The sequence below is a fragment of the Drosophila teissieri genome, chromosome 3L, assembly GCF_016746235.2.
Source record: "Drosophila teissieri strain GT53w chromosome 3L, Prin_Dtei_1.1, whole genome shotgun sequence".
Lineage (NCBI taxonomy): Eukaryota > Metazoa > Arthropoda > Insecta > Diptera > Drosophilidae > Drosophila > Drosophila teissieri.
Genome location: NC_053031.1, coordinates 4,684,336 through 4,953,986, shown reverse-complemented (window position 1 = coordinate 4,953,986; position 269,651 = coordinate 4,684,336). Strand labels below are relative to the sequence as shown.

The 269,651-nt window shown below is 44.7% G+C and overlaps 40 protein-coding genes and 1 long non-coding RNA gene across 54 annotated transcripts; 25 read left to right on the top strand and 16 right to left on the bottom strand.

The window, feature by feature from the left end:
* The first annotated feature begins 12,573 nt into the window (after positions 1 to 12,573).
* LOC122618634 (4-coumarate--CoA ligase 1-like) lies at positions 12,574 to 14,480 on the top strand. The gene is made up of 3 exons (XM_043795215.1): positions 12,574 to 12,800; positions 12,859 to 13,370; positions 13,422 to 14,480. The coding sequence occupies exons 1-3, from the start codon at positions 12,633 to 12,635 to the stop codon at positions 14,383 to 14,385; spliced, it is 1,644 nt and encodes a 547-aa protein (XP_043651150.1). The 5' UTR covers positions 12,574 to 12,632; the 3' UTR covers positions 14,386 to 14,480.
* Positions 14,481 to 14,926: 446 nt separating this feature from the next.
* LOC122618636 (luciferin 4-monooxygenase-like) lies at positions 14,927 to 16,829 on the top strand. Its single transcript, XM_043795216.1, has 3 exons — positions 14,927 to 15,177; positions 15,236 to 15,747; positions 15,800 to 16,829. Exons 1-3 carry the CDS (start codon positions 15,010 to 15,012, stop codon positions 16,755 to 16,757), a joined length of 1,638 nt encoding a protein of 545 aa, XP_043651151.1. The 5' UTR covers positions 14,927 to 15,009; the 3' UTR covers positions 16,758 to 16,829.
* Positions 16,830 to 24,291: 7,462 nt separating this feature from the next.
* LOC122618638 (B-cell lymphoma/leukemia 11B) lies at positions 24,292 to 25,698 on the top strand. Its single transcript, XM_043795218.1, has one exon. It carries the CDS (start codon positions 24,307 to 24,309, stop codon positions 25,696 to 25,698), a length of 1,392 nt encoding a protein of 463 aa, XP_043651153.1. The 5' UTR covers positions 24,292 to 24,306.
* Positions 25,699 to 38,154: 12,456 nt separating this feature from the next.
* On the bottom strand, positions 38,155 to 39,838 carry LOC122618637 (DNA polymerase epsilon subunit 2). Its single transcript, XM_043795217.1, has 2 exons — positions 39,106 to 39,838; positions 38,155 to 39,048 (listed from the first exon to the last, which is right to left on the bottom strand). Exons 1-2 carry the CDS (start codon positions 39,809 to 39,811, stop codon positions 38,177 to 38,179), a joined length of 1,578 nt encoding a protein of 525 aa, XP_043651152.1. The 5' UTR covers positions 39,812 to 39,838; the 3' UTR covers positions 38,155 to 38,176.
* A 228-nt stretch (positions 39,839 to 40,066) lies between these two features.
* Positions 40,067 to 41,803, top strand: LOC122616430 (solute carrier family 22 member 7). Its single transcript, XM_043791877.1, has 3 exons — positions 40,067 to 40,709; positions 40,771 to 40,963; positions 41,017 to 41,803. The coding sequence occupies exons 1-3, from the start codon at positions 40,067 to 40,069 to the stop codon at positions 41,801 to 41,803; spliced, it is 1,623 nt and encodes a 540-aa protein (XP_043647812.1).
* Positions 41,804 to 41,969: 166 nt separating this feature from the next.
* On the top strand, positions 41,970 to 43,352 carry LOC122616687 (ribosome biogenesis regulatory protein homolog). Its single transcript, XM_043792227.1, has 4 exons — positions 41,970 to 42,184; positions 42,242 to 42,494; positions 42,553 to 43,046; positions 43,112 to 43,352. Exons 1-4 carry the CDS (start codon positions 42,036 to 42,038, stop codon positions 43,263 to 43,265), a joined length of 1,050 nt encoding a protein of 349 aa, XP_043648162.1. The 5' UTR covers positions 41,970 to 42,035; the 3' UTR covers positions 43,266 to 43,352.
* On the bottom strand, positions 43,282 to 44,960 carry LOC122616688 (glutaminyl-peptide cyclotransferase). Its single transcript, XM_043792228.1, has 6 exons — positions 44,786 to 44,960; positions 44,610 to 44,705; positions 44,238 to 44,543; positions 43,859 to 44,014; positions 43,592 to 43,799; positions 43,282 to 43,538 (listed from the first exon to the last, which is right to left on the bottom strand). Exons 1-6 carry the CDS (start codon positions 44,870 to 44,872, stop codon positions 43,357 to 43,359), a joined length of 1,035 nt encoding a protein of 344 aa, XP_043648163.1. The 5' UTR covers positions 44,873 to 44,960; the 3' UTR covers positions 43,282 to 43,356.
* A 353-nt stretch (positions 44,961 to 45,313) lies between these two features.
* On the bottom strand, positions 45,314 to 46,512 carry LOC122617635 (glutaminyl-peptide cyclotransferase). The gene is made up of 4 exons (XM_043793561.1): positions 46,005 to 46,512; positions 45,840 to 45,950; positions 45,574 to 45,784; positions 45,314 to 45,519 (listed from the first exon to the last, which is right to left on the bottom strand). Exons 1-4 carry the CDS (start codon positions 46,482 to 46,484, stop codon positions 45,314 to 45,316), a joined length of 1,008 nt encoding a protein of 335 aa, XP_043649496.1. The 5' UTR covers positions 46,485 to 46,512.
* A 316-nt stretch (positions 46,513 to 46,828) lies between these two features.
* On the bottom strand, positions 46,829 to 49,159 carry LOC122617420 (beta-alanine transporter). Of its 2 annotated transcripts, XM_043793269.1 has the most exons (4): positions 49,038 to 49,159; positions 48,168 to 48,982; positions 47,893 to 48,085; positions 46,829 to 47,822 (listed from the first exon to the last, which is right to left on the bottom strand). In XM_043793269.1, the coding sequence occupies exons 1-4, from the start codon at positions 49,136 to 49,138 to the stop codon at positions 46,829 to 46,831; spliced, it is 2,103 nt and encodes a 700-aa protein (XP_043649204.1). In that variant the 5' UTR covers positions 49,139 to 49,159. The 2 variants fall into 2 exon arrangements, with proteins under 2 accessions (XP_043649204.1, XP_043649206.1); XM_043793271.1 differs by lacking the exon at positions 49,038 to 49,159 and having other exon boundaries at positions 48,181 to 48,224.
* A 1,131-nt stretch (positions 49,160 to 50,290) lies between these two features.
* On the top strand, positions 50,291 to 52,230 carry LOC122616424. Its single transcript, XM_043791867.1, has 7 exons — positions 50,291 to 50,365; positions 51,029 to 51,152; positions 51,257 to 51,342; positions 51,406 to 51,564; positions 51,648 to 51,734; positions 51,836 to 52,064; positions 52,130 to 52,230. Exons 1-7 carry the CDS (start codon positions 50,291 to 50,293, stop codon positions 52,228 to 52,230), a joined length of 861 nt encoding a protein of 286 aa, XP_043647802.1.
* A 6,296-nt stretch (positions 52,231 to 58,526) lies between these two features.
* On the top strand, positions 58,527 to 60,181 carry LOC122617499. Of its 2 annotated transcripts, none has more exons than XR_006325952.1 (3): positions 58,527 to 58,606; positions 59,459 to 59,844; positions 60,042 to 60,181. It is a non-coding gene; the product is annotated as an uncharacterized LOC122617499 (long non-coding RNA). The 2 variants fall into 2 exon arrangements; XR_006325953.1 differs by having other exon boundaries at positions 58,560 to 58,606; positions 59,533 to 59,844.
* A 35-nt stretch (positions 60,182 to 60,216) lies between these two features.
* On the bottom strand, positions 60,217 to 61,321 carry LOC122617497. 2 transcript variants are annotated; one of them, XM_043793379.1, is made up of 2 exons: positions 61,148 to 61,321; positions 60,217 to 60,843 (listed from the first exon to the last, which is right to left on the bottom strand). In XM_043793379.1, exons 1-2 carry the CDS (start codon positions 61,213 to 61,215, stop codon positions 60,582 to 60,584), a joined length of 330 nt encoding a protein of 109 aa, XP_043649314.1. In that variant the 5' UTR covers positions 61,216 to 61,321; the 3' UTR covers positions 60,217 to 60,581. The 2 variants fall into 2 exon arrangements, with proteins under 2 accessions (XP_043649314.1, XP_043649315.1); XM_043793380.1 differs by having other exon boundaries at positions 60,217 to 60,835.
* A 358-nt stretch (positions 61,322 to 61,679) lies between these two features.
* LOC122616505 (xenotropic and polytropic retrovirus receptor 1 homolog) lies at positions 61,680 to 65,686 on the bottom strand. Of its 3 annotated transcripts, XM_043791981.1 has the most exons (6): positions 65,508 to 65,686; positions 63,822 to 65,010; positions 63,249 to 63,443; positions 62,851 to 63,020; positions 62,422 to 62,664; positions 61,680 to 62,224 (listed from the first exon to the last, which is right to left on the bottom strand). In XM_043791981.1, exons 1-6 carry the CDS (start codon positions 65,574 to 65,576, stop codon positions 62,075 to 62,077), a joined length of 2,016 nt encoding a protein of 671 aa, XP_043647916.1. In that variant the 5' UTR covers positions 65,577 to 65,686; the 3' UTR covers positions 61,680 to 62,074. The 3 variants fall into 3 exon arrangements, with proteins under 3 accessions (XP_043647916.1, XP_043647915.1, XP_043647917.1); XM_043791980.1 differs by having other exon boundaries at positions 62,851 to 63,443; XM_043791982.1 differs by lacking the exon at positions 61,680 to 62,224 and having other exon boundaries at positions 62,455 to 62,617; positions 62,851 to 63,443.
* A 1,078-nt stretch (positions 65,687 to 66,764) lies between these two features.
* On the top strand, positions 66,765 to 68,270 carry LOC122617185 (motile sperm domain-containing protein 2). 2 transcript variants are annotated; one of them, XM_043792918.1, is made up of 4 exons: positions 66,765 to 67,188; positions 67,242 to 67,450; positions 67,514 to 67,999; positions 68,063 to 68,270. In XM_043792918.1, the coding sequence occupies exons 2-4, from the start codon at positions 67,363 to 67,365 to the stop codon at positions 68,212 to 68,214; spliced, it is 726 nt and encodes a 241-aa protein (XP_043648853.1). In that variant the 5' UTR covers positions 66,765 to 67,188; positions 67,242 to 67,362; the 3' UTR covers positions 68,215 to 68,270. The 2 variants fall into 2 exon arrangements, with proteins under 2 accessions (XP_043648853.1, XP_043648852.1); XM_043792917.1 differs by having other exon boundaries at positions 66,765 to 67,450.
* Positions 68,271 to 68,601: 331 nt separating this feature from the next.
* On the top strand, positions 68,602 to 74,605 carry LOC122615996 (motile sperm domain-containing protein 2). Its single transcript, XM_043791217.1, is given in 7 exon segments — positions 68,602 to 68,935; positions 69,564 to 70,049; positions 70,132 to 70,355; positions 72,901 to 72,973; positions 73,215 to 73,318; positions 73,384 to 73,719; positions 73,782 to 74,605. Coding segments are annotated over 7 exon segments (1,971 nt in total). The 5' UTR covers positions 68,602 to 68,844; the 3' UTR covers positions 74,439 to 74,605.
* A 321-nt stretch (positions 74,606 to 74,926) lies between these two features.
* LOC122615997 (regulator of chromosome condensation) lies at positions 74,927 to 77,340 on the bottom strand. Its single transcript, XM_043791218.1, has 4 exons — positions 77,123 to 77,340; positions 77,004 to 77,072; positions 76,216 to 76,918; positions 74,927 to 76,151 (listed from the first exon to the last, which is right to left on the bottom strand). Exons 1-4 carry the CDS (start codon positions 77,204 to 77,206, stop codon positions 75,274 to 75,276), a joined length of 1,734 nt encoding a protein of 577 aa, XP_043647153.1. The 5' UTR covers positions 77,207 to 77,340; the 3' UTR covers positions 74,927 to 75,273.
* A 757-nt stretch (positions 77,341 to 78,097) lies between these two features.
* On the bottom strand, positions 78,098 to 82,719 carry LOC122617792. The gene is made up of 5 exons (XM_043793779.1): positions 82,574 to 82,719; positions 82,116 to 82,482; positions 79,046 to 79,334; positions 78,694 to 78,974; positions 78,098 to 78,616 (listed from the first exon to the last, which is right to left on the bottom strand). Exons 1-5 carry the CDS (start codon positions 82,717 to 82,719, stop codon positions 78,395 to 78,397), a joined length of 1,305 nt encoding a protein of 434 aa, XP_043649714.1. The 3' UTR covers positions 78,098 to 78,394.
* A 30,999-nt stretch (positions 82,720 to 113,718) lies between these two features.
* Positions 113,719 to 122,415, bottom strand: LOC122616800 (tensin-4). 2 transcript variants are annotated; one of them, XM_043792363.1, is made up of 3 exons: positions 122,052 to 122,415; positions 114,991 to 115,251; positions 113,719 to 114,764 (listed from the first exon to the last, which is right to left on the bottom strand). In XM_043792363.1, the coding sequence occupies exons 1-3, from the start codon at positions 122,142 to 122,144 to the stop codon at positions 113,979 to 113,981; spliced, it is 1,140 nt and encodes a 379-aa protein (XP_043648298.1). In that variant the 5' UTR covers positions 122,145 to 122,415; the 3' UTR covers positions 113,719 to 113,978. The 2 variants fall into 2 exon arrangements, with proteins under 2 accessions (XP_043648298.1, XP_043648299.1); XM_043792364.1 differs by having other exon boundaries at positions 113,719 to 114,761.
* Positions 122,416 to 144,481: 22,066 nt separating this feature from the next.
* On the top strand, positions 144,482 to 171,455 carry LOC122617509 (CAR1 transcription factor). Of its 2 annotated transcripts, XM_043793394.1 has the most exons (6): positions 144,482 to 144,875; positions 163,056 to 163,142; positions 165,234 to 165,336; positions 169,848 to 170,109; positions 170,214 to 170,542; positions 170,623 to 171,455. In XM_043793394.1, exons 2-6 carry the CDS (start codon positions 163,114 to 163,116, stop codon positions 170,830 to 170,832), a joined length of 933 nt encoding a protein of 310 aa, XP_043649329.1. In that variant the 5' UTR covers positions 144,482 to 144,875; positions 163,056 to 163,113; the 3' UTR covers positions 170,833 to 171,455. The 2 variants fall into 2 exon arrangements, with proteins under 2 accessions (XP_043649329.1, XP_043649328.1); XM_043793393.1 differs by lacking the exons at positions 144,482 to 144,875; positions 163,056 to 163,142 and adding an exon at positions 164,390 to 164,958.
* LOC122617510 (importin subunit alpha-4) lies at positions 150,077 to 155,753 on the bottom strand. Of its 4 annotated transcripts, none has more exons than XM_043793399.1 (4): positions 155,362 to 155,753; positions 153,513 to 155,299; positions 152,868 to 153,457; positions 152,141 to 152,786 (listed from the first exon to the last, which is right to left on the bottom strand). In XM_043793399.1, the coding sequence occupies exons 1-2, from the start codon at positions 155,659 to 155,661 to the stop codon at positions 154,277 to 154,279; spliced, it is 1,323 nt and encodes a 440-aa protein (XP_043649334.1). In that variant the 5' UTR covers positions 155,662 to 155,753; the 3' UTR covers positions 152,141 to 152,786; positions 152,868 to 153,457; positions 153,513 to 154,276. The 4 variants fall into 4 exon arrangements, with proteins under 4 accessions (XP_043649333.1, XP_043649334.1, XP_043649331.1 ...); XM_043793397.1 differs by having other exon boundaries at positions 152,142 to 152,786; positions 152,868 to 153,004; positions 153,242 to 155,299; XM_043793398.1 differs by lacking the exon at positions 152,141 to 152,786 and adding an exon at positions 150,077 to 150,535 and having other exon boundaries at positions 152,868 to 155,299.
* Positions 171,456 to 178,828: 7,373 nt separating the features above from the next.
* Positions 178,829 to 179,721, bottom strand: LOC122617025 (serine protease 1-like). The gene is made up of 2 exons (XM_043792666.1): positions 179,459 to 179,721; positions 178,829 to 179,387 (listed from the first exon to the last, which is right to left on the bottom strand). Exons 1-2 carry the CDS (start codon positions 179,716 to 179,718, stop codon positions 178,829 to 178,831), a joined length of 819 nt encoding a protein of 272 aa, XP_043648601.1. The 5' UTR covers positions 179,719 to 179,721.
* Positions 179,722 to 180,160: 439 nt separating this feature from the next.
* On the top strand, positions 180,161 to 181,071 carry LOC122616269 (serine protease 1-like). The gene is made up of 2 exons (XM_043791668.1): positions 180,161 to 180,420; positions 180,483 to 181,071. The coding sequence occupies exons 1-2, from the start codon at positions 180,161 to 180,163 to the stop codon at positions 181,039 to 181,041; spliced, it is 819 nt and encodes a 272-aa protein (XP_043647603.1). The 3' UTR covers positions 181,042 to 181,071.
* Positions 181,072 to 181,956: 885 nt separating this feature from the next.
* On the top strand, positions 181,957 to 182,898 carry LOC122616171 (serine protease 1). The gene is made up of 2 exons (XM_043791519.1): positions 181,957 to 182,241; positions 182,299 to 182,898. Exons 1-2 carry the CDS (start codon positions 181,982 to 181,984, stop codon positions 182,855 to 182,857), a joined length of 819 nt encoding a protein of 272 aa, XP_043647454.1. The 5' UTR covers positions 181,957 to 181,981; the 3' UTR covers positions 182,858 to 182,898.
* Positions 182,899 to 183,704: 806 nt separating this feature from the next.
* On the top strand, positions 183,705 to 185,103 carry LOC122617409 (brachyurin). Its single transcript, XM_043793261.1, has 2 exons — positions 183,705 to 183,832; positions 184,030 to 185,103. The coding sequence occupies exon 2, from the start codon at positions 184,037 to 184,039 to the stop codon at positions 184,994 to 184,996; it is 960 nt and encodes a 319-aa protein (XP_043649196.1). The 5' UTR covers positions 183,705 to 183,832; positions 184,030 to 184,036; the 3' UTR covers positions 184,997 to 185,103.
* A 994-nt stretch (positions 185,104 to 186,097) lies between these two features.
* On the top strand, positions 186,098 to 187,082 carry LOC122615990 (serine protease 1). Its single transcript, XM_043791199.1, has 2 exons — positions 186,098 to 186,399; positions 186,477 to 187,082. The coding sequence occupies exons 1-2, from the start codon at positions 186,143 to 186,145 to the stop codon at positions 187,039 to 187,041; spliced, it is 822 nt and encodes a 273-aa protein (XP_043647134.1). The 5' UTR covers positions 186,098 to 186,142; the 3' UTR covers positions 187,042 to 187,082.
* An 8,947-nt stretch (positions 187,083 to 196,029) lies between these two features.
* On the top strand, positions 196,030 to 196,992 carry LOC122616865 (serine protease 1). Its single transcript, XM_043792441.1, has 2 exons — positions 196,030 to 196,310; positions 196,395 to 196,992. Exons 1-2 carry the CDS (start codon positions 196,051 to 196,053, stop codon positions 196,957 to 196,959), a joined length of 825 nt encoding a protein of 274 aa, XP_043648376.1. The 5' UTR covers positions 196,030 to 196,050; the 3' UTR covers positions 196,960 to 196,992.
* A 388-nt stretch (positions 196,993 to 197,380) lies between these two features.
* On the top strand, positions 197,381 to 198,267 carry LOC122616866 (serine protease 1). The gene has a single exon (XM_043792442.1). The coding sequence runs from the start codon at positions 197,411 to 197,413 to the stop codon at positions 198,215 to 198,217; it is 807 nt and encodes a 268-aa protein (XP_043648377.1). The 5' UTR covers positions 197,381 to 197,410; the 3' UTR covers positions 198,218 to 198,267.
* A 293-nt stretch (positions 198,268 to 198,560) lies between these two features.
* On the bottom strand, positions 198,561 to 199,416 carry LOC122616867 (serine protease 1). The gene has a single exon (XM_043792443.1). The coding sequence runs from the start codon at positions 199,384 to 199,386 to the stop codon at positions 198,598 to 198,600; it is 789 nt and encodes a 262-aa protein (XP_043648378.1). The 5' UTR covers positions 199,387 to 199,416; the 3' UTR covers positions 198,561 to 198,597.
* A 658-nt stretch (positions 199,417 to 200,074) lies between these two features.
* On the top strand, positions 200,075 to 201,795 carry LOC122616864 (protein tantalus). The gene is made up of 3 exons (XM_043792440.1): positions 200,075 to 200,364; positions 200,528 to 200,614; positions 200,668 to 201,795. The coding sequence occupies exons 2-3, from the start codon at positions 200,559 to 200,561 to the stop codon at positions 201,506 to 201,508; spliced, it is 897 nt and encodes a 298-aa protein (XP_043648375.1). The 5' UTR covers positions 200,075 to 200,364; positions 200,528 to 200,558; the 3' UTR covers positions 201,509 to 201,795.
* A 3,080-nt stretch (positions 201,796 to 204,875) lies between these two features.
* On the top strand, positions 204,876 to 206,330 carry LOC122616862 (chymotrypsin BI). The gene is made up of 3 exons (XM_043792438.1): positions 204,876 to 205,390; positions 205,449 to 205,624; positions 205,699 to 206,330. Exons 1-3 carry the CDS (start codon positions 204,876 to 204,878, stop codon positions 206,328 to 206,330), a joined length of 1,323 nt encoding a protein of 440 aa, XP_043648373.1.
* LOC122616863 (brachyurin) lies at positions 206,316 to 207,776 on the bottom strand. The gene is made up of 3 exons (XM_043792439.1): positions 207,293 to 207,776; positions 207,134 to 207,232; positions 206,316 to 206,683 (listed from the first exon to the last, which is right to left on the bottom strand). The coding sequence occupies exons 1-3, from the start codon at positions 207,750 to 207,752 to the stop codon at positions 206,370 to 206,372; spliced, it is 873 nt and encodes a 290-aa protein (XP_043648374.1). The 5' UTR covers positions 207,753 to 207,776; the 3' UTR covers positions 206,316 to 206,369.
* Positions 207,777 to 211,161: 3,385 nt separating this feature from the next.
* On the top strand, positions 211,162 to 216,438 carry LOC122616859 (organic cation transporter protein). Its single transcript, XM_043792434.1, has 3 exons — positions 211,162 to 211,708; positions 214,285 to 214,727; positions 215,120 to 216,438. Exons 1-3 carry the CDS (start codon positions 211,323 to 211,325, stop codon positions 216,268 to 216,270), a joined length of 1,980 nt encoding a protein of 659 aa, XP_043648369.1. The 5' UTR covers positions 211,162 to 211,322; the 3' UTR covers positions 216,271 to 216,438.
* A 627-nt stretch (positions 216,439 to 217,065) lies between these two features.
* On the top strand, positions 217,066 to 218,488 carry LOC122616861. The gene has a single exon (XM_043792437.1). It carries the CDS (start codon positions 217,090 to 217,092, stop codon positions 218,395 to 218,397), a length of 1,308 nt encoding a protein of 435 aa, XP_043648372.1. The 5' UTR covers positions 217,066 to 217,089; the 3' UTR covers positions 218,398 to 218,488.
* On the bottom strand, positions 218,429 to 220,208 carry LOC122616860 (T-cell activation inhibitor, mitochondrial). The gene is made up of 3 exons (XM_043792435.1): positions 219,976 to 220,208; positions 219,491 to 219,915; positions 218,429 to 219,433 (listed from the first exon to the last, which is right to left on the bottom strand). Exons 1-3 carry the CDS (start codon positions 220,058 to 220,060, stop codon positions 218,486 to 218,488), a joined length of 1,458 nt encoding a protein of 485 aa, XP_043648370.1. The 5' UTR covers positions 220,061 to 220,208; the 3' UTR covers positions 218,429 to 218,485.
* A 266-nt stretch (positions 220,209 to 220,474) lies between these two features.
* On the top strand, positions 220,475 to 221,039 carry LOC122617697 (U6 snRNA-associated Sm-like protein LSm5). The gene is made up of 3 exons (XM_043793650.1): positions 220,475 to 220,634; positions 220,708 to 220,904; positions 220,965 to 221,039. The coding sequence occupies exons 1-3, from the start codon at positions 220,586 to 220,588 to the stop codon at positions 220,992 to 220,994; spliced, it is 276 nt and encodes a 91-aa protein (XP_043649585.1). The 5' UTR covers positions 220,475 to 220,585; the 3' UTR covers positions 220,995 to 221,039.
* Positions 221,040 to 221,958: 919 nt separating this feature from the next.
* LOC122617726 lies at positions 221,959 to 226,317 on the top strand. The gene is made up of 3 exons (XM_043793696.1): positions 221,959 to 222,270; positions 223,848 to 224,210; positions 224,271 to 226,317. Exons 1-3 carry the CDS (start codon positions 221,959 to 221,961, stop codon positions 226,194 to 226,196), a joined length of 2,601 nt encoding a protein of 866 aa, XP_043649631.1. The 3' UTR covers positions 226,197 to 226,317.
* A 1,749-nt stretch (positions 226,318 to 228,066) lies between these two features.
* LOC122617080 (protein SCAI) lies at positions 228,067 to 236,891 on the top strand. Its single transcript, XM_043792766.1, has 9 exons — positions 228,067 to 228,309; positions 232,501 to 232,650; positions 232,719 to 232,901; positions 232,962 to 233,192; positions 233,251 to 233,373; positions 234,059 to 234,504; positions 234,562 to 234,816; positions 234,886 to 235,089; positions 235,197 to 236,891. The coding sequence occupies exons 2-9, from the start codon at positions 232,553 to 232,555 to the stop codon at positions 235,439 to 235,441; spliced, it is 1,785 nt and encodes a 594-aa protein (XP_043648701.1). The 5' UTR covers positions 228,067 to 228,309; positions 232,501 to 232,552; the 3' UTR covers positions 235,442 to 236,891.
* Positions 236,892 to 237,747: 856 nt separating this feature from the next.
* Positions 237,748 to 238,657, bottom strand: LOC122617002 (chymotrypsin-2). Its single transcript, XM_043792633.1, has 2 exons — positions 238,417 to 238,657; positions 237,748 to 238,359 (listed from the first exon to the last, which is right to left on the bottom strand). Exons 1-2 carry the CDS (start codon positions 238,650 to 238,652, stop codon positions 237,792 to 237,794), a joined length of 804 nt encoding a protein of 267 aa, XP_043648568.1. The 5' UTR covers positions 238,653 to 238,657; the 3' UTR covers positions 237,748 to 237,791.
* A 98-nt stretch (positions 238,658 to 238,755) lies between these two features.
* LOC122617001 (galactose mutarotase) lies at positions 238,756 to 240,270 on the bottom strand. The gene has a single exon (XM_043792632.1). It carries the CDS (start codon positions 239,960 to 239,962, stop codon positions 238,868 to 238,870), a length of 1,095 nt encoding a protein of 364 aa, XP_043648567.1. The 5' UTR covers positions 239,963 to 240,270; the 3' UTR covers positions 238,756 to 238,867.
* Positions 240,271 to 240,530: 260 nt separating this feature from the next.
* LOC122617003 (transmembrane emp24 domain-containing protein B) lies at positions 240,531 to 242,222 on the top strand. Of its 2 annotated transcripts, XM_043792635.1 has the most exons (6): positions 240,531 to 240,606; positions 240,700 to 240,930; positions 240,997 to 241,074; positions 241,279 to 241,542; positions 241,614 to 241,781; positions 241,837 to 242,222. In XM_043792635.1, the coding sequence occupies exons 2-6, from the start codon at positions 240,784 to 240,786 to the stop codon at positions 241,891 to 241,893; spliced, it is 714 nt and encodes a 237-aa protein (XP_043648570.1). In that variant the 5' UTR covers positions 240,531 to 240,606; positions 240,700 to 240,783; the 3' UTR covers positions 241,894 to 242,222. The 2 variants fall into 2 exon arrangements, with proteins under 2 accessions (XP_043648570.1, XP_043648569.1); XM_043792634.1 differs by lacking the exon at positions 240,531 to 240,606 and having other exon boundaries at positions 240,618 to 240,930.
* A 4,222-nt stretch (positions 242,223 to 246,444) lies between these two features.
* LOC122617055 (DNA-binding protein D-ETS-3) lies at positions 246,445 to 269,379 on the top strand. 2 transcript variants are annotated; one of them, XM_043792717.1, is made up of 9 exons: positions 246,445 to 246,677; positions 246,787 to 247,163; positions 249,562 to 249,729; positions 259,120 to 259,170; positions 261,249 to 261,308; positions 262,926 to 262,973; positions 266,060 to 266,249; positions 268,601 to 268,809; positions 269,227 to 269,379. In XM_043792717.1, exons 1-9 carry the CDS (start codon positions 246,445 to 246,447, stop codon positions 269,361 to 269,363), a joined length of 1,473 nt encoding a protein of 490 aa, XP_043648652.1. In that variant the 3' UTR covers positions 269,364 to 269,379. The 2 variants fall into 2 exon arrangements, with proteins under 2 accessions (XP_043648652.1, XP_043648653.1); XM_043792718.1 differs by lacking the exons at positions 246,445 to 246,677; positions 246,787 to 247,163; positions 249,562 to 249,729 and adding an exon at positions 258,393 to 258,924.
* Positions 269,380 to 269,651: the final 272 nt, after the last annotated feature.

The following is a 269,651-nucleotide window of genomic DNA, read 5'->3' as shown; positions in this document are numbered from 1 at the left end:
TTGGGTTCAAGTCAAAGGAGTGACAGGCAGTGCTGACTAATTTGGAGGTATTCGGTTCGGCTGTTAAGGGTGGATCCAATTGCCAAGGGGTTGGGCCTGCCCTAATTTCATTAACTTCTTTTTTTTGTAATGTAATTTACCTTCTAGGTCTTTATATTCAACAAAAACTCAAATAAATCATTATAAAATTCAAGAATCTATGCTTGAAGTGCTTTTCTGTACAGTTGATAACATTCTAACCGAATACTATGTATCCAAACTAGTTTTGTTGCATGTTGCTTAGCTAGCTTTCCCCATCTTTCCCTTTCCATTTGCCAACTTCTCACCTCGAATTCCTGAGCAGTGATGCACTGATGCTGCTCCGTCGACGACAAATTGTCTAATAGAAATGTCAGAACGAAATCTGTCCCAGAAACGTCGTCGTCGTCGTCTTTGTCGAGCCAGTCATCTTTCTATTTGCCTAGCCGACTACGAGTACGAGTACGAGTAAGAGTGCAGAGGTAGGAGTAAGTGGGGTTAAGACGATGTCTGCGACTGTGGGGAACCGTGGCCAATGCCAATAAACAATAATTCCCATGACTGCCACTTCGGCGAGACGAACACAGCGACTTCCCAGACACTGCGTCGACCATGGGCACAGCAAAGACGGTGGTGGTCTCTCCTAGAGCCAGACTCACGGAGGCAGCCACATCGCTGGAAGTAGCAATGGCAACATTACCACCACCACAACTAACATAAGCAGCAACAGCAACAGGCCAGCTAGTCAGCTAGCCAGCTAGCCGGCGATTCGGGCAACAACAGGTGAGAGATCTTGGCTGTTTGCTGCCCCACCGAAGCTGGTTTTTGTTTCTCATCATCAGCAGCAACAGCAGCAACAGCAGCAACTGCAACTGCAACGCCAGCAACATCGGAAACATTTGCTGCACACTTTCGCGACTCTGCATCCTACTCTCTAGCTTAGCCTTGGGTGTGGGGCTTTGGAGCAAGCCCATGTGAAGTAAAGTGAAGTGAAGTGGAGTGGAGTGTAGAGTGTAGTTGGGTTGGAGTGAAGTGAACTGAGCTTGATCTTGTCATTAAACGTGGCTGGCAGTGATGGTGCCTTTGGCTGATTGGCCGGGTCTGCGAGCCACAAGTTGCATGACCGATTGCCACCTGTTTGCCAGCGCGAGTTGTTTGAGTTTATTGAAATTGCAGCTGTCGGCTACTGGTTTTTGCCATGCTTTTCCTAAATCAAACAGCTCACAATATTTTCCCCGTCCTTGAGGAAGGCTGGCCTGTAGCCCTGCAGCAGCTACTTAAGTAGCTTTCCGTGGCCAATTCGATCCAATCAAAGCTCGTCATAGTAAATAACTTGTTATGGTGGAATATTTACCAGTACCAGTACCAGTAGTGCCCAGTGCCTAGTGCCTAGTGCCGAGTGCCGAGTGGCTAGTGCCTAGTCAAGCTGACAGGCCTGGAAGCCTCGTCTTGACTTGGCTAAATATCTGTCTGCGGTATTTGTTGATAAGCATTCGCAGCCCAAGGAAGTCTGCAGCTCGGCAGCTTGGAAACTCAGCCACTGAAATGCCAGACAGCCGGCAGCGGAATATGGAACTGGTAAGAGGATGGCAATGGGGATGGAGATGGGGTTGAGGATGAGGATGAGCATGAGTACATCGTGATGCAGTTCGTCGCCTGGCTTTGTTATTACGCTCTAGACTGCACGGCGTCCCCCATTACGAGCCAGCTCTCGTTGGCATCTGGATTCTGGCTCAAGAAATGTCGCCAACTTGGCCTCAGGCTGCAAGATCGTACGGGTTATAAACCGATTCTGACGTTTGTCTTGCAAATTATTTGAATTTGTCGAATGCCTGTGCAATTATTGAGCGATTTGGTGAGTCTAAATTCAAGAATGTTTGAATTGACTGGGCAGAAAAACGGCAGACAGCACAAAGTGTGGAATTTGAATAAGTGGGTTGCTATAATTTTGCTTAGAAATATGGTTAGATATGGTTGCATACTATCATATTAATGTACAATTTGGTTTTGCTTAATGATGTCCATCCATATTCCAGAATTTCATTTTCAGTTTGGTAATGTATGCTATTATATGTTAAATGTTGTTAAAGCTCTAAGAAAATCTCGTTAAATCACTTGAAATTCTTCAAGTCATTGTCTCTATATATATACACATATATGTATTGAAGTAAGAACTTGAGTTTCATTTTCCTTTCCCTCGATCGTCCAGGCAAATCAGCCGCACAGTCAAGCTGGGAGCCCAATTGCCCACACACGCGCTGACTATTCCAGACCCTGTCCCAATGTCCACTCTCCACTGTCCACTGTCCACTGGTTCGGTGCCCCGGATCCCCGAATCCCCGGATTCCCGATGCCTTTGCCCTGGATCCCCATGCGCTGGAGGAGAGCAGCTCGCAACCGAGATCACATAACAATCTCCAACGTCACGTTAAAGATTTCACTTGAAGCTCGCGAAAAATCACCTGATGACTAAATTAAAGTGGCGCTGGTATGCTCTGGGCCTCCAAGTTAGCCAGCTCCCCGTTGGCCCCCGATCCTCGCCAGCTTGTGAACTAATTTCGTAAATTTTTCGAACTGCTCTCATTCCATGCACAATGTTTTTATTTTTATTTTTGTTGTCTTTTTTTTATTTGGTGTTTTTCTCGTGCTGTTCTCAGATGCTGGGCCATGGCTTTTAACCGGCTTTTTGGGCAGACGACTCACACACACTGCTGAATTTTTAATGAATTCCAATGAGAGCGGCGGCAGCGTCGGCGGCGTTGGCCAAAATCGCGGTGTGCGGTCGCCTTCTCATGGATGCGCGTTGCGGACCCAATTGCAGCTCCCCAAGCCCCAAGCTCCAAGCTCCCAGCTCCCAGTTTTCAGTTTCTTAGCCTCCACCCAGCACACGGCCACCATCCTTTGTGTGCCCCAAAAAGGGGCAGGCGGGCGGGCGGTCACTTCACTTAACTTGCTGCGACTGCGATTTGGTTAGTTAGTTGGACAACGCGGTGCGGTCGGCGTCGGCGTCGGCGTCGACGTCGCTGCATTTTGTGCGCCTTGTTAAGAATTTCATTAAAAATGAAGACCTGAGACCCCGAAGAATGTCTCTTACTTCGCAGTGTGTGTGTGTGTGTGTGTGTGGTGTATGTGTTGCTGCCCCAGCAGGCTGAGACCAAAAAATGTAGTTGTTGTCGCTTTTTGTTAGCCTGCCACCGTGTAGGTAGTGCGCCGGCGTTGAGCCACCCCTCTCCTTGCCCCACCTTGCCCTGCCCTGCCACTCCTCCCGAGGCCCGAACTTGCATATCTGCAAGACAATCAACAGCAGTGGCCACTCCACGTAGAACTCACCCAGTGGCGCTCGGTGGCCACAGAAACAGATACTCCGCTGGCAGTGCCACCAGCGCAGTCCCAGTCACAGTCACAGCAACAGCCGCACACTGAGAGAAAAATTGGTTAAAAGTTCTCAAGAAACTAATGAAGTTAGTTTAAGGCGCTGATAGGATTTTTCATAGCGCACATTTGTTTGAAAATATTTACAAAATAACATAGGAGAACGTTTTAATTTTTTTCTAATTTTAATGCTTTTGAAAATGAATTGGTGATCATAGTAATTCATTTGCTGATCATAAGACTAAAAAGGTGATCATAGTAATTCATTTGCTGATTATGAAACTGAATTGCTGATCATAGTTTTTCATTTGACTATCATAAGACTTTCCCTTAAATCAATTTTCGTTAATTGAGTTCTCTCTTAAGCACAACCCCAAAATGGGTGCATTTCTCTCAGTGCAGAAGCTTCATCCTGCTGCACCTCCCGCCGCCCCCCAAAAAGCCATCCTGTGGCCAGTGAATCTTCGTTTTTGGGTGCAACGAAACATTTTTAATTGGTTTTGTTTCATTTTGCGCCGCCACAGTGCCGGACAGACTGACCCGCCACAGTGGCTAGCGATTTGCTGGGCTTTTTGGCCCGGCCATTGTCTCTGCAGTCGGGCTAAAACTGAGATTCAGACTGCGGCTCAGACGGCAGAAATTGACGAACTGCCTTAAATAAGCAACTCAAGGTTGGCTGCCAGTTTTCCCTGAAGACTCCACGCAAACACGGACTGATCGTACTCGTACTCGAACTCCGATTGCCAGTCGATCGGTGGCCACATCAAGTCAACAAAAGATTGAAAACTCAATATAGCACCGACGAATGGGGCAGGCCCGATGATGGGATGGATATGGGTATGGGTATGGGTATGGGTATGGGTATGGGTATTGCGATGGTCTTGGGTCTTGGGCATGGGTATGGCTATATGGCTATATGGCTATGTGGCTATGGGAATGGTAATGGGGAGGGAGAGGTGGAGAGAGACGCGCCAGGGACAGACACGCAAAACGTTGGCCAGTTCAAATCCCAAAATTGGCAATTTATCCTTTATGAACTTACAAAATAGCCGCCGTTTATACCAAAACAAGTTAATTCGTCCGGGAGTCGGAGTCGCCGCTTGGAAGTTGCCACTGGGAGCTGCAGCTTGGAACTTGCCAGCATTTGCAGAAACAGAAACAGAAACCGAAACAATCACAGGCACCGAAGCCTTGGGAAGCAGACCACACTCAGAATAAAGTTCCAAGCTAAATCGGAAATGAAAACTTATCTAAATACTTGTAAATTTTACTAAATTAAAAGTGTGCTTTGAAATATGATAGTGCACATATGAATGTATGTTTACTAACTCAAGTTTTAAGGGAGCCTAAAGATATTTTGAAATTCAGTTAAGAATAGGAAGGGATCTTCATAGGATCAACCAAAATACGTTTTATATTTTTTCCTAGATTTTTTTCTTCAATTAATTAGAGTGTATGTTTTAATAGGTTACATTTTGAAATTTAGTAAGATTTTTGAGTACATTTCTTTCTCAGTGTGCAGAGTGGAGCTGCTGACGATGACGAAGGGCCGCCAAGAAAACAATGAAGCCAACACAGACGGACGAATTGCATGGTGCCTGGTGGGCGGGCAGGAGGACGAGGAGCAGGAGGAGCTGGGGGAGCTGGAGGAGCAGGAGTAGCTGGAGGAGCGGATGGCCAGGAGCTGGGCAGGCGGCGATGGCGGCGCATTAAAGGCCAAACCGAAAATGAAACGCTCTATGGATTCGATCGCAGTTGGCTGCTGCCGCCGAGCATGGCTTTAAATAGATGTGCCCAAGTTTAGACAATAAAGCCATAATTGTGCATAAGTGCGCTACACGTAGACGTGAGCGCAAAGGACGACTGTCGTCGGGGGAGTGAAACCAAAGGGATGGCGGTGCCAGCCAAATTTGTTCAGGTTCCCACAGTCGCCGAATAAATGGAAAGAGGCAATTTCAAATCCACATCTTATAACAATTTATCTGGCAAAAATATATCTACTTATACATATTAATTATTTCAAAGAAACGAAGTCTTTGAAAGACACATTTCTCATAAGTATGCTACAAAATTGATGCAAACTTCTTCTGAATATTTCTAAAGACCTTAATTCAAGATCCACTAAGTCTTATAAATATACAAGCCATAAATTATATAGATTAGATTGCTTGTCTGTCCTCTATACCTCTATCCACTTTAGTGGGTAACTTTAAATTGAAAATTGAGCATTCAGCGAGTACGAGTTAATCAAATTGCAACGACCGCTGCTTTCAACTCCCTCAGCCTGGCATTACTCTCCATTTCAGGCTGCCCCTTCCCCTGGGATCCCTCTTTTGGGGCGTCAAAATCAGTTGCAAGTTTATGGGCACCGCCTGGCTGAACTATCGGTCCGCCCGATCTTTATTTGCCATTATGCTCGGCTGCACTTGGCCGGCATGTCATTTGCCGACTTCCCAAGTCTCCAACTCCATTTTCCTGCCCTTCGTGTCGCCAGCCTGGCCAGGGTAGCAGATGAGGTGCTCCCATGGCGACTGCCTGGCTAATTGCACACAAATCTGTTAAGGCAATTGGCAAGGCAGTAGGTACATAGTTCTAGCAGTTTCAGTACCAGTACCAGTACTAGTGCCAGTACGAGTGCCACCAGCTGATGATGATCGGCGCTGGCCGGGGCCAATCAGCGGTGGCAGCGGCGGCAGCGACAGGTGCCACACGAATGCGCCAAAAAGGCAGACTAGAACACGACATGCTCCCAGCTCCCATAAAGCTACCAGTCGATCCCAGTGCAGATCCCATCCAGAACTGCAGACCTATAACCAGACTGCAGGCAGACACAACATGAAACAGTCCGCACTGCGGCAGTCACAGCAAGAGACGCGGTTTCAGCTATGATAATGTATATTTTATGAGTTAATTTCGAGTGCTGCCTGTTGCTGCTGGCCAACGTGAAGATCGCGTGTTGCACATACAGTAAAGCCTGGCTAGTATCACAGCCGCCTCTTGGCCCTTCCAGCTGGAATCCCAGATCGCAGATCGTCAGATCCCAGAGCCATGCGCTCATCACGCTTCACAAATTCGCAGCTTGGGCAGACGCTCATAATTCTCAGGGCCTCCTAACAAGATCGGGAAACAAGGGGAGAGGTACCAGGTTTTAGGTCTCAGATCCCAGGTCCCACATCCACATCCACAGCCCCATCCACATCCTCAGATTCGCGGCTGCTTTGTTGCGGTCTGTTTTTGGTTTTTCTGGCCATTTCGCTTCGCTTTCGGCTCAACATCAGCTCCAACTGCGAATGCGACTGTGCAACAGCTCGCTGCGATTCCGATTGCGACGTCGACGACGACGACGACGACGACTCCTCCAATTCGCACTTTGGTTAAATTAGTTGCGGTCTGGGAAGTTTGGCCACCATAATTTCCCGTGGCGTTTGCCGACCCGACAAACTCCAACACTCCACTTAACAAGCCGACAGACGCCGCAGTTTCTGCTGATTGAAGCCGCCTGCATCAACATCAACGCCATCTCCATCTCCATCTCCAACGCCATCTCAGATCTTCATCGGTGTGTAGATGTGGCTGGTGTTCCATGGTGTGCCAGTGCCTCTGCCAGTGCCAGTGCCTTGGTGCTGCTCACGTTTCGCTGGCCCCGAAAATTGCAGCAGCTAAAGGATTAACCTCAAATTTCTGCTGGCGGTGTTTGGCTTTCAACGCTTAATTGGTTGTGAAATCATCATTATCACATGGCCGATGTGTCCGACGCGTCCGTTGGCTTTGGCTTTGGCTTTGGCGTTGGCGTTGTTGTTAACCAACCACTCATCTTCATCTTCAACTTCAACTTCAACTTGATCCCACTGCCAATGTTGTTGTTGCTGATGATTGTTTATTAAGCAGCGCCAGCAAGCTGCGATCTGCGATCTGAGATCTGCGATCTGCGTGTCCTGCCATCTGTCCCAGCATCCATATATCCATCGTTCGGAGTCCAGATCAGATCGGTCCGCCGTCCGCCGTCCGCAGTCTTGCCATATAATTTGCGCATGATTCATTTATGATTGAGAGCTGACTTCGACTTGTTTATACAAAACCCGTCAGCGTCGGCATCAGATGCGAATGATGTCTATCCCAGCAGCAGCACCAACAGCAGCAGAAGCAGCAACAGCAGCAAATTATAGGCCAAGACCACCAAAGCGTTAACTGAAATATTTAGCGAGTTTGTTTCTTTGATTTCCAGGAAGCCTCTCGGGCCCAGTCAAATGAGCACCGCCGCTCTTTAATTAAGCTCCTCGGCACCGACGTGGCCGCCAGCAGGAAGTGCATTTTATCCATCCCCCTCCTCGGCCTTTAAAACAAAAAAAAATAAATAAAAATGGTAAAAGAAATACAACTGAAATGGCCAGCGAACTCAGCCAAGCGTTGACATGAGTTCACCTCTGGGTAGCTGCTCCTGCCGCCCACAAATACACTGGAAACTACATTACCTAATAACACCTACTTCAAAAGGGGGAAGCTCGCTATAATTTGAAAGCTTACTTGCTAGTATATCAACTTTGCTAAAAATCCAATTCCTTCTTATTTATATCGCACTTAAAGTATGCATATTCCCACCAGAATCGATTGTTATAATAAATTGTATTTAAACCACATTTTTTATTCGAAAAGACATTTTTGGGATCCTTTTTTTAAGTGTTGACTTGCATACAGGTAACTGGCTGGCATGCCAATCGCCCAATCGTAATAAGACACAACGGGAGGGTTGCCCAAAATGGTACGCTCCGATTTAGCCCCAAAATGCAATAACAATAACAATAACAGCAGCAACAACAACAACAACAGCAGCAGCAGCAACAACAACAGCAAGAGCAAGAGCAACATCTTCGACGACAGCGGCTGCCCAACATTAATCATAAATTACCAGGTCGTTGAGTTGGCCAAGAAGACAAGAAGTTGGCCCGAGCGGGTTAAAGGAGGGCCAACATCGAAGTAGAGACGCCCCAACGTGTGGCGAGGTGTTCGCTGTGCGCGTTTATAAATTTTGCCAAGCGCCAGGCCAACGCTTTTTCGGCCCAGACCAGACAGATACCCCAGCCAGAGAGCCAAAGTCAGAGCCAGAGCAAGAGCAAAAGAAATGATCATCTTCATCATTGCCGACCCGGCCGGCCACGTACTAAAAAATGTGAGATATGGCGGCAGCAGGCCAAGGTTATAATTGGCCCAAAGCGGAGCCAAAACGAACGAGAAGGAGCAGCTCATAAAGCAGCGAGAGGAGGCGGTAACGCTCCAGCATCCAAGTAGCCAAGCGGCCAAGGAACGAACCGAGATGATGACCAGGATGCTCATGCTCATGCCCATGCCCATGCCCATGCCCGGTGCTCGATGCTCTGTGCCCTTTGCCCACAGTGATGCGCACGTGCTTAACCTCTGACTTTGTTTCCGACCATCATCACCATCACCACCAGCATCACCAACCAGCATCAGCCAACCATCGGCGGCAGCTTCTTCAAGTGGTAGTAGCCTGGCGATTAGCCGCGGATTGTTGCTTACTGGCAACCGACGCGGAGCAGAGGCCGTGAGAGGTTGTTTATGGCCCGCCCAGGGCACGCCCACTTGATGGGCAGCAGGCAGAGGGTGAAGGGGGCAGGATGAAAGGTATATATTCGATATTACTTTTGGGCCAGGTTAAGACGACACGAGAGCTGGTCAGTGGGGCGGTCATGGGTTTTTTACAAATTTGGACGGGCAGGTTGTTTGTCAAGTTGTTTGAAGGAAGTGATTTAATCGGAAGATGGGGAAGGGAAGCTTAGAAAAATTAAGACGTGTTTAAAAATAATCAGGTCTTGGCTGGAACCTGAATAACTTCAAAGCTTTTTACTTCCTTCCGCAGATTCCTTATTACCATAGTTCCTTAGTTGATTATCTGCTTGATTGCTTGGCAATATATTACTGCATTACTGAATCAATTTCCCATGCATTCTGATGCAGTAACTGGCAAATAGAACCACATTTACCTATCAGAGGCCGCTGTGTCGCTGCTCATTTTCCAAGTCAGTGAACTCCAAAGACATGTGTTACTGGTGACAAAAAGCGTTGAAAGGACCCCACCCACGCAGCTCGCAAAAGGACATTTTACTGCATCTATGTGTGTATACTTGGCAGACAATGCAATCTATTCAGCGAGCCGTTGACAGGCTTTTGCAATTCGCATTCGAAGAGCGAAGGATGAAGAGTGAAGCGCGGCGGTCATGGCGCAGTGACCAGTGGCGGGCAGCCAAAGGACAAGTCGCAGGACATCGTCGCCCGGCTGGCTGTGAGCCAAGTATATTTACGGCATATTTACAGGACAGCTCGTAAAGCAGAGGAACAACTAAGCAATGTGACCGCTTTAATTGCGCCACAAACTGCACTGAAAATTCAATTTAAAAGCGACAAGAACATGACAAGTGACAACGATAGAAGATGGCGAAGATGGCGAAGATGGCGAAGATGGCAGGGGCACCATTTCAATCTGTTCTTTTCATAAATACGCAAATTTTGTGCGCCGAGGCAGATGCAAATATTTTTGCCAAGACACTTCCATTTAGCCATGCCATACATTCTTTGTAGCCACATAAAAATGCATAGCCAGCATAGCCAAAGTGCAGAGAAAAATCACTGAAACTGTCGACCGGCGGCAAGGATACAACATCATCATCATTATCATTGTCATCCGCAAGGATAACAGGCGATGCTGCGTTTGTGCGGATTGTCTGCGCGTTTGTAGCCAACTTACAGGAACCGCGGCGCCAAAAACTACTAAAAATAAAGTTTGCATTTTGTCTATTCGTTTCCGGTCGCCTTGTCCCAGTCCCCCACCCCGTGTCACCATCCTTTGGCGACATTTTCGCATCCCGCCAGCAACATAAACACCGAAGTTGCCATAAAGACAGGTTGATATCCATATGTACATACATACATATCTATATAGTTCCTTGCAGCTGGCGCAGAATCGAAAGCAATATCATTGAGTATTCAGCGAGCACAAGAATACACTAATAGATTAAGTGCTGAAAGTTTAAAACTCTTCTCGCAGGTTTTTAATGTTTTTTTCTTTCATAACTTTAAGTATTTATACGAGCAGCTGACTTTGCTGATAGTTATTTAGTTTAAGCTGCTTTTTAGGATCCATATGAAAAGCCTAAAAAATAAGCTTATCATAAAACAATGTTTTATTTAAAGCCAAAACTAAAAAACACTAAGATGTGAACACAGTTGGGATTGAACCTCAACTTTTTGTTTCGAAAACAGACACGTTAGACAGCTAGACTACTGATTGCTGGCATATATTTGCTGAAGATATTTCTGGCTGACACGGTCTAATTGCTATGAAACTTAGTGCGACCAAAAGATGGCGCCACAAGCTCACACAGTACTCTCTAGATGTCGCCGGTACGATTTTAGTACAAAATAAAAAAGACGCCACTACGAATTGCGGGCAGTACTGAAACTTATTAACAAAAATTATATAGCATACTTTTAAGATATAATTTCTTTTACACTTTAAAAAGAAAAAAATATTTTAGATCATAAATTAATGACAATAAATAATGGGGTAGGTAAGAATATTTTTCTACTGAAAATAAGGTATCTGTGAAAAGTATCTCAATATCGAAAAGCAGATTTTCGGTAAGACCTTAAGCCGCACACTATGCAGAATGTACGATAAGTTGCGGCCATCCAAACTTGGCAATCCTTTGCGGTTGCAATTTAGAATTAATTATGGGCCGCTTGCTTGCCACTTGGCCAGCAACTTTTTGGGGCTGGTTGTGGAGCGGAGTCGCAACTTCGGACCAGCTTGTGCTGAGGTTACAAATTCTCATATGTCGCCACAAACACACACACACAGACACCCACACCCACACAGGACGAAATGTGATGGACAGCGGAAGATTTGGGGGCGAGGAGGTTTGGGGGGGATGGGCAGCAGTAGACACAAGAGCATTTAACGCTTCAGCACGTTTTCAATTCAATTTCCACATTTCCACATCTTGAAGGCTGCGCCAAGGAAGCCGAGGCGTTGGAGCGTGCGAAAAACTTAAGCAGACGCACCGAGCATGACAAACGAGGCAAACGAAGGACACTGCTGCCGCCAGGATAATGATAATGAAAGCGAATTGTGGGCGCTACAAGGCGGTTGGGGGCTGTGGGTGTGGCCGGATAAAAAGCGGAAGCTAGTGCTGCTTAATGAAGATGCCTGCAGTGGCAGCCGTGCAATAAATCAACAAATTACGCGGCAAGGGCTGCCCATGGGCTTGTATCTCGCAGATACTGCCGAGATACTTGGCCATATTTGTGCGCCGAAACAATAAGTGAACCGCTTAAAAATGCATAAATCACGGCCCAAAAACGCAGCCAAGGGAACTGAAACAAAAGCGAAGCGAGAAGCAACTGTCAAAATGATAATCGCCAACAACTGTTGAGGCTGTCTTGGCCGTATGACAAATGTTGTCGACTCGAAAGGGGGATGTGTGTGTGTGTGAGTTCCAAAAACACCACCCACCACGCACTGGCCGGAATCAATGTTTGAAAAACACATTTTACTTATTAGTTTGCTTTGTTTTGCGGGGTAAACAGGCTCACTCATAATGGCAACGGGGCAGAACTGAACGATTTCGATTCCGATCCATCCATGTCGGTCATAATCGTAAGAACAAATGCAAAACGCAAAAGCCAAATTCTTGACAGCACAGGAACATTCCCCCAATTGTCAACCCCTTAATCCACTTGTTTTCCCAAACCCGTAATCCTCTCTTTGACGACTGCCCATTATCATAATCTCTTGCTGGCGATGGCGATGGCGATGGTGGTGGCCATTGAAGTCAGCCAACACAGCTGACCATTTGCTGAAACACTATTCGACATCTTTTTGAGTATTTTTCTATGGGATGGAACCTCAAAATCGGCTTATCAGCGGTCATGAAAGCAGTCTTGCCAATTAATCATTACTTAAGTAAACATAAGTAGTGAATTTGATTAGTATAGCAACAGTGCGGGAATAATTGATTGGTAGGTGAAATTAATTCACAAGACTTTAGTATCTCTTGCTTCTCTTTCTTATCGTATTTCATACCGATATAATAGTTGATAATGGTGAGACCTTACTTGAAGCTTTAAATTCGAGTTCTTACTCCTATCTCTTTCGCTTTTATGGTATAGAGTGAGCATCGAGGAATTCAGATGCAAAGAGAGATATAGAAATTATAGTATTATACAAAATGGTTGTACTGCAAGCGGGAAAAGCTCCCTTCAAGACAGAAAACACCTATGATGATAACTTGAAGATCTGGAGTGGTGGCGAGAAGCGGAGTTTATTCTCCCCGGATTTGTCCATCGGAGAGATTGTCTTTCAGCAAATGGAGCGTAATCCCAAGCTCACCGCACAGGTATATCAATAACAACATTTTCAAAAACCATATTTACTTAACTTGGATTGAACCGCAGATATCAGTTACGGAAAACACTGTGCTCACCTGGCAAGATATCCATACGAACGCAATGAAGGTGGCCACTTATATGCGTAAACTGGGCCTGGAACAAGGGGACTTTGTGGGAATCATCGGCAGGTTGACCACCCATTTGACGGCTCTGGCCTATGCCTGTTTCTTCAATGGAACTCCGTATCATGCGCTGCACACCCAGTACGAACAATCTGCCATCGAGCGACTGTTTGCAATTACCAAACCCCGCTTGATCTTCTGCGATGGAGATGAGATTGAAAAAGTTCAAGCTGCCACCAAAGACCTTCAGGTGCAAATAGTCACCATGCGTAATCACCCGACAGGATCACTGAGCATCCAGGATATTTTAACCACGCCCGTGGAGCTGAACTTCCGGCCAGTGCGTCTAAAAGATGGTACCGATCAAATACTGGCCATTCTTAGTTCTTCGGGCACTTCGGGCCTTCCAAAGCCAGTCACCGTTAGCAATAGTCACCAGATCATTGGGAGTTTTCTGTAAATATAACTGCCTTCACTATGTTCACCTATCTAATTGATCTTTTATAGCCCCGTGGATAGCTCGGTTGTTCAGTATAACCCAAACACCTTAGACTGGGCCTCCGGAATCATTATGACCGTCAATGCAGCCGTGTTTAGCTTGACCAGCATAATTGAGGACTGTGACTTTGATCCAGCCACTTTGTGTGGCCTAATTGAGAAGTACAAAATATCGATGGTGTTCGTAAGTTCCTCGCAATTGGCCATGCTGTCCAACTGCCCGGAATTCTATGCGGCGGACCTATCTTCTGTGAACTATTTCTTTTACGGCGGATCAAACTGTTCGCTGGAAACTCAGAACAAGATTCGCAGCCGTCTTAGCAACGAGTGCGTGAATTTCAGCTATACAATAACCGAGTTGAACAGCACCGGATGTCTGAACTTCAACTTCGACGAGAAACCCAATTCAGTGGGTCGCCCGGTGCGAGGTATTAAAATTAAGATAGTCAACGAGCTGGGCGAAGCGCAAGGACCCAATGTCGTGGGAGAGGTGTGCTTCAATAATGGCCAAAAGTGGTCTGGTTACTACAAGAATCCCGAGGAAACCAAGAAGATGCAGGACTCCGAGAACTGGTTTCACACTGGAGACCTGGGCTACATGGACGAGGATGGCTATCTGTTCCTTATCGATCGCCTCAAAGATATGCTCAAGTATCAGACCATCATGTATTATCCCAGTGAGATTGAAAGTGTCATTGCCGAGATGCCGGATGTTGTGGAGGCCTGTGTCTTCGGCATTTGGGATCCAGTGAATGGCGACGAGGCCGCAGCTTCAGTGGTCAAGAAACCAGGAACCCAACTGGAGGCCCATGATGTTGTGGAGTATGTGAGGGAACGTATACATGCCAAGTTCAAGCAGTTGAACGGAGGAGCCTTGATTGTGGATCACATTATTCAGAGTGGTAATAGGAAAGCCAACCGAGCCGCCACAAAAGCTGAGTTTTTAAGAATCATGGAGAAGAACTCGATTTAAAAAATATTACAATATTGAAATATTGTTCTTGTTTGTTAAAAGAAAATAATACAAAATAAAATACAATAAAAATGGGAAAAATCACTGTTTCTAAACTGGTCATTTTTTGTATTTAAGGTAAGCTTTGTAACTTTATTTTTCTTATTTAAATTCATGAATATTCTATTTATAATGCAGATAATAATACGTTTATATAAATTTCATATTATAACGCTACGAGTATTTAGAAATAAGTGATTTTAGGAAGACTCGTTGTGTTATATGTGTGTCTGTCATTCGGCTTCTTAAGGTGCAATGACAAGAATTTCCACTTGTTTTAATAATTCTGTCACAGAGTTTGTACTTTGTAGTCCCGTTTTTTATATTAGTGTAGTTGGATTTTATCTTCATTTTAACAAAGGGAAAATATAAAAAAAATATTTAAAAATATATCGCAATATCGATATTTGTTCAAAAAAAATATAATTTTCAAAAAAATCGATATATTGATATTTTGATAAACTTATACCGACTACAAATATTTCGTACAGCTGATCTGTCGCTATTGTATATATATCTTGACACGTGGGCTTGTAAACAAATAGTTTATTTATAAACTGCTGATATATTCTAGTTTTTCCTATAATGGGTGAAGTGAAAGTAAGCCCAAAGCGGTTTAATACAGAATCCAATTATGACGAAAACCTGAAGATCTGGAGTGGACGCGAAACACAGAGCTCATTTTCGCCAGACTTGTCCATCGGAGAGATCATCTTTCGCGAAATGGAGTGCCATCCGAAACTCATTGCCCAGGTTAGTTGTCCCATCTCCCGATACCAGATATATACCTTTATTTGCACTTAACTTTCAGATCTCGATCACAGAGGACACCGTACTGACCCGAGAAGAACTGCAAATAAATGCGATGCGAGTGGCAAGTTATATGAGGGATATGGGCTTGGGCCAAGATGATATAGTGGGCGTGATGGGCAGACACACGACTCACTTATCGGCTGTGGCATATGCATGTTTCTTCAACGGAACCCCCTTCCACGCCCTTCACAATGCCTACGAAGAGTCATGCATTAGTAAGCTTTTCGGAATCACGAAACCGCGCTTGATCTTCTGCGATGGCGATGAGTATGAAAAGGTGCAATCAGCCACAAAAGACCTGCAGGTAACGATAGTCACCATGCGGAGTCATCCAGTGGGTTCAGTAAGGATCCAGGATATTCTCAACACGCCCGTGAAGCAGAACTTCCAGCCAGTGCGTCTGAAAGATGGCATTTATCAAACTCTGGCCATACTCAGTTCCTCCGGCACCTCCGGCTTTCCAAAGGCCGTTACCATCAGCAATAGTCACAAGATTATCGTGGAGAACATGTAAGTATAGTAGTCTATCTTTATTGCATTTTATTAAGCGACTATATTCCAGGGGACTAAATAGCGCCATTGTTCAGTATACCTCAAGCACCTTGGACTGGTTATCGGGTCTTTTGATGGTCGTTTCCACTGGCGTGTTCAGTACAACTAGCATTATTGCGGACTGTGACTTCCATCCTGGGCTACTATGTAGCGCTATAGCGAAGTATAAGATCTCGTGTGTACTCCTAAGTAGCTGCTACCTGGCCATGTTTGCCAACAGCCCAGAGCTGCAATCAGCTGATCTTTCTTCCTTACAATACCTGTTCTATGGCGGATCAAGCTCTTCTCTAGAAGCACAGCGTAGAGTTCGCAGCCATCTGAGCCACGATTGCCTATACTTTTGCTACGCCCTAACTGAGCTGAACTGTGCTGGAAGCGTTAACTTGAATTTCGATGCGAAACCCAACTCAGTGGGTCGTCCGGCTAGGGGTATGAAAGTTAAGATAATCGACGAGCAGGGAAGAGCTCAAGGACCCAATGTCCAGGGAGAGATCTGCCTTAACAATGGCCAAAAGTGGTCTGGTTACTACCAAGATCCCGATGAAAGCAGGAAAATGCAAGACTCTGAGAACTGGATTCATACTGGTGACCTGGGCTACGTGGATGAGGATGGATATATATATATCATTGATCGCCTAAAGGATATGCTGAAGTATCAGAACATCATGTACTATCCCAGTGAGATAGAGAATGTCATCGCCGAGATGCCAAATGTGCTGGAGGCTTGTGTGTTCGGCATTTGGGATCCAGTAAATGGAGATGAGGCAGCTGCATCAGTGGTCAAGACACCGGGTGCCCAGTTGGAAGCCCAGGAGGTGGTGGACTACGTCAGGAAACGTATAACTGCCAAGTTTAAGCAGCTCAATGGAGGCGCTTTAATTGTAGACCAACTCGTTGGGACTGGAAACAGAAAAGCAAACAGAGCGGCCGCCAAACAACACTTTATCAATAATTTTAATAATAAGTAGTACCTATTTAATTATATCTGAAAATGGAAATGTGAAGAAACCATTCAAAATTAAATCTAAACCATAACTCAACTCATTTGTTCATTAGATCTACACCACAAATTAAACGCAAGTCTTACCCTTGCTGACCCTAACACTTACTTCCGACCAACTTGGAACCAACCCCATGTGGAAAGTACTCTGCTCTATTAAAATATGCGCATATGTAATCGGTAACCACTAAGCAGGCAATGGCAATGGACTGGCTACCAAAAGCGAATCAACCACTTAGCACCCAATTGAAAAGTGTGACCCAGTTTAAAAGGACTTTTAAGAGACGATTTTGCGAATCGCTTAGTGTAATTGCCGAGGTCCATTTGCAGCATCAACATTTCGACATATGAGGAATGTTCGAATGCTTTTATGGGAGCCGAGCACATATGCGAGAATCCCTCGTAATGGATGCCATAATTCCGCGCTAATGTTGCAAAAATCTGCAAAGCTGGATGAGTTGCAACAACAACAAGAACAACAACAACAGGAGAATCGGCTCGAACAGTGACAACAATGGAAACTAAGCTCATAAATTACCATGACAATGGAATTATGCTCTAATCCACCCCGAAAAGTTATTGAACTCTGCGTCTGAAACTGAAGCCACAAGCGTAAATCTTGCCTGCCTGTCATAAATTTCGCTGTTTTTCGCATTCGCATTCGATTTTGGTTTTTCGATTCGATTGGAATACGAATGTTATTTATACGCATGAAGCAATCGCTGGAAATGAAATCGCAATTTTAATTCAATTAGCCGCTGCAGAAATATCGAAAAGTTGATAGCATTTCTATTCCTTTTACTTCGTTCCACAATTATTTCTCGTTTAAGGCAGACTTCTAGAGTAAATGTAGAGTAAATTTATTCCACATGATTAATTCAAGATTCGATTTTGAAAATCAACAGCAAATTGAAGGTAGCTCTCTGCTTGGGTACGGGCCAAATAAAAAATGAAAAAAAAAATGCTGAGCAAAGTAAAATATTTGTTCAAAGTGTTTGAACTCAAAGCGCAGGCAAACGAAATCAAAGAAACGAAGTCATTACATATGATAATGCAGTCGAATTGGCGGCAGGGAAAACTAATGTTATGAAAATTCGATGAGCACCAAAATTATAGATGGTTTTTGGGGAGAAGAAAAAACATTCTGGCAGTATCTTAGAAATATCTAAAAGAGCAAATACTATGGGTGTTCTAGGCCTTACATCTATGGTTATTAGCTTAAAACCATTTTTGCAGCTTGCAGAATCAATAACAAAGATATATGGGTGTTAAACTAAGAAAAAAGACAACTGCATTTATAAAAGGTAATGCTGTTTTACAAAAGAGATATATAAAATAAAAAAGACATATAATCTGTCTTAAATCACCTTACTTAAAATTCTGTAGCACAGATATGAGGTGTAAAGTTCAACTACAACTTTCCTAAGCGTTCGGGCTGACTGATCTAAATGAAGATCTTTTAAAGCTTCCTATCTCATTAATGGCATTGCAACTCGTCCTTGAATAAAATCAGAAAATAGATCAATCTAAAGCAAAGTCAATGGGGAATTTAGTGGCAACCGCAACTGATCGAAGCACGGCTGGTTGGGTATATATGCCCAGAGGGACCAGCATATGCTGATGCCACATTAGATCGACAACTCACTTGTCAGTCTGTCGAGCTGCAGTGGCACCAGCCGGCGATGGTTATCACCCGGCTATGGACCAGTTCCAATCAGAGAGTCAAAGAGCGAAGGATACTCGGGGGAACTGGAAACCGGGAACTCGTAAATCGCAACTTGGGAACTCGAGAATCCCGCGGCGCAGCGCATTTCAACGCGCATATGTCAGCATTTCTACCCAAATTGGAATAGAAAAATGCTGCACTAACAGCATTTTGTGGTTTTCAGCATAATTAAAGGCAGACGGAGCACCCCCCCCACCCCCAGACAAACGCCCCGGACAGATCGTAAACGTCGAAAAACGTAAGGTGTCCTCCGCCGGACGGGGTTGCGAATGTGCGGGATTTTTGTTTTTGGGCTTGGTGCCGGCAACTTGGAGTGGTTGCGATTGGGAGTGCACTGTTCGGCGAGTTAACAAAGCCATCAATGGACCATAAACTAAACACTTTTTAAACGCCGAACGGGGCTGGGCGAAGGTCCTTGTTACCATTGTCGAAATCGCACAGATGTTTGCTCAGCGCGAGCGTGATTTCGCTGCTGCCCAGGATAACTAGCGACCCTTCATTAAAGGGTAGTTTTCATCGTTTTCGTACCGCTCACAGTGGGTCGTAGCGTAGGTCTTCCGGCAATTGGAACTGTGCCGCACCAGATCCACCATGCACTCTGCATCCCGAGCTGATTAGATCTGATTTTGCAGGCCGATTCCACCGCCCTGTCAATTGGACGACTGACAGCCAGGGAAACAGGTTCGGGTTTCTGGGCAGGGTCAGCATTTATGGCACCAGAAAACGTATTGAGCAACTTTAAATGCGGGTCATCCCATTCAGTTCTATGTGGATGTACTCTGCTCTCCGGGTTGGTGGCAACTGGTGGTAATGACGGTGTTCGCCGGTGGTGACTTGGTGGTCGCTTCATTTGTGCAACTTCGCTGAGCATACGCTGCACATCCGCCCCAAAGCGTAGAATGTGCCAAATGTTGCATGTTTTTCTTATGAATATGTTTTACAAGTGTCACAGGGAATAGATTTTAACCGAAGCGAACCTGACATTCCCCTTAGGAGCTTTTGAAAGGAAAGGGTGTAGAATATAGAATTATACCAAATATTTAAACAATGAGTATACCATTAAAATCCCGACTTTTAAGAGGTTGAGATATCGACTTGATGTAAATATAACTAAAAATGTTTTTATTATTACTATCCATATTAAGAAAAATCTTACTAACTTGTTATGATACTAACTAAAAGTTCGCAAAAATATTTATATATATTATTATTTAAATCGAAAGGAAATCGAAAGGCGACTAAAACGCCATAAAAGTTATCCTAAGCTCTCGTTCACTATATGTACATATATACCCTGTAAAGTTGAAGGGTCTAAAGTGGGAGTTCCTGTTCCGGCCTGCTGCCGACCCTTCTGGCCCACTTGAAGAGCTCTTGACATTATGGCTATCCAGCAACCACGTGCAACACTTGGCAACTGTTGCGAGTTCCGTTCACGATTGTGTTGTACGAGTGTTTGAGTTGTGTGTTTCAGCTGCGGAAAATATTGCCACATCGGGGCACATAAATATTTATGCCGCATTCGATTGAAAGCTTCTCAAGCGTAAGCATTTTAGATAAAGTTCCAGCCACCACCCATCATCCACCCACTCAGTCAGGTGCATTTTGTAGCATCGTTGGCGTTTTGCATATGACAGCAGAAAATGTTTTTGTGCCTTGATTTGATTGCAGTCGAATGTGCGTCTCGAACTGATTGAACCAACTCGACGCACAGCAAACAGAGCTGGCATTAAATAGGAAACTGAATCTGAATGTGAGTGTGATTCGGCATAGACATCGTCATCAGCCGATTTGCTAACCAAAACAAGGGCTCTAATCCGACTAAGACTAAACTGGGAGCAACCACAAGATACACCACCACCATCACCACCACCACCCCGAAGGACCCTCGGGCCTTGTTAGAGCGAAAAGTGCGACCCTCGTTCGCGCATTTTTAATCCGTTTAAATGAATGACAGTCTAATTGGAGGATTTGGCAGGCTGGACGACGAACCGGGGCCAGGGCCAACGCCAGAAGGCACCTTAATAGTGACAAAGTCCTTGCCATATGCTTCGAAAAAACCACATGTTATTCACGGTATTTAAACAAACAGCAACAGGGACTTCATAGCCCGCAACCACCCTCCCCAAATACTCCAGTTCCAGTTCTAGATTCGGATTTGGATTCGAATTTGGATTTGTATTCAGATGCAGCCCTCCAAAGGCGAAAGTACTGCAACCCTCATAAAATTAGGTTCTCGCCGTGCTCACATGAAATCCAATTCGAATTTTTATTTAATGCGCGAAAAGCACTTGATTGGATCCAGAGCAGGACTCGAGTTTTAGTTTACTCCGTACTCTAGGGACACTTCGCGCTCTGAGGGTTGGCAAGTGCAGGACTCTTGCAGGATGCAATTTGTATGGTAAAACTCCAAGGAAACTTCTACTGCGCCAGCACAGCATAATCCACTGAACAAAAAGGTTTAAGGATCATGATAAAACCTATCGCATTTCACATCTTAAAACCCGTTTATGTGAAACCCATGCGTGTTAATGGAAGGTGCACCGATGGTATCTATTTAAAACTATAATATTTCAGCACGATGTTATCCATTTAAAACTATATAATATTTCAGTGCGATGTTATCCATTTAAAACTATATAATATTTCAAAACACTTTGAGTATTTTTGACACCCTAAATAAGGCCTAATAATTACAACGGAAAGCCAGCAGTGTGCTCTTTTTCTTTAGCCTTAGAAGTTCACCAGCACAAGTTAGCCCAAGTTTGTTTTCCAGTGCAGGATGCGCTTAGATTTGCAGGCAGCAAGAAGCTGTTTCCTCAAGGATTTGCGCACAAAACACAAAGATTACGGCAGACAGGCAGCACATTAACATCAACCGAGGCCACAATCTCCACGGAAAAGGTGTCTGCTGTCTCCGGAATAAACGCAGCCAGCTCTGCGCTAAACTCGAGGCAATTAGCATTTACATTTTGCTATCTTACCAGGGATAATTGAAACCCTCCTACCAGGCGGATGCCATGCCCGGGCATAAGGAGCACGTAGCTGCGTCTAAACTTAAGTCGGAAGATTGCCATCTTAGTTTTTAATTTGCTTCCCGGGACATTTACTCGCTTCCTTCCATTTTCTGCGCTCTCGACTTAATCACACAAAGGCAATTTCACGCCTTTTTGCGCTTTGTCTCAGCCTGACAACGAGGGGAATCACTTTGTCACTTGGCAGTTTGATGTATCGACAGGCGCTAAACCAAACAACCAACCCACCTAAAGTTCCATCCCCTGACATCAGTGACAAGCCAAAATCTTCTAGTTTGGCCATAGAGGGAGATCAGCAGGGGTAGATAAGCCTTTTGGGTTTAGTGGAAATTGTGTGCTCGATTTGTATATCGGAGATTTTCATTAATTTCCGCAGAAAATATTTACTGCAATGAACTGAGAGTGTGTTTGGCATTTTCACTTGACTTCAATTGTGCACACGTGTCACATATGTGAGAATCCAATTGAAACGGGGGGTAATTTCTAGTGCGATGCGATAATACGTAATATATTGCGGAAATTGGTCCGATAAAAGATAAGATATCTGGGTCGATAGGATAAAGATGAACTTCAGGCAAGGAGGCAAGAATTAGGTTCGATTTAAGATAAGATATCTGATATCTCATAGGATAGGCTATAGATGATCTTAATTTAAGAAGATTGATTCAGACTACAGAATTTAATAGGGTATATGGTGAGTCAATTAATTCTTTAGTAATTTTTTAAATGATTTTCAACCAATTTTAACTTATCAGCAGGAGAAGCCAAACCACCATACCTTTCGAATATACCATTATTTATCAATTTAAAATCGCATCAGCCTATGGGTTGAGCTGGGATTGTTCGATCGGCAATTAATTAAATACAAACTAAACAATATTTTTAATGCAATGGTCAGGTTGGAAGGCAATCATGTGTTTAATATTCATTTCGTCGACAGCCAACATGGCGGCCATGCGAATTATAGGCTCCAGCACACAGATACAAATGTACCCACACACACACACACTTGGCTGGTGGCTATAAATATTAATTAAAAATGCAACTCATATGGCAAGTGGAACAATTAGCACCTGAAAATATGCAAACATTAAATTGCCGCTGTTGCAGCCACATGGCCGAGCAAAACCATGGCAACAAAAGAAGCGAAAATTTAAATAATATATACATACTACATACTACATACAGCCTGCAGAACCTTGTTCACGACTGACCATAACAGACACATATTTTGTCCTGGCAATGGCCACATCCTCACATCCGGTCTGCCAGGATCTAGGGTCTAGCCGGACGCCAAAAAAAAATGGGGAAATAAACGGGGGATCAGAACGGGACGGAAAACGAACGGAAAGCAGTGCACAATTTGCTATTGTTGCATGTTGCATATTCACTGGGCACTTGCCACTTTTTTTCCACACAGCAGCAGCAGCGCCAACTTAACTGACAAATAAATATTTCGGTATGTTGAAAGATTTCGACGCTCAACAGTCGCCTACAAAACAAGGGGAACCCCCAATTCGTGAGCTTCCATGCGTGTGTGTGTGTGTTTGGCAATATGTAAGGGCTACGCGCAGCATATACTCAAAATCCCAGCCAGCAGCAACAAAGGAAACAAACACAACAAACACAACGAATGCAACAAATACAGCAGCACAAAACATGGCCACATATTCACACAATCTCGCTGGCGCTGCTAAAAAATCGACAAAAACAACCTGTTCGGAAACACTTGCAACAAGGACATCACCGCCGACAGGGACGGGCATAGCGACAGAAAGAGAGGGCAGGTCCTGCCATATTTTCGGGGTGGGTGTGAGCGGCACTGCAAGAGAGAGAGGGAGAGAGAGTGAGAGAGAGAGCCAGCGAGAGAGCCAGGACAAAGCACCGCCTCCTTTCGAAAAGAGATGAGTGCACAGTGGGCGAAACAGGGAAATTCAGGGAGTTAGATACAATATTTCGGTAAAAATTTAAATGAAAACAAGACAAAAAGATATATTTAAAGGAAAATATTTGTAAGCCTTCACCTTATGAAATTGCAGTGAAAGGATTGATAACAACTACTTCAAGAACTACGCTAAAGTATCACTTCTTTTTGAGAAACAAGAGTACCTTTTCATATAGATGATCATTGTTTCCAATCCTTCTAAGCTCAATAAATTAATCTTTGGCAATATAATCTACCAACTGTAAGAGACATGTAGCCCACTGTGCCCAAGCAGCACATACAGCAGCACAAGGTTTTCGAACAAGCCAACCTGTCCGGAGATGCCAGCCAACCAGGAGTCGTCCTGGCCAGGACTCGCACAATAAAACCACAGAATATGTTCGCCAACTGGCAAAGCAGATGGAACGCTGGCGAGAGGGAGTGTGGGCCACAGAAAGAGAGGGCAGACCGCTGCAGAAAGAGAGAGAGCACAAGCGGGAGTGAAAGAGAGGGAGCAGGAGCAGGAGCAGGAACATAAGGGTGGTGCTCTCTGCAGGACCTGAATCTGAACAGACTCCGAGCAGAATCAGGACAGATGGGCCAAGTGCCGCGAGTGCGGAGAGTTGCTTTTTCCCAATTGAATGGGACAATATGAGAATACGAGAATTCCAACTGGACGCGGTGGTTGGCAGCGGGTACTTAAAGAGGAACAGATTGCGGGCGGCCAGCAGTCGAAAGTGGAATTTCGAATCGCAAGGAACTATATAGAACCTCAAAAAGACCCAAATCCTCCCACCAGAGCCAAGTGAAAGTCGAGAAGTGTTTGCAAGTGAAAATGAATCTGCTCATGGATAGCATGCCGTCGCACGCGAATCCTGGCCAGCGTCGCTCCACGCCGCCTCAGCACGCCGAGCTCAGGATCTCCACATCGCCGCAACAGTCACCGCCGCCGAATCCCATGGCTAATCACAATAACAACAATGAGACTGCCACATCGCCAGCCGGTGGCAAGACCACTCTGAAGCGCGCCTTCGATGTGGCCTTCCTCATGATGCCCGACGAGCGGATCAAGCAAAAGCAGGCCGAGAAGCAGGCTCGCCTCCAGGAGGCACTGCACCACCATCATCACCACCACCAACAGCAGCAGCAGATGAGCCACTATCCCACAGATTTGTCTCCTCGAGGAGCCACCTCGCAACCACCTTCGCCGGCGGCATTGGAGTACATCAGTCTGCTGGAGGCACGCCAGCGGTATCCACAGATCAGCATTCGCTCGCCGCGGGTCTATGATGATCCCAGTGTGGTCATCCCACTGGTGGACTCGCCAGAGGCACCGTCAACCTCGTCACCACCACCGCCCATGCGCAGCGCTTTCACCAAGGTGGCCTCCTCGTCGCTGTCCACCGCATCCTCCTCGCCGTCGACCACGTCACGTTTGGAGTCACCCGTGGATGTGGGCGCACCGCCCTTGAGTCCCGATCAGCTGAGCTGTCACTCGATAAGTCCGCCCTTGGTGACACCGCCACCCAGAACCAATAGCGGTGGCCAGAATCCAAATCCCCTGCCAGCCAATCCCATTGTGTACCACAACTTCCGACCGGAGTATCAGTTCAACGGCGCCTTCCAGGCGGTGAATCCGATGCAGGCTCTGCAGGCACAGCAGCGTCTCAAGCAGCAGTTGCTGTACACCCGTCCACCGGGACCGGCCAATCCCAATGCCGGAGGAGGTGCCTCTATGCAGGGCAACTCACCGCCAGGACCGCCGTCGGAGTTTCTGCATGCCTATCCCGGATTTGCGCCGCCACCACATCCATTTGCGGTCTCCCAACCGCTCCAGAATCCCGCTGCCGCGGCCATTCTCTCCACGCTGATTCCACCCACTTTGGCATCCACTTTCACGCTGACCGCCCAGAATGTGTGCGCCAAGTGCAACATCAGTTTCCGGATGACCAGCGATCTGGTGTACCACATGCGATCGCATCACAAGAGCGAGGTGGCCTGCGATCCAAATCGACGGAAGCGGGAGGAGAAACTCCGATGTCCCGTCTGCCAGGAGACTTTCCGCGAGCGACACCATCTCACGCGACACATGACCGCGCACCAGGACAAGGCCAGTGACCACCAGCCGCAGCTGGATGACTCATCCTCCTCGGCCGGTGACAACGAGATCATCAACGTGGTCGGCGGCACACCGCCAGGTCGCCGAATGGGTGGCATGCCCAAATGATCCAAGCATTTTTTCGGATATTTCTAAGTCATTAAATCCCTACACCGAAAACAAAACCCATTGGTTTAGCCCATAATGCCCATTTTCGATTGTGATATTAACTTTAGTTTCCCTCACGCTCCGATTTAATTTCCCCTTAGCTTTAAATGTAGTGCAATTTGTATCGTAAACATGTAACTGGATCTCCCTGTATCTCAATTAATTATCATTCTTATCGAAGGACCCGAAAGGATCTGGAGTTTCGTCATTGTAAGATATTATTATGGTTAAGTTGCGAATCTGCTTATACTAGCATTCAATGTGTGGCTGAATGTTTCAATAAAAATCTAATTGTTATGTCAATCCAATAATCACGAGGTATTATTAATGAAATGTGGGTTAATGGTAATGTGGGTTAATGATAATATGAGTTGTTGAGCTCAAGCGTGGTTATCGCTAGAATTGATATTTAAGTTTCTTGATAATAAAGTTTCTGCTGAGAAGAGGGAATGCATATATCTAAAGTAGTTGATAATCATTTTATGAAAATAACTTAAGGTTAATAAAAAAGAAAGGAAGAAAGCGTAACCCAGATTAAAGAAAACAATAGCTTTCACCCATTACAAACTTTTAGATATAAAGAAAAGCGATTTTGCTTAAAGGAACGAAATATACTTCTTGAGCAAAAACTACCGGGAATAATATTCCATACATGTTTGAAAATAAACCCAAAACCAAAATTTTAGAGAGCGGAAATATCATGATTTGGCAGCATATGGAGTTCTTTAAATTTCTTGCCGAACAACCCACTATTTCGATTGTGAGGTAGAGCGAAAACATAGGGTCCCAGGCCTAGAAAAACCACCAGAAATCCGCGGGCCCCCGAGTAACATACGCCATGTAAGTAGAGCGAAGAATATGCTCGACTTGTTAGCGCAGTGAGGCAGTGCGTCCTGTAGTTGCAATTCAGCAGGATTCATGTTGGCCGCATGCAGCAATTAGATGCGGCCACAAAAACGGCGACGCCGACGCTAATGAGCTGGGAACCGAAATGGCAACAAGATGAAAGGATACTCCGGGGTTGTCCTGAACTCGAAAGGCAGTCAGTCGCGCAGACGGCGCGACGAATACGACGAGCTGAGCTACCAGGATAACCCATCATCGTGGAGTGGCAGTGCAGTTTTTGGCAAAAATGTAATTCGAATTTCAATATTTCCACACTTGCCAACCCTGCCGAAATTCAGTTCCCATGAGCCTCGAATTTGTAGCATGCCAAATTCCAACAAAGCGCAACGAATTCCTCGGGTGGTGGCTGCTCCCCCAGCGATTCCCTTGGCTCGTTGCTGCACTCAAATGAGCCACAACGAATTGCGTTGATTTAGCGTGGCCAAATCCAGTTAGCCCCGTGCCACTGAAGCCAGCAGCCAAGCAGTGAAGCAGCCAGGAAGCCAGCCAGGATTCTCACAGGACGTCTTTGCTGCCTTATCGACTGATGTATCAATTGATGGCATCGCTAAACGGCAAACGGCAAACGCTCTGCTGCGATCCGCTCTGCTCATTGTTCCCATGATGGGATTAGCATTTTATGGCTTTGTGTTCGCTGCTTGCCACTTGATAAAGACATTTTCCCCCAGCTTGTGTGGGGTGAAAAACAATTGCTGGGAAAGTTAATGCTGCCAAATTGGTGGTTAGCATAAAGGTGACGCGATAAGCAGACTTGAGTTATAAGGTGGAAAGCCTAGACAGCATTGTAGAGAACAGCTTAAAATGATATCGAATTAATAACGTATGCAAATCAAAAACCATTTCGCTTTTGATATTCTAATATAGCCGCAGACTTGGAAATAATTTGCATGATACCGCGAGTATTGTTTCGAATCAAGGAAGATGCCCAACTAACAAAGTTGTTATTTCCAAAAAACCCTGGCAGTGGAAAAAAAGTTGAAGACAACTCAAGTTTTATGTTACTGCCCACTCCTAGACACGCCGTTTATAGTCACTCGTCTCTGATTTATTTCGTGCATTTCCCCAATGAGCAATTCAAGCTTCCTTTAAAAAACAATTACAACTTCCGACGCCCTTCCAAAGAACAAACAAGCGCCACCCATATGAACTACCATAGCCAGCCGTAAAGCGAACACATCGTCAAAATCACATTTCCTCATTTCATTTACCCGAGGAGGCCAGCACATTCAAGAAGGCAAGTCAGACAATTCCATGGCAGCCACTCACTCAAAACGACGCCCAGGGCAACCGCAGACTCAGCCAGGACGAAGGCAACTCCATAATAAGCCTCATCATCATCCTGCCTGGCTGCTGGGTGCTGGGTGCTGGGTGCTACATAATAGAGGCCATAATCACATTTCATATTTATCACATTTTTACGCCCACAATGGAGCATGGAGTCCATGGATCCCAATGCGCAGCGACCTGCGCCGCTTTGTTTGCCTTGCCTAACCTCGCAATTTGACCGTAAATAAATTGCCTGCTCATTTCGGTTGCCCCCCAAACTTAACCAGCCGTGGATTCGGCCTCATTCCCCCACCAATTGCCAAATCCCCTTGACTGAAAATCGTGTTCAAATACGTTTAAACACAATGCAAATACCGTCATAATAGCAGGAGCAAGAAAATCCGACAGCTGGATTGAGCCTGAGCCTGAGAATGAGAATGAGAATGAGTCGTGGGCCTTGGGCCTTGGGCCTTGGCTCCGCCCCATCGTCAACCGCCCTTAATGGCCCACCGTGCGTATGAGTGATTTCTGCTCATCTGCGCTTAAAAGTATGCAAATGTAGCCGTGCTGGAGCTGGAGCTGCCGGGATTGGGAACATCGCCGGCGGGGCGGCGGAGTGGGCGTGTCGGTAGATGACTTTTATTACATTGTTGGTACTGCGACTGGTGCTGGTGCTGGTGGCTGGGCAAAGTGTTTTTTAACTGCAGGCAATTTAATTTCCCACTTGCTCCCGGTCGTTTTTAATTTGCACAGCACCCAGTGCAATCGATGGGGTTTGAGTGTTTGCCTGCTGATTAGCCCTGTGGTTTGGGCCACTTAATTCCCTGCCACACGCAGAAAAATAATAGGCACCTACTACCTACTACTGAAAAACATCTCCAAGTTTAAGAGCATGCAAGTTGAAACAAAACTGCAAGTTGTAATCTTTTAAACACTAGTATACCTTAATTTATGTATGCATTATAACACCTTTATGAGTTAAACATTTTGATAGAAAACTTAAACTTAACCGTGGGATTCACATCATTCCTTTGGGTATGTTCTCTGTGCATCGAACGCGGCACTATAAGAGCCCCTGAAAAACTGACAGCCAAGCCGCTTAAACTTTGAACTTTGTCATTTCAATTTTCGCCAAACGGATGCGCTTTGTTTCAGGCCACATCCACAGTCACAGTCACAGCCACGGAACGCAGACTGAGACTCAGACGCAGTGGATGCTGGTTGCTGGAATGGCTGAAGAGCTGGAGTGCTGGAGAATCGAGAATAAGAATGAGGATGAGGATGAGGCTGCAACTCGGTGCGAGGACATTCATGAGCCGACCGGAAACATTGAGCCTGACAATGCGACTTTCATTTGCCGAAAACTGCGGAGGAGCTGAGCCATTGTTTTGGCCACGGTCAGGAGAGGCTGAAGGCCCTTTCTGGCCAAGCCGCCGCCGTTGCAGGAAGTTTTTCATGCGCCATGACACTTTTTGTGCGCTCTGCGCTGGCCATTTTGTGCCGTGGCAGGATACCTTTGTGCCAGGAGGATCCAACAGCAGCTCATGCTCCTGGTGGTGGTCCATTGAAATTTTCGAATATTTTTGGATGCATGGAAGCTGTTTGCCATGGCCAAAAGACAGGCGGCGGCTTACCGCACATACATATACATCCAGGAGCAGGAGCAGGAGCAGTAGCAGTAGCAGGAGCTGGAGCTGGCACATCCTTGCAATCCATGGCCGTGTCCTGGCCGTAATTTATGATGTGCGCTTCCCTTTGCTCGCTGGCAGTTGGCAGTTTTTAGTTTCGCTACTCGAGTTCTGCGCCTGTTTTCTGCTGTCATAACTTTGGGCCGCATAATTAATAGTTGTAAGCCGCAGCGCTTGACTTTTTAGTTGGACCGCTGCACAACTTTTATGGCAGCGGATCCTGCGAGTCCTGCGAGTCCTGCCAGCGTTGCTTGCTCAATTAACTTAGCAGGTAGTTAATTTTCCCAAAAAGCCGCAGGACAACAGGAGATCCCCACTTGGGTGCGCCGTTTGGTGGTTTTTGGGTTGCCTGTTGTGGGTGCTAATTGATTTACGAGTGAATCTATCTGCGGTCGCCATTTAAGCTGACTTTAAGTGCTGTTCTCCATCACTTGACGATTGTTGCTCATTCGCATTCATTGTTGTGCAATTTTTTCATTGGTTTACTGAAGCATGAAAGGCATTCGAGATGCAGAGAACTTGAAGTGAATTGCTACGCATTCGTTATTTCGACACTTGTTAGTTTCAATGAAATACACAATTGTTGCTCAGGGATGAAAGTGACACAAAAAACAACCCCATATATAGATAGACCAAACTCAGAGCTTTGAAAAAGATTGGTATAATAAACTATTATCTCAGCACTTACTAAATCCGCAGATCTTATTAACAAGAATTTAAACAATTTCTTAGGGAATTTAAGTCTGCTGAATACGTAGTATAAACAATTTTTATTTAAGCAGTAGTATATATATACATATATATCTATCTTCAAAGCGTTTCCCATAACTTTCTGCGACACATTGAAATGCTGGCACCATAAATATTCAGCGAACGCCAAAAACCATTTAATTAAGTTAACTTTTATGGCTCGTAAATCAGAGAAACAACGTGGAAAAACACATATTCAACATTCGCGACCTCTCCTCCACTCGCCTGCTCCATATTCATGTGAGTTGGAGCCACGAAAAGCAGAATGGGGCACCCCTATACCATTTGTATTCGTGGCAGTGGCAAGGTGGCATTTGGACTAGCAAAAACAAGAATTCTCGCCAAATAAAATAAATGGCATGGCCAACGCACGACGCTGACCATGTTGTTTGGTCCCAGCTCTTAATGCACGATTTTAATTTGGAATATTTCCCGGGAATGAAAATGGGAATGGAAATGGGAATGGGTGGAGCTGCATATGGGTGTACACATTATGAAATTATGAGCATTAAAATGAAGAATGGCCACTTATCTAAATTACACCATGTGTGGAATGGGCGAGGCACCGTGGGGTTGCTTGTCATCGAGTCAAGTGACACACTGGCCGGGGATAAACGTTCGCGGCGATCTCTGGCCGGGTTAAGCACTCTGGCAGCCATATATCATGGCGAATATGCTGAGTATATGGAAATCCCGACGCCGCAGTGATAAATGAAGCACAAAACGGCAAAAATACAGGCAGCAATACAGGAGACCGAGGCACACATATGCCAGGTAAAAAAAAACCGCTGGGAGAAACCAAGTAAGACACTTACATCCTTGGCCAAATCGCGGTCTTTTGCCACCGCGCAAAAAAAAGTGTGTGGCAACCAGCAAATATGTCATTTGACATGCTAAATATTTCGCCAGCTTATGTTGCAAAAAAAACCAACAGCAAAACAACAACATGCCAATCGAGTGTGCGATATGTAAGCCAGAAGTTGGTTACCAACTAGAGTGGAAGTTATGGCTCACTTTAAGAAGGCTTATTCATAACCTTTTAATTTGGGGCAAGATTTGGAGAAGTTAACAAAAGAAATATGGCGCGGTTTTTGGTGATTTGTTTAAGCTAAGCCATAAGTTTAATAGAAATATAGTTTAAGAATAAGGGTGCTCCTAAGAACTGTGCTCAATATCATTCTATAGACAAACTTCTCGCTTTTAATAGTTTAAAGTTGCAAATTTGGAAAAGCTCATCGTTGGCGGCGATAAGAAACAGGTTCGCAAATAAATATTGACACCATTTTGTGTTTATAGAACTGGAATCGCAAGTGCTGTAGACGGAGGTGGAGTTGGCCAGATAACGCTGGCTATAATGTCTTTTCGCCCGACAAAACACAAATTGAAACTGAAAAGTTGTGTTTTTCTTTCTTGTCATAGGGGGAAGAGTGTGGGGCAGGGCGCGGCAGTAAAAGAGTGTGGCATGCGTATCGTAAAAAATAAAATTATGCAAATTTTTATTATTTGATTATGCAAATGTTCGCGCTTGACGACCCTTGGCATAAGGACGACCATATAGCCTCCACCGCCAGTTTTTAGCCCTTCACCACATCGCGTTCATGGAACTTCCGCTGAAAGCATGGAAACCCATGGAAAAGCGAAAAAAGTGAAAAAAGCGCGACAGTTAGTTGGCCACTTCTGGCCCTTCTGACCCACTACTTGGAGTACATTTGAATTTTTTGCCCGCCCGGCGACGAGAGGAACCCGAAATGTGGGGAGAGGGGTGAGGATGCGGTACGTATAGGAGCACGGAGGGGCGCTGCTCTGTGGAGCATTGTCATATGTGGTTGGAAATTTTGAATCTGTTTGCGAGCTCTTCGAGCGTATCCGTTTCCTTCTGTCGCGTGCGTTTCCCATCCCAGCCAGCACGCTTTTCCTTTTCCCCCCTTTTTCCCCCTTTTCCCCCTTTTTTCTGGGCGCACTTGTCGTATGCGTATTTATATTTTCCCTTGTTATGCTTTATACGCAGCGTTGTCTCTTTCCCGCTTCCAGCGCTTCTCGCGCGATTTGAATCTTTTAAGTGAAATATTGTTGAAATCATTTATGCTTGACTGGGCCACTTCTTGCTTGGGGTGCAGTCATGTTCTCCGGTTTTTGGGTGGAAGTACGTGGTCCCACCTCGAACTCCCTAATTGATACGGACGACTTTCGCGCGGAGAAGTCACGGAAAATGAGTTTAAATCGCGGCACAGATAAAAAACGTCAAGGAAAGCCAAGAAAAGTAGATAAGACTCGGGCATAAAGTTTTACGAGTTCTGCGTTGTAATCAGTTTGAATAATTACCAAAACGTGCTCAATTGTAAGAAAAAATCCTAGAAATTGGTAAGCAGAAAGCAAGAGAAGCATTTACCAAAAACGGCATTTTAATATAAGTATACAATTGTTTAGAAAGCAAGTTTCGAAACCCGCAGGTAATATTTTAACTAAAATATATAAATTCTTACTTTTTACTTTAGCTTAGATTGAAAACTCCATCTCCTCCGAAAACTTTGTGAAAACTAATCTTGAAAATAGATCCATACTGGTGTTAAATTTGTAAGCTGTCAAGCAAACAAATTTTAGGAGTAAATCTCACTTGTGGACAGAAAAAGTGAGCGCCAAGTTAAGAGCAAACCCATCAATCATCCGGACAACACAACATAAATCAAGCTGAGGGTCAAAGGAAGAGGTTTAGTTGCCCCGCCAGCCAACTATTGATAGGCAGGTCCATCAGCTTGATGGGCCATTCACCATTCACCGATATCGGGTCTAAACGGCACTTCCGGCATGGGCCATAACCGAAATCCAGAAACTCAAGCCCAGCCAGCTCAATAATAATAAAACAAAATGCTTAGAGCGAAAGACGAAGGAGCAAGGAGCAAAGACCAAGGAAGTCGCTTTTTGTGCTGGCAGTCTGTTTATTTACGCCGCATTGTATGTAGAAACTTACATATGGGTGAGCCTGGAGGGCAGCGAGGAGTTGGAGCTGGCGCTGGAGGAGCTGGCGGAGCGGGAGGATCCGCAGAGAAAGGGGCTTCCATACGGCGGGGCACACATCACACATGTTGTTGCGAGTACACACGTATGTTGCCTGTAAGCGATAGCGTCGCCATTTCTTTTTTTTTGTTTTTGGCAGCCGCTCCCTTTTCCACTCGCAATCTTGGCCAGCAATCGCAGCCGGCACATATGTGCAATCATGTGCAGGGCCCCCTTTCCCCATTCTCTGTGCTCTTCTGCCCCCCAATCAATTTCCTGTCTCGCTTCAACAACTCGGTGGCGACTCCATTTTGCCATTTGCCATTGGCGCTTCGCCGAATCCCGCCCCCTGGCTACCCAGGCGCATGCTCCGCTTTTTCCCAGGCAAACTCTTTGCAGAGCTCCAATTTCGAAAGAGAGCATCAGCTTCCAGAGCACAGAGTACAGAGTCCTAACTCCAGAGTGGCCACATGGAGCGCATTCTCGAGCGACGCATCTGCTTAGTGTCAAATGGGAGCGCCAGCGGATGGCGGATGCTTTTCCCATCAGCAACAAAAAAGTACAGATAAGATAGCATAGAGCTGCCAGTGCAAGCTGCACTTGTCAAACTCACATGTCCAGGAAATCCCAACAAGAAATCATGAGAGCGTTAAATTGAAACTTGGGATTTTACGCAGCTTAAGTTTTTTAGCAATTACAATAGAGATTCAGCGCTGCAACGGCTGCCATCCGAGGGGTGAAATAATATACAAAACAGGCGTTAACACTTGTCATTCGGCCGACAGGAATATGTCACCTGTGCCGCTCGCAGCCCAGACCAAAAATCCCAGCCAGAAATTCAATCAGCACACTGGACACATACACCATATACCACCCTCATCTATAAATCTCGGTGGTCCGTTTCGGAAAGGGGAAAAAAAAACAATCTCGCATAAATTCCTATTTATGGCCCGACCATTTGAACCTTTTTGTGCGAGAGCCTCCTTCCTCCTTCCTCCTCATCCTTCCGGCAAAACGGCAAAACACACAATCAAAAGTCGATTAGCATTCGGGGCGGGACGGGCGGTCAGTTGCCACTCCTGATTTTTGGGGCAGCGAACAACAAGCTGCAAATAGGCAAGCGCAGGTAATCGCATTGCGAGTGCCAGCTACCCAATTTTTCCAACCCCCTTCTCGTGGCGGAAAATCTGCTGAAACACAATGAAAATATTTTTCCATGTTCTCCAGCGGGGGTGGGGGGAATTCGGGTTTTGGTTACTGTGTGGTTGTGTGTGTGTGTGACAAGTACAAGCCACTTGTGCGTTGATGATAATATTTGAACCATTTTCGGGAGTACTGGGAAGTTGGAGGTTGGAAGTGGGAGCTGGAGCCCGGGCAGAGATATCCCTGAAATCGGCTTATGTCGCCTGTGCCATTGTGCTGACACGGCTGCAGAATTGGGGCTTTTGTCTTACTGTCCAATGGCCACTGAGTCCTGAGTCCTGTCGACAGCCGAGAGTCCTGCCCACTCAGGTGATTTATGCGGAGTTTTAATTAAAACGCAATCAATTTGAAATATGCAAGCGAAAACTGTCCAAGAAAAAACAAAAACTAGGGTTTAGAGTTCAAGTTGATTTTAATTTAGTATTAAGAAATATTCTATAGAAGCTGTAGAAGAAATTTACAAGCAAAATACGAAAAAGAAAATCCATTAATTGAAAATCCAAACACGAAAAGATTTGCATTGATTAATACAACAAATTCCGAGTTTAGGAACTCGCAATGACCAGTTTTTAATGATCCAAGTCCTGCCAGGTGAATGGCATTAGTTTGAAGCCAACATTATTAGGATCATTAGCAGGAGAGCTTAGGAAGCCAAATTCAATTATGTCAAACATCACGGCGCTATCTAGATGCATTATCCTTGGCTAATGAGCCGCGCTTAGCCGCGGATCCTTATCCGCTGGCCAAGTGGCCCGCACAAAAGCCGCAGAGACGCAAATGAAATCAATTAAAATTTATCACATGCCAGTTGCTTCATTATGAGACAAAGGAGAGCAAGCGCCGGCGGTGTCCCCAAGGTGCAATTCGTTATCCAATCCCAAGGACAATGGCGGTCAGGATGCGGCTGCCTTGTAATTTGTCCTGCCACCAACTTCCACTTCCACCGGCAAACAGGCAATGAGGCAAACAGGCAGGCAGACAGTTGTTGTTATCGGCTTAAGGAAGACAATAAAACGGCGTCGCCGTTTGTCGCTTTAAATAATAAAAACATTTGATTTGCCAACTCTGGCACGTGGCAGGACCTCCGAAGTCAGTGGCGTTATCCCCGCACCGGCTGAGAATGCGCAAGCAAATCGCAGATAAAGCCAACGCGTAAATTAATGGTCGCCACGTGTCACTTGCTGCCCCGGTACCAGCATCGACTTGGATGGGATCGCTTGGGATTGGTTTGGATTGAATGGGAATGGCCGGACACGCTGGGTGGTCCAAGGACTGCAACTACAGCATGTGTGGGAGCAGCTTATGGCCAGCAAATTATCGCCTCTATGCGATGGCAAGTGGTGGTGACCCCCAGTGTTTGCTCTGCGGCTGATAATTGAGGCGTAAATGTCGGCACACGTCCGTAGTCCAGACCGCCGGTCGTCCGGGGCTTAAGTTGATACATTGTTGTCATATATTCGCAGTGGAGTTTATGGAGCGGATTTATTCGCAATTCCAGCTTCGTTTACTCATGCCCCCCAAGTGCACTTTGCCCTGGGCTTTAGGACTGCACACAATGTTGATGATAACCCTATCAAATGTTGAATGCCGACCAGCAGCTATAAGGATGCAGCTCATTGTTGAGTTCGTAAAAAGTTAATAAACCCTGCAAGTATCAATGGTTGCATAACAAAAGAAAGGGTCCATAAACAAAGGCGAGCTTTTGATTTTCCAGTTGACGTTGTGGTTTCAAAGCGCCACGCAAAACCTTTGACCATATGCGCCAAAAATATTGCCATATTCGTGCCCTCGAAGGGTTTTTAAAATGGTATTATATATGCATGTAACGTGCGAATAATAAATCGAAATGCTCTATAATATTTTGATATAGATTCCTCTCGGATTTTCTAACTTTGAAACTAACATCAAATAAAAGTTGCTAATGATTTCCTGCTATCATTATAAATAAGTTTTTTCAATTACGGAAGCTGTATATCTTTTTCACTTTGAGTAGCATTAGGTTATTAATATTTTATTCATTTTACTAACTAGATTTTTTGTTGTAAATACGACTGTTGGTAGTGGGACTCCATTGGGAAAATCCCATAAATATATTCATACTCCATCGAAAGGGTATCATCAGCGGAGAACGATTAAAGCCACCCCAGTTAAGGATATTTATCCAAATCGAAATCACACCACCAAGTCGAGGACTACCGGATGGATTTTCTGGGGACGCTTGGCATATGGCCACTTGGCAACACCGAGGAATCAGTCGAACAAAGCCAAGAGATGGGTTAACAATTGTCAAATAACCACAGGACATGCACATGAATGCATCACCGTTTGATTGCCCAGCATGTGTGTGTGCGAAAGGATAAAGGATAACCTGAGGTGGGCTAGGATGGGCCATGATGGGCAGTTGCTTTGATCCTTGATTGGAATCGGCCCACTTGGGGACGCAGCTGGTCGCGTGATTGATGGCCAAGACACAGATTCCACAATTCCGCATCACTGATTGCTTTAATCGAGTCCCAAAGTCTGAAGTCTGAGGTTTCAAACTGAGCTCCAAATTAAATGGTGTCAACTTTGCGGCGAGAACGCCATAAAAACCGATGACCATAACAGATAAAATGTTTTTTCTTTATGTTATTGCGGCCAAGTTGCAGAGCGAGCGCAAAACAATATTTAAATTTCAAAAGTTTGGAATGTACCAGTTAAATGAAGCAGAAGCAAGATTGTTGTCGCACAGAAAGCATTTTGAATCCGCCTTTCTGCATTGAGGCGCTGGGAAGTCACCATGAATACAGAGGAAAATAAATGTTTTACACTCGAAGGGGATGGCCCAGATGAAAAATATAGTTAGCACCCAGGGCTGACCACGCCCACCAAATCGAATTGACACTCATGGTGGACACATTTTGGAAATTGATCCCAGGGACGTGCGGCATACAACTAGCCCAGAGTTGCACTCATAAATCATAAATCAATAGGAGAGCAAAAACCCACCCACTTCCACATCTGAACCCGGCTAATGATGTCTTAAAAAAACGATTCGGCAACTGGTCATGTGACAGCAAATGGGGGGCCATCGATGTCCTCAGGTCAAACGCATTATCAAAATTGCCGTTTCAGCTGCCGAGGCGAGGCGATGCGCGCCAGCCTGGGAAATTGAATTTCCACGTCCCTAAGTGGCCAGCATCGGGCAGAGTAACAATATTTTTCCAAATCGGCTTTAAGTCATGAAAAGTAATAGACAACCCCCGGTCGCCGTAAAAAGCAGATTGCGAGGCGCGTCAGCCGTAGAGCCAGGAGACGATTGTGGAACACATGCTGTGCGCATATGATGACTGACGACGGTGATGATGAGGCTGGGCCGCTTATCACGAGGGAGCAGCCACACGCACTGGGTGCCGAAAAATTGTGCGAGCTGATGGGCCAAGCAACATGTTAAGCCTAAGGAAGCTTAGCTACCGAAACAAGTTTACATTAAATGGTTGGGATTTTTCTTAAATATTCTGTAGGCTTCAAATCGCATTAAGGTTTGTTTGTTAAATAAAAGGAGTTGCCCAAATAGCCCGCAATCAAAAGAGTAATCAAGATATCCAATTAAATAATTATTCAAACTTACGTTAAGGTTAACTATATCATAACTACTCCATATCGTCCGGTATCTCCGAGTCCTCAATCGTTCGCGTCGCTGGTATATACACCTTGAAGGCGAACTTGGACTTGACAAAGGAGCCGGTATTGAGAACAGTGCACCCATGGTGACTGCTGCTAAAGCTCTGACACGAATCACCCATGACAATCAGATCCGGCAGTGGATACAACCACAGAGCAGGATCGTAGTCCCAGTGCACGGGCATGGCAATCGGATGAATGGGCACCAAGTGACCCTGGCACACAATCGTTCTGGCAAAATGCTGCTCGATCTGGGACGTGTCTTCGGGAAAATGCAAGGTGTTCCGGCAAAACTTCGCCATTAAATCCAGACGGCAGACAACGATCTGCTGAGTGCAGTACTGCAGACGACAGGGATTCGTGGCCAACTGGGTGCGTGGCCAGGCCTTCAGCAGACCGGCTGCCAGGCATTCGGGAATGGGAGCACGAGGCAGAATATTTGGTGCCGTGGGATCTTCCGAAGAGGGGACGAGTATCAGATCCGTTTGTTTCTTCAGCTGCTCGCAGCCAGCCGCCAAGCCACCCAAAGCATCCAGGTGATGCCTCAGCTCATGATGATTTCTCGTGCTGGCCGTGAAGGGACCCATGAGCACTATTGCCTGCGGCGGGCAGGAATCGTAGCCCACGAACAACTGACGCAGCTTGTCCATGACAACTGGCAGATCCAATCGAACATCGGAAAGGAAAACAATGGTTGTTTCTGTGTTGGTACGCTCCAGTTCCTGTAGCCCAGATGAGTACTTTAGCAGCTTAGCAGACTCCCCGCCCCAGGTGTTGGCGGTGCCGAAGAACGCTCGACTGCTGCTTGCCGGCTCCGCGGGTGGAAAGCCCAGGCCGTCAACTGGGGAAACATAAAACATTCCTATGATGTAGTTATTAACTACTTTAGGCTACTTACCCTTGAGCACACCGTTGTTATAGTGGCCCTCCGCTAAAACGAAGCAGCCCTCGCAGAAGAAGCCGGCATGGAAACGGGCACCAGTGAGATCTAACTGAACGCATCCCGTGGGATCCTCGACATAGAACTTGCCCTCCTTCAGTTGGGTAAGCAGTCCCAAAACCACGGCCTCCCTCATCGTCGAGGTGGCCAGCAGGTTCTCAGCGAACTGGAGCTTAAATTTCTTAGCCTGGGCCTCGGCTCCAACGCCATCCTGGATGACGGCGGGTGCAAAGAGGTCGTGTCGCAGAGTTTTCTGTAGTAACATGGCATATCGCTGCTGCATGTAGTCCGATTTCATGCGAGGAGCGGTCAGCAACTGGCGCGGCTGTGTGTCCAGCTCGAATTTCTTGACCCGCTGGTTGTACCGGAAACGGGGCACCGTAAACGCATCGATCAGGGCAAAGACCGTCTCCCCTTCATCCAAGCCCACCCGGTTCAGCTCATTGATGGCCTTCTCCAGGGCGGCCCGCTCCACATGAGGCGTCAGAAGTTTTTGACTTTGCAGATTCTCGGTGATCACCGTCAGCCACTTGTCCCGTTCCGCCGCGTCGAAGGGCAGCAGCTGCTCCGCCAGGTAGGAACTGTTCTCCGAGCGGATGAGGAAGCCACATAGCTTGAAAGTGTTTGTTATTCGCTTTCGCAGAGGCAGTAAGTCCACATCCATTGTTATTAAAAGTGTTTCGCGCGCAAATTAGAGATGGAACTGCTCAATTATCGATAACGGTCGTAGTTGTGGGACCAGCATGCACGACAGATTAAATACCGAATTGAAATGCAAGCCTGAAAAGTAATCGATAGTTGGCGGGAAAGCATTGGAATTCAAAAAGGCCTCTGGTTTTTAATGGTTTCTTCAACATAAATAAGGCTTCAAAGAAGTTGGCTTTTGGTTTTGTAAATATTTATTAGGTTATGTGTGGAAATGCCCCCCAGAGATTGTGATAAATATGAGAACTTCCTGCTGCTCATTGGAGACTTTGGGCCCTTTCAAAAGCGACTGCTACTTTGGATGATGCCCGCCGCCTTTCTGTTCGCCTTCACCTACTTTGGCCAGATATTCATGATACTGCTGCCAAAGAATCACTGGTGCAGAGTAAGCGAACTGGAGGGATTGCCAGAGAATGAGCAAAAGAATCGGGGCATTCCCAAAAAGTCTGATGGCAGTTACGAGAATTGTTTCATGTACAATATGCCCTACAACCCAAATAAGACCAACGACGCGAACGAGACAAGGAGCAAGGTACCCTGCAACAATGGTTGGATCTACGATCGCAAGGAGGTGCCCTACGAGTCCATTGCCACCGAGTACGATTGGGTGTGCGACAAAGAAGATTTCGGTACATATAGTGTCGTTGTCTACTTTGTGGGCTGCATTGTGGGTTGCCTCTGCTTTGGCTACATCACCGATCACTCCGGTCGCCTGGCGGCCCTATTCCTGGCCAACTCCTGCTCCATGATCGGCGGCTGCGTCAGTGCGGTCTGCAAGGACTTCCCCTGCTTTGCTGCCAGTCGATTTGTGGCTGGACTGGCAATGAACTACTGCTTCGTTCCCATCTACATTCTTAGTGAGTGCTGTGTACACAGTGTATGACCACTAATCATTATCATCACTTCAACTTTGAATAGCTTTGGAGAACGTTGGCATGAAGTATCGCACACTGGTGGGGAACTTGGCCCTCACATTCTCCTTTACCTTGGGTGCCTGCCTGCTTCCCTGGCTGGCCTACGCCTTCAGCAATTGGAGGCATTACGCCATGGTAGTTGCCCTGCCAGTGGCATTAATGATAATCACCAGTTTGCTGGCTCCAGAGTCACCAAGGTATGTAATGACTCGATTTTCTAAAGCTGTATGCACTTCGTATCACTTTGTAGTTGGCTCTTGTCGATGGGTAAGGTGGACAGGGGAATGGAAGTGCTGAGAGATGCGGCCAAGGCCAATGGAAAAACCATTTCCGAAGAGACTTGGTCGGAGATGAAGGAATGCTTTGAACTCAAATTTGCCAACGAGCAATCGGGAAAGCAGTACACCAGTCTGGATCTGTTTAAGACATTTCGCAGGTGCGTCGTCCTTACTATTTTGATCGTTACTTGGATGACTGTGGCCATGGCGTACGATGCCCATGTGCGGGTCGTTCAAATTCTGGACACCGATGTGTTTATAACCTTTTCCCTTTCCTCGCTCGTTGAAATACCTGCTGGAATTGTGCCAATGTTCTTGCTAGATCGAATTGGTCGCAAGCCCATGATGTCGGCCGTTATGCTGTTGTGTGCCGCATGCAGTCTTTTCGTGGGCTTGTTGAAAGGGGAATGGTATGTATCAGCGGCAGCCATTGCAGCCAGATTTTTCGTCACAATGGGCTACAATGTGGGCCAACAGTGGGCCTCTGAGATACTGCCAACTGTGCTGCGTGGCCAGGGACTGGCGGTCATTAACATTATGGGCCAGATGGGTGCCCTAATCTCACCAGTTGTCCTCAGCACCCACCGCTTTTATCGCCCCTTACCCATGCTTATCATCACTTTGGTGTCGGTAGTAGGCGCTTCAATAATCTTGGTGCTGCCAGAGACCAAGGGAGCTACGATGCCACAGACATTGGACGAGGCGGAAAAGCGCTGGACCTTACGTTGTAAAGATCGTAAAATAAATGCGGATTCATAAAAACGATTTAGATTTATAATAATAATTCAAATAGATTTAAGAAAAAGCTTTTTGAAATGGCGCCGATAGCACGATAAATGTATAGCCAAGTTTCCATCTACGGTTCGAGTCTTCGGTGCTGGTTTCGTATTCCTGCTTGGTATTTTTAAGTGTGATCAATATTTTGTGGGTATGGTCACAGTGGTCAGCACGTGGAATTGAATTTTGCTGTTTATACGCGTATTCCCTCAAAATGGATGTTGTTAAGGAAGTTTTGGCCAAACACCAGAAGGAATTGGACAAATACAAGCCAATCACAGTAGAAAAGCATTTGGAATGCCGACTCGACGTTGGCAGCCTGCTGATCACAGATCCCAACGACTTCGATGACCGGGAATTGAGGTAAGCGGCTGATTCCAGCGAGGATTACTGATTTTTCACCAATGCCATTGTTTATAGGGCCAAAAAAGAGGAGTACCTGACCGCACTGACACGGGAGAACACCCAACTGCTGGTTAACGCCATTTGGGAGCTGCCCACCGAACGGGTGGACGAGAGCATTGTGGCCAAGCTGCCGGAACCCACGACGGTACTGCCCCGCCTCCGGAAACCGCCAGGTCCACGTCCGCTCACCAAATGGGAGAAGTTCGCCAAGGAGAAGGGCATCACCAAGAAGAAGAAGGACAAGAAGACCTACGATGAGACGATGGATGCAAGTTTTAGCTCTTTAATCTTCACAAGTCACACTCTAAACGCTTTAATCTCTATAGAAATGGGTGCCCACATATGGTTTCAAGCGTGCCGAGGCCGAGAAGGCCAAGGATTGGGTGCTGGAGGTGCCACAGAACGCCGATCCCAATACCGACATGTTCCAGAAGAAGATTGACCTGCGTAACGAGAAGGTGGCCAAAAACGAGATCCAGCGCATGAAGAATATTGTGCGAGCAAAGAAAATCGACATGCCACGCAGTGGTTACTTGGGACCCGAGGCGGCCTCCTCCAGCCAGCTGTTAACAGCCGTCACTGTGGCAAAATCCTCCACAGCCTCGGTCGGCAAATTCCAAAACAAACTGCCCAAGGAGAAGGAGGCACGTGGTCTGGGCATTAAGGAGCTGATTCCTGGCGGCAAACGCAAGCAGTCGCATATCACACAAACGCCCGAGAAGGAGGCCAACCTGGATCTCATCAAGAGCGTGCTGAACAAGAAGCCCAAACTGGACGTGAGCAAGGCGGTATCGATGGAGAAGCGCGACAACCGCTTGGCGTAAGTTCAATCACAAACGTATACTGAACCGAGTATAGAGCTCAACCTTTTTACTTTTCCAACAGACGCGAAGCAGAGGCTGAAAATGAGCCAGGCAAGAAGGGCGGCAAGAAGCCCAAGGGCAAGGGCAGTCGCAAGGCGGTGGGCAAGAAGTCCAAGGGCAATCATGGTCAGAGGGCTCCAGGCAAGAAGGCGCAAGCCGGTCGCAAACGTCGCTAGGAAGAATTACACATGCCTTAGGACACTTTAATTAACGACAAACACTTTACACTTATGCTTAATAAATCTTAGCCATAAGACAAAACATAAACTATGTTCGGTAAAAACGCAAATCCACTGGTGACGTGTGCCGCTTAAGGTATTGATAAACGAAATTACGGAAAACGCGGTTAAAATTGCGTATGGAAGGCCAGTGCAGATTGGCGGCATTGTCGCGAGGCGTGTGCCAGACGTCTGGGAAAGGAGTGGCTACCAAATGTAGCACAGGAACATCTGCAAGTATAACAACTGTATTGATGGGTTCCGCCTAAGGGTATCAGACTTACTCTCACTTAAAAACGGTCGATGATCATCATCGACTAGACCACCGCTGACACGACTTAGAAACATATTGTTGTTGCCCTCCAGCTGGCCGGCAGTGCGCAGAGATTTCTCAATCTGCACAAGACTGGAGTGCAGACCGTCGGTGTTCTCGTAAAAGCTGGAGAACTTGGGATTCCGCGCCCCAATGAGATCCAGCAGCACCAGCACTTCCTGTTATTGGATTGACAATTTTAGCAAGCTGATAATTCCCGCAAAGGTCATTGACTTACAATTCGATCTATGTTCCGTGGCGCTAGTTGGCCTGGGCTGCTAGTCTGGGAACCACTGCGTTTGCTGGCCAACTTCGCGGCCAGATGCTTGGAGCCATATACGGAGTCCGCATCGGTCCACTCCTTAAAAGCCTCCTCGCCATCGAAGAATATGAGCTGGTGGATAAGAAGGTTCGAATTGAATAACTAAATGAAACTCCGTGCGAGCGGTGTAAAGTATCTTTTGCCATGTAATACTAATGTATGCCTAATTTCAAATGGAGATTGGAATAGCAAACATACAACTTGTTTTCGCTCAGGTTTTCTATAGCTGGAGTTCATGGAAAATTTCGTTAAGCCATCAAGGTCTGTGGTAATGGCCGCTAAGTAAGCAACTTACCATAAGTCCCACATCGTTGCGATTGCGAAACTCTTTCTGCAGATACGCGCTCAGTGTCTTGGCGGTGTTCAGCAGAATGGCACAGGGCACGGCGGAGTCGGTGGCGCCCACGAATCCGGGATCATTGGGGAAGTACTTGCTGTCGTAGTGGCAGGCCAGAGCGAGGAAGTTCTGAGCTTGCGGATTGATCGTGCCCACGACATTGGCGAACGTGAGCTCTCCGAAAACTGGTACTCTCTGCTTGAACTCATCCACTTCCGTTTGGAAGCCAAGGCCGTTCAGCGATTGCACCAGGTACTCGCGCACCTGCTCGCAATGCGCAATGTTAATTTTATAATGCCAAGTAATACATTTTCAACTTTATCACCCAACCTGCTGATGTCCGCGACTGCCGACGACGCGTGGCACCAAAATGGAGTCCAGGGTGCGGTTGAAATGGACCTCATCGTCTCGCCACTGGGAGCCAATCTGGAATATATAGTATATAGTATGGCTTTTTCTTTGATTTCCAAAGTGAGTCATTGGTTTTTACGAGACGGGGGACTTACGTTTCCCGTTGCCGCTTGCTGCTGCGAGGGCGGGAGGAGGAGGAGCAGCAGGCCAGCTGCGGCAAAAACTACGGAACCAATCCCCATCTATACGCTTCGGAGCTCGGCGACGCACTAAAGCGTGCGATTTGCGATCGGCGCCTGAAAAATCGAATCTTTACCGTAGTTTGTGTTGTGTTGTGTTGTGGATTCGATGCTTTGATGGCTTTGGCTTTTGTTTTCGTTTTCCGCTGCCTCTTTGGCGGGCAAACCCACTTCGAAAGCTTTGAACTCGCGTTCAAGAGAGTTTTTTAAGAGCCAATCATGTTGATGTTGCGGGAGATCCAAAAAGCTTTGGAGCCGCGTTCGTTGGGGAAAAGTGCGCCGACTAATTGATGCTGATAATGATAATTACCTTGATTGCAATGTAGTAGGCACCTAAAGCCTTGTATCTCAAAGCAAACCAAATTGCTGATTCAAAACTTATTTATATGTATAATAACCATTTGAGAAATACTTATAATATAACATATATTCAACTAATTTAAGTTAGTCATCATAAAAATCATAATTCATTTTAATGGTATCTCTTGATTTCACAAAGGTTTTCCACATTTCAAAGAAATTATACACAAAGATGCGTATAATTTTGATCATATTGCGAATGGTGGGATAGTGTAGATTTTCGGCATTATCAGCTGTCGTATAAACCACATTCGGAAATTCCTGTGGACCCACATGGAGAACAGGCACATCTGTGGACATACTCTTTATAAAGTTGTTTAAAGGTTATAAGGCTATGAAATTACCAAACTCGTCGAATGAAATATGATCGTCAAGCAGATCGTTGTCGTAGTGCGTTTTCTTTTCGAACAACAAATGACAGTCGTCGAGTTGTCCGGATCTTCTAAGAGCCACTTCGATGTCAGCAATCATGTTGTGCAGATCATTGGTAACTTCAAAGTAGCTCAGAAAGGTTTGATTTGGCGCTCCAATATAGCTAAGCGTCACTGCAACGGCCTAGTGAAAGATTAATATATGTATATGTAACACACGTAAAGTTTATACAACCTACCATGTTTTCCAAGGGTATAAATTCCTCATCTATAAAGTGCCTTGAGCCCATGATTTGATGTTCGTCATAGGGATCTGAGCTCAAAGGATTGTGCCCATCGAAGAAGATAAACTTTAAAAACCTATTCTATAACTAAAAAGTTTAAACAAGTTTACGACTACTCACAGCCAGACCAAAGTCACTCTTTTTAGACCACTTTTCCATTAAAAGTGGTTTCAATTTTTTCGCCACGTTGAGGAGAATGGCACAAGAAACAGCACTTTCTGTGGCTCCAAGGAACTCGTCGGTGGTCCCATTCTCTGTCTCTGGCCTCTTGCTGTCGTAGTGACAGGTTAGCATCAGATAAAACCTTGCACCCATATTCCAAAAGCCTACCAAATTGGTAAGATTTACTCCTCCCTCCTGGAATTCATTCCTCAAAGTGGTGAAATGCAAACGCTTCAGCTCCATCTCGATGAAATCCCGAACCTCGTCATGTCCTTGGCTGCCCACAAATCGAGGCTTTAGAAGTTTGGCCAACGTTGCATTAAAGTGCTCCTCATCGTCATCGAATGTAAGCGGTTGCTTTTCAACGGCCCAGCGCAAAAACATTGCATTAAACACCACATATATTATAACTAAGAACAAAGCAATCCTTCCCAGCATTTGGAGAATGACTTCCTGTTGCAACTGGCAGTAGCGAATGAGTTGGATTGTGGCCTAGGAAAACACACAGCACAGAATTTCCCCATAACTAAAGCATTCGTCATGAAAGTTAGCAAGCTGTTAGTTAATTAGCAGGGTTCGGCAAAACGACTGTTCCCAGAACTAGGAAAAGTTTGGTTTTCCTAGAATGGAGAAAATCTGTGATATGTACTCAACATTGAATTCATTTGGCAATGCATTTTATTAGAGACGCAGTGTAGAATGGATTCTTAATTTCTTTTAATTTTAAAGAATATAAAATGAAAACTATAATTAGAAAAATTAAAATGAACTTGAAGATAACCTCAGCTACTATCTTCAGGCCACTTGGCCCCGTTTCCATATTTGTAGGTACGGATTTCCCTCTCACTCGACGATCGACTTGGGTTGGCCTCATGCTGCCTATACTTCGTCTTGCGAAACATTTTGCTGGAGCGGAACTCGTCCTTGGATAAGGTCCTCAAGCTGGAGCCCTGGTGCCAGTTGTGTCTCGGATGGGATTTTCTTGATCCCGGGCCACAGCAGGGCATATGCCATATCCTCTGATTCTTACCGAATTCGGCGCCATCACTGAGCGTTTCCGGCAGTTCGTGGTTCAGAGTTTCCGGAAGAAACAGGGACAGCAGTCCGCCAAAGATACCCAGGACTCCCAAAACGACCAGCGTGCTGGATAGGGACTTTTTGGAAAGATAGACCACTGGTGGGGACATCAGCATCGCCACAAAGCCCATCGTGTGGATAAAGGCCACTCCTTGAGCCCTCACCACAGTGGGCAGGATCTCGGCGGCCCACTGCAGTCCTATATTATAGCAGATGTTGGCAAAGAATCTACCAGTTAGCGCCGATATCCTCATATATTCCCGCTTGTGCAAGGTGGCCCCTACCAGGCTGAAAACTCCACTCAACGAAGTGTAAAAAAAGGAGCACCAACGACGTCCACAGCGATCCAGTGTAAGGATCACCAGGATATTACCCGGCAACTCGGTGGCACAAGCGATGGTGAAGAACACAAAGATGTTATCACTGTCCAGGACACTGGCCGCCCGCACATGTCCATCGTAGACCAAGGAAATGGCCATCCAGATGACAATCATCAGGATCATATAGCGGGCCATTCGCTTCCCCCTAAAGATGGAACACACTGTAAAGTCGCGTCCATTGAGCTCCTCCTTGTAGAACTGCGTGCAGCTCGCCTCGAAAAGGTCAAGTACTTCCTGGGACACATACTTCTTGTTCACCTCGATCACATTCTTCAGTATCTCCATGGCCTTGTCGATCTGACCCACCGATACCAGCCAGCTGTGATCGGGAAAAATGCCTGGATAGATGTGAGCTCTTGGCTTAGAGTTGACTCAATTTGGATACCCACCGCGCAGATTCGGGCAGCAGGAAAAAGGAAAACATGGCCAGCACAATGGGAAGGGATGTAAATGAGGAAAATCTCCTCCAATTTCCCGCGGAAAGCGCTATCCACGGCATCAGCATCGTGAATGGGGAGTAGAACAGGGCCAGGGATAGATTGGCCACCAGGGTGCGGTACTTGGGGCCCACATACTCGAGCACTTAAAATAACAAAGGTATTGAATTATTAAAAAAAAAATTAAAATATATCACATTGTACACACTGTGTGTGCACCATTTTACCCAGAATGTATACCATCGTAAAGCAGGTATCGTAGGAGGCGCCAACTAGAAATCTGGAAACTGCAAAGCTGAAGAAGTCCGAGGACATCGAGGTGGCCAGGCTGCCAATTAGAGCCAGGAAGCAGCTACTGACCAACGCCGCCACCCGTCCGCAGTGATCTGCAAAGTGGCCGTAGCCAAGTCCGCCCAAGATCGAGCCCAGGAAGAAGATGATCTGGGCATAGGTGGCATACTTGTCGTCCTCGCACAGCCAGCCAAACTCCATGGTGGCCGATGTGAAGGCTCTGCCCTCCTGCTCGAAAACATAACCCTTCCGGCAGGGAATCGTGGACAGCGAGGTGTTGATATAGGCAGCCTGATTCTCTGCCAAGTGGATCTTCGTGTAGTTGGTGTCGTACATGCGGCAGCGACTGTAGGAGCCATCCTTCTCCTTTGGGATGGACAACTGCTTGCGCAGCTCCATCGGCGTATCGTAAAGTTCCGGCACAAGACAGTAGTACTTCGATGGGCTCAGGCACATGAATATCTGGCCCAGATACACGAAGGCGGTGATGAAGCAGAAAGGAATCATAAAGAGGAACAGCCTGATCTGGAAACGGCCAAACTGGCCGATCATCGGCAGGAGATCATCGAAGTCTATGTAGTCATCCGTCTCCCACGATCGTCGTGGCAATGATGTTTCCGATCGCTTCTTGCCCCAAAAGAAACCATGGGAAGACACCTCGTCATCCGGCTCGACGTATGTCACCTTGACCGTCTCCAACGAATCCGCCTGAACTGCAACGTCCACTTTATCCGGCTCAGCGTAATACGTTCTGCTTGGATAAGACGCTAATTTAGCTACTACCCAGTTATAGCACCGCTACCTACATCTTCGTGGGCTCTGACTGCTGCCCCTGATCCCTTCGTTCCCTCCTTTTGGGCACGTCATCATCTTCGGTCGATGCATTTTCATTTTCGTCATTAGCCATTTTGAAACACAGGAAAAAATTGAAAATGTTACGTATAAATCTTTGCTTCATGTTTGAACTAAAACTGCTATAGAAGTGGCATCATTTGCTGATACAAATAATTATTACAAAAATATATATAAACGAGTCTTTTTATGTCTTCAGAATCATCGCGGGTACATTAATTCCTGTTAAATCTATTTAATCAGCTGTGACTGGTTAAATTCCTGCCATTCTTTTCCACGAATGACTTGAAGCTTTTCCGTTTCGGTGGCCAAGCTGCTTTTCCTTTCATTTCCGTTCCGGTGGCAGCAACTGGAGCACGAAATGGGCATTGACATGGGACTCAGGCGGACTCCTCGACGCCACCACTTCCTCCACGTCAGTTTGCTCACTCGAAGGACCGCCTGCAGTGCGTTTCCACGTTAATTAAATTGAGCCTTTAATCCAATAGAGAGGTAATCCAAAGCAGTAATTTGCGGTATTGGCTTAGCCCACACAGTTTGTGGTTAATTGCAGGAAAATTCGGTTCGCAGTAAGGACTAGAATGCAAGGATTTCCTATGCCACCTGTTGCTGTGGTTCGCCTGCAGATGGCGCATGCGTTGCCCGCAAAATCTCATGCCCCACGACGATTTTCGAACTTTCATTCATAAAACGTGTGTGCGAGTACCTTTCGAAATTGAAAGCAATGTGGTTGCCATCGCATAAGGACTACTAAGCCAGTCCCGATGCGACTTTCAATGGCGGCGGTGCTACACGGATTTTCGGATTTTCGCGTCCTGTCATCCTGGCAGCCCACACTGCGGTCCATCTCACTATGCTCGGTCATGCCACATAAATCAGTGTCATAAATCTGCGCGTCTTGTGTATGAAATTATGTGGCAGCGCCAGTGCCAGTGTCCCGCAAGCAGCCACAAGAAGTTCTAGATATTTATCTGCCGAGTGTCAAATAAAAACTTGTCTAAAGAAAAACAACTAAAGCAAGCAAATTAACCGTTTGGCGGGAAACGAAATAAAGTGGAATCCCAGCGGGTGAAAGTGAAGAAAGTCAAGTGAAAGTGGCGGCTGCCGTTCCCCAAAATAAAAGCAAAAATAAAATAAAACAACGTAAAATCTCCTCCCGTGTCAGCGTGTTTGGAATGCTCATCCGCGAGGCGTGAGCTACCGAAAGATGGCCATCCTGGAGTCTTGTTGCTTTTGGAAGGATGTGCGGAGTGGCAGCTTTGCCTGCGCCATCTACACGTTGGTAGGTTGCTCCTCATACACTCGTATATGAATAATTTCTGGAGATAAGATTTTGTGGCCTGGAGCCAGGAGCCTGAGTAAATATATCAAAAATTCCCTTGAACTTTTCCAGCCAATTGGCAAACAGTTGAGCGAAGTTTATTGGCCTCTCCAAACTTTTTAAGCCGAACTTACCTTTAATACCCAGCTGTACACCTATGTGTGGTATTAAAATGTAACTTTTTCAAGTGATTCAAGCCAGATGCAACAACCCTTGCACTCGACCTTACATAGCTATATCCTATGATCTACGTTTTCTTTAAAGACAATAATTAAGTGTAAAATCCCCTGCAACATATTTAGTTGCACGCATACATTTCCTTACAAACATTTCTGTGCTCGTTAGGTAACCTTTCCCTTATTGATTGCTGTCGAAACCCCGTAAATTAGAATGATTAACAGCTTAACTATGTGAAATACATACCCAAGCACACATATTAAGGCGTTCAGAAATTGCATACCTCTTCAGCAATTACTGAATTCAATTTTTTACTTGAAGAAACATTTTCGGGGAATGGAGAGGGGGGCACTTTTGGGTCTTTTTCCGAGTAAACAGGAAACGTGTGCCGCAATTCACGTTTACCCTCGGATGTTCCAAGTATTTTCTCACAATTTTCCCACACAGGTTTACTTTGGCTTCTCCACGCTGATGTTTTTGTTCTACCTTATCGAGGAGCAGGACTTTCTGCTGGGTAACCGTGCTCGGCCGTTGGGCGAAAGTCTACTGGAGAAGGGTGATGTGACTGTAGGTGAGTATACCGAAGGATACCCTAGAGCGAAAGGATACTGCATCCGACACTGGCACTTGTGCCATGCGAGCAACTCAATTACGTGTGATTAATGCCTCTTGCAGTGACTGTGATATTCAACGTTTTGTTGCTCTTTTGCTCCATACTGATGGTGCTATCGGCGGTTCTGCTCATATTGGGCCTCCAGCAGGTGAGTGTGCCACTTCAACGCCACAACGCCCGCCCAAAACCTTAATGCCGGATGAAATTACAGAACAAGAGGCATTTGCTGATACCCTGGATAAGCTTCATGCTGGGCGATCTGCTCATCGAGGTCTGCCACCTGGTCCACTTGGCCCTCGCCCGCCGCGTCAAGTTCGATCCGATTGTGGGTTTCATCTTCACCATGGATTTCTTCCTACTGTGCCTCAATGTGAGTTCAAAGCGTACCAGAACCTTTTCTCCACGATATTTGGATGACTTATTACACCGTAATATCCCTTTACCACCATTTAGCTTTACTGTCTGCTGTGCGTCATCTCGCAGTACCAGACGTTCCGCTCGCAGCGGGCGGAGATGCGACTGGCGGCCTCGGCGGCATCGGTAGGTATTCTTCGGTGAATGTGTTGTGCCACTCCCAAGTATGCTTACTTGCCCTCCCCCCTTCCCACCTGAACACCATTCGTCCATTCGTCAAACCCAAGCCCATTGTGGTCTTCACAGCAGCGGAGAAGCTAAGCAAAGCGCAGCAGCAACTGCAGCAAACGCAGCAGCAACAACAGCAGCATGCCGATGCACTGCAGCAGCTGGAGACCGGCAGAGCAAATGGGAAACGGCGACGTATGCTCGGTGCTGCCAGTCCGCTAATAACTTCGCAGCGACTAACCAACTTCTCCACCATCACCGAGGAGGAGGAGCAGCAGTCCCGCACAGGTACGTCCATGGGCGTCCTGGCCATGTGGTTTTTAATTAACATAACTTGGCTCACATCCATCTAGACCAGCGTGCGGAGCAGCCAACTGGACAGGAACTCGGCCGCATTCCAATTTTTACTCTGGCTTCCAGTCCAGCTCATTGCAGTGATGCAACCCATCACTAAGCCAGAGTTACGCGTTTATCTTCGATTACACATTGCTGCTGAGATATAAGATATTTTTACATGTTAATTGATCCGAAAGGGTTGAATAAAGGGAAATGAGATTTCAAACAGGCATATAGCAGACTTTGACAAAAATGCTTTTACGGTTGAACACTTTCGTTGACATGCCTGCTCCATGGAAACGAAGCTATCTTATCAAATTGGGAAAAGGATTCCAGGATGTGACAAATGCCTATCAGGTATTGGGACTGAATCCCACGCCCTTGCTTTCCCTACTTTTGTTTCCTAACCTTAGTAAGTTACAGCTTTACTGACTGTATCACTTTCAACCACCTACAAATAAGTATTGCCCTTCCCCAATAAGTAGGCAAAGATTGCAGGATGCAAAATGCTTTCTTCTACGTTCAAAACCTTTTGTCTTGGAATGGTACAAGTTAGTCAGGCCTGCCTGTACTTGTTGAGTGGATTCCGGTGCTTGGCAATGACAACAGGATGTGAGCTCCGTTCGAGCTCGAGTGCTCTGCCAAGTCAAACTGTTCAGCAACTGCAGGAGAAGGTGGCCCCGAGCCAGACGTTTTGAAATAATTATTCAAATGCTTGAGCTTTAGCCGGTCAGACAGCCTCAGGTCGGAATAACCCTAAAACAACAAGGGCGCAAGGGTAAAGTGGACTTTAAAACGTAATTAGCATTTGAAAAATGCTGACCCGCCCATGAAGGATGCGAGATTGAGGGCGGGTTAACTGGTTTTAATTGCCGCCTAATATTGTTTAAATTATGCTCTTAAGCACTTATTAACTTCGCTCGAATGGAAAAAAAGAACCATTTCCACTGCAATCCATTACAACGGCTAGCACGAGTCCTGTGAAGGACTACCGACGTCAACAGAGCAAAGCAGTGGCGTCATTAAATGGCACTTAATCACCGGGCTAAATTGGCCCGGTTAATTAAACCCCCAGGTGGAGATGCAGGGCCACATGACACCGGATTGCTGCCTTGGAGCGGATGAGCGGTTTAGAGTCTGAGCTGGGTTTCCTGTCCGCCAGCTGCCGATGACAAAGAGTCCCTGCTGGAGAAGCCACACTATCCGCAAACTGTTGTCCAACTTCCGGTGTGTAATGTGCCAGTGCCACCCAAACACTGACAGAAACGAATGCACTTCAATTTGTAACAGTTCAAAGTCCAAAAACAAAAACACATTTTAGGAAATTGCTTAATTTTTTTTATTATTTTAAAGCACACTGGATGTTTCTTTAAGAGTAAGAATCATTGAGAATTTTTGTTCACAAGGTACGAGTATGTACACATGTTCCTGGACGCTGTGGAAACTCCCACTCTGAGAGTCCGCACAACTGTTATTAGTTTTGTGAAAAGTCCTCCAATATTGACAATGCCACGGGCAGCGAGACTCCCCATACATTTCGGTGGCATGCTACTTGAACCACCCACAAGCCAAAAATGTGCGGACATTGGTCAAAAGCTACAAAGTCGAAAAAAAAACAAAAGCCTAATGGATTCCTAAGTGGCGGAATGCAGTGTAAAGTCTGTTAGATAAATATCGAGTTACCGAGAAAATTCCTTTGCAAACATAATTGATTAAGAGTTGAAATGCTTTTCTATTGCTTTTCTATATTTGGTTTTATTGTTTTGCCTCAAAGTCTTAGACAAATACAAAGCAGAAAGCTAGGTAAGATCTACGGCCAAAGAGCAAATATTTGTAATTGCAATCTTTCTGCTTGGCAGCCTTTTTCCGCCTTGGATGAAATTAATTCAGAAACCATGGAGCGCACTTGTAATTACTCTTTTCTGGAATCTAGTGCGTGCAATGAAATATTTAATGGAATTCGGCATGTGAAAGGGCACGTTTATTTTTGTGCTCACAAAGTGAAATAAGTCCTGTTGATTATTACGTTCTTAAAAATCACTGGCATTTTTGATGGCAAACAAATGCAGCACTCGCGTGGCAGATCCCTGGAATTACTGTCGGCATTATCAACACTCCGCAGTTGGCCCTTTAAAGTTGCCATTGTGGAGCACTTAAGGGATAAATACGTGTACCATACACCACAATGCCAGATCCCGGGATTATTGCTACAAACGCGCACACACAATTGCCAATAAGCTCACTTTCACAACGCAGAAACGCACACGCTTTCTATCTAATTGCTAAGATGACTGCTTTCCCCCTCAGACTGGAGTTCCGATGCCAGGATAATGAGTTTTCCATTAGCGCTTGAGTGCGGCGGGCAGTGGCAATATTTGCCAAGCGTCCTGACTGCTTAAGTGAAAATTCAATTAAAGCATCAGCATCAGTAAAATCAAATGAAACTCCTGTCTCGCCCAGCGTCCGCAACTTTGGACACTTTGGAGTGACTGCTGGAACTTGGACATGGAACTTGGTGGGAAATACGAGCATGCGATATACTATACATGCATGTTTGATGCCACCGAAAACGCTGAGAACATGCAAAGTTTTGACAGCCAACGCTGCAATACCGCAGGAACAACCGGAAACCGGAAGTGTAACAATGGGTGTCGAACTTTGCTGAGCATGCATCCACTCAAGTTGCCCCAAACTCAGGAGACAGAGCTTCTTGGATTAAATGAAATGTTAAATTTTAAGGCAGTTTAAGACTTCTTCCCTCACTCTCGGAATATTGACAGATTTCAGGGAACTTGAGGACGAGCGACTTTGCTGCCTTTCGCACACTTTCTGGACTTTCACTTGATTTATAGCATATGACAACTGGGTAAGGCTCTTATATATGTGCTGTTGAATTTTAAAAGGCAGAAAGTAAACAGGAATTTTTCGGCAACTTGACGCTTGACGAGAATGGCAGCCAGTTTGTCACTCGCTTTATTGCGTATACGCAGTGGGTCGATATGAACGACAGTTGGCTGGAAATTTATGTAGATTTATGTGCGTGTGCTCTCTTTAAGCTTTTTGGTACTTACCCATAGATACGTGGCAACATGCATTCAATAAGAAAATTAGCATTCAAATGAAGCTAATTCACGCTCCAAGGAGATGCCATACAAGATGTAAGCTTCTTAATGAATATTCAATGATGAAAACATTCCTTCAGCCTACCCAACAGGAACTTTAATTGAAACATACAACAAACTTATTGTGGCCAGGAAGTCATATTTGTCCCCAAACTTAATTCCCTCGAGACGAGCCATAAGTACCAGCGCTTAAGGGTCATTTGGGGCTCACAAATGACTTCAAATAGTATTGGAATTCTGCCAAGTGTAAACTACAAACAGTCGTCTTCCGCCTTTGAGGGATTCCAACATATTGAAGCCGAAATAATTAGGATATAAGCCGGCAAGGCGATTCGCATTAGCGGGAAGCCGTTTGGCGGCAATAAATCGTGCAAGTAAATTATGTGGAACAAGGCCCACACATCAATCTTGTGACTCCAAGCAAAAAGCTGTGGGCTTAGGTGACACCTCAGCGTTAAAATACATGCAGGATTTTCGGTGGAAATTAGACAGCTGTAGCATATGTAAAAGAAAAAGCCTGCTTTGCTCCGCCTCCCAAGCGAATTAGGCCATTTTTAATTGAGCTCCTTATTTTGCTCGACTTCGAAGCAAAAACCGAGTGCTTCAAAACAAAAAACAAAATCTGACCTTTTCCAGAAGGCACAATATTAGCATACAAAAGGCTTGAGGACTTATTCAAAAGAAAACAAAATGAATCCTTTTGTAAATTATTCGTTTCTGCTGAACGCAACCCTTTACCTTAAGTTTTGCTCTTTAAGATCACACAGAAATCAATTTATTTGCTCGTCCTTTAACCACTTCGTTAGCCGGTTACATTTTACGAGAGTTTTTAATTGAAAATACTTGCGCATTCTGCACAATATAAACAAAAATCGTAAAAAAGGGCGTTCAACAGTTCTGATACCCTTTTCACATTTCTTGCGGCTGTAAGCATATGCTTTAAGACGATAAATTTGTAAATATGCATTATTTTATTTATCTCATAAATTGTTATTTGCTAGCATAAAGTACCAATATACCCGCAATTTGTAGGTGAGATAGACCGCATATAGTTTCCATGACAACGATTCGCGGGTAAATAAATCCCCAAAGGCAAGCCGGGTATAAAGAGATTAATATCACAGCAATAAATATGAAAATTTACGCAAAATGGCTACACTTCTGCGATAGTAAAATCCTGAGCTTTTGAACTCAGCTCAATTATCAGCGCATTTTCCGCATTTAATTCAATTAGTACTAATAATAAAACAATGAATAATGTTACATTATGAAAAAAAAACCCACAAAAACAATTATGCTAATGGGCTCTCAAAGTTTTTGAGCTATTAGTTTTAAACTATTTCTGGATGAGCTAATTGCTAATAATATTAATATCTTGCGTCCCAAAGGCAAACTTTACTAAAGCAACCACTGCGGTTTGTTGATTTTTCATTAGAATAGCGCCCATACTGACTTTTAGTTATTCGGCGTGTTTATTTTGACGACTCTGGTGTTTGCCCATGAATTTGGCTGTCAAAACTTTTGACTGACACTGCGAGTGCCACTTGACATTCTTGGCCAACTGAAGTTGACCTCTTTCCTCTGCCTTCACAGCGAAAGGAAAATTTCTATAAATGATAAATCGACTCAAAGTGCTTGAGCTTAAGCACGGTTGACAATTGATATGCACTCAACTGAAATTTCCACGAAGCGAGAGCATAAGAAATAAGCTTATTTAGCTTGGGCTTTGCACTGCGCTTTAAGGACTTTAAACTGGTTATGCAAAAGTCCTTTATCCATATTTTCTTCTTCCCGGCGAATTGGATGCTGAAAACGCTGTCATGAGTTATTTCTCATATTTGAATGGCTTTTACGCGTCCTTTGGGTGGCATTTGCTGATATCATTCGGCATCGACAACGGCATCGGCGTCCATTAGTTTCAATCAAATTTCATAAGCAAACAAGCAGGACCAATAAACGGCTGTATATTCGTGTGCGAATCTATATACACATATATGTATATTGGCGGCATTAGCATGCATGATAAATAATAAACATATTATAAATAGCTTTTTCCTCTGCAAGCAACTTGGCCATCAATCAATGGTGGCCAACGAATGGGCCCAGAGGCCTTTGGCTTCGCTTCCGCATCGTATTACTCAGCACATCCCACTCAGATGGTACAGAATGGCATTGGCAAACAAGATTTATTTGCCTCCTTTGGGGTTATCCATATATTGGCCGACATTAAATTGGGCAACCTAAATTAAAGGCCACGCACTTTTGTCGGAAAAAGGACGTTCGCGGCAGGATGGCAAAATGCTTTTTATGGTTAATTAAAACCCGTGCGGTATTCGATTAGCATATTAATTGGCAATTCCCGGCAACTTCCTATCAATCGCTGCCACAAGCTTTAAATTAATTAATTAACTTTCGATGTAAACATTTGCTCAATCAGTGCTCCTCTCAAAATAAGAACTGACTGGGAGTTACACTGAAGTTTGGTTGGTGAAATGTTATTCACTTTCAGCCAGCTGTGTTTGTTTTAATCCGCAGTCAAATGACGTATACGCCGCGTGGCACCGTTCGAGTGGCACAGTGCCGCAGGTGCTGTTTTAATTACCCCGATATCTCTACACGCGTCGACAATCAAAGAATTCTATTTCAGATCATCATTAGAAATATATATTTTCTGCCATGAACCAGTTACACGTGCGTCTAATTGGCAGCAGACCGTCAGTGATAGGCAACACTTGAATTGGTATTTCGCAATCAATACATTCAGTTAAGTTTTAATTTCAACTGGCTTAATAATTTCGCACGTGCCACACGACCAGCAGCTCAGTCCGCTCAATCTCTTTATCCTTGGCCATTTGCATATCCCGATTGCATTGCATTTGCAGCCATTGCCACTTCAATCTCTGGCGGTTTGTTTATTCATTTATCAGTCCCGAAGCGCAGATGTTTCAGCTCGACAAACATTAACTAACTGCTATGCACAAGGCGATTGCAGCAGCTAAACATGGCGTATACGCCATAAGCAAGCTAGAGTAAGCTAAACAAAACAATTGCAATCAGGGACTGGAACATCAACATGGGCAAATGCAAGGCCACGCCGAAAATGTCAACACAATAACACGCATACGCACGGTGGGCCGTCCGTTTGAGTGAACAACGCCATTGTTGTGTGCCATCAGATTTCGGGAGCCCAAATTGGAGTTGCCCATGGCCCCTTGTCAAATCAAAAGGAAATCTGCTTTGACAGCAGTAAAGGAACCGAACCGAAAAAATAAGCAACAAAGTAGGCGAGGGGCTGGAATAAAAGGTGTCACCACAACTTTGATATGTGAAAGTGAACACTGATGTTTGTCACTCAAGTGAAAGGCTCTAAGGGTAAGCAAAAGCATCGACCTTTTTTCAATGATTTCCCAAAACGTAAGCGCTTTACGGAATTTCATCTGCCTAAAAGCTGCAACCACAAGGTACAAGTCGAATACGGCAACAACATTATCAGTGGGTTTATCGCGAACGGCAAATTAAATGTCGCTAAACACGAAGGCCCCGCAGCATCCACGGGCTAATAAAAACATAAAAAAACACTCCCGGAAAAAAGGGTACTCTTATCGCAGGACTTCAAAAACAAGCACTCTGCCATAAGAGATTGCCATCGATGTGACAGTCCGGAAAGTAAGGTAATGCCTAGCTGCGAGTCATAAAACGATTCCTAATGGCCAATGCCCTGCTACGGGAGTTGCCCGGCAACAGGACCACATCAAAATGCTGCCCCAAAGGGAGACAAGTTTCCGAAATGTATAAAATGCTAGGAAGTGCAATTTAAATTGAACTCTGCGTTGCCCACATAAGCAACTGTGAGGTTGAACATAATCCGCTTTCAGATAGAACACACAGCAGCTGCTGAAGTTGAGTTTGTGAAAGGGCCTTGCTACATTTGCTTGACAGTTATACGCATTCGCTTGTCAAGCAAATTTTGCGGAAACGAAAGTTTAAGTTAACAGTTGTTTAAATATTAAATCAATTAAATACTAAATTCTACCAGGAATACTTATAAGAAAAGAAAAAGTTCCAAGAACAAGCAAAACTTTCTTGCGACTACAAGAAACACAGAAAGTTGCCGAAACTATTTGTGTAACTTTCTTTCGCCAAAACTTGCTAAGTTTCCGTTTGCGTTATTAGATTGAGCACATATTAAATTCAAGAATCATTTATTATAACCATTTATTTTAGGAAGACCGCAAACAAGTGGTTTAAGAATTTCCTCCAAAAAAGCTTTGCATTTAATAAATTGGTTTGTACGTTAGCCACAACTATGAATTGTCAACATGACTGACCTGTGATAAGAATGTAATCAGCAGGGCGCAAATACCCTTTCAAGTTTTATACCATAATTACAGTGAGAGAGGGCGGAAAATGGAGAAACATAAATAAAAATGAATCAATCAATCAATCAATAGACAGCAGCTGTGAACGAGAAGTTTTCAACTCCCCACGGAAATTCACAGTGAAATACATCAAATTTGTGTGTCACCAGCAGCCACCACTGAATTTTCCTGTAAATCTATTATGCAAAAAAAAGAATTTCTTTTAATATCTAAAATTTCCTGGAAAACAAGGTGAGCCCGTTAAAAATAAAAAACGACTGTTTCTTTCTCATTGCTGGTCATCCATTTGGCCTGTTTCAAATACATCATCAAAACATATCACAGCACCACACATGCATTGTAATGTCAGGAATAATTTCGCATGGCAGCGCTTTCGTACATTTTGCTATGACTACCACAACAATCCATCGAATAACATGTATTTTTAGGCACCCCAAAATGGCACACCCAAATGAAACCGGAGTTTACCCAAAGTTTATTGTTCAACTGTCACGACAATCCAACTAGTGCTCGTCATCAATCGCCATCGCCATCACCAACCACATGTGGTAAACAAATGACCCCGAGAAACTTTCCTGCTCACAGATGCGAGAATCAATGGAATTGAAACCAGGAATGGAATTTATTCAGTGTAGAAGCGCTGGTCCATAAAAAGATACACAAAGATAAAAAGATACAAAGAGGGAAACGAAATGAGCAGCTTCTCTTTCCGGCGATATCTCAGTTCCTATATCCGTGCCCGATTCCTGAGGGGGCACCTTCTTAGCAGGTGCTTTTCTGGGAGCTCTGGGTTTGATCACCTTGTCGATCGGTTGTACGGTTAAATTCTGCTGAATCGGTGGGATCCCAGTATCAGTTCCCAGGGGCTCACCCAGTTGAATTGGTATAGTGGGTTCTGGCACCAAGACGTCGGTATGATTTTTGGGAAGTATATTTGTATTCAGGGCCTTGTTGGCTCTTTTCGTCTCCTACACGAAGAGAGCCAACAAGGCCCTGAATACAAATATGTTCATGGCCTTGTTGGCTCTCTTCGTGTAAGTACGCTTGGCTGGAGGCGGAAAGGTAATATTCCGATTGATCGTATTGGTACATTTGGAGCAACAGGCACTGCTGGAGTCTGCGGATTTGGTGGCATCACAAAACCAGTCCCGTTGGGCTGTGAGACGAAGTTCATAAGATCGAAATCCATATTTTCTCCTGCAGTTGGCCTGATCCGATTGGCCTGAAAGCCAGAGAAAAAGTAATGTCAGATGAATTGTTCAAGTCGAAGATATGAAAGGAAAAGTCAATGCCTACTATGAACACCAAATATATATGTATATATATATATGTTTGCTATGACAAAAAACAGCAAGAAAATGAGAAATGTATTTGTTAAGTCTGCCGTTTGAAATGCGTAATTGGTAGAAGTATGGAGCAAAGACATGCTGTTTGAATGAATAGTGGTAATAGTGGAGCTCGAAGTGCGGCCAAACTGCGGCGTCGAAGTTTTATAACCTATATGTATGTAAGCAGGAAAATAAGTAAAACTCACCTGCGAATGGGAGCTCCGCAAATTGTCTTCAGTCCGATTGTCCGCATTGGCGAAACCATAGTGGTCATATGCAGCCGCGTTTCTGTTGTTTTGGTGATAACTCATGATTGTGTGTTGGCGATTTATATTTTTTCGTTCGGCAGTGATGTTCTCCTGCCAACTGAACTAATATTACTGAATTACTGACACCTCACTCCACTGACAGCCCTGAACTCGTTGACGTATTTGTCAGTGCTACTCGGATAAATCAAATTAATCGGCAAAGACGTCTACGATTTCAATTAGTATTTAAATCAAAAGCAAAACAAAAGAAAATGTAAAAGCATGTAGAAATCGACGCAAAGTCAAATCGAAGTCTCTCAGTAAAGTAAAATGATTTGCTATTTTTTCTGCCGTAGGGGTCATACTGAACCTAAAAATGATAGGGTGTTAAAACGTGAACTTGAAAATAGGGACCATTTAAAATTAATTATTTTTTTTGTACGGAATAAAATGGTCAAGGTTGGGTGGGCTAATACTAGTTGCTATAAAAACAGCCATAGCAACAATTTTTCAAGTCGCCTTGTTTCATAAATTCTTTTCTGTCTATCGCCCCAATGTTTCCTTTTGTTTTTTTTTGGTTCTTTTCGGATCTGAGTGCCCTTTTCCTATAATTCCCGAAGCACGCGAAATTTAATAATTCTTTTTGCATACGACGCCAGCACTGCGAGTGATACACTTAGAAAAACCCACCCATCGTCCCGAATCTGAGCAAGGCCGGAAGCAACGCGTGCGGTATTACCTCGTATGTCCATCAGCTGGTCCGAATAATAATAACAGTGATATGCTACATCAGTGTCCGCAAATGCAGCCGAAGTGTTTTATTGGCATAAACTTAAAATTTGTGCACACAGAGATAGAGAGAGCGATGTTTGTTGGGTAACCCAACTAGGAGCACAGATCCTCAATGGACTCCCCTTGAAGGAGCAGTCGCTGCTCCTGTTTGTTCTTCTTGGTTGCGGATTTGCCGCCTGCGGCTTTTCCACGCCTCCGATTCAACACGCCATCGGTTTCGTCCATCATGCGCAAAATCGTGGTCTGAAATTTAAGGGAAATATATCGTGGAGGTAAAGTTGAGTGACTGCTGTATGTACATATATGCTGCTTAAATTTCAATTTAACTTTGATATGATTAGCCTTAGCAAGCTTTGAACTAAGCGTTTTACCATAAGCTAAGGTAAAATAAATCCAAAAAAGGTATAATATGCTATGTTGCTTGGCTACACCTGACTCACCTGATCCGAGCAATCCATTGGAGCCACCGATATATCCCGCACAGCCCTGAACTTGCCCACGTTGTTCAGATGCTCGTTCTCCAGCCGAAAGTAATTCCAAATGAAGCGACGGAAAACCTCCAGGGGACTGAGAATGGTCATCATGACATCGCCCTCAATGTAGCCAGCCTCAATTAGACTCATGGACAGTGTCCAGCTGAAGCGCAGTATTAAATCCTCAATTATGCCAAAGTAATAGAACCACTGGCCACCGAAAAGAGATAACACACACACACACACACACACAGATAATGAACGCTTTGAAAGATTGTTTTACGTGCCGTTTGCCCAAATATTTATCGTGGCCATTATTTGTGGGGACTATCCCTACTCTGACCCCAAAATGGGAGAACAAAACAAAAGCAAAGAACTCCAGCCAACCGGACTCACCGTCGATGAATAAACGATTTCCTCACGCAAGAATCTATTGTCGCCCGCCTTCGAGTCGAACAGTCCCCAGTCCATTTTGATGTCCCATGTGTAGGCGTAGCAGGACGAGAAGATGGCCGCCGTAATCCAGCAGTAGAACCAGGGATTCTCCTTGGACAGCGGATAGGTGTCTGCAGATGAGAAGACAATGGGGTAGGGAGGGTAAGTCGAACAGGTATGCACGTGCGCCACAGCCAAAATACAATCTACATGAAATTTCGGCACTAATTGGCACTGGACCGTAAATAGCACGCATAATTTATACAGATATATGTACTTCGATATACTCATATGTTTGCAATTACGATGACGTAAGTGTGCCCTAATGAACTCACGCCCCGTATAATGAATCCACTTACCCGTGGTCGTGTGATATTTGTGGGCAAATATGACCACAAAGAAGGACGTGGCGTACTTCGCGGCGTTGACCAGATGCGGAGATGACTCCTTTGTGTCGCGGTATCGGCGGATGCACTGGGCGAACCGGAAGTAGGCGGGCAGAATGGCAACAATGGGATGCAGCAGGGACACGTACTCCACACAGTGGCTGGCAGCTGTTGCACAAGCGAAACAATGACGGCAAATTAAACACTTTGTAGTCTATAATTAAACCATTCAGCGTGCATTCAGCAATTCAACAATGCTTTTGGGTTCTTGCGGTTTTCACTTTTACCATTCGCAAGCTCATTTGAAAACCGCAAAGTTATTAAGTACAATTGGGAAAAAGGACTCAGCCAAAAGACTCGTCTGAAGTTAAGTGAATAGCATGGAGAACTTTTATTGAATGCACTTAAAAAGGAAGGAAAAAGGTATGCTGAGTTCAACTTAGTAAAAGTAAAGTAAAAACTGGATTATGAAATCAATGGAAATCTTTGATTTTTTCCATACTTTTACTAAGTTAAGCACTGCATCAGAATCCCACTGCTACTTACCCTTGCCAGCCTTGTGCCACGTGGGACTGCGGCCAAAGAAGCAAATCAGAAAGGGTATGTCCAGAAAAGCTGGCACCATACTGTTTAGCTGGTCGGCCAGCCAGAAGTCCGCAAAGTTCACAAAGCAAAACGGAGCCATGATGACGCGAATGAGGATCCTTATGGCCCAAAACCGCGCCTCATGATGGAACGTCTTCGTGGGATTCAGCAAAAAGGCAGCCATCAATGTGTAGAGACAGAGTGGAGCCGCATACTGTGGGATCCCGAGTGGATCGCAGAAGATGTAGCTCAGCACGCTGCAGGCCCAGATAACTCCAAACACGGATGCCACCTCCATGATGTTCTGCTCGGACAGGTGGTTTCGCGGGTCCAACTCGAAGATGAGCACGTGGTTCACACCGGACGACCGCCAGCCGTAGACATTGACGCCCCACAGGAAGAGGCATTCGATGATGAGGAACGGAGCACGGAACATTCTCATTCCGGCTCGCCAATTCTCACCGAAGCCGTAGAACATGGCAGCAATCACAACCGTAATGAAGAGCACAACAAAGGCGCCGGAGAAGAGACCCACCTTGAAGGTGGTCCAAGGACTCTGTTGCTCGCCCAGTGGAGGCACTCTCAACCGCTTCATTGCCCTCTGACGATCTCCGCCCTCGATGTCCTGCGTAACAGCCTGCTCCGTCTCCTGGATGAGTCGATCAATGTCCTTGTTGGTGTAAAAGTGAGCAGCCTCCACGTGATCCGTGCGCCAACGTGCACCATAGTCGACGCTCAGCAGCTTGTCGTGCTTCTTAAGTATCTTACGGAATCCCGTGAAGTTGAGGTTCTGATAGTTCTGGAGCAGTATCAGCCCCAGATAAAATTCACTAAATGCCAACTTGAGATCCTGTATCTTGCGCGCCGGCACATTCTTCTTGCCCAGCGGCGTTCGCCTCTTCCAGGCGGGCAGCTTCTTGGGGTGTCCCATCTCCAGGGCTTCGGTCAACTCGCTGCGCAGACTGCCATACTTGCGTGTCGCCTCGGCCATCTTCTCCGAGTAGAATGTGTTGATCTTGGCCAGCTCCTTGTCGCAGTAGTGGAAGAACTCCTCATCGAATTTGGCAAAGTATCGCGTCACCATCTCGCGCTCCACGAGCTCTGCGGAGGGCGATTGCTCGATGGCTGCATACAGCATGGCTTTCATCTCCTAAAAGGATAAGACATTAGGATTATTAATAAGATTGAATAGAATTGAAATGAAATACTATTACTATGCATTTCCTAAAGTTTCATATTTATTTATAATTTTTTATATTAGGAATTTAGGTATGAATATTTTTGATTTCTATGTATCTAAGCTATATAATCTTCATCCAAGGACCTATACGTTTGACCCGCACTGTATCTACACATCTCCTGCTCATCTTCTCATGTGTTCTCACTTCCTCGTTCTTTCGCCTCCCCAACACAACCCCCCGCCCCAGCCCTTCCTGTTTGTTTACGTCCGAGGAGAGCAAAACACAGAATGCGAATGAACAGGGCGCATGCGCGTTGAAAGCTCCGCCGTTTGACAGTTGGGTGCCACAGCTGATGGGGCACGTGACGTCACAGCTGGCAGAATGACAGCGGGAAAAGCACACTCGTCCGTGTATCTCACGGATACATATTTTTCCGCACCTTCGAACGGGGATTTTCGGCACTCACCTCATAGTTAATGTACTGCTTTCGCCACTCGGGCGTTATGTGGGCCGTCAGGTGCTCGGCGAACTTCATCTCGGGAATTTTTGGGGGGGATCTCACAACTGGCTGCACTGCATCCGCATCCGGATAAATCGCGAGGACGTGGTCGCACTGCAAACGCACGTTTTCACGTAAACATCACAACTGGGCCAGAAGCGAAACGGGCAGCGAAAGTTCTTGGATGTCGATTTTGGCTGGGATGGCGGTCCAAATGGCGGGGGCATCGGATACGAGGAATCGAGCTTTCGATATGTAAATGGCTTCGGTTTTGTTATTGTTAGCTCTTGCCTCTCATCCGTTTTCAATGTCAACAACAACAAAAGCGCAACACATTCAGATTCTCATTGATTAGATTTTATTAACTAGCCAATTCAGAAATTATGAGAATTTATTAATCAGAATTGATTGATTTTTTGCGCCCAATGCATAAATATTTGTATATATAATATATTATTTTTTAAATGAAACTTACTACAGCTGGTCAATGGAGTAATTACAAAGCCGTTTTCTGAATAATTGGTAACGCCCATTAAAAAAAGTCAGTAAATAAGCAACTGTTATGCATTCAGTAATTTATAATTAAAAAAAGCATTTAATATTTATTTTTGACTGGGGATTTTTGGCTTAGGGTTGCTTACTTAAATTACTATATGTCTAACAAAATATTTAAATGCTTTTAATAATAATTAAGGGCTTGCATAACCGGCATCGTTGACGGGTTTGGTTCTCTGAAAAGTGAAACGATCCGATATGTAAATATTGATAGGAAAGTAATTTAAATAATGGCTGTTTTTAATTATAAGGATAAACAATAGCTCAATAGCGCTGGGTTGAAAACTAATTATCTTTACAATATTTTTTTTTTATTTTAATATGCAAATGTACAAATGATTCAACGGTTGAGGCAGTAAAATAAAAACGCCTAACGATGGAAAACCAGTGCAATTTTTACAATTTCCGAATAGTACACCTTTAACCCGTCTATCTGCCTAATAAAATAAAGCTCATAAGACTGATAAGATTAAAATGTGGTTTATTTTTGCTGGGAACTACATATGTGCAATTATAAATCCATCAGATTATAAAAAGAAATTACTGTTATTAAGCTAAAACCGTTGGTAGTTGATATCAATTACAGTCACCGCAATCAGCGGCTGACAATTGAAGGGGAATAATCGAACTCAGTAGACTACGCTTGCTACATCGAATCGAGGCAAGCCACAAGGAATTTCCACAGCTAAATGCAAGATACACAGATACAGGGAGGCAGTGGATACGTCACATATCGCAAAGAAAACCACAGCTAGAGTCATAAAAATCAAGAATCATAAGAATCAAAAACCAAGTTCCCGAAGAGTCGCCTGCACGAACCCCATAAACATTGCCAGTTCCCCCGATTGTTCCGCTTATCGCAATTGACGGCGTCCCCTACTTCTTGCCACCCCCTCGCCCGCACTGTTCTGCGGGCTCCAATATTGATTAAAGAACGGGAGGCATGCGGTTGCCCCACCCAGTGCCCCCACCCGCATTGAGTCATTTAAATGATCGTCTGAAAAGCAGAGCACAATTGGAGAACAAATGAAAACGCTCTCGACGCGAGCGCAACGACGAGCTGGCTGTCAGTCGATGATTAGCCCGCTCACAGGTCAGACATCCCGCTCCCAGATTAAGAACTCGCTACTAAGAACTTCCCCCTAGAACTCGAAAAATTGGTATCAAGTTGGAGTAGTTTACTCAGGGGGTAGATAAGAAATTGATATAAATTTGAAGCCCGCTGCAGGGGACCCTTCAATTGGCTCACGCAAACCCAAGCAGCAACATGCCTTCCGATCAGGATCCCACTCCGGAGCAGATAAGCCAAGTCAAGACTAGCATTCTGCAGAAACTGGAGCAAGAGCCACCAGCAGGTAAGCTCATGCAGCCAAAACAATCACATCTAATCTGGTATATACTTATATATATGTACATAGAACCATTCCATCCCAACGACCTGAAGCGAATTACGGACAGTGACCTTTGGATCACCAAGCTGCTGCAGGTCTATGACTTCGATGTGGAGAAGTGCATCACGCGGCTGTGGGACAACCTCGCCTGGCGGCAGAGCTTTGGAGTTTATGACCTCACTGAGAAGAGCCTGAACCAGGAGTATTTGAACGATGGCTCCATCTTTGTGCACAACAAGGACAAGGACGGAAAACCCCTGCTGATCCTCACCATCAACAAACACTCGAAGAGCCGAAATCAGGACGATCTCCTGCGAGTCATTGTCTTCTGGATTGAGCGATTGCAGCGGGAGAGTAACCTGGATAAGATTACCATTTTCATGGATATGACTGGCACCGGTCTGAGCAACTTGGACCTGGACTTCATCAAGAATATTATCGGAGTGTTCGAGACCAAATATCCCTATGTGCCCAACTATATTCTGGTGCATGATTTGCCTTTTCTGCTAAATGGTATGTAAACATTTCGATATCTGTGAAGATCGGCATATTGATAAGGTGATTTTCTGTGTTTAGCTGCCTTTAAAATTGTGAAGACCTTCCTGCCCGCCGAAGCGCTGAAGATCCTGAAGGTGACCACCAAAAAGGACATCGATCAGTATGTGGACAAGGATAACTGCCTGAAAATCTGGGGCGGTAATGACGACTACGTTTACAAATTTGCCTAAAAATTGCCCCAGCAACTTTGTATTATAGTGTAAATACAAATACGATATTTATTGAACATTTTTCGCGGTTGTTTTTACTACGCCAGCGAGAAGCTTCGAAAGCTTTTCGTAGTAGCTCCACTCGAGCGTTTGGGGCTAATTGTAATGCAGGTGGCACGGCCACCCACACGATCACGTTCCATTGCAGCAGTTTGAGGGTGGGAGGTGGGTGGGCTGCCCTTTTGGGAGGCCCATTATAGTGCCGCGCAGAACCAGGTGCTCCACATTGGAGCCGCACGCCGGATGACTGCCAACGATCGCAGCGATACACGTTTGTATCTATAGCTGCCGATCGCGGATGGCCGCTGGCGACACCGTTAGTCGGCTGTTCAGTTCAGTTGTTCAGTTAGCCGCACACGCTCGTGGAACGCACTTGGATAGCTGAGCAGTTGGCGCTGGAGTATCACCACCTGTTGTACCTTCACCTGTGCACCCCGTAAAGCCAATCTAATCGCAGTGAAAGTGGATTTGCTGATTAGGCGCCAAGCGATAGGAGCACTGTATTTACCGATTGGAATTCAAACCCCAACGCTTAGTCGTTCCACAAGTTTGGTGGCGAACGAGTGCGAAAACTAGCTGGCAGCCGGCAGCATGGGCATCAAGGTCAAGGAGACGACCCCACAGCAAATCGAGGAGCTGCGCGAAAGGTTCAATAGCAAATATGCCTCAGCACCGCCAGCAGGTGAGATAATCCCAAGCACTTCACGGATACAAAGTGCAACGTTCGCTAACTAGCTTGTCTAATAGCTTGTGGGCGCTTTGGTTTTATGCCGTAATTACCAGAAATATGACAGTGTTCGGTTAATAGTTTGTTTATATGATTCATTTCGCTTGTCTGATTTGCAGTGCAAATTCTCCAATTAGTAGGTGAATAATTCAAATAGCCCTGCCTTTCCCAACGACTTGACTGTCCCAAGTGCACTTAAACGAAAGCTTTGAACTTGAGACCTAAGCTATAGCTCCCCAAAGTACTATATACAGAATTGGGTATGTACTTCCGAGCGACGGACAGTCAGCGACATACGGTTAAGCACATGCAGCAAAAGTTTAAGCAAATCGGAAAGTTTTAAAGTGGGCATAGATTAGATGCTTCAATTGTTTGTTTCCTATGCTATCAATAATCTTATGGATTTAAATTCACCTCTTATGTATTCAGAGATTAGCAGCAATATTGCACTGGTCAAACATTAAAGGAGCAGAGATAAGAGTATTATTACAAACGGTATAAACTTCATTATCTGCATTAACTATTTATAAGCACAGATAAGATTCCAATAATCTTTTTATTACTTTACATGACTCGCTGCCAGCACCTTTCCACCCCACCGATATTGATCGCATTCGCAATGATCATCTGTGGCTTCAGAGGTTTCTGGAAATGCATGATCTCGACATGGAGGCCTCCTTCACCAAGCTGTGGGAAACCTGTGCCTGGCGTCAGTCCTATGGGGCCAACGATCTCGACGAGAGCCAGTTGAACCAGGAGTATCTGAGGGAGGGATCGGTGTTTGTGCGCAACAGTGATGTGGATGGCAAACCGCTACTGGTATTCCGCGTAAAGCTGCACAGTAAGTCCAAGAACTTGGACGAGCTGATCCGCATCGTGGTGTACTGGGTGGAGAGAACTCAGCGGGAGCAGCATTTGACACAGTTGACCATATTCTTCGACATGGCCGGCACTGGCTTGGCCACCATGGATCTGGACTTTGTTAAACGCATTGTGGAGACATTCAAGCTGTACTATCCCAATACCCTCAACTATATTTTGGTATTTGAACTCGCCTGGGTGCTCAATGGTAAGTTGGATTTAGTCAATTAATAACTGCCATTCACATTGAACATTAACCATGACCCTGACCTTTTGTGGCTTTTTCCTAGCTGCTTTTAAGGTCATCAAGGCACTGCTGCCACCCAAAGCAGTTGAGATTTTAAAAATGATATCGAAAAAGGACATCAACCAGTACATTACCAAAGACAACAGCCTGGCCATCTGGGGTGGCGAGGATAACTACGAATTTAGCTTTGTGCCGGAGGCCAAAAAGGTTACTTCCAAACCGCTGGCTGCCAATGCCGGCGATGATGAGCAATTCGCGGACAAAAAGGTAAGCTAGTGGGTTGAGTGGGAGACACGAGACACAAGCCACTACTACCACCCACAAGAGACCAAATCTCGAGCGCCGTTCGCCTGGTTGGGAGTGTCCTTGTGACACGGCTGCACCCGGAAGAAGTCGGTCCCTCGGTTCCTCGGTCGCCTAATTGCTTTTTCCAAAAGCCGCACGCGAACCGCCTTACAGCGCTCTCCACCATAATTGATTCACATTCTTGGACGTATTGATTTAGGGTGCGCTGTTTGCGTGTCCTGCGTGAGTTGCCTGTTCCCAACTGACCACTGAACTGGTCTGTCCCCCCGTGCACTGTGGGAAATATTTGAGCTTAGCAACAAATATTTGATGTATTATTATAGCCATGTTACTTGTTTACTAACATGATTCAAATATGATATCTGGTTCCAATCTTGAGTTTTAGCATTAAGCTGTCAAAAAGTATAGCATTCTTTTAGGCGCAGCTGCATATTCAAATAAGAGTTTCAAGCCAGAAATCTTAAAAGAAACGATGTGGGATCACATATTTAGCTAGTTTTCATACAGTTTACGAAAGTTTGAAAAACAAATTTAGACTTTTTCCCCCGAACTCTTTATTTTTTTTTTGCAGTGCACCTACGCTTTGGTGGGCATAACATTGTAGCAACTATTTATAGTCTCTTATTTGACATATTGCTAAACTTTCGGTTTCTGGCTGGGGTCAGTGGCTAATGGTCAGTTCTCGAGGCCCCGAAGCGTTGACCCGAAAAAAGTAGAACACACATTGCCAGAGGGATTATGGCATGTTCTATGTGTGCGTATTTGTGTCGTACGTGTACTGTATCCATGTATGTGTAAATGACTCCCAGAGCGAATATTATCCGCCATTTCTCTCACACCCACGCTAACTCACACCCACACGCTGTTATCACACCCACACGCTGTTATCACACCCACACGACGTCATCATTTCTAATGCACTCTCTCTCACTCTCTCTCTGTCGCTCATTTCAACGGCACTTTCATTTCATTTACAGTTGCAGTTCATTTTACGCCAGACGGAAGCGGCGCCAACAACAGCTGGAAGAAGCTGATCGAGTGTGAGCGAGACAGCAGAGACGGAGCGAGCTTTTGGGTGTGCTTTCAATTCAGTTGTATTTTCACTTTTGGGCGAACTAGTCACCAAATCCCGCAAAGCAACCGCATTTTACGTTCGTTTTTGTCCCAAAACTTGTGCTAATCGCCATGGACATTTGCAATCTGTAATTGTTATTAACAAAGGAGCAAGCATAGGTGGAAACTGCATTGTTATCGTACCTATTGATATTCACTACTCAAAGTTTGAGCAACAACAACAACGAAATGCCCAGGGTATGTGTGTGTGTGCGTGCGTAAAGAATGTGTTTTTTGTGTCATGTTTCATACTCATTGTGAATTGCGCTTAAGAAATTTGTGTCATTTATAAGAATCAATAAATCATCTATAAACCATTGAAAATCCCACAGTATTTGAGTTTATCCGGCGAATCATAATGGAAGTTCACTGTCTGTCATCAAGATCATGTGTGCGTTGCGTGGAAAGTTTAAGCAAAACCGTGTCGGATCGAATTTGACTTGCCATTCAAGACGATTACTTCACCCTGCATAATTTCTTTTGTTTGGTGCTGAAAATGACAACTGTTGTTTGTTCAGTTTAAGCTAAGAAGTAGGAATTGTTTCAAGTGCCAGTTGGAGTTTGTATCTGTACAGCAATTCGATGGAAATGAGCTAGTAAAATGGTTCCGCACATTAAGTGCGGCTTAAAGGGCAAGTTAAAATTCAAAAATTCGTAATGTTAATTATACAAATTTAACTAGTTAGAATAGTGGAGTTAATTACTTTTACTAATGTTAAAGCCTTGTTTTTTCAATAAGAAGCTCAAAAATTTGTAAGAACATAGGCATTTAAAAAATAATATTCATAACAGCGTTAGAAAACAGTTGAATATATACAAATTTACTAACGCGTTTTCAAGAATGCCTAAAGCCACGCCAGGAAATCCACAGTTTCAGGGTTGCCAGCTGTTTTATGTTTTGGTGGATGCAAATTATTTGCAGACCTAATCTCCAAGGGCCCAAAAGTCCGGCTTTGTCTATATGTTTGGGATCTCGAATCAGATTACGGATATAAACTGTGTGTGGAAACTGGCGAATGTGACCAATGTCTGAGGCAGGGCGTTTCAATTACGTGAGTTGCCGATTGCATCCGGAGGGCAGATAAAGCAGCCAGATAAAACCCATATATACCAATCCAATGCATCTGTGATGTGCCTCGCACATCTCGCACAGAATAGCCCACATCCGGCTGAAAAGCAAATGAAACCAATTCACCCATCGACCTCCAGTTCGAGTGGACCTCCACAGTTCGCCCATAATGCCAGCTCAAGGGTGCCAAGAATACTGGGGCGGCCCTTCTGAAAATGACACAGAAAAGCACGTTCGATGGCGTCCGATGAGGAGGCGCCACCGAAACCATCCTATCCACCATTAAATAGACGGTCATTTGAACGAGTTCTCTTTCATCGGCAGGTCACCTTCGTCGATTCCGCTACCGTGGTGCTCAAGGAGTCCAACATCAACGAGATGCACACTCCATGCGAGGGTAAGAAACACACCCCTTAACGCCTCAAAAAAGTGCGGAAAGGGTCTATTTACAATCGACTTTCCATTAATCTGCACTGCTCATTATGTCACAAATGTACACACACACATCATACAACCAAGTCGCCTCATTTTAGTTCGTTATTCCCCATATAAACAAAATTTTTTGGTCCCACCCAAATTTGAAATTTGTAACAACAAAAAATCTGCGAATTAATACCAAGAGGGCTTTTCTTGATCAGGCATGTTGCATATTAATCCCAAGGATTTTGTCAACTTCAATTCGAAGAATGCGGAGGCCACCATGAGCATCAAGTCTATTGCCACCTCGGCAGTGACATACAAGGTGGGTAAAATCTACACGCATACTTGAGATTAACCAGATTTATCCATCATTCTAAACCCTTGCAGATCCAAACCACATCGCCGGAGAAGTTCCGTGTGCGACCGCGTTGCGGCATTATCCAGCCCAACCAGGAGGCCACTATCAACATATGGCTGAAGTCGGAGCACAAGCTGAGTGACGACAGCAAGGACAAGTTCCTGGTGATGGCCATGATCGCGCCAGGCGGTGAATGCGGTGGCGCCGATGTGACCGAACTGTGGCGGAGCAAATTACCCACATCTGCGGATGTGGAGCAGCATCGGTTGGTCTGTCGCTTCGAGGAGAGCAAGTCCAAAGCGCCGCTAGATTGCGCAAACAAGGCCAGTAAGGCCAGCATGGACTGCAACAAGAAGTCTGGTGCTGTAAGTTTCCTAATCCTTTAAAACCGAAAATATACCCATAGAGTAATAATTTCGCATCACAGGGCGTTGATGCAGCTACGTCAATGGAGCGCCAGTTGGCATACACCCAGAACCTGCAATATGTGACGCTGGCGCTGTTGTTCCTGTTGTTTGCCGGCTTCGGATTTCTAATGTACCAGCAGTTGGGCCAGCACGCCTCTACCTGTCCCAAGACAACGGCGTATTCGTGCGCCAAGCGCAAATAATATTTACTTTCCCCGTGTAATCTGACCAGGCAGGAGCTAGACATTGCCGCTCGCGATAGCCACAACAATAACGAACACGACTGCGACTGTCCAGAGCTGGAGAACTGTGCCTGTGCTGTTGATTTGATGAATTTGGGCTTGGACTGTGCAGATACGTTGGACCAATTCGATGGCGAATGCCTGGAGGCACTGATCCAAGCGCATCTGCAGCTGTGCCTCAGTTGTCGGGGCAGTACTGCTGATCGACAGCTGGGCGGCGTTGCTGCCGGCGGCCATCTGCTAGGACTCATCGCATTCGCAAGGAAGATGGTGCGCGTCGTTCTTTCGCTATCGCTGCTGTGCGGCATCTTGTTCGTGAGCTTCTACCTGGGCAGCAACTATGGCGGAAACTCCACCACCACCACTACCATAACCACCTCCCTAGCCACAGTCGACTCAGGCAGAGGCAATCGTCAGCCGTGTTACTACTCGTAGTGAAGCCAAAACCCACACCTATGCAGGCCAGGGTGGTTCGATTTGTCTAGCAGAATATGCAATTTGTACAATTGTGTACGTTAATAATCCATTTTGACCCTCGCCAGGTATGAACGACAGATATTAAAGCCTTCTTAGATACTTCAATGGTTTCCAGTCCTAAGAAATTCTCCGGATTTTTTTATAGCCACCTTTGCTTTCAAAGGTAATTTTAAGATGTTTCCCTTCCTTGCAAATCGAACCACCTAAGCATATACATATTTTTGTATAAATCTTAAGAACTATGCTAAGAGTAACAATTTCGTGTTTCCTGATATTATTCGAGTAAATGGTGTCCCGTGCTTACTCCCAATTATTTGTCTTTCTCCGCTTTTTGTCGGTAATCTCCGTTTTCCCCCGTCTGAGCCAAGAATTTATAATACACTGTGAGTAGGATGTATGCCTTTGTAAATCCTAATGCATTGTGTCGGATTCACAAGTCAAGTTAATTAGTTTGTAAATAAATCTCATTTAGTTTCATTTTGCGTTCAAATACAAATTTACTACGGTTTCGTATTGCGAACGAATATATATAATAAACATTTAGTTGGGTTGTTAAAGAAGTTTTCGTCGTTAGGCAGACTTGTAAGATATAAGCGGGCATCTATTTATCAAAATAATAAGAACTTAACACGATTCAGTTCGTAAATCTCGGCGTACAATAAGCAAAACTTCCGATCTATCTTACGAATCTGGGCCATGAGTAAACATTCCTTAAGCGTAGGGTAAGCGTACGGGTTTGTAACTTAGTGTCACCAAAAACAAATTGGGAAAGTCAGCGTATTTATACTCAATCTTATGTCTTTTTACCGCCTCGCTTGGCAGCCGGCTTCTTGGCCTTCTTGGGAGTTGGTTCCTTGACAGACTCCTCTTTGGCCGCCTCGTCGGCATCATCCTGCGGCGGCGTCTTGTTCTTTTTGCTGCTGCTGCTGGTGGACGCCTTCGCCGGCAAGTTCTCCTTCTGCTCCAGCTTATCTGCACTATCGGCTTCCTTGTCGGCACTATCCTGCGACGGGGTCTTGTCCTTTTTACTGCTGCTGCTGGCAGACGCCTTCACAGGAACATTCTCCTTCTGGTCCTGTTTATCCGCCTTGACCAAAAAGATTGCGTGCTGACCACCGCCAGATGCGAGCAGCATGTGCTTGCCCTGCGTGTTCTTGCTGACGACCACGATCGGTTCGAGCTCATCATCGCCATCGCCAACGCCCAGTTGATTGTTGACGCCTGAGCCCCAGGAATACAGTTTGCCATCATCTGTAACGGCGTAGGAACAGACTTCGCCACAGCCCACGGACACAATCTTTTCGGTCAGCTTCTTCACAAGCGTTGGCTTCTCCACAACATCCTTGACATCGCCCAGTCCCAGGCGACCGTACTCCGGACGACCCACCACGGAACATTTAAGGTCTGTTGTCAGGATGACAGTATGGTGCTGACCGCCGGCAATATTTCGGATATCTTTGAGTTCCGTCTTGATGGGCGTCACTGCGAACTCCTTGCCCTTGGTCTCGTGGGCCAGCTGCTTGAAGTTGTTCAGTCCTGTGGCCCAGATGACCTCTGTCTGCGACTCGCGCATGAATGTGCAGTAGTTGGTGGCCCAGATCGCCTCAAAGGGCTTGGCCCGCGTGATGATGAGCTGGGTGGGCCGCAGCAAATCGCGTTTGCCTCGACGACCTGTGGGTTACATTTTCTGTTTTAATACGCATTTGCGTAGGATATGGTGAGTACCAAGACTTACCCTCTCCGGAAATGGAACGTTCCGACAGCCGGCCGAGTTGTCCCTGCTCAGCGCAGCCCACGGTAAAGACTTTTCCGGCAGTGGTCAGAATGACCAGATGATCGGCGCCCGAAGCGATGCTGCAGCAGACAGTGCCCTCCATCAGATCGATGGGCGTACGCTTGTTTCCATCGATGGTGAGGCCCATGTTGCCATGCGAGTCCCGGAACGAGCCCCAAGCGAAGACGCGGCCATCCTCCAGCAGACAAGCGGAATGCGAGTCTCCTGCCGAAATGCACAATGCCTTGCCGGGCAATTCGATCAGATCCGGCATGGCCTCGCTGCCATCCTCGCTGGTGTCGCGACCCAGTGCGCCCTCATCATTGCAACCGAATGAGTAAATGTCTCCCGATTTGGTCAACACCAGGTTGTGCATGCCTCCGGCGGATATGTCCACGGCATCCGGGATTCCCGCCACCGGGCTGAGACGCTTGCGCTCCAGGATATCCTCGCCGAGACCCAGTTGGCCCACATCTCCGTTGCCGCAGACCAGCACGTTGCCCAGTACAGTCCTCCGCTTGGGCAGCTCCAGATGAAATGCGATCCTGGCGCGCTTCGCCTTCGGCGGCTGCTGCTGCTCCGACTCGCCGGCATTGTTGTTATTAGTCAGGGCCTTTCTGCGCGGCATTTTAGCTTGTATTTTCACAATTTTTGGTCTCCGAAACTGGAAAAAAAAGTGTGCGTGTGTATATAATATACATATAAGGTTAGGGACGCCGGCGATTCAGCCACTGTTTGCTCACACTCACAATGGAAATAATGCCGGTCTCTGGTTCAGCGGGAGTTCCACGTTGTCTGGATGGTGTTGCTACGGACGTCTGTTGGCGAGTGAAAACACCAAAGGCAAGCGAATCCCAATGCGACCTACCTGGATTGAAGAAAATGCGCGGGAAGCGGCTGCAGCTGGCCTTCGAGGTGCAGTGCTGCGGGCTTGGCGGTTTCCCCGCCACATCTGGCTATTAGCGGGTACACGCTCCACTTTTGGGCGGTTTTCAGCGGCTTTCGATCGATTAGTATACTGTTTAGCCTCGAGTTATGTGTGTTTTCTGTTTCCGTCTTTTGCTGTGTTGCATTTGTGCGATTGGGAATTGTAAAAAACAAAAAACTTCGGCTACTTTGAGCCAAAATTTGTTTACTTCGGGTTATCGATAACTTTGCTAAATACATTCTGTATGGAGCTTAGCGTGGACCTTGACCAAGAGCGTCAGCTTAATCTTCTCTAGCGAGTGTGCGAACCGATTACAGCCTGGGTCTATCGGAGAGCTATCGATAAGATGCGGGAAATTTAAACTTATTTAAGCAGAGTTGCTCGGTTTAAAAATAAAAAATATCTTAAATTTATAGAAGTTTAATTATTTACCACATGCTATTTGTTTGAAAAACCAAAACCAATACCAGTTAGAACGGTTTTCCATTAACTTTATTACAAAATACATAGAGTTACAATATAATTGGTTATTTATTTAGTTCCTGTATAAGTCTATCTAGCTAGTACACCGCAATGTGAGTGCATCAAATACAAAATGAATCCACTTTACCCATTCCGCAACAGCACTCAAAATCCTGCAGCCGACCCTCGATTTCCCAGCCCAAACATTAACATTTAATCCGACTGCCCCCATTCAGATACGTCTGTCTGGTGCATCTGCCACTCAGCACAGGCCATACAAAACGAACCGAATTGATAAAAACGCGAAAAATAATAATCACTCGATGTCTGTTTGCGTATACATATTGCATGTTTTTGCCATTTTTTAATCAGTTTCGCAAAAATGATTTGAGCGCATTCCCTATATTTGTGTATGCACACGCCCCTGCGAAACCACAGCCATTGCCGCCGCCCACGTAGCTGATTTTATTATCAATTTTAATAAAAAATTTTGTGCACTTTTTGCAGCAACTGCCGGACAGGTGGGCCTTCGCCGGCCATTGCAGAGTACACATGGACATGGACCCTATTTATTGGTAGCCACGTCAACCGTCGTCAGCACAGCCAATTACGCAAATTAAACAGATTGTTATCCTGTCGCGACACAGGACACTGGACACAGGACACTGGACACTGGACAATGTGACAAGCCGGGCAGCTTAATTCAATCAACGTGACATAATTACTTAATTAATTAAGCGCGCCCAGCGGTCACACATTCAAATCGGACATCATTTTGCGAAAGTCGTTCAACGAGCCGTACATCTCGAAGTCCGCGCCCCCGTTTCCGGTTCCGCCGCCATAGGCGCCCTGCGACCGCTGCGATCGGCTGCTGGGGGGGCGTGGCAGGGTCAGCGGCACGGGCAGCAGTTCCGGCATCACCGAGTGGTGCGTGATCAGCGCCTTCAGCGAGCTGAACTCCTTGGTGAAACCCTAAAATGGTATACATCATTGCATCACATCATTCCACATATATTTATATAATGAAGCAAGCTTTCTAAGTATCTCACCTTAATCTTGTAGCCCCTTTGCGTCCGCAGGATCAGATAGTGGGCCACTCGTGGTGAGGGAGGTGGCACTCGCAGCGAGAGGGCGAAGCAGCCCGGCTTTGTGCTGCTCTGGCGCACTAGAAACGCACCTGGACTCTGTCGGGATAGCACCTCCAGTGATATTTCCCGGGGAATGCCCGCCTGAAACCAGGCGGCTCCCTTAAGCTCCTGCTGCTCCGATAAGCTGAGATTATCCAGGCGCAGGGAACCATGGCCGGGAAACTGTTTCGGACTGGAGTTGGCTGATAATTACACAGAAGTGGTAGAACAATATCATAGCTGCAACATTATGTGACATTGAAAGTCCACCTACCGCTGCACGTCTCCCTCAGATACTTCTTGTTGCTGGCGGGCAGCTCCACCTGCAGCCGCTGGGTGGCACTCTCCAGAGCGGACAGTGACTGGCGGCAGGAGTCGCCGAACTTGCTGGCCACGTACTTGTCCGGCTCGCAGATGGCCTCGTTCACATAGCCATCGGAGATGGTCTGGGTGGAGCCGCAGCCGGATCCGGAGGTCAGGGAGGAGCCGCAGGTGCTGTGCATCAGGGGGCGGCTATCCTCGGTGCCCCGCAGCAGGCCAATGCCCATGGTCAGGCGTTTCACCTGCAAAGGGATAGGAATGCACAGAGAGAAAAGGTATAAATAATAAACAATGCAAATGGTATACATGCAATTGGTTAAATCTCACACAATCTCAATGTTAAGTATGATCTATTAGAATGCAACTTAAGTAAAGTGGAATAAAGTACTCCTGTTTGTTTTCAGTGCATCAGAGCCAGTAGTACGTTTGCATATTGCATGTTGCATGTTGTCTGCCAATTTGGCAAAGTTTTTGCATTGCTATAATGGCGAATTCGGGACTACTCTTGCCCAACCGGCAGTATCGGTGCCGGTGTGTATTCATTCAGGGATTTGTGGCGCCACCCCCCACAGCATACCCGCTGCTCCACCCGCGCCCGGAAAATCCAACAAACATCAAACACACTTTAGCTCTCACAGCCAGAACCACAACAACAACGTACCTCAGCACTTTGAACCCACCCCCCAATCCCCCAATCCCCAAGCCGCCCAGAAAACAACCGAGATTGATGTGTAAAATTTCTGGTTACCAATAAAATGTTAAACAGCGCCTGCCACGCCTCCTTGGCCGCACAACGCCCACTATGGCAACCACTGGCTTTTGCGGCAAATTACTTTGAAATGAGTTGGAGCCCGGAATGGAAAGTTTGCGATACTGCCCTTGGGTTTTCATTTGGCTGCTTTTAAATTGTTTCCCATTGCGTTGCGTAATTAGCAGCCTAAACGTAAATTGGACTTGCTTATTTCCTCTTAATTTGCGATAATCATGATGATTTTATGAAGATGAAAGGCGATTTACTTGGCCAGTACGGCATTCGAGTTAAATTGAGGATTCGCGCTCGATTCAGGCTCGATTCAGGCTCGTTTCTTCAATTGCAGCTAATTAAATTGGCGCATCGACGGCACTTGGCACTTGGCTGTCGTTAAGTATGCAATCAGAGCGTCGTGCCAACCTAATGCCCCCATTATGCTAATGGCAATCGGAAGGGAGCCCCAGCGCATTATGCAATGCAAAACGCGAAGGACTAGAACTCCAGGACTGCCACACAGACTCAAATCCCGACCGTAAAGAATGCAGATTGTGAGGCAGGAGGGCTGGGGGGCTGGACTTTTCCAAGGTATTTTCCCAGACAATGGCACAATAGACGTGTCTAAGCAGCATTCACAGCAGCGGTGCTCCATCTGGCATTTGATTTTCTCGCATTTTCCTTGCCTTGTTATCTGTGCGAAACTTTTCCACGCTGCCTACTTTCAGGCGGCGCCAGAGAAAAGTTGCTCCATTGTCCTTTTGCCAAGGATTCCTTTCCCCCACCATTTCCCCTACGCCCAGGCCATTCCCTAGGCCTAAAAACACGTGACAACGGCAACTGGCTGTCGGTTGCATTTGGCGCTGTTGCTGCGATTTATGTGTCATAAAGTCAGTAAGTTAACGCCATTTGCCTGCCATTTGCCATGGCATCCTGCATTGTTCCCCAGGACTCCGGTTTACCAACTTCAAACTGCACTACGGCGAAATGCGGGTAGCATTAAACGCCTTGCCATGAAATGGCTTAAGTAGAAAGTTATGAATGGTAAGGGGGTTTTGGTGCAAGTTGCTGCCGACAAAAGAAAGTAATTAGTTTGCCAACTATGCTCGCTTTAGGATTATGGATGGCAATTGAGTTGTTGCTCATTTAATTAGCATTTAAAAGTGAGAAGTGCTTTTGTAGCTCAACTAAACTCAACTTGAGCTGCCAGTCAAATGCAGTTTAATTGCAAATAAGTTCAACGTTAATTATACTCCTCTAGAACTGTTCTCTTTATAACTAAGCAATGAATCGTATTTGTGTCTGCATTTTAATATCTGAAAATGCAATTTAGCTGTAGTAAAACCAAAATGTTTCCCATTTGTCGGCTAATATTGTCAATTTCTCTCAGTGTCCTCCCATTTGCTCTGCATTTTAGTTGTGTGCAGTTAGTGCACTTTTGTCGGTGGTGCGTGCCAAAGTGGCGTTACTCGAAAATTTGCATTTGTGCAAATTAATTTAATGAACTCTTTTTCGGCAGCAGGTTTAGTGGCAAAAACACTTTCCACCTGGAGGGCGTACTCCTGTCCCAATTGCTTTTGACTTCGATTCAAGCAGCGCAATTGCAACCAAGTGATTTAGAGTTCATGTAATTAAAACTACTAAAAAGAGAATTCAAGCTGGAAGAGCCACCTTAAGTTGGGCAACATGAATTAAACGTAGTCACCAATCAGCAAGTTTTCACTCATTTTCCACGATTCCCTCGCTTCTCGCCTTTTGTTGATGCTGTCTCGATTGGAAGTTTTTCTTTTCCTTCGCTACTTGGCTTTCCTTTTACTAAGTGCATCCCTAGCCGATGCTCCTCCAATAGGCAATTCCTTTCATTTTCCCCCACCTGCTCTCGTTTCCTGGCAAATCATCAGCGTAAGCAGATTTATGTTCTGTGCAAAGTAATTTGCAAGCAATGAGAAATGGCCAACAAAGGAACCTGGCAACAAAGCAAAAAATGATTGCTCCCTCGGCTGGCTTCACAAAATCCGCCCCTGTTTTTTATACCTTGGCTAATAGTTAATATTAACCAGCGCAATTGGTAAGGGGAACAGGGAAAAATAAGCTGAATATTGGAAAAAATCAGTGGGCATAGATAATTACTAACATTCATGGTTTCCTTTTGTATAAAATGTATCTTAAATTGTTGTCCTACTAGAACTAAAGGATTTACTTCTTTTCCTGACAGCTTGTTGAAATATATGCTAAAATTATTTAATTTTTTCTTACAGTGAACCCTCGCAGAACTTACCAGCGGCGGCTTATCCACCAAACGACGGCAATTATTCATTTCAGTGGGTGAATTATCCTCCTCGGAGCTGGGCGAGCGCAGATGGTGCGGATGCGGATGCGAGCCGGCTTGCGGATTCGAATGCGGATGTGGATGCTCCTGTCCGGACAGCTCCTGGACATCGTGGTGGCTGTGCAGCAGATGCAGCTGCTCCACCGGGCGACGCTGGAGCTGCGGATGCGGATGCGAGTGGCTATGCGGATGCGGCTGCTGGCGTGGCTGGGGTTGGGGATGGTTCTGCGGATTCAGATGCGGATGCGCCGGCGGATGATGATGATGGAAATAATGCTGCGGCGATGTCGTTGTCACTGCTCCAGCAGCTGCTTCACTGCGGTTAACAAATGAGCGTTAGGATTAAGGAGTTGGATGTATACTTTGCGACGAAGATTAAGGCAGTTTCTTTTGGGCCATTCCCTCACCTGGCAGGCGACTGCTCCTCAGCTGCCTCAATCAGCGTGGTCTCTGCTGTTTGGGATGAGGACGATGAGCCCGAGGATGAGGTGGATATGAACGTGGCTGTACTGTGCTGTGGTTCCAGGCGTAGGCGTATATCCTGCATGATCATTGGTACTTAGTTTATGTTCAGCTAAGTGTTCTTTGCCTCAAACATTCAATGCATCTGAAATTGTGTAAATTCAAACACTAGGTTAATAATAGTAAGTGCATATTTAAACTTCACATCAAGACACCCAATTATTTAGTTATTTGCAGAGTATGCATGTTACGTATTCCCATTTTTCCATCAGGAAGCAGGAAAATGTAAGGAGCTTGTTCAAACTCTTAGCAACCCCTTTCGTGAGTTCCACAAAACTTTTTGCCACTTCCAAGGGCCAGAAGTTCGGTCACTTCTGGACCCCATGCTAATGGCATCGTTGATGATTTCTTGACTTATTCTTGCAGTGCAAAATGCTTCGCCTTCGGCCCGAAGTTTTGCCGCTTTAAGTTGCTGGCACTTTGAAAAAGGCTTTAAGCCTTTCCGACTGCAAACTTTGTGCCCACAACTGGCTGCTTATTGAATCTCTCCGCATATAAAACTACATACATATATAAAACTATATATATATATATGGGTTTTTGAGTGCCTCTGGCCTGTGCCGATAGTTCTTGGGTGAAACTTTTAATGCGATTTTAAGCCGTTTGCTATTAGTTTGCAAATTGTTTCAAGATTTTCAGCATATTAATTTTTAAAGCTTTTTCGGCAGTGGTTTCTCCGCTTTCCACCGGAGTGTCGGATAATTGAAACCGAATGTGGGTTAAGGTTGAATTGGAGCAAGTGATAAAGAATAGACCCAAGGAGGAGGCCTTAACTTTGCCCCGAAGGTCTCGTTGTGCATCAGTTTTTGTTATCCACCAGCCGGTGCTGCACCACTTTACCCACTTTCAGACAATGAACAATGGAGCTGCTGTGCCACAAAAGAACTGGCAACACTGAAGGGGATGCAAAAAGGGTTGCTTGCAATATCGCAGGGATGGTGTAAGAAAAGCTGCAGCTGCAGGCGAAAATGTCGACAGTTGTTGAGATGTTCTTGGATGCTCTGTGATGCTGTTCTGCATTTAACAAGTATACGCCATGCTGGCCGGGCATTAATTTGGCCAAGGATGAGGAGTCACAAATGTGCTGACATTTACCGTCACCCCGAGCTGAGTTTTGCCAAGTGTCGAATGACAACAAGGATTTCAAGGACTGCAACTCTGATTCCATTTGCGAGAAAAGTGAGCGGGCTGAGGATTGTGTTGCACATGTTAATTTGACTTGTCATACAGCAACGCATCCGCATGTTGTAGCTACAAGGATAATAAGCTACACATGCACATATCTTCAAGTGCATATCTGCGGAGTGACTACATTTTGCATAGCACACTCTTGTGCGCCTTTCAGCCGGCAAGTTACTTACTCCGTGGAGAAGACGACGAGAATAGAGACCTAGTTCTGTGTTTGTTTCTTTGTCTCGAATCAAGTTAAAGTTTTGCTCAATAAATTTCACAAAAAGTTGGAATTTTATTGCCGCTTGCTTGGTGGTAAGCAAAGGACTTTTTATCTATTCAAGGAAACTGGAACTGCACAGAGCAGTTCTGCATCAAAACAACTGCAGGGGAAGTTTATTCTGATTCCTTTTTTTTGTAGAAAAAGCTACGCAAGTTAAAGTCTAATTCTTTGTTAGTTGTGTGTACAAACAGATAAGGGAATGGAATTGTATGTGTTCTTCAAAACAATTTAAAGAAATGGTTACGTTCTAATCTAGTTTTTTCCAAAAGAATTTAAATGTATATGTATCTACTTGGCAATCAGTTGGCACCTTTCTTCATATCCTCAATCTTTTCAACACGCTTGGCTTCAGTCTGTTATTCTTTCGCTCGCTGGGAAGTGAAATTTACTTTTATGGCACCTGTCCGTGTGTCCTCTGCCATATGACAACCTTCATATCCACATCCACATCCACATCCTCTGTGCGCTCCATAAGTTCCTATATACTGCGGACTGTGTTAGTCCGCTTCCGCTCACATCTCGCACATTTGCTTGTTAGTTTATTGAAATTGATATTATGGTTATACTTGTACGCTACTTCCCACCATTATCTCTTCTCCCTCCCGGCGTCTGACTGCGTTTATATCTATTTTCATGGAGATTTCCTTGCGGAATTCATTGTTAAATCGTTCGGAATAGTTTTTTTTTCTCCCCTGCTGACTTCCTGCAGACAAAGTTTGATTGTCATATGAAGTGCTGGTGTCTCATGTCTGCCGCTTGGGCTTGGGCTTGTTCGCTGTCCTCAGTTTCCCATTTGGCTTGTTCATATTTTTCGGTGCAGAACACAATCCCTTTGGCAAATTGCACTCCAGAGTCAACGGCGGAGTTGGTGCTTTATGGACCCCGTTTGACAAAGTCTTTAAAGCGCTTACGTCAATCAATGGCCTGCAACATGCAACTAAAATGGATGTGGTTGCCGCAACAATCGCAATAACAATAACCCACGAATGTCAACAGTCTTTGAACCCGGCGAAAACACACTCGCAGATACATATACATATACAAATACAGATAACCTGGGTGGTCTTTTGGGCCGACATGTGAATTGTGGTAATGGAATACTCTGTTAACAACTCCAAAGAGCGAGAAATAACGGGACTGCCGCTTATACAACTTTAAATGTTGTAGGTGCGCCGACAGCACAGGAGGCTACAATATGGAAAAGACTCCTCTAACAATGGCTATGAACGAAGAGTAAGGAAAAATTCGCCACAGGATGTGAAGTTTCAAATACTCTTTTAAGTATTTTCCCTTTTTAAATCAAAGAGCTTTACAGATTGTTTGGAATGTACGTATGTGCAGTATGAGATTTTAGTTCATATTATCCGCTATCAAGAGTCTAAAGCCCTACTTAAGCTTATCTGAAAACATCATAGCATATGCCTACTTCAGATAGTGTATAAAATCGGCAGTTTAGAGCTACAAGCCCGGCAAAGAGGGGCCGTGGTGCATTGCATACCAGGCACGACCACGGCCCCACGTTGGGCGCCACAACCTATCACAAAATTTATGTAGCCATCAAAGCCAGCGGAGTTCGGCCTCCAAAAGACACTTCGCAAGCGGCTGGGGATGTGAGATCGTGTGGCAGCCACGAATGCAGTTCAATTATGAATTATGCCAACAATTTCGACGGACATGTTTGCCATCTTCGCCATCGCCACGTCGTCGTTGTCCCAGTGGCTGAGCCACTAATTAAATGCAGCTCTGTGGGGTCGATTTGTTGTGCTAATGCGACTCGCGTAATTACACAAGCCGCTGTGATGGCGACAACGGCGGCAACATTCCAAGACGCGCGTTGCGTGTGTCAATAGAACAGTGAGAAATGCTTTGTAGCCGCTCAAAGGAAAGGATGGCCAAGCAGATAGATGCACTGAAACCAATATCGAGCATTTTTAATTGGGTGATCCGTTCAAGAAGACCCCAACAAAGATTCCTATCTTGATTTCCTAAACTAAATACCACGTTACATTGGAGATAAGTGCATGAAATAGAATTCATTTATTTGGAATGGTTTCTCCAAGTGTTTGGAGGCATGAGGAGCTTTGTGTCCGATCGGCGGGCTCCTTGGCGTCGTGTCTCTGTCCGCATTTGGCATGTGCAACACCAGCAACAAAAAGCACAACAACAACAACAATGGGCTCTTTGTTGTGCCAGCTCCTTGTTGCCAATGCCATTGTTGTTGTTGCTGCAATTGTACATTGACACCTCCTGCCTTTTCTTTTTTGGTTCTCCTTCAAATACCCTTCCACAAGTTATCCAGACTATTTGACCAGTTTTTCATTGATATTTGGGAGACACGGTAATAATTCCAAAGAGAATAGCACTCGGGCTGCTTATATTGTATATTTATTAAAAAAGCCATCCAAGTAGTCCAAGTCTCCGTTTGTGGAAAGGGTATCTGTGGCTTCGCTCCTCCAAAAGCGATCGCCTTTTGTCGTATGTTTTTGTTTGCACTGTCATGGCGACGTACATGAAATTTATGTCGCCTAAAGTGCAACTCTGACAATGTGAGCTTGTAATTTGTTGTTTTTGCTTTTGTTTTGGCCGTACTTGTGGTTGTCAGCACTTGGCCATGGCTACTTAATGATTGTGTCGTGCAAATACCAAAAAGCCACGGGAGAAAACCATCCGCCGCTCAAAGTCTTCGACTTCGATGCCAATTTCGACTCCCAGGGACACCGAGGAAACTGAATCCCAGAAAAGCCAGTGTCAGCTGTTCAACAAGTGGAAATGTGGAAATGTGTAAAAGTGGAGGGCGGTGGTAAAGGCGAAAGGGGCGTGGCAGCGTCATGCAAATGTCATATGCAATCAGAATTGCATATCGAGAAGTGCTTTGAACGCCGCCGTGGGCAACAGTAATAATTTATACAAATGTCTGCGGCATTTGACTCGGTACTTGTCACCTTTGGGCTTCCCGACCTTTGACATACCCACATCCCCTGCACTATATACGTACTATATATATGTATATGTGGAGAGACCAAAAGATAGTTGTAACTTCCCTCCAGGCGACAGTTCAATAAAAGTTATGCCTGTCTGATGACACAGTTTGCCTTGCCTTGCCACAGAGGATGTAACCCGAGGTGGGCGAACGGAAAGGTGATGCATTTTCCTGGGAGATTGAAAAACTTTTGCCTCGTTGACTGTGAAAATGAAATATGTTTGGCTGCATTTCATGAATCTTCATTCCCTCCACAGAGTGCCTGTGGAAAAAACAATGAGAACTGGATCTCTAGGTGGGCAAAGGGATATGCCTCCACAGATGACTTTTTAAATTGTTTTGGGTATTTGTAGATTAGTTCTAGAGCTTCAGGTGAAAGCTATTTAAAGGAGAATGTTTTAATTGTAGAACATATACAAATATATGTCACTGATTAGTAATTGTTTTTTATATATTGTGTAAAACTTATTAAACACACCGTAGTTTTATGCTGCATCAGCATATCCTGTTTTACTTAATCACCAATAATTTCTATTCCCTTTCCTTTGGCCTTAAGCCACATATTCCTTATTTTTCAGGCATATAGCGGGGAATTATGTTATCTGAACCCCAAAGCATGACTTGCGGCCACGAAAAAGTGTGGCACTAATTTCCAGGCAGGTCGAGGAACCAAAATGCCAGGGGCAGGCTCAAGGCACGCCTGCATTCCATTAATTAACAATTAGTGCCGTCAGAGGGGCCTTCCCTGTATTCCCTTTGCTTTCTGTAATTTTTTCTGAATTTTTCTTGAATTTTTTTGTGAAATGCCGCGTCTCTTTCCGGTGAGATGAAATTGGGTCCCGCGACAGCACAGGATACGGTAGCCGGTGCCCAGTGTTCACAATCAGTTGATAATGATGCGGCAACGCCTTCTGCAATCTCGGACCGTTAAGACGGGTGGAAAAGAGTTAAGAGCTGCAAGCTAAGAGGGATATGGCCAGATCTCAGTGCCCAGCACCCCAGATCCCAGATCCCGGATCCCGGCTAATGTCAAAGATGACAGGCCAGATGATGATGGGTGCCGGGATGGGATCGGTTGGGGAAGGAGAGGAGAGGAAAATGACGACTACGACTGATGACTTGTGTAATAAGTGGAAAGAATCTTGTCGAGAAACAATAACTCGTTGCTCGCTGGCTGACTGTGAACTTGAACTTCAGTGGTGGCGGCTAGCTGGTTGTTGGTTTGCTGCTTGCTGCATGCAGCTTGCTGCTTGCTAGTTGCATGTTGCATGTTGCCGCAAACACAGCTTAATGATGGTTTTCATTCCGGTCTAGCATACATATATTTTTTTCTCTTCTTTCAGCTTGGCTAGATCGCCTAGACCGACTGCTCTCTGTGACTCTGTGCGCCTGTTAACTTGGCCATGAAACATTCGCAGCCCGGGCAGAAATTTCGCAACCGGCATTGGGAAATTGCCGGCAGACGAAACAAGGGGGTAAAAAGTGAGTTCACCTCGTCGCTCGTCGCTCGCCGCTCTACGTGTTTTTCTTGTTTTCTTTTATTTTCTTCTTTTTTTCTTTTTTTTTTGTTTGGTTGCATCTACGCGATCTCCTTGGCTGGATTCTCAGAGCGCCCCCCTCCGAAAACACCGCCTCATTGTGCGAAGAAAACTCGTTTTCCTCGCCATATTTGTGCGTTGCGGCGTCTTAACCGCAAATCCTTTTAGATATGAATTGAATTCATATATTATTTATGATCTGTTTATTTTTATTGTGCATGCCAGATGAACATCATCATGATGATTGGCTGCCAGGATGGCCAGCGGCTTAAAGGGAAAAACGGGGGAGCCATGTATTCCATGCCTGTCGCTCAGCCTGTCAGAAATGAGAAAACTTCTAATTGGAATTGCTAATCAAGTTGGGCAATTTTCGGTCCATTGCCTCTGCACCCATATCTCTGTATACTATATCTTTTTATTCTGCCTGCGGATTGATCGCCCTAAGTGGGTTAAGTGGAAGCAAATTATACTGAAATGAACATAACATTGAAGGATACTTAAGGAAAGGCAGGTTAAGATCTCATTTTGAAAATATTTTATATTTTGTTAAGTACTTTTCATTAACTACAATATTGCATAGGTTGCATTACACGCAGCATCACAACTATTTTTTAGGTACTTAAGCACTTCTGAACATGTTAAACAATGGAAGGTGAAGATATTGTAACAACTTCGTATGTGGCATTTTTGCATGTTTTTTATCACTTCAAATTTAAAATGTTCTGTAATTTTTTGCACTATAAAATTAAAGCTACACTTCTCCCTTTTAACTGCAGTCTGCAGTCTGGCCAACCAAGCTGGAATTTTATGACCCTACAGTTCGTACTTATAACACCCCCATTCCACCCGCCCCCGAAAGGTTCCGCCCACTTTTGGGCTCCATTCTCGGCGGACAATATCCAGTTTAAGGCGAGACGATTCCACGGCCAACGGCGCCCCACACGACGATTCGCAAAGTAAATCGTTGGCAGCAAAGTTTTGTGCCTTGATTGCCTCACCTGCCCCACTTGCCCCACCTGCCCCACCTGCCCCACCAGCCACACATCGCCAACTCGCGAACCCTCTGCTAACTTGGCCTGTCAGCCTGTAGCCAACAGAACATGGCCTTAATAGTCGGCCATGTACATGTATATGCGAGTATGGCTCATACTCGTCGCCGGGTTGGTTATTACAATTATTATTGTTGTTGACATGCCGCTCGACGCTGACAGCGGGCAATTTAGCGGCGCTTTGAAGGGTTGGGGCAAACAGTAGATGGAAAAGTCTTGCTGGAAAATGGGAAAAAGGGGGAAAATGGGCAAACGCTAGTCCCCAAAGTGGCGTCCGAAAATTGTTCAAAGCCATTCGACCGCCAAGTGATGGGCAGAATGGTTCCCTAAGAGTTCCATCGATTGGATCTCTTCGCAGCGGCGGCAAACACTTCAGATGCACTTGAAAGTTAAGCGCTTTTCCGGCTCAATTTTCCACGCTGCGTGAAATGCTACTTTTCAGCGACAGCGTGCGCTGTTTAACCCACTCTGATACAACAGAAAAAAGTGGGTTTTCAGTCGGAGCGGGAGCACGAATAAAGCAAAGCGTGGAATGCAATTAAAATGCAACTTATGAAGCGGATTATGGCAAACATAAATATATGCACATACATATATGCAGATCCTGCCGAGTACTTAGCCCAGAAAAGGGATAAAAAGCAAAAGCGGAAGCTTCGGGAAAAAAGAAGTCGGCTAAAAGGGGAAAACGTTAAACAGTTTAGCAGAGCTTTCCTGTGCTCCGCTTTAATGATAATGAAGATAATGCCACACGAGATGCGAGGTGGCAGGGGGAAGGGGGAAATGCGGGGGAAGGGGGGAGTGTTATGGATGCAGATGATGTGTTGCGACTGGCGTTGCATGATGATAATGATGATAATGTTGCTGTTGGCGCTATAATGAAATTGTTGCTGAAGCGTCGGTTTGGAAAACTGCAAAGCTGCCTCATGTAAAAAAGCAGAAGCTTCTCCTCTACGGCATAAAATGTATGTGTGTGTGTGTGTGTGTATGAGTGTGTTGACTTGTGTGCACTAGTGTGTGTTAGCCGCTCGTCAAGTGCCTCTTAACGGGAAACGCTTTGCATTCCATGCAGGGGATTACATGAATACCCTTAAAAAGGGTAGCGGGATATGTGCATAAAACTCTACTAAAAATGTATAAATAATTTATAATAATTTGTATAACAGAAGTAAAAACGAAGAAGGATACATTTATTTAACTTTATAACGCTATGCAATGATTATAGATAGAGTATCCACTGTTCTGCATTATGACACATGTAACTTTCTTGATTTGGTATCAGTCTTGCTGTTTCTTCTGCCCCCTCGAACTGCAGAAATGATGTAAACAAATTTCAAGGGAAACAATTTGGATAATTGCATTATTTCGCCGAGGAGTTACAGTTATTACAGCGTTGGCCAAGTGGCTCCCAAGGGAGGAGGATCCCCAGTTCCCCAGTTGGGAGCATGCCGCCGATGAGTTGCCGAGATCAGATGTCCGCTGTGTGGTCGATTCTGACTGGCGATGGGATAATTGCAGGATTGCTCGATGGACGGATTGCCTGATTGCCGAATTGCCAGATTGCCGGATTGCACGGCATGCAAATGAGCACCGGATACTTAACCCAACCACTCATAAAACACATTTGCTTCAATTATATGCGACTTGCAGCTGAATGCCGAATTGCATTTTCGGTTTGGCTTACACTGATAGCCAGGCCATAACCGCAGGCTGTTGCAACAACAGCAACAAAGCAACAAAGTGGCATTTTCATTACGGACAGCGATGAAATCGAGGCGCTTCCATTTGGCCGACTTACACCTGCCCAGATTGCCCAGATCCTGGCCTCGGATTCAATTGCAGCCTCAATTTATTCAATTATTATTATAAGCCATAGCCACAGCTATGGCCATGGTTATGGTCATGGCCACGCCCACCATTGCTGCGATGGCAAACGCCTACGGACACGGAGGCCAGGCAATTGAAATTGATTTGGCCAAAAAATGCTGGGTGAAAATTGCCGGTTTGAAGTCAAAAAAAAACAATTTTCCAGCATTTACATAATTCTCCTTTGTGTTGCAACAGCAAACGGGGCACTGAAGAGCTGGAAAACTGAACTTTTCAACTGGCATCTGCGGTTTTCCTCCCGGGCTCGTTACGCTTTTGATTTTTCCAATGAATATCGTTAGCATTTCATTAGGAGGCGGCAATATTGCGGTTGCCCCGCTGCCAGGCGCTTCTAATCGTAAATATTTTGTGTAAGTACTTGTACATTTGTCGGACTTCTTGTTCGGGGGCCAACGGAACGCATAAACATGTCGATGAAGAATGCCGCAGCAGGTTCTGACTTCCCCCTTTAAAGTTCGTACATATATTTTCCCCGATTTTGTGGGGGGGAATCTGAAAATCTGGGATCACGATGCTTGCAGTTGGTATCTTGCCTCGGCTCGGTTGCAGCTCCTGATTTTGATGAACTCTTGGCATCCGCTGGATATTCGTTTCCATTTCGCCTTTGTTCAGAGCTATCCAGATACACAGCTATCCAGCTGCGGTCCCGACTTTGATTGTCTTTTAATTAAACGACAGGCGAACAATAAAAATGCTCCAAACTGGTTTCATTAATTTTCAGAGTCCCCTCTCAGTTCCCTGAGTTCCCTCAGTTGCAGTTGCCCCGATTGCAGTGTAATTTAAGTTTGAACTGGGCTGACTATATCTTCTACCTGTCCGTCGGTCGGTCGGTTGTTATTTGCTTTATGGCTGTCAAATTTGCTGCTTATCAGGCGCTTTATCTACATCTCTACCTGTCGCAGTTGCTCTGTCAATAGCCAGCGGTTTATGGGTAGTGAAGTTGCATTTCCTCGTCGGCTTATCTTATTGGAGCAAACGAAAATGCAATCCACTAAATACTCGGAAAAACCTTTAATTGGATGCAGGCCGTCGTCTGATAAAGTTACTTTCGAGTGGGCAAGCAGCGGCTGATAAACTTGGAATTTACTTAGTTCGGAGTTTTCCTAGTTAAAAGTTTCCCCTTTTCGAGGGTTGCAGTCGGTTTACTAGAATTTTTAATGCACTATTCCGGGGAAATAGTTAGCAGTTTGAGGGGGGATAATATCGACTGCTTTATAGGGAGTGTTATGGCTTAGTTTATCTATAGACTATATACATTTTCATTGGCAGTTGCACTATTTTCCAAGAAAATGTGTGTAATAACATATACAAGACTTTCAATTTAAACCTGACAGTTGATGTCCCATTAACCATTATAATGTTTCTTTTATGGTTCCTCAATATTTTGCATATTTTTTACCCCTTTGCTTAACTGGTTTCTTATGTTTGAGTTACTGGATTGCCTGCTGCTAACTTGGCATTCCAGCCCACCTCTGTTTAATTTGTTAAAAATTAAAGTCACGCCGCTGATATAATTCCACTCCATTATGTGACAAGACAACCTGGCGAATCGAGTTCTCTTCTTGCAACTCCTTCGTTGCAGAGATTTGTTGTAGCTGCAGTCGTTTACCTTAATTCGCCCGTCCAAATTGCTATTTATATGCATCGCCCTCGCTTTTAATTTGCAGCGCAAATCACGAGCACTATATATACATATATACAGATGTACATATATGTATGCAGTGGAGGGTATGGCTGTAGGTTCACCTACTCCTCCGGCAATCGAAAAACAAAATCAACAGGTGGCGCGCATATTGCAACATGCGGCTGCCAAGCGACCGAGCGAAATATCAATAAAAATGCCATTTGTTGCGATTGTGCACGGAACCACGGAACCTCGGAACTTTGGAACCTCGGAGTCTCGAAGACTCGCAGACCGAAGACTGGGGACCTGGATCTGGGGATCTGGATGTGGGGATCTGGGGAGCCAAGAGTCTTCGGAGGGAGCACCCCTGGCAGCCACACATAGATAATTTCGCCAGCAACCTGGGCTTTGATGATATTTCTGCTCGGCGTGTCTCTTTTTTCGGCTTCGCTTAATTTATTGGCCACACTTTGCTGCTGCTCCTTATACTGCTGCTGCTGCTGCAGTTGCTGTTGCAGTTGCTGTTGCTGCATTTAAACGACAAGTGTTGCAAATAAAAAGGAAAAATTAAAGCGGTGCAAATTAGAGGCGAGCAGGAGAAAAGACGGGGGGTAAACGATGGAGAACCAAAGGCGACGTCAACACCAGAGGGTCCGTGCAAAAACGTGTTTGCAGCGAAAAACTATTAAAAAAGCGCCCAGATTGCAGTTGTTTTTGCTGTTGCTGCGGTGGTGCGATGGTGCAGTGGTGCAGTGCAAGTGACTTGGTCGCGGTGGCTTAATAAAGGCAGCCAGGTTTAGGGTTAACATCCCAGCGCCAAAGGCCAAAAGTGCTGGCCAATGCAAACAAACAAACAAAAAGCGTTGTTGCTGTTGCTGCTGCTGCTGCTCGAGCACGCCAGCAACATGTGTACTTGCAGCAAAAAGTCCAAAATGAAGACATGAGCCAGAGTCAGAGGCAAAGAGCCAAAGAGCCGGAACCCACCAGCCGAACAGCAATGTCGACCTTCTTTTGTGAGGCCCAGCTGCATAATTGCTATGGCAACAGCCAGCTAACGAGTTGGGGTTGCAAGTTGCTAGTTGCTGGTTGCAAGTTGCCGGGGGACAAGTGGAGACCTCTCTCTCTCAGCTGACAGTTGAGAAATTAGAACGGTTTTTGTCTTCCAAATCACATGCACGTGTTGCTCCAGTCAGGCCGAGAGTTGCTGTCGTCGCTGCATCCGCATCCACATCCACATCCTCATCCCAATCCCCATGCTCATCCTCGAATGATTGGCGGCTGTTGCAGGTTGCAAGTTGCAGGTGCGTGCTGCAGATGCTGTTGCAATGTTGCTGTTGTGCTAGGTCAGGCTGAAGCCAAAGCCCATTTGGGGCGAGCTTAATCAACGTTGTAATTTTGGCTTATTCTTCACTCTAACTCCGGGTATAGATAATAGCAGGGGAACATAGATTCAAACTAGATTTATAGAGCTAATAGTCGGAATATCTTAAAGATAGACACTGTATCTTTATATCCGTTTCTGATATCATGTCCTGACTTCCTTTCATAGCAGTAGAAGTACGCTGATTCCCAGCAATATTTACCTTAAGAGCAAACATCCTGCTTTGCACACTAAATGATTTCAATGGCTGTCTGTCTGCGCAAATGTTCATCTTGGTTAGTGTTGCCTGTACTGTTGTCATGTTTTGTCTTAAAGTTTAAGTTTCCCCCCATGAGTTGCATATTCGATTACCGACCGACACAATTCCGACACGGGCCTCCTCATTGAGGGTTTGTTAAAGCAATCTGCGTGGGTGGACACTGGCGCATGTTGTTGGTGTTGCAAGTGTTGCCTGTATTGCTGTTGCAAATGTTGTTGGTGGCTTCGTTTGTTTGTTGCCGTACGTGATTGCGGGTTGTTGCCGTTGATTATTGCCTCGCGCGGCACGCATATAAATCTCGGTGTTTAAATCCCGAGTTAAACTTGTAAATTAAAACCTTAATGAGTCTGTGGAGTGGGTCTGTGTTTAGTGCCACGCTGTGCCAACATGGCCAGGATGCAGCAACAAAAACCAAACAAAAAGGAGCAGGGGTGTGTGATTTATGTCTGCTTCTATGGCTCTCTAGATACATACATATATATAGCATATACCATTTGAATCTCACTCCTCCACAACGTCGAGCGAATGGCGTGTTTGATTTCTTTGCGATCGCCACCAATTAGTTGGCCGCAATCACATGCAAGACACACTCGCTGAGAAGTCCCACAACCGATGGCCTCATGTTGATTTCCCCAGCTAATTAATGCCCAGTGAATATTCTCACGCTTGGCCAAAGGAAGCAACAATCGCCAATGGGAACACAACGAAGTCAACCGCAGTAGAGAACATGTTCTCCTTCTCGTCTGACCAACAACAAACTGTTACAATCTCCGGCTTCCTCAATTTAATTTGCATTTTTATGCCTGCCCACGAGTTGATTAAGCTGATTAATTTCTCTTAGCCTAAGATGATTGCATAATTATTTAATTACCTTATATAACTGGCGTATCCAACTCCTGCAACAGGTGTGCTGTGTGCAAAGGTCACAGGCATAAATCAATTAATTTACGTGTTTTTCGGGGCACAAATGTCGTTGGTTTGTTTGATATTCGTTTCCCACTTGAGTGAGCACTTGTTTCGCAATGGCTTAAATTATGCACACACACTTTTTAACTGTTGCGAAATGGGCTGCCACTTAAAACCTAAACCGCCAGGCAACCTGTCTCTTTGCATTCGCAGTGTTCAACCGAAAACTGGCAGCACACACGACGAATGTTGCTGCTGCTGCTGCGATGTTGCTGCGATGTTACTGCGATGTTGCTGCGATGTTGCTGCGGTGTTGCTGCTACTCCGACGACGACGTTCGCTTCCGCTGACTCAACGCAAACGACTAAAAAAGGCCACATAAATTTTGATGCACATTCAATAGGCCAGGCATTCAGCTGGCAGCAGCGGCAACACACACACTAGCAACATCAGCTACACAAACACTAGCAACACTAGCAACACCAGGCACACCAGCAACACAGCAACAGCGACGCCGGCAGCAGCAACCAGTTTCCTTCCATTCACACGGACATTGTGTTTGTGGATGCCAAGTGGGCACACTGCACTACGTTCCACTAGCCAGCATCCACATGCACAGTGGTGGGCCCGTTTACGACTCGCCAGCGGTTTGTTATCTTTACTTTTATGATAAGACCAAGAACTATGAACGGTTTTTTTATGGCCCCGAGTGTCATAATTTTTAATGCCCACTTCTGGGAGCCGTTGGAAATTGATAATTTTCACTATGCCCGCAAATACACAAGTCGCCGCTCGTCCGACTAATTAATTGATGGCTCAATTAGGGTTAGTGCTTCGTCGACATTTAGCAGCAGTTTCAGATGGTCTCTTGATTTTAACGATTCCTGGCCAACTACTCTTGACCACGCTAGTTAGCCTTTGCAGTGGAGTTGTGCTGGCAAAGCGGGCTAAGAGGCGTTTGGATTGCAGATGGCTAATAATCAACTATATAATTTTCATGCCCATGAGAGTGTTGTATCCTTCGACGGATTCAGTTATTATTAGCCGCTAAAAGGCACAGTTAAAAATAGGCACTTAATGTAATGTGCATGGCAAAAAATAGAAAAGTTCATTTTGTTTTTCGCCTTGCAGGAAAATCACTGTAGTGCTAAAAGTTCCGCCTTTAAACTGCGAGCTAACTTTGTCTTTCGCCAGCAGCCACGCCCCACCAACCGCCCACTTAGCCCATTGAGGCGGCAAAAAATTAATTAAAAATGCATTAAAAATGTTTGCCTCCCGCGTTTCCGACTCGACTCGAATTCTCCCCATTCTCAGCCGTATCTGGAACTCAGTCGTTGAAATGCCAATCGCAGCTAGCAAGAGCAACAGACGTAGGCATACAGCAAGCACAGTAAATACAGCAACTACAGCAAATACCCGCGAAGAACGTCGGCAAGAACAACAACAGGGAACAGTGAATACCGCGAGTACAAAGCGAGATGGCAGCAAATCTTTTCTCCACTTTTGCACAACTCCAAAGTATTTACAGGCTTCAGCTGGCAGTCGCATCTAAAAATGTTTGGCATTTGCCAACACGCACCAATGAATAAGTGAGTTGAAAAGGGAGTTTTCCGGACCGAGGCAGGGGCAGGGGCAGCGGGAAAATGCGGAAAAATCGGCGGAAAAAGAGGCGAGTGTGGGGAGTGAAAATGTTTGGATTTCGAACGAGCTCATTTCCAGCGTGCGTTGCATTTCGAGAATTATTTGGATGGATGGTGGATGGATGGAGGGGGAAAGGGGGCTCCGAGGGAGGCGGACTGGGCCACAGGGATTGGCAGGAAGTGCTGGGCGGTTTTGGAACGGTTCCTCCCGCTTCGAGATGAACTCCAGAAGAGCCGGCGAGCGGAACGATCCGATCCGGAGAGCGCGACAGACGGCGTGACTGGGATGAGTTATCGTCGCGGCCACGCGTGAGTCTTCCGTATGAGTCTTCCATATTCCAGCACTGAGAGAAAATACTAGCAGTTCTTGCAGCTTCTTTAATAGTTGATATACAGCATAGCCTTACCTTTTATAGTTCCTAACAGAACAGCCTTATATGTGCTTTTTAATAACATTTAAATTTACTGTACCCTGTAGATCCTTATTTTAAATTTATGTTTTATAACAGTGTACTTGTTGAGCTTCCTGGAATGGAAATAAAATGTGCTGTTACGAAAGTGAATTATTCATCTTCAGTGTGCACATGTGTGTGTGTGTGTGCGTATGAGTGCATCTGCGAGTGTGTGCGTGTGGGTGTTTGCCGTGCTGCCTGCTGTGCAAACAAAAGGCGGCCATAAAACTGCAACAGTTCTCATAATTTATGACAAGCGGAAAAAGTGAGTTGACTGATAAGCAGCCGGACATGTTGGCACTTTAACGAGTGCGAACGGCCTTTTCATTTCTATTCCACAAGAGGGGGTGAGGGGAAGTGGGACTCCCAAGTTTCTGCTGTGGCAGCAACATCTTCAGAGGAGCTCACGAGCAGCAGCCGAACTCGAACACGAAGCTGGGTTCTAGGTGCTGATGTTGCTGCTATTGTTGCTGCTGTTGCTACTGCTGTTGCTGCTGCTGCCACGCGGTTTGATGCGCCACAAGTCGGCAGTGGCTGCTGTTGCTGCTGCTGCTGTGCGCCGCATCACTTGGCAGCGTGTTTTTTGTCGCCGCGTCGACGTCAGCAGCAATTGCTGCTGCTGGGCGACACTGGCAACATGTCGCTGGTCTAGCTTGTTGGTTGGCTGCACATCCAGATGAAGTTCTAGGTGTGTGTGTGTGTGTGTGTGTGTGTGTGTGTTGCCAAGATGTGGTTTCCGGTGGTGGGCAGAAGGGCGCAGCCAGGTGCGGGGGAGGCGAACCAGTTGTTGGGGGAGATGGTGGCAAGTGGCATGGAAACAAAGGAGGCCTCTTGGTGTTCAGAACTAGTTCAATCGGAGGAAGAGTACATCGTTTTAAGGAATAAAAGGAATAAGATAACAACAATATCTTACAGTAACATCATTTTTTGTTTTTAATAATTTATATGAAATATAAAGGGTAAAGGGTAAAGCCCAACCCTGATTCCCCTTCTTAGCCAATTAGTTGTAGGCCCGTTTGTTTCCATCACCACTGCTTTAGAATGTGGGCTTCAAGCCCAGTTGTTAATTATACAAAAATGTTAATGATAGCTGGTCTTTTTTTTCTTTTGGTTTTCCATCTTCATTCTTTGGCTAATGAAGTTCCCCCCGCTGTTACCATTTCCCCCCACACACACGAGTGCAATTTGACGTGTGCTTAGACAAACTGAAATGTGGCAATGACAACTGATTTATCGTGTTCACTTCGCGGCGAGACTCCAGTTTTGAGTTTTCAGTTTTGAGGCTTGTGGCCGGCAATTTGCATGTGTAATTGCCTCACTTCGCTCACATCTTGTGCAGCTACCATCCCACAGTGCCCCAATCCAATCCAATCCCCCGGCTCGTTTTCCGTTGGCCGTCCAAAGTGCGATTTCAATTCCCAAACCCATTCCCATACCCATTTCAAGTCATTCCCAGTCCGATTCCAGCTCCAATCGCACTGTCATTAGTTGGCGTAGTTTTTGACAGCAGAGAGTGGTGGTGCAGTTGGTGGTTCATTTATGACATTCGCTGGCTAATTGCCGGCACTGAATAACTGCAAACGTTTCTCATACGCCCCGTGGGCGTGGCTCGTGCACTTTAAAAACGCATTAAACGGCGACAACAAATGGTGGCACGTAAAGGGTAACGTTCGACGGGTTGCCAGGGGAAATGAGAACAGCCCAAAAGTGGCACTTGCAACATGTTTGGGGCGTGGCCAAATTATGCAGCTGAAGAGGCCTGAAGAACGGCAAACGATTAATGAACACGGCAAGGATCTTGAAATATGCGAAATTTCAATTAATCAGTAAAGAGCGAGGTGAAAAACGAAGTGGTTTTGTACAAGTAAAGACACTGTTATCGTTAATAAAGCTTAAAATATTAATTAAAAGACTAATTAGGAATAAAAAATATTTTTTAAATTTATTTAAATAATTTAAGAAATGCCTCGACTTTTTCTTAGTGCACTTATCTGCAGTATAACACTTTTACCTGCGCTCGTTGGCCAAGATAAGATCAAAGATCACTGAGCAAGTTCAACTTTTGGAAGGTTTCGTGTTGGCATTGTGTTGTTGCTGCTGCTGTTGTTGCTGCTGCTGTTGTTGCTGCGACTGTTGCTGCTGCGACTGTTGCTGTTGCGACTGTTGCTGCTGCTGTTTGTGGCACGCGCGTTGCTGCTGTGCAGCAGGTCAAAAGCGTGCAGCGCTGAAAACGGTAGCCATGATAAATGTGCCCCATAGAATCTGCGATTTCTTGTGCCTCACATTGTTGCAGCGGTGTCAGAAGTAGTTGTTGTGTCAAGTGTTGCTTCTTCGCGTCTGTTGTTGCATCTGAGGTTGCTGCTTGCCCCCGCTAATGTTGACAATTTAGCACAACATTTGTATGCCATGTTATTATGGATTCGCAACGCTTTCATGCCACATTTGCCGGGGCAATTAGTTGTGTTTATAATTGGGGACGTGATCGCTGTGGTGTCTTCAGTTTTTCGTATGTTTCCCCCTTGTGGTTGCAGCGTTTTTTCTTTTTTGGGCGAAACGTGTTTGAACGCTATAAATCAATTTGGTGCAGGGTCGTCGAAGGATGCATGCATAAATTTCAGTGAAATGGTGTACCAACGAATGGAAAATGCCCTGAGTTGCACATGAATTATGACTCTGGCAAAAACATTTTGAAAGTTATTAAATTTACGGCAAAATTATTATTAATAATTACGTTGTAATGCAACAAATCATAGTGGCCAAATCTTACTGTCTTAATGGCCACTTCATTTCTGATAAATTCAGTTACCCATTTCGGTTATCCTTTTATAACCCGAATTTCAGTCTGCTCTCGTTTACTAAAGCTCAAATTGAAATCGCATAAAGGGAGCGAACAAAAAAATGTAAGCCAACGCGAATTAAAATTTTATCGACAACAAAGTTGCGGTCCGAACGGCAATAAAAATTGTTACGCTGATGAACGACATGACACCAGCAGCAGCAGCAACAGCAGCGGCAGCTACACCAAAAACATGCAGCAACAGCAACTGATCGACCGCTGGAACAAGCAGCAGCAACAACAGCCACAGCAACAGCAGCAACATCAAGAGCAACAACAGCAACAGCAGCAACAACAAGAGCAACAGCAACAGCAGCAACATCAAGAGCAACAGCAACAACACCAGCACTCAGTGGACCGCATCGCGAAATTCTTTCTTTTTTCCCCAATTTTTTTTTTCGTTTGGAGTACTTTAGTTTTTGTTGCTCTTTGGCAGAGCAGCCTGCTAAACTCAAAATGAGAAATTGCTGCCGCCGGTGCAATTTTCATGGTTGACCTCATTTTGTGTTGCCGCTGTTGACTTTGCGGAATATTTTGTGGCAGAGCGCATCATGTCTGGCCGTTTGTCTGCCTCACAAAATTGGCTGACTGACTGACAGACTGGCTGACTGACTGACTGACTGACTGACTGAATGACGGACTGGTTGCCTGTGCGTTTTTGGCCAAAAAGTGAGTTTCCAACTCTTGTCAGCGCCTGTGACAATTTGTCGCTAAACAATTTTTGGGTCCCGGGCAAAAGTTGCCGTTGTTTATGTGTTGCTGCTGCAGTTTGCGGGGCGAAAATTCAATAAATAACAATGTAATTATATGTTGAGTCGGGCGAGTTGCTAACTCGATTTTGTTGGATGCCAGGATGCCGGGCAGGAAATACTTTAATGCTCGGCCCGGGCAACAAAAGGAGCACAATCTACATATCTGGCCAGAGGCAAATTGGCGTTAATGTGCCGAGTCAATATTTACCAACACACCACTCCGACATCAAAGCAAAACGGGCTACAGATACAGCACAGTGTGCACAGTGTACAGTGTGTGGGTAAGTGTGTGTGCGTGTGAAGGATATCCTTCCATTTGCCACCTGGCCTGGGTCAACAATATCCTGGCCAAGTGCGTGCCTCAAAGCGTCCCCATTTTAACACCTTTTTGTAACATCTCACTGTGCTTTTAGCCCGTACATACCGTATCCTAGGCACTCCTGGTACGTCATAAAAATCAGGTGCGGCATATTAGGGACAGCTCTGTGGACACGAGCACAAAGTAGCCATGGCCCACGTCAATGGGAATTTGGGAAAAAAGGAGTGGAGTGGAGACAGGAGGCAGTGCTGTCTGCAGTGTCCTGTAAACGCTTTGTCTACAACGATAGCCATGATTTCTCTCTACACGGCAAGGATTTCTACTAGGTAACTAAAGTATATTCAAAAGCTAAGTTAATGGTTAAATAATAAATGTTTTTGGCTAACTAGGATAACTATAACTAGTAGGAAGTACGAGAATTTCTAGGCAGTCTTGTATCTAAAAAGAATATTTTATATGCTATATGCTTTTACTGGAAACTTCAAGCCATAAAGGGACTATTGGGAACTGGTGGTACATCTAAAAATACCTTTAAAATGCATTAAATTTGTTGAGTGCACTGGGAAAGCAAAGCCCTGTCATTCATCCACGGCTGTCCATGGCTGGCCCCTGCCCCCGAATCAGTAAGATAGATTTGACGACGTGTTTTCCTCCGTTCGGCAGGGAACATTTCGCAGCATGCTTACTGATGCGATCTTTGTTTGTGCCTCGTGCTTTGCTTTCCATACACCAGCAATAGCAATTGGAATAGCAACAGCAGAGCAAAAGCAAAAGCAAGAGCAAAGCAAAAGCGGCAGCAGTAGAAGCAGCAGCAACAACGCGTCGATGACAACGGCGGCAACATGACCATTTCCCTCCATGGCCATCATCTCATCTCAATTTTCCAGCTCTGTCTCGCTCGGTGGCAAAATGCTTGGAAAATGTGCACAATTTTCACATCCGGTGTCACATTCGATTCAATTGAGATTTACCTGAACGTGACTAAAATACGCAAATTAAAAACGCTTCACGTTCCTCTATCCTCTCAGTATGTGTTAGTGTGTGTGTGTGAGTGTGTGTATCTATGTTTTTGTATCCTGTTCCCGAGAGTGTGTGTGCGTGTGAGTGTGCTGGGTATCCCAGTTACCATGTTAACAGCATTTACCGAGCTTTATGGTCGAGATTTTTTTGGGGTTAGTGGAAATCTTGTGTGAAATTCTTTTTGTCGGCTGGCTGGCTGGGTTATCGTCGTTATCATTTGAATAAATTACCGCTAGACGAAGCAGATGATTGGATAATTGGGATCCGTTTAGGCATTGTATTAATCAAATACTGGCCTATTTCACATCCCAGTGGATGTAAGCACTCCGTTTGCCTTACCCTCGTGTGTTGTGCAACTTAATTAAATAACTAATTTAAATTTTTGGCATGCCGAATGCAATTAACTGTGGCAATAATTGGCTGCCCACCGAAAATACACGGCAAATAATGCGAATAATTGAAACAATTTCAACAAGGCTCATTGAACCGTGTGTGCGTGTGTTTGTGTGTGTTTGTGAGTGTGCGGAGGAAATGCGAAAAGTCAACGCCAGAGGGCGCCATAAATCGATTAATGGCAAAGTGTTATGTAAATAAAACAACCAAATAGATACATTCGCCACTCCCCGAACCGCTTGCTCAATTATTTATTATTTCGCCATATTTGCAGCCGCTTTAAAGTCAGAATTTAAGTTCAGTTTGGTTTATTTTGCGAATCACGCGTGAGTGGCTCTCGGTTTGGGTTTTTGTTGGGGAAATTAGCGACGCGTCGCCAGTTGAACAAATCGCATTTAAAAGGGAAAAAAGAACAAAAATCACGAAATTAACGTCATAATAATTCAGCTGTAAAATTGCGGTTTTCAATTGCAGTCGAGCGCTCGAAGCGCCGATCTTTAATGGCGCCAACTTCAAAGTGACAATAATTTGGCCATTAAGCCGCGAACTGAGACTGAGACCAGCGACCAGAGACCAGAGACCAGAGACCATCGTCTTGGAAGGGAATCTCCCCCGTCTGCTCATTAAATTGGCTTGTCATTTAATTGTTCTTCTGGCCTCATGGCCACGCATCAAAGGAGTTTGGCTCTGGCTCTCTGCCCCTTTATTTTTTGGTGCATTGCCAATTGTCATAATGGCCGAGACGGCGCTGGCCAAGCTGGCAATTATGAGTTAAGAGCCAAGCGGAATTACTCCTCCTCGCCAGTCCAGCAGACCCGTTCAGTTCAGCCGACCAGGCTGGGCCCATTAAAAAAAAAAGGAGAAGGAAAGAAATGAGCAGCCCGGAGACGCACACAAAGTTTCTGCCGAGAATGGGGGCCATAAAATTAGTCGTGGCCAGGAAAGTGCATTTGCTTGTGGCCAACTAGAGTGGCAATGGGCCAGGAGCAGAGGCAGAAGGACTGCAGTGCGACCGTGGGCTAGATCCCAATAAAATATGAGATCTATATCTAAATCTAAGTCTCTGTAAGTATGCAATCATAAGCTAACTCTAAATTATACTAGCTCTTAAGAAACTGCAACAAATATTTGCAAGTTCAAGTTAAGTGTAGCTATTTTTGAATGGAAACCACTGTGTGTCTGGCATCGTAGCCGAGTTATTGCAGCACATCGTCCACTTCTCGTAAACGTTCTGATGGAATGGAATGGAATGGAATGGACAATTTAAATGCAGCATTGGGCTATTGACACGCCCCCTCAATGGGCTGCCAACGAAGACCACTCAAGGGGTAGAAATGCCCCAGAGTAGTGAAAACCGGGCGGGGAGTGGGGAAAAGTGCGTGATTTGGAATGGTTTTTAAGAGCGGTTCTTAAAAGGCTTCGCCGGAGATATATGCGCTAAATGATGACGGTCATATGTCAAGCGGTTAACTGGACCGAAAAGTGATGGAGTCCACCAGTTTTCAGGGTAAGTAAAAACATAACGCACAGGAGAGCGTTTTACAGCAGGAGGAAAACTAAGGACCAGTGGGGAAAATGATGAAAATCCAGCGTGTGTTTAAAATTATGCATGGTTTCACCTCAGCGGAGTGGGAATAATGTTCCCAACACATGCAACTTTGGCAATCTGTCAGATTCTAAGCTGAAACTTCAATCAAGCCGGGCAAGTTAATTGAATTTTGCCGCAGCCAAAAGCTCGAAACTTTACACGCACTTACAGTGGAAAGTATATGTTTTGAAAATAAAAATCCAAAATAAAAATATTATAATGGCATAAACATAAAATACATACATAAAATACATGACATAAACATGATAGATTATAAAGCTTATTTAATGAAGGCTTCTTAAATGGAACTTAGCTCTATAAAGTAATATCTTGTTTATACTTTGCCATTCATTTGATTTACCCAAATTTCTCCAAGTGCCTTCACAATTTCCCTTCGACCGACCACACAAGCCATTTACCACAAACTGCTCATGTTCATTTTATTTCGAATTTGTTTTCAAGTGTTTTCGAAAAATGTTTCACAGGGAGTTAGAAGGAGGATTTGAGTTGACTTGAGCGCTGTGCGCTTTGCATATCCCTGAAATTTTGCATATTGGTCGAAAGCCAGAAACTTTCTGACTTTCTGCTCTGTTTTTTGGGGGCAGGAGAGAGATTCAGTGACAGTTTTCGGACAGTTTGGCCATGGCGAGCATATGAATATAAAATGGGAGATGGAGCAGGGAAGTGAGGCGAGGACGTGTCATGAATTCATTTTGCATACATTTTGCCAGCCAGAGATCAAATTTGCTTTGGCATCACTGGCATTTTGATGGCCCAAACCACTTGCAGATTGGCTGCCAGGACACACACTAAATTGCAAATCATATTTCAATTAAAGCCCGAATACAGCATCATCCATGCACCCGTAATAAACGCAATGATTACATGCCAATTCCATTGCCTCTGTGGATCGGTGTGTTTTCGGTGGCTAATGTGAGCAAATTCGGCTGGCGAACAAACAATTTGCAACTGATTGGCATGCAAAATGATTCGACCAATATTGGCCACAGTCTCCAACTGGCCGCTTTAAGGATACCCCAAAAAAGTAGTGGGCACTGTCGCATTCAACATCGCATTTCCAATCTATTAACTGCTGAGCCGAACCGCACTGACAGACTGACAAACTGACAGAGTGACGGGCATGGAAAAGGAAAAACCTTGATTAAAAACAACTCCCACTACAGAAACAGAAACATTAAAACATCGAATAATGTGTGGAAAATCGGCAGCGGGTGTCCTGCTGTCACAGGTTAATTTCGCATGCAAATAATGTCACGTGTTGTGCTGTGTTGTGTCGCATTCGCTGAATGAACTTGATTAAAATTCAATGCGACGTTAATTAAATTTCCCCAATGCAATTTGCAGTCGCTTCTTTTCGCTGGCTTCGCGGCGATACTTTAAAGCTGCCACAAGGTAGCTTAAAAAGCTAAAAAGTGCAACAAATTTAAAACAAAGTTGGGTAAATATGCAATGCAAAGCAGGAGCGTTAATTAAATGTGTATTTGGCAGGGTCGTGTAGTTGAGGAACTTCATTTGATTTATGCCTTTAGCAGTAACAATTTTTGTGGACCAAGTTAGTTGAAACTTTAAAGCCAGCACTCACACTCACATTCACATTCACCTTGGCCGTTGCACGTGGCGTATGAGCAATAGGCACATAAATTACCCGGCTAACATTGCAAGGACTCCCTGAGAGCGGAATTCCGGTGCATTGTGTTGGCTTCCATCGACGCCGCCAAGTCTAGACAAAGCAATCATAAATAATTTCAGCATAAAGACGTAATAATTTGCCTCAACTCTTTGCTACCTCTTGCAGGTTTCGATGGCCCCAAGTCCTAACTCATCAGAGCTGCGACTCCCTCTCTTGTTGGCGCTGTCCAAATATTTTGTTATTAAATGAAATTGCAATGTTTGCTGCTGACCACATTGGCGGTGGCTTACTCCTCCTCCTCCTCCTGCTGGTGGTGCTAGGATGCGGGCTTTGGGGTCCTTGGGAGGTTGGGGGATTCGAATTGCTGCTCATTATGATTGCAATCCGGGATACCGGGTAGCCCAGCACCCAGCAATCCAGCCATGTTGTTGTTCTCCTGCTTGTCTGGGAATTTCATTTCTGGGTTCGGTCAGTTGTTGGCGATGGGGCGAATTTCACTTTTGCGTTTTGTTAAACGTTTTTATGAATTGTTTTGTCCGTCTGCTGGCTGGTCCCCTTGTTGTTTCAGCTATTGTTACGATGCGGTTTGGGGCGCAAACTAGCTGTGGGGCAAAGGTCAAGTGGAATGGGTGTTCGCACTGCGTAGTTCGGTGGTTTATACTCTATCCTATAGACTATTAGTTGGTAGTGAAACCTAGAGGTATAAAATGACACTTTAGCAAGACTTAAATTCGAATAATCAACTCATCACAGCAAACACCAAATTAGGAATTTTTTTTTGGATTTTTTTACTTTTTAAAGAAAGAGCATTTCTAGTTCTAATATGCTTGCAACACCTTTCTCCCCTTTTGTTGCTGGCCACCCTGTGGGACCAAGTTGGCCATGTTTGTATGGCGCCGGACAACGCAGCCATTTAATGAAATTTTAAACATTTTTGTGTTCTAATAATGAAATGCTTATGGTTGGCTTGCTTGTGGCCAAGGACGTGGCCGTGGTCAGAGTCCCTTTGCCCCAAACCCCAACTACCCACCTGCCAGGACTTAAAGTCGCCGAGTGGCAAGAAGAGCCAGCGAACCAACTTTTGTAGCACATCCAGAGTACACGGGAAGGTGAGAAAATTGCTGGTGCGTTATGGAAAAGTATCTGAACCGAACTCGTTAAAAGTTATGCTCCTTGCCATCAGCGATGCTGGGATAAAAGTGTTTTGGTGGAAAGTTGGCCATAAATAATGCGCTGCTCGATATTAACAAGCCGCGACGGAGGTGCTGGCGACTAAAAAGTTTAGCGCACTTCAATAAACAAAGTGCCAGTCAGCACTTTCAGTCGCATTTCACCCCCTTCAGACCTGCAGACATTTCTTACGCGGTTATTTTCAAGTTGTCAACAGTTTATTGATGTTGGCTTTTCAGCCAGCGAAAAGCGACAGCTTTTCAGCCACAAAGCGCGACATAAATAATCAAAGGCGAAAAGCACCTCCCCAGCAGGCAAATGGAAAATGGTAAAATAATTTCAACTAAAAGGCATTGATGTTGTTATAGAGTACTCCGCCCCGGCACTCCGGAATTTCCCGCGATTGTCGCCCGCGGGCATTCGTCTTTCATATCCGGATTGCCACTTCCGTTTCTGGCGAAAAGGGAAATTGATTTTGGCCCTTCTCGCAGTGGGGGTATCTATCGTTCAAAATGTTAATTAAGTGTCTAGTTTAAGAGCCGGGGCTCCAAAGTCAACCATGAAATATTAAGCAGCCTGTGTGCGGTCCTTACAAATTTCCCCCTCGGCTCAAGGACAGGCTCCAGTAACCTGAATACCAAGTATACTACATCTAGCCATCTAGCCACATATGTGCGCGAGCTCTTAATTAACTGGTGTGCTAACTAGGCTCACAAACTCACACACACATCAGACACATCAGACACACAGATACAACCACCCTGATAGCGGTTGAAAAATGTGACTTAATGAAGTGCGAAATATGCGAAGATTTCTATGGCATAATGAGGCGGCATATAGAATATCCGATGACTGTGTGGATATGCTTGATGCAGGCATACATGAAATATCCTTGTATCGCATTTCTGTGGGGAATATCTTGTGGCTGCTTTAAGGACACTCGAATGCTTTAAGTTGCTTCTAGTGCTCCTCAAACTGTCAAATTCTAAAGGCTACTGACTAGAGATACACACTGCTACTTATTTTACAAGTTAAGAACTGAAATAAGTTTAAATCAAATGCAAGCTATGACATTGATTATGAACTTTTAAAGCGTTAATTAGTTTCACCCAACGTGACAGTAAAATCGAATTTCAATAACTCATGACTACTAATAAATATTTTTAATTTATGACAAATGTCGTGCGGCATATTATCAGCTCATTAGGTATTATATTTTAAAATTGCTCAAATTGCATTAATAATTCAATAATTAATTTATTACGCTGCTCTACTCATGCATGACTTTCATTAAGCCTAATAGGTGGTGAAAATTGGTGTTAAAAGTAATAATATTGCTGTCAAAGTTTGATGTTGTGGCAAACATAACTAAATTAAACCAAGGATATAATTTTAGAGGGTATCCCAGGCTTCCACACAGTTGTGCCACAATATTTGTCCTTTTTAGTTGTCATGTCTCTGTTGTTGTTTTTCCTATTGGCGCTACTGCCACTGCTCCACTCGCCCCAAATCGAAGCTATAAAAGTAATTAAGATAACGACTTTTGTGCTGCTCACATTTTTGGGTTTCCCAGTACGCCCACCGCCCACTGGATGATGTGTATCGTGTATTTGCTTTATGCCCAGAGTTTTACAATATTTCCTTTTGGCTCAATGCCCTCGAAGTCCTCGATCCTCGACTCCAGCCCCCGCACTTTTGCCGGCTTCCTGTTGTTTGTGCAATTTTCTTGAAATTTCATTTCTTAACTTTTGCCGCCGGCCTTTGAGACTGTAAATCATGTGAGCAACCCAGGGGGTGGCATTGGGGGGAGGGGGCAGGGAGTGAGCGGGGAGTAATCAGGAGTCGATGGCATGTGTTATTGTTGCTGCAAGGACACACAGACTGTTGCCAGCTGTATGTTCCTTTTCCTCTAATTGTTTGCCTGGCCACAGGGGGCAAAAGCTGGAAGCTGAAAGCTGAACGCTGGAAACTGGAAGGAGCCAACGTATCGATTAATTAACCAAATTAAAAGATAAAAGTTTAGAGGCAAGTCGCCATATGGGGAATTTTGATTTATTCCTTTTGCTTTCAGCAGCAAACAGGAAACGGACAATCAGTTTGAAATGGGGATGCAAGGCCTGAAAGCCTCATTATCGGGATAAGATAACAATTTTAACAGCTTGCAGAGGGTGGCATAATTAATTGATTCAAAACAAAGGGATCAAAAAAGGATACCTTCAACTCATTTTACAATAAGTAAGCGGCATACTATTTCATAATACTTTAAATAAATAAGATTGCGAAATAATTTGAAAACTTTAATTGCTCATCTAAGGGAAGATTATAGCTATAGGGAAAATAAATTAAAAACATTTATTCAACTATATCCGGTTTAATTAAGTTAGATTATATTGCAATCCTTTGCACATGGATACCATTTGGAGAAGTTTAAGACATTAATTTAAAGTATTTGATTAATTGCTTAAAGGAAAGTAAGTTGTAGCTTAAAGCTGGAAGGGTTGTAACAAAAGTAATCTAAAACAATTTGGGTCAATTAAGTCTTCAATTTATTTTGTTTGCGTTGTAAAATCGAAATGGAGCGGGTAATTATTGCGACAGATAAACACATCAACTATTAGGTCAATATTTGCTTAGCATAAACAGTGCAATTACATAGAATTGAATTTGGGAGTTCACTTTTCTTTAAAATCGTATTTTACTGCACTCTTTAAAATGATTTTAACAACCTCGGGGTGTTGACTGCTTTTAATATGCACTTGGCCGAGTGCCAACTGATTTTCTGTTTTATATAGATTGTGCGCCACAAAGGAACTTGCCACTCCCCTCTACAAAAAAACCACCGAGGGGCAGCTAAACAATTGAGTGCACTTTGCACTGCTTGTTGCATACTTTCTGGCGCTGCTGTCGTCGCAGGATCACGTAGCTAAGGATAAGGAATAAGTCGGGCAGTCAGTCAGCCACCGGAGCGGTTTCGTTATCCTTGTGCGTGCCCCTGCTGACACATTTTTTTCCACATCTTCCCCAGACTTACATCATACTCGGGTCACAGCTCGTTGGACACTCGAGTGGCACATAATTTCCGCCATACTGCTGCCAGCTACTGGGCTGTGCACTGAGAAAAAAGCTCAAGTATTCAGAGTTTTAGCACAGCATGTTGTATTGCATGTATTGGTTGCACAATGTGCACAATGAGCAATGCACATACTTCGGAAGCAACTTGTTATTGAACTAGGCAAATATATATTGTATTTTTTGTTATAAGTGAGTGCCACAAGTTTTTTTTCAGTGCACTCCTCTGTTTCCTTCGTTTGCGAGTTGCCTTCTTCAGATTGCATTACTCGACCGGCAGTTCGAAGCGGTGGCTGATTGAATTTTCTTCTCAGCTGGCCAGTATTTTCCATCATTATCATCGAGCCGGGCTGAATCTGCTTTAAGCGCATTACAACGGAGGCATTGGAGGCCGGCAGAGGCAGAAATGTCGAATGCGAATGTGAAATGCGTGCTAATTAAAAGGCAAAACATTTATGCAATGCCAGACTGGCAGCATTCGCAGCAACAAAAGGCGCACAAAGGCAACGGCGGCCGTCATGGCAACACATGCTCTCCAGCTCCTGTGAGCTGCATCCTTTTTGCCCTCCCCTCTCCCGCTGGCAAATAAATCCCATATAAACAGAAGATAATCCTGGCAACATCATGGCAAATGCCATTCATCGCTGTGGGGTCCTGCTTCCACTGATTTTCCTGTTGCTCCTGTTTCAACTCCTTTGGTAATGCGGATGAACGAATGAATGGGTGGCCAGAATCTCTGCTGAATGATTGACCATTCATGGGTGCATTCGTCGTCAGTTATTGATTTTCCCCGTATACGGGCTGCTGAGCCCGTGGTATTCAAATAGAAGTGCTGTTTTTGTAATTACCTGCGGTGGGGCCAGTTTATATAGGGGCATGGGGCAAGCAGATGGATAGTGAAAATGAATGGCAGCTTAATGAGAACCCCACGAGCTTAAATCTAATTGAGAGGATCAAAGAAATAATTATTGAGCTCAACACGTTTTAATTGGTACTAGAACAAATATTTACAAATATTGCTGTTTGAAATTAAAATCCAAAGCTAGCGCGTAGAAAATAAAAGTAATATTAATATTTACAAATATTTGCTGTTTGAAATTAAAATCCAAAGTAAGGGCTTAGAAAATAAACTTACGGCTGAATAGCTTTAAATATAATAATTTAATGCAAACACTTGCCATTGTAAATTCATAAATCGACCACTTTCTAATTTCCATTTAATTTATTTACCAGTCGCAGCAGCTCCTTGTTTGTGTGTACATTTTCCCAGGGGAGCATTTTGGATGTTTTCTCTGGAATTATTGCAACCGCTTCGTAATTAGTGAGGCATATACAAATGAAAATGAAATTTACAGGGCGACACTCTCCGTTTTGTTGCCTTTTCAGCTGTCAGCATTGAAAAGCTAAACAAACTCGTGCAAAAATTATGCAAACAGTCGCAGTGAAAGGGGCAAAAAAGTCAGCATACATTGTAGATGAAAGCACTTCATTAGCGAGAATCCTGAATGTTTATTTCCACATATGCCTGGACACACACTTCCGGTTCCCTTTGGCAATTCAATTTGAATTCCATTACGTCCAAGTGCGCAGAACCAAAAGGAAAAGTTGGCCAAAAGGGATGGGGAGGCTAGAAATTTGGATGGATTCCTCCACATAAGCTTACATTAAATGCCATCGTGTTCCGTTTATTGGAAACTATAATCTGATGGGAATCATTGTAGATACATTGACCGTTCAGGGAAATCGGATTGTTTTGCTTAAACACTAATGTACTATTCTGTCTGCCAAATAATGGTGATTTCAATGGCATTTCCAATTCAGTTTGCTCTGGTTATTTTGAAGACAATTTTATTGAAATTTTCCCATGTTGCGGTCGATGAGATCGGCAGGCAATTAATGATTGGGTGGCTTCGATTTAAATCGGAAATCACTGGCGCCAGTTAAATAAATAAATAACTAAGAGAAACCAGACCCCACGTTCACTTAATTTATTGTCATAATTATTACATTTTCCGCTTTCAGTTATTGTATTCATTTCGATTCGCTTATTAATGATGTAACGTTATTAATGCTGTCAGCGTTTCCATTTATTTGTAATTTGTTTGCCAATGTTTTTCGCAGCGCTCGTTATTGTTAATGGTCCTTTGTTTTTACGGCCTCTGGGGTTAAAGTTCGTCCGGCTTTTGTCCAGCTGCTGTCAATGCGAATATTTGTAGTTTATATTTTAATATTTTATGCACTTGCCTGCCAATTGTGTGCATCGTTTGAGTTATGGCCTTTATTTGACCAAAGCAAATAATATCCAATATCAATCATGAGCCATAAAAAGCTTGTTTTTCACGCTGGTTAAACAGGAAATGGTTTAGCGAAGTGCCAACATTGCGGATTGTGGCAATGTTGTCGAATAGTTTTATTAAGCCCATGACAATTACGGGTTTATCGAGTTTCTTTACGTATTTCTCTGCTATTTTATCCTTTTTCCGCTGAGCTGCCTGCTTTTAGGATTCATCATAATTCGAGATTGTAATGAAACCTTAGCATACTTTTATGTGCCTGCAGTTTATTGGAGTGTAGAATGCGTGTGTAGAGTATCTTATGTCAAAAGAATGTAAAATATTTGTTATGTACAAAACAACAGAAATAATGCCAACAACTTGATTTCAAATACCATTTAAAATATTATTCAATCCATTTTGTAACAATTAAACATTTTTCCGTGCTGATGCCGCTGATATGCGCACATAACTTATTCAGTTGCGTGCGACGTCCACACTTTGCAATGCAGAAGGGAATCCCCCTGAATGTTGTAGCTAATTTAGTGGCTCTAATTATTCATACCACCAAAATGTTGCCAGCAACATGTTGCCGGCTGAATTGCTTCGAGAGCTCCACGAGCCGCACTTGAAAAATTAATGAGAGCCACTCGAATCGCTAATCACATGTAAGTGAAGCGTTCTCTGGCCAACCCTCATCCATGGAGGAGGGTTCCTGGTGGACGGGGCAGAAACAGGAAGCGCATCGATTGCCGGGGCGTGGATACATTAAATACTCGTGAGGGTTGCGTTTTTGCTGAATGCCATTGTTTGATTTTTATTCATATTACACTTTCACAATAGAAAACTTATCCCTATGTCGGATACAAAATATTTCAATTAGTCGGTAGTCCTAACTAAATTCGAGGGTTGCTCGGCCCGCAATTCCGTAAACTATATCACATGTACTTATGCAAAAAACAAAACAAATTCCTAATTACTTTCACCTATCGTTCCCTTTGCAGTTCGATATTATTTGACCCGCCCCATGAAACCCCGCGTAATAATTATTTTCTACATCTCGATGCTTTTGGCCTGCAGACTCCTCAGGATGCCGAGTAGCTGCAGGGACTCCAGTGGCTCGAAGTCATCTGCATAGCGCACAGATGACGGCTTCACCACATGACGCTCCCTGGGCATATCCAATACCAATGGCAGTTGTTCGGCCATCACGGAATGGTGCGTGATCAGGGCTTTCAGGCTGGTGAACTGCTTCTTGGCTCCCTTCAGGCGGTACATCTGGTTCCGGGTGGACTGCACCGCATAGGTCTTCACCTTGTTGCTCCTCTCGAGTCGCAGGACCAGTTCGAAGTGCCGCGGAGTACTGCGTCGCAGCAGAAAGCTTCCAGGTGTGGCCCGCTGCAGGTGCTCCAAAGCTGCCTTCGCTGTGATCCTGGGCTGATACCAGGGACATGCCAGGAGCTCCGGCTCCTCGTCCTCATCATCGTCGGAGTTCTGGTGAGCGCTGATGTATCTGGTGAAGAGTGGTGCGGCGCGGCGGCGTTTGCTCATGGTGTTGGGGGAATTCTCAGCCAAAAGTTGACAGCAATCGGAGATCCCGGCATCGGAATCCTCTTCTGCGTCCTCCTCCTCCTCCTCTTCGGGATTGGAGTCACTGCCGGGCTGACTGCTCTGCCAGCAGTTGAGGGACAGCAGGGACTTTTGGGGCGAGCGCTTGGGCGTGGTTGGGCTGCTGCTGGTGGTGGTGCTGCTGCCGGTGGAGCTGCAGCTGCAGTCCGCATCGCGTTCCTCCTCCTCTTCTTCCGCGTCGGCGTGGTACGAGGAGTCGAGAAGGTCCTGCTAAGAGAGAGAGGAAAAGAACCAATTAAATAACCATTCAAAAGAAAGGGTTCCTAAAGTCAGGATAGCACTTATGAAAACCTTTTGGGTTAACCACAATATTTAGCCCAAAATGGTTCCGCATATCAAAATGTTAATTCACATAGACCCCACATCAAAAAAGGGGTTTCCTAGTTTGTTAATTGTAGACTAGTTCTTAATACACCATATATGATAATATACACACCTCATCATAGTCGCTCGTGGGTTCTTCGTTCAAGATCTGTTCCTTTTGCGAGGGCTGCGCGAAGAGTTTTCGCTGCAGGAAACTCTTCATGCTGTCGTAGACCTTGTGCGTGCGACTCTGGATCGGTTCCTGTTTGTCCATTTCTCCGGCGGCAGGAAATTGCAGCTTGTTGCTCCATTCTTCGCACTTCTCGAAGGACGAGTTCTTATTGTACTGACCATAGATGTCCGAATAGCCAGGACATTTGATGGCATTGCGTAGCTGTCGGGCGAGAACAAATAAGATGGATATTTTTTTGTTAGTTTTGGTTAGGAAATTTGTAGAAAATGTGTTTGGACTGTCCCTATAAATCTTATCTACGTCGGGGTTTCCCATTTCACTCGAAGAACGCTCTTATGCAACGAACCACGCAGATAACACACACTGCCATCCCATTATCCTGGCTTTGTTCTGCTTTCGCCTTTGTTGAGCCAATCCCATTCTCAGTCCTACTTTCGTTCCCATTCCCTTTTCTAAAACCCCATGACTGCTCTGCTAATGCTTTTGGGTCACTGCTGCTGTGATATCCTTGTAATGCGCTTGCTCTACTTGTTCATTGTTGTACAATTTGCCAGTCCGTTGTTTTCCCTGCTCGTATTTGGCTTTCATTTCGTTTATAAAATATTCATATGCCGCTCTGGCGGAGGGTTGCTAGTGGGTTCTTGTTTTTTCAACACCTACTTTCGCTTGAAAAATGTTTAAATAGTTCTCACCTTTACGTGGGACCATTCAACACTTTAGTCGGTGTTTTCATGAGGCGAAGCAGTAAGGGGTTTTATATTTAGACCATATACATATATCATGATGAAAATCTGAGTATGAAGGTGCCTTGTAATGTCCATTGAATCGGAACATTGAATATGGATTTGGTCTTTACCTTTCCCGTAATTCTAAGTGCAATGGCACTCTTCACCCTGCAGATTCACCCCTTGTTTTTGTGCATTTCGAACCGAAAACTCATTGCACCCTTCAGCACGCACACACACTTGAAGGAAAAATGGCAAAATAATGAGCAATCGATTGTGAAAGGAGTGCAGGACACAATGGAAATCCGACGACCAGGTAGAGCTCGAAGTGGGATTACGAAATTGAATTCGATTGGGAGTGGCTGGGGGCTTTATAATTCAACACATTCAATAAATTAGTGGTTTGGGAACGCGCACAAAGGAAGTGCAGACATAGAACTTCCGTTGCAGGCCATCCCCATTGATTTGCATTTCCAATATCTTGTTTATATGTGAACAAACACGAAGGGCCCCCCCGAAAAAAACTGTTGCTACATCTTGGCCAGTTGGACATTAATTCTTGGCCAACGAGCCATGGCCAAAAGAGGCAAAGAGTTTTCTTTGATGTGGCCACGCAGCGCATAAATCTGTTGAAAGTTGTTTTTTTCATCGGCTGTGGGGTAAAAGCGGCGTGAAATGCCTCAAAAGTGTACCTTTTATCGGCTTAAATCAAACACAATGGGGCAACAAGCGTTTAATGGCTACGATTCTTGCCAGCTACATGAGTTTTAATTTATGCAAGGCCAGTCAGAGTCCAAATCCGAGTCCGAGTCAAGCAAAAGAAAAGGGAACAGTGCGGTAATTTCAATGATAATAGAGCCCAAAGAAAATTGGGATCGAAATAAAATCCAGCACGGCCCCGCACACAGTAGTGGCCCAAAGGTGTTGGCGTGCTGGCCCTGTTCATCTTTGATGGTGTTCGTGCTAATGCAATAATCATAGGTCTATACCCCCCGACCCAATTGGTTTTATATTCCGATCCTGCCCCGCGGAAAGGTTGAGCTCTAATTGATGATGAAACAGCGCCCCGGGCCGGCTTTCCATTCCATTCTTGGCCAAAGAGCTCTTTTGTTTGGCCAGCGAGGTGTTAGCATATTTTCGTAATCAAAATGTGTTACAATAAAACTCAGGTAACCGAATCGAGCGAGGCACCTTCGACAGCTGACGGACAAGAAGGTAGGTATACCTATACCTCTTTAGAGAACCCTTTGGTCTTCTCCCTTTTGGGTCTTATAAAAACAGTTGTTAAATTTTCATTTATTGTGCATTTAGATAGAGAGCGAGAGAGAGGGGGGTACAGAAATTAGTTGAAGTGCCCGGAGTGAGTCGATGAATTTATTGAAATGTTTCCTTTGTGCGCCACTTGAGGTCCCACCGACATATGCCTGAATTTTTGAGCTCGCTCTGGAAAATCAAGCAGCTGCTGAAGGGTCTTGAAGAACAAAAACCACCCCACCACTCAAGCAGCCCACAACTTTCCACCTTCGGAAGTGGTTTCCACTGGCAAACTGGTGGCTTTTAAATTGCAACCGCAGTAACCGACTACCGGCTACTTATCCGCTCACAAATTGGGCAATTGCCAAAGCAGCTGTGCTGCCAAAACAAAAACTCCGCCCAATTCAGTTGCCACCCCCTAAAATGCCACCCACTCGAAAAATGTTGCAGCAACTGTATCAATGAATTTTTGTAAAATTCCTTAAGACATTTCACTATCGAAATTAGTAATATTTCATTTGGCTGTGCGCCATTAGTCGTGCGTTTCTGAATATTTTGTAGTCATCTCGCTTTTAGTTCCAGCTAATTTGACAGTTTTATGCCACACCAAAAGAAACTCAAAGTGATCCCAGCACGGACACACGTGTCGGGGCTTTCAAAATGTCAGAGATACATGGACTTACGAGTAGTTTATGACATTTTTTAAAACACGTCCCGCACACATTTCTCCCTAGCTCCCCCCACCGATGAACGAACAAATTCGGTTTTTCAGTGAGTTGGTTTTTCTTTTAGTTGGTTAAACGAGTTCGTTTTTGGGGGGCTCGTAAAATGATTTTCTCACTAATTTAGTTTTATACGCGCGGAAAAATGTTTATAGTTTCAGCTTTTTGGTATGTTTTGTAAATTTTTTATTACAACTAGCTTTGCCTTTGGCTGGAAAATCCTTTGTTTAGACACATGTGGCGTGTGGCATTGGCTTTTTTTTATGTTTATGGGCCTCCCTTTGTTTCATTTTCCTGCGGCATTTTTATAGGTGTAAAAAATTGGGTCATATAAAAATTTATTGAAATGTGAATCGAATTAAGTTGTTTCCCTTCAACCGCTCGTTTTATGCGTGTTTAAAAACCGTTTTGATGGGTTTATTAAATGCAAATGAAAATTGTTGAAATTTTAATTGCGTTTTATGGGCTCATCGCTTTGGGGGTTCTTCTTTTTTTTATGGTGCGTGGGCTGTTCAAGAGATGAATCTCAAGTATTTTTTGGATTTAGATTTTTTGAAGAGCAGGCAATGAACTCTTGGACTTTATCACTTTGAGAGATGGTGAACAATTTAATTAGAGACTCTGACAACTTTCTGTACCACTCCAATACGTCGGCTCTTGTGTGTGGAAAGTCTAGTAACTGGGCTTGCAAATAGTTTTCCCCGAGTCTAGTCGTCTAATGCACACAAATCCTTGGTGGGAAGCCATATGAAACTCAAACACGAACAACGGACTGGTGATAACGATGATGTTGGCTAGCTTCTCTGTACTCAGTACTCCGTTCTCTGTTGCCGGCTGATGGGCCAGACTAAGCCAAAACCAAAAACTATTTGCAGCCAGAGGAGTTTTGGATGGGATGGGTATAGTGGATAGGGGACAGGGGCTAGGAGGAGCTGCAAAAAGAAGAGATATTGAGGGTTGGGCGGCTCGGATACCGTTGAAAGCTTTTTTGCATATTTGCATTACATTTTCATGGCGTGGCATGTGGCGAACAAAACGAAGAGGGGCGAAAATTTATATTGAGTCGAGCGTAAAAATAACAATGCAGACAGTTGATGGTCGAGGCGGCAGACGGCAGACGGCATGAAAATAAGTGAAATTGTTGTTTACTCAAAGCGACGTGGCCATTCGGTAGTTGGGCAAAATATGGAGCATAAATTACATTGCATGCAAGTCGAGTGCAGTCGCCGGCTATTTAATTATGCTCATCAATTTGTGCAGCCTGCAGATTGCAGTTTCCCCAATAAATCTTGGCGCATTGTGAACAAGGCGTCTGCTTGGAAATTCCTAATTAAATGCACTTACGAGCGGTGCAATTAATTTTCTATCCTTAGCGTTTTCCCCTTCCCAGGGGCACCCGAAAAATCAAAGAGTCTGCATGTAAGATACATGTGTAGAACACGAGCATCCAAATAAACATTAATCACTGCCCTTGAAAAGGGAGTGCGCAGAGACTTCTTCGAGAGTTCCTCGGGAAAAGTGCATTAAAATGCCTTAGAATTTGAATGCCTCAGCTCATTGCTGCTAATCGTCGCCAGCAGTTGATTTAATTTTAGCTGCATCTCATCGAGAATTATGAGGCCCATCACGGGATCTCTGCAGTCGAGGAAATCCACTTAGGCAGGGCGTCGAAGGCACCAGAGCATGGCATCATAAGCCACACGAGGAGAAAATGCTTTCGGCCTGATTTCCCCAGCACAAGTCGCTCGAAACCATTGTCTGTTCGGGAAAGTTTATGCGGAAACTGATTTTTGAATTTTCCAAATTCGTATGCTAGACATCATGATATAAACTGTGGTAGTCACATGCCCATTTTGACTAACGATGCATATTTTATAACAAATTATTAAACATCATTAGGCTACAGTTATAATTTTAATTTATCTTTCCGCATTTCCATTAATTGTGTGATAGATGGTGCTTTTCTAATATTTAAATATTTTTCACATTCCCCGCGCTTTATTTAATAATATCTGATGAAGATGGGCCATGATACTGCTCTGATAAATGTTTGCTATACTTGAAGCGGAATATGAGATGAGTTTGAAAAGGTTTCCCTTTGATTAATTAATTAAAAAGTGCCTGCCTAATGAAATGCAATCAAATACTTATCCGGGGAATAATCTCTTGTTCATAAACACTTTGGCAGGCCTCATAAGCCCCTCGAGCGCAGTTCACTTTAATAATCCCGCTTGAAAGTCGATTTTATCATCTCCGACTTAATTGTCTCCGATTTTAATCTAGCAATATGGTTGTGTAGTTCCCTCCTTCCGCCAACCAGACGGCATATGGTCAACTCAGACAGACAGTTGTGTGACAATTTTATTAGTTCTGGTCCCTCTCGAACTCAATATGTGGATATGTGGATTTCTCGGTTCTGCGGCTCGTGACGATTCCGTTTTGTATCTTTGACCCGCGATAGGCGAGATGTCTTTTATCTGTTGCGAAGCGGCTAATTGAAATCGTTTGTCAGCACAGCCAGTTGCCAGTTGGCTCTGTAAACAGAGTGTGTGTGTCTGGTAATAGATTTTGATAACGGATGCGATGCGGTGGGGTTTTCGGGGAGGTGTCGAGCGATTTATACACGGAGATCTAAGGGATATAATAGGGCGCATTCTTGCACTTTTCAGCCTGAAGAAGTCTCTTTTGTGGGCCTCGTGGCTTCTTGGTAAAACAACTCCCGTTGCGGCCACACCCATGCATCCCGTTTCAAAAGACAATCCTTCTGGGAGCCAAAACAACCAACACCTACACCTACACCTAAACCAAAAATTGAATGCGAGGAGAAGAAGATAGATTTTCATAGATCAAAACAAAGGGAGTCCAAAGAGACGAGATACGGAAGGCGATGGGTGTCAATTCCAGTGAAAAATGACTGGATGAAAAATGCAAAGGTCGGCATAAAAGGAGGCGGAGGCAAAACGCAAACTGTCATTCAGTTTAAAATTACAAACTTTTCTCTCTGCCCGTCGCTATCTCGTCTTGGTTCGCTGTGGTTCGTCGTTGTTCTTTTAAACAAATATTTTGATAAATGCTGCTCAGATGTCGGAGCATTGTTACGAATGCCATTGTATCTGTGAGTGTGTGCAGCATCTACGGCTGGATGGATGCCAAGTCAAATAAGCAGATTAGTGAAGCGAAGTAGCTGCGGTCTTGAAGAAAAGTTGACTTTGCATTCAGGTAGCTGCCAAGGCAGTTTGTCTTAATTAAGCTATCGTTAGCAGGCCTATCGCCTTTCGGGCATCGCGGCCAGACGGTGAAGCCTAGTTAGCGCTTATCTGGAATCAAAAACAAATAACATATGCGCTTTGTTTGCATATAGAAATGCAGTTTGTCAAATCGAATCAATCACTATCTTTATGGGGCCAACATATGTTTTGATTTCAATTCCCGAATCGGGATTCGGACTTCGGGCTTCGTTTGCTGTTTGCTCTACTTATCGCCAGAAATCAGGCTGCATTTACAATTTGATTTATTTGTATTCAGATTTACGCTCGGCTTAGGTCGCTCACTAGCGTCCCCCTCTGTTTGCATATACATATACTTTGATTTAGTTTTTATGCAAATCATATTTATTTGGCCCTATGTGATTTAGTGTTCCACTGATTTACGTCGACAGTCGAGTTTATTATGCTGCGCTGTCATTGTTCTATTTGTTGTTGCATTTGGCTTCGCTTGGTGTGGCCGTGTTGTTGTTCGTGGTATCTGTGACACTAAATCATTTTAATTGTTGTCGTTCGTGTTTTGAATACGGCCATGCCCCCGTTTCCGCCCCTCACTGTAGATAGTGCTAAGTGTGCGTGGGCTGCCCAAAGTTGTACTTCGATGGTGTGTGGGGAGTGTGAAATGTGCATAGACTGTTAGATTCTACTGAGCCCAGATCAGCTTGAGTCATCAAGGGCATGGATATTTATGGAGATGTATTGGGGATACGAAAGAACTTTCTCAAGCAACTTGGAGGATTTAAAAGTATCTTTAATGTATCTGCTTGTAGAAATTTATCAGATGTACATACTATGGAACATGATAAAGTCTATTACTCATTTATAATCGGATAGTTAATGTAAACTGACTAGCATAGTTGTTGTAGGCCTGCCTTAAGGACCCAAAACGTCTTAAAAGAAAAAGGAATTCGATTTAACCCAGTCATTGGAACAGATGACTTAAACCTCTTCAAACTAATAAAATAAAAGCATGGCTTAAAGTATCCCAACTAATATCCCAAACAGTTCTTGAAAGTAAGGGATCTTAAGACTCTTACCATCTTGTTCTTCTGCTGCGTATCCTTTTTGCTGATGTTTTTGTTGATGCTATCCGTGGCGCCAAAGCGATTGTATTGGAACAGGCGACCCATTTTCCTCAGATTTGAAGATAATTCTTCGGGTTTGTTTACACTTTGCTCTTTAAACACAAGCACAATATGCTAAAGTCGTAATTTCAAGAACTTTATGCGCCCTTCAAGAGAACTCGATAACTTAGCGCGTAAATGCAATTTGAATCGCAGTCGAAGTCCGGCGAGCGTTCAGTTTCGGTTATAGGTTCGTTTCGAATTCGAAGTCGTATTCGGATTTCGAGTCCCGGGAGCGATACGAGCGATCGGTTCGAAGTGCGCAGAGGGAATGAAATCCACGGGGCGACTGCATCGAAAAAGTACAACGGAAAATGAGCACGAGACGCAGAGCAGAGCGTGGAAGAAGAAGCAGCGGAAGAAGCGGTGCGGTGCGGTGTGGTGGTCGGGCGGGGGTGAGTGTAACAGGGAGAGAGAGAGTGAAAGGAGAAAGAGCGGCAGAATGGAAGGGAACGAGGGCAGCAACAGCCGCTGAGATACAAATACAAATTTCATGATAGGCAAGCCGGCGTTGTTCATGCATTTACCGCTAGTTCACTCTATGCCTCTCTCATTCGGTGTGCTTGTGTGAGTTGATTTTTCTTCATTTGCCGTTCTCAAAGCACTCACACACACACACACACACGCGAGCAGTGGAACACTCAAAACAGCAACAGCGCAAATAGAAGTAGAAACCTGAAAGTGAGAAAGTATCGACTTTGAGATACCTGGTAAAATGTGGCCTACCTTGAGGCGTTTAGGCAACATATCCCTATTGCTCGTTGTGATTAATACTTTAACACATAAAGTCGCAACCTAAAATATTTAGCTTACCTTTTCGAATCCTGAAACACAAAACTCAAGTTTTTTAACATAATTCCATATTAGTAATGGGATATATTTAAGAAACCTTTAGGCTCGAAAAAGTCTTTTCTCGTATACAGCATACCCGTCTGCTCTATCAATACTGGGTATGAAAACCACTCGAACAAAAAGCGAAATGAGAAAAATTTACTACAACCAACGGAAACTACACTGAAACAAAAAGAAGCAGCGAAAGGAAAGACGAGACAAGGCTGTTTTGGGCAGCGGGCAAAGTGAATGAAATGGAAATGGAATGAAATGCGAGTTTGAGTGACTGACGGACTGACGATGAACCTTGAGGGTAGGAAAGTCAGTCAGTCAGTCATTCATTCATTCATTTGGTGTGCGAGTGAGTGAGTTGGTGAGCGGACGAGCGGGCAAGTGAGTGAGCGGGTCTGTCGCTCCTCAACAAGTTGAGTCCCCAGTGGGTGGTGTGGGTGGCTTGGGTGGTTGCTTGGTTGCAGGGGGTGGCGCCAGTGCTCCATGGGGCGGAAAGGGCAGGGCTGGTGAAGACGGAGCGGGGCACTTGGCCCGCTGGCGAGTCATTCATTTTGGACAGCAAAGAAGCAGCAGCTGAATCAGGAGCAGATTCGGATTCTGAATCAGAATCAGCATCAGAATCAGAAGCTGCAGCAGTGGCAGCAGGAAGCGACAGAAGCCCAGCAGAGTTAGTACTCCTCATTTCTTTATTGACAGGAGGCGCTCTTATAGCTATGGTCAACTTTATATCACTCATTAATAAAAATCTTAAAATATGATAAGTCATACTGGCATTCAAACAGCTTATCATGTTCAAATATCACTTCAAATGAAGATGAATAACTAGATTGTTTCCTATCGCATTTAAATGATACAACTATAATTTTGATCCCAGTCGTGTGTCCTGAATGAGTCCTTGCCTGCATAGGTGTGCAACAGTGTGTGTCAATGATGCGCGCTCCACTTTTGGCTTCTTCATTTGGCTCTGTGTCCTCTGTGCTGGTTTTACACATTGCCCTTTTGCTTATTTGTTTAACGTCCTCGTAATCGTATGTAGCTGCTGCTCCATAGCCATATAGCCACCCATTTGGGTTGCATTTTCCGCTGGCCTGGTGTGCTTCTCTTTTTACCTCTATCAGCCGCACTACATTGAAACTTTCATCGTCCTTTTCTGGTCTCCTTTTTTGCACGAGCATAAAATAAACACAAAAACTTTGCAGTCTCATTCAGCAGTCGGAACCACCTCCTCCCCCCGATTTTCCCAGTCCCCCCCCCTTTCGCCATGACTGGCCGTAATTATCATTATCCTTTCGGCTCTCTCTCGTTTTGCGCTTTTCATTTTTCCGTGTGCTGTTTATACAGGCAACTATGGCACTTTAATTGAAGTCAATTTTTTCTACTTTGTGGCTGCCCTGGCAACTTTTACGCCCGCCCCCTCCCCCCTATTTTCCCGCAGCCATTTTCATTGAAAATAATTTTGCAACTTATTAGCACCTCCGGAAATTATGAGTTCAAGTTTTTTTGTGGCTTGTTTACGAGCTGCGCTTGGCTTGCTCCCATTTTCGCATTTTATTATTAATTGAGCTGCTCCGGTTTGGCTTCAGAGGTTTTCCCCTTTTGTTTACTTAATTAGCGCTTCGGAAGGATGAAGGATGCAGGATGAAACTTGCATCAGTGGCTGGAGAGGTCCTGTCGTCAAGAGTTTTGTGGCTCGTTCCAAAATCAGGTTGGGTTTCCAATTAATAGGAACTATTTTTTTGGGAAGTTTGTGGAGTTTTCGGACAGCTGCAGTTAATACCTGTAAGGCTACCTAAATAAATCATGCAAGAGGAAAAACTAAAATCCCTTTTTTTGTGACTCCTCCTCGCATGGCAGCTTACTAATAATCCTATATTTGGATATTTTTACCCCTGATCACGAGAAATATTACCCGCATTGTCGACCCTCCTGAACCTGAGTCATTTTTTATGGATATCAAAGCCGGGGCCAGAGGAAATCACAATTGGATTATAACATTAATAAGTCGCTTAAACAAATGTTCAAATTTTCCGCTCTGCACAAATCACCACCCACCACCCCCAAAAAAAAAAACCTTCTACTTAGCTAAGCTGATATTTTGGCAACAGTTGCGAAAATTGAATTCGGTTGCAGCATTTAATAAAATATCCCATTGTATGGTATCGATGAGAAAGCACTTTCGGGACTCTCGAGGAAAGAATACATAAATCAAGTGCAACCCCCCGGCATTGGTGGCTGTGGAAACCCGCCTTCTAACTCCTGTGTGAATTGCAGTTTCATTAGATAGAAAGCTTTTCCATCTCTGAGGTTGATTTGTCATCACAAAAACATCAATTTCAAGTCGGCAATTTACACACACAAGAGCATTTGATTTTTCCAAGTGAATGTTGTGTAAATTTAGCCAGCTGTTGCCTTTCCACAACTCGATTTTCCACCGCCAGTCCTCCACTCGGCACTTAATGTTTGTCAATTATTTGCAGTAATTTGCAATATTTCTAAATGCTTTTGCCGAGAATGGTGATCCGCCCCTTAAATTGTTTTTAATGGCCATTTGCACTTAAGCATCGACTACAATAACACCCCCTCAACGGAATCGCAATGTAATGGCTTCATTATTGAGAGCAATAAATGGCCTACAAGAAAACTCTCGGTTCTCTGTAGGTTTGCTGTTTGTTATTGTTGTTCAGGTCGTTGGTTTTTCCTGATTTAATTTATAGTCGCAGCGCGTAAAGAAAATAAAATGATATTTATTGACAAAAGACACGGCCAAGTTGATTTCCCACTGAGCGGCAGGAGGTCGCTGGAAAGTGTTAAAAACGTAGTTATGGATGTGCGGCGAAAAACAATTTGTTTGCTGGAAAAGCCACTCGAATGCACAAAAAAAGAGTATTCCGTGGGGCTTTCCCATTGAGAAGAGAACATTTGGCCTGCGGCGCCTTTGTTTCCTTTAAGATTTTCTACATTTATCTTTTATCTTTAACCCGATTCTCAAGTGACTCCAGCAATTATGTTTATAAATGATTTGTTAGGGGTGGTCTGGAATTCTCGAACTCTGAAATTCTGGCATTCTGGAGTTCTCCAAATGTGAAGTGAAGTGTTTCTGGGTTCTGGGTTCTGTGGTAATCCTTTATTTTATACAAGCCCCCAGAATTATGTGTGAAAACCATTAAATCTTAGTTTAATTGTTTTCTGCTCTTGTCAAAGCCTCTGGGGCACTGGATTTTGGATTTTGGACCTTGGGTTTTTCCCATTTTCCGTATTTTTCAGTTTTGGTTTACGACTGCCGGCAAGTTCAACGGATTTTTTAATTGCTGCGCTTTGCGTTTTGGTTGATTTTCAATGTTCTCGTTTTATTTGTTTCGGTTTTCGTTTCGTTTTCCCCCCTTTTTTTCGCCCGCCCCCCAGTCATAAATCATTTTGGGTTTACATTTTTGGGGGAAGTGGGGGACAGCATAGCATTTTGAATAATTTTTGTTGTTAATTTCTGTTTTGATTTAGCTCACAAGAAGCGGTAAACTTGCGTTATTCATATTTTATAGGACATTAACTTGTCTCGCCGATAATTTTGTTTGACTTGGTTTTAGTGTCTGCCGCCGGGAAAACTCTACGTTCTCCTTAGCTAGCGCTTCCCGATCAATCAGTCATTTATCAAAAGTTTCTTTCACTTTACTATTCCCAGCGGCCCCGCCCATTCATATTTCTTGCGATAAAAAAAGCCCGCTGGATTTTGGGAATTTCTCACACGTTTCGTTACATATCAAATATGTGGAGTTTTTTCCCCCATCTCCGCAAATGTTTGTTTTCTTTCTCCTTCGTCGTAATGATTCCGATAACGCCCACATTAACGAGAACTTTTCGTTTTCCCCCCGCACGCACACACGAACAATGAAAACGATTTTCCAGCAGCACAAACAATTATAGCGATGCATAAATTAAGCGCAACCCAATGTGAATAACTAATTTCCTGTACGGCAATTACTAAAAAAGAGAATTCCACTTCAATTCCGATTCCAAGAGCAAGACCATCACCAAGACCAAGACCACGACCAAGTGCGCATTAAATGAGCATATTTGGATGCATGATACACTTAATCGCTGGAAAAATGCTGGAGGAAAACGCACCGAAACGCACCATAAAAAACGTGACAAAATGCCAGTTTGTGATAGCGAAGTGTGACCCGGTTTTTCCGTGCCGCAACGAACAAATTTATGCACAGAAATCAACCACAATGCGAGAGTGCTCGATAAGGTGGAACACGAGCACAGATCGCTGCGTTTTTAATGCACAGCATTTTCGATAGAGGTAGGTTTTGATCAGGGGGTTAGGGCCTTTATTTACCTCCATACTTCAGAGCGGACAAATAAATCGTAATTGGCGTACGAGGGTTTACATTTTCTATCTTTTTTATTATGTGTATGCTTGATAGGAAAGGACCGCATCGCATCGCATCGTATCGAGTGGTTCGGCTTTTTCATGCCCATTAAAATGGTGAGCTGGAAAACTCGCAGCGTAGCGTGAAAAACTGAAAAGCAGGCCAGAGAAAATTCCTATATGGCGTTTTGCGGTTACGGACCTTTTTTTCCACAGCCCCTTTACAATTTTTCCATCTCCCGGAAGTAGTGAAGTGTTATCGCGATCGGAAAATCTCTGATAGATGCAGTGTGCTGCTGAAGGTGCCGTTTTCCTTTGTTTTGGGTCGTCAAGAGATATGGTAGGAGATAGGATCCCAAGAGTGCGAACAGCTGCCGAAGTTTGCTTAGGGGGTTTGCCGAATATTTGCGATTATTCCGGAACGATAGCGCAGCAAAACCGATTCGAAATGGGATGATAACGCTTAGAGGTTACAAATCATTATTCGGATGTCAAAGTAACAGACAAAGGCGGTAAGCAAAAGTTTCCTATAATTAATGAAGCTTCAAACGTAGTGCACTTTTATGTAAAGAAGCTGAGAAGATGCCGAAATTTACAAATATTACTTCATATTATTATGCTTATATGTAGTTAGTTCTGAGGGTTTTATCATTATCCAAAATTAGTTCCAGTCCCTCAGGGGAAGCAAAGTACTCGTATGTAAGCACCTAATGACCTGCAATACCAACTAACGACTGCCTTAGTGACCCAATTTTCCTGCCCGATATGCTACCAGCCTGGAAATTACATGTAGTGGAGAAAACCCGCCGAAGATTAATGAACTACAAAAGATGGGAACACAAATCATGTGAAATTGGAGAGAGCCAACGAAGACGCAGAGTTATATTTCCCGAAAAAGAACAAATGTGTGACAATTTCTCAAAAGGAAAAAGGATGCGACTGCTCCACGCAGTAGGTGTCATGGCCAAGTGACAGTGTCACACTTGCAGCTTAGTTCTATAAAAAATATGCCCCGAGACCCGGACAACGATTTTGAATCTGACTGCTACGGCGACTGAGGACACCTAAGGACACCTTCCCCGCCTCCTGACGCGACATTCCGGCGCGATCCTTAAAGGTGCATTTACGAGTGGAGAAATAGAGAGGTTCCGAGGTTGAGAGGCTCGGAGGTTGAGAGGTCCTGGTACGTGTGCGTTTGCCGCCAGGATGTGGCATAATCAAGATGAAGACATGTGCAGTCGTTAGGCTTGTTATCCTTTACTTAGCCGTCGCCTTTCCTGTGGAAATTAATGGCCCAGCCCATCTCACAGCAGCTGCCAGGCGCAGACTTTTCCTCCGCCGAACATTTGAATATGCACAAGGATGTGTAATTTGATATTTTTTCTCAGACCCAAAAATCCCGTTCCGTTCGCAGGAAGTGCGACTTGTAATTTTCGATATGGGCGCCTCCTGTTTGTTTGGAATTAATGAAATTTAGACATAAAAATGTATTTCCACCCAGACAGGCAAACAACAAACTGAAGATGGTGGAAGAGATAGCACTCACTCGTTTGAAGTGACTCATGAGGGTAATCAGTGGAAATTGAGTTATCCTCGAGGACATATGGATCAAGTGGACGGACGGACAGACGGACAGACGTACGGACGGACCTTTCACGGAAATGAAATAAACTTTGACTTAGTTTGGCTAAACGATTCTGATTTGTTTGTCCAGCAAAGGGAAAAGTTTTCCCCGATTTGCCAAAGGATCTTCGTATTCAGCACCGCTTAGGGAAAGGGAAGAAAGTTCTTAGATCCTTTTGTTGCAGATTTCAGTAGCGCATCCAACACACGCCTCTTGTTATCTCATCAGACTCACCTATGACCTAATCCCCGGCCAAATGTCACCTGTATCCCATATCCTTCCTAAGCCTCCTTTTGCACAGAAAAAAAGGGAAAATCTGATGAGTGGAAGATGCAGCCAGACAAAAGCGCGAAACGGAATCCGCTTAATACGATTTTCAAGTGGAAAGCAATGAGAATGTCCTTGCAGCCGCCGAGTGCTCATCCCAACTACTTTTTCTCCAATTTTTCAAGGCTGCACCGCGAGCGAAAAAAATCAGAGACAATGCCAAAAACTGGAACAAAGCATTTGCAAAAAAAAAAAACAAAATAAAGGACCTAACCAAAAGAAGTGCCTGGCTGTCTGGGCGGCTTGTGAGCGCCGCTGTCAGGATGATGGGTGAGTCCTGGCCCATTGTCGTTTGGGTTTTCAAGGACCAACGACCAAGGACCTAGGCATAGTACCAGACATAGACCTAAATGAAATTTTTGGCACCGCTCTAGGGGAATTTATGGCATCGCATCAGCAGGAGCAGGAGCAGGAGCAAGGGAACAAGGGAACAAGGAAGAAGGAACACCGAGCAGTTAATGACGTTGCAATGGAAAACAAAACGAGAAATAATGAGTTTTCCCTTTGTGCCTGTGTCGCCGTCTATCAACCGCAACATTCAACATGCAACACACACAATCAGAGTCAGCAAAGTCAATTCCCGCACTTCTCTCTGGGGCAGCTGCTCGATTGTTCTCGGTCCCGAACTACCTGTACTTCGATTACTGTACGTATGTATCTACCATATCCTTTCGCACAATGGCCAATTTAAATGCTGCTGTCAGCAGGCAGTCCTTTTATTTTTTGGTTTTTGGCCAAAAACGACGAGTCAACAATGGGGCAAGTAAATTAAAAGAAAATACGAAAATTCGTGTTTAATGAACCGCGCCCCAGATCATAATTTCCGAGCCTGGCTGCAGTCGAGAAAACAAGAGTGTCAGATACACGGGAAAACTTTTAGACAGCTGTCATAAGCAGAGCGAGACCTTCGACGAGGGACTTGTCAGTCAGTCAGTCAGTCAGTCAGTCAGCTACTCGGTTCGCATCTATATCGTATCTTCTGGATGCGCGATCCGGCAAGCGGTCCAATTAACCCCCTTTAACCCCTTTAGTCGAACGCCTCGCCCCTGAAACGCGCTCAAAAGTATTTTCGTATTTTTGTATTATTGTATATCGTGTTTACCTTGGTAATTCAAATGCATCGTTTTAACCCTTTCGTGTTGATGTCTTTTAAATGCGAGCTGGTGCGGACTTCTGGCTGTGTAAATATTGTGTTTACCTCGCTGTCATTCAGTCAGCCAACGGCACCGCAACCAAAATGAGCTAGAGATGGCAAATTATTAAAAAAAGGAAAAAATGATATAGAATTTATACTTGATATACTTCCATAGTTTCGAAGGGAACTCATTAAAGGGGTAGCGATCAGGAGATCAGAATTCTGACATAATTGAGCTATATATCAATAAAACTAAGAAAAGATTATTATTATTATTATTCAACGAATCACGATGCCAGCTCCAGTGCGATCCCCTACTTAAACTAGAGCGGGTAACAGTATCTGGTCGACTCCTGCCCCGTATCATTTGCATAAACGCAGAGCCCGCATCCATTTGCAACCCCTCGTGGGCACTCCCGGCGTCTCCTGGCTTGTTTGTTTATCCTTTCTGCCCTCCGCCTCCGCGGCGCCAGTCTCAATTACTTTATTGACCCGGTCGGAGCATCCGCATGCACATCCGCGTCCAACGGCGGCGTTTCGATTGCGAAAACTATTTCAATTGCATTGGGCCCTGATTTATGCACTCATTGTTTCTGGGCCAAGTCGAGAATAGTTGGGATTGATTGCCATGCCGTTCAGTTGTCAGCGGAGCGTAATCAAATTGGCTTATGTAAACAATGCAGCTCGAGGAGATACTCTCAATTGAGACCGAGTTGAAATGTCAAGAGAAATATGATTTACGACCCCTGTCACACACATTTTCTGGATGCCCAAGCGGGAAAAGAAAAGAATCAAGAAAAATGCATTCTGAGCTGGGAAATGCAACTGCAATTGAAAAAATGCCATCGAATCAATCACTCAATACTCAGATACTCAAGAGTTCAAATCAAAGTCCATCAATTGAGGAAGTTTTCTATGGTTTTCCATAGATTCGGACCACATTAAAATCGCATCAGATGAACAGCAAGCTGGCGTTCGCATAAATCAAGTCACACAAATACAAGGCGTAAGCAAGAATCGATATAAATTATGATTAGGTCCCTGGACTGTTCCCTCCATTATCAAGTCCGCACACCAGCAAATCGTATGAAAAATTGTCATTAGGCCGACAAAGCCAGAAAAAGTTCGGAAAGCGCAAAAAAAAAGGCGGCAGTAAGCCAAGTTAGCTGCGGCTTTTCTGTGTGGTTTTCCTAACAAAAAATTACCCCACAGCAAACTACACATATGTGGGTGCCTAGAAATGGAGGGCATAAATCATATCCTGTTGCCTGCCGGCTACGCACTCGGCGCAAGGACAAATGTTGATGATGACAAAGCGCCATTAAGGACACATTTACACAGCCACACGAGTCCTGGCACCTACACTCCGAAAGCGCCAAACAAATCACATAAATCAAGCGCGACACTTCGCTTATTATTTGCTGATTTTCCTCTTTCTTTCCAGTTTTTTTTCGGTTTTCGATAAAAGTTTTCTTTTTTCCTTGGGTTCCGGGGCAAGCGTAGCATTTTATCAAGATTTAGGTGTTTAAAAAATTGACAGCTGCAATTTGAGTGGGTAGGCAAATATATATGGGCTGGCGACATATCTATAAAATTTGAGTAGGGTACTTAATTCGATAAGTTTAATTTTGATTTATATAAAATGTGAATTAAAACTACAAGTTTGCCACATATATGCCATCATCTAAAAGAAATAAAAACCGCTTTAGATGTGTGACAAAAATACTTACGCCTTAAATCTGATATACTTTTGATTACGGTGACCAATTATCAGGAACTCTGATCGTGTGTGTCCTGCAGAAAGAATCATCAAAAGAGAACCGCATCACTGTACTGGGAAAAGCAACCGCCTGCCCACCAATTAGAAATGCTATTAGCAGCCAACGCCTCCATAAAGATATCCTGTTTGCCGATCAGGTAAATCGATACAAAATAGATACCAAATAGAGGATGAAAAGGACTGAAGGAGTCTCCTTTCACCCACATAGAAGAAGTATATTTTCCCCGCTTCAATTAGGATTTTCATAATTTCCCAGCCTTGTGAAATTTATTGGTTTCGATTTCCGCTCCATTGCTTCATCTGCTGGCTGACCACACCCCCCAGCCAGGATAATGGAGTCCCGCCGCCTCTGATGTCCTGCGGCTTAGTCTGTGGTCTGCTGTCACCGCCGTTAATTGAAAAAGTCTTTAGCTTAAATTATTAAATTGATTTTATTCATTTTTAATGCTGCCTGTGGATGTTAGTGTGGTTCCGACAGCTAATGCCTTAATGGCAGCTTATGTGGCATTAGAGTTTCAACTTTTTTTAAGTTTAAAGCTTAGTGCCCCAGGGGACCTGGCTGGCTTTTAGCAGCTGCTCTCGGGCTCAACTGGGGCTCTAAACGCTGTCAGGACATATGCCACCCGGCTGAGTCATCAATCAGGTCTATTAGAAACCCACAAGCTTGACAGGACTCTGTCTGGTTCAACCCTAAACGGCGACTTTAGTTTGCAATTTCATGCCCGACAGCAGACCAAGTCGAATGGCACTAGAAACCGCAGTCTCAGGATCGAAGTTACTATTGCACTTGGAACATTTTATACAAGTTTCTAAAATGAGTTGAAGTAACTTGGCAAGGAATTTGTATCGGATCTACATGGCATTTGTATCAAAATACTTCGTAGATCCTTACGATTCATTGAATTTTTCAAAGTGCATTCCGAGTTGTGTAATATTTTTTGCATGACAGGGTCAGGACTTTGAGGCTTCACCCTCGTCTCAGCTGAAAACTGCAAATTAAACTAAACATAAACACAATTTCTCAGCACTTAGAGGCGGAATGAAATTATGATTATGAAAGCGCCGCTGGCGAGTTTCACACCGTGCCAACTTTTCCAACCCTCTGGCCAAGCAAATGAATGAAAGGAACTTTTTTTTTTGCTTTTTGGGTGAGACGCGTGCCGAAATGAAAACGTCATGTTTTCGAATGAAGTTTTTGAATTATGATGTTGACGCGACATGGTCTTTGGGCCATCATCTGGCAGCAGGCACAGGGCATTAAATTAATTCAAAACGTTCTCGGGACACGCGCTTTGTCTGATTGGTAACAAAAAAAATGTGAAAAAACATACCGTAAATTGATGAAAGCCCGATAAAAGGTGAGCTATTTGGAGTTGGGGGCGATGCGCCAGGATTGAATGTCCTGCGGATGGGGATGAACAGTAACCAAAATCCTTGGGGATGCCCGCGGCTTAGAGGCCGCATCGTTGAAGGGTTTCACTCACAGAAAATTCGCTTTCTTACCCTGTATATATACATATATAGAAAACCATCTGTAAATTAGTGTAAAACATGTAGTGCGCAGGAGAGACAAATATTCAATTTAAGGGCAACTTTACCCCAATTTGTTCGCAGTGCGCACGAAGGCGAGGGTTACTTTTTCCCCTGGCCATTTGTCTCCTTCGAAAGTTCGCTGTTCGCTGTTTGCACTTTCAATTCGAGTTTATTATTATTGGCGTTATTTTGAATGCATTTGTGTGTTTGCATGCCACATTAGTGGCCTTCCCCCGCCACTTTCCCTTTCCCGCGGCCTGTCTGCATTTGTCGTTTACAAATTGGTTTTCGTGTTCGGCTCGCATCCATTTTGCCCGGCTGCATAATCGGGGGTGTGGTTGGCGAGGGGGTACGTGATCTCTCCGCCGGGGCAGCTCTATTTTTACAAGTCCTACGTCCGCTGCTTGTTATATTCCCGGATGATAAGGCACGTGGCCCATTTATCAGCGGCGGCAACTGCAACAAGCGAGACATGCAACTAACTTCTACATAGACTCCGATTTCTATTCCTAGTTCGAGTATGAATCCTTTCTGGGGGGGTTGTTTATTACACTCAGAAATATGAAGATACTTATAATGGGGATCTTAGAAAGGCTTGTGAAATATGATATATCTATAAGAGAGTGATTTTAGAAAGTGAGTTGCAAGTATAATGATTTTCTGTCCTGGAGTTTCTCCTTCTGTTTAGATACCCATTGTAAATTGGCAACATGTAATGCAGCACAAGCTGGTCATGTTTCTTTTAGTGCATTGCGGTCGCACCGCCACTTCCTTTTGCTCTAGTGTTATGGGGTGTTGTCCTGCACTTGAGCCATAAATTTGATTGTTGGAAACACGTAAGTTTTCCCCCCTTTTTTCTTGCAGTTCGAGGAAGCCGATGGTCTGTTGGTTTGCTGGTAATTACTGTTATTATAATTTCTGTTGACTGCTTGCTAGAATGGATTGGGATGGGATGGGATGGGATGGGATAGTTAGAGTGCGTCTCTCCCCCAAAATTGGCGTGTGTCCTGTCCACGTGTGCCCTGCTTGTTTTTCACTTGGCTGACTTTGCAACCCTCCAAATTTCAGTACATTTCCCCGGCGCCTCCGCCGTTGTCATGACTGCAAATCCTACTGTTGGACCTTGTAATGATACCTTTGCGATGTTTATCTCACGGCCACCGTATCGCGATGAGATTATGTCATCGCGGATGTCAAAGGTAACCAAGTGCAGCTCTCATAAAAGTGTTCCAGGCTTATTCCGCTCCAGTTAACGGGCTTTTGCAACTCGATATGATAGCTCCTATAGATATAAAAGACTACGTAGGGTGGTGACCTCGCCGTTGGCCTCTTTTTATGGAACGCAATTAATCTTCATCTAGTCTAGTGAATCAAACGCCTACGCGACAGTTTCCATGCAACATCCCCAAGAAGTTTTGCCCCGCCCTCCCCTCTCCCCTGGCGGGCTAATAAAACATTTTCTATAACAAAACAAATTTGTGCTAAGCGCACTTCAAGTAGATGCCTGCTCCTCAAACGAATTCACAATTTGTCTCAAGTGAGTTTTTGTCGAATTTTCATGCCACATACAGACAACAATTGAGCAGCAACCAGAGTCGGGCAGAAATGAAATGCAGCATTTATCAACAATAAGATAAGTCAGCAATGATTGAGGCGGGGTGGCAGTGGGACGTGAAGAGATACAAAAGAGGTGCACAGAAAGAAATATCTCTGAATTGGTATTATAGGTAAATACAGCAGATTAAAGTCTGCTCCTGCTTTAAAACAGGCAACTTGATACCCATTTGATAACTTTTGAGTTCCATTTCGGTATGTTTGCGGTTTCTTTCAGTGCATGTAGTGGGCTCTCCTTACTTCCTCGCTTAATGCAACTTCAAGTGTGGTCGCAATTGTCGTCGGTATTCTGGAGTCAGAGGCTGCAACGCGGTGGTGGGAGGTCGTTTGGTCATCACGCATGATTTATTCCGCAGGCCACTTGAACACATTGTGCCCCCCAGCCCAGATCCCAGATCCCAGAACCCCAGTGGCGGGGTTGGGCTCCTCCTCATGCCGCTACTCCCACTGGATGAATGACCCCCGCATTATGCACTTTTCGTCATTCTCAACAAGGGGCGCTGATTGACAAGCGCAATGCAGTCGCGGGAGTTCGAAATGGAGACACTGAATGACGAACCTTCCAGCTACAGTCGGAAAAATATAAAACAAATCGTAAATCACCAAACCAAAATCACTTAAAATTTAACCTTATATTCTACGTGCTTATCTTTCCGTGTGACTTTAGTCCAAATGGGATCATTTATCATGCTTGGTTCATTATTTCATTAATAACGCTAGCTCATAAAAAGCTGGTGACGATAGATAAATTAATATCTTTTCGTATAAGAATTACACTTTAACATTTTTGGAATTTCATTTTAAAAGCGAAATTCACCTGAATATTTTAAGGTATAATTTTCAAGTCTGGCAATAATAATTTAAGCATTGAGCGAAGGGAATGCCTTTGTTTCAGCCATGTGACATATCATTCAACGTCTTGAGCATGATGCATCACACACTTTATAGCGTATACAGCCCCACTGAGCCCTGTCGACTCACTGAACCGCGTCATATGGTAATTTCTCGGAGTGTACATATTAGAGCATTGCGCATTTTGCATAACTCCGCACCCCCAGTCCACTAAAAGCATTCGCACGGAGGGTTAAAACGGTTCCGAATGGGTAACCCGCTAATCCTCTGCGCCTGTCATAAACATTGACATTGATGTGGATGATGGTGATGCGTTGGCGATGACGATGACTATGATGACGATGTTGCCGGCATCTCAGTGCCACTTCCCCGTTCCCCGTTCTCCGTTCCCGGGTCCGTTTGTGCCACTGACAACTGACAAGTGGGCGTGGTGGGGTTGAGGAACTGCCCAACTATGCGAAGTGCCCGGGAAACCGAGTACCCGACTAACCCCCCGCCGCGATTCGTTCCGCTCCACAAACTGAGGAATCGCCGGACTCATTCCGGCGTATGCCCTTTAACGAGTGTATTCGTCATTCGGTTGGACGGCGGACGGACAGAAAGTTGACATTCATTTGAAGCGTTTGTAAGAGCAGGAGGGCTGGGGGAGATACGAAACAAAAAAGGATACCCCGAACGGGGTGCTCACTGTACAGTGGCAACCACAGCGGCGGCAACGGCGCATGTCAATCATTAAACTGTCATTTTCAGTCGATTTAACTAGCATTAAAAATCGCACACAATTGCCAGGATTTATGCATTGTGCGTAAGCTGTCATAAATTTCACTGAGTGCCAGCTTTGGACCACCACCAACACCACCCCCTCGGGTTTTTCTCTTGGGGAATTTTCGCTTAAGCTGGCCTAATTTTTTATGGCCTGCAAACTAATTTTTATTCATTTGCTCAGCCACCAAAACTAAGCGCACAAATTTATTTTAATACCCTCACGAACCAAAACCACTAACCCAAATAGGAAAAAAAACAAGAAGAAATGCTGATGAAAATGCGCCACATTTAAAAGAGAAAATCTTTAATTTCCATCTGGGACAATCTCGGCTGCCATTAACCAAAAAAGGAAAAAGGAAGCGATGGTAGCGGGCCAAATTGCTGACAGACAGGACATTCGTCCGTTGCAGGCGCGGAAAATGCTGTATCCCGAAATTATGGAAATTTATTAATCACATAAATTTAAAGCATAATGTGCGTGAGTGGGCCGACAGTCGCTCCTCGTTAATGGCCCCCAAAGCGAGAAAAACGACGGACGGGGCATAAAAATTGCGTTAGGGACCCCAAACTTCTATGAGATGTCCTTGCCGTATTTGCATTGGGCTCCTTGGACTCCTTGGCCAGGTTTTTACAGGCTTAAAACAAACTTTGTGGTGGCCGAAGTAAAATTCCGTGGTTTCTTGCGGCAGGAAGGAAGAGCAGGCACTTCCTGTTGATGCGTAAGCAAATATTTTTGGCCAAAGTGCTTGAAAGTGATTTTTTCCAGCGGGGATTCAATCAACAAAGGTGCGGGGAAGGTAATGTTGGGGCACTTTATGGAAATGGTGTAAAATGATTTGATGTTGGACCAGCCAAGCTTTATTTAATCTTGAAAATTCAAACTGTTATCACTAAATATGTTTGTTTCTTACATCTTTACAAAGCTTATGAATATCCTAAAACATCATAAATAAAGTAATAATTGTCTTTTGGCTAAAACATTTTTGTGTTCCTCATATTTCATTACCTTCGTATCGGAAGTTCTACAGGTAATTTAAGCACTGTCTTTGTCGGCGACACTTCCTGTACAAAATTATCGGAATGGCTTAAACAAGCTCTAAAGCAAGTCCCAAAACAAAGTGCCAACATGTGTTGCACTTAACAAAGAGGGGACTCTATCTGTTCGCCCTTTCGATGCCGCAAATGCAGCACACGCGCCTCGTAAGCCCTTTTGACACACCAGTTGTAGGGATAGAACCTCTCCCTCCATTTCCCGGGGACGGGAAATTCGCCAAAACAGCACGTGTTGGTTGGTAAATGGACTGAGTTGAATACTGGGAGGGGAGTTGCCCCACAGCTCCTGGTTTTCCATCGAGTGCTGACATTTAAAGTAGCTGCCAGCGTTGAAGTGACAAAACTAAAGATAAGACTCAATCACGTGTAGCTGACACTGACAATCGCGCTGCGGAGGGAAAAAAGGCAGGCAGAACCGAAAGGAAAACTCGCACTCGCCAGCAACAAAATAGAAAATCAATTTCCACGTTTTAAGCAAATGTGTGGGTGGGAAATATCGAGGGGGACATGCAAGCAGTTGCTTTGAATTCCACATGCGAGGAGGAGCATTAGAGAAAGGCGGGCGAGTGGAGAAAGGAGGAGGGAAAGTTAGGGGGTGGGGCGGCGAATGAAGAGTGACATGCAGACAAAACACGGGGGGAACAAAGAAGGTGTCACTAGCAGGGACAGGATAAATGTGCACAGCACCGACAGACAGGAAAAAAGAGCTGTCAGTCGAAGGACAAGGAACGGGCAGGATTTTCATATAGAGAGAGAAAAATCTATATTATACGTACAATGATCTAGACAAGCTGTTAATAACTATCTTTTGAATCATATATACTTCATCTCCAGAGGAAATCATACAAGAGAGCGAGTTAAAGGTGAAAATGACAGCCTTAGAAAATCATAGACTTAATTTCCTTTTTTCTCTGTGCAACAGTAGTAGTTGTGCTAGTGCCGAGGACACTTTTGGCATGTTTAGCTTGTTTATCATGTCAGTTGTATGTATGTAAGTATGCTGCTCCCGGAATTGGCAGCATTAACTGAAAAAGCAGTCGTCTGGAGAACGAGGAGAGAACATCACCATGTGGCCATGACCATCGAGATAATGCAAGTTGCTACTTGGTTGCCATCTCGTCCGCCCGTATCTCGTCCCTCTGATCTTTCCCAGCTTCCGCTTAACGACTTTATTTGCCCAACTTGGGCAAATGTAAACGCCGTCTACGTCTGTGATGCTTCAAGCTAGCAAATAAACAAACACACAGGCACACGAAACTAAACAGAAACTGAAACTAAACCAAACCAAACGCAAGAAAACCACAAATAGATCTTACGGATACCTGATAAGCTTCAGATACGAGTTGTGCACAGTGGTAAAGGTGCTGAAAGCTCCTTTAAGATCGGTATTAGAAATATTGATAATCTATTACAATGTACTTCGCATTTGTTTTTGTGCATAGTTTTAAGCATTTGTAATGCAATTCGTTACTACGATTGGAAAAAATTTAAAAATAAAATTAAATTTTTTTGGTAAACACAGTTTGATTGGCAATTTAATAAAGAATTGGAATGTGGATGTAAATTCCGGGAAATATTAAACGGAAAATCAATATTTTGTTTGCTGAGCGGTTTTGTTTTCATGGCTAACTCGTGTGTTTGTGTTGGCCTCAAACTAATCTATTTAACTAACTTTTTTTCGGCCTCTTCTCCTCTGCGACTTAAGCCAAATCGCCTTGGGTTTAGCCACTTTGAAGCCACTGTGGCAGCTACTTCCTTAAGAGCTAAGCAGTTTAGAGAAGCAGCAGCAGCAGCTCGCTTTTTGTTGCAGTTGCAGGCGGGCAAACATCACGTGTGCCTCTCAGAATCCTTGTGGCCTGTGTGTGTGTGCATTGGTATTGGTGTGCATACACATTTGCTTGTGTGTGCAGGTGAAACTGTGCTGCTGCTGTGCGTGTGCGTGGTGTGCATGCGTTTGTCTCACTGTTGTCACTGCAAAAACAATGCACTCGACTGCGGGGAGGACAGCATCAACATGCATAAAATACATTTTCATGCGCATTTTATTTGTTTTAAGCTGCGACTTTACACAAAGCCAACAAAAGTGGCAGCCGACCGACATCTGTGTTTGTGTATGTGTGTGTGTGTGTGGTTATAGCCCGACCGGATATGGCCTCGGATATTGAAAAGTTGTTCCTGGTCTCTTGGCCAAGCGAAGTCAAACGAAGAAGTCATAAAAGCGAATATGGTTTTTTAAAGTGACAGCAGCTGGAAATTAAGTTCTTGACTTTTATGTTCGCCGCAAGTTCGGAATTATTGATATGGACTTTGCTAACTGAGTTTATGCCCAAGGTAAAAGCACAAAGGTGGCATTTAAATGCATTTTACAATGTGAGAACTGAAAGTGGCACTCGTTTATGGCATTGCATTTCGTTCGAAATGAAAATGGAAATGAAAATAGGAGCGAGCCACACTCTGTGATTGTTTCTGTCGCCTGAAACAATGTAATGCCATCATCGATGCGTCGCTCATGGGGGAAGAAACTAATTGGCTTTTGGTGGCGCTGGCTTTGTAATCCCATCAGCATTCGTCGCAAGTTTTGACTCGTAATCACATTAAAAGTATGTCACACTTTGCTTGCTGTCAGCCACGGCATTTTCCTATTAATTTCCCACCATTTCTTGCGGGCTGGATGATATGAGATGCGTTCTTTCTTGCCACAAAGACGGACAGCTGACAAACACATGCGAACGTGGGCAAGTGTCGCCGCCACACGTTTTGCATTAGGAATGGGTCTTCGTTCTCTTCGCCTTGAATTCGATTTTAATGGGTATGGGGTAGCCGTGGAGAATTGGAAAAAGTCAGCATGTGGTTTGCGTCACTGTGTCTGGCATAAAGTTTGCGCCTCATGTTTCTGCCACGACCTCAAACTGTGCGCCTGCGCCCCGAGCAGCCGTCGTTGCAATGGACTGGCCTAATTCATTTGTAAACGTCTTCAGGTTATGCGACACATATGTGGGGCCTAGGGATGGGATAGTGATGGGATGTGGTTACTACGCAGAAAATAAGAAACAGGATCAGGACATCAAAAGTACATAAAAATCACACAAGCGCTTTATGTTAAATTTCATATAATATTGATATGAGTATGAATATATGGCTTAATCTCAATGCTTGCCTAATTCATTTGTAAACATCTTCAGGATGGGAAAGTGATAAGATACTATACAGTTACTATACAGAAAAACAGAAACAGTATCAGGACTACTAAAAGCACATAGAGTTCATACAAGCGCTTAATGTTAAATTTAATATTAATACTAATGGTTTAATATCCCTGCTTGCTGTGTAGTTAAGAGCTTCTTAATATTTTTCCTTTTCCTAGACGATTTTATATCGTATCTATTTAAGGAGCAGCACATTGCAAAAACTATCGCCGCTCAGCAGTCCACCGCTAGACACGCACATAGATATAGACCGTTAGTCGGCGGGCGGTACCTGGTAGCAGCGGGCGGTAAAAGGAAAAAGGGGGCGGGGTCGGCGAAGTGTCGCTGCAAACGCCCCTTGACACTTTATATTTTTTTCTTTCTCACTTTCTGGGACTGTGGGTCGCGTGAATTCTGGGTAATTACAATTTATGGTGACGCAGTTTCTCAAACGATTCTAGCCGAATGCCAAGCCATACCATTTTCATTTTCAATTCCAATTCCATTGCTATTCCCACTTCGAGCGGGTGAAGTGAAGTGAAGTGGCACCCGCAGTGCGTGTTTGTATTGCTTTTGAATCGAGACTCGATTGCGAAACAAAGGTCGAAATGTGGAGTGGCACTTGAGAGGGTTTCTATGCCGCGTCCTAGTTGCATTCCACGAACCAATAAGTAATAGTTGTGTTTTTTGTTCTTTGCCAACAAAGGCATCTCGAGAGCACCTTGCCATTAGCCAGCCAAGGGTTTCCTTTTCATGTCTGCCAGAAAGCAGCTCCTCAGACATTCCGTCTGCTTTGGGAGATCATTAAGTATATATAGTATAGTATGTGCACCCTCCTTCTATACGATATGGTTACATCATCATGCGGGCAGTTGTCTTCAATTCCCATGCACAAACAATTAAAATAAGGCAAAGACAGGCGGCGCAATATTCGGAAAAGAAAGAAAAAATTCGCCATGCATTTTCTGGCGGCGTAACGCTTCAGCGGATTAAATTAAATTCCAAGAGGGATTCACCCCAGTTCCATGGGAACGAGAGCCACAACACATACAACTCAATTAAGCTCGCTGGCAAGGGAAAAACTTAATTTTATACTTAATTGCAGCATAAACGGGGGCGTGGATGGGGGGTGGGGAGGGGAGGGAGGGGTCATCGGAAAATGGGGGCGGCTAGGGAAATCAATTTTAGCCTCCGTTTGATCCTTGAAGCATATGCCCCCCGTCAATTGATAAGCAATTTTCCAATTCGCCTACAATTTCCATTTTAATAGGAAAATAGAAAATGAAAAAAATCCCACGCAACACGATGAACACAAAAATTTCGCACTGCCAAACTGCCAAGCGGCCAAATATGATGAAAGGCCGGGTGGGTGGGCGTTAAATGAAAAATGGGCGTGTTCAGCTATGTATAAAGCCAAATTCAATATAAAAATTCAAATCATTCAATTATCTGTGGCTCAACGCGAAGCTACATGGCTTTTCGCAAGCGAGGGGAAAAAGTTGAATCAATTTGGCAATTGAATTTCATGGAAAGTTAGGGACGAGCGAGTGGGAGGACTTAAACAAGTAAAATAAATGGCATTTATCAGAAACAAATCAAATTTCCGCTCGTAATATAAGCAAAACGAGGAAAAGATACAAGAAAGATAAACAGAAATTGGCAACCAGAAGTTGGGTCTCCTTTAAATGGTTGCGCAAAGGATAAAAGGCAGTAGATAAATTTGTAGGGAAGTTTTCTCAGCCAGCTGTTTCCCCTTTTTCTTCGTAAAATATGCAAAAAAAAAGAAAGGATTTTAGGCTTTCAAAATATTTAATAAAATCCATAAAGGATAGAAAATTGCTGACGTAAGCCGACAGCCTACAACTGTGAAATGCAAGTTTCAATCCCCGAAAGTTTTATTCTTTCAAATTCGTTTCTGACAACTTTTTCAATAAATATATTTTTGCCAAATCAACTCAGCTCACCTGTCCCAACATTTTTCCCATTTTTCGCGTATAGCATTTCAATTTACATCCATTAAATCAACGCCGACTGGGGAATATACGTTCTATGTATACATGTACACGCGGATATATGCTGCTAAACAATGCTGTAAATAAACAATAAAATGGATGGCATATAAAAAGAAGATTGCACGGGCGGCGCTTGCAGACGGAAAATCACGAAAAATCCGCGCGAGTTTCCATTTTTCTTAGTTGATTTTCCCCCCTTTTATTAGTCCTTTTTATACGTGTGCACGTATCGTTGCCGCGTATCTATGAGAAATGCGAGATTCCAATTTGGTACGCGGCATTGGATTACATGACAACGGCTTTCCACTCGCTGCCGTTAATGAGTTCAACTTCGCATCGCTGACTTTTCGTATATCGATGCACATACTATGAAATCAGGAACCTGATTTGTGCGTTTTGAGTGTTCGGTTTCAACTGTTGCAGCTGTTTGGACTGCTTTAAGATGCCGCCACGCCCTGCAACATGCGGTTTGGTTTGGGCTTCTTGGCCAGGTCAATCTACTGCTCACAAAACACAAACCGCAACATGTCGCTGCAGCCTGTGGGTGTGAGCTGAGCTACTGTATCTAAATCCGTATCTGTAGCACTGTATCTCTGTATCTCTGCATTCGTATCTGCCCATCTGCATCTCCCTGCCGAGTAGTCAGTGTATCCTTGGCTGAGCCTCAGCTTAATGCGCTTGCATAAACAATGGACGACCCTCTGTGTCTTCATCTCATCGCCACATCTGTAAGCGGATTTGCCTAATGTCATTCGCCAGTCCTTTCGCCTTTTCAGATGTTTACCGGCCCTCTTTAAATCCCTGAAAAGTATGCACTGCTAAACGGTCGCATAATTAGATCAGCCTCGGATTTCAAACTAGTGGATGTGGATGCGGATGTTTCGGGCGCATCAAAGGTTGCCACCGGCAAAAATCGTAATAAAATGTTATCAAATTCATGGCTGTTGGAAATGAGAAACCTTTAGCTTCTGAGAAAATCAAGTTGTCACGACAACCATTCACATATGCCAGTCCTTTGAGGATTCGATTGGCAAGCCAACCACCAGTTGAATGCAGACTGGAAGGGTCCTGTCCCCCACTCCACCTATTCACTTTCCGAGGATATCCAGCGCATGCGCCTGTGTGGATGCCAAGTTTCGTGGCCGGATGCCAAGTTTCGGGCTCAGCACAAAAATGCCAGCACATGGGGCCAGGATAAACAGTTCCTTGCGCGCTTTCAACTGCAAAGGTTGCCCCCAGAGAAGAGGCACCTAACCGTATACAACTGGCAGATGGCCAAAACTTCAACATTGTCCGAAATTCGTCGAAAGCCATAAAAACTTAACAAATCCCCCAGTTTAGCACAAAGGGTCGTTTAACTTTTAACGACGCGACGGGGTAATTTTATTGCCGGAGTCGTGGCCCGATAACAGTGATAACAAAGTAGCCGCGTTAACCAAAAAAGTTTCACACTTTGCGTGCTCGAAATCAAAAGGCGTAATCGTAAAACGCGGCCAAGTGTTGCGATTTATGAGTTCACAATCGTAATTGAATTTTATGCGAAAACTTTGGGCCAGTTTGGCCCGGCATTATTGTGGCAATAAAACCAAAACGCAAACAAAGCTCGTGAACATAACGAAAATTGCCGCCAAAAATTGATACCAAGGTGAGTGTGACACACACACACGACACAACAAATTGCATTGTTGGCTCCACATCCAGAATATCCTTTGGATACACGAGTCTGGTTGGTTGGTCAATTTGGGTTCATTCTATCCCTTTGTGGGGATCAAAGTCCGCCCTTTGAGTCCTTGACAAACAGTGTTAAAAAGGTCCGTAGCCTTGACTTGAATGGATTGCATAGGCTCTTGTTTCGCCTCGCTGCCTACGGGCCTTTCATCTTCTCTATATAATTATTCCCAGAGAGTTTCCCCCTGCATTTTGCCACCTTTTGGCACTTTGGCTGCACATCAAAATGCATTGCAAACTTTTGCCACGAAAGCTGTTACACTTTTTGGCCTCGTTCGGCTTAAAGTTATCAGCGGGAAACAAGGGGGGTGCAACTGGGGGGAGGGGGCTCCAAGGATGGGAATCAACTTTTTTCGGGGTGTCGTCGTACTTCTTGGGGCAGACTTCCTGTTAAGCTGTCAACATGTTTGGAGTGAAGTGTTTCAGCTTTTCCGAAAAACTTTAAATTCTTTGGGGCGTTGAAATGCACGCGAGCACGCCTGAGAAAAACGCCTTGGTGTGAATAACGTAATACCATTTTATGGTGGATGTTATTGCTCCTGAAAAACTGCACTTAAAGACCTTTTTATTGATTTATTAAATTTATTAAAAATCCAATCTACAATATCTTTCGGCATTCCCTGAAAAGCAAAGCGTGTTTTAAATTTGTATTTTTATTATTCTATATCCTGAAACAGGGATTCCAATCAGAACTGCGACCATTAAAAACTGCTGCCGATTTTGTGGCGTGAACTTAAGGAAGTGCCCTTAACCAGTACAAATCGAATTACTTGTCACAGCTTACTTTTGGGGTTAATACGAGGTTGAGCGGCATTAAAAAGCAGTGCGGAAATTAACGGGGGAAAACCCCTGGACAAACTTTGGCAATCCAGTGGCTTACACTTAAATCCGTGGCATAAAAATGCACTTAAATGCAGTCACAAAATAAGATACGCAAGGCCAGCGCAGCGTCCTTCCACCGCCCACCACCCACAACCACCACCCACACCCACCATGTTTTCCAAACCAGCAACATTTTCCTTGAAAAGCGTCGCCAAGGAAATGTCAAGCGGCGGCTTGCTGGCCGCAGTCGCATTCGTATTCGCAGTCGACACTTCCGCAGCGGCGACAGGTGCTGCCTGTCAGCTGCATGCGAACCGCGAATTTTCCACCTCACCACCCACCGCTTTTCCGCGACACTTTCCCCCCGCCGGTCTTGGCCGTGTCAAGTTAATCAGCAAGCCATGGTTTCTGCTCTGCTTTTTTCGGTGGCTTTTCAGCATTCCATCTTGTTTTTTTTAATTTTTTTTTGGGTTGTGGGTAAAAAAGAAATTTCACGCCCGCCACGAAAACTTTTCATTTTCAACAAGCGAGTGAGCGAGCGTTAATAAGGTATAAAAAAGTAAGGGGGAAAAAAGCCGGAATAGCAGCCTCAGACAAAAGAGCCTCATAAAAATGGAGCTTGTTTGTTTGAGCTAGAAGCGAATGCTGCTGCTCCTACTTCATTTTTTTCCCTTTCCCATTTTTTCCCCTTTTTCCTGAAAACACGTTTATTTGTTAAAGTTTGCTGGTGTTGCTCTTGGCAGTGACTTTGGCTTCTGGCTCTTGTCAAGTAGCTAAAGACAACAAAGCAGAGTCTAAATGAAAATCTGCTTTTATTCCACTCACTGACACATACGTACACGTATGAAAAAGGTTTGTCATCTACAGATATGATAAACTATAAAGAAAGGCTTTAGTTTTTGTTTCAGGAAATGTTTGCATTTAATTTTAGCAATCTCCTAAATAAATTTGCCTATAAAATTGAGGATTTCAACATGTATTCTGTTGCTTAAAGTGTACAGTAAAAAAGCGTTTTAAAGACCATAATAGAAACTTACCGACTACTTACAAGGCCTTTGCGAACTTATCGAACGACCCTCGCTTTTTTTCGGTGCATAAGCTCCTTGTACATGTGCCGTAATTCACACTGCTGCTCAGCGAGCGGTACAGCGAAAGGCTTTTAGGAGTTGTCTCACTTTTCCGCACTCTTTCACTCCTTGAACGCCTTCGCCACGCCCACCTGCTGTCGCCGGGCATCGTTGACATTTTCATTCATCGTCTTGGCAACCGTAATTAAAATCGTTTTAATTTACTTTTGCCTCACACACACACACACACACACACACAGAGGCAAATACAAACAAACACATGCACGCCCACGCCTTCCGTTTCCTGTGGAAAGTGTAGCACACTTATCAGCGCTTGTCTGCGTTGCCTGGTTTATGTTTATCGACTTTTGTTTAGCGGCTGATGCTGTTGCTTTTCTGCTGCTGCTGCTGTTATTATTATTTCAGTCTCTGCCCGCCGGCGGTATCCTTACCGCTTCCCCCCCAACGCCCCCCTCTCTACCCCATCGCCCTACTCATTATGTGGGCGTGCAAATTGCTGCATATTCATTTACCGTTATCTCTTTCTTGTCAAGTAAAACACACATTTTACTACAACAACAGCTGCTGCTCCAGCCGCCTCCTTCACAGCCCAGCCACGCCCCCATCCGCCACGAATGGCAACCATCGCCATCATTCTCCGCCCACGCCTCCATGTTCTTAATAACATAAACTTCTTTTCTCTCAGCGCCCGAGTTGAGTTAATGAAGAATTTCCATGACGATGTCGTTGCCCGTCAGCCCGTTCTTACACTGCGAGAATACTCCCAGTAATACAGAACATTATGTTGTATATGGATTTTCAGAAAAAAATATTTCCTAAATAAACATCAAGTAACTGAACACTGTAAGGCTTATAATTCAGTTATTATAACATATTTATATTACCATACAAGCAAATCCATAGGAGTACTCCCTTTTTCAGAGTGCCAAAGTATCTTTTTGTATCAATCTTTTGATACCACTCCTGCCACCTGCTCTGGCTCATTATATTGTTGCCTTTCCACAAGGATCCCATTCCTTCGTTCAAGTTGCCTGGGCAACAACAAAACGTCTACAAATTTGCCAGTCGCTGCAGCCGCTTGAGTTGGCTTGAAGCGTATTAATTTTGCTCATAAAATGATTCCCGATAAGATTTGATCTGTGTTTGCCTCGAGACTCCTCGCCTGCCCATGGAATTTGCCAGCCTTTTGAAGTTGACTGCGCACTTGTGGAGAATGGCGAACGTTCTGGGCGGCTGATTCGTATGAGTATGAGGTATTCACCTTTGGCTTAGTAATGAAAATTCTGCGACGGCATCATCGTCGTCGTAAGCCGCTTAAAATTGCCGAGATGATGTGTGCATATGAGTAAAATCTCTGGGGCTTAGTTGGCCCGCTATCAAAACACTCACGCAGCACTTCAAGCGGCTCGGCAACATTTCGGGCCCCAAAATTGCCATTTGTATGTTGCCAGCAACATGGCTCACACATACACATGCATTGGCACGGTTTCGCTTCTGTGGGCTTGTGTCTGTGTGCGATACACCCACACACGGAGAATATTTCGGAACAGGCGCTCAGCCACGAGTGTTGGCGAACACGAACCACGCACAGATACTCAGATACCCAGATACTCACCCACACACGGGCACAGAGTGCAGACTCACTCACAGACACAGTCACAGCAGCCACGTACACGTACGCACTAAGCAGGCACACAAAATCGTCCTGGAAGTTGCCAAAGCAGCGAAAAAAGCGAGAAAGCCGAGCAAAGTAAGACACTCCTTTTCGAGGACGGTGGTGGAAGTGGCAAGGAGAGCGGCGGCTGGTTGAACGGGGCCAAACAAAAGCGAGATAAATAAGGAGCACACCGTACCCACGCACACAAACACACACCCAGTGAAGGTAGCATCAGACATTGAAACTGTTCACCGCTGAGTGTATGTGTGTGTGTGTGTGAGTCGTAAAACGGTGCGGCCTGCAGTTGAGTCCTGTCTTAAGGGCCAAAAGAGGGGCTGCTTTATGGCCATTCCCCCGCCGCCATGGCCCACCGTTTCTGCCACGCGGTTGTTGATAATTTTGCCACTTTTGGCGCTGGCATAATAAAGTTGATAAAGTAACCGCAGCGCTGCCTTTGAAGATTCCAAGTTGGCCAGCCCCGAAAAGTAGGCAATTATATTTTGCATACAAATGCACGCAGCGGGATTTCAATAGGTCGTGTTTAAATAAGTAATATGGTTTCAAACAAAACAAAAATCAACTAAAAATGTCTTGTTTTTTTGTAAGATTATTTATAACTGGTAAAATGTGATATTTTGGTGGTGAGTCTATTTAAATTGCTAGTGGAAAGTCGAGCCTTGGCTGCCTGACTGTTTATAAGTGTGCTGCATAAATCCCCCTGTATCCTGCATCCCAGTAATGAATGGCAGTTGAGGAGCAACTGCCTGTCTTCATTTCTGCCAGGACTGCAAAAAGCGTGTCAAATAACTGGGACAACCGGAGTGCGAAAGGGACAGGATGCGTAGTTGTAGTAGATAGGGACATCAGCTGCCTGCCTAAGCGTCAGCCATAAAACAAATGAGCCTTCAACATGAGTTCGTCATTTGTTTGCCACCCATCTCTTTGGCGTGAGTTTAAAGGAGCAATTTATGAAAAGCCCTTTGCAGCTGGAGACAAATATTTCTGCGGGGAGGCATATAAACTATGCACTCCAAATTTGCCGCCTGATTACGGAGCCGAAACAATGGAATGTCATAAAGGGAACGAGCAGGGGGAGTATATATATATATATGTAGATATCTTCTCTCAAGGACCTCCAACTCGGTCTGGCCGTAAAATGCAGAATGTAACACAAAGTAAAACGGAGTCGGCATCTCTCGGGGTTTTAGTTCGAGTCTGCTGGCAGTGCAAGGAGCACGTTTCCCACTGCCGGCTTTTACGATCCTTGTAATTAATGCATACCTTGAGGATATATTACGAGCCATGGTCTGGTCGCAGTCTGGCTAAAGGAAATGGGAAATGGTCGAAGATGAACTGAGGTTGCAACAAAGAAAATCAAAACAGCGTTCGTAGCAGGTACGCAAAGCAGTGTGACTGACGTTTTAATAACTTGCAACAGTTTATGAAATATATTTTTCTATTCCAGGCAAAAAACCAGACTGGCTTGCTATGCTATTCATTTTCAAGTGCGAGCATGGAAATGAAAGAGGCAACTCTCGAGTGCTGCCAAAAAGTCAACGAACAATAAGTCCAAAAGTCATGCCAGGACTACGAAATACCCCGACTTTGCATGTTGGCCTCTGGCAACTGACTGACTTATGCACTATGCATGCACTCGAGTTGCCAACTCTTGCCGCCTTTCTCACTGTGTCAGTGCCTCTATTTTATTTTCCCGACTGGCACAGAACAAATGTAGCTTCGAAATTTAACTAACATTTTTGTACTCTGACACACACAATGGCTTCCTGTGCACATCAGGCAAACGCTTTGCAGTCAAGAAGGCAGGACATTCCGGCCAACTTCTTGCAGCAACTACTTCCGGCAGAGCAAACATTTTTTCCATCGGGATGTATTACGCTTTCAAGGTCTCCAGACAGCCTAAGAGTATTTGTAGTTCGTTACGGCCTCACCCCTTTTGCCTTGAAGGCTTCGTCCTTTTTGTGCTAAGTGCTGTTGCAACTCAAGAGAATCCTTTAATAAATAAATATAAAATAAATATAAATATAAATATATATATAAATAAATGCAAATACATATATAATATTACAACTTTATTCCTTTTTTTATAATCCTTGAAAACAGGATATGTGAAAGTCCTATCGAAATCCTTCTAGCCTGTTTTACTCGGCGTATTGCTGCCTTTTGTCCTTCACACTTCGCCGCATCTGGGCCTGAGTAACTTGTGTTACCCTCGACACTGCAGCACAGTTTTCATTTTTATTTTTATTTTCCTTTTTATTTGGAGAAAAGCGCTCTGACTGCGCTGCTGCACTGCAACTGAGCTGCCCCAATACGCTTTAATGCAATGACATTAATTTATGAGCCAGGGTCGAAGTTAAGCTCCGCTTCAGCCATTTCAGTCACTCTCTAACTCATTTATTCAGTCGGGAGTCGACTTTGGACTGCTGAATGGAGACGGAGACTGAGCACTCGATTCGGCAGCATTCACACGCCTCGTCGCGCTGGCACTTAAGTAATTTCAACTTGCAAACAAACACCCCGGAAAAGTCGCTACCGCTCCCGATGCCGATCCCGCAGTCATGGCAAATGTCAAAGTAGTTGTTAACATTTCCGCTTTTTCGCACGGCTTTTCTCTGTCCCTGTTTTTCCGCCATATTTAGATGCGGGGGAGGGAGCGGCGAAAAGTTTTCCAACCAAATTGCAAGCCACAAGGAATGCAGTGGAGTAAAGCTGCAAGCGAAAAAAGTTTCCCGTTGCCCGACACTCTTAAATTACTGACTTAATTATAAAACATGAACGCTGGGAGTTAAGGGGATCCTTAGCTTGGCCAGCATCCTTCGGAGCAGTTGGCATTGCAGTTGCCAGTAATTTACATAAATAACTTGGCTTGCAGTATTAACATGAAGGTTACAAATCGCTATGGCTCTCCCCCGCGCCATAAAATGTTAAATGGCATTTAAACTGTTGACTTCCAGATAAAAACGGGGTCAAATGTGGCTTGACCTGGAAAAGTAGCGGAGCCTTTGGGGAATAGCTATGCCAGGACTTGGCTGCATATGGGGGAGGCTCAATTGTTGCACCAGGACCTGGCTCCATTCGCCTCCTGGTCCCATTGCGACTTACTGTCGCTTCATGTTGACAAGCTTAACAACCGTCAGCTGCAAGTAGCAGCAATTCCTCATCACTGCCTCCTCGGATGGGCACCCCAGCTCCAGCAGCAGCACCAGCACCAGGAGCAGGTCCTTTCCCTACCCTCCACTTCGGTGGCTTGACTGCTGAGGTTCTTGAGGTTTGAGGTCCCTGCCAGTCTCATGTGCAACTGACATTTTTCAACATGCTGTGGGATTTCGCCCACAACCAGCACACATCACATCTACAAACATTGACTTTGACTTGTTTTCTGTTAATTTTCAGGGGGCAGGGAGGCAGGAAGTTTTAGTTGCACACTGTGGCAAAACTTCTCCTTTAATAATATTACATCTTAATTTTGAAAATAGTCTCCCAACTAATTGTATATTAAAGCCTCAATATTCAGTTTACCTTCTCAGCTTATTAACTTAATTGTTTTTGATTTGTTGCAAGATATGTTTTTAATTTTCTAATGGTGTGTATAATTTCGTTATTGCCCGTGGCCCAGTACTCCCTTTCCCTTGATGATAACTCATCAAGTTCCCATATCCTGGCCAGTATATGCCACTGAAGCGTTTTTAATGTGTTTATAAATATGCCGGCCAGACAGAGTTCCCCTTGTCCTTTGGGGATTTCCTTGGACTTTATAAAACTGTTGTCCCTTTTTGATACGCTCCAAATTGACCCCTTTGGATGCTGGGTTGTCGCTCAGCTTTGCGCCCATGTGTCCGCCCCCGTTTACCTTCTATGCAGGACATCCTGTGTGCTGCAGGATGCGGATGGGGGGATTTGTTAAGAGTCCAGACTAAACGGAAGCTCGGATGTGCCTGTTTATCAGCAAGGACACGCCTCCTGCGGCTTGTGGGCTAAGTGCGAGAATTAATGCAAGCTCCTGGAGGCGGTGGATGTGATATTGAAATTAGTTGGCCAGACCGCAGGGGCAGTTGGGTGATAAGGCGTGGCCGGTTCTGGCATTTAATGAAATCGTTAACCCGGGCAAATTTGCATAATCGGTTCGGGGTTTGGCCATCCGATGGTTTCCGATGATGATGGTGAAATACTGGCAAATATTTGAACTATGGCTGGGTATAATTGCCATTCGATGGCCAAGAGTGAAAGTTGAAGGTGTTTGCTTTCGTTTGGTTGGCAAAAGTGAAATGAAATTCTTGAAATTCGGTAGGTATCATGACATAAGAGTATTGCTTAAACTCACCAGTGGGCTTTGTCACCTCATCATCAGCGTCAGTCGTTTCAGCATCCAATCAGCAGCCTAACATATTCCTCCCTTCCCATTTTCCTCTCACTTTTCCCTTTGTTACATTTTCAATTTCATGCCTAAGTCTGCTTTGTCTGGGGGGTAAAGATGAAACCATATTAGTTTCGGCCCTGTCGTTTTATTGAAGCAACAAAAATGATAATTTCGTCAATAGAAGGCTTTTGGGGGGCCGAAAAAGCCCAAGCCAACAGGATATTCCATCTTGTAAGCCCCGTGGCCTTAACAAAAGCATGGGAAGAACCCTTCGAATGCGCATGAATTTCAATTTCTTTTTTCTTTCTTTCTTTTCGGGCCAGGATTTGCACTCTTACCCCGGATCTCTGTTGGTTAATAATCAAACGCATTCGTTTGGTTAGTTGGGGTTGTTGATGTAAATGGCCCTGTGGCTTTGGCCTCATCCGCACACTCTTTTTCCTGGCCATTGATACTCTGCGATTGCCCTCGGTTATTTAACTTTCCTGTAGACATGTGATATCCGACATGTTTGGGGACTCGTCCATTAGCGCCGGCCCGGGAATCCTTCCCTCCTTGTTTGCCAGTGTTGAGTAATTGGATTAGATTACATTTTTTGCATCGTCCTACCTGCCACCAGAGTCCTGTGCTGCGGATACATTTTTGTGGCTGCCACAGCTGCGGTGTCAGGCCTGATTGATTGATTGATGGATGGATGGATGGTTGGGATGGCTTGATCTTGTGGCAATGTCAATATGCTTTTTACGGCCCTCGTCATTTTGCGCTAAGTTTATATTAAATTTCATTTTAATGGCCGCCGAAAAAACACAAACTCTGGCAGCTGATATGGGAAAATGTATCGGTATACTCGCATATAGCTTATTTTCCCCACCCTTATCGCTTTCCCACAGCATTGCTCCGGGAATGGGAGGACTTGGGTGTAATAACTTTCTGCATCATATCTGCAAGGCTATTAAATACACATAAAATTCCGTGCGGTATGCGAGCACTTTTCCCACGCCGCCCACACAAACGCCGAACGCCCATCGCTTTTCCCGCCCACACTTTCCACACACTCTCGCCTCGAGCTGCAACCAATGGGAAAATCATAAAAATTTATGATTGCAATAATCTGGCTTTTGCACGAAACTTGTTTTTCATGCGCGGAAGTGCAATTGATGCGGCTGCTACACAAAAAATACTAAATAAAAAGGATTCTTTCGCGCCCAATCTTTTTTCAAGGACATGGACGTACTTAAAAAAAAATTGTTGTACAAATAAATTTATGTTCATCCAAAACCTGTACTCAATATAAAATAACTTGATGAAGTAGAAGTTTTGGAATTTGGCTGTAAAAGTAAAAATGTATATGAATAATGCTGAAACATCAGAATTTAGTTGGGATGTGCGGCGTTACCGGAAAAGTAGTTACTAATGATTTTACGTGCCACCAAGGAGATTTCCTCGTTTTCGTTGCTCTGCAGCATCTTGATATTGTTCAGAGCTCCACTCCATTCGATGATGCCGGTCACCTCGGCCGTAAAAGATGGGTCCACATCTAGCATGGTGCTCAGGACATGCAGCAAATTGCATATGACTTCCGTGTCCTCGTAAAAGAGTAAATTGCAGAACTCCGGAATTACACCCTGTCTCATGAGATAGCACAGGAGATTCCTATCCTTATCGATGGCCAGCATGGAGATGGTCAAGGCAGCTGCAGTTTTCAATTGAATCGCTTCGGCTTTTAAGTTCTCCAGTATTTTGGGCAGCAGACCTGAGTTCATAATGGCTTGTCTTTGGCAGTGATTTCCATCGGCGACGTTCAGCAGAAGCCACAGAACTTGACAGCGAATATCTGCATCGGTGTGCGACATCAGAGCCGATATATGGGGCAAAAGCTTATGGTTAAGCAACTCTTGAATCTGCTCCGCGGATCCAGATGCGATATTTCTCAGGGCTTGAACAGCGGCCTTCTGCACCATGGCGTCATCATGCTCCAGTAGGTAAATGATCCTGGGTACCACTTCACTGCCAAGGAGCATTTGAATCATCTCACTTCCATGGGCCAAATTACGCACTGCCATAAGTGAGTCTTCCAGAATCTTGGCCTCTGGTTTGTACAATAGAATGTTCAGTGCCTGAAGGATGCCAGCTATGTCATCAGGTGGCGAAGGTTGAGGGCTTATGCACAGTTTCCTTAGAACCCAGGTTAAATGACTCAACATTAAGGTGGATGTGTTTGTATCCTGAATTATGGCCAACAGCTTTTCCACGAATCCGTGACTAATGATAAAGTCACGGAGGTTTGGGGCAAAGTGTAAGAGATTTCCCAAGCTCAAAACCCCTTTTTCGCTGACCTCAGGATCGGATGATTGAAAGAGGCGAATCAATCGAGGCACCGCGCCAGCCTTGGCAATCTGCAAAAGTTGAAATATACTAGGAATAAAAGGAAGTAGCTATAGCCATATATAGAACCTACTAAATTTGAGTGCTCTGCTGAGCCACTGGCTATATGAGCTAGAGCATCTGCGGCCTCGGCTCGAATTTTGTTCTTATTTCCGCGGCCGAGAGACTCCACCAGGTTGCCAATCGTATTGTTCTGGAGTAACTCATTGACGCCGGGAATAACTTCCGAGGAGGTTAATTTGCATTTGGTTATAGCGTTGAAAATCGTCAGCTCCTTCTGCTGCTCAGCTTTTTTTGCCTTTTCCAATCGTATCGCTCGCAACATCATTAGGTTTTCTCCCTTTTTTAGAAATCGTCGCTTGCGTTTATGCATGGTATTGTGTAATATTCTGTGGAAAACTGTACACGTGTTCTGTGTTCAATGTTATATCTATTTGCTAGCCAATGAAGTTGTGTTGTTTTAACAAATGGGGCAGAACCTTCTTAACTGAACTCCAAAAATCGAGTTGAGTTTCTCGAAAACTGAAATTTGTACTGTAACTAAGGTGTGTTAATTAAATATTAAGGTAACATAAACATTAACAATATTTGAATATTATATATATTTTTTTGAATTGCAAACAGAATTTCCATGTTTTTTTTCGTAGTGCAGAGATGAAGGCTTCCCAGTCTGGCAAAGAGCCAGCCAGGATAAAGGACTGCGTCTTATCGCATTCCGTCCGATCTGCGTTGAGTTATCAACGATATGCTTAATTTAGTTACCCCAGCAAGGACCTCTGCTCCCCAGCCCATTGCTCCACTACAGAGGTCCCTCGGCAAGTGTAATAATTTGCCGTTATTATCTCTCCGGCGGAGACGACCCAAAAGACAATGCCTTTCACATTGGCCCAGTTCCAAGGGCGAAGTGCGGTAGGCATCCTTTGCATGTGGCATCCATCTCTATGTAGATACATATATGTACTTGTATGTATATATGTAGGTTCGTGTAGCATAATGAGCGCATTACACGCCATGTGGCACTTGTGCCTATCTGCGATGTTCTCAACACTTGGCGCTTCGCCTGCGTCGAACGCATAAATTTCAAGGACGCAGAAACAGGCGCAGGAGCATCGGAAAAACATGGCCCAAGAACATGCGAAGCGCGAAAAATAAATTGACAGCCCAAAGGTATGCAACGCTTTTGCGTTTTGCTCAGCCCGTTCTGACCTACATGTGCGTAAATGTGAGTGGGCGTGGGTAAGGGGGCGGAAGTGGTGTGGGAGTGGCAGCATATTGGGAAAAGACCTTATTAAAGGCAGCATTTACGCACTAAAAAGCTCTCATCCATCTAATGACTGCAGCGTCTAGAGGCTGTTCAAAAACTTCTATCTTTAATTAGAAAATGCATATCCTTATTAGCAGGAAAGTCGTGCCTGTGTAAATGAACTTTTAAAGGACTTTCGCCTCGATCTTCCAAATGTATCCATGCACACGTTTAATGAAATGAGATTTCAGTTTTCACGACAATTTCATGGCGTTCATTATGATGAAAAATTAAGTAGAGCACGCATTACCTTAATGCGCGGCATTTTGAAGAGAGAGCCCCTCCACGCTGCTTAATAATGATAATGACTATAATTTATTGAATAAAAATACCTCGTGCTGGCCAAGAGCTCCGGTAATGCCATTAATTGCACACGCATGAATATTTGATGCATTCGGTTGCGAAAATCAATTAAACGTGAATTTATGCGATACAGAAAAGCACAAGGGTTAAACACGGCGGGCATTGAAGTATTTAAAACAAATATTTAATTAAGGACAGCCATCATTTTGCCAGCGTTAAATCAGCAAAAAAGTAAATCATTTGCACTTGGACCAGCTGAAAATATGTGCTTAATAAAATGATGCAAGAAACACAGAAAGTTACTGCTTATCCTAAAAAATGGGAATATGCATTCAATGGTTTTCTATTTTTAAGAAGAGGATGAGGAAAATGGCCAACGGTTATATGGAAATTGCCGCCCTGTGACGTGTGCGCAATTTCCGCCAGCCGAGGTTTTCCCCGGAAAAGGGGTGATGCGGCGTGGATTGGCTGGCGGAATAGTGGCAGCAACTATGCCGGCCATGCCGGGGTCATTCATCCTGCAAAGTGGCGACACACCAAGCCGTAGTCACTGGCCAAACTCGCCCGGCACCGAAATGACTAATGGGCCAAGGGGGCAGGGGAACAGTTGGCCAACTGTGAGAGAGAGACAGAGAGAAGGCCAACGAAGAAAGGCAATATGCAAAATTCGTAATTTGCCCTGGCAGACAGGATCCAGGAACCCCAGCTCCTTGGGGCAATGCTCAAACTCCTAAAACTCCGCTGCCTCCCCTTGGGGCAGTTGTCGCATTCACTTTGACCCAGCAACGTTCGACTATTTTTATGACCAAATGGCGTTTTATTGCCGTCGACTTCTGTCGATTTGTGCACCAGAAATACATACACATCTAGTATAGTATATAGTATAGTATAGACTACTATCCAATTGCGACTCCGCTCTCAAATGTGGGACAGGATCTGGTTTCCTTGGGCCTGCAGTCTGCCCGTCTGACTGAGTAGTTCAAAACAAGTTGACATTCCTCGGCATCCCTTATCGATTTTCTGTTGTTCGGAGGCTAACCAAATCGCCGCCTTAAGCTGTCCAGGAATCCATTCCCAGCTCCCAGCTCCTTCGATTCGATATCAGGGGTGGATTCACACTGGGTGTGAGGCTTTGGCAAAACGTTTCAATTGATTTGAACATTTATTGCTTTCGATGGGTGCGGAGAGAAGGAGGACGTCATGGGACATTGCCCAGACATCGGACGAAAGGTAGTCGAATTATTCCGTTGTTCGAATAGAAAATAGTTTTTCCTTGTCCTTTTAAAGCGAGGTACAGGCATCCTTGTGGGCGGACCGTTTTCTGTTCCTTATTGGCATCTCGGTCTGGTTTGCTTTTCTCCGGCATTTTCAAGACGGAAAATTCTCTGCTGTTTGCCAATTCGATGCAGACTTCTCGAATCAATTCGCTACGCCATGCATATTTAGTTCCTGTTTTTATTTTGGAAAACATTTTAGCATTTAACTAACCATTGTGCACCGGGCATACCAATCATTTTTGCCTTCATAAGCTAAAGTATGGAGAATTTTTAATGCCGAATATGCGAGAATAATAATTGTTTTGTTTATTGCACTGGCTGGCATTTGGCTTTAATTGCACCGAAAAACATTCCGAAAACTAATTAAAATTCTTTTCATTCGCTTCGTTCGGCGCGCTTTGCATATTCAAATCATTAAAGGAAAATGCACACAAACAACAGCAGCAATTTTTTGTAATTTAGCTCAACTCAACACCTTTTTGAGGGGTTGCTCAGCCAAGCCAACGTGTTGGCATTTCTTTCCCAGTCTCTTTTTATATATATTTTGTGTTTTTGTGCCCCGCAGCACAAAAAAAAACACAATGAAACAACAGTGAGGAGGCGAAAAAAGAAAGAGAAAGAAAAAAAACAATTTCAAAATTCACATAATGAACTGGAGACCAAAAACGGGGGGCTTGGCGAGTGGGTGGCAATGGGCGGTTGGGTGAAAAGGACCCAAAAAAGGACTGAAAGCGATGCTTAAAGCCCTGGCCAAATAGCATGCCAGTTGGCAGTAAGCGAGAAATAATTATTTGCCGTGCTAAGCGAACATTATTCACTCGAATTCGGCCAGGAAAAGGCGTAACAGCCAGAGCAAAATAGAAATATGTTAAACAACTCGGCCTGATACCACAGAAAACTGGGCAGGGAATTAGGGCTCCAAGTAAAAGTGTTTTCGCCAATTTATCACTGGAACAAAACTATAGAGAGTTTATACACCAACGGAAAAGTGCAGCTGAAGTAATTTAGCTTGTATGCTGGATTTTCTTTCAGTGCCCATTTAAGAGTACGTTACCCCACCTGGCTGCTTTTAATGTTGTCATTTTTGGGCCGCCGTGTGATTTACCTTTTGCCAGCGCGTTGTTCCCATTTTCCCTGGGAAATTTGTTGTCTAATTTATGTAAACCAGCCGCTCATCCAAACCGCCTCTCCGCCTCTTTCCCCCCCGCCATCCATGCCATCCACAACTGGGTGTAATTTATGAAATTGCCATCAGTTCATGCTCTCACGTCTTTCACTCACTTTTCACTCGTTCGCTGTGCGTTCGCCGCCATTGACATTATGAATGTTTTTCAATTTTATTTATGACGCAAATTGTTAATAAATGCAGCCGACCTCGGAACGTGACTCACTCGATGTCTTATCGCATTCGCCGAAATGATTAATGTCTGACATAAGCGAATTGCATTTTAAATAAATTATTACGCATACGCAGCGTGGAACGAGGCGTCTCTAATGAAGCTGCCGGCTATTTGGCGGAGCAAAGAGAAAAAAAAGGGAAATTCCCTTTAAAAGGAGCCGCAGCAAAGCAGTGCGGCATCGGCATCATGTGTGTGCTCGCCAAACTTGGTTCGCAAACTCTTTTTCGCTTGCAGCTTGATTAAAATTTCATTAACAAAGAGCGGCAAAACTTGCGGCATACTTTAAGGCTGCGGCTGGCACGTTTGTGTGTGTGTATGTGTGTGTGATGTGCCATGTGTGGGTGAGAGAAATCTGCGGTTCCACACACACACACACACACACACACTTACGTAGAGGGACACACCACACTAGCACACCGATGTCGGCATATAAAACGCTTTGCTTGTTTCGAGGCTGCCCGACTTTTTTCCTTCTCCGCTGGCTTTTTTCGCCTGAACGCTTCGTTTGTTTGCCAACTGGCGACGGATCCTTAAGGATGTGTGCGTTCTGTGGGGCTGTGTGAGGGTGTGTGGGTGTGTGTGAGTGCCTGTTAAATTGCTTGTTTATGTTGGCCCGCTTCCTGGCAGTGAGCAAAAAATGCGAACAAGAACTCGCGCGGCAATCACTTGAAATTCTCATATGATTTTGATTTCTTTTAATTTGCGAACAACTCCGCGCTCTTATCCTGTCTGCTGTTTCCTGTTTGCTGTTTGCCTTTTTCCGCGGTCTCTCCTCCTTCATTTCTCGCAGGCAGACAAATATTTTTGCTTAGGCTTGTTGATTTTATTACGGCTTTGTTGCGTTGCGATGCTCACTTTGGCAAATTGAGAACTTGTAAATATTTAATGTGAAGCAAGAGGAGAGGTAAATCCTTGGAGCAACAGGATGCAATTCACGCTTTAATAAACTGCTCATTGTAGTCAGTCAAGAATCGAATTAGTAAATCAGTTAATACCATTCTTGAATCTAAATAGCACTTTTAATATTAAATGCGCTTAAAACTGATGTTTCTTCAGTTTTGCTTTAATATAATCCCACTCTTCCTTAAACTTGAAATAACTGCTAAGCTACATGCCATAATTATAAAGCCATAAACCCACCTTCCATGCTGCACTGCGAGAAATGAGTGGCGTACCTTTCTGAAGTACTCCGTCATTCATTTTTCACTTTTGCACTCGGCTATTTTCAGGATTTTCCCTCCGTCGAGATATCCTCTTAGTGGCGCTAATCCTCGGACCGCCAAACCTCACACCCAATGGAATGTCAAGCATTTAATTACTGGCCATCAGCAGGACTTAAAAGTGACCCTCAGTCCAGTGATCATGGTGCGCGGGAATCCGCTTCGTTAAAATAATATTAAGCCAGTGAGAGGATAAAGGATTCATCACTCAGCTCGCCTGTCCTTGTGTGCTAACTGGCTTTTTATTATTTTTTTTTTGTCGCTTTGCTTTCCGTATTGCCGCGCAAAATATTTTCATTAAAATGTCAAAAAATATCTGGAAATATTGTGCGCAGACACGCAAAATTCAGTTGGCCATGTTGGCTGAAAGTGGTGGTGATAAAAATTAATGGCAAACGCAAATGCAAGAGGCGGCAAAAAGGATTCAAGATTTGTTTAACCAGGATTCGTTTGCCGTCTGTCCCCAGCTCCAGTGAATTGTCGGGAGAGTCGTTAAATTGTTTTCATTATCCTTGTAAGCCCTGCCAGCGCGCAGCGAACCCAGCAGACTGGGGTCAGAGGTAATAGCCCGCCAGCCCCACTCTCCACTCCCCGCTACCCGCTTCCCACAACTCGCGTTCCTCTGCCAATTAAAACCACAATGCAAATGAGCTGTGCTTAATGCGTGTGCCCATGTGTGCGTGCGGTCACTGTGTGTGTGCGAATACACTTGACTAAATAATGGGTGAATACAGCAGAGAGTTCCATTAGTTTCAAGTTGAAATTACCAGTTAAATCTCATAAATATCTATTAAAGAAATCAAACGGCAATCGTTCGTCTTTTAGTTTTTGATATGACAACTTTGCAAGGATATGGGTCACATGCAAACCCTTATGCAACATGAAACTTTAAAAAATCCAAATCACAACTGAACAATGCAGTTTCTCTCTGTGTACTCCAACATCGAATAGTTTGCGGTCCTGGGGCATAGAAAAATTTAATTGCTCTGCTGGGAGGAGGGCTGGTCCCTTAATTTTTCCGCCGTTGTTTTGGAAATCGCTTAGGCCTCTCCCAGTTTGGCTCTATGCTAAGCGAAAGAAAACCCGAATTGGGCTGGGTCGCACTTGTTGTTGTTGATCGTTGTGTTTTCTGGTTGTTCCTGTTTTACGAACTTACGACTTCCCATCCCAGTAGGCAAACACAATCGACACACGATGCATTCTGAAGGGAAATCGCCGGGATGGCCGTCGACGTCGCCTTCGCTTTGCTCGTGTTTCCGTTTCATTTGTAATTAATTAAATTACTTCCGCTTAAACTGCGCTGCAGACGCAGGAACCCGAAGAGAGCCAAGCCCATCACATCCCATCCCATCCCAAACCCTCCCAATTCGGAGTCCCAGCCCGGCGACTTCTCAATTACGCCTCACTCAACCAACCAGCCACCCACCCATCCTGGCGGCAGATCCTTTTTCCCGGCCCACAACTCCAGCACGGCTTGTTTATCCTTCGCAGTCTCGGGCCCTGGACTCCACGAAGTAATTAAGAAGACATTTCACCCGGGCATCCTTTAATCTGTGCGTTTTATTTGCGGCATCGTCTCCGTGTTTACTTCATTGCCCGGCCAGCGCCGAGTGCACAGAGAACAAATCTGTGTAAGATCTTATATCAATTCATCTCTATGGCTAAATAATCATCTCAGTTGCATTGGGTTAGTGTATTATTACCTTCAAAGTAAGAACAACAGGAAGACCAACGTTATTGGTCATACTATTCATTTCTGCAACTATTAAACAGTTTTTCTAAGGATGAAAAATGGCACTTAATATTCAGCCTTCTTTTCCGTGTAGTAATTTAGTTTCGAGCTTGTCCTGGGCTCTTGGGGCCAACACGCCCTCATCTCCAGCTGGAATTTGGCTCCACCGCCCACTGCAATCTTGATGATTTGCTTTGGTTTTGCTTAGTGTCTGTGGCTTGGCGCCTTGTTCCTTGTTCCGTGTTCCTCCTCCTTTCTCCATCCTCCAGACGCCACTCCTGCTGATCCTGGGTGCCGCTGGGCTCCTTTAATCTGTTGCCAGTGGACTGAACTGGTTGTTATTTCGTGCCCAGGCCACGCTTGATTAGTCGCCTAATGAGGTGTTGACTATGAGCGTCTAATGATTGCCATAGAACAGCCTCGCTTAAACACACAACACACACACACAGAGAGCAACTCATGTGCTTACACTTGGGCGCTGCTTTAAGTTGATTTTAATTAAATCAAAATCTTCCTTCTGCTTTACTTGCAGCTCATGAACGGCGGACTCGACTTGCAGCTGTGAACGTGGCCGACTGGAGGAAAGCCCAATGAAAAGTTTGGTTGCCCCCCAACCAATGTGAGTAAATCAATACGTGAAGTAGAGCAAAGACCGGATAGGAAAATACAAAAAAAATGTGAAAAACTAGCCACGGATTTGCATTGAAAACTCGCTTTCGGACTGCACCAAAAAAATAGGAGCGGATGCTAAAATATCGATTTGGCAATATTGCTTTCGCTTTTCCCCGGCAGTTTTCAATGCAAATTTGCAAAGCGCACAACAAAAACAAAAACTTTCTACAAAATTGGCATATTCTTTCTCCCTTTTTATTTACATGAAATTCGGCCTTTAAACATGATAACCAAACGAATCGAAATTGGCATCGAACTTATGCGCAAAATTGGCAACTAATTGGCGAAAAACGAAAAAAAACGAAAAAACCCTTGCGACTGCAAAATGTGAAATTGGGAAAATCGTTGTGTAATCGAAAATCGCATAAAATGGGAAACGTAAAACCAAAACAAAAAAATATATGAAAACAACAACCACAACAATATGGGCATCATGTATTCCCTTACAATCACAACAACCACCGAACAAAAACATTTCAACAACACCATCATCCCCATCATCATCATCATCACCATCATCACCATGTTCATGAACATCCTGCGAATCCTGCTATTTATGCGCTTTATGGTGTGACGTCATGGCTGCGACCCTTGGCTGATAAATCCCCCTTGTAATACTCGCCACCCCCGCCCCCCTAAACCACCCACTCCCCCCATTTTCCTATCCCTATTTATGTGCATTTCTGTGGCTTTCCCCCTCAATATTTCTCTGTGCTATGCGTTTTCATTTGCGTTTTCACTTGCCGTTTTTGTTTATGCTTCACGCTTTCGATTTTTGTTTTGGTTTTCGTGCCACTCCGCCCCCCTCTGGAAAACCAACCATCGCCCCATCCTGCATTGCCAATTTCCGCTTGAATTAATTCCGTGTTTAAATCTGCGAATCGTCGTCGTTCACGGTCCTTCGTCCTGCAGTCATTCCGAGTGGAGCAACAGCAACGGCGAGAGCAAGTGAACCCCTGCGGCTGGCCACCCACCCATCCACACACCACCCACTTGCCACCCACTCTAGTCAAATTTAATAAAAGGCCGCGCAGAGAGTCTCGTGCTGGTGGTGACTGGAACTCGCTGCCGATGTCCTGAATGTCCTGAATTGTCCTCGCAGGCTCACGCAGTGCGACAAAAGCCGCCCGCAGCGCTTTTTATATGCGCACATAATTCAGAGCGTCGGCCAGTAACACCCGCTGCCAAAAGTTAATGCCCAAAAGCGCCACCGCCACAATGATAACCAACAATAATTTGGATTATGACCAGGCCAGCGCCAGCAGCACAATAATAACAGGAGCAACATCGACGACCACCGCGGGCACAGCGGCCACCTCATCGGTGGCCATGAGCAACAGCAACAGCAACAGCAATGGCAGCACCAGCAGCAGCAGCAACTCCTCGCCCACGGCGGACAATTCCAATTCCAATTCCAACTCCAACTCTAGCTCGCATTCAAACGCAAATATAACTCGGAATTTGCATCAGCACCCCAACTCGAACTCAAACTCGAACTCAAACAGCAATACGAATTCAAATTCGTATTTCAATCGATTCGACAATCGCATAGCTGCCAACTTGGCGGCCGTTCTAACCGGCGCAGGAGCCCGTTTTCGATCCTCGTCCTGCAGCAATCGTCAGCCAGCTGGTGGGGCTAACTCGGCCGTGTTGAGATCACCATTGGCCACCATTAGCCGCAGGACCAGCCTGGCCACGCCCCCTTCGCCAGCGAGTCTAGGACGCCGCCGCCCACTGCAACTCTTCACGCACGCGAATCTCAAGTGAGTAGTTCTCAAGGCGACTCGTAGCAGATCCCTCCAATCAATGCTTTGCTCACATCCATTAAAAAGCACACGACACCCAGCACACTTCTATAACTACACAACTATAGTGTATAATTAATGGACTGACTAAGATACATACTTAAGTAAAAAGTCACTTTAATAGACAAGGACTTTACTTGTTGCCTAAGTGTGTCTATTTTAATCAGAGCCTATGATATTTTGCCTTATACATTATACATATCTTATGAGTATTGTCTAAATTCCTTATGCAGTTGCAATGACAACGAGAAGGTGGCCCAAACACCGAGCTCTGATGAGGACAACTCGCCCACCGAACTAAACAGCTGCAAGCGACTGGCCGACAAGCCTCCTTTGGTGAGTGTAAACTTCAATTCGGTGTTTTCAATAGAATAGAGCATAATGTTAGCAAACCAGAAAAATAAACAAGATTGCATAAGTGCTAAAGGGACATTCGTAGAGCTGGAATGTAAGGATTATTCAAGAGATTTTCCTGCCAAGCGATGGCAAATATTTTGCCCTGCATTAGAAGATCAAACATATTTGATGGGTTTGACTTTGATAAGGGTGCGCCAATGCTTGGACCACGTTTATTGCTTTTCCATTTTCATGCCGCGCAGAAGGAGTGGTCCAAATGTCTTCTGAATTTTCAACGCTTTGTTATGAATTATTGGCAGCCAGTATTCCCGCACGCGGGTAGCTAAGCTTCCTTTTAAAAGGCGAAAAACTTTAGACAAGTTGTGGGACCCACAATGCTCGAGGTCCTTACGGACCATTTGCTGGATTGCCTGCTGGATTTTTTCGGCTTTTCCGTTTCAACTTTTTTTTTGTCTCTGTCATAACACGTAGAAGAAGTCGAAGGGCTGGCCACATGCGAAATGTTTATCAAATGTTTCGCCCGTGTTCTTTGTCACGTGATGGGCGAGATCGAGGCAGAAGTTTTGCAATGCAAAACTTTAGCCTTTCCCCCGACTTGCGGCACAGCACACACGTTGTTTTCGTAAATTCAACGCCTTAAATATTCATGCCCGTGTGTGTGAGTTCCCCTTTCTATACACATATATATTTATATATATATAGATAGATATGGAGTCGAGGCAGCTGTGCTCAGTCGAGCGTAGTCTATGCGATAAGTACGTGCGAGTTTATTCATACGAGAGAGACGCGCTGGCACTCGACCACGCTGCGTATACGTTATGTGTTTGTCTTATTTATGGCAGCAATGCGACTCGATTGCGCATTATGGTGATTACGTCTGTAAACTAATGGCCTCCGACTCGAGCGATGAGCTCGATGCAACTGAAAATCAATCGAATCAAGGCCAAGTCACACGCCAAAACTGAAACATCAATGGGAATCCGGACACGGCGCACGACAACAACAACAACAACAACGGCAGCACTCTGAGAAATTGAAATCGTATCGAAAGCGAAAAGCAATCAGTTGGCCCTAATGGTAAACCATAAATATTGTCAATACAAGGACCGTAGCTATATATACATATATATATACACATACTACAACCCCCGCCGACATTCCGCATATGTTCGAGGTCGGAAAACAAAGAAACGAAAAAGAGGAAAACAGAAAAGGGTTTATGCTTTCGCTTTTGGTATTTTTCATATTCCTGTGCAGCGCGCGCTCCCTTGTTTTGTCAATAAATCAATTTCGGCTATAAACATTTTTTCGCCGGCAACAGCAAATAACACGCATACGCCGCATGGTACGGCAGGCATATCCTTTTGTTTTGCATAGTTCTTTATTTTTTGAGCTCCTTTTTTGTGGTTCGACATGCTGCTGCCTGTCAATAACATCATTCTGTGTTGCAGGGTGCGGCCCGATAAGCAAATTAATTTTTGCTTCCCCCATGGGCGGCACAGCAATGTTTGCAGAGGGGCGTGATGCTTCCCTAATTGTGCCCAACAGGCAACTTGCCATTGCCATCGCCATCGCCATCGTCGTCGTCGTCTGCTTGGCTGGCTGATTCAATTTCAGATAAGCAAAATAAAGCAGCAGGCAACTGCTGCACATGCGACCCCCGACATGGGTGTGGGCGAAAGGGGGCGGAGGGGGCAGGAGTCAAAGACAAATGCGTTGCCACATTATGCAGTTTGCTGTCGGAGTTGTCTGAATCGGAGTCTCAGTCTGAGTGCCACATCACCCGCATATCCTTGTCCGTGGCATCACTCGTCCTGCTGCTGTTGCTGCTGCAAGCCACCCCCTCATGCATCCTGCCCCTCTTCCTACACCACTGACATCCGACTTAGACAGAAATGACGCACTGTCTGTCTGTCGGGACGATCTGTTCTGCTCTGCTCTGCTCTCCGCTGGCGTTGATGCATCGATGCTGTTGACTCGGCGCCGCTAAATGTTTGTTTAGCAACTGCAACTGCAACGGCAACGGCAAACGAGACCTGGCTGCCCGCTCCCCTTGTTGCACTGCGACAAAAAGCTTGGTTTCTATCCATTTCAAATGCATTAAAACTATTATTAAAGCTCTAGTTACGCTGGCACTTGGCCTCAAGCTCGTTGCTTCTTATTTCTTTTACCAAAAACGTGGTATATCTAGGTGGGGTACATTTCATTCAAGTGCACCACTCACCCACTCTGAACTCTGAGCGACAGCTATCAGTTGCCACATGTGGCTGGTGCCTGGCTTTGACTTGGTTTGACTCGGTTCTTCGATCCGGCTGCGTCACGCCTACCCATGTATCATGTGTGCACGGAATATATTTTCAGCTCGAATGTCATAAATAATATTTTGTGGGCCACGCCCACTCGCCCACATCGCCATCAGCACACAGGAAAAACAAACATACACACACGCCCATCGCCCACCGCCCACCGTCAGTTGGTGTATTTGATTTAAACCCGCTCGACTTTCGCTCTGCCCTTTTATTTAGCCCCGTTTTCGGCTCCTTATCCTTTGGCAAAGGCAGTTTATTAAATTTGCATAAATGTTGAGCATTTTGCGGCAAGTGTTCGTTGTTGCCTTTTTTTTCTTTTTTTTTTGAGGGGTGGGGAGCACGTGGCGCCTCTTTTGGCTTTGCAACAGCTGCCACTAATGTCCAGCTAGCTGGCAGTTCATTAAACGAGCAGGGTAATTAGTGTAGTCGGGGAACAAGAAGCCAAGATATTTATTCTGAAATCGAGGAAAGAAATGAGCAAAAGCTGAAAAGTAAATAGAAAAGAAATTGGAGCAAAGGAACACGCGGCCACGCAATGTAAACACACCTGAAACAGGAGCCCATTTCTTTATACAGCGAACTCAGCTCCAGCGATATAAGTATGTACATAGCCACGAAAACAGGGCCGCAAATCAGTGTGCAATGCGCCGTGAAATATGCAAACAATGGGGCCTTCATCTCACTTCCACTTGGCGTGAGGAGCACACTTTTTTTTCACTTCCGAAATTATGCAGCAATGGGCAAACAATTGCCGTCGGAGCAGGAAAAGCAGGTAGCAAGGATAACCCTCTGCCAGCCACCGTCTCATTGTCAATGTCGCCTTAAATTATGCCACAAAAAGTGGGGCTGAAAAAATGGGTGGCGGAAAATAAGCGCGGCTACCAACTAGACTGTAGTCTAGTTTTGGGGCAGACAACTATTCTACAAGCGCCGGCAGACTTTTTCAAAGCCACTGACCCCGAAAAAACAGGACGAAACTTCGGCGAAGGGGCATGGGGCAAGTGCAACACGATCTCGAAACATGGGCGCACAAGTGCAGCTGAATTATCGCCGGCCGCTAGTTTTATCATTAGTTCACCCACTGAAAGATGAGCGTATCGTGGCTAGATAGTTCTACAACTTATAGTTTATTAAATGGCACATACAATATATAAGATTTAATTGGAAATTGCATTGATTTTATAACCAGGATTTCCTTAAAGCAGTTTCATACCACCATTGAGTGTTTTTATTACGCATTTTCAGTCAGCTTACCCTTGAAGTTAGCATTTACAGGGGCATTACGCAGTCGATTGGTATTTTCGCAGCCACAACTCAACACTTGCTCTACATACTAAAGTTCGCTATTCTTTTCGCCGCCGTTGCTGCCAGTGCTACTGGTTCTTAGTCCCGAGTCCTGCGGCACATTTCCGCCTAGAATGCCAGGGCCGCCATTTGCTATGCAACATTTTAGACGGTGGCAATGTACCATAAAAGGACTCGTAGTTGGGGGGGGGCAGCGCAGCCGACACAAAAGTCTGCCACGAATTTATGCGCCTTTCTCCGTTCCTTGTGCACTTTGCACTCTTTCTCTGCGTTTTTTTCCCCACCAAAGTCCTTACTCCCATTCCACCTGCCCCTCTCGCATTTCAGGCACCGGTAATGCCTAGTCCAAGCATCCGTTTCCTGTTTAAGTGCACAGCCGAAAAAAGTTTCGCCTGCAGTTCGGAGGGCGCCTTTTGTGGCGCGGCGCATTTTGCCAGCATTTTGTCTCGCTGCGGTTCTCGGTAATAAATTCTTTCTCCTTTGCTCTGCTCTGCTCCGCCTCCGTCTGTGGCTGCGGGCCACGCCCACTCCACCTCCCCTCACACTGTCGACGACCACGCCCATGCCACCCAGCCACTGCCCTTGACTGCAGCATCCTTTGCTGATCCTTGTCGGCTTACAAGGTGTTTAAATTGTAGTTAATTTTGTTGCCACTTGAACGCTCTGCCATCGTCTTTGATCCCATTTTTCGGCGGATTTCGTTAAACTTTAAGTAGCTTTGGGTCTACACTAGGAAAAAATATATGACTATATAACATAAAGTTTAGATTTAGTGAAGAAAATATTTAAATTGAAATCAACCAATGTATATTCAACAAATATTAAATTCTTCTATATGATTTAAACTAAGGCAATATATTATTTCTCTCTCTGTAGGTCAAGCGCTTGACAATGGGCTTGCTGCGCCAGAACGAGGAGTCACGCCCACTGGTGGGCGACATGACCCCCCTGAGCGCGCCCCTGGACATCCAGCCAGTGTACTCAAATGGCTACATCAACGAGGACTCCTACATCGACAGCAAGTTCGGCGACTCGTGCCGCCAATCCTTGACAGCCATTCCGATGCTGGACAACGTCAACCTCAACGACAACAACGAGTTCAACCTGAAGAAGCGATATCTGCGGGAAACGAGCAGCGGTAAGTGATTTGGTCTATCCCTACACTTATTAAGTTTTTGTTTGAAAAGATTAAAGTAATATGATTGTAAAAACCCTTTACAAAAATTATCTCTATTTTTCTAGCCAATTCCAGTCCGAAAATCTTTGCGAATCGCCTGCGGATGAACCAGGCTGCCAGTGGGCAGCGGTGCAGCAGTTTGGCCAACGCCTTCGGCAATGTGGGCTGCGAGGAGGAGGATCTGGAGCTGAAGGATGCCTGCTGGTACCAGGCGGGCATTTCCAGGGACATTGCCGTCGAGGTGCTGCAAAGCAAGAGCCCAGGTGCGTTTCTCGTGCGGAAGAGCAGCTCCAAGCCAGGATGCTATGCACTCACACTTCGCGTACCCTCGCCACCTGGGCCGAAAATCGCCAACTACATTATCCTAAGATCCCCAAGGGGCTACAAAATCAAGGTAAAATAACTGCTCCTTGCTCTTTAATTTAAAAATATATTTACACACCATCGATGTGGATTTGTTTTGTGCACTTTCAGGGCTTTCGCAAGGAGTTCTCCAGCCTGAAGGCCCTGATCACCCACCACTCGGTGATGCCCGAGCTGCTGCCCGTTCCACTGGCCATGCCCCGTCCCACCAACATGTCATCCTCGCGGCGGAATCTCGACGACTTTGATACCTATGACTCGCTGCAGATGCTGCTGAAGTATCTGCGTGCGAAGAACATGGAGACGGAGCAGCAGCAGTAGCTAATGGAGGAAATCGATCAACTGGTAGCGCAAAATTACATTTAAGTTAAAAAAAAATGTGCGTGCAAAATAGTTTTGCTTGAATCGAACCGATACCGAGAAAATGTGATACTCTATGAAAAAGAAAAACACAGACACTGCAAATGAAACGCCTAGCTGATAAATGGTGAAAGTATCTCTAGTTTAGTTTAGTTCGGGTTTTGGTTGTTCCCGCTTCTTTGGTTAAGTGTATCCCAAAAAAAATGGATAGAAAAGTGCGTAAAGTAATAGCAAAGTCGGGGACTTTCGCTTATTCAATGGTTATTTAAACATTTAAGTGGACATTATAAATTGTCATTTTCAAATTTGAATAATTGTTATACGCAAAAAATTAACTTATTCAATTGGTCAGTCGGAATGTTTACTTTTCAATTTCCTTTGAGCACTTTCAACTGCAAGCCTATAAGAATATAAAAAAAAAAAAAAATTATATAATATTCCAAGTACGGAAAAGCTCTATGTTAAATGTTGTTGCTGCTTCCCACTGTTAAGCATAAATAAATATATACCAAATTGAAATGCATATTTAAGTGTAAGCAAAACAGACACGAACCGAAAATCGAACCAAAAATGTAAATAATTCACTACCGTAACATAATTGAGTAAATAAAGTTGTTTAATTTATAATAAAAAAACAAAACAAAAAAACAGCGCAGAGAAACAATAAAAAGGAAAACACAGAACACGAGTAATAACAATCAATTTCTCCTCGCTCCCTCACTCATTATGCAAATTTTTGTGCACTGGCAGGGCAGCTGGCATGTGAAATGAATTTTCACACGTTAATTATTTGTTGGCGACACAATTTTCGCATTCAATGCTCTTTAAGGTCGCCTTCAGCGCCACATTGGGGCACATTGTGCTGCAGCAGGTTGTTTGTTGTCGGGCCTAATCACCGTCATTATACAATTTTAATTTGCTAAACTTTTAATCGAAAAGCGAAAAGAAAATCAAGGCCGGAAGGAAGCCAGGCGGGTGTCGCGGTATAAAAGAGCAAATCGAAAGTCTGGCCAGGATCGTAATCCCTTTTTTAATTGCAGCTATCCCGAACACATTTTTTCATTTTGCGCTTTTCTTGCTTCAGTTGTGGCCAATCTTTGCTATGGCAAACTTTCTGGCCAGCGGCGATTTTCACCCATTTTCCCCGATTTTCCCCCATCCACAGCCACATCCTCGAGCTCGTGTTCGTTGTCAAAGTGTTGTCTGCTTTTCTGGTGGAAACTTTTCCTTTGTTGCAATTATCGGCATCGCTACACACGAAGGCGTGCGCGCAAATGAAATAAAAGTAAAGGCCAAATAAAAAAGAAATGGCTGTCATTTAAATAATTCGAAAATTGCCAAAGAAGTTGTCACCATCCCACCACCAAGTTCTACTTGGGCCTGAAGTATTCATGGGTAAAAGCAGGGAGAACTTGAAGAACTTTTGCCTGCTTTTTCACTTTATTTGTCAATTATTGTGGCACAAACAAACAGGCAGAAGGAAGCGGGGGCAGAAATCTGCGGGGATGGCCTGTCATTCAGTTGGATGTTTTTGACAATTTGCCTCTTAAATATTTAATAAGCCAAAGTGGTCGAGTGGAACAACAAACAGAAGACGTCGAAAATCAATTATATATGGCCAGGACTGCCGTTTGGAACGGGGAGCTTATAATTTGTAAGTGGCTTAGGCATTCGTCTGCCGTCTTTGCCTTGAAAAGTTTTTTAATTGAACATTCTCAATGGCAAATATGGCGGACAGCAATCGAAAAAGTCCTTTCAGGACACAGTTGCAGTGGCTATATTTACCCTGGATTTTTGCTCTCTTGTTACAACTGCTTTTCATTAGACGTCCTCCTTTGTTCTACAGCTCGGGAAAACCTTTTCCCTTTTTCCTCGGCATCTTCAGCTGCACAATGGTGAAAATTATAGCTATGCTTATTTGCGCTGCGTTTTCTTCATTTGTCAGCGGGTTGTCTTTTGTAATGAAACCACCGAACTCGCAGCAGATATTATAATAGAAGTATAAATGTATAAAAGAGGATTTCTTTTCGTCTCAACTTTTTCATTAGGCTAATTAAAAATGTTTGTGACACCGCCGAGAGTGAGACTGAGAGTGAAAGTTTTTTCCATCCATCGCTGGAAAGCGTAACACATGGCGTATGAGCTATAAGTGCTTTATGACTGCGAGGTAAACGAACTTTTTGGGATTACCACCATTCTCAAATGGGTTTCGGTGCCTGGAGGCAGCTTGGAAATGAAAACCATTATACCAATCCTGTCCAAAACTTGTTGGGCTTGCATTTTAAGTATCTTTGGCAGTCGGTCCGACAGAGATTCGCATAAAAATGTAAACTTAAAAAGTCGGCAACTGCGAGGGCTAAGAGTTTCGTGCATTCTGTGTCTACGTTGTCGCCTTGGCTGACATTAAGGCGACAATTGCCAGTGCTGCTCGTCATTAAAACTCCAACAATGCCAGCCAACGAAAAATTACAGAAAACAATAAAAAGGAAGCGCCAGCGACAGAAAGTTTTCCCTCTCTTAGCCTTCTTTCCTTTTTATTTCTCCTTTTTTTTGGCAGGAATATGTTTAAGTGTCAGTAACAGTTTTCATGCAAATATTGTCTGGGGACCGTCGGCAATGAAAAGCGACTACACGAATGCTAAACATTATGTCGGGATTATAGTGCCTGCCTGCAGTTTCATGGCGGCTCCATTTGAAAGTCCTCGAAAAAGTGTTCAAGGGAACAGAGAAGTTAAAGTGTTTAAAGCTACTGATAAATTAAAAGAAAATAAAGTAAATTTCCTTTAATTAAGGTACACTAGGCAATCATTTTTGATGCACATTTTAAAGCATTGCTCAAATTGCATTGCTTTGGGGAAAATCCTGCTCCTCCCACAAGTGACAGGCTCAATTACAAAACTGCAGTCGAGAGCCTAGAGTCCTATTTCCTAGTTCGATTATGCATGGAGTTGATGGCCGAATTGGACACCTCATTAATTTGCCGGGCCGGGCTGCGGCAATAACAATAACAGCCATTTCGGCTATTTGGCTCATTGACTGCCTGATTTTATGGCCCAAACTCCGGTTTTGCTGGTGCTGTTGGTGCTTTTGATGCTTTTGATGCTGCAACTGCTGCAGCTGGCTCTCATGTCCAAAATCAACATCAACATTGACCCAGGAGCAGTTTGTCCTGCTGCTGACGTTGCTGCGTTGCCAAATATGTTTTTGTGGCATTTTTGGCCAATTGGCAGACAGAGTTCGCCCATCGCCGTTGGCCAATTGAATGCAGCAGACGCGAACGTGGCCCTCTCGCAGTAACGCTGCCTGTGGATGAGTTCCCTGCTGATTATGCCATAATGTTTGGCCACACCCCAACCCCTTCCCGTACCCGCACCCCTCTTGTTTGCCTGTTTGCCAATTTGCCTAACCCAAATTGCATGCTATTGACCAGGATTCCACATTTTTCGAGTGGTGCGGGCGGCGAGTCAGAGGCAGAGGCAGTTGCCAGAGTTGTGACGGCTGCCCTGCCACTTGAAACTTTTCCAAATCACACACTTTGCCGGCACAGTTCGATCAACTGTAAGTGCTGCTGCGGAAAAGGCACGAAAAAGTGCAAAATGCAAGGAAATAAAACAAAGGACATCAAGTGGGAGCAGTGGAAATGATTGCCGAGAAAACCAGTACCCTGTACTTTCAGGAATTCATTCAAGATGCTAATATGAATTAAAATCTGTTAACTTAAAGCCCCAGTTGCTTATGGTAGTTCAGGTGTTTTACTGATTCCCTGTCCAAATTCCAAGCCACCGATCGATTATCCATTTATGCACATCAGCTATCGAAGTCGGATCAAATCCTGTTTAGCATGCTCCACATTTATTTGCGAGTCGGAAGCCAAGCAAAGCCAACCCATCTGCAGTCATACACACATACACACATGTGCTCAGCGTGCAACATTAATGCACTATGCTGGCTAATGCAGCAGCGACAAAGGAGCGGAGCGAGTGCTGCCCAAAGAGGCGTTCGAGAACAAGGAAGGGAGGGGGCGTGGCAGGTCGGAGGTGGTGGGGCAAACAAAAGCCAGAAAAAGCAACAGTGGAGGACTTGCAGAGCCCGCTCCGCATTCCCTTGGATTCGCATTCGCTTCGCACTCGCATTCATTTTTGCTGTTCGCCATTGTTGCAGCTGCTGCCTTTCTGCTTATTGTTGTGGCACACATATACACCCGCAAACGGTGTCGTGCACCTTGAAAAATTAAACCAAAAACTAAAGTCTCAACATCAAAAAAGTGACAAAAATTCGAAAACCAAATGTACAAAGCTTACAGAATATTTCGAGTTTACAAAATTCCATTTGAATAGCTATACATTGCAAGGAAATCTTTTCGTACAGTTAATAAATTCGTTGAAATTTCTTGCAGTGCCCATGGAAACATATACTTATGTGAATGCTGCCGCTGGCCTGGCTTTTTTGTTTAATTCGTTTTTCTATTGTTCACAGCCAAGAACTTTAGTCCGACGGGCTTTGGCAGCATTGTAAAATGCATGAATGTGTTTAGCCAACTTACTATCTGTGCCCGCTTTTCACTCCTCCGACTGCGGATTTTTGCATTTTGCAAGCATAAAAGTTGAAAGCGACATTATTGAATATGCGGTGTCGTTGTCGCTTTCCCATTGTTTGGCTCACACACACGCACACGGATACACACACACACATACAGTGACAAGATGAGCCCCCCAAGGGTGGGCGTGGCACATGCACAGGACTGGAAAGCCAAGAGCTTAGCGGATTCTTACGCCCCATTGAAATTTATATGCCACTTTCACACACATTAAAGCCGAAATGGCCAAGAGCAAATCGAATGTTTAAGGTCAGACGGATGGCTACAGCGACTGTGGCAACTGCAGATACACGACTGCGAACCCAAACCCGTGCTTATTTATGCTTTGTTTGTCGCTTTGGCCAATAAATTAGCAGCTTTACCTTTTGGCCCAACTGCAAACCAATAGCAATTTATCGCAGCCGCAAGGAAAGGCACGTAGCGAAAGCGGGATACTCACGGATACTCGCAGGACTCAGGATCGAAGGGGTTCGGTTCGAATCAGGTTCGTCCTTCCAAATGTGCTCACCTTATCGCCGGCTTAGGCGACACGCACAGGTGGGCTAACTCAGGTGCTAATGCGAAGGGAATGGAGGGGGGGGGCAGAGAGTGTGGGGCATGGGGAGACCACCAACGAGACAGGCAATAGTTGTTACCGACTTTAGCCTTTGACTAACGACGGGCGACAATAAAAATGGCCCTGGCAATTGGCACATTGCGGCTGCAAGCTAAAAGGATTTCGATCGGAAATGACTCAAAAGGATGGGTCTCAGAATGGCGGAGAGAGAGAAAGGACTTCCAGCTAAAGTTGCAGACTCCGAATTTGGGGAATGTTAAAGTAAATGCAACACTTGCTCATGAAAATAAGTTTGTGCTCTCCTTCTTTGTATATACGTATGTATGTACTTCCTAAAAACTCTTTAATTTATTTAATGAAATAAAGTTTACATGAAATGTAAAGGCGACTCATGCCAAAACTGAGCTACTGCAAATTTAATAAAACGTATAAACTTGGCGAGTGCAACAAGCAGTCGCTTGACCAAGTGAAGGGGCAGAGTCTGTAAAATATATATTTCGATTGCGTGCCGCGTGAGGAAAGTCCTGAAGATTCGGAAACGCTTGCCAGGATTTATCGTGCGTCCATTACAAGCGGAAATTAAGCGCGGCAGGTCGCCGGCTGGACAGGAGTGGGCGTGCGTGAAAGCGTTTTGCCGGCTGGCCATAAAGTAACCAGAGGGCCAGGCACATTCCGGCGGGCCAAAGCAGAGCTATTGTTTTCGGGTCCTGCGAGGAGTCCTTTTTGGCCGCTTTGTATGCCAGTCACGTAGCACGCAACGACAACTTGGGATTTGTTAAGTGGCGCGTCGTTTTTGATGTGCGGAATGTTTAGCAAGAGGTCCTCCGGCATTCTAACTGCTCTTATTTCCCCTTTCTGTTTTACTTTTTTTTTTAAGGTGGAAAGTCCATCACGTGTCCCGGACATTTTGCACATAACTTGTTTCAGCGTTTTTATTGCCAACTTCCTTTTCCGGCTTTGAATGCACTGCGAATGTCTTTTGTTTTTGCCCACCTTGCGGTTACACAACAAAAAAAAAAAGAAGAAAAGCAGTGCGGCAAGCACTCCAGAAACTCCATCAGCCATGGCTGATTCGATTTTCCGATGTGTACCTTTGCTTTTAGTGATTGAAATCGCACATTTTAAGTGAAAAAGCGCACACAGAAGTGCACTCAATCATTCGTCACGTGATTCAGTCGGCGGCGCGGAGTGAAGACCTTCATTTCCACTTCCACTTGCCCGACTTTTCCGGCTTTTCCCGCCATTCGCCGGGCTCCTTGTGCAAATGTTTTTCTTAGTGGAAAGTGTTGGAGCGCCACGGCTGTGTTTATATAAAAGATTACGCCACCTGATGAGAAATGGAGACACAATTGTTCATGTTGTTTATTGTTGCGGAGTTGCGGGGTAGTGGGAAAGTGAAAAGCCCGCGATAATGCCACGTAAATGTTTTGAATGCGAAATCAATAGGGGAAAAACAGCTTTAAGCCGCATTTAACAGCAAATTCAGTAGGAGAAATTCGCAGGGCAAACTTGAAGCGAAAAACTTTTCTAATTTGCGCATTATGAAAATTGGGTTGCTGCATATAAAAATTTACCAGCGCGAATTAAGTGAAAAGCAATTTTTGAGCCTAGTCGAAAAGGGAGAAAATGAATGAAAGGAGCTGAGAAAAACTTTTCCATTAAGAAAATTAACTGAGATTAAGTGGGGCCCTACGCTTTTGTGCCCGCCGACTTACCAACTTTGCCCAATTGGGACGGATCAAAATTGCAACAATTTCAAGGCATTTAAACAGTTGTCACATACACACACACACACACACACACAGGGAGAAGGAAGTGGGGCCGGAAGTGAGCCAGAAAACGGAAGCAGCCCACAACACATGAAATTGGCTTAAGGACGGAAGCGGCTGGAAGGGGAGGGAGGGAAAGGGACTTTATTTGTTGCCTGCCACACTTCGGTTGCTTGTTTGTCGGCATCGTCCTCATTCTCGTCCTCGTCGTCGTCGATACTAATCTAATTTTATTGATATTGACACAATTTCTGCAGATTTCCGCATAAACATAAAAACAGAGCTCGAACCTCGAAGCGAAGGTTCGGCTCGAGTAGCAAAACAGTCGAGGCACGCAAACAAATGGTATCTAATAAAAATTGAACAAAAAGCAAACAAAAGTTCGATGATGCGGCTGCCATTGGATGGAAGTCAAACAATACTGAAGAAGTACTCGGCGGCCATTTCCGTTTGCAAATGGCAAAGACAAGAAATATCATTTTAGGCAATACTGCAATATAGAAGTTGGAATTTAGAAGTTTGTAAAACAATTCAAAGAATAGTGTATCTGGTATAATAAAAACCGATTTTCATATTATGTTCTGAATAATAATCGTGACCATTTTAAACTGTAGCACCTGTGAAAAAGTTCAAATCACCCTTTAAGGTGTAAAGACATTTATTTTGTATCAATCCAATCTAAATCCAAGTGGAAATTCCAAGAAGTAATCGTTTTGTATTTGCCCAAGATAAGGAATCATTCATTTCGGGCACTACCCACTTGAAGAAATCGTAATTTAAACTTCAAGTTTCACAATCCAATTGATAAGCACTACAGATTTTTATTGGTACGGATTTTGGCTTTCAACTTGATGAGGTAACCAGTTCCGGAAACTTAATCGTTTGTCAATGGAATTACCCAGGCTAACTTGGGAGTTTTATTAAACGTAGTTTATCAGTTTTGTTGTAGTAAAACAATCACTTTATCTTGCAATCAAATTAAACCATTTATTATTTTTATAATTTTTTACAACAATTATAGTTTTCGGAACTCTTCTAGCCAGAGATGCCAGAGTTGGTCTGGATCCAATCCAAGTAGCTGGTCACCCTGGTGAAGGCAGCTGGAAGACCAATCTCACAACCATCCTCGGCACCAAAGGAGGTAATACCAATGAGAGTACCATCCAGAGCCAAAGGACCACCAGAATCACCCTGGCAGGTGGAGATGGCATTGGAGGTGTCCACGCAGATAACCTTGCTGGTGACCACCAAAACTCCATAGGTCTTCTGGCACACGGAGTTGGGAATGACGGTCAGATCGGCGAACTGCAGGTTCTTGGTAGCTCCGGTATCCGTATCGGCGGTCATTCCCCATCCGGAGGCCACTGCGGTCTCTCCCACGAAGTTGGAGTAGCTGCTGGCGATGGCGGGCAGGTTGATCTTGTTCACGGAGGACGAGAAGGACACGGACGAGGTCTTGATTAGGGCAATGTCGTTGCTGACGGTCTTCGAAATGTAGTTGGCATGCTGGATCCAGTTGGACTTGGAGAGGGTCTGGGTGAACTGGGGGCTAGATCGCACGGTTGCTCCATAGTAGACGGTAACATAGGAGGCACTAGAAAGTAGAAAGGGTATTCCAAGTGAGCTTGTTGTTCACTAGGAACGAAGCAAGGTAGGAAATCTTACCCGTCGGTGCAGTGGGCAGCGGTGAGCACCCAGGAGTTGTCGATGATGGAGCCACCGCACCACCAGCTTCCTGTCAAGCTGATGAAGCTGAGTCCCACCTGGTAGGGGAACTGATTCTCCACTGCATTCTTTCCGTTCGTGATGCGTCCATCGATGGTTGGCTTCGTGATCCTGTCTCGAGGATGCACAGGCGCGATCTGGGGCAGGAGCCCAGCGGAGGCGGCGGCGATGGTTAGGACAAAAGCTACTAGGACCTTCATGATGAATGTTTCACGTTTAGTGAGTGTCTTACTGTTTGTAATTGAGGCTTTTATACACCATCCCCAAGCAGCTTATCATTAGAACATATTGGGCGAATCCCAAGTTAACTAGCTCGCCTTTGAATTATGGCCTTAATCCACTTGTGCTTGTGGAAATCCCTTGGCTAACTTTGTCTTTATCAAAATTACGTTTAGCAATTAAAGAACTAAGTGCAATAAGGAGAAGTCGAAGCTATTAAAAGCATATTACAATCAAACTGCCTAAGTCATAGTATACTATACCTGCGATTTGACCCACAAAATGATTAAGCTGATAGGGATTTTCCCCCCAACCAGGTGAAGGCTTTTCCCACGGGCTAATGAAGATAAGAAGCTATAAGATGGGTATAAAACAGCCACCGTTTGTGTGGAAAATCATTCATTCAATTCAATATTGATCACCATGAAGGTTTTCGTAGTTTTGGCTTTGACTCTGGCCTGCGTGTCCGCTGGACTGGTGCCCCAGGCTCTGCCGGTGCGTCCTCGTGACAGGACATCGACACCATCAATTACTGGTCGCATTACGAACGGCAAGGACGCCGTGCCGGATCAGTTCCCCTACCAGGTGGGACTCAGCTTCACCGGACCGGAGGACGGCTGGTGGTGCGGCGGCTCCATCATTGACAACTCCTGGGTCCTCACCGCAGCGCACTGCACAAGCGGGTAAGTGTTGATTACCACCTTCAGATAATTCATTCCTGGATATCTAATGTTACATCTTCTAGTGCCCTCTTCGTGACCATCTACTATGGAGCTACCGTTCGTACCAGCCCCAAGTTCACCCACACCGTCTCCAGCTCCAACTGGATCCAGCATGCCAACTACATCTCCCTGACACTCCGCAACGATATCTCCCTGATCAAGACGCCATCCGTGACCTTCTCGTCCTCCGTCAACAAGATCGCCCTCCCAGCTATCGCCAGCAGCTACTCCACCTATGCCGGACAAGTCGCCGTCGCCTCCGGATGGGGACTGACCTCCGATACCTCGGAAACGGTGGCCCGGGATCTGCAGTACGCTGATCTCACGGTCATTCCCAACGCCGTGTGCCAGGAGACCTTTGGCAGCTTGGTGGTCACCAGTCGTGTGATCTGTGTGGATGGTGTCAATCGCACCTCCATCTGCAGTGGTGACTCCGGCGGCCCATTGGTTGTGGACAACGCTCTGATCGGTGTCACCTCCTTTGGAGCCTACGATGGCTGCGAGATTGGAGCACCAGCAGGATTCACTCGCGTCACCAGCTACTTGGACTGGATCAAGAGCAACTCCGGAGTTTCCGCCTAAGGGACTTGTTCCGTTTTGTAATATTTTCAATAATAAAAGATGCATATAAAAAAAAATATCCTCTATTTCGTGCCTTATCAAGTAAGAAGTACTCAACAAATATAGACCACCAATGCTGGAGGCCAGGCAGTTTACTCCACTGGTAATCACAGGTGACCCAATGGTCGGCAGACACACAGCACTTTTAATGACTTGAAATGCTGTATATGGAAGGTTCGTGGCAGCGGCTGTGGTGGAATCGAAGGTCCTAGTGCAATGGGCAGCAGTTAGAACCCATATATTTGCTATGATTCAACCACAAGACCCTCAACTGCCGGAAGAGTTTTTAAAACCAAGTCCCACTTCGTAGGGAAACTGGTTTACAAACAACAGAATTGTAAATCTTAAGTAGTTAGTCTTAAAAAAGGACTTAGAACAATTGTGCCGTACACCATTAAGGAAATAATTTTCCAATTTACCAAGAATAAAACAATGTATTTGTCAAAGCAAATGTTTGTTCTTGAATATTTATGGCTTACTCTATAAGCTGCGACGTAAATAGGCAGTTAAGATAAAGAAATATTGATAAGTAAGTAATAATTTTGTTTAACCAAGCTGAAACTGGTTTACGACTGATCGGAAGCACACTATTATTGATTATTACCAAGTATACTAGTGCAATAATGCTACCAAGCTAATTGCCTTTCATTCACTCAATTTGAAAGTCTGTAACTTGTGATAAACAATTAAAGACCAGTAGCTACTTTAAAATCTTATCAGACAGCCCATTTTTATAAAAGGGTAAAACCATATAATAAACAAAACCAACTTTCAGCGACACCTAATCAGAACCTTTAAGTGGACCTGACCCGCCATCGATGCAGATAAGATTCCTCAGTCCGGGTATAAAAGAGGCCCCATTGGAAAGGAAAAATCACTCATAGTTTGAGCAGCCATCAGCATGAAGGTTTTCGTAGTTTTGGTTCTGGCCTTGGCCTCCGCCTCCGCTGGGCTCCTGCCCAATGTCGCCCCGGTGCATCCCCGTGACAGGGTATCGAGCCCGTCCATCAACGGTCGCATCACCAACGGCAAGGACGCCGTGGCCGACCAGTTCCCCTACCAGGTGGGACTCAGTTTCTCGAGCTCTGCAGGCAGTTGGTGGTGCGGTGGCTCCATCATCGACAACCAATGGGTGTTGACCGCTGCTCACTGTACCGACGGGTAAGTGGATGTCCTTCTCTACGAGGACCCTGACTAACAGGAGTTTTTCCAACGCAGTGCCGCCTCCGTGACCATCTCCTATGGTGCCACTGTCCGCACTAGCCCCAAGTTCACCGAGACCGTGTCCAGCTCGAACTTCATCCAGCACGAGAGCTACCTGTCCCTGACCGTCCGCAACGACGTCTCCCTGATCAAGACCTCCAGCGTGTCCTTCTCGTCCTCCGTGAACAAGATCGCCCTGCCCGCCATCGCCAGCACCTACTCCACCTACGAGGGCAAGACCGCTGTTGCCTCCGGATGGGGTCTCACCTCCGATTCCGCCACCGCCGTGGCTCGTGATCTGCAGTACGTCGATCTTACCGTTATCTCCAACTCCGTGTGCCAGGGCACCTTCGGAAGCCTGATTGTGACCAGCAGGGTCCTCTGCGTTGAAACCCCCAAGGGGACCTCCACCTGCCAGGGCGATTCCGGCGGCCCCTTGGCTCTCGATAAGATCCTCATCGGTATCACCTCCTTCGGATCCGCTGATGGTTGCGAGGCTGGCGCACCAGCTGCCTTCACCCGTGTGACCGCCTACTTGGACTGGATCAAGACGAACTCCGGCGTCTCCTACTAAGCACTTCAATAAAACATTAATAGCACGATTATTCACTAAAACAAAGACTCTTCAATTCTGGGGAAACTGTGGCAAAGCTAAATTGAACAATATTTGGCACAGATGGCAAAAGTATTTTTATCAATTAATGGAGTAGTTAAGGGAGAAATTAAAAGTAAAATTTCTATGGTCAAAAGGATAACCCAATTGGATTTGCACGTTTCTTTTGTCAATTTATATATTATATTTGATGACCAAGTACAGCAGCCTTTAACACTATATAGCAATTTGATTAATATGTTTCCATAAAACTGTGTTTACTTATAAGCAAAACAAATACATTTACCACTTATAAACTAACTAAATGCACTTGTGGCTTATGCAATCGCCTAGGCAATGAGCAATTTGGGGCCTTGGTTGGTAAAACCCCAAAGCCATTCAACTCCCGGAAAATTATCAATGGCCTTTGAATGTGTCGAAATGCAGGCGGCGGCGTGCAGTAAATTAAACAAATAATAAACTAAGCGTTGATAAAACGGCAGTCAATAAATACAGAGACCTCGACCCAGACATTCTGGCCAGTGTATGGGGCTTAAACTGGAATCGTGCAACTGAAGAGCCGGGAAAATGAATGGTTCGAAAGCAATTAAGAGAGCTGCAGTATGTCAAAGGGAGACGAAGGCCTAGCCTGAGCAACATAATCGCCGAAACGTGCGGCAATTACACGGTAGCTTGAGGAACTGAATGCCAAACATCTGCTGCTCCTCCCGTCGTAGTCTTCGGTATAATTTGCACTCGGCCCAAGCAAATTCAATTAACCAACGATGCGGACACGTGCCGAGTCCAAGACGATGACGCCACATCCACATCGATGCCACAATCGCTGACTATAAAAACACCAGCTAAAACAACAACAACCCCCAGTACTTCACGTCAAGAGCCCACTCAGACCTGAACTTGGGGACTAACTCATTACGAGGAACAGCAGATATCTGGGTATATATACATGTTATAGGCAAATAAAGAGGCGATTCATTCATAAATTTCATTCAACATAATGAAAAGAGCGGAGCTCTTCACATGTTCAATGCGATACCCATCAAGCTGGTCAGCCCAGAGCATATTACATTTCAAGAATACACCTAAGTACCCAATAACAGGGTATTCCCCTCATTATTTATTTAATTTTTCAGTGATAAGATGACGCAATTCGAGGCAATAAGTGCACTCGTCTGCCTACTTCTATTAGGCACACCAGTTAAATCCAGTGAGCCTTGGAGGGATCACTTCGAGGACACCAGAGAAGAGTCTCCGGAAGATGATGATGCAATCATGGAAAGACGTTGGCAAGTGGGCTATGAGAACTATCGACTTCGCTGCGAGAAATTCCAGATGGAGGCTAATCAGAGCTCGCCCGTGAGAACTCGAATAGCTGGCGGGGAATTGGCCACGCGCGGCATGTTTCCGTATCAAGTGGGTCTGGTGATTCAGCTGAGTGGCGCAGATCTGGTCAAGTGCGGTGGTTCCCTTATCACTCCGCAGTTTGTTTTGACTGCAGCCCACTGCCTGACCGATGCCATAGCTGCCAAGATCTACACGGGCGCCACCATATTTGCCGATTTGGATGACTCCGTCGAGGTGATACAAGTCACGCATAGAGACTTCTTAGTTTATCCCGATTACTTGGGCTTTGGGGGATACAATGACTTGGCCTTAATCCGGCTGCCAAGAGAAGTTCGAACCTCGGAGCAAGTGCAACCCATTGAGCTGGCTGGGCAGTTCATGCATCAGAACTTTCTGGTTGGCCAAGTGGTGACCCTATCTGGCTGGGGTTACTTGGGGGACTCAGCCGACAAAAGGACACGACTTCTACAGTACTTGGACGCGGAGGTGATCGATCAGGAGCGCTGCATCTGCTACTTCCTGCCGGGATTGGTGAGCCAGCGACGGCACCTGTGCACCGATGGCAGCAATGGACGAGGTGCCTGCAATGGCGACTCCGGTGGCCCCGTGGTGTACCACTGGCGCAATGTCAGCTACCTGATTGGGGTCACCTCGTTCGGCAGTGCCGAGGGTTGCGAGGTGGGGGGGCCCACTGTCTACACCAGGATAACCGCATATTTGCCATGGATCCGACAGCAAACGGCAATGACCAACTAAATGCAATTAACGCCTAATTGCCGCCCATTAATTGCTAAACAATATAGTCGGTGCAGACAATAAAACCCATTTCAGCAATGAAACCCGAACAGGTTCGTCTGTCCAGGAAGGGGAAGGTGAAAATGGTCCATTTTATGGGTGGTTGTTTTGCCTTGAATGGAAATTGTTGCCGATAAATAACAATAAACATTTCGGCATTACCGCAGACCAAGTCAATTTGGGCAGCTCCATAAAGGCACAAAAGGAAAATAACAAAAATAACAAAAAGAGCATTCCCATGGAAATTGCTGATGAATTCGCCACCGAAATTGAAATCATTGAGTTGAGTGTCCGTTTTTGGTGTGGGCATACCGGGCACAGACCCCCTCGCCCCCTCCCGCTAATCGTCTTCAATTGGCCATCTGAATTGGCTATTAACCGCAGTGATGTGGTCGGTTGAACGCGTCATAAAATCACGCGGCATTCGCTGATAAGGAGCGCCTGCGGTTGCGAAAACAATTGAAGTTTGCGTGTTTGCAATCGGAGAGACGCAATTTTCAGGCGGCACAATGATTTACTATGAAGTTGTTAGCAGTCTTGACCAACTCACGTCCTACTCCTTGACCTTTGTGAAAGGTAAACAAATCCAGCCAAACAGTGGGCTTACGGCTTCTCAAGCTATAGACAGCCGATAAGATAGCACTCGACTACTATGGGAATTTGAAGATACGCTGAAGAGCAAGGCAAACCTTTGCCAATTTTGTTATAGTAATATATATTTATGTATATATCTTGCAGGTGTAAAACTAATCAAATTAATTAGCAACCTCATGCCAGGCTTCTTGTATCGCCTCGGCAAGATCTAGAAACTCACTCGTGGCCAAGAGCCCAGATTAGATCCGTATCGGGATTAGTACTCTAGGGTACCTCGGTTGGGAAAGTAATTTTGGCGACCGTGTGGCTGAAGTTCATTCATTCATATCTTCTGCACAAAATCTCAACAGATAAGGCAGTTCGAACCGGCTTTAGAGGTCCTATCTAATCGGAACCGCTCTATTTCTGAATCGCAAACCAATCACAGACGCGACTTGGCCAGTATAAAAGAGCCCAGCTGGGCCATGGCCAACCAGTTGAGTTCCTTTAACTGAACAAGCAACAATACCCAAGATGAAGTTCCTGATCATCCTTGCCCTGGCCGTGGCCGCCTCCGCTTTCCCCGAGCCGGAGCTGCAGCACCGCAACCGCGTGATGCCCGTGGTTGGTGACATCGAAGGTCGCATCACCGGAGGAAGCGCCGCCTCCGTCGGCCAGTTCCCCTACCAGGTGGGACTTTCCCTGAAGTTGAGTGCTCTGTCCAGCGCCTGGTGCGGTGGTTCCCTGATCGGCAACCAATGGGTGTTGACCGCTGCTCACTGTACCGATGGGTAAGTGTCCCTTGAAGGATAGCCGAAAATGCCTTGGCCTTGCCGTCCTAACCAATTGCATAATTGATCTATCGCAGAGTTCAGTCCGTGACCGTCTATCTGGGCGCCACCGTGCGTACCTCCGCCGAGGTTACCAGCACCGTCGCCAGCTCCGATATCATCATCCACTCCGGCTGGAACAGCGCTAACCTGCGCAACGACATCTCCCTGATCAAGATCCCCGCCGTCTCCTACACCAGCAAGATCGCCGCTGCCAAACTGCCAAGCATCGCCAGCTCCTACTCGACCTACGCCGGTGAGTCCGCTATCGCCTCCGGATGGGGACGCACCAGTGACTCCTCCAGCGGCGTGGCTAACAACCTTCAGTGGGTGAAATTGAATGTGATCACCAACTCCGTGTGCGCCGCCACCTACGGCACCTCGATCGTGACCTCCTCCAACATCTGCGTCGCCACCACCGATGGCAAGTCCACCTGCAACGGTGATTCTGGCGGTCCTCTGGTCCTCGAGTCCTCCTCCGTCCAGATCGGTCTGACTTCTTTCGGTGCCGCTGCCGGTTGCGAGAAGGGCTACCCCGCTGCTTTCACTCGTGTGACCAGCTACTTGGACTGGATCAAGAGTGCCACTGGCATCAGCAACTAAACACATCAATAAAACATTAATAAAACGATTATTGACTAAAACAAAGACTCTTCAATTCTGGGGAAAGTGTGGCAAAGGTAATTTGAACAATATTTGGCACAGATGGCAAAGGTATTTTTATACCCGTTACTCGTAGAGTAAAAGGGTATACTAGATTCGTTGAAAAGTATGTAACAGGCAGAAGGAAGCGTTTCCGACCATATAAAGTATATATATTCTTGATCAGGATCAGTAGCCGAGTCGATCTGGCCATGTCCGTCTGTCCGTCCGTCTGTCCGTCTGTCCGTCCGTCTGTCCGTCTGTCCGTCTGTCCGTATGAACGTCGAGATCTCAGGAACTACGAAAGCTAGAAAGTTGAGATAAAACATACGGACTCCAGGGACATAGACGCAGCGCAAGTTTGTCGATTCATGTTGCCACGCCCACTCTAACGACCACAAACCGACAAAAACTGTCAGTGTTGAAGATTCTCCTTCGCACTTCCACTAGCTGAGTAACGGGTATCAGATAGTCGGGGAACTCGACTATAGCGTTCTCTCTTGTTATTAATTAATGGTATATAAATCAATGGCATATTTTATTCTCTCAAAAATAAAAATCCTTTCTAAAAAAATCAAAGTTTTTGTAATGGTGGTATTTGTAATTTCGTGAGCATAAATGCTAAAATAAAATTGAATTGAATGCGAGTAAGTTCTCATTAAAATTCATTAAATTGCCAAGCGACACAATAAAAGCTGAAAAGTTCACAGGCAAATGAAGAAAAAAAAACCCAATGAGGAAAAGTTTTGCTCAAGTGAAAGTTAAAAAGAGAAACGCAGACAATATGTCAACAGTTGAATTATTACGAGGCATTTAAAGAAATGACGAAAGTTGTTGCCGTACATGTATCACCTTTTATTCGCAGCCCATCAAAAGTAATTCCAGAACTTTTCCTTCGCATTTTCTAGCAGTGCAGGATCCACACATGTGGTGAGGATGGCAGGTGGTGGCCCAAAATCCAGTGAGGACCAGATGGTCCTGCGGTGCCGCATAAAAAGCATTTACTCAACACGAGCCAACCGGCAGAGGGACAAAAAATAGAGACGGAGATGGAGACAGAAACTGGAACCAAAAACCAGATCCCTAGATCCAGAGACATAACAAAGTCAGTCAGAGAAAATAGCAGCAGCTGAGCTTGAAAGTGGATGCCATACGCCGGAAAGGGAAGGGCAGACCCCCACGCCCAGTCGAGGGTTAAGGGGTCCAGTCCAGTCGGGCTGATAAATGTTTGCATTGCGGAAATTTATGACAGCACAAAAAGTTTCCTGCACTCGTATTCTGTGGTTTAGATATGACAAAATATCATACATAGCACACCGAAATAAAAAACGCAGAACTTACTACCGCTGTCAGTTCAGCATGGGTATGTGTGCATATGTGGGCAAAGTTAGTTAAAATGTCAACCCGGAAAGCGGACAACGAGTGTTTATGGCCAAAGTTTTTTATTTAAAATCCACTTTTCGCAGTCGCAATGCTCTGATTGAACTTCGCCTCCTTCTTGCCACAAACTTCACTTCCCTGCTGATTGAAGTCAACTTCGTTTTGGCCATTTCTGTTGGCTTCCAATGGCAGTCAGTTGGTCAAGTGGTTTTCTTCGATTCACTCTGTTGGTTATCAATTGTACCAGCTGGCACTCACAGTTGATATCTCTCTTTAACTTTTTGGGTAGAAGGGTGTTTATTAATAATATACAAAATAATTGTTCATTTTTGCTTCATTAATCTGACTCAAAATTACAAATTATTAATTTGTCCCATGAGAGTGAGTAATAATGAACACATTCGTTGATTCTCTTCTGCCAGCATCCTGTTCAATCTTCACAGTTCCGCTGAGCGGGACAATCAAAGTCAGCTTGGCTTATTGATATCAGTGCGACTTCCCTTTGACCTCTGACCCAGTTCGCACCAATTAAATATTTATGTCCGGCTCATGTGGCAGCTAATAAAATCAATTCTCGCCCCGTATTGGGAGCTCTAAGCGCAGAGCAAAATCAATTAACGTACTGTCAGCTCATCAATTATGGCCAAATAAAACGGGTGGGGCGAAAGGACTTTTCGACTGGCAAGTCAACAACGCAATCCCGGCTAATAAATGCCAGCCAATTCAAAGCAATCAACTTAATTAACGATTTTTGGCGGGGCCATGAGTCGGCTACATAATTAATTAAACGGAGTCCAAATTGGCCAACCGAAAAAAGCAAAAAAGCAGAGCAGACGTTTGTAAATTTGCAAGCTCAGCATTTCGGGGTCAGCACATGGCGAAAATGACCACGACTTCAAATAGTTTTAGCCATAATAATGTTGATGAGGCATGGGTTTTTCCAACAGAAACAACAATCAGAGAGATAGGTTAAATAAATGCAGAAAGACAGACTTAAGTTCTTACTAAGTTAAATGTATCTTTAACTTTTAACCACTTCAAACTCTTCTGGTCACCAACGCTTAAACTAACTGACCAAATGAAAGGCATCACCAAATTATTGAAATAAGTGGCTTTTATTATGTGTGCGGTTACGTGACTTTAAGACATATTAAATTGATAACTTTGCTAACCGCATTACCTGGAATTTCTGCGTAACCACTTCAGGAAAACTAGGATGACTACGAATTTCTGCCTTAATGATTTAAATGTTGTAGTCAGAGAAATAATTTAACTTAAGCGCGACTTTGACTGGCACTTTCTTAACCCCTTAGACTGATGTTCGGCTAATTAAGCGGCGAACAATTACTATTGCCTCAGCACTTACGAGTAACCACCCCAAGTCACTTGCGATGACAGGACAACACCGAAAGTGTTTCCAGCAAAAAAGCCCCATGCCAAAAACCAACAGGCACACAAAAAAACACACACACACTGCCAGAGTAAGAGTACGAGTATCACACACTTAATTCATTTAACTCAAACATTTTCATTTATTTATCGCATTACTGGCTCCTTGCAACCCCAGTTGGAACCGCCATCACCAGAGTTTTTTCGGCTAATGACTTCCTGCTTTTCCTAACGCGCTCAGCATCCGCCTGCCACACATGTGCGTGTGTGTGTGAGTGAATCTGGCAGGGATTGGGTTGGACTCGGATGGGCATGGGTATGGGTTAACTGACTGACTGAGTGACTGACGGACAGACCAACCACCCACGGAGATGGCAGCCGGGGTAAGTGGAAGGCGCATCGGGCTCATTGAATGCTTTTGGCATGTTGCCCGGCTCGACACCATTATTTCTGGTAACAAGATAATTGTATAATGAAATCCAAACAGCACTTGGGTCCTGGTGTGGCTCTGCTGGTGGCTCCACTCGAACCACCAACGCCCCAAACATCAAGTTCACCCAACATCCACCACAATGACTTGACGGCAAAGTTCGCTGGTTTTTTGTTTCTCGGACCCGGAGACAAAGAGTTTTGGGTGGTTCGCCATCTGCCTTGACTTCTGATGGAGTGGCGATACTTGTTCTGCTCCAAGTGGGTTCGTTTGATGAGCTGGGAACACTGCAGATTTCTAATTTAGTTTCAAGCCCTTAAGTTGTTTAATTTCCCCATTTTAAGGCAAAGCCACTAGCTTATATTTTGATTCCATTGTGCAAATAAACAAAAAATATTTTTGTATCTCTTCTCAATGGAAAAGTAATTTTGCGAATTATCTGATAAGATAGCTACTGTTTTTATGCGATTCATTCAAATGCCTCTAGTGCCTGCCCATTGATAAGATAGTTTTTAATTTTAACACATTAAAATCAATTCTTTTACGATAAAAATTGATTTCCTATCAGTAGTATAAGCATTTTCCTGGAAGCCTATTGAAAATAAGAGGCGGTATCTTCAGCCCACCAAATAACTTAAATGTTTAGATTATTAGATTGTGACCAGAGTCTCAGACAAAAATGCCACTCATCAGCTTTGGTTGTAACTTTCAGACTGATAAAAATGACTACCTTTTCGTTAGAATCTAAACATTCGTAGTTTCTTGCGAAATTAAACCAAAGAAATCGCCTGTAAGAGCAATCCTCAGTCAACAATTTCATCTGTCGAAAGCATACTTCCCCTTTTCTCCTGATTTCATTTCATTTCATTCACATGAAAGTAAAATGTCTTGTCATGGTCTCGTGCCTTTTGTTTTCATGCTGCCTATTTTTCCTGCCTTTTTGTTTTCCCCTTTGGGAGTGACAATTGATTGACGGCAAAAGTTAATGGCTTACTTTCTGGCTATACGAGTACGAGTATGCGGAACTCGAGGAATACTTAAGGAAGTGCGTTTGCTTTTGGGCTAACAACGGTAACAATAATTGAAACATCTCCGGGTCTCGAAAATTTCGCCCAAAAGCTCCGCACATATCAAGTAGATAGTCCACACACTCACGGCCATATGCAAAGCCGCTCAGAGAGCACTCACCGAAATCCCCATGCCTCCTCCATGCTAGCATCCTGGTAGCTGGTATCCTGGTATCCTGGCATTACCTAGAGCCATCACTCAGTGAAAAAAAGTAAAGCAGCAGCAGCAGGAGCAGGGCAAAAAATAATAATACTTTGCTCCTCCGGCAGGGCACAGAATAAAGACATAAAACAAACAAATGCCGGCATCGAGGAGGAAATATGGTAGGAACCCGTCCAGAGGTGGAAGGTGGATTGAATGGTTGACTGGCAGTGGAGTGGCTTTTAGTGCGTTCAAGCAGAAAAATATATAGAAAACAATAAACCGAAATTACAACAAGAGCCAGTGCGGCACGAGCCAGAGCAAAAACCAAAAATGCAAAAAAAAAAAAGAAAAATATTGGCAAACAGAATGTTTATAAGCCATAAAGCATTTGCCAGACCCAGCTGCATATTCATATAAATATTTGCATGCTAAAATTTGATGAGTAGTTATATATTTTCCCGACACAAAACAGCAGGCAAACATTACATCAAGCGGAATGCGGAGATATTTCAAAGGGGGATCGCATAAATTCGAGGCATTAATGAAGTCCCAACAAAGGAGATTCCCGACTGAATGAGCAATCTGCACAGGATATTAACTATTCTATAGTCTCTTTCTCCACCGCCCCCCAAACCAAATAGACTGCAGACTGCATTCAAATTCTGGCTGACAAGACACTGCAAGTACACAAAGGAAAGTTGCAATGTTCAATGCCAAGAATGCCCGGAACAATAGGATGAATTCACAGTGAGTATTCACAAGTCATTGATGCGGCCCGAGCGAAATCATTTTTTCGCCTTTTCTTATTTTTTTTTGATACCCCAATGTGCCAATGCCAATAAGCAGACAAGTACCTCCTCCGATGGGGACACGTACTTGTTTCGCCTCTCACAACACCCAACATCCCAACTTCGTCTTTCACTCCGTAAAAAACCAATTGTCATAGTAGACAAAAATCCCCGGCGTTGGCACACAATAATAAAAAGCGACGGTGGCGAAGGGAAAAAAAGGAGCCCAGCCAAAAGCAATCTATCGAAAAGGATTTGTTTGCATGGCAGGAATTTATATTTATATATTTCGAGCTGGAAAAAGACTGAGCCTGAGCCTGAGCCTTCTCATATGCAAAAGTCGACGGGATGCCGTCAGCTTATTGATAGAAAATCACAGAGAAAGCAAAAATTGTCCACGCTGTGCGTTTTCCTCAAATATTTGCCAAGCCAAGTCGATATTCATGCATATACACATTTCTGTATCCCCATATAACCATATAATAACTTAGTTTGATCCCCGCGCATAAAATTTAATGGTGGCCACTTGTGTTTGTCGTCTGTTCGCCGGATTTGTGTCAGAGTATTGACAGTTGGTCGATGTCGCAGTATCGGGACAACAGGGCGTATGTGCAATGCTCTCCATCCATTCGCCGCTAAGCTCCCATTTTAGCAAGTTTTTCTGGTGGGAAATGGCACTCAACTTGGGCGTTCGGCACCTGGAAAGAGGACCTCAGTCCTCAGACTGCCAGCTGCTCCCTAATCAAACTTTTTCAATACATCGCGCATTAAAAACGAGTTGACAAACTGCAACACAAAACTTTGACCAACTCCCGGGACCTGCTAAGTCCTGGGTTAACTTGGGTCACAGCATTGAGGGAAGGGTGTTGTGTTCCCCCCTCAAACGTGAGTCACTCTAACATCTCTACTTACCAAGCAAACTGCAGCAGCAAATTGCATTTTGAAAAAAAAAAATAAAAAATTATATGGCAAACTTTTGCAATGCATTTCATGCAAAGGTTTGAGTAACATCTTGGAAAGGGGATGATATAAAATGAGGCGATAAGTTGCTTGGCAAGTTTGGGAACCTGCAGAAAAGGTGGCTGGCAAGCACATTACTCATACGCAATGTGAGACTATGACTATTCCGGGAGGCATGATTAATGAGGCGGCTGCTGTTGACATCCCGAAAAGCAATTTGAATTATAGCTGAGAATAGACATAGTTCCCTGTGATAAGTCATCTGCGACAGAACCGACGAACAGAAGATGAGAGCAGTTCTGGGCGGGTCAGCTGGGCCAGACAGTTGTCATTAATTCTGGTCAACAAGGAGTCGGAGACGGATTTCTTGAGCTGACCGCAGGCACAGCGACGTTTTCATCACAATTTAATACAAAAAACTTAGCTGAACGATATTTGCTGCACTGCTCAAAACTACGAACAGAAATTATTAGCAAATAAAGCAATCAGAATGACTCTAAGCACTTCACATGGCAAAATCCTTCAGATTGTCATACTTAGTCTGTGTCCAATTAAGCTAGGTAATAATAGGTTTTATATTTCTAAAGGATTCAGCTATTATTCTCTTGAAAACGTTTTCAGTACACCGTTAACAGTGCTCTTCTATATATTTTTCCAAGTGCCTGTTTCAACATTATTGGATTGGGGGAATAGCGACAGCCAAAACACACAATCCGAGTGCCAGTGGAAGCGTAATCGATGCGGCTCACATTAGATGGTCGTCCCGGAGAGGACCGAAGCCCAGTTGAAGTGAGCCGGACGGAGTCCTTGGCCAGCCACCAGCATTTCAAGTGCTCCCCAACAGCACCAAGAGGACCAACTGACTGACCTCTCCGGGAACTGCTCCCTTCGCTGGCGCTGCTGCTTTTTATCCCAAGCTGCTGCTTCGTTTATCATTTGTTGTTCACTTGTCGAAATTTTATTGCTGCAATCTTGTTTGTCGTCGTCGTCGCCGTCGTCTCGTCCTTTTCCTTTTCCTCGTCAAAGGAGCGCGCACGCCGGGCGACATTTCAAATGCCATCCTAAGGACTTTAGCACACATATATAGTAGAGGTCGAAATTGTAGCAACAAGATCTCATGTATGTTGTCATGGTTCTTTGTATTATGAAGAAGGCATCAAAACCTAATTAACTAACATAGCTACTTCCACTTATTTTAAAGCTTCAATGAATCTAAAAATGAGTTTGTTTAATTTGAAAACATGTAACCATATATTAGTAAATTTGTATATTTATTTCTTAGCTTAATTCTTTATTCTTGCTTTCTATTATCTTGACCCCAACTGTGTTCGTATCCACTTGAACCAGAGGCGTAGCCATATCCTGATGAATATTCGGGTCCTTTTTCCGTTTTCTTACTAGCCCCCTTCTACGCAACTGGCTGGGTAAGCCGAATGCTCCTTTTATCCGAGAACACTGGACATTGTTGTTCAGGCTGTCGTTGTCGCAGCCGGAAATGCGTCTAATAAGCGTGTGTGTCGAGTGAGAGCATTACGTATACGTAATATACATTTATACATATATATAAGTGTATTACATACGTCTCTGTCAGCAATTTAAAGTGCGACCCTTTTTTTTGGATTTTTGGATTGCTTTAAAACTGCTGCTCCACAAACAATGGGAGCAAATATTTCAGGAAAATTAGTTTCCTTTGTTCCTCCAGAGAGTCTGAGACAAAAGAAGCGAAATTTCCCGCAATCAGCGAAAGAAGCAACCATAAAAGCGCTCAGCAGTGCAGGCAGGGGATAAAATCAATAAAATGCAGTTAATACAAGGATTAAATGAATGAAAAAATTCCCCAGGCCAAAGTGCTTGCACCGCCTTTAAGATAAAATCTATTTTATGCTTGGCATTTATGGCCCAGACACGCACAGTGGCCCACAAAAGTCACTGCCCGACAGCAACTACACACTACATGTGTCAGCACGAAAGCCAATGAATTGTTTTTATGTGCTAATGTCCGGCAGGATCCAGATCCAGCTCCGTAGACCAAGTAGACCGGGCCCAAAATCCGGAATGCTTTTGCATGCCCGACACGTAAGACGATTTGATTTCAATTTCCCAGATTCAAGCAACTTGCCACTGTCATCTTTGCCCGCCCACCCGAATGAGTTGGCAAGTTTGGCACACCGCTGCGTATGCTTAATACGATTTGGGTCCGACCATCAGATAATCACTGGGTATTTCAGCCACTCCACTGCGGTGAGTGTTGCCGTAAACAATTTCTGATCGATGGCTCCCGAAAGTAATCAAATAATTCGATTAAACCGATTTCGCTTAGCCGGTTTTCCCCAGCTATAAATACATATACTCGTACATGTACGAGTAGTACCTTAAAGCAGTGCAAAAGTCAGCCAATGTCGTCCATTTTGTCAGAAAATATCACAGCCGTCATTTGGCGAAATCTATGCTTATCACATATCACTTATCACTCGAGTGGACGACGTTTGCCGCCAGTTTGCCTGTGAAGTGCGTTTAATTGAAAGCCTGCGGTGTGTAATCTCAACGGTTTCCCACCAGTCCGATAAGAGCAGATACTTCTTTTTTTTTGGGCTTCGCCCAATCAAAGCCGATAAGTGCGACTACATCCTTCTTGGCCGACATCAATAAAAGAAACCAAAAAAAAAAAACAGTGCAAATGCCACGACTGATAAGCAATTTCACGCGAATAAACAGAAATGACTTGGTCAGAATACAAGAGGCCGGGCCAACGATTAAATGGTATATAAGTGCCGCCGCGGCCAGTGAAGAATCATTCGTTCTCCGACCATCATGAAAGTGCTCGTAGTATTCGCCCTGGCTCTGGCCACCGCCTCCGCCGGTCTGCTGCCCCAGCAGCTGCCGATCCATCCCCGTGACCTGCCCGCCGTGGCCTCGATCGAGGGTCGCATCACCAACGGAAAGACCGCCTCTGCCGGCCAGTTCCCCTACCAGGTGGGACTCAGCTTCGCCAGCACCAGCGGCAGCTGGTGGTGCGGTGGTTCCATCATCGACAACCAATGGGTTCTGACTGCTGCTCACTGCACTTCTGGGTGAGTAATCGTGCCCATCTAAAGCACTCCCCTTACATGAGTTACTACGATCAATAATTGCTAAATTATAAATTATAATTCCAGTGCCTCCGCTGTGACCATCTACTACGGAGCCACCGTGCGCACCAGCGCCAAGCTCACCCAGACCGTCGCCAGCTCCAACTTCGTCCAGCATGCCAGCTACAACTCGGCTGTGCTGAGGAACGACATTTCCCTGATCAAGACCCCGTCGGTTTCCTTCACCACCGATATCAACAAGGTTGAGCTGCCCGCCATCGCCGGTACCTACTCCACCTACGCCGGCCAGACCGCCGTTGCCTCCGGATGGGGCAAGACCTCCGATTCTGCCTCCAGCGTCGCTAGCACCCTGCAGTACGAAAACTTTGAGGTTGTGTCCGTCGCCACCTGCCAGAGCACCTATGGCACTCTGATCGCCACCTCCAAGGTGATTTGCGTTGCCACCCCCAACAAGACCTCCACCTGCAACGGCGACTCTGGCGGCCCACTGGTCCTCAACAGCAACGGCAAGCTCATTGGTGTCACCTCCTTCGTGTCCAGCGCTGGTTGCGAGTCCGGCGCCCCTGCTGGCTTCACCCGTGTGACCAGCTACTTGGACTGGATCAAGGAGAACTCCGGCGTCGCCTACTAAGCACTTCATGAATAAAACGATTATTGACTAACACAGAGACTCTTTCTCATACTGGTGAAACTGTGGCCAAGTTAGGTTTTAAACGAACTGGATAGAAAACAATACCAATATATTTTGTAGCATACTTTTAAGCTGAAAACAAAAGAGATCGCTGTAGTCGCTTTCCCCTACTATCAAATACCCGAAGGCAACGAACTTGGTTCGGAAAAGCTTCCTTCTACCTGTTACATACTTTTCAACGAACCTAGTACGAGGTACAAGTACAGGGGTACTCTACGAGTATCTTTTTTAAGTTATATACAAAGTAGGAGGAAGTCAAAATACTCGAATATGAAAGGAGATCGTAAATCGTCGACCCAACGGATTACGAATATTTACAGCCACTCATTCAGGTGGCTATATAAGAAGTTTGGCAAGTGAATTTGCTAACAGTAGAAAACTTACTAAGACGATGAAGGTGCTGGGTGTTCTGATAATTTCGGCTTTTGCCTTGACGGCGGCTTTTGAAAAGGCTGTTCCCGTGAAGGACATGCCCGTGGACAAGAGGATCAACGGACGCATCACCAACGGTTATCCCGCTTACGAGGGTAAGGTGCCCTACATCGTAGCCCTGCGATTCGAGAGCGGAAACGGCGGCTGGAACTGCGGTGGCTCCATCATTGGCCACGAATGGGTACTCACTGCCGCCCACTGCACCTACGGAGCCAGTTACGTGAACATCCACTACGGAGCTGTGTGGCGCAACCAGCCGCAGTTCAAACACGTTTCATCGGAAATGATCACCCATCCCGACTACGATACTGGTAACTTGCGCAACGACATCGCCCTGATCCGCACACCGCACGTGGACTTCTGGTCGCTGGTGGACAAGGTGGAGCTCCCGAGGTACGATGATCGCTACAACAACTTCTACGGCTGGTGGGCCCTGCTCTCCGGATGGGGCGCTACCTCCGATACCAGCGGCATGACCGACTACCTCAACTGCGTGGACATCCAGATATCGGACAACAGCGTCTGCATGGACTACTACGGCAGCCACTTCATCACCGAGAACAGCCTGTGCTATGCCACGCCCGAGAACAAGGGCTCCTGCGGCGGCGACTCCGGCGGACCACTCGTCCTCCACGACGGCAACCGCCTGGTGGGCATCGTGTCCTTCGGATCTGCCGACGGCTGCCTGTCCAACGGCCCCAAGGGATTGACCCGCGTGACCGGCTACTTGGACTGGATCCGCGACCACACTGGCATTTCTTACTAATGAACTTTGCCATTTTAAGAAAATAAACGAAGTACCGTTGTGCATTCAAATCCGTTGGTATCATTTTTATACTTGTTATCCTTTATATATATAAGAGGACTACGATCTACTACGATCTCTGATCTATATATATTTCGTTTTATATGACAGTCTGTAGCTCTATACCAAAACATTCGGAAGTAATATATATATTATTATATTATATATAAGCATATATTATATAATTATATATATTTTATAATAAATGTAAACCAATCTTTAGTTTAGTTCCTTTAGGTATATTAGCCCTTCTGCAACTGGATCGCCAGTAAAGAAAATCAATAATGTAAGTAAATAAACATCATTTTCGTTTAGCGCATATTTATTGAATCATCTCCTTTTTAGTAAGAGATTCCAGTGTGGTCGCGGATCCAGTCCAGGTAGCTGGTGACGCGCACCATTCCCTTGGGACCGTTGGAGAGGCAGCCGGCGGAGGAGCCGAAGGACACGATGCCCACCTGGCGGTTGCCGTCGTGGATGACCAGTGGGCCGCCAGAGTCGCCGCTGCAGGTGCCCTTGTTCTCGGGCGTGGGGATGCAGATGAGGTCGCCGGAGAAGCTGCCATAGTAGTTCTCGCACACGGAGTTCTCGCCGATCTGGACATCCACGCAGTTCAGGTACTCGGAGACGCCGACATCGTCGGAGGTCTTGCCCCATCCGGAGACGAGGGCCCACCAGCCTTGGTAGTTGTTGTAGCGATCGTCGTACCTGGGCAGCTCCACCTTGTTGACCAGCGACCAGAAGTCCACGTGCGGTGTGCGGATCAGGGAGATGTCACCAGATCCGTGCTCGATGAAGTCGTTGCGTCCCACCCAGTGGGTGTACTGTGCCTGCAGGCGCCAGAGGGCTCCGTAGTAGATGGTCACCGATTCCATGCCATCGGTGCAGTGCTTGGCGGTCATCACCCAGGTGTTGCCGATGATGGAGCCGCCGCACCAGGTGCCACCGCCGTTCTTGCTGAAGCCCAAGCCGACAATGTAGGGCACCTTGCCCTCGTACGCAGGATATCCCATGGTGATCCTACCCTCGATCGAGGCCTTGCCCACGGGCACATCCTTCCAGAAGACCGGCTTCTCGAAAGCCGTGGCGGAGGCAATCACCCCCAGAAGCAGAACCGCTAGCACCTTCATCTTTCTTAAGTTTAGCACACTTAGTAATCGTAAACAAACAAATGCGCAGCTTTTATAGGACTTCTTTTCAACCGGAAACGAAATAATCCGCAGGGAACATTATTTACAACTCTCAGATAACCACGGTCCATGTTTTGTGTGCGGAGTTAAGCCAACTTGACAAAATCGTTCGAATGGAAATTGCCACTTTCGATTAGATTTAAATGTGCCCATTATCAAAGGAGGCTTGTCGGAATTGGATTTATTATGACAATAAAATTTATTTCTTTTACCACCCTAAACGGGAGTGTACCCAAAAGTCAATTCTATTTTATAATAAATAAATATTATATTAATAATATATAATGAATAAAACCGCAGCTGCGAATGCTTTTCTTTTTAACGGAAGTGAATTAATACACTATTTAAATGTAACGGCTACTTTCAAGCAGTGCTACCACTCGTTAAGTAAGCGAGTGCACCAACCCATTCGGCCTTGCCACATTTTTACGTTGCTCAGTTGAGCAGAAAACATTTGACATTTTCACTAGGAAGCACTAATTCTTGATCTTAGATAAGATCTCAAGCTATTTAACATATTTAACATATTAATAACATGTTTTCTGAAAGTAGCGCATGTATGGGATTCACAAAAAACGAAATCGATAGCTGCTATCGCTGTTGGCCGAACCCACATACTCGACTTATCGATAATATTGTGAGTGGTTGAACCAGCTCTAATCCAAGCTGTTTATTTTACAAAAAGAACGCAAAAGTTGTAATTTGGCCATTTAGTTGTATGCGAAATAGGTCTTTGCGGCATCTTTGCATATAGTTGAACCCAGATTTCAGAAGAACCCTATTTGGCAGCGATAAATTGCGCTTAAAAATAGCAAATCGCCGATAAATTACCCCCCGGAGTGACAAAGATCTGCATTTTCAGACAGACGCCTGCAGAAAAAAGGGTTTTACAACAAGGAAATGCGCGATTTTGCAAAGGTAAGTAAACTATAGGTAATCTTTGACGTCCTAGAACTCTATATCATGTTAGTCAGCAGAACAGATAGCTGCTATCTCCTGATTTCTTTGAGCTTATATACAGGGAATAAACCTTTCCACCAAAATAGAAAACTACATGTACATACATATGCATTGCTTTCAGGAATGATTTCTAGAGTTCAACGGCAAATATAATGGATAACATTGTCTACGACTTTGCCAAGATCACGTTTCAACCAAAGGAGAACAGGTTAGCATTTAGAGTTCATCCACCGGGAACTATCCTGAAAATCCTCATTTCAGATCATCCACCAGCTCCAATCTCTCGTGGCGACTGAAGGAGATGGCCATGTCGGACATGGAGGAGATGCAGGACACATCCGAGCCCATAGCTGCGCCCGATTCCGATGACAATGTCAGCAGTGCATCGCAAGACTCCGACGATGTGGACTCCCAGTTGAGTCGCTGCGAGGACAATGATGACGACAGCGATTGCATCAGTGGATCATCCAGACGAAGTTCCAGTTTTGGTGCTCGAGCGGGCGTGGCTCGTCGCAGGATGCCCGCCAGGGTGTCCAAGGACAACTTCAACCGGATCTGCAGCGCCATCATGAAACCCATCAAAAAGAAGCAACGCAAAGAGCTGAACACAAATGTGCAAACGCTTAAGAGCATTGAAAAGATCTACACCAACAAGCGCATGAAAAAGTTCACGCCCACCAATCTGGAGACAATCTTCGAGGAACCCAGCGATGAGAACGCCGCCGATGCTGAGGACGACAGCGAGGAGTGCTCCATCAGCAGCCAAGTGAAGGTAGTCAAGGTTTGGGGTCGCAAACTTCGCCGGGCCATATCCTTCAGCGATGGTCTGAACAAGAACAAAATCCTGTCGAAGAGGCGCCGCCAGAAGGTGAAGAAGACCTTTGGCAAGCGATTCGCACTCAAGAAAATCTCCATGACCGAGTTCCACGATCGCCTGAATAAGAGCTTCGACAGTGCCATGCTGGAGGGGGATGATGGAGAGGCGGGCGGTTCGGTGGAGACTATCGAGATCCCGAAGACTTCCATGACCATGGAAGACATACAGCTGCCGGCAATGAGCAGCCAACACCAGTTCCTCATGCAACCGGCGGGCTTCGAGTAGAGAGACTGAACGATCCATTAAGTGTGCCCCCATTATTCTTCATTGCATTACAACTAGCTAATAGTGCCCAAAAACAAATGTACTGATACCAATTATGAAGTTAGGTTTTACGTTCGTTTGGTTTACTTCACACCTTAGTCTTAAGCCCCATAAAAGTTATATGAGTGTAAATAGCATGTAGAAGAAAACAAAATAAGAGCTATACCTAGAACTAAACTTATCCAGCCATAGAATACGATTCTGTGCCTAGCCATTAAGATAATAAATAAAAGATGAAAATACATACATATCCATGCACTGTCGCTCGGAAAATCTTGTAAGTTTAATGGAATTTTAGAATACTTTGGGACTCATGATTGATTTTCTTTTAAAGTAATGAATATGTTTTATGTGTAAGACTTTATGATTTATCGGACAAGAATAAAATCTCTTTTTTGTTTAAATGTTTTTGTAACAAGTTTGTTATTTATAACTCACTTATTTTTATTAGTTCCCCAAATTCCAGCTGAAACAGAGGTGCAAATTTGGTGACATAATAGGCAATAAAGACCGATTTGGGGCGGTAAACAGTGCGCTAACTAGGAACAATAAAAGAAACTAATTAATAAACCCAATTCGAATGCGAAACGGAAGCGAAACGCACCGAGGTGGCCAAAATCCTGGACGAATTGTGCGAGCCGGGTGGCGTTCAAGCTCAATTATTTAACGGCCGCCGCGTGATTAGCAAGTGCAATAAAATGCAGTAACAAAAACGCGCCCATTATTAATGAGTGCAACATGCAACGGGCGCGATTATGCAGCAAATATAAATGTATAGATGTAGACAAAGATATAGACATAGTCATAGATATAGATATAGACGCACCACCGCACGATATCGAACTGCACCGCCGCCTAACGACGGGGGAGGTGGGTGGTGGTGCTGTGCTGTGGTGCAGTGGTGCTGTGGTGCTGTGCCGCTGTGTTGTGGTGCATTTGCTGTTGCATTTGCATAATCATGCTGTTGTGCCTCACTGTTGTTGCAGCCTCATTACATTCGGCTTCATTTCGATCCAATCGCGATCTGATTTACCTCAATTCGATTCGATTTGAACATATCACATCATCGGCGAGCGCGAGACGATTTGATTTATTTGCTTGGCTAGGCACACAGACCGCAGTAATTTCCTAAATCGACAACAATGGCCAGCCAGCCAGCCAGCCAGCCAGCCAGGTAACAGAAATACTTTCAACACCAAATAAAGCTGATTATCTCAGACGGTAGACGGTAGGCGGTAGGCGGCGGGCGGTGCACGAATTAATTTAATTAACAACACATGCATATTTTATGCTGCACTTCATTTCCTGCTAAGAATTCTACACATGCCATTGCTGCCAGCGCTGCATGCAACCGCATGGCAAACTGTTAATTTGTCTATGAGCCACCGACACCTGTCCGCCCCCCAATCCAAAAAACATAATCAAACCTAAACTTAAACCCAGGCCAAAGCCCAGGCCCCTTCCCTTGAACCTCCCACATCTGCCCTGGCAATAACCTTGAGGTCTGCAGTCCCAGTAGACGGCTTAATTCGAATCAAAGTCGTGCCATCAAGTTGCAACTACTGTGGTTGGTGCAGACAAATCGCACAGTCAAGCCTCGAAACCTGGAACCCTTATCAAGCACCAGTGTAAGACTTAAAATGAAAGCTAGATCTATAGAAACTACATTTATAGCTATAATATTGTAGACGTTTCCTTTAATGTAACTTCACCTAGTAATAAGCAATGTTTTCTAAGCTCATGTTTCGATATCATGCTTTTTGGCATAGAAATCAAGTTGAGCTCACAGAGGCTTTACTGTGTAACCAAATTATATCCCAACTTAGGCTGAAGATGGAACAGAGGCGGCTTGCAAATCGTATAACTATAACAGCTTTAGTTGTCGTTTCACTTACAGCAAACCACTGGAGCTTTTTTCTCAATGGAAGACTCCAAGAAAAAAAAAAAAAGAAAAAATATATAAAACACGATCGCAAATGCATAATGAAGATGGAGTTAAAGCGAGAAGCGAGTGAAGTGGGGAGTGATGTAATAGCGCCAAAGCGGGCGGATAACTAGAGTTACAGCTTCGCATTCAATTTAAATGGCAAAACCACAAACACAGGCCGAGATCCACGGTGAAATGTAACCTATGCGGCACATATTTCCATTTTGCGACTGAAATGCGGACCAGCGTTCGAGCCAAAGGGCGGATTTCGAATGCGAAAAGTGACAGTTCCTCAATGAAAAGAAGAGTCAAGAGTCAGATGCAAATAATATGCATATAGAGAGAGCGAGAGATCTTGTCTGTTGATTGACAGGGGAGCATTATTCAGTGGCAAATTAATCCAAATTGATGCAACTGCAATTGTGCGCGGCCAGCTGAAATGCAGCCAAATAGATGAAATAATTAAGGCGGCGCGCAATTTCAGCGCTGCTGGCAAAAGAGTTTATAAAAATGCTGGCAACCTGCGCGCCGGCGCAGTGGCTAAATAGACGCGAAGAAAGCAGTACTGGCGCCGAACTGGAGGTTACGACGCGCGTTGCGATTTCAACTGGGGTTTTCAAAGCGGTTAAGTGTCCAGTAACCAGCGTAACGGCTTTGCCAAACGGGAAAACAAAAGTGACCAGTGGGTGAGCGAGTGGCAGGAGGCGAGCGTCGCGGAAGTGGGTTGCAAGTGGACGCAAAGGAAGTCAGGAAGTCGAAGTCCAGCTGTCGAAAGGAAAGCAGTTTCCACTGCCAAGGAAGCAGTGGCCAGAACGGAACAAGCAGCACAAGCAGGAAGCAGAATAGGAAGCAGTTCAGGGAATTTCAGTTTCACCTCCCTAAAATCGCTAGAGAACAATACTTTTAACAGAGTAAAACGGAATATACATATACACATACAAACAGAAGTAAGAACATAAAGTTGTTAAGACCAACTGACCAGACACGCGAGAAACTCTTGGGAATTATAAAAATCTTATCACCAATAACTTTTTAAAGACGAGTATTCAGGTCAGGATTCGAAATGAATATCAATTAACTTAAAAATAAACTAAAATTTCATTACAAACAAACTGGACTAGTGGGAAAAATATTTTTGAATAAGTTGATCAGAAATATCAAAACAAGTACGAACGCAAAGCTCCAGGAAGTTGATCCCCCAGGAAACCAAGTAGCTTAGAATTCGTACAAAAGCCTAACGGCGCCGGAAGTAAGCAGTTTTAGAATCCCCGCATTCAGCTAAACAGGAAACCATGCAAAGGAAACACAGTTAGCAGTGAAAGCAGTCAAATCAACATAAGTGCCAGCAATTGCACTCGCAATTAAAAATTAAATGCGTGCGCGAACAAAGCGACCAAGCCAATGTCCAAACAATCTGCAAGTGCCACGCTGCTGCTGCTCATTTGGCTGACATGGCTAACGATGCACTGCATCGCGCTGGACTGGCAGCAGGTTAAGCCGATGTACCTGGTGTCCATGTACCCCGGCCCCGACGGTCTCTCCTCTTCCTCGTCCTCCCCATTTACCTCCTCCGCATCCTCGTCCGGTTCCCTGGAGCACGATGCGGAAATGAGTGCCAGCAACGTGGACAATCGGCATATGAAGGGGATGGGAATGGGCAGGGGGGTGGCTGCATTCAGCGAAGAGGATGATCGGGAGCCACTGGTTCTCAATCTGGAAACCACGCCGCTGATGGAGAAGATGCTGCCCGAGGGCGCGATGGCCATGGATCGCATCTTCGGCGGTGATGTTGGCAATCCCCACTGTTTTCCCTACCAGGTGGGAATGCTGCTTCAAAGACCCAAGGGTCTGTACTGGTGTGGTGGCTCACTGATCTCTGATAAGCATGTCATCACCGCCGCCCACTGTGTTGACATGTAAGTTACCATAAGAGATAGTAACGATCCAATCATCTTAAGCTTCTACATTTTGCAGGGCAAAGCGGGCCCTGGTATTCCTGGGCGCCAATGAGATCAAGAACGCCAAGGAGAAGGGCCAGGTTCGGCTGATGGTGCCTAGCGAAAACTTCCAAATCTACCCCACCTGGAATCCAAAGAGATTGAAGGATGACATTGCTCTGGTCAGACTGCCTCATGCAGTCAGCTTTAATGGTGAGTTCTGGTTCTGAAAGGATCTCAAAAAGTACTGAAACCACCTATAATCTTTTGAATACGCATCATTTTAGAGCGCATCCATCCCATTCAGTTGCCGAAAAGGCACTACGAGTACCGCAGTTTCAAGAACAAGCTGGCCATCGCATCCGGTTGGGGTCGCTATGCCACCGGAGTCCATGCGATCAGCAATGTGCTGCGCTATGTCCAGCTGCAGATAATCGATGGACGGACGTGCAAGTCCAACTTTCCGCTTTCCTATCGAGGTACGAACATATGCACCAGTGGACGGAATGCCCGTTCCACCTGCAACGGGGATTCGGGAGGACCTTTGGTTCTCCAAAGGCGGCACTCGAAGAAGAGAGTCCTGGTGGGCATTACATCCTTTGGCAGCATATACGGCTGCGATCGCGGCTATCCGGCGGCCTTCACCAAAGTGGCCTCTTATTTGGATTGGATTAGCGATGAAACGGGTGTAAGTGCCCACCAGGATACCACGGAGGCAATATTCTTCGATCAGTATGTGCGGGAATATGGCAAACCACGACAAAGTCGACGCTTGGAAACGGAGGAGCAGCTGGAGGACGATGTGCCCGACGAACTAGATGTGCATCCGAGACCCGTTTCCGATGAAGACATCTCCGAGGATGTCAGACCGCGAACACGGTCACGCCCACACTCCGAACACGAGTTTTATTTCTTGTAACCCAAAAATAAACGTTTATTTTAAGATCAGAATCAACGCTTAGTTGCCGTAGTTGACCACACCAGTCTTTGCCTCGATCCAGTCCAGGTAGTAAGTGATACGGGTGAAGACACCGGGCCATCCCACCTCGCAGCCGAGGGCAATGCCGAAGGAGGTGGCTCCAATCAGGGTGTTGCTGCCGTCATCGAGGACCAGAGGGCCGCCGGAGTCGCCGTTGCAGGTGGAGATTCCGCCGGTGGTCTTGATGCAGATGTTGCTGGCGGCAACCAGGCCGAAGTACCAGGGGGAGCAGCCGCTGTTGTTCATGATGGGCACCTTGGCGTACTGCAGAATGTCGGTGGCTCCGGTGGCAGCTGGAAAGTAGGGAAACATAGCTTAGATCAGTACAAGGATAGTTCATAATTATAGGAACTATGACTAACAATATTTTTAAAGATTAAATACTCATTGAGCTTGTTTAAAAATAAATAAGAAATTATTAAACTACCAGTGGCAAAAAAAAAGGTGAAAAAATGAGAAAAGATTAGAGTACATAAAAATCGAGTTTTGATAATAAATTTCAAGTACTTTTTCCGACGAGATTGAAAAGATTATATTCACTTGGACAAAGGTAAAATATTTTTCGATCGTAAATTAAATCAATGAAATACCAATAATAGAGCACTTTAGTCACTCGTAGAATAAGTTTGGTGAGTTTTCATATTTTGCAAGTGCCAAACTTGCTGCTTGCGCATTAAAAGCTTAACTTTCTCTACTAGTTAAGCATTCGAGTTCATTTTTACTAGGGTCTTAGGGTCACTTACAGTCGCTGATCTTGCCCCATCCGGAGGCAATGGCATTCTCTCCGCCGTAGGTGCTGTAGCTGTCGGACTTCACGGGCAGTTTAGCGGGCTGGATGTAGTCTGTAAAGAATTTAACTAGTAACAAATTTCCGCAATAAAAACGTGTGACGAAACACTAACCGTTGAACTCAATGGGCACTGGCAGCTTGATAAGCGAAATGTCGTTGGTGATGGTCTCGGCGATCCAGTCCTCGTGCACGATCACATTCTTGGTCTCCACAAAGATGATCTGCTGTCCCACCTCCTTGGCGTTGGTGCGATCGTGGGCGCCCAGGTAGACATCCACTCCGGTGGTCAAGCTGTCCGTGCAATGGGCGGCGGTGATGATCCAGCGGTCGCTGATGATGGTGCCACCGCACCAGGCAGCTCCTCCGTTCACGTACAGCAGTAGTCCCACCTGGTAGGGGAACTGGTTGGGCTGCGCGATCTCTCCACCGGTAATCCTGCCGCTGGGCAGCGACTCGCCATGCACCTTGGGCATCGGGGTCTCGATGTTCAGGTTCTTGACCGACTGCCAGTCGACGGCCTGGGCCCCCAGGATGGTGGCCAAAAGCACAACCGTAGCGCAGGCGAATTTCATTTTGATCACAACTAAAGTGTTAGCCAAGAACGCGGGCACTTTTATACGGATTTTAAAGGGAGCGTGGGTATCATAATTCATCGATTATCTTTGGTGAATTAACCCGGCTGGAGTTAACCGAGGTGATTTATAATCGTCTATTGGCCACTACTGATAGAGCCGATGCCACCGATACTCGCAGCGATAAGGCGGGCAAGCAAACCAAAAAGTGTGAATCGGTTTTGCCCCAATATTGGCAATAAAGCGCAATCATAACAAGAGTAATCAGTTTGTAGTGGGCTTATCTGGAGCAGTGATGACAAACCACAGGCAATTAGCCATTTAAAGATGGTAGATTATAGGTTTTCTCAAACAATTAATACTTTAACTCTTCCAAAAGACCTTTAATAATAATTCCTGGAACACCATTCCATGTTAGAATATTTTATATATATAATGTAATTGTATTATCTTTGCTAATGCTTATCTGTAATACTTTTGTATTGGCAGCGATAGCAAAACTGCTGACATCGATTACCAATGAGGTTTTGTGATTTAATTGCATAACTTAGAGAGCCCACATTCATAATTCTGCCAGCTGAAACTGCGATGTGCCTATGATATGAGTAAACAGTCCGCTCGTACGTGTGAACTTCCTGCCGACTCATTATGATGTCATGACAGGCGATGCACTTCCCTCAATTCAATTAAAAGGTTCGGTATTTTCAAAACAACTTCCAAACTCAATTAAAGCTTAATACTTATGGAATCAAATGGCAATAAAATAAGTAACAAACGGGTGAAACAAAAGCGGAGAACTAAGCGAGACATGAATCAAAACGGAAATGGATTTAATGCAACAATTTTTGTTTGCTCAACTGAAGGTCGTCTTAAAGCTGAGCGGGCCCAAACAAAAGCCGTAAAAACAATCCCGTCGAGACGTCCATTCAACCAGCCACAAGTTCACAGAGAAGAGTCACTACTGAGAGAAGGACAGATTTACCCATTTAATTAGCACAGCTTTCTAAAAACTAAACAATTCAAACGACACCTGCCCCAAGTGCTCAGGTAGGCAGGCACACATAAAACCGAATTACCCATATGACACTATCTCGTTATAAATCGGAAACATAGCCGTTCTATTAGCTCCCCAACAATCGTTGATAGATACATTTAGCAAATTGGCAATAATAAATGGCAAAAGTCCTTGAAGCAGGCCCACAGCAAAGCTAATTAAAACATTAAATGCGTAGCAAACTTTTAAACTATAACAAAAAACACAGCCAAATCAAATCCAAATCAAACTGGGTGTGAAGCTCGTTTCAGAGGGTCGAACACTTGAATACACTAGCAGGTTTATAAGATCTAGCTGAAACTATCCTCACTACCTAAAAATACCTATATTTATTAATCACAAAGCTTTGTAAACGCTGAGCTTGTACTTATATCGATTAAATATCATTAATGATCCACATGTCCCCACTTGATAAAAATATCTCAATTCAAATGCATGGCAAATGGCTATCTTGTTTATGTTACATACACTTAGCAAGAGTAAAATAAAAATATAATTTATAAGGCGAGATTAAACTGGTTAAAAGCAGCAGCGGTCAAGGGAGCAATATTTTCGTGTGCAGTTGTAATGAGAAGCGAAATTATTTGATATGGGTGCGACTTCATAATTAATATAAATGCATACATGAGCCACCGCCCTCCGCTTGTAACATCTTAAATATCTTAAATTGAAAACGCGAACATTTGTAAATAAATAAGATAAAAGGGCATAAACACTTCAAAATATTAATTTAACAGTTAAGCTCTGAATGAAATATATGTATCCTTCTAAGTGCACACACGCATTCGTACACAGAAACAAAATAATCATATGCAGAATTCAAAGCGAACGAGTTCGAAATTAAGTCGACGTGTAAATCTTTCAAAAGTGTGCCTCGAAAAGGAATAATGATGATTGCCAGTTTTGGAAGGAGGAACAAGTAGTCCTAAAAAGACGAAGATGGTAATAAATAAGATAAGTTACAATTGTAAATAAGAAAGCACTTTTTCTGGAAAGTGCGTTAAAAAGTTTGTGAAATACATTTCATTAAAAGAGTGAGATTCTTGTTAGTGTTTCTCACAAGGAGTTTTCTCGAAATGGGATAATGTTGATCTTATCATTTAAAATATATATGTTAATTAATAAAAAATCAAAAAGGCTTAGTGGAAAAGTAATTTTCCATTGATAATTGTTGTTTTCAAATCATGGTGAAATAAGTACTAGAATTTAATTGCTATTATTTGATATGAATTATTATATAGATGTTAATCAATACAAAAATATATCGAGACAAAAAATTATAAACATTTTCCAAATACAAATAAGAGTTCGCAATGGAAAAGTACTATCCTAATATCAGCAAATGACGAAATTCGTATTACAAAACTGTTAATGAAAAAACAAACTCTACATTTAGTATAGATACAACCTAGATTGTTTTTAGAAAAGAAAAGATCTTGTTTATGTTTGTTGTTCAAGCTATTCGCAAATTAATCTCATGTAAATATGTTAATAAGTAGGATAAACTATTAAAAGACGTCATACAATATTATTGTTAATTGAAAACTTATTTAAGCAATATTAACTTTAACATTACAATTTTAATGAAAATATAAAATAACGAATAATCACGTGATAAAAATTGCAATTGCAACAATGAACTGTTAAGCTCAAACAAATTGCCGTCATGTCTTTGAAGGCTAATCCCCCCCATCTCCCCTCGATCTTCGGTGTCTAACTCGTTTTGTTAGATGGCTTTTTCCGTTGTAGAGTTTAGTGCCCTCGTTGCTCAACTTATGAATGGGCCGTGACGTATTTATAAATATAACAAATAATAAATAACAAATACTTTTTGCTAAGTTCCTCAATCTCGCCAAGTGTTTTCGGCGTGAGTCACGTGCATTCTACCACTTTTGGGGGCTATTAATAAAAATCCAGAGCCAGCTGGGCCCAAAAGATGTGCACGGGCACCTTCCGAACTTCTGGGAGTCATGGATCGTACGGCAGGCTTAAAAATAAGCCACCAAGAGCTCTTAACACAAAATGCCGCCATAAGATCAGGCATCCGATATGATCGTTTGGGGCTCGCCTGCGTTCTGTATCCCCAACCACATCCACATCCCCCAGCCGATTCAGTGCCGATTCAGAGCCGATTCAGAATACCGATCCGATACGAAACGAACCGGTTTGCCAGCTGTGTGAACCAAACAAACAGCTGCTGAGCTGCTCAGTTGCTAAACTTTCGCTGCCGGCGGTTTCTTGTTCTTGGCAGCAAGTGCAGCGTCTGTAGCCCCAAACCCCCTAAAGCCGAGCTTCTTGGCCGGGCTCATATAAAAACGGCTTTTGGCGCGCGTGCTCAGTCAGTTGCAGATTTGAAACGGAAACGCGCGTGTGCGCCGCAATCGAATTCGATCGAGTGTTTGGATTTCAAATTGGATTTTTACGCCGTTTCGGTCAAGTTCTGAATCACTTGCAGTGAGTGACACACATAAGGCAAGGTCGCGGAATACCACATTGTGCCCCCAAAGTCAATAGCTATGGAAGGCCAGGCCAAGCAAGCGTACTTCGTTAATGAAGCATTTACTCACGAAGAGCCCCCACAAGGTGGCGGTGGAGCAGACACGCTGCATCGCCGCAAAAGCGGTGGCAACAAGGAACTCCAGCTGGACGTGGGTGGCTTCAAGAAGGGCCAGGAAGTGGCCGCCGGAAATGGCAGTGATCCGCCGCCACCCAGCATGGACTTTGATGACATACTCCCCCTCATCGGAGAGTTTGGTCGATATCAAAAGCTGCTCTTCATCTGCATGATTCCCTTCTCGTTCTTCGTGGCCTTTGTGTACTTTTCACAAATATTCCTCACCTTGATACCCGAACAGCATTGGTGTCATGTGCCCGAGTTGGACGGCTTGGATGTGGAGGCCAGGTAAGAAAATCTCGCATTACCCAGGGTTTTTCCCTCGAAAACTAAAGAAGCCAAGGAAAAATGCAAGAAAGAGCTGTTTTGGCTCCATGGTTCGGTTATGGCATCCGCAGTTAGGCGCGTAATTCACGTTATGTGTGCCATAAATATTCAAATGTGTTGTGAATAATACCCGTAGTTGGCTGTATCGGTGGCCAGCACACTATACTTACTATACTATATGGAAAACTGCTATACTATAGGCAAAACTGCAGTAGCCGTCGCCTCAAGTGCTAAACTGTAATGAAGACTTCGCAAAGCTTTGCGGCTATTCAAATGATCATGAATCTATTAGACAACTTGTTTTAAAACTTAATGATTGCCTACAGCTGTGGGTGCTAAATAATAATAATAACTAAATTAATGGCAGCTACGGTATGTGGTAATGGCCATATCATTCCTGCGATATAATTACCTTAGTTACTCATGTAATCAAGTTGTTATAAAAATTCTATTAAGTTAACTGGTCGCTTTTAGGGATCATAAACAAAAAGCGCGCAATGAATATAAAATAGTATTATTCGTAATTTTATCATAGTTAGATCAATCAACCACTTCAATAAAAGTTACACTTGCAGCACTCAAAATCAATCAATTATTGTAGTTCACCATAAAATATTACTCATAACAATCAATCATATTTTGAACTTTTAATTTCTTAAAATAAAGTCAGATTTAAATGCCCCAAAGTTCAAGGTCTAAAACGAGATCGAGTAGCTCAAAGAATTCAGCAAGAATAACAACGAATTATTGTATTTGTTTATCCGCAATTACCTACCTGGTAATTCATTTTCCTGAACCCCTTTTGCACAATCTATTCCAACAATCCCCATCCGGAAGTACTATCATTGTGCGTAAATGGCAATCTTAAATATGCGGTTCCGTTTTAACTTTCACAAAGTAAAAAAACAGCAATTGATCGATCACAATAACTAGCAACCAATAGTACCAATCACCTTGGAACCGAAAGGCTAAGGCTAATACCGGTTAAGCCTGCAAAAGGTATATGTGTGTGTTTTAGCCTAACCAAATTGGATAAAGCCTTATTAAAAGAACTGGCCACGCGAAAAGATTTGGCCGCTCTACGCCCCATTCCCAAAAATTCTCGATTCTACATACTAGTCAAATTGTATATGAAGTATTCGCAAAGTCTTGAAGCATGCAGCGCGATTTGAATTGAAAACGAATGAAACGTAACGAAAACGAGTGTTCTGACCAGAGCCAAGTCATTAGAGCCAAGTTGGCATAGAACGGCCAGTCGGGACGACCTTGGGCCATGATTGGGTTTTCCAGTCGCAGCGGCGGCTTAATAAGGCAAAGAACCTTACTGAGAAAAACGTTCATCTGTATAATTGCCGCGCCGCACAGCCCACCGCCACAGTCGGATTCAGTGGCAAGGAGACCGATTTCCTCCGCCCCACAGTGGGTGGTGGGGTGCCACAGGGAGGGAGGAGGGAGGTGGGTTAGTTAGATAAGCCAGGTTGGCCGGCCAAATTGTTTAATTAGCAGCAGCGCAGCGTGAACATTGCGACAACGCAGCAGGTAGCAGCAGCAACCAAACACAGGTAGCAACAACAACCATCAAGAAAACTAATGTTGTGTGGCGGCGATGATGTGAGACCACCGACTTAACGATGGACTTTAGTCGGGCGCATCGAATTTAAGACACTCTTTCGGGTTTGAAATTAAACCTGAAACTGAGCACTCGAAAATTTAGTGTTTCCAAATAATCTAAAATCCAAATAAATCTAAAATCGGATTTTATTTACATCAACAACAAAATCATTAATTTCACGTTTACAATTCATTTTAGATGGAACTTAAATTATGAACTAATAAAACATTCCCTTTTATTCACTAAGTGAAGAATTTAATTAAATTTGTCTAGCAGATTATGTTAATTTAATCGATTAATGTCAAAGTGTGCTCTCGGTATAATATGATAATAGATTTTTAATGAGGATTAGAGCGTGTTATTTGAATAAATCCATAACTTGAAGCGACTGCTGGCATTATAGAAGCGCGAAAGGGGTTTATTTATTATATAAGTTCAGCACTCATCAATAATAATCAAATGATATTTAACGTGAGAACAAAATCAGTTAATCTGCAGTTATTTTAAAAACTGGGTACAAGAATTAATTGAATACTTTAAATATTACGTGATTTTGTAAGTCCCCCGCCTTACCGCATTTATCGCGAGTGCACAGCAATCAATCTTGTTAAACCCCCAAATGCAAACACTTTAGACCAGTCCAAATGGAGCAGACATGGACAGTTAGAGTGTATCCGAAAACGTTTAAGTCGCAACCGCATTTTCGAGTACCCTCAAGATCATGATAATTAAGTTGTCTCGCATACATATTCATGTTTAGATATATGTACATACTTCTGTTGGCTGTTTTGTGTGCTCAATGCAGAAGTGCTGGCCATGGCTTAGAGCGTCTGAGAACTGGAGACAATTCCACACGCCTGACCCTGGATGAGTTAATTGCACTGACCGAAAAATACCCCCCTCTTTTTCCGCCCCCTTTCCGCAGACTGGCGCTTTCCATACCCATGACCAACGGCGAGTACAACAATTGTTACATGTACGACGTCAACTACACGGATATACTGGCCCAGGGCAAGGTGATGGCCGATCCGAAGTGGCCGCGGGTCAAGTGCCGCCACGGCTGGTCATATAACTTCACGGAGATACCCTACTCGACGGTGGCCACCGAGCAGAACTGGGTCTGCGATGACGCCGCCCTGCCCACCTACGCCCAGTCCATCTTCTTCCTGGGCGCCATCGTGGGTGGACTGCTCTTCGGCTGGGTGGCGGATCGGTTTGGTCGCATTCCCGCCCTGATCGGCACCAATATGATGGGTCTCCTGGCCGGCGTGGGCACTGCCTTTGTGGGCAACTTCTGGGAGTTCGCCATCATGCGATTCTTTGTGGGATTCGCCTTCGACAACTGCTTCACAATGATGTATATTTTGGGTGAGTTTTTGATCCTATTATACATAAGTTTAAGAAACCATTTCCATTAAAAATAAAAACTTGAAAATGGGTTTCAATTAGAATGTGAATGTGTAAATCTATTGTTCATATTCCATGATTCACTTCGTTAACAAATCCTACCCTTTAGTTAACCATTCTTGTGAAAGTTTCATGAACTTAAAAAGTCAAATTGTTGTAGACAAAGTGACCACGTGATTTTAGAATGTAAAATTAAAAACATTAACCTTTTTCTGCAGTTAAAAATAGCTGTCTGACATAATGTAGAACCATTATAAAATAGAATTAGCAGCTAACCCATAAAACAGTGATAGATACAGATAGATTTTCAGTCGATAAACTGACTTTAATTTTTGTACTTCATTTATCCACAGTTCTCGAGTACGTTGGTCCCAAGTACCGCACCTTTGTGGCCAACATGTCGATCGCTATCTTCTTCACTGGCGCCGCTTGCCTTCTGCCCTGGATTGCTTACTTCTTGGCAGACTGGAAGCTCCTGGCCATCGTAACCTCTGCTCCGCTACTGCTGGCTATATTCACCCCCTTCGTGGTACCAGAATCAGCTCGCTGGTTGGTCTCACAGGGTAAGGTGGACAAGGCCGTGGGCATCCTGAAGAAACTTGAGAAGGGCAATGGGCGTCAGGTGCCGGCGCAGACATATCAAATCTTCACGGACAGCTGTAAGAGGATGCAGGAGCAGGAGGCCCAGAATGGCAAATACTCGGTACTGGATCTGTTCAAGTCACCACGATTGCGCCGAACTACACTGCTGCTTATTGTTATCTGGATGGCCATATCCCTGGTCTTCGATGGACATGTGAGGAATGTGGGCTCTTTGGGATTGGACATCTTCTTCACCTTCACCCTGGCCTGTTTCACGGAGCTGCCGGCTGATACTCTGCTCACGGTGATCCTGGATCGATTTGGTCGCCGTTGGCTGGCCTGCAGCTCCATGGTTCTGAGTGGAGTGTTCAGCTTATTGGCCACTGTGGTGCCCGTGGGTATATACTCCGCTGCCCTGGCCATCATGGGTCGGTTCTTTGTGAACATCAGCTACAACATTGGTTTGCAATGGGCGGCGGAGGTTCTGCCCACTGTGGTTAGGGCTCAGGCGGTGGCCTTCATTCACATCATGGGCTATGTGGCCAGCATCATAGCACCATTTGTGGTTTATCTGGCCAACATTTCCCAAGCTCTCCCACTGATCATCCTCGGAATTTTGGGAATTATTGGTGGCTTGTTGGCGCTGCTACTGCCGGAGACCCTAAATCATGTCCTGCCACAAACCCTAAGCGACGGCGAGGAGTTTGGACGCGGTCAAAGCATTTGGGACTTTCCCTGTTTGGCCAAACAGGTGGACGACGATGAGGATGAGAAGAGAAACCCCGACGTGGAGGAGGTCCGATCTCAGGCTTTTGTGCGGGGAACCCAGACGGGTGCATCGCTGAATGCCTCCACGGGTGGTGAACTGAGATCCAGCATCCTGCGCAGATCGATCAAGTCACGCAACTCCACGAAGCTCTAAGATCTACGACTAGGTATCTAATTGTTATAGCAGCCAATATTCTATAGCTCTACCTTGCATTTTTAGCATCAACTAGCCTCTAAGTGTCGTTATAGACTTTTGTGATACTAGAAATAAGAACTTCTATGCGCCTCTACAAACAATGAATAAAATAAACAAATGCAAGAACTAAGAGATTTTCATATTCCTAATTTTTAATTCATTTAATTCGGTTAGATAAAAATGAAGGAAAAGGTAGGTAAAATGCAAGTAAATTACGGATGGTGTCACAGAATCCGGGTTCCAAACCGGAAATCTAGTTCGGTTTCGAACCTCAGACACATGCTAACATTTTACATTGGCACACCTGTTAGGAATAAACCCAAGAATAAATTTTAAAAACAAATCCCAATTTAAAAAAAAAGTAATTATAATAATATTAAGAGGATTAAAATAGAAAACAAAATGTATTAAATAAATGATTGACAACTAATTAGTGTCAAATATAATTCTTGTTTCTGTAACACCTGTTCCTAATATAGAACACAGACTTCATAACCACTTAATTTTTTTTGGTTTATACATAAAGCCACTGATTAAGTGGATTTTTATAAATGATGCAATATGTACACGCCCAATCATATATGTACATATGTATAAGCATTGTTTTCAGCTTCTCGGCAAGTGCAAAATGCAATTAAACGTTGTATGCATTTATTGGCACAAGGGTCAACAACCAAATCCGCAGGTAAATATCCGATTGAACTACAAATAAGTGCCGATTCTCCACTTACCTATATAAGCATCGCCCTTCGAGTGCATCCAACCAGTGCAGCCAAAATGGCATCTTCATCCGCGTGGCTTGTCCTCATGGGTATTGGCCTCACTGGCGCTCTGGATTTGAGTTTCCAAAATAGCAGCAGCAAACTGTTGACCGTTCTCAACGCCTCTGCTCCGGTTCAAGAGTTACTATACCACATAGATGTGTGGCGAAATGAGGCAGCTGCTGTGGCCCAGGATAATGCAGTTTCTTCCAATCTGGAGTCAGTAATTCGCTCTGAAGTTGGAGGAGACTGGGAGCGGGGTAGGCTCGTCCTTCAAATAGCGAATCAAGCCAGGACTTTGGAACTCAAGCAGGCCATTTACACAGCGTTGTGGAAGGAGCTTCAGCAGACCAAGCAGATTTACGATCCCCTAAGGATTTTAGAATTTTATGACCAGCTGGCCGCGCACACTGATGTGCCACTCCAACTGATGGAGCACATCTATCGGGCCTTCATCAATCGAAGCGCCCAGTTATTGGAGGCACCATTTCACACAGCCAGTCGAGTGGCCACTTTTCCATTGGTAGACGCTCTGGTCGAACGACTAACATTCAGCACTTTGGATTATCTGAGAGACATTCTGGAAGTGCTCTACGATGCTGTTTTGGCTCTGGAAACACCTTTAAGTGTCGTGCAACGCCTGGGAAATTTAACGGCCAGTTTAACCCAGTTGGCTCAAGCTAATCTTCAATTACTTAGCAGGGAGGAGCTCAAACGCGGAGATCCCAAAGTGCAACAGGCTTTTCAGAGCAATATCAGGCATCTGCTTTTGCAGCCTGGTTTTGAAAAAGAAGTGGCGAAATCCCTGCAAACGGAAATCTATGCACACCTTCCCAAAGATGAGCAACTGCTGTACACCGCTCGAAAAGTGTGCATCCGGAATGTGACTGATGCCAATTCGTATATCTACGAGTGCCCGCAGACGTACCTCATCTGCAGTAACGCACGAGATCCGAAAAAGGCTGCGTATTTCATCGTACGTGGTCACAGTGATGACAGCCGGCCGCAGTTTGCGTTTTATAGTGCCTTCTGGCGTAGTCGCTACATCCTCATGGAACCAGCCACTGCAACTCCGAACAATGCAACCAACTCGATTACCAAAAACGTTTACAGCCGGCCCAATATAAGTTGGTGGAGAGTGCTATATGGAAATGGAGGCATTTCCTTTTACGATGCTGGCACTGAGAGCTCCGTTCTGTGCGGTGGCGATCCTTTGCACTGGGATGGCGAGGAGCATCACGTCTACACACGTCATGCATCAGAGTTTTCAGCTTATCAGGCAGAGTGCACCTGGAGCCTCGAAGACTGCGGCGATGCAGCTTAACTGGAAGTGAGAGGGGACTTAGCAAACTTAATAACTATAAATTATTGCTATGTTTATTTTGACTAATAAGGCACATGAGAAAATCCAACTACCTCTGCTGAAAATCCCAGGGTATGCACACAACGCCGTCGGTCAGTACCGAGTAGTAGTGGGTTATGTGGAGCTTGCATCCCTGCAGTTCCTTCAACTGCACCTGGGATAAGTCTCTAAGGGATGTTATCATTTTGTCTGGGGTTATGGCGTCATCTTTGGTCAGCGCTTGCAGCTGTAACTGCCTAATGCACGAGTCCATTAGCTCCTGCTCGATGTGCTTGTCCTGGGCGTACTTTTTCATTCGCTCCCTGGCCAGCTCCATGTTCACGCTGATGAAGTCTACGAGTATGGATCCCGGACAGGTGGCTGGTGTGATAAACTGACCCGTGGGGCTTACCATCAGAGGACCTGCCTCTGATTCCACCACTATGGTGAACTCTTTTAGTGTTTTCGGCCATTCCGGCGGATATTTTTGTTTGCCTAGGTAATCGCTGAGCGAAGTGGTCACCTTCATGAGGTAGCTTGCATAGCCACTTGCCTGTTGTTTGGGCATAAACTTGCGGCGGCCTATCTGGATCTTCAGGAGAACCTGAGAGAGTGTGCGTTCATACACGGGCACCACCTTTAAATAGGCATCATGGTGCGGAATGTTCTTGATGAAGTCAATCCAGGTGCTGAGCACATCGCCGGTAAATAGCATCACATGTCCCTCTAAGCTGATGCCCGTAAAGGGAGCAAACACCACTATGCGTCCTTTCAGGGGAGCCATTTCCAACAAATGGGTGTTGGACAGTCGCTCTAGGGTCTTCAAGCAGCCACGGTAGTGCTCAATGTTCCAGCCGCACTCGTAGCGGGCATCCTGCAACTCCAGTTTCTCTACCAGCACTTTTTTAAGCTTGTCGATTTCGGCCTGCAGATCCGCAGTTTCCTTAGAGCGCTGTTTGACCGTGGCGGCATTCTCCTCCAGCCAGCTGGTCAGCACTGGACGCTTGCTGGCACGCTCCTGGGTTAAGGAAATAAGTATTTAAATGGTTTCTGATTTGTAAAGTTTTCTACCAACATTCTTCAACTGAGATTCGAATTCGGCGAACTCCATGTCATAATGATAGTCTCGACTTGGTTTAAAATCCAAGCCAGAGGTTTTTGGCGGCTCAGGCTGCGCCTTTATGTTCTTCACATACTCCGTGGACAAGTTGCAGGACTCCAGAAGGCCCTGAATAAAGGTTTTGGGATCTCGGGTACTCTGCCAGTCCGTCCGTATCTGGATGAGCTTGAAAGAGTCCCGCTTGTCAGCATCCGCACTGGTGCGCACATAGAACTTGAGCACTTGGGTGTCCCCACTTCGCTGCCTGCGTTCATACAGAGCCTCCAAATGCTCACTTAGCAATTTCAGGGAGTTCTCGTTGGTGTTCCTCTGCTCCGGATGCTGGGCAAAGAAGTCCGGATGCACAGCGAAGTAGAACGGTCTCAGCGCCGTCGTCAGATCTGCAAAGGCGCCAAATCACATGATTATCTAAAAGTTGTGGTGCATTCAAATCAACTGACCTTGGTTCAGCGATCGGCGCAAAACCAGGAAGTGCCGCCTGCTGGTGACCAGTTTCCGGATCTTGGGGCCCAACGACATGGACATTATGCAAGCAGAGGGTGGCGGCACAACCCCGCCCCTCGTCACAAATGGCCAGCATACGGTAGCGACTGCTCAGAGATTAAGTTTTTGGATATATAACTTCTGATCTTGAAATTATGAGGTAAATTTGGTATGACCGTTGCGCAGAATGCCAAACATCCGTTACTATATAGACAAGAGTGATGGCTGACTTGAGGCCAGTATCGGCGGTAATTCATTTTTTAAGATAACTCCTGCCATTAAGAATTCTATCTTAATAATTTTCTCAAACAACATTTTCAAAAGTTTTATATGGCATCTCTTTTAACTTTAAAGTTTTCAGTGAAAACAAATTTTGTCTAATAAATTTAAAATATTTAGCTATATTCACGCTAAATTTGGCAACAATATTTTTCAACACTCACCGCTGACACTTTTGGTGTGGCCAGTTTTAGCGCAGAATTCCGCATTGTTTACCTCGCTGCTAAAAAGTTTTTAGCGGAATTCCAATTATTCTTATAAATAATAGTAAACAAAGCCTACGAAAACATGACTGCCGTTCCACCCCCTTCCAACATCTCTACTCTGATGCCTTTGGGTACGTAAAACTTTTACAAGTCTAAAAGACGAGAGTTTCTAACTTTTGCCGGCTTCCCTGCGATTCCCTTTAGAACTGGTGGACAAATGCATCGGTTCCCGCATCCACATCATCATGAAGAACGACAAGGAGATGGTGGGCACGCTTCTGGGATTCGATGACTTTGTGAATATGCTGTTGGACGACGTGACGGAGTATGAGAACACGCCTGATGGACGCCGCATCACCAAACTGGATCAGATTCTGCTCAATGGCAACAACATCACAATGGTGGGTGCTCTGCTTCTAAGTTATGTTTGTTAAATTTGATTTTTAATTTATCAATTTCAGTTGGTGCCTGGCGGAGAGTTGGCGGAGTAGCAAGGTTCCATTTGTAAACATAAATACATTTGTAAAATAACAAAACAAGCGTTTTAATGTGGATAATGTACATGGTATGTTAAGAGTTAGCAGTGGTCAGGTTCTTGACAGGAATGTTAATAGAAGTACGCACTTTACAGAAACCATATTCGAAAGGTTTGTCTTTGGAAATTTTCAGTTAAAAGTATATCCACCTTCTAATCTCAAAATTAAACAATATTCAAAATAAAATCATAAAAATACTCTAATTTTCAGTGAATCTAACACAGAAGTGGGTTAAAAGTACCGGTTAGACTTGAAATGGAATGCCAAATAAGGCGACCACTAGTAATTCCATAAAGGGACTTCCCAGTTTCAAAAATTCGAATATCACATTAAATACTTGGGGCCTTTCCGTTAACATTTAACCGCTATGTGTGCTCTGGTGGCCATGCAAAGTAGGCGCATGCGCTCCACCCCCAAAATGTTGCGTCTCAGCGATACAGCAGTCAACATGTGCCATAAATATTAACCGCTTTTCCCTGCTGGCCGTGCGTGTGGGTGCATGCCGCTCTCCTAAGTACCGCTCTGCGTTCGTTCTCCCGCTTCCGTTCGGCACCTCCAGCGCTCAGTACGGCACCAGGCTTCGACGGAAGTGGAACAAACCAAGCGGAAACAGACTCACGCGACAACAAAACCGAACCGTACCGAACCGAACTCGAATATGGAAAACTTTTACCCAGAACCGATATAGCACTGATAAACGCAACTCGGAGTGAACTTTATGAATGGCCATGACTAATTGCAGTCGACCAGCAGCAGCCACAGTCGATGTGTAAACTTGAGTGGTGGAGGTTCCCCGCTTTTGCAGCGAAAGATTCCCGTGTGTTTCGGTATCTGTATCTGTATCTGTCGGTGTCTCATTTGAGCGGCTCGAATGATCCGCCTGTAATTATGACTGCGTGAAGAAATCAATAAGTGGAGGATGGCCAGCAAGCCCATGAGCACCAGCTGCCAAAGCATTGCGACGGCGGCCAGCAGTGCGGCCACCACGGCGGCAGCGGTCTCCATCTCGGCCTCCAATGCCACCTCCGTGGGCTCCCTCATCGCCGCCGCCTGCCAGCAGGAGCAGCAGCAGCATCACCACCAGCACTATGCCCAGTCCCAGCAGCAGCAACACCTCTATCATCAGAGCCATCAGCAAGCGTCGCACTATGTCAATGGCACCGGCAGCTTGGGCAGGCTTAAGTTTCACAAGAGTCTCGATGCCAGCGACGAGGAAATCGAGTATGCGCAGGTATGTCCAAGTGGTCAAGTATCCATCCAACTGCTAGTCGGAATCGTCTCCAACTGAATTCAATTGTCCCCCTGCACTGAGTCATAATAATGCGACAAGGTCCTGCAGTGCTGGCTCAATTGAATTTGTCTTGTGGGTGGTGCTAGTGGTGGTGGTGGGTGGTTGGTGATGGATGGTGGTTGCTGGCTGCCTTGTTGAGTGGGCGTACTTGGGGGTGGTTTGCGCCACCCAGCTCCCATCCCCATCCCCACCCGGGTGCATTTGCTGCCCCCTCAGCTGTTTAACCCACCAGCCGGGTCGTTATGCATAGTTTACGCTTCGCCAGGCAACCTCAACAGCCGCCAACAACCGCCGTCGTCGATCAAGTGTTAATAATTCAATGCCCCGGAAATAGTCATATATTGAAATGTATCGTACACCCAACCAGGGAGCAGCTTAGTCCCTGAAAGGGCCTTGACTTTGGCCCGGGCAATTTGAAAAATTAACCAGTTGGATTAATTTATGGGTCGCCGAATGAAAGGGGCATGTTTGCGAGCATGCCATGCTCGCCACAACTCTATAAATGGGGAGCTCGGGCACTATTTCATACTAAAGTCACGATATGAAATGAATGTAGTTATTACGGCTTTTATTTAAAGGCTTACCTATCCAAAGTTTTAATCGAATTAATGGTTAAACTTACGTACTCAAATGAATTAATGCTGTTATAGGTGCTTCCTGCACCACTTGCATTTGAATTTTTTCTAGTTCTCTAGCCCATTTTCTTCTTGATTTCTTTTTTAATGAAAATCTTTACAATTTCATTTAAGCGTGCACTGTATCTCTGTATATAATGCCGCACAATTTGCTCTTCCTTGCCGATGGCATTATAGTCGGCGGGAGGTCCTTTCTAAAGCCTTTCAAGCCAATTATTACGGCCGCACAAAAAAGCGTTAATGAAAGAACTGTGCTGTGTCTCTATACTTAGCGCGGTGTATCTAAAAATAGCTGTCCCCTACATATATTTAAAAATGTTTTCTGTAATTTATAAGTATTTTTATTTAATCCACAAACTTTTCCAATACTTTATGCGTGACAATGTTAAGTTGGTTTTTTTGTATTCTATTACCAGCTTGTTAATCTATGGGCAGGGCTTGCATGGTATTACTTTGTCCGCACCTGTATTCTCGGTTGGTTTGCCTTTCGGGGGAAGGCAGTGAAAGTGTTGCCTGCTGGGGGCTTCATCCTGTATTCATAGAAATGCTTTCAATAAAGGCAGGAAGAACAGCAGGGACGAAGGAATGGGCTTGGCAAACATCATTTTGATGGTTTGCACCACCACCACACCTGGCGGCTATTCGGTGTGCCACATTGCCTAGACGTGCAAATACCCGGAAGTGCCAGCGATAGTTTAGCATACAAGCTTTTCACTTTCACCGCAAATCAACACATTCCTTTCACAGATAGAGAGCAGAGCTAGATAATGGCGAGTGTGGTCTGAATTGCTTTAGAAAAGCACGTTCTTGCAAAAGGGGAATTCAATATTACAACTTTAAAGTATGCATTTGTAATATACGTAATATTTAATTACATTCCAGCTATCACGTTCAACCCATATCCTGGGGCGCCATAAATCGGAGCGGTATCTGGCCTCCAATCCGGATGACGATCGAAGACGCCGCACCATTATCGTTGAGAAAAAGAACAACTCGTATGGGTTCACGCTGCAGAGCTACGGCATCCACTACAAACGGGACGAGGAGCTGGAAATGATCACATATGTGGACTACGTGGAGTATGGTGGTCCGGCCTATCGAGCTGGCATGCGAGAGGGCGACGTAATCCTCTCCATCAACGGAAAGGATATGGAGAAGGCGGACCACAAGACCATCGTCGAGTTCATCAAGCAATGTGACACCAGGATGCGGATGGTTGTTCTATTCGAGGACTGTGTGAGGAAGGTACAGTATTTAGAGGATAAAAAACCAAGATTTATTTCTGACAAACGTTTGCTTCACCAGGTGGATCTCCACATGCGCTACATCCAACTGCAGAGCATGTTGCAGCAGAAGATGAACGAGCTCGAGAGGGTGCACCTCAGGGAGCGTGAGCTATTGGAGGGCAAGTGGAAGACGCACAGTTTGCCGGCACGTAAGAAGGCCAATGCGAATACTTCGCCCAGCGATGGGGAAGGAGTCTCACCTACAGAGGTGGGCGGTGAAGCAGGCTTCTACCGACCCGCCCTGTCCACCGAGGATGTGCCTAACATTGCGGCCCGCCAGCATGGGGTGGGTGGTCCAGGCATCATACCTCCTCCCGCTCAATTTATGCTCACCTACCACTACCTGGATCCCACATACCGCTACGTCCTGCGACCCACGCACGGCAGCTCAGAGGAATTTGTAGACGGATTGGGTCTGCAGCGGAGCAGTAGTGATCACCAGCCACCGGCACAGCGCTATATCCTTCAGCGAACCGAGTCAGTGGATGCAAATTCAATGACACAACCCACAACAACGGCTCCTACTCAATATCACAGCACCACCGGTGGATCGGTGAAGCCACCCGCACCACCTCCTCGCACCTGTGAAAAGCACAAGCCACCAGCTAAGCCACCAAAGCCAGAGAAAGAGAAGTCGTCGGGCAAGCATTGCCACGTGGGACACTCGTGCAATCCCTGCTTGGGTCACTTTCGCTGGAAGTCGGCGGAGAAGTCAGCAGCTGCGGCACCGGATAACGTGAGCTTGGATGCCTATGACCTGGCCAGTCCCTGCTGCGATACGCATTGTGTGCCAACAAGAAGACGCCATCGCCAGCACAAGGAGCACACGCACAAGCACAAGCATCGGGACAGGGAACGGGTGGAGAGCAAGGAGCAGAGAGTCAGACCCAAGTCCACATCCCATGCCTCGCCCAATGCCAACGGGGCTGCAGCATCTGGACATCACCACCATCATCATCATCACCATCATAGCCATGAGCAGCAGCAGCAGCAGCAACAACAACTGCAGCAGCAACAACCACTGCAGCAACAGCCCATGCAGGCGGTTCCGCACCACCATCACTATCCCCACCAGATGCACAATCCCTGCCAGGTGCAATCCCAAACGGGCAGCACCCGATCTCGCTACTTCGACTTGGCCTCCGGCTTAGCCAGCCACTGCAGCTTGCACTCCTGCACCTCTAGTGAGTTTGCTACCGGAGATACTGCTTCATATACCACATCCATAAGCACGGATACTTTGTTTTGGGATCCCAAAAGCGAGACGGCTCAGTCCCGACAGCACTCCACAAAATCCAGGCAGTCCTACGAGCAGCAGCCACAACAGCAGCAGCAGCAGCAACCTCACCAGGGACACCATCACCATCATCATCATCACCAAGGGGATTACCACCAACGATATCATGTGACCACTAGTCAAATGCAACCACAGCAGATCTATCCCAATACCATAGCCTATGTTCAGAAACCGAAATCCTGGGACAATCTCGCCAACAAGGCGGGCTTTAATGTGGGCTACGGTTACCTTGACACTGTGGCAGTTAAACCAGCCATAAAAATGCAGATCGCCCAGCAGCGTCACTCGATGCCGCGAAGGAACCCGTACGGCAGATACTCCACTTACGGCGATGTGGAGAACTATGCCCCACCGCCCACCGAGTTTGTGGGCGAGCTGACCACCACCACAACCACAACCATTACGGCCAAGTCCACGGAGGAGCTGTTGGCCGCCTGCGATTGCTTGACGCCCCAGCAACAGGCTGCCATCAAGGCGGCCCAGTACCAACTCAGTCAGAATCAGAAGCTGTCCCACCAGAACTCCTGCCAGCTGGGCTACTACTCGCATCTGCCGCGACCCACCACTGATGTGGGCACCTCCACCACCAGTCAGCAGGTGCACGGGGCAGGCGATGTCCAGACCACTTCGGAGGCCACCAGATTGTAGGTCACACTTGTCTTGCCGCAAAGAGATCCGTCTTAAGAATAATACGAGTGCACTATGGGTAGGCTGACGATCGAATAGTTTCAGAGTTTGCTAGGTGTTCAGTTAATAGAGAAAAACAATATGTTATGATTTTAAATGAGATAGAATTGAATGAGTATAGACAAAATATTTAATAGAATAAAAGTCGAATCGACACCGATCATTTTTAATAGTCTGTTAATTCAATTATAATTGAGAAATAAAAATAGATAATTTTCTATCTAAGCTGATAAATATATTCAAAATTGTGCAATTTTTTTGAACCAAAAAGCATAGATAATTTAATATTTGGTAGTCTATCTAAAACATGTAGGAAATTATTTGTTTGGTATCCAAATTTCTATGGTGAAAAAAACTTTTTTAAAAAAAGGTAAGAATTTAAAACTCAATTCAATCTGATCTCATTTAAATCAATAAATCAAACGTATCCTTTACTTCGCCTAAACACTCATAAGTGCACTCACATTCTGATCCATTCGCGTCTTCAAAAACCGAACATCGAATTCATTTGAAATGGTAACTAGAGCCAAATTTTAAACATATAACTCAAACAGACAAAAGTCAACATGTAGCATAACTATTCAATAATATGTTAGGTGAGTTTCATAAATGTAAGATAAATATTTAGCATCCAAAAACCGCAGGACAATACACAGAGATAAGCCCAAAAGAAGATACTTCTAAGAGTAGATGATTCAGAAATTATAACTCCTTAAGACCTATAAAAACTAAACTTGTAGCTATCTTACGTATATGAAACTCACTTTATATATAGGCGATACAACTAGGACGCTTTGACGTTTAGATTTTTGGATTTATTGAAAGACTGAAAAGCTACGCGCATATTCCAAATGAGAGAAAAATCTGGCGTCTTGTAATGATAGATAGAGGATTATATATGTATGTATGTATCTGTATTTGCCATATAATATGGTTAACCTATCATGCGACTAGATACTGTTTTACATGTAGCGTATATACACACTTAAGCATATATATTTATTGTATACTGTATCCAAACAATGTAATTTATTTCATTGTGATAGTGAAAAAGCACTTAAAACCGCAACAATTTTAGTCCCAAATTTATCAAGCAACCAACCAAATATAATTGAAAACGCTTTTATGTAATGCGAAATGTAAATGTTATTGAACTTATGTATTGCAATAAAACTCAAGAAATGTGTTCATGTAGTGTGACCCTAGATAAAAATAGAAAAAGAGCCAGATATGTGTTTTCGAAATTTGAATATTGGTTTTCAGGTGGAGGAATATAAATATTTGTATCAGATTTTTCCCAAGACAATACTTTTATTATTTTAAAATTTCTACAAAAGCGGTTTTGTGGGTTAATGAAGACTTGTGGAACGACACAGTCCACTTTATCAGCTGATTGGCTCGAAAGTGGCGCCACCTAGCGTTAAATTTGGTCAATTTACTACCCCTGTAGAGTGTTGCACTTGGAAGTCTCCACTTGTAACGGCTTTTCGCCGGTCAGCTGTTCAACCCCCGCGAATTTGGCAACTGTCAGCGACGCCCTCTGTTGGCCAGCGCTGGCACCACGCAGCTGTCAAAGTGGCAAAAAAATCAATACCAACCCCCAACCCTCCTCGTTAAAAATGTAAATGCGAAAAAATTCAATACTGTGCAGCCAAACGCGACGGTCGCAGCGTTCTCCACTCACAATCGCTCTCCCCGCTTAATCCCCCCAGCACGTAATGCTCCAGTTCCGGGATATTGCCCAAGTATCACTGAAAGATTGAGAACGGATTTCGAATCGCCCCCTAAAGTCCTCGGTGAAATTGCCAACAAGGGCAACTTGCAAACCGGCAAAAAAAAAATATATATATATATAAAAAGTGCCCCGCGTGTGAGTGCAGTGAGTGAAAAGTGGCAAGTGGCAAAGTGTTCGAGCGCTAAGCTATAGAATACGATCTTGACCAGATCCGGCAAAACATATGTCAAGTGCAGGGCGACGCGACTGCTAGCAGAGGTTGCGACTGCGACTTCCGCATCCGCATCCGCTGCTGTTTCTGTTGTTGTTGGTGGCAGCAGCAGATACAACAATGAAAAGGTGAGTGCGCGGTGGGGTTTCCCCTGGGAAATGGAAAATAAAGCACAACAAATCGCAACTATGATTTTTTCAACTTGGGATATAGTACAAATATTAGTACACAAGGGAGAGTGGAAAAAATAACAGAGATTTATTTTTTACCTGTAAAGGATACGAGTTATCTACATATGTAGTCTTCAAATGGATAATACGGTTTTAAAAAATTTTATTTAGTTAGAAAATTTTAAAAATATATTACTTGCTAATTTGATTGCTCGCTAGCTTCACTTAAAATGGGTTGTAAATTAAGGACATTTCGTTCAAGTTCCGATTTATTACCTTTACAAATATTCAGGTTTTCGAATAGAACTATGAATATAAATGGCCTATCGTAAGTATTCCATACTGTGTGCGCCTGATAAATTTACTTTTCCAACTTCTGTACACAGTTGGCACAGTAAAATACAAACATCCTTCGCCCACTTCGGTGCGAGATCAATTTCGATAAATAGAAATTGCCAATTAAATGTGAAATGTAAATTGCCCCCGGGCGACAGTCGAACAGTTCACAAAAAGTGTCCTGGGGGCCAAAGGCAAAAGTTCTCCGCTGGTCACTCGCATCCGGTTTTTGGTCCTGCTCCTGACAAAGTTTTCCTGCAGCTTGTGATGTCTGCAGCGAGATGCGAGCTGCGAGATATGAGAATTGTAACTTTCGGACCGACTGCCTGTCCGTCTGTCTGTATCATTAGGCCAAAGTTGGCCCACTCAAGTAGTTGGTTTCTATATGTACGCCTCGTTCTGGAATTAGTATTCTTTTTTTTTTTTACCCAGCTACGCTGCCATTAATTATGAAGGCTGAACTATGCCGAAGTTTTGCAGACACCTCTACCCCGCCATCGCACTTCGAGCCGCTCAATTGTTAAGCCGAAATTCATAAGTCCTAATGACTGAACGGCTGCACGGAGGATGTGGCGGGGGGAGGTCCTTTTTGGGGGGCAGGGGCAGCAGGAGTACTGCAGGACAGCAGAACCAAGGGAACAGAATGAACAGACAACTTGAAGTTTGCTGCGGATGCGGACGTTGCATGTACGACAACATCATTATCAGCGGCAGCAGCGTCAAAATGCCATTAAATGTGTAGCCTACAATGCCTTTGAAGGATTACACACCCCACCCACCCACACACACACACACAACCACACACACACTGCCACTTTCCGAAAGAAAAGGAGCGAAACGGAAAAAATGTGCAGCTTTGCCAAATAGCAAAGAGCGCGGTGCAGCAGCGAATAGTTTCGCTCCACGCGGAAAAAATCGCTTCAATTTAAAAATTACCTGGGTTTTCAAAAAAGACTATAGACTGTGCTTCAAAAAATGTTAAGGCAACTAGCAAACAGTACAATTTGCTTCCCACAATGGGTAGTGCGCTTGATCAGTTCGGCTTTTCGCACTGTAAGAAAATAAGATCTTATAGAAAAAAAACTAAAATCTTTTAAATTAATTTTTAAATCTTTTTAAAGTAGCTTACAGCAAGGTGCTAAAGATATCCACATATTTAGCTATCTTCAGATTTTAATTTAGAGATGTTTTTATTGGTTCAATATATATACATATATATATATACAATATTTTAATTAAATATAATTAATTGATCTTATTTTGATCGCCGAGTATTTATTTTTCGCCGTGTAGTGTTGCCTTTGTTGCTGTTGCAGAAGTGCTGGCGGGCATTGAAAGACACACTCACCCACACATGCACGCACTGGCAGTCAGTCAAAAGCGCGACTGGACCGCCCACTCCGCCCACCAACTCCCTTTTCCCCTTTCACCACCTCCAACCAACTACCCCTCACTGCCACGCTGCCGATGGGCGCCAAAGTGCGTTGCATACTCCGCCCCCGCTTGCTTTTTTTGCACGCTTTGTTTGACTGGGATTGGGATTTTCCCCAACAGTTGTACTCACTCTCGTAGCGGTTGTTGTTGTTCTTGTTGCTGTTGCTGTTGCTGTTGCTGCTGTAGTACACATTGTCACACAGGCAAGAACAACAACAACGACAACAACACGCAACAGCGCAAAAAAAGTGGAAAAACTTTGCCACGTTAACTACTGACTGACTCCAGCCAGGCGACAAAAGTGTCGCGGAATGAAACAAAAAGGACTTCTTTTAAAAACTAAAACGTAGAACTGAGTTAATACTAGATAGGATTCTATTTAATAAAATAATAAGATGAAAGTACTTTTTCACATAGAAATCTCATAACAATTTGTATTACTAGTCTTTAGAGTGATATATATTTCTTGGAAAATTAACTCTTTATATATTTATGTTTCGTTAAAAACGGAATTTGATTTAAGTTCAAAGGACACCTTCAGTGGTTTTAAAATTCGAATAGGGACGCACTTGTTGGTGGCAGGACGACATCCTGACGCAGGCCTGCACCAACTGCTAGTGTGTGTCTCCGTTTGGGGGTGGGCAAGAGGACGATGCGGGGTGGAGGAGCCGGGCCAGGACAGGAGTCCTTTTGACGAGGGGAAGGGGAAGGGTGTTAATGAGCAGCATAGCAGTGGCAACGACTCTGCTTAGTATTTGTGTTTCTTCATTTCCGGCTTCCACATGTTGACATGCTGATGATGTTGGTTAACTGCTGCCGAGGATGATAGCCGGGCGAGGATGATGAAGTCAGCCACAGGAGGAGGAGGAGCATCCAGCCAGTCGTCTGTCATTCACTGACTGAGTGGGCGAGCTGGTTAGTCAGCTTTGTTTTTTTGTTTTGATACTACTCCACTCGCTGCTTGTTTGTTAACGCTGCGTATGCGTAATTTTCATATTATGTAATTTTAACGCGCTAAATGGAAGCCTAATTTGATTAGGGCGCCATAAATGCGTCCTGCCTCGCTGTGTGTGCCCCACATCGACTTGTTGGTTGGCCTCTTGCAGAGGTGACGCATATTTGACGCAGTTTCCCTTCCAAAAGTAGGAAAAAAACTATATTTACTCCATCTCCCAGCCACCGACTCACATCTTCAGTTACCAATTCTAAGTGCACAGCAAGAAAATGTTGATAAAAAAGCTAAAAGCAAAATGTTCTTCTTAAGTGCATACAAGTTATATTTTCTGAAAGCATGAAATAGTTTTTCAACAACTTGATATCTTACTTAGTTCTATTTAGCCAGTGAATTGTTTGTAGTTACCCCGATTTCTCTCTGTGTACTGGGCTGCTGGCTGATGAGCTCATATTGAAAGTTTTTGTGCTCTGTGGAACGACCTAGTTTGGCCAAAGCCAAATCAATGTGGCCGCTGCGGCGCCATTTGCACTGCCGACCCTTTTGTGCATTTACTCTGTTTTCCGCTCTGCCCTGCTCGACATTTTCCGGGTTTTTCCTCCGCTCCTGTATGTCTATGTCTATGTGTGTGTGTGTGTGTTTTATTTTTTTTTCTCTGTGCAAACAATTTCGCCTGGTCGCCTGGTCGGGCGTTATTAATTGAGCTTTTGATGCATAGCCAGTATAACGATTGTCCCAACCCATTTCATCTCCCATCCGGGTCATCTCATCCATCTGTTCGTGTGCACTTAAAAGGCTACATAATTGTTTTTACCAAATTGAAATTTTAATTGAATTCGTATTGGAATCGGCATTGGGAATCGAGATCATGAATCCTTTCAGTTATGACTTTAAACTCGCTACCTCAGCGGCTTAGAAAAAAGCAGAGCCAAAGAGCAAATGAAAGCGGAATTCCTCGTTGGTTTCGAGAGCATAAAAATTAAAAATTTAATACGCGTGGCACTAGTATATTTGTGGGGCAAAAAAGCCGCATTGGCATTTCATTTTATTGTAAGCAAAGTCCCGGCATCAGCAGCACGCCCATTGACATCATCCTCGTCATTATGCACATTATCCACATCAACAATGGCTCAACGAGCGGCTGAATGAATCTCAAGTGGGCAGTCAGCCCATTTGGCCCCCTCATTTGCCATAGATACGTGCACCAATAGATAGATAGATGGATAGATAGATAGATAGATAGATGGATAGATAGATAGATAGATAGATAGATAGATAGATAGATATATAAATAGATAGATAGATAGATAGATGGATGGATGGGTAGATACATATTGAGAAATAGCACGATTCAGTGTGTTCATAGTTCATAGACTGGAATTACCAAACGCACTTGAGTTTAACCAAATCAATGACGTGCATTGCAGCAGAACCAATTCGCAGACATAACACATTGCGGTGGAGGTTGAGAAGAACGGCATGGTGAAAATGGAATCGACGGAGGAACAGGATCGAAAGCTAGTTTTGGAGTTCTGCCACCTGCTAGAGAAGTCCAAGCAGCTCTTCAACGGGCTCAGGTGAGTCCATCTAGTTGAAGTATCTTTTATGATGCTAACTAATGGAATATATATATATGAATCTGCAGGGATCTGCCTCAGTATGGCCATCGGCAGTGGCAAGCCTACTTCGGCCGCACCTTCGATGTCTACACCAAGTTGTGGAAGTTCCAGCAGCAACATCGCATGGTACTGGACTCCAAGTATGGCCTGAAGCGCTGGCAGATCGGCGAAATAGCAAGCAAGATTGGCCAGCTTTATTATCACTATTAGTAAGTACTTATTATGTAAGAAAAACAAGAAAAGCTAATATATGAATGCTACATCTTTAGCTTAAGAACGAGCGAAACCAACTACCTGAACGAGGCGTATCAGTTCTATGCGGCAATTAGGGGGCGGGCCTACTACTCGCGGGCGGCCAAGGAGGATCGTCCGGATCTGATGGTGAAAAAGCTGCGATACTATGCCCGGTTCATTGTGGTGTGCCTGCTGCTCAAGAAGATGAAGCTGGTGCGGGAGCTGGTCACCGAGCTGGAAAAACAAATACAGGAGTACACCAACACGTAATTACTTGGTTGCCCAATTTTTTGACTCCGTATTAATCCCCAGATTTCCCCGCAGCTACGAGCCGGAGGATCATCTGGAGTGGTCGCTGGTGCTCGAGGAGATCAAGGGCTTCATCAAGGCGGAGGCGGCGGTGGCCGTCCTCCACGCCGACTCCAATCCCATCATCCTGTCGCACAGGTGAGTCGTTAGCACAGCCTCTGTCCGTACACGCGTATTTGCCCGTGCTTTCGTCGGCGGAGGAGGAGTTTGGACAGCTTGTGGGTGGCCAAGTGTATAGCCTCTATCTGTCTATAAGTACATATGTATGTACGAGTATATGCCTATATGTACAATGTACATATGCCCTGTTCTGTTTGCGTAGGTATACGAGTTTTGCTTGAGTTCCGTTGCCGTTGATTATTTGATCATTTGTTGTGCTTATCACAGAAGACTTGAAACACCAAAGAACACTCACCGTTGTCATTTTGTCACGCACTTTAACCATGATCTCTGTCCCCAAAACACCCCTCAAACCAATCACAACATCCAGGTGTTGCAATGAAACTATGTCTATTTATTCTCAAAGAAACTGTATAAGGATCTAAATACAGTAAGGATCTAAGTAAAAGAATACAGCTTCATTGCCGCACCGCACACACACTCCACAAGATGTTATCATTTCGTTATCATTTCATTATCATTTGGTCCACGACCCCCCCCCCCCCCCCCCCAAAAAAAAAAAGAACACTTCCCCCCTCCCATACCCTTGTCACCTCATTAGTGCGCCGCATTCTCAATTCTTCTGTGAAAGCACGGGCCCCGCCATCCGCCTGAGGACGAGTGCGACTACCCCGACTGATGTGTCCAGTGGTTCCGGTTCTAGGTTGTCGCCGCTGACGACGCCGCCCTGCGAGCGTTCGCCGCACATGACGCTCAGCCTGCAGGAGATCCTGATCGTGGGCTCCGCCTGCGAGCAGGCCAAGTTCTCGGAACTGACCATGGACATGTTCCGCATGCTGCAGACGCTGGAGCGCGAGCCCACGGAGTCCACCACGAATCCACTGAGCATGGCCCACGGACTGCACGGACACGATGCGAGTCCGGCGGCCAGCCGTATACCGCCGTACGGAGTGCCGGGCTCCAAGGGCTACATGGAGAATGGGCGGGCCTTTCGTGACAATCCCCACAAGTATCTGCTGTACAAACCTTCGATAAGCCAGCTGCTGGTGTTCCTCGCCAGCGGCTCCAAGGAACTGCCGCTGGGCGGTGCCCTGCTGCTCTACATGTCCGCCGATGGCTGCTTCTCCACCACCAAACATCCCGAGGATTGTGAGTACACCGCCATATCACTGTTATCTAGAGTAATCATTTGATTTGCTGTTTCAGTTGGCTACGAGCTGGGCGGCCTGGCCACCAGCGTGAAGCGGGACAGTGTGGATGGTGGCGGGCTGTCGTGCCGAGGAAAATCGTACAAGGAGAACCACTGCCTATATCCGGGTGATCTATATCCGTTCACACGCCGGCCAATGTTCGTTGTGATCGACTCGGACAACTCGTTTGTCTTTCAGCACATACCGCGCTACTTTGGCCAGCCGCTGGTGGTGCTCATGTCCCCGCAGGATGTGCCGCCCGCATTCCAGGGTAGGATCTTCATCGCCTACCACCCGCTACACCAGGCACTGATATCCTTTTTGGCTTGTATCATTTTAGCTGATGTCCAGCATCATGGCTCGCTGTTTACGTTGTTCCTGCACTCCCCGCTCACCGCCCTCTGCTACATCTGCAACGTTGGAGACGTGCCCATCCACCACTGGGAACGCTGCCAGACCTACGTGGATCGCTTCATCACGGAGGCCTCGCGCCTCGTCACCCGGTGTCGCATCGATGAGATCGAGCAGGGCATTGGATTCATAGGTGCGTTATCAGTCGGGTTATGGTGAAAATTTGATTAGTGGGGGTGTCCTTAACTCTTGAGATAGTTCTCCTTAGAGAGATATATACTAATCTATTCCTTTCTGCAGATTCCTCCTACGTGCAGTTCTTCGGCGACGACTTCCTGCGCACCCTCATCCTCCGCTTCGTCTTCTGTGATGTGGTGCTGCGTCTGCACCGCGGATTCCGGGGGCGGCACATGAGACCGCGTTGTGAGCCGCAGCTGCCGGCGAACGAACTGCTGGAGCACCCCTCGCTGTCGCACATCATCTTTCAGCTGGCCTCGGCCCTGGATGTGCGTGGCCACTTCTCGGAGGGACCGGAGTGCGACTGATGACTTTTTGCCGTCGTAGTCGTGGTGGTGGCCGTGGGGATCTGCCTGCGACAGCAGCTGTTCCAGTTGATCGAGATGCAGTTCGCCGGATGGATGCATTCGCTGTACAATACTTTTCCGCTGGGCTGGAACTGGGCCTGAGATTGGGGGCGTTGCTGGCCACATGGTCACATGGGCAGCATGGGCAGCATGGGTTTCCGTTTCCTTTCGTTGGCAGTGCTCCGGCTGCCGGCGTGATTTCATTTCAATAACGTAACGCAACGTAACTGCATTATAATACGAATATAAATATATAAATACGAGTATAATATACATATATATTATATATGCATATATGGATAAAGGTAAATTAATCAAGTAGCTAGTTTTCTTATATAGTGCGTCGCGCAATGGAAATGGTCCAATGTTAGTTGCTTAGCATATACATAATTAATGATAACGATAACGAAGATATACATACGAGAAATCAATGATATGATATTCAGCCGATATCGCAGCAGCAACAACAACAGCAAACAGCAACCACAAACATGTCAAAAGAACCTAACAAACGATAACTGCCAAAAGAAGATGAAAAGAAAACTTAAAATGATAATGCAAATAAAAATGTGAAAACCAAGCAAACAATTTATGAAAATCGAAACCGAATATCTAATCAAATTTTGTTTGAGCGGTAGCGGGACATTTTTATGAAAATTGTGTGTGTTGGCACTTTTTGGATCGCCCGATCGGATCGGGAAAATAGGTAACTTTGTCATACGCAGCGGAAACATTTTAGCTTTTATACAACCGATATTGATATTGATTGATATTGAGAGAAACCTAATCGAATGTGAGTTACGAACACGACACACTATATAAGAAAGAACGGAGGTGCGTTTTTTATGCATTGTACGCGGCGCTCATAACAAATTGAAATTACGAAACCAGAATATTATTGTACGTATGTAATATTGCATATATGTATGTATCTATTATGATTACAAGATGACTGAAAGTTACTGTTTCAACAAATGGAAAAAACGAAAAAATGAAAAAACCAAAAAACGTAAACGTAAAAGTAAAAGTAAAACAACCAAAAAGAAGGCAAAGTTTAGCAAAAGTAATAATTAATATTAACTTATACATAATGCCCTAGTTAAGCGAAACATGGAAAATATACAAAATATATTTTGCGTATGTTAAAGTAAAATACAAAAAGCCCAACCAACATTTTATACGAAGGAAATGCATACAAAATTTACACTTCAACTAACGATTGAAAATCTGTTCTCGAATCATTTTTCCAAATGCAAAAAAAATGCCGCAAAACTCCATTTCGGTTTTCGGTTTTCGATATAAACTGTGAATTGGAACAGGTCACCGTAATAATAAATATTTATGATAACATATAGTTACAAGTCACACTAACTCTATGGATTTATAGGCAAATGATAAACGCAATATTGAAAGTTACAAAATTATATATATAAAAAGCATATATATTTCAATACGAAAATAAAACTAGTTGAACGCATAGTAAATTACTTGATCATTTTTACAAGACAAGCTGCAAACGAAAATAATGAAAAAATCTTACCAAAAAATTACAAAACAAAAAAAAAACAAAAAACCAAAAAACAATTTAACAATTACTTTAAATTTATTATTTTCTACGGATAATATGTGCATTTTTATATATTTAAACGAAAGATAACAAATTTTACGCTAGTTACAAACAAATTTTTCTGAAGTCTTCAAGCAGCCGTATTAAAAAAAACGAAAACTACAAACAAATCGAAATGAAAAGAAAAGAAACTAATTTATTCAGCCGAGTTCTTATAAACTTATTCGCTTTGTTAACTAACAAATTGTATAGCTTTTCCACAATTTCGTTTACACTTTTTGTACATATAGGGAAAATACTAAAAGAATCGTTGAAAGAACCAAATTATATCACTCACACTCATTGTACTCTATCATTTCCACTTCTTTTTTTGTTTTGTGTACATTTTGAGAACTGCATTTACGAAATAGCGAGAACAAATAAGGTAAATTAAAGCAAGGGGAAGAATTGCAAATAATCAGCAACATTAACCACACTCACACGTAAACAAAGCCCACAAAACGAGAACATCTAAACATTATCATAAACAAATTGTTTAAACGACATGCAACGTCACAAATAACATACAAATCGAAACCAACAACCAACATTAAGAAACGATAACAAATTTAGCAAAGCCACAAGAGAATATTATGAAAATGGAACGGAGAACGAGAAAGTGTATGGGAGTTTGTATGAAGTAATAAGAATAAAGCACACGTTTGAAAAGAGATTCGACTTTTAATTCTTTCGACTCCACATCGACTATTTCAGTCCACCAGTGTTGTATTTGATCCACTTGAGGAAGGAGGAAACGCGCGTGGAAATGTCGGGCACCTTCAGCTTGCACTCGCCATCAAATCCGTGGGATACGATGCCCACCAGTGTTCTGCTGCCATCGTCCAGGACCATCGGACCGCCGGAGTCGCCGCGACATGGCAGACCCTTCTTGGAATCGATGCAGATGAAGGAGCTGTACACGGCCTTCCTGATTTTGCCTTTCAGCTGCTTGTTCCACTGCCTCTCGCACTCCTTGTTCGAGATGATGGGCGCCCGGATGTACTGGAGCACCTGGCTGGGCTGTTCCGTGGCGGTAAGACCCCATCCCGAAATGATGACTTTGCGACCTGTATATGTCTTCCTAGCACTGGGCAACTTAGCGGGCTGGATATCCTTGTTGAAAGTAAGTTTCTTGGGCAATCTGATCAGAGCTATATCGTTCAGCACGGTCTTTCGGTTGAATTTCTTGTGGATAATGGTGTGACTTCGGTTGACCACGATTTCTTTATCGTCAAAGAATGTCACATTACCAACGTGGACCAGCACTTTTGAGCTAAGTAGGTGAGAATGATGAATATATAAATCATAGGAGTATGAGCCTATTACTTACAGATTCAACTTGGGATCCTGGAGACAATGGGCTGCGGTTACAATCCAACGATTGCTGAGGATGGTGCCTCCGCACAAATTGGGCTCATCCGTTGATCCTTCAAAGTGGACGAGTAGTCCAACTTGGTAGGGAAACTGCCTCGCCTTCGCTGCAGTGCCATTCATAATTCGCAGGGAGCCGATCTCCTGGCCAAATCCCAGAGAGAACTGCACGATAAGCACCAGCTGGAGAATCATTTCAATTGATTTACAACTCCAAACCCTTCAACAGCTTTATATATGGCCCGCACTCGTGGGTTTCATTGATTGCCACGGTTTTATGATCGCGTCGTGTTCGAACCTCTTTGCATAATCTGCGTTATTTTGGTTTATTGGTTATAATAATTACGGGTTGCTTGGTTAGTCGGATACATGGTACATATTCGTATATATGGGTTAGATAAGATTCTCACTTAGTGAGAAACTCCGAACTTGTAGATGACTTCATGCTGGTAGCTTTCGCCAGGTCGCAAAATGGTCGAGGGAAAATTGCTGTGGTTCACGGAGTCGGGAAACTTCTGTGTCTCCAGACAGAAGGCACCATGCTTGGCATAGGCAGCTCCATCCTTGCCGGGAATGGGCGACTCACCGCGTCCCACATCCGGCATAAAGTTGGAGGTGTAGAACTGCACTCCGGGCTGATTGCTGACCACCTCCAGCCAGCGTCCGCTGGGCGGATGAGTGGCTCTGGCCACCTTGGCAAATGGTTGTGGTGGAGTAAAGGTCACACAGAAGTTGTCATCGTAGCCGCGAGCTGGTTGCAGCGCCTTGAGGCGTTCTCCCAGATTGCTGGACACACGAAGATCAAATCCTGTTCCCTCCACGGGTGTAATCCTACCGCTAGGAATCGAAGACTGGTCCGTCTCAGTGATCCCATAAGCATTTATCTCGATGGTGTGTTCGTAGAGACCGTTTGCTCCAGCTTTGTGGCCAGCCAGGTTGAAGTAGGAGTGATTGGTGAGATTCACGGGTGTGGTTTTATCTGTCACTGCAGTCATCTGGACATGGAGGCAGTTATCCTCGCTGAGGGTGAAGCTTGCCGTGGCTGTCACTTTACCGGGATAGCCCTCGTGTCCATCGGGATTGGTGTGGGACAGGGTAACACCATCACAACGCACCTCCACAACTTCCCAGTGCGCCTTATCGAAGCCCACAAAGCCGCCATGCAGCTGGAACTTGTTCTCCCGGTTCTTGGACACCTCCACCAGCTTTCCGTCCAGATAAAAACTACCATTGGCAATCCGGTTACACACCCGTCCAATGGTTGCTCCAAAATACGGATTCCTCTCGCTCTGATAGCCCGCCAAATCATCAAATCCGAGGGTCACGTCATCTATTCGACCGCTGGCATCGGGCGTCTTTATGCTGGTAATGGTGGCTCCACGGGTGATCAACTGCACGGACATTCCTGCTCCATTTGTCAGGGTGAACCGCTTGATGGTGTCCTTCGACTTGGTGAACGGATTCACCGCTCCGTTGGCAAAGACGTCCTCCGTGACGTTAACCATTTTGGCTCCGGCTGCACTTGCGGAATGATGGCGAGTGCCAATTTCACTGCGTTTTTATCTGACCCTCTCCAAACCGTAGAGGTTAATCAGCACTCGATGTGCGTATGTGTTTGTTTAATTATCGCAAAAAAGCCGCAAACAAAATGTACATATGTACATACATATGTAAACAGATGTTGTTATCACGAAGTGGTGGGAAAGTCGGCGATAAGGGAGATAGACAGCTTTGAGAGTCTTGAAAAAGTGTGCATTGTTCTTATTCCAAAATATTGCTCAACTTGTGTGGTAAATCAGATTAGTTTTTGTTTAAATCCTTTTGTAATCACCGCAGATGAGATTCAAATTTTAGAGTTGCCATACCCATTCTAGTGCAGCTGTTTTTACATGTGCGTAGTATGTAAACACTTAGAGGGGTTCGTCTTCTTAGTTCAAAAACTCATTGCTAAGTTTGTGGTTCCCAGCTTATCAAGCTTTTAAAATGGAAAAACATATTAAGCACACTATACAGAACACTATAATAATTACACTTTGAAATAATATTTTTAAAAACTCCGCCACTATTTGAAAGTGCTGCATACTGCACAGATCTGGCAGCCCTGCGCTAGAAAATACCACATACAAAAAAGTCCACCTCTAAGCAACAGGTCGGTTGTTTATTGAATTCGTTTATTTAACTTTGTGGTAATTTGGCAAATAGAAAGCTAGTTAACCGGTGCCATTTCCAATTTTGTTGACAGAGAGCTCAGAGGAAACGGCAGATTGGATCCCCCTGAGTTCATCCCCACCCGGGCAGCAGTAATCCGACGAGTATAAATCCCAAAATGCAATTGACGTGGCAGAGAGATCAACTAAATCTTATACTTCCGATTGCTGTGATTTGTTGTTGTTTCCTAATCGACGTAACCAATGCACAGGAGGCCCAACAACCATGGTACGAGAACCTGCCAGCGGTGGCCATGGACTACAAGGTGGGTTCTGGCTTTGGTATTCCTTCAGAGGATCAAATTTCACCGGGAACGTGGTTTCTCTTTCAGGTCCACATAGATGCTGGTAAGGAGGACTGCTACCATCAATACGTTAAGGCGGGCGCCACTTTCTACGTGTCCTTCAGTGTAAGTAGATTGTATGATTTGGGATTTATAGCATGATTTAGTTCCAATGATTGGTTTTCCCGTTGATGATTCAGTTAATGAAGTAGGAAAGCCATCTGATTGTATTTTAAATTTTTAATTCTATTAAGTTTCGCTATCATGGAATACTTAAGTATTTGATAGTTGTATATTGAACAAACGAAGTAATCATATGACTTTCCCTAGGTGGTGCGTGGAGGCGATGGAATGGCTGGTTTCGCCGTCCGCAATCCTGCTGGTGAGGTGGTGAAACCCTACCAGTGGCAGGCTACTGCGGATTACACGGATCAGGTGTCGCCGGGTGGCTACTACGCCGTCTGCATCGACAACCAGTTCGCCCGATTCGCTGGCAAGCTGGTCAATATCTACATCACTGTGGTGAAGTACGATGCCTGGGACAAGTACGCCAAGGAGATCGAACAGCTGCAGCTGAACATGCAAAACTTCACCGTAAGCTAAACTGGTTTTGAGACACACCCAAAAATCCAACAACAAATACTCCCATTGATCTATTTCTTTAGGCCACCATTGGCACTGTGGAGCGCAACATCAACGATATGATGGGCTATCAAGCGCACAGCCGGCATCGCGAATCGCGTGACTATGCGTTGCTCTTGGACAACAATGCCTACATTCAAACCTTCTCGATTAGCCAAATTGTGGTCATATTGATCACGTGCTCTATACAGGCGAGTATACTCACGTTTTTTTGCTTTTCCTTTATTAATTACCTACTATTTCCAGGTCTTCTTTGTGCGCAAACTATTTGAAGTCAAATCGGGCTCCAAGAGTCGCATCTAAGGCACAAAGATACTTTTCCAAGACTTCGCAGTTTGCTTTAAAAATTCCATACGCATTTCCAAGACATTCATTCTTCCCGCTGAGCCCCTTTCGCGTTTTTATAACTTATTTTATCACTGGCTAACTGATCAAGTGCAACCGAGCAGACTTTTTTATAATTGGGACTACTTTTATAACTTATTTTACCACTGGCTAACTGATCAAGTGCAACTGAGCAGACTTTTTTATACTTGGGACTACTTATGTCATACGAGTTATAGACAGCAAAACTTATTGTGATAAGTGTACATTTGTGTGTTTGTTCAATTAAAAGATTGATGATTTTTGTACATGCTTTGTTTTATTTTGGGTAAGAACTCGAAGTTCGCCATATGATGGTATTAAGGATGTTTTTGAAAGCCTTTGGGTTTGCTCATTTACTAAAAGCTCTGTACTAGCTTTAAAGTTGAGCTGAACTGGTAAGCTTACTTAACCGTTACATTTCGTTATCCTGAAGAGGATATTTTTATTTTAAATGGATATCTATTAGTGGATTTAATTTAAGAAAGCCGTATTTTGTTTTAATATAAAATAAAAAGTAAGTAACTTTTTTAAATACGACAAGGCAACTGTTTGTTGCTTAAATTCTAATTAAAATAATTTATTCATCAGCTCATTAGTTTAATCTAAGAGCTAAGGACATTTTGAAGGCGTTCGACATCTTGAGCTGGCAAATTAATCACCCCCCAAGCCGCTTATCGCAAATTATCCTGCCCCATCCATCGCAGGACCTTAAATCATGTCACCATGCTCGCCGCTTATCTAGACGTCATTTGGCACATGTGTGTGTGTGCTCTGCAGCAGCTGGCATGTTAATTATATCCTTTTTGGCAGGCAGCTGGCGCATCTGGGTATCTTGGGGCCTCTTTTGTGGCCACTGCTGCTCGAAATTAAAATGTTATTATGCGAGGCTTATCTGCGGGCCTTAAAGCCACCGCAGAAACTAAGGTCCTAATGGCCTCGCACACCAGCACACGCTCTTTAACTGTTTTAAACGCCATTGTTAAAATATTGCTCATACGCACTTCCGCCCAAAATGGGGTCTTCTCTCTTCGGCAGCACTAATGATGCCCCAAGAACGCGCAGCAAAGGACCCGGCCAAAAGGCAGTAGTAGCATCCACAACCACATCCACATCCACATCCCCCGATGGCACAGAGTTGGCTCCGCCCACCAGCAGCCGATGACAGCGGCAGATAAACGGGGCAGCGGCAAAGTGGGCCGGTGGATGGGGTTGTGGTGCGGAGAGCGCGCCTGCGCATCAGCCACCGCAGGCACGCAGGACGATGGGGTGACACATCCTCGCTGATAGCAACCGTCCCCCTGCCACAGTCGGGGCATCGCTTGTGGGAGGAGTGTGTCGCCATCTTTGAGCGTGGAGGACTGGTGACTGGACGGGATGATCTGGCCGCCACATTAACTTGGAGTGCGCGCTACCAAGTGCAACACGTCGCGGACGACATAATAGCGGTACTTTGCGGTTTAGATTCGTCGGTCACACGTCGTCAATATTCCCGGGGCAAGGACCAAACTAGCGAACCTTTCTTGGTCAGCGCACAACGGCAAACAGAGGCACAAACCACAAAAAAAAACACAGAACACACACGGCACACACAGCGCACACACTAACACACGGCAAGCAGTGCGGAAATCTTGGACACATACGCCCAGCTTGTTGCTGGCTGTGGGCGTGGTAGCGCACGAAAAAGAAACCCGACAAGGACACACACATATGTCCTGCCAGTGTGTCGCGGAAATTTTTGTGCGGAAATTATAGAAATTTCGCTTTTTGATTTCATTTTCGTTCCGCTTTCGTTGCGAACCGCTCACCACTCACCACCCACCTCGCACCACCCATCGCCCACCGCCCACCTTTTGTGCACCTGTGCACCTGTGCGAAAAGACATCGAGAAATGCCCAAGGAGCCCGCTGCCGTCGGTGTCCAGTTGGCTTGGTCGTCGTCGTCGCCGTCGTCGTTGTCATCGTCCTTGCAGTGACAAATTTCCTTGCATATCCGCTCGAGGACTACGAAACTTTGGCTGCAAACAAAACCGTCATTTGCGTGGCGCGTCGCTGTCGCGTTCACTTGTCGCATATCCGTCGCCATTTTGACAATAATTTCACTTCCGGTCGCCAATTTGTACGCACTTGAGTGAGTGATTAACTGCACCGATTCCCAACGATTGTGAAGTGTTTACGATTACCAAAGTTGTTTCTTTACTTTGTCCCGACGGAAGTCTATCAGATAGTCAAAGAGGAGTCTTATTTTTGGATAAACTTAATTGCACATACAGGCACAATCCTGAGGTGAGTTATGCTTGAAATATGAAACGATCATATTGACATGAATCAAGAGTCCGACGAGTCTCTGTTGCAACATTAAATGAAATGAAGAGATCACATCTAAACAGTTTAATTTTTTATATACATGGGAAAACATTTAAATGAACCGCCTTAAAACGTAAATTATAAATAATAAATCTTTAAGTTTGTTTTAATACAACATACAATAATAAAACATAAATTGAGGTACACAAAACTTAACAAAGAATGGGGGAAATCTTTAGCAGAAGTATATAAAATACATGAATACATTTAAAATGTATGTATATATTCCGACCACGGATTACCAGACTCGTAATTCTTATATACAATTCATACAATTCTTTTATTAATGATGATACAATTAAGGTCCTTTTAAAATTTAAGAAAATACATAAGTACAGAACACCATAAACTACCTTTTATAACCAACGATTTTGATCAAATTGAATTGAAATTTGTAAGATATATACAAACATTCTGATTAGAATAGAGAGAGCTTTTAGATACAGCATCTGTGAAGTAAGATGGTTGTTTTTAATTTCTGTTCAACGACAGTTATCCAACCCCTTAAAAAGCTAATCCCACCCTCGGTTAGTTGAGTGGCATATGTTTTCTGCTAATCGAATTAGCAGACTTAAAACGGAAGTATTCATAAACCAGCAAAAAGAGCAGATCAGCGGCATCATTGGGCATAAGCTCGACAATTAAACATGCCCGCCAGTTCCAACGGCCAGTCGGCTGTGCGAGCATTCAGAAATTCTAATTTCCGAAAATCGCATAAAAATCTTACAAACCATTAAAGAGCAGGCAAACGTGTGGCCTCTTAATTAAAGGATCTCTCGTCCAACAAGGGGATTACACCATTAACAGCTGTCGAAGAGCATAAACTCGGCAATCATAGCCATATTCCAAGTGCCATTCAAAGGAACCAGCTCGCGCTGAAGAACGGGACGAGCATTCAGATTCAGCCCATCTGCAGACCGACATCCTGGCATCCCGCTCGTATTTCCGGTGTGCGCGCGTTCGCTCGGCGATTGTGATAGCTTGGCGAATACAAGGATACAAAAATACAAGAATACAAAAAAAAATGTATATAAAATGTCTGCCTGCTAATGTTCGCTGGTGAAATTTGCCTACATGCAAACGCAGCTCCTCGTCGCAAGTACAAATAATAAATAATAAATGAGGCGTGTGCAGGCCGTTTATAATGTCTGACAAGGCGCAAAGTTGATGATGTTCTCTAGATGCGACCGTTTCGATAACGAAATCTATTTACTCCTCCCGCCAGACTTAAAGCTGCTGGGGTTTCAATTTCAGTTTACATTTTGGCTATGCACGTACTTTAAGTACTTTAAGCCAGAGACAGGACAAGTCGCACTTTGTATGGCATAAATTTCGTTGGCATAAATCAAAATCCAGCAACTTCCGACGAGGGCAGAGTGCAAAAATTTGCATGCCCTCTGTGTGTGTGCCAACTGCAGACTGGCTGTTCCCTGGCCGAAAAGGGCCAGTAAACAATGGTTCGCCTTCCCCAGCTTCGACCAGCTGGACATTAGAGAGCCACGCTCAAATGGCCACCACCCACGCACAGTTCAACGCTCATACGCAACGTTGGCCCAGTGCAAAAAGCCAAAAGCGGTACTGTACACACAATAAATAACGAGCCAGATAATTATGCATGTAGTGTTTATATCTAAGGGAACACCAGCTCCGCAGCTCCGCAGCTGTAAAGTAGCCACTATTAATTATGCCAGAACATCGGGGGAACATTTGGGGGGCAGCAGCTCGCTTAACGTGTTGGGGGCCATGGCAATTAGAGCGATAGTTTGGCCCGAAAGGCAGTCTAAAATTGCAGAATTTAATTGTGGGCCAGGCGTTATGATTTATTAATATCTCACTCTGCAATTTACCATGAGGTGAGTGATGGAATGTACGTGGACTTTAAAGCAATTAAAAGTTCTGGCTAAGTGGAAGTATGTGATGATCCATTGACTATCAGTGTATGAATACCTCCTTAAGTTTCACTAATTTATTTGTTCCCTATTTGTTTGGAATTTAATTTGATTTTTGTGGCAGTTTTCTATAATCTGTTGTTAACTTTTCTTGTATCATAACTTTCTCCCGCAGAGTCAAGTGGAACCCCTTGTTTAGCCAACAGCCACCCATCGAGGCTCCCCAGGCGTGCGCCATGTACGAGAACTCCTGTTCGTATCAGACGGCGCTGGACCTGAAGCGAGTATCGCCGCCGACTCTCGCCCAGGTGAAGACGGAGGAGTGCCTGACACTCGGACAGTGCTCGCCGGACTGGACCTCGTACCGCTTCCATCAGTCCACCTTCGAGCAGCTGAAGCAGAGTGTGGAGAAGGCCAAGGCGGCGCTGCAGGATCGCAGCAGTTTTTTCGGGGCCAGCAGTGCCTTCAGGTGAGCTACGAATTAAGATTCTTTTTTTACAATAAATAAAATTATATAAATATCTGAACTATCCATTTAATATTTACATAAAATATAATTATATATATTTCAATCATAGCGACATTTATTCGAGCCAGCGCCTGTCCGACTCCCTCGACACCCTGCCCGTGCAGTCCGGGAACGGAGCCGGCAATTGCCTCGGCCTCCCACACAATCCCAATGTCGGAGTGGGCGTGGCCGGAGTGCTCAACTACAATGCGGTTAGCAGCAGTACGGCCGGAGTGCTGGGCAGCAGTGGGAACAGTGTGCAGAGACACCGGTTGGACACACTGCAGCCGCCATCCGGGTGCTCACCAGCCGTCACCCAGCACGGCGTCATCACGTCCAGCGCCGGACAAGTCACGTCCGGAGCTCTGGATGCGGTGAGTGCGGCTCCAGCACTTCCATCGCTAACTGCGTCCAGCTCCTCGCATGTGGAGCACAAAGTCAGGGCAGGTAAGTGAAGTTAATGTGGCAGAAGTTATCGCTTTTACATCGACAAAAAAAATTTTATAATATAGAAATTTGAGAATATTAGACATTTACTGCAATCTTTACTGCCTTTTTTTAAATACAATTAAACTATGTCTATATTGAGTAAATTATTTAAATTAGATACATTTTAGTGCTAGGACTGGCTAAACTTGCAAACATAAATGTTCTTTTGTTATTCCTATTTTTAATGAACCATTTAGTTGAATACACATATTTTAATATTCATTTTTATAAAATAAATGTTCTTTTGTTATTCCTATTTTTAATGGACCATTTAGTTGAATACACATATTTTAATATTAATTTTTATAAAGTTCCTTAACAACTATGCTCGTTATATAAATGATTTATGCAATAGAACGAGCGCGTAATATTTTGTAGTGCCCAACCCACTGACCTTCTCGCAATTGTCTAGCACAAAACTGTCAACGAAATGGCGGAAAAACAAATCCTGCGCTTCCGGCCAAGGCAAAACAGACCCGAAGTCGAGAAAAAAAAGCTGCCGAAAATGTTGTGCCACAAAAGTGGCAAATTTCGCGTATTTATTTAAACACATCCATGCAGCATATGTTGGTCAATGGCCACCACCCCCCACACTGCACCCCGCAGCCCCGCCGATCCACTTCCCAGTTGACCAACCACCAAATATGTCCTGGGCCGTAACATTTAATGGCCAAAACAACGGCTAAAAACCGCGACCAGCCATGAACATAATTCTGCTCGTTGTTTTAACAACAATAAGAAGCGAAAAAATTGGGCAAAAAAAAATTTAAATTGAATTATCCATATAAACGTTGAGGTCTCCCGGGCTCGGTTTCTATTTCTCTGATATTTTCATGGCTGGTTTTATATTTTTTTTTTGCTGGCTTTTGTTTTTGTTAGCTTGGCTAGGCTACATATTTATCAATTTAAGCCGGGCCAACGGATGTGGCTTATAATGCGGCCCAAAGCCGGTTGCTGTTGACTGTTTGCGGTCCTTGCCAGGTTTTGATAGAAACATCAAAAACCGAACAATTTCATCGCGTGCCTGGCAAGAGTTTGTTATGCCGCCTCCGACCGTCAAGTTGTCCATGTCCATTTATTTCTATAAGAAACTTCTTTCCTTCTCGCTATCTTTTTTTGGCAAATTTATGTCCTGTTTCTGCTTCGTTTTCAATTAGAAAAGGCTGACAAGGCCTGTAGTGTCTGTTTTTCCTTTATTTTTTTTTTTGGCTGAAGGACGAGCACTTCATGGAAAAACTTGGCTTGTTCGAATTTGCCTTATCTTACTTTTACTTTAATCGCAAATTTAAGAACTTTTTCTTTGCGAAGAGGCAACTTCTGAATCTCTTCCTCGCAATGGTAGACACAAAATGGCCGCCCAGCTCATCTTTTTCCCATCTCAACTGGACGCGCTCAAGCAAATATGAAACGAATCCTTTTTAGCCAGCTTCCAGCCTCCAGCGTCCTGCTCCTCAACTCCCCCGTCTCTTTCATCTTTTCACTGGCTGTCTCTCTCGGTGGTCGATGTCAAGTTGTAGCTGAGTTTTTGCCGCTTCGGCTTTGCCATGAAAAGATTTTGTCATGCGTAACTCATTATTTTTTGCTCAAAAGACGTTTGGCTCACAGAGGCGCATAAAAAATAATTACACTTTGCAGCCAACTCAAGGATAATATAGATACCAGCATATATTGCAATACAGAAATATGTACATATGTATTTTAGATTAGAGTCGTTTGATTTCGGAAATTTGCCAGAGATTTAAAACTTGCATGTAAAGCCCAAAGAAACGAGTACAAATTATGATACAGTCCGTTGCCAGACAGCTTCCATGATGGGAACCGATTCCCATCATCTTCATGGCTATCATTATCATGGACTCGTATCACATCCGGCTTGACATTTCAATTGAAAGCGTAGCAAATTCATCTCGGAATTTTTCTCGCTGACGACTGGCTTATTGTTGTTTACATCAAACAAAGATTTACGGCAATTAAACATCTACATTGCTGGTCTGTGAAGTGACAACCCCCGCGATTATGTCCTTTGCGGTTCACAGGATCTGTCAGCATTTCGGTATGGGGTGAAGGCGAGCGACGTTGCGTGACGTTTTTGCAGGGCGGAGTAGTGGAGGGGTGGAGTGGTGGACTGGTGGAATAAAAACCATAATTCGAGCCATAAATAAACCAGTCGCTAGTTGTGATGACAATTATCTATGCCGAGATTTATGAGTCCCGGCGCTTCGTTTATTTTCACTTTTTTTTTCGTTTGTTTTTCGGTTCCTTTCCGTGGCTAAAGGCAAAGCGTGCCGTGCTGAGTGTGCAAATTTTCGCTGCCTGGCAATTAAAGTATCCTTTTGTTTGGTCCTTCGTCTTGCAGATAAATCCACGTTGGACTGCGCCACCACATCCACGCATGCGGCGGCGCCCTCGTCCTCTTCCTCCGCCAGCGACCATCAGCAGGGCAGGATCAGCGGCAGCAAGAGCACCAGCACCAGTGCCACCGGAGGGGGGGCATCCGCATCAGGAGGCGGCGGCTCTGCACTGTGTAAGTTCAATACTGTGATTATGTCAAAAATGTCCTTTGAGCTTTTGACAGCTTTCAGTCAGGACAGCAACCTGATGGGGGCATAGAAAGTGTCAGCGCTCGCATAAAAGGTGGCGCTTGTGTGCGCCGTGGGTGAAATGTCCTTGGCAGGGGTGTTTCCTGTACCAAGGGGGGTGGTTCATGGCTTTAAAGGGGATATCAAAATATATACTCGCTTCATTATATTTCAATAAAATTGAAGTACTTGTATCTGTTGTTAACTTAAAGTTAACTAGCATGTATTTTGTTATGAACTCTACTGCGGATGTCAGGAGTGCCTTGAGAATTATTCAAACATTATATGTTTCCAAAGAATCTAGGTGTCTATAAGTAATCTTGAATATATTCTCATATGATGCAGTCTCTGTTTCCTAAAATTCATAGTATTTGATGGCTGATACTAAGAAATATAAATTTACAGCATAATAAATATTATAAACAATTTTAGATTGTTTTGTACGATAGAACAAAAAGTGTCAAGATTTATTGACAGAATTCCTAATGTTCTTTTTTTTATTTGATAAATTAATAAAATTAGATTACTTTGTAATGATAAAACAGTAAACGAAAAACAAAACGAATCAAGATAACTAAATTTCCATCTATATAATTGATATAATTATAACATTTCCCACGCACTTTTGAGTCCCTTTGGAAGTATTTTGATCGCTCAATTGCTCACTTGACTTAATGCCTTAAGCTTGACTAATGCGCGTAATCAGGACTCGTGAACCTTTCGGTGGAGAGTCCCTCTGGGAACTGCCATTGAGTTCATTTGGCAGTGGGAAAGTTGGCAAACAATTGGCAGGGCCTTATGTTTCTATCCCTTTGTTCCTGCCTACTGTAAACATACAAAACGCAACAGTCACAACATTCGCTCGAGTCTCGAGTCGCCTGGTGAATCAGTGACTGCCCGTTGATAATTTGACTCTTAAGTGCTCTTCAGCGGTAATCCTATTAGAGCGTGTTAGTCACACGCTCCTGCGAGCACACTTCACTCGCCAGGACAACCCCCGAGCGCATCCAGACATCCTGTCTACCAGTCCTGCCGACCCGAGCTCGAGGGATGGCCTCTCCAGCGAGTAGGACAATGAGGCTAATCGACAGATCATAAAATGATCAAAATGTTATGTGAAGCGCATTAGAGCGCACGCTCCTCTGACAGCGTGGTAGATACCATATATCAGTGCTCTTTGGAGTATCTATATCTATGAATGGTTTTGGAAGGGGTACCCTGTGTGGGATTCCTTCGGCTCAGACAATTGAGCGGTTAGGTGTGAATAATGGGAAAGGGTGCAGAGCGGCGGCAGGACATCGTTAAACTCATCGAATGGCAATAGGCTTTATTTATTGTTTTATTGGCCTGATTCAAGATTTGTTTGTTTATTCATATTTGATTATTCATGGCCTGTTGAAACTAATGCATTGGCTTGTATTTTGTATTTATTATTATTTACGAGGTTTTTGTTTTTATAGTATTTTTTATGAAGCCTGTAAGCTAGTTAGTGTTTTATTTTCCTTCTGTTTCTTTTATGTTGCATTGATTATTTATTTGGTTTCTGGATTTTATCGATCTACTACCAATTCATATGTGATAAATTTTAGAAGCTTATCTTTTCCTTTTTCCTATTGTTTTTTTAACATTTTATTTTACTGATAAGTGCAAATTGTAGCCAAACATATATAGTTCACCCCCACACCCTTCACCATCAAATATTTATTACATTTCGAGTTCTTTAAAATCGCATTCGCCGATGTCTATCATCATCTGTCGCAGGACTATTTGTTTGCTGCTGGCTCACCCGAAGAGCTCGACTCTAATCATAATCTCATAATCTGCCAGCAGGCTGGCCCCACCCCCAAAACGCCCCTCTTCAGCGCGCCCAGCGGGTGGCTGCCACCCCCTTGGCCTTTGCCGCCCACAAGTGGGCGCCACATTGCGTCCTTTCGTCCTGTTTCCACACCAGTCTCTCTCGTCCTGCGCCGTATGTTTTGCTCACTTGAAATTTAATTTCTGATTTCATTTGCACACAGTTTATTCTTCATTTTTTTCTTTTTGCTGGCCGTAATTGTTTCAGGCTGTGAAAATAAATTGAAATCGCTGCTGTGCCAACTGGCGCCAAAAAAGGACGATGAAGTCCTTTTTGACAGCTTCGCGGACTGACGCTTGCGCTCAAATTTATTTACCAGCATTTATGAATGTTGAATGTTGTTGCGAAAAAACGAAATGGCGGGGCAACAACAAAAAAACAAAAAATAAAAATGCGCATATTTGTTGAAGAAGGAAAACGGCGAACTTGGCCTGGAAAAGTTTTTGGTTCCCATGCTCTATTGTCCGCTCATGTGTGCGCCTATTGATGTCCAAATATTTTTATTCATGGCCCTTTTCGCGGTTCACTTAACTGCCGATTCAAGTCATTACCCACCCCAGGGAGCGATTTTGGCACGAGTCGTTCATAAATCACGTCATTGTTGCCACAACCACCCAGCGTGGCCCGCGGCAAAGATGACGGCAACAAGCTGGAAAATGTTTGGCTAATTTAGTTTTTGTGCTCACTTATTGATCAGTGACAGATAGGCAAACAAATTTGCCTATTGCTAGAGCGAAAAACTTTACAAAAATAATTAAAAAACCGCGCAACACAGTGGGGAAATAGAAAAGTGTCAAAGGACTCAACAGGTTGGCTTCCGCCTCCAAAGTCCGCTGCTCCTTGTGATTTATGCCGCTGGAAATGACCCGCTTCCGACATGGTATATCAGAAAAGGAAAATATAGATATCTATACATACATATATATTTGTTTGGAGCAAAAGCAAGAGCGCAAAATCAATGGGCGACCGAAACGAAAATGGAAAAGCGGTGGCGCACTTGAAAGTTTTAGAAGCGGGCACCTCCAGGCGACGCAGGCTACCTCCTAGTCCTCAGCTCCCAGCTCCCTGCTTTACGGCGGAAACGCAGTGCACCCGGAGCCGGAGGTGGCTGTGTCGAAGCGTCTCCGGTCTCGGCAGCCAGCGCGCTCCGCAATTTAGTTGTCAATTGAATTTATGAGGCCGCTGAATTTATGGCCGCCACCTAGCCACCTCGCCACTGGCCGTGCTTTTATCTCAAGTGACACAACTCACGTGAGACCGTGAGACCCAGAGACCCGCGAGACCCACGAGACCCGTAGCACCGAAACCCTTGACCCGCCAAAAAGTCAATCCGCGTTATCAATTGACAGCGAGGGTCGCTGGCAGTCAAACCACGGTAATTTATAGCTCGCCGAGCACGTGAACCGCCGTTCATCCCACCCCTTTCCACATTCCGAATGTTAATTGTTTGTTTGCTGTTTGTTGTCATTGGCTCTTAAGTGGCGCGGGGTGCGGGGCACTGGGAACTGGTAACTGGTTACGGGTAACTGGGGTTCCAAGTGCCCGTCAGGGGTGTGCCGTGTGAATATGCTAGCTTTCAGTTTAGAAGAAATCAAAAAAAGATATCAAATAAAAATCGCTGCTTTCGATTGAGTGTATCGAATAGGATATACCAATTAACTTACGAGATTTTCAGGAAATTTAGCTGCATTGTGAAATGCACGATCTTTTCTAGCTTCCTGGTGTCCTAATGTTTCAAATATTTAAATATAAATACAGAATGATACTTTGCTAGCTTCCTGGTGGCGTAAAGCTTTAAATAATTTAATATAAATACAGAATTGTATTATTGCTACATTGTTTTATAGTCTCGTATGAAACATATAGTAAATATCCTTGAAAACAGTATACCCTTTTCACTTCAAGAGGTATTCAGCATAAAAAAGATCGTGGATAAGCGAGCGTTGCAATTATCTGAGAAAGTCAAACGGTGGTAATCGGAGTCGAGCCCCTGACCCCGCACCCTTCATCCGTGCCACCCTGCCACCTTGCACCTTCCACCCTGCCACCGTGCCACCTTCCTCCTTTTTTCCGCCGCACACCACCCCCTGCTCCCTATCAATCGCGCAATTATTGGCGGCATTGTTTAGATAGACAGCCACGAGGACATGAGGACACGAGGACACCTTCAATATGTCGCTGTGAGAACTTCCTTTTGGCCCTCCCGTTTGTTGTTCGTGTCTGTAATTTGTTTTTATTACAATTTTCACTTTTATTTGTGGCTGTGGCTTAGGGTTTGTTTGATTTGGCGTGTTCGCTGTGTTTGTTGTGCATTCCTAGGCGACATTGTTTCACTTTTTGTGGGAACAACTTTCGGCGAGTCATTAAGATCTGGTGCAGTTGATAAGCGCGGTGTAATAGGTGTGAACAAAGGCCAGGCATTTATGGATAAAGACAAAGCCTGGCAGCTGAGTAAAAAATATAAATATTTTACAGATGAAAGTTACATAGAAAGGCTTTAAGTTTTAGTATATTAAGTTCACTTTTAAAAGCCTCAGGAGTAGTAGAATAAATCTGGAAGGCAACCTTAAATCTTATACTAAAGCAAACAAACCTGTTTCTCTTTATAATATTCCTGGTAATATATGTATGTTCTGGTAGCTAAACTTTGAACCCATTCCATTACCACTTAACCCTCTCAGCGCATTCACAATGAAAAGCGCAAGAGCTGCCAATGCGAAACTGATTTATGCGCCGCCGTTGCCGCCCATTTGATTAGCAAATATTGAACGACATAAAAATGGGTGTATTGTATTTTTATTATTTTTATGCCGATTACAACAATACGCATTTCGCCAATAGCAAAATGCACAGCGCCAGTCAAAAATTCGCCGCGGGCCAAGTGAGCAATCCGTGGCAAAAGGAGCAGGAGGAGGTTCGAGTCAGGACATTAAAGACCAGCCTGGAGAAAACAGGATCGGGAGCAGGGGCATCTTTTGGCCTGTCATGCCTCGCAGGCCGCTGGCCACGTGCCGCGTCAAAGTCGCCATCGCGTGTTACATCATTCATACGTCATTAATGGCCACGTGCCTGACTTCCAGTTGTTATTGTAGGCAGGGCCATTTCAGTGTTTTCAGCCTTGCAAGGCGCATAAATATTAGCACGACTCTATCTCTGTCTCTATCTCCGTCTCTATCCCTGTCTCAGTCCATCTCCCTTTCTCTTTTCGGGCTTGAGAAAACAAATCGCGGCGCTGATTGCGTTTCTTATTAACTGCTGTGGGTGGTTGGCTGAGACAATATGCTCCCTGTCCTCAATGCACTGCAAGAAAAATACAATGAAACATGTCAGTTGCCTTCATAATGAGAGAAACCAAATATAGAAACATAGATATATTTATTATATTATTTATAATATATTTATTGTTTGAATTTGGGGGGAAGATTCATAATGACAGAAGTTCAAACAAAATATAGAAACATAGATATATTTATTATATTATTTATAATATATTTCTTAATTCATAATGAGAGAAATTCAAACAAAATATGGAACATAGATATATTTATTTCAATATATTTATCATATTTATAAAATATATTTATTTATTTATTTTTGGAGGAAAGATTAACTCAATAAATATAAATACCTGAAATTTAGGATTGATATTTACATGAACCACTGAGTTAAGCCTTTTAAGTAGAGATTTGGAGAGAAAGTTTAAAACATCTTCAGTATAAGCAGTATAATCGAGCATTTTAAGAGGATATTGAATTGCTGCATTTTTCTGAGAGTGTAGCTGGTGTCGTCATGTTTGTCTTGTCGCTCCGTTGAATATTTTGGCTGCACACACAGAAAACAAATGGACAGGCGCCTGATGCAATGATTGTGCCGATGGGGCAGTGCGAATTTGTGGGTGGCGGGTGGCGAAATCAAGCTGAAGACACACAAAATGGTCCAGGGCAATGTGTTGTGGCCTAAAGTTAACTTGGAACACTTGACTTGTGGGCGGGACCGGTGGGCGAACTAAGGGAACCGCAATTTGTGGCGGAGGGGGGAGCGGAAATGTTACGGCGACGCAAAATGGCGGAAATCGCAAAACAAAAGAAATTAATTTAAAGTTTTTCGCCCAAAAGCGTGAAAATGAAATTACATAATGAATGCAATTAAAATGTTAAGCCAAGCTGTGTGCGAAGTACACACATACACAAAGAGCTTTTCCTTTTCCCTCGCTTTGGCAGAGCAAACATTTTGAGCCAAGTGAAACTTGCTTTTCCTCTGGCGGAGAACAGCAAATTGCTATTTAGCCATTTTAGATGCCATTAGCACTCACACACACACAACCGTACACACAACTCGAGTCCTTTTGGTGGGCGGGAATAGGGGGCTTTCCCTCCGGCAACGTTTATTAAATAACTGCGTGTCAAAGCAACGCACACGAGCACCAACACACATGCAGAGGCACAAACTAGCACACCCACACATCAGTAGTTGCCTTGACTTGCCAAACTTTTCCTTTGAGTGCCTGCACATGTGTGGGTGTGGGTGTGAGTGTGGGTGTGAGTGTGGGTGGGTGTGTGCGTGGTTGAAAAGCGAAATTTGTTTGCAACTAAAATTAAATAGTGGTGCAGGGTAATGGTCAAGCAATCGAATATGTTTTACTCATTTCACAAGGAGCAGGAACAGAGAAATTATATTTATTTTCATTTATTTTAGTCGTGTGAGTAGTCCCTTTGAAACTTATATTAAATTATAATGAGAAGGATGATAATAAAAAGTCACTTTTTCCAGCATTTATAATTATTTCCAACCACCTAGATAAAATGCGTAGAGAAAAGTAATGAAGGTGCCATTGTATGTTCTTTAGGTTGTATTTAACTATTTTATCCTTTTTCTCATTTTGAATTATTCAGGCATTGCTTATATGCTTAATAGCAAACCGAAACTAATTTCGTAGGGTATTAAGGGAGCATAGAAGAGGAAAGCATAGGACATAATAAAAAAGGAAGCCAGCTAAGCTTTTTGCCTGTTTTTGTGTGTGAGGAACTACAATTTGTTCGTTGACGCCTATGAATTAGCCCGGCCGCCCACGAGGATACACAAGAATACACAAGGACTCGCAAGGATACGCAAGGAAGGGGCTCGCATTACCAGCGGCAAAGCTGGGCAAAAACAATTTCAATGCGAATTCAAAAATTAATTAAGCCAGCCCAAAAGGCAGCTGTGTAGATGAGTTTGTCAGTTGGTCTGTATGTGTGTGTGTGTGTGTAGGTGTCCTGGTATCGGCTGTGTGTGTGTGTGTGTATGAGTTTTGGTGTGTGTCTGTCATTTTCTGTTGCCTGCTTCGTGGGGCAACAAGAAAGCGCAGGAGTTTTTTGGGAAAGGAGGCGGAGGCGAGTGCCACAATTGCACTTGAGCAGTTGCAGCAAAGTTGACGTCGACGCCAACGCATGTGCACCACCCCGAACGGCCCCACCACCCAAAACCACCCAACCACCGCCCCCTAACCCGCCTGACCCCTGCCGCCAAGCAGTCAAAGCCTTTCACAATCAACTATTGTTGATTTCTCCAACGTAAGCCAGGCGGCAGCTCCAACTTCTCGCGCATTGTTTTTCGCCTGCCACCCCAAAAAGCACCCAACCACCCAGCCACCCAATGCCACCTCCCCTTTTTCTGGGTGGCAAGTACTGTTGGGAGGGAGGGGTGGTGCCGTTGTAGGCGAACGACGAAACGGTAATATCCTTGTGTTTGGTGGAAGGAAAAAGGAAGTGGATAATACATCCGTCCTTGTTGCTTCGTGTCACCCACTAAAAAGGCGATGCCACTTCTGGAAGCTCTGCCGCAGGAGCAGCACGAGCGGCGGCAGCAGCGGCTGCATTGAGTGGCTCGCAAGGGAGACAGCACTAGTGCGCGGCCAAAAAGAGACGGAGTCAGGGGTCCTGCGGCATGTCCTTAGTCAAGTGGAAATGGTAACCTCCTACTCGAAGAGAGCGACGCAGAGCGAGCGTAGCAAACAACTTGAAAAGCTCTGCACTTTACATTTGCAACTCACAACCCATGGAGATCATTAGAAATTGGGTTCGGAATACGAAACACTGGCAATTCTCTGGGTGGCTCTGCCATTTGTAAAAAGCTTAACGGCGCCAAGCTTTCGCTAGGCCACACCTCCACGCACCGCTGATTGGTGGACGGCAGTCGCAAGGGGGTGGCTGTGGATTAAAACCCTAAGTGTATCCTGCAACGCAGCAGCAGCACTGGCAGCAGCGGCTGTAGCGGCAGCGACAGTGGCAGCCACACATAACGCAAGCAGACCAACCCAGACAGATAGATACACAGCCGGGCAGCAGGCAGCGCACCACCCACCACCGCCCACCAGGGCGACCAACCACCAGCCACCCCCCAAATGGCCACAAAAACGTCGCTAAGGGTTGGAGGCAGGACGATGGCAGGACGCAAGGCAGGATATGCGCGATTTGACGACGGAATGAAATCAATTGTTACGCTGCCGTGCCACAGATCGGACGCAATCCGGTGTCAGTGCTCAAGCTCGATAGTCCTAGCCAGGAGCATCCTTTCTTAGTCCTTCTCAGTGATTTACGCGATTTACGCTGCGCCTACCCACACACTTATACAAATACAAATACATAGTATATGTACATATACAAAGAAACGAGCCCAAGCAGGAACAGTACAAGTGGTGAAAAAAATATCACGTATACGTGCGGGGACATTGACACATATAAATCAGTTGGACACGCGAACGGCAGGCAGGTCGAAAAGTGCATTGGAAAGTTCGGGCGGAAGTCGAGGTGTCCGGTAAACGGTAACCGGTTCCGATCGTCACTTTTCCCGTTCCCGTTCCTTTTCCTGTTCCGCTGCGCGTCCGCTGCTCCACCGCTGCTCCATCGCTGCCCATTTGGCCGTTCGTCCTTTTTTTAAACAAATTCAATTGCGGACACCACTTGGCGACGTCTCCGTCTCCGTGTTATTAGTTTCCGGTCTCCGGCGACCAATTTACCGCTTGCCAAAAAAAAAAAGAGGAAAACAGGAAAACACAGAGAGTGCGACAAGGACATAGACCAATAGCAATTAGAGTTTGAATTTGAATTCGAGTTTGAAATCCCAACTAATTGTTGTGTGTGTGTGTGTTGCTGCGTTGCTGTGTGTCGGTGCGTCGGAGGTGTGGAACGGAACAAGCTAGCGAAAACCCAACCGACGGCGGCCACAATGCTGGACATCAAGTCCTCCGCCGATTACTTGTCACGCTCCACGGGCAGCTTCAGCAACTTCTCGATGCTCTTCGCAGGTGAGTGGGCGGAGTGTGAGCCAGCCCGACCGTCGGCCACCTGGAATCCAAGTAATTACACCAAGCTAGCCCTCATACAGTACTCCCGTCGGTTGACTGATGGATCGCACTTTCATGACTCTACCTCTAACTCTAACTCCTATAGCAGTTGAACTCCTTACAGTTTACTGAACAACTCGTTTTCCTCTTTTGCAGATTCCTCGTACAAATCGTCGTGGGGCTCCCACAGTTCGACACAATCGCAAGGTGAGTAATAAATTTAAATGATAAATTTAAAAACTAAAATTGTGGCCAAAACATATCAGCAATGCAGGGTACAATCTACAGAAAACAAAATCAAAGAAAATATTCCAGAACAATGCAGTTGGTTTCAAGTTATGAGCAATAATAATTGGCAAATATTAGTTAAAAAATTGATTGGTACTTTCTTCAAAAAATTATTTACTTTGATAGGATATAAAGCTATTTTAGTGTATGTCTTTCCTGATGAACATACATATTTGATCATTAAGGAATAGCATTCATTTTTACAATAAATAAATATGGCTTCGATATTCATATCCCACATATACCGCTTAATTTTCACCATGAACTTTTTATGTCAGTGCTTCAAACTCTTTCCTCTGACATATGTATCCTTATATCCTCTGCAATTACATTTTTCATTCCTCCGAACCCAACTTCGCTTTAACGACAATTTATGGCAATAAATCCCGAAAGAAACATGACTAATTTGCAAAGTTTCAATGCTCGCAAATTGCAATAAAATGTACTCAGAAAGTTACGCGACAAGCCCGAAATTACAGCAAATCATCTACCAGAAGGCAGGCAGGCAGGCACTCAAGAAACCCCAAATAAACATTAAATATGCAAAACACACACATGACATCGGTACATTTGAAACCATAAGTGATGGAAATTCACACTAACCGAACCGAAGCGAAACCAGTGAGCCATGCAAAATGTGCGCCTGACAGACGTATTCAAGCCAATCAACAAGCCATCAATGGAATATTGACAGGCATTTCGGTTAGGGGCTTATGGAGAATATAGATAAAGGACCAAATAAAAGGTGTGGACTACACGTGTTCGTGGGGTTGCGACTCGTTGAATGGTTATTGAAGCGAGCAGAGGGGTTAAGCGCTATTAGGCTAGTTATGGCGCACACTAATTGAAATTATATTGTTCTCTGACACCCACTCCAAAAAGGGCAAAACAAGAAAAGGACCGACGCCTCCAGCGGTTTTAAATCTCAGAATTCCGAAATATATTTTTCACACTCCGAGTGAGACAGAGTTTCAGCTTGGCTGAGCGCATTTAGCTGCTGGCCATCGATGACATCGAAATTGTGCAGAGCCCGAGTTTGTGCTCAACTCGATTTGAGGCTGCCGAGGGACCTGCAGCACCACCCCCACCACCACTGATCCATCGCACCACCAGAACCCATACCCACCGCAAAATCCACCCAACCACCGCCCGCTGCGGCTGCAATCGGTCGCCTTTTGTCCTCTTCGCAGTTGAGTGGCCACGCAAAGCGCAAAACCAAAAATGTCATATGAAAAGTTGCCGTTGTCGTTGTCGTTGTCGCTGCCTCTTTTTAAGCACAATAAGTGACAACGAAAACAACAGCGGGCGGTGCAAGAACCACCCAGAAAGTGTAGTGTCCTCTACAGTCCAAAAAATTACAGAAAATATGGATTACCATTTAGTTTTCGGATATTTAAAAATATTTGTTGGATATTTCTTAAGTAGAGTAGGTGGTTTCAAATAAGTTAATTTCGTTGCTTTAGAATCAAAATCTTGCACATGTATATTTTCTTGATTTTCTGGGACCTAAAACTATATATCCTATGAATGCCTCTTCATTTCAACACCATACAACCACATCCCTTAGGGAGCAACACATTTTTCCCAGTGTATTTCCCACAGTCCTTGGAGTTTCACTGCGCCTGCGGCTTTAATTTTATTCGAGTATGAAGCGTGAAGTTTGCCACACAACTTGAACGCGCCGAGATTGCAAATTGAACTGCCAGGGGCATTGTTTTCACTCTTTGCAATCATATTCCATTACGAGCAGGCCAGAGAGGAGATCCTGCGATGCTCATGTCACAGTTGTCCTGCCCGCGGGCACCACACCATCACACCATCATCCTCATTCACTTGGGCTCTTTGATGGCGGCGCAGAGATAATGTTTGTGTTGCGGTTGAGTTGACGATTGCCTTTGATTGTTCTGCTGAGAATGTAAACTGACAGGGCCGGCAGGTTTTTAATTTAACAATTTGAATGAACTCAAACGCGTTCTTTCCAATGCCTTCGCTTGCAGGTTACAGCTCGAACGCCCTGGGCATCAAACATGATCCGCACTCACAACTACGGCAACCTGGTGAGTACTCTGAATATCTAGACTAAGTTGATTAGGTGCATAAACTTGATGCTTGATATCGACAGGGATTTCTGCAGCAAAAATATAAAGAAAAAAAGAAAGAAATATTTGAACATAAACTGCGATCTGTCGATATCAAGCATATATTTGGTTTCCCGTTGAATCTCGGGGTAACAATTTGAATAGTTATGAAGTGCAGATGCTTCAGCCCACGTGCCGCATTGTTAAGACTTAAGACCAACATAAACAGCCAGCAGGACAAATCCTGTAAAAAGCGTGTGTGTGGCTCAAAATTCGAAACGAATGCTGTTGGCCAACACCAATAAAGTTTGGGCATTGTGTATCGCATGCATGCTGCAAGTGCCACTCGAGTCCTGTGGGCTGTGAGTCCTTTCTGCCATCCTGCTACCCTTCAGCTTTAAAATTCATTTCGAATGCCTCGAGAGCGAAAATGAAAACGAAACCAAAACCGAAACAGCAACAGCAACAGAAATCGAGCAAATACTGTCGCAGAATCAAAACCTTAAATACGCCACTTGAGCAATGGAAATGGTAATGGAAACAAAAGTGCCGAGCGGTGGAATTGAAGCGTAATGGAAACAATTGAAACTGCCATAAAGGATTCTCAATTAGAGGGTGATGTGGGGCAGGGGGCAGGGGGGGACAGGACGAAGGACATGGGCAGGGGAGGCGATCCGCAGACCCAGACGCACTTGGCTTGGCTTTTGTTGCTGTCAAATTTGACGGCCGTGGTTGAATAAGACGCGTGCCAGTCGGGGGGCAGTTTTTTCGCTTTTTCGGGACATTAAAGCTGTTGAGAGAACAAAGCTGGAACTGAAGAAACTGTTGGCAAAACAATGGCCAGGACACAGGACTCAAAAAGCGAAAAAAACCCACAAAAATACTTATAAAAAACAAGCCAAGGAGCGGCGGAGGACTCTGGCTAGATTATGCGAATTAAGGACAATTGTGCTGTATGTCTGGTGTCGGTCTCGTTGCAATCAGTGTAACCTTTCTTACTTCCACTGCAACACACAGAAAAAATGGAAGAAGGCGAAAATATGGAGATATACATATATTAAGAAAAAAGAAATTTCACGCCACTTGCAATGTCCTAAAGTGTGAAGGCATACACTCTATAAATAGTAATATAAACAGCTTAAATATAAATAGAAAAATATGTTATATTGAATACAGACCCCTTTATAGAGATCTTATGTGTGTAGTGCATATTTTTTTCGAGTGTCGCCACGCATACACTTACACAGCTAGGCTTTGTAGCGGGCAGGAAACTCGCGCCGGATAATAAGTGAAATGGATATTTCGAGTGTGAGTGTGTGTGCAAGTGCACTCGACAAATGCGCGCAAATGAAGCATCTGCATGCACACATAAGCAAAATATAATAAAAATATATATGTACATACATACCTATGTAGGTGGTAAAGGCTTTTCACAGTTTTCTGGTAATGCATTTCATTTCGTCAACGGAAACTAAAACTTGCCTTTGTATTTGCCATATGAATGGTCGTGGCACCCTTCATTAAGATATTTGCATAAAGAACCCAGTACTAATGCCACGCTTTCCATTTCCATTTGCTTTTCCACCCTCTCCGCAGATCCATATCAAATGTTCGGACCCACCAGCAGCAGACTGGCCAGTTCAGGTGAGTGGAAATCACAAAAGCATAAAGATGCAGGTGCCGCGATTAGTTTAGCCCCCTCCCCGATTTTCTGCCACGCGGCCACTGAGCTCCAACCCCAAGAAATGAAAAACACTTGGGCCAGTTCATTATCATATCAATTTCTGGCCGAGATTCGACTTAGTCATTGCCCAGACGGGCGACCCTAACAAATTAACCCATTGCATGCGAGTTTAACCCTTTCTGGCGGGCTCCCTCCGCCGTTTTTCGGGGTGCAGTTTTCTAATTTATGCGAAAGGTGTTTTCCGAAATTTATTGCATCGCTCTATGCGATTGTGTGTGTGTGAGTGAGTGAGTGAGTGTGTGGGGGGCGTGTCCTGGCAATTGTTTTTTTGCAGCTCTGACTTTTCGTTTCATTCAGTGCTTGGGAATTGTCTGTTTTCTGGGCACGCGCCCTGCCTGAAATCCGGCAAAAATCCATTAAAAAGAGTTGCGAGTTGCGAGTTGCTGTGGAAGGCGCCGTCAAAGGGTTTCGACGGTGGGCGTTTCCCTTATGGATTTGATAAATTGGTCAATGGATGTGTTCTTTTTTCTCACAAATCCTGTTGGCATGAATGGCCATGAGAAAAAGCGAATCGATTCATTAAAACTATGGCTAACTAGTTTCGAATCACCTAAACCCGTTTTCCCAGGCGGGAAAGAAATAAAGTTACCATTTCATAAATAACTCAAATCAGTTTACTTCTTAACAATACTTTCTATTGTTCTTTGAACTCTTTAGCTTCAACTTTAATCATACCTTATTCAATAAAAACAGAAAATGTATAGTAACAATTTATATAATCCTAAAATATAAATAATTGTTCGCTCGAATACAAAGTAGACATTTAATGCCAATAAAAACTTCCTTAAACTCTTCCGCACATTTTTACTACATTTTCCCTGAATCGAAAGTCACTTTCAAAATGGTTGGATTCAATGCCTCTGACCAGTTGCCAGGCAAAATCAATAACTCCTATTGATCCTGCGCTGGGGCAAGCTTTTGACGCCGCCATTATGGTGGCTCCACCCACCGTTGCCATTGTCCCAAGTGTGCTGGCACCACCACCACCACCAGCTCCACCACCAGCACCACCTCCACCTTCTCCACCCACTTCTGCGCCATCGAAACATGGCGCTCGAACGGAATTAGCATAAAAACCCAGACGCCCAACATTTTCCGGCGCGACATTTACACGAATCCTGCCCAGCTCAGGACTCGTGCTCTCTCTGTCTACCTTGTTGTTGCGCTCTCTTTCGATTGTTTGTTGTGCGGTTTTTGGTTTAGGCCGTTGCCAGGAGTTTGGCTATAAACTTTAACTTGAAGTTGAGCGCCAAAGCAAAAGCTCACTGAGAAAAACCCACACATAGTACCCAAAAACGTGAATGGTACACGGCGCGGTGCGCTTTCGCTTTTTGGGTGGCAAAAATGCTGTTTTTGATTAATTATGGCTTCCTCCCGACACGGAACCGCTTTGTTAGCCAGGTCCGGCCAGCTGGCCAACAGCACTTGACATGCCACACTCATTTGCATACATGTGCATGTGCATATGCATATGCATGTGCATACACTCGTATGTGTGCAGGACCTCGTGAGTGATAAAAAAGGGAAACACGAGATTGCTTTAGTTAGTTGCTGCATAATTTAAAAGTCCTGCTGCGACGTTTGGAGTTTTCTTAATTATGAAAACAACGCGAAAATGTGCCGAGATCAAAGAACTGGTGGGACTAATTGCTTCCGGCTTTACATACATACATTTTCTGCTTATTAAATTAACATTTTTTTTTTCGGGATCAAAAACTTTAACGCCTCGATGGCACTCCTTAGTGGGCAATTAAAACACTTTGGCTCCCCACCGACCAATTAGTTTTTTCGTTAGCTTTTGTTGGCTGCTAATAGCGTGTCAATTGGCCAAGCAGCCACGCCCATTTTTCCATTGAGTCGGTGTCTTCTGGTCTTCTGGCCGGCCAACGATTATCATTCATCATCGTCAGTCGGCGGAGAATCGTCGTGTTGGCACTTAACACATTCACTTGGCCATGATTTGCAATTAACGCAATATTCATGACGTTCTCACACATGAGCAGCGCTGAGCCACCACCCAAAAAGGTCCTTTTTCCCAGCTTTTTTCTCAGCTCAAGTTCGCCCAACCACCCTGTGTCCTTTTTTTGTTGTATTCCGCCTGACAGCGCGAACAGTGAGAGAGAAAGGAGCGATTGTTGTCCCTTAGTCGTCCTTTTTGCTTCCACGGCCTAATTGCCAAATGATTAAGCGATTTATGATGTCTGCGTCGAATGCGTAGCAAATTCAGCGCACAATATACAATCATAATTCTATAAATGTTTTAGCACGCACAATGGGAAATGTTGAAAGTTGAGGGAGTGGAGTTGCGACAGAAAGTCAAAGTTCAAATGGGGACTACAATGCCATGATATGGGTGAATACATATGGCCAGCAACAAAAGAAGGCTAAACATCTACGTGTTTAGTTTTAGGTACATGAAGTACATTTCTTTGGGGAATTTTATGATTTTAAGTTATCTTCTTTGTAAAAAGCAGTTTGAGAACTACATACTTCTTTGGTTGAACCAACTTAAATGCCCAGCATGGCTCATTGCAGTGAAAGTGCTAGCCATAATATCTCCGCGGCTTCCCGGAGGAGCAGCTCCATGCCACTTCCACTTACACTTACATGCAATGCCATTTCCGCTGCGCTACACTTCTCTTACAATAATTTGAGGCAAGCGTCATAGATTACCCCCGTGGTCTCAGTTTTATTTATTGGGAGCGAGTGGAGCCACTTTGGGGGTTCTTGGATTGCGTTTCGCTTCCCTGGCCCCAAGAGAACTTGGGCAGGAAATGCTTTATGGGTCCTTTGCATGCCACAAAATGCTTACATTTTGGCCAAATCCCCGCAGCTGTAGCTAATGTAGGCCCCAAACGCCAAAAAGGATATGCTCTTTTGATGGACATTTAGGCAGGCCCCAAAAATACCCACATTAAATGTCTCAATACCTACGAATCACTGGGCTCATTTCTCAAATCCCCCCTCTCCCCGTCATTCGTTTCAGGCTCGGGCCAAATCCAGCTGTGGCAGTTCCTGCTCGAGCTGCTCTCGGACTCCAACAACGCCAGCTGCATCACCTGGGAGGGCACCAATGGCGAGTTCAAGCTCACCGATCCCGACGAGGTTGCTCGCCGCTGGGGCGAGAGGAAGTCCAAGCCCAACATGAACTACGACAAGCTCAGTCGCGCCTTGAGGTGAGTGCTAAATAACTATTTATCAAATTTAAATATATTATTTTACATATATACGTTTTGTTTATATATGTAAATAACCTGTATAGAATTGTTATCATTGTTATTTTCATTTATTTTATTAGTAACCTTTTTCTTTAACCTACCAAGTTTGTACATTAGTTTTGGTGTTTTTAAAAGTAAAACAAGCAAATCCAGAAACCTTTTTACTGAGCGCATAATTCCAAATAGAAAAAATAAATGATTTCGAACTACTTTCACCCCAGCCATAGGGATGTTTTTTCCTGTGCAGTGGAGTATTCCCTAATTAGGCAGTATCTGTGCCGTCGTCGAAATGCGAGCATGTGTGCAATTTGCTATTGGGCTCATCAGTAAATGATTTGCCCTGCACTGATTAGCCGCTTTGATGGCTAAAGAGCCAGAAAATCACCCAAAAAAAAAAACTAGCTAATCCACTTGCTTGGCCAAGACTTTGGCTCACTTGATTGTGTGGGCGTGGCGAGGTCGGCACAGAAACTCAATCATAAATTGTTAGCACGGCCCGAAGAACTAGAATGCAATCAAAAATCCAATAAATTCGCAATCTAATTGCAGAGCCAACGTAATTCGATTTCGAAATCTGAAGCTTCAATATTTGACAGAACACAAACCATATGCACAAACTATTTGTGCAACGGTCAATTGGCTGTATAAACATGGTCAGGACATAGAGAGTTGGCCAAATGCTGAACGGCGAACCCTTTTAGCCGGGCTCCTTGAAACTGTCACTCGCAATCAGGCGAGTGCCAATGATGCGAATTCAAGTGGAAAACTCCTGACAGCCAATTTGCAACATGCTCCGCACACACATGTAAATAAAATGTAAAAAGTGTAGAAAAATCACACAACAAGAATGGCAGGACGACGGGTGCGGAGTAGAAATCCTTTTTGATGTGCAGGAAGCCTCAACATGTCTGTTCTTTTTTGCGCATTTCAACTCAATTGAACACAAGAGACATCATCGCCGTTGGCTTTCATGTTTGCTCAGAAATGCGAGAGTGTGTGGGTGTGTAAATTAACACTCAGCTCGGGTATCCTTCACACCCACACACACACACGCATACACACAAGACAGGCAATGCACCCACACAAGCGCACAGTAAGGACAAGTGCTTTAATGCTTCATTTGACATGTTTATTCACAGCCAGCTGGCCTTTTGTTGGCCTGGCCAATCCTCGAAATGGGTTTACTTTAATCCTTTTCTCTCCATGCAGTTATCCTTGCTCCCTGATTGTGCTCCTTTGTCCTTAGCTCATCAGTCATTGATTGGCTTTGATTGTCTGTGCAAGGAGCAGCGGCATTCAGGCCTTTCATTTTTCAGCTTTCAGCTTTTACTCTTTTGCATTTTGCAGTCAGTCCATTGTTTTTGCTGCTTTTAATTTATGGTCGTAATTGGCATAATTTATGGACGGTGCAAAATGGAAAAATAAGAGAGAAAGAACTCAACTGCACGCATTATGCCAATTTACATTGATGCATTGAAATGTTTGCTTTGCCTGCAACCTTTTGTAATATATTTGCGACATTTTTTTTTTTTTTGTGTACACTTGTCAGGCGGAAGTTGTGGACATTTTAAAGCGTAACAATAAACGCACAATATCCAGGAGGAAAGGAATATTTAAATTGCCATTCGAATGTTCTTTAAAGGGAGAGAGAGAGAGACCACAGTCCTGCTGACTGGGCAAATATCCAAAGTTAATGAAAAGAAATCGCTGGCTAACCCTCGAATGTAAACAAATTTCGCTCGGATTTCTTGGCCGTCTGCCCGCCCACATAATTTCACCCCTCGCTAAAATTTCTATTTGCGTTTGTGCACAAGGCGTTGCCATTTAATTGCAGAATCAGAAAAAGGGAGCTGCGTCTGGGGAGCGGCACTAAAATCGCTTAATGTCAGCAAATTAACTTAAAACGCATAAAGCGAGCATTATTCTGTAATTATTTACTGTCCATCCGTGGGGAGACGCAGTTCATCTCAGCTTTTGTTTGACTTTCCCACATTGAGATCATAGAAACGAGCATAGAAACTGGAGGAGTAGTTTCACTGGGGTTTTGTGGGTTGGTTGTTCACGCTGAATGTTAATTTTATGACTAAATATGTAAGAGTATTAAATTGTAATTAAAAGTCAATGAATTTTATTTGAAATGAACAGTTTAATGCTATTGAAGTGAGCTTTTCTTGAACATAGTACATTTTTTAAGTTAAAAATTGTGTTAACTCGGTTGGGATTTCGGTGTTGTTACTGTTCATACTAGGTGTAGGTGTATTGTATATACAAGTTTTTCAAACTGTTCCTTTTTCTACTTTCCCATTTAGGTACTACTACGACAAAAACATAATGACCAAGGTGCACGGCAAGCGGTATGCGTACAAATTCGATTTCCAAGGCCTGGCAGCTGCCACTCAGCCGGCGGCCAGCGATCCCACCTACAAGTACCAGAGCGACTTGTTCATGACACCATATCACCACAGCGCCAAGCTCAGCTCGTTTATGAGTCCGCATCATGGCATGACCTCATCCTCGGGTAAGCATTCGTTTGGGAACTCCATTTAGGGCTTCTCGGGTGTCTTTAAATCAAAAGTATAGCTTTACTGCGAGTGAATCAGATTTAGATAATCAATTTATTGATCATAAATGATGCCCATTACCAGATAATTAAAGTAAGACTACTTTATACAGTGAAATTAATTAGCTTATGAATCTTTACGTTTATAACCTGTTATAAAAGAGGTTAATCTACCTAAAATGTAGTTTCATTCTATAAATATTCATTAATACACTTCCGAACATAAATCGTCTATTAAAAAAAAGGTATAAAATCAACATCCATTACTTGAGGACATAAATCGTTATTAAAAAGAGGTTTAAGTTATTGGTTTAGAAAAACAGAAGTGATATGTTATAGAAGTTTGTTTTTATATAAATGCTCTATTTCTTGCAGCCTCGATCTTCCCGTCGGCCGCCTCGTGGGGCAACTGGGGCAGTCCGGCCACGAATCTCTACCAGCCGCACTCGATGAGCCACGTGACCCCCTCGCACGTAGCGCCCCACCTGAGCAGCTATCCCCACTACGCATGACCATCATCGTCCGGTGGCGCCTTCTAATATGAGAGCAACGCCATCGCCAGTGCCTCGGGCATTGGCGGCGGCACGGCCTCGACGGGCGTGGGCATCGGCGGAGTTGGAGTTGGAGTCGGCGGTGCAGGTGGTGGAGGTGGTGGCGGTGTGTCCACCGGCGTCGGTTCCACCTCGAGCAGCACCACCAGCAGCGGAGCGGGTGGCGGTGGCGGCGGCGGTGGAACGGTCATGAGTGGTTTCGGAAGCAATGGCAACCTGAACGGATCCCATGTGTCCAGCAGCGGTGGG

What these genes read in the sequence shown, in the direction of transcription:
- LOC122618634 (XM_043795215.1), top strand. Translation starts at nt 12,633, where the DNA reads ATGGTTGTACTGCAAGCGGGAAAAGCTCCCTTCAAGACAGAAAACACC. An exon ending in ATCCCAAGCTCACCGCACAG is followed by an intron (nt 12,801 to 12,858) that starts GTATATCAATAA and finishes ATTGAACCGCAG; the next exon opens with ATATCAGTTACGGAAAACAC. An exon ending in CAGATCATTGGGAGTTTTCT is followed by an intron (nt 13,371 to 13,421) that starts GTAAATATAACT and finishes GATCTTTTATAG; the next exon opens with CCCCGTGGATAGCTCGGTTG.
- LOC122618636 (XM_043795216.1), top strand. Translation starts at nt 15,010, where the DNA reads ATGGGTGAAGTGAAAGTAAGCCCAAAGCGGTTTAATACAGAATCCAAT. An exon ending in ATCCGAAACTCATTGCCCAG is followed by an intron (nt 15,178 to 15,235) that starts GTTAGTTGTCCC and finishes CTTAACTTTCAG; the next exon opens with ATCTCGATCACAGAGGACAC. An exon ending in AAGATTATCGTGGAGAACAT is followed by an intron (nt 15,748 to 15,799) that starts GTAAGTATAGTA and finishes ACTATATTCCAG; the next exon opens with GGGACTAAATAGCGCCATTG.
- LOC122618638 (XM_043795218.1), top strand. Translation starts at nt 24,307, where the DNA reads ATGAATCTGCTCATGGATAGCATGCCGTCGCACGCGAATCCTGGCCAG.
- LOC122618637 (XM_043795217.1), bottom strand. Translation starts at nt 39,811, where the DNA reads ATGGATGTGGACTTACTGCCTCTGCGAAAGCGAATAACAAACACTTTC. An exon ending in TAACAACGGTGTGCTCAAGG is followed by an intron (nt 39,049 to 39,105) that starts GTAAGTAGCCTA and finishes ATGTTTCCCCAG; the next exon opens with TTGACGGCCTGGGCTTTCCA.
- LOC122616430 (XM_043791877.1), top strand. Translation starts at nt 40,067, where the DNA reads ATGCCCCCCAGAGATTGTGATAAATATGAGAACTTCCTGCTGCTCATT. An exon ending in CGTTCCCATCTACATTCTTA is followed by an intron (nt 40,710 to 40,770) that starts GTGAGTGCTGTG and finishes AACTTTGAATAG; the next exon opens with CTTTGGAGAACGTTGGCATG. An exon ending in CTGGCTCCAGAGTCACCAAG is followed by an intron (nt 40,964 to 41,016) that starts GTATGTAATGAC and finishes ATCACTTTGTAG; the next exon opens with TTGGCTCTTGTCGATGGGTA.
- LOC122616687 (XM_043792227.1), top strand. Translation starts at nt 42,036, where the DNA reads ATGGATGTTGTTAAGGAAGTTTTGGCCAAACACCAGAAGGAATTGGAC. An exon ending in TTCGATGACCGGGAATTGAG is followed by an intron (nt 42,185 to 42,241) that starts GTAAGCGGCTGA and finishes CATTGTTTATAG; the next exon opens with GGCCAAAAAAGAGGAGTACC. An exon ending in AAGCGCGACAACCGCTTGGC is followed by an intron (nt 43,047 to 43,111) that starts GTAAGTTCAATC and finishes CTTTTCCAACAG; the next exon opens with ACGCGAAGCAGAGGCTGAAA.
- LOC122616688 (XM_043792228.1), bottom strand. Translation starts at nt 44,872, where the DNA reads ATGGGGATTGGTTCCGTAGTTTTTGCCGCAGCTGGCCTGCTGCTCCTC. An exon ending in AGCAAGCGGCAACGGGAAAC is followed by an intron (nt 44,706 to 44,785) that starts GTAAGTCCCCCG and finishes TATATATTCCAG; the next exon opens with ATTGGCTCCCAGTGGCGAGA. An exon ending in TCGACCGTTTTTAAGTGAGA is followed by an intron (nt 43,539 to 43,591) that starts GTAAGTCTGATA and finishes TTATACTTGCAG; the next exon opens with ATGTTCCTGTGCTACATTTG.
- LOC122617635 (XM_043793561.1), bottom strand. Translation starts at nt 46,484, where the DNA reads ATGCTGGGAAGGATTGCTTTGTTCTTAGTTATAATATATGTGGTGTTT. An exon ending in AGAGTGACTTTGGTCTGGCT is followed by an intron (nt 45,951 to 46,004) that starts GTGAGTAGTCGT and finishes AGGTTTTTAAAG; the next exon opens with TTTATCTTCTTCGATGGGCA. An exon ending in TATTTCATTCGACGAGTTTG is followed by an intron (nt 45,520 to 45,573) that starts GTAATTTCATAG and finishes GTATGTCCACAG; the next exon opens with ATGTGCCTGTTCTCCATGTG.
- LOC122617420 (XM_043793269.1), bottom strand. Translation starts at nt 49,138, where the DNA reads ATGGCTAATGACGAAAATGAAAATGCATCGACCGAAGATGATGACGTG. An exon ending in CAGTCAGAGCCCACGAAGAT is followed by an intron (nt 48,983 to 49,037) that starts GTAGGTAGCGGT and finishes TTATCCAAGCAG; the next exon opens with AACGTATTACGCTGAGCCGG. An exon ending in TACGATGGTATACATTCTGG is followed by an intron (nt 48,086 to 48,167) that starts GTAAAATGGTGC and finishes TGTTATTTTAAG; the next exon opens with TGCTCGAGTATGTGGGCCCC.
- LOC122616424 (XM_043791867.1), top strand. Translation starts at nt 50,291, where the DNA reads ATGGCCATCCTGGAGTCTTGTTGCTTTTGGAAGGATGTGCGGAGTGGC. An exon ending in GAAGGGTGATGTGACTGTAG is followed by an intron (nt 51,153 to 51,256) that starts GTGAGTATACCG and finishes TGCCTCTTGCAG; the next exon opens with TGACTGTGATATTCAACGTT. An exon ending in TCTTCCTACTGTGCCTCAAT is followed by an intron (nt 51,565 to 51,647) that starts GTGAGTTCAAAG and finishes ACCACCATTTAG; the next exon opens with CTTTACTGTCTGCTGTGCGT.
- LOC122617497 (XM_043793379.1), bottom strand. Translation starts at nt 61,215, where the DNA reads ATGACCACTATGGTTTCGCCAATGCGGACAATCGGACTGAAGACAATT. An exon ending in TGCGGAGCTCCCATTCGCAG is followed by an intron (nt 60,844 to 61,147) that starts GTGAGTTTTACT and finishes ACTTTTTCTCTG; the next exon opens with GCTTTCAGGCCAATCGGATC.
- LOC122616505 (XM_043791980.1), bottom strand. Translation starts at nt 65,576, where the DNA reads ATGAAGTTCGCCGAGCACCTGACGGCCCACATAACGCCCGAGTGGCGA. An exon ending in AGCAGTACATTAACTATGAG is followed by an intron (nt 65,011 to 65,507) that starts GTGAGTGCCGAA and finishes TTATCCTTTTAG; the next exon opens with GAGATGAAAGCCATGCTGTA. An exon ending in CAATGGATTGCTCGGATCAG is followed by an intron (nt 62,225 to 62,421) that starts GTGAGTCAGGTG and finishes CTTAAATTTCAG; the next exon opens with ACCACGATTTTGCGCATGAT.
- LOC122617185 (XM_043792918.1), top strand. Translation starts at nt 67,363, where the DNA reads ATGCCTTCCGATCAGGATCCCACTCCGGAGCAGATAAGCCAAGTCAAG. An exon ending in GGAGCAAGAGCCACCAGCAG is followed by an intron (nt 67,451 to 67,513) that starts GTAAGCTCATGC and finishes ATATGTACATAG; the next exon opens with AACCATTCCATCCCAACGAC. An exon ending in TTTGCCTTTTCTGCTAAATG is followed by an intron (nt 68,000 to 68,062) that starts GTATGTAAACAT and finishes TTCTGTGTTTAG; the next exon opens with CTGCCTTTAAAATTGTGAAG.
- LOC122615997 (XM_043791218.1), bottom strand. Translation starts at nt 77,206, where the DNA reads ATGTGGCGGGGAAACCGCCAAGCCCGCAGCACTGCACCTCGAAGGCCA. An exon ending in GCGCATTTTCTTCAATCCAG is followed by an intron (nt 77,073 to 77,122) that starts GTAGGTCGCATT and finishes ACTCGCCAACAG; the next exon opens with ACGTCCGTAGCAACACCATC. An exon ending in ACGTTCCATTTCCGGAGAGG is followed by an intron (nt 76,152 to 76,215) that starts GTAAGTCTTGGT and finishes TGTAACCCACAG; the next exon opens with GTCGTCGAGGCAAACGCGAT.
- LOC122617792 (XM_043793779.1), bottom strand. Translation starts at nt 82,719, where the DNA reads ATGATCATGCAGGATATACGCCTACGCCTGGAACCACAGCACAGTACA. An exon ending in TGGTGGATAAGCCGCCGCTG is followed by an intron (nt 79,335 to 82,115) that starts GTAAGTTCTGCG and finishes ATCCCTTTGCAG; the next exon opens with GTGAAACGCCTGACCATGGG. An exon ending in TCTGAGGGAGACGTGCAGCG is followed by an intron (nt 78,975 to 79,045) that starts GTAGGTGGACTT and finishes TGTAATTATCAG; the next exon opens with CCAACTCCAGTCCGAAACAG.
- LOC122616800 (XM_043792363.1), bottom strand. Translation starts at nt 122,144, where the DNA reads ATGGGTCGCCTGTTCCAATACAATCGCTTTGGCGCCACGGATAGCATC. An exon ending in CGCAGCAGAAGAACAAGATG is followed by an intron (nt 115,252 to 122,051) that starts GTAAGAGTCTTA and finishes CTCGCCCGACAG; the next exon opens with CTACGCAATGCCATCAAATG. An exon ending in CCACGAGCGACTATGATGAG is followed by an intron (nt 114,765 to 114,990) that starts GTGTGTATATTA and finishes TCTCTCTCTTAG; the next exon opens with CAGGACCTTCTCGACTCCTC.
- LOC122617510 (XM_043793398.1), bottom strand. Translation starts at nt 155,661, where the DNA reads ATGCATAAACGCAAGCGACGATTTCTAAAAAAGGGAGAAAACCTAATG. An exon ending in CAGCAGAGCACTCAAATTTA is followed by an intron (nt 155,300 to 155,361) that starts GTAGGTTCTATA and finishes CAACTTTTGCAG; the next exon opens with ATTGCCAAGGCTGGCGCGGT.
- LOC122617509 (XM_043793393.1), top strand. Translation starts at nt 164,390, where the DNA reads ATGCCCAAAAGCGCCACCGCCACAATGATAACCAACAATAATTTGGAT. An exon ending in TCTGCGGGAAACGAGCAGCG is followed by an intron (nt 170,110 to 170,213) that starts GTAAGTGATTTG and finishes CTATTTTTCTAG; the next exon opens with CCAATTCCAGTCCGAAAATC. An exon ending in CAAGGGGCTACAAAATCAAG is followed by an intron (nt 170,543 to 170,622) that starts GTAAAATAACTG and finishes GTGCACTTTCAG; the next exon opens with GGCTTTCGCAAGGAGTTCTC.
- LOC122617025 (XM_043792666.1), bottom strand. Translation starts at nt 179,718, where the DNA reads ATGAAGGTCCTAGTAGCTTTTGTCCTAACCATCGCCGCCGCCTCCGCT. An exon ending in GCTGCCCACTGCACCGACGG is followed by an intron (nt 179,388 to 179,458) that starts GTAAGATTTCCT and finishes TCTACTTTCTAG; the next exon opens with TGCCTCCTATGTTACCGTCT.
- LOC122616269 (XM_043791668.1), top strand. Translation starts at nt 180,161, where the DNA reads ATGAAGGTTTTCGTAGTTTTGGCTTTGACTCTGGCCTGCGTGTCCGCT. An exon ending in GCAGCGCACTGCACAAGCGG is followed by an intron (nt 180,421 to 180,482) that starts GTAAGTGTTGAT and finishes TACATCTTCTAG; the next exon opens with TGCCCTCTTCGTGACCATCT.
- LOC122616171 (XM_043791519.1), top strand. Translation starts at nt 181,982, where the DNA reads ATGAAGGTTTTCGTAGTTTTGGTTCTGGCCTTGGCCTCCGCCTCCGCT. An exon ending in GCTGCTCACTGTACCGACGG is followed by an intron (nt 182,242 to 182,298) that starts GTAAGTGGATGT and finishes TTTCCAACGCAG; the next exon opens with TGCCGCCTCCGTGACCATCT.
- LOC122617409 (XM_043793261.1), top strand. Translation starts at nt 184,037, where the DNA reads ATGACGCAATTCGAGGCAATAAGTGCACTCGTCTGCCTACTTCTATTA.
- LOC122615990 (XM_043791199.1), top strand. Translation starts at nt 186,143, where the DNA reads ATGAAGTTCCTGATCATCCTTGCCCTGGCCGTGGCCGCCTCCGCTTTC. An exon ending in GCTGCTCACTGTACCGATGG is followed by an intron (nt 186,400 to 186,476) that starts GTAAGTGTCCCT and finishes GATCTATCGCAG; the next exon opens with AGTTCAGTCCGTGACCGTCT.
- LOC122616865 (XM_043792441.1), top strand. Translation starts at nt 196,051, where the DNA reads ATGAAAGTGCTCGTAGTATTCGCCCTGGCTCTGGCCACCGCCTCCGCC. An exon ending in GCTGCTCACTGCACTTCTGG is followed by an intron (nt 196,311 to 196,394) that starts GTGAGTAATCGT and finishes TTATAATTCCAG; the next exon opens with TGCCTCCGCTGTGACCATCT.
- LOC122616866 (XM_043792442.1), top strand. Translation starts at nt 197,411, where the DNA reads ATGAAGGTGCTGGGTGTTCTGATAATTTCGGCTTTTGCCTTGACGGCG.
- LOC122616867 (XM_043792443.1), bottom strand. Translation starts at nt 199,386, where the DNA reads ATGAAGGTGCTAGCGGTTCTGCTTCTGGGGGTGATTGCCTCCGCCACG.
- LOC122616864 (XM_043792440.1), top strand. Translation starts at nt 200,559, where the DNA reads ATGGATAACATTGTCTACGACTTTGCCAAGATCACGTTTCAACCAAAG. An exon ending in TTTCAACCAAAGGAGAACAG is followed by an intron (nt 200,615 to 200,667) that starts GTTAGCATTTAG and finishes TCCTCATTTCAG; the next exon opens with ATCATCCACCAGCTCCAATC.
- LOC122616862 (XM_043792438.1), top strand. Translation starts at nt 204,876, where the DNA reads ATGTCCAAACAATCTGCAAGTGCCACGCTGCTGCTGCTCATTTGGCTG. An exon ending in GCCGCCCACTGTGTTGACAT is followed by an intron (nt 205,391 to 205,448) that starts GTAAGTTACCAT and finishes TACATTTTGCAG; the next exon opens with GGCAAAGCGGGCCCTGGTAT. An exon ending in TCATGCAGTCAGCTTTAATG is followed by an intron (nt 205,625 to 205,698) that starts GTGAGTTCTGGT and finishes GCATCATTTTAG; the next exon opens with AGCGCATCCATCCCATTCAG.
- LOC122616863 (XM_043792439.1), bottom strand. Translation starts at nt 207,752, where the DNA reads ATGAAATTCGCCTGCGCTACGGTTGTGCTTTTGGCCACCATCCTGGGG. An exon ending in AGTGCCCATTGAGTTCAACG is followed by an intron (nt 207,233 to 207,292) that starts GTTAGTGTTTCG and finishes AATTCTTTACAG; the next exon opens with ACTACATCCAGCCCGCTAAA. An exon ending in ATGGGGCAAGATCAGCGACT is followed by an intron (nt 206,684 to 207,133) that starts GTAAGTGACCCT and finishes CCTACTTTCCAG; the next exon opens with CTGCCACCGGAGCCACCGAC.
- LOC122616859 (XM_043792434.1), top strand. Translation starts at nt 211,323, where the DNA reads ATGGAAGGCCAGGCCAAGCAAGCGTACTTCGTTAATGAAGCATTTACT. An exon ending in GGCTTGGATGTGGAGGCCAG is followed by an intron (nt 211,709 to 214,284) that starts GTAAGAAAATCT and finishes CCCTTTCCGCAG; the next exon opens with ACTGGCGCTTTCCATACCCA. An exon ending in CACAATGATGTATATTTTGG is followed by an intron (nt 214,728 to 215,119) that starts GTGAGTTTTTGA and finishes ATTTATCCACAG; the next exon opens with TTCTCGAGTACGTTGGTCCC.
- LOC122616861 (XM_043792437.1), top strand. Translation starts at nt 217,090, where the DNA reads ATGGCATCTTCATCCGCGTGGCTTGTCCTCATGGGTATTGGCCTCACT.
- LOC122616860 (XM_043792435.1), bottom strand. Translation starts at nt 220,060, where the DNA reads ATGTCCATGTCGTTGGGCCCCAAGATCCGGAAACTGGTCACCAGCAGG. An exon ending in GCGCCGATCGCTGAACCAAG is followed by an intron (nt 219,916 to 219,975) that starts GTCAGTTGATTT and finishes GCGCCTTTGCAG; the next exon opens with ATCTGACGACGGCGCTGAGA. An exon ending in TCGAATCTCAGTTGAAGAAT is followed by an intron (nt 219,434 to 219,490) that starts GTTGGTAGAAAA and finishes TCCTTAACCCAG; the next exon opens with GAGCGTGCCAGCAAGCGTCC.
- LOC122617697 (XM_043793650.1), top strand. Translation starts at nt 220,586, where the DNA reads ATGACTGCCGTTCCACCCCCTTCCAACATCTCTACTCTGATGCCTTTG. An exon ending in CTCTACTCTGATGCCTTTGG is followed by an intron (nt 220,635 to 220,707) that starts GTACGTAAAACT and finishes GATTCCCTTTAG; the next exon opens with AACTGGTGGACAAATGCATC. An exon ending in ATGGCAACAACATCACAATG is followed by an intron (nt 220,905 to 220,964) that starts GTGGGTGCTCTG and finishes TATCAATTTCAG; the next exon opens with TTGGTGCCTGGCGGAGAGTT.
- LOC122617726 (XM_043793696.1), top strand. Translation starts at nt 221,959, where the DNA reads ATGGCCAGCAAGCCCATGAGCACCAGCTGCCAAAGCATTGCGACGGCG. An exon ending in AGGAAATCGAGTATGCGCAG is followed by an intron (nt 222,271 to 223,847) that starts GTATGTCCAAGT and finishes ATTACATTCCAG; the next exon opens with CTATCACGTTCAACCCATAT. An exon ending in TCGAGGACTGTGTGAGGAAG is followed by an intron (nt 224,211 to 224,270) that starts GTACAGTATTTA and finishes TTGCTTCACCAG; the next exon opens with GTGGATCTCCACATGCGCTA.
- LOC122617080 (XM_043792766.1), top strand. Translation starts at nt 232,553, where the DNA reads ATGGTGAAAATGGAATCGACGGAGGAACAGGATCGAAAGCTAGTTTTG. An exon ending in ATACAGGAGTACACCAACAC is followed by an intron (nt 233,193 to 233,250) that starts GTAATTACTTGG and finishes ATTTCCCCGCAG; the next exon opens with CTACGAGCCGGAGGATCATC. An exon ending in GCAGGGCATTGGATTCATAG is followed by an intron (nt 235,090 to 235,196) that starts GTGCGTTATCAG and finishes TCCTTTCTGCAG; the next exon opens with ATTCCTCCTACGTGCAGTTC.
- LOC122617002 (XM_043792633.1), bottom strand. Translation starts at nt 238,652, where the DNA reads ATGATTCTCCAGCTGGTGCTTATCGTGCAGTTCTCTCTGGGATTTGGC. An exon ending in CAGGATCCCAAGTTGAATCT is followed by an intron (nt 238,360 to 238,416) that starts GTAAGTAATAGG and finishes TCACCTACTTAG; the next exon opens with CTCAAAAGTGCTGGTCCACG.
- LOC122617001 (XM_043792632.1), bottom strand. Translation starts at nt 239,962, where the DNA reads ATGGTTAACGTCACGGAGGACGTCTTTGCCAACGGAGCGGTGAATCCG.
- LOC122617003 (XM_043792635.1), top strand. Translation starts at nt 240,784, where the DNA reads ATGCAATTGACGTGGCAGAGAGATCAACTAAATCTTATACTTCCGATT. An exon ending in CTTTCTACGTGTCCTTCAGT is followed by an intron (nt 241,075 to 241,278) that starts GTAAGTAGATTG and finishes GACTTTCCCTAG; the next exon opens with GTGGTGCGTGGAGGCGATGG. An exon ending in TGATCACGTGCTCTATACAG is followed by an intron (nt 241,782 to 241,836) that starts GCGAGTATACTC and finishes TACTATTTCCAG; the next exon opens with GTCTTCTTTGTGCGCAAACT.
- LOC122617055 (XM_043792717.1), top strand. Translation starts at nt 246,445, where the DNA reads ATGTACGAGAACTCCTGTTCGTATCAGACGGCGCTGGACCTGAAGCGA. An exon ending in GGAGCACAAAGTCAGGGCAG is followed by an intron (nt 247,164 to 249,561) that starts GTAAGTGAAGTT and finishes TTCGTCTTGCAG; the next exon opens with ATAAATCCACGTTGGACTGC. An exon ending in CAGCAGACTGGCCAGTTCAG is followed by an intron (nt 262,974 to 266,059) that starts GTGAGTGGAAAT and finishes CATTCGTTTCAG; the next exon opens with GCTCGGGCCAAATCCAGCTG.